The 243,253-nt window shown below is 42.1% G+C and overlaps 2 protein-coding genes and 1 long non-coding RNA gene across 11 annotated transcripts; 1 reads left to right on the forward strand and 2 right to left on the reverse strand.

Moving 5' to 3' along the window:
• Positions 1-11,825: 11,825 nt before the first annotated feature.
• Positions 11,826-123,919, forward strand: LOC125149256 (ankyrin repeat domain-containing protein 26-like). 9 transcript variants are annotated; one of them, XM_047828101.1, is made up of 23 exons: positions 11,826-12,280; positions 17,031-17,145; positions 17,306-17,479; positions 23,478-23,584; positions 27,513-27,583; positions 42,470-42,506; positions 43,001-43,054; positions 47,813-47,885; positions 55,033-55,162; positions 55,482-55,543; positions 61,491-61,657; positions 72,567-72,737; positions 74,649-74,682; positions 75,770-75,905; positions 88,724-88,937; positions 90,767-90,950; positions 93,000-93,956; positions 95,745-95,891; positions 113,812-114,102; positions 114,636-114,853; positions 116,106-116,334; positions 122,009-122,054; positions 123,681-123,919. In XM_047828101.1, the coding sequence occupies exons 1-23, from the start codon at positions 12,030-12,032 to the stop codon at positions 123,812-123,814; spliced, it is 4,002 nt and encodes a 1,333-aa protein (XP_047684057.1). In that variant the 5' UTR covers positions 11,826-12,029; the 3' UTR covers positions 123,815-123,919. The 9 variants fall into 9 exon arrangements, with proteins under 9 accessions (XP_047684057.1, XP_047684060.1, XP_047684058.1 ...); XM_047828104.1 differs by having other exon boundaries at positions 72,588-72,737; XM_047828102.1 differs by having other exon boundaries at positions 43,004-43,054.
• LOC125149257 (uncharacterized) lies at positions 117,925-119,919 on the reverse strand. Its single transcript, XR_007145867.1, has 3 exons — positions 119,476-119,919; positions 118,335-118,799; positions 117,925-118,140 (listed from the first exon to the last, which is right to left on the reverse strand). It is a non-coding gene; the product is annotated as an uncharacterized LOC125149257 (long non-coding RNA).
• Positions 123,920-192,812: 68,893 nt separating the features above from the next.
• LOC125149579 (patched domain-containing protein 3-like) lies at positions 192,813-212,792 on the reverse strand. The gene is given in 5 exon segments (XM_047828680.1): positions 192,813-193,052; positions 193,054-194,330; positions 197,145-197,290; positions 210,655-210,776; positions 211,658-212,792. Coding segments are annotated over 5 exon segments (2,742 nt in total). The 5' UTR covers positions 212,615-212,792.
• Between the last annotated feature and the right edge of the window lie 30,461 nt (positions 212,793-243,253).

Raw genomic sequence — 243,253 nt, forward strand, 5'->3', positions numbered from 1 at the left:
TGTAGTGCGGAGAGGCTTTGTTCCAGGACCTGCGCGCCTTGAGGAGTGGGGGGGGGGGGGATGCCCTTGCACAGTGAGGGGATGAGACACATCAAAGCACAGGGTCGGCCTGCTGGGGCAGAGGGCGGTTCCCGTGGACCCATGCAGCAGGAGTGGAGTGGCGCTCCCCCATGTGGACAGGGCATAGTTGCGAGGTGCAGCCCTGCACTCAAGAGGCTAAAGTGCCTGTAGGGTTAAGGGAGAGAGAGGAGCAGACCTGGCAGGGTCTGGGCCAAGCTGGAGGGCAGAGGCCTGGGCGCAGAGTCGGCTCCCATCCTGCCTGGGACCCTCCGCCGCAAAACCAGCCACAAAGAACTCGCTCAAATAGTGCTTCCTGAAACCTGAGCTGATAACCCGAGATGTGACCATCCACCCAGTCTCCCAGGCCAGGACCCCGGCAGTCATCCTGAATCTGGCTTCTCACTGACCTCGCGCTCCCCATCGCCAGGCACGTCTCTTCCATGCCCAGGTACTTGTCGTCCCACCCGGCCCCATGTGCCACTGTCCCACGGTCCCACGCTGCCTGCGCCACCAGCCACGCTCACCTGGACAACAGCAGCAGCCTTGCCAGGGAAGGGGCTCCTGGCTTGAGCCCCACGAGCCAAGCAAAAGCCACATCTGATGCTGCCCCTCTCAGCTTGGAACACCTGCTCCCAGGATAAAGTCCAAATCCTCTAGGAGGCTCCAAGTTTCTGTGTCATCTTTCACTCCCTGCCCAGGGAGGCTCAGCTGAACTGCACTTCCCCCAGGCTGAGGAAGGACTGAGCTGCCTCACCCCACACTGGGCGGTGCTGCCCAACTCTCCTGGGGCCCCAGCACAGAGCCTGATGCAAAGGAGGCGCTGACCTTGGCCTGTTGAATGAATAAACGACACCCCCCCCCCTCCGCTCCCAAATCCACACACCTGCACCTGCAGTCAGTGCTGCTGGGCTCCCAGAACTGGTCTGGGGTTCGAAAAACTCTAGTCCTGCCTGGGCAAGGCACACCCCGATGAGGTGGTTCATGTACAGGAACTCGACGGGTCCCCCACAATGGGAGGGAAATGGTGAAGAGTGGAGACACGGGGAAGGACTCCAGCCTTCCAAGCGCTCTGAGCAGGATGGCTGATGGTCCGGAGGAGACCCGGCAAGGAAGGAGGGGAAACAGGAAGGGATCTCGGTTCCCCCCTGGGTGCTCAGTGCCTGGCACCATGCCCGGCTGCTGCTGGCTCAAAGGATGGGCTGGAACCCTGGCTCCAACGCCCCCCGCCCCCAACTCTGGAATCCTGCTCTCTTGGAGGCAGAAAAGCGGGGGCTGGTAACGCCGCCCCACAGGGATCTGGGGAAGTGACCAGGCTGCTCCTGGCCCAGCTCTTACAGCTCCAGCTCTCTGGGAGCCCGAGCAAGGTCGTCCACCTCCTTCAGGAGAGGTGGCCTGGAGCAGGTGCACCTGGGGAGCCTCCGTGGAGCTGGAACAATGAGCCCTTTCTCTTTTCCCTTCCCAATCCACCTCTGCCCACCCCTGCCTTCGAGGGGCCGCGGCGCCCTCGGCTCAGGACCCGACCGTCTCCACCTGGGGACACTCAAGAAGCCCTCACCAAATGGCACAGGGCACCATGCAAGGCTGTAGGCACCGGGCCCCTGCTCCTTCATATGGAGCCGCCAGTCTGTTCTTGCTCCACTGATTAGTCTTTTCCCTCTGCTAGATCCCGAGAGCATTCCAGAAAAGGGCCGCAAGTGCCCAAATGTCCCACTGAGTGTGAGAAAGAAGAGAAAGGAACAGCAGTGACCAGACCATCACCACAAGGGGGCAGAGTCATTCAGGAGTCAGGTGGCCAGGGTCGAGGCCTTAGCCATGCCACTAGCTTGCCGGGAGAGCCTGAGCACCAGGTGAGGTGCTCCATCTTCTCCCACCGTCACGTGACCATTTCACAGAGGGGGAAACTGAGGTTTGGAGAGGGGACAGGACTCGCCCGAGGTCAGGCAGCAGCGAGCTGTGGGGAGGTCCTGGCTCAGCAGAGACCACGTGCGTGCCACTGCAGCTCACCAATGCTCAAGGCCTCCCCGTTCCTGCTGGACTTCAGTTTCCCCCACTGACCACCAGGGGCACAGACTGGATCTTCCAGCTTCCGGCCGACTTGAGTGCTCCAGGTTCTAGAAGGCCCACATTCTAGGTCTGCTGCTCCATCTTCCTCCTCTAAGTTCCGTCATCCCACTTCTCTGGTCTGGATCACGGGGTTCTACTTTCCAGGTGCTGTGTTCTGGTGCCTGGTCCCCAAGTTCGCCTCTCAGAAAGGTCTGCAGCCCAGGCAGGTCCTCCAGCCAACATGCTTCATTTTCATTCCCTGTATTCTCTCCCAGCCCCCAGCAGTCGGGGCCCACGGGTCACCACCTGGAGCTCCGGTTCCGTCGGCCCTCGGGGCTGCTTTAGGGCATGAAAATGGCTGGGGAGGCCTGTCCCAGGCCTCAGATCACTGGGCTGAAGGGGATACTGGAGATCATCCTCACCGCTGGGCAGGAACACCCTTCCCCACTCTTCCCCGTGTCTCCAGGACCGCGTTTCTGACCACCCCCAGCCCTGCCGGCCTCTGCCCCCACCAGTCCGCACTGCGACAGCCCCCAAGACGGCACTTCTCGAGGACAGAGACCTTGGGTCATGTTTCTTTGGGGTCAGAGCCTGGTACTTCCTTAGTGGGTGTCTGTTAAACACTTACAGAATGAATCAACCAGGTGTGCCCAGAGTCCCAGCAGGATTACACACTGTCACAGCCTCAAAGACCAGAGTTCACATATGACAGAGATGCTCACGCTGTGTGTGCGTGCAGGTGATGCCCACAAAACACGTGCTCAAAAACACAGACACGTCACACCCTCAAGTCAGCAGATCTGTGCCCCTGGCACCTAGCCTGGGCCCTGGCACTTGGCTGAATAACAGCTGACCGAATGAATGGGTGCTCTGGGCTAGGTATATGGGGGAGACGGAGATCGGATCCTCACCCAGGATCAAGGCTCAGCTGTGATTCCAAAGACCATTTCCACGAGGTCGAACTTGACTACATTGTTTGAGGACCCCCTGGAAAGGCACTTCGGGGCTGGAGTCGGAGTCGGTAAAGAAGGCAGTCAACAGTGCTACGCACCCACCTGGGCACCCGGGTGGAGGTGAAGCAAATAGCCCTAGGGCCACCTCTGGCTGGGAGGGGCAGAGGGCAGCCTGGGGTGGGGTGGGGTGGCTTTCCAGGTGGAGGTGGGAAGGTGAGGGCCCTGAGGCCTAACCCACACGACTGGAAGGACAGCAGAGGTTTGGATGGCATTCTGGGTGTGCTACATCCCAGTAGCCCCAGGTCTGGACTCTCACTGACCCAAATTCCGAGAAAGAGAGACACACGGGCTAAGCTGTCTGCCCCAGGCGCGCCTGTTCTGGGGGATGGGCCCGGGGCCAGGGTCCCTCTGGAAGCCACTCACACATGGTGACCCCAGAGTCTCATGAACGGGGAGCTGGCTGTTTTCCTTAGACCTCTCTCCTTTCCATGGTAACTTCATTTTTCTGGCATAACGGTTTCACCTACAACCTAGGAAATGTGAAAATCAAAGCGAAAGAAGGCTCATATTGCCCACCATCCCCGGGGCTAACATTTAGGCCTAAGTTCTCACAGGTTTTTTTCCCCTGTGCACGTTCTTGCTGGAATGAGCTATCGATGTGCATTTCCTGCCAGCTTTAGGACAGCAAGCATTTTCTCTAAGGAGCTTTGTCCTTCACATGGGAAGACCGAGTGCAGACCTGAGCCCTGGGGACTTTGCTCACCTGGGCTTCTTCCCATCTCCCCCAGACCTGACCTGGATCCTGCAGACAAATGCTCCAGCTGGGGACCGGAGTGGGGGAGGGGTATGGCCACATAGCCCTGGGCTCTCCTCTTACAAGCCACGAATGGACTACAAACCACTCCCCAGGGTGCTCTAGGTCAGTCCCAAGCACCTCGGGCCTTCAACGTTCCCTCTGTGAAATGAGCATGTTTGGCTAGCTATCTGGCCTCAAGGCTCCCCAGCCTGGTCTCCTCTCTGGGCTGCAGGGACAGTTGCCTGAACTGGGCTGCACCTTACAGCTGCTTTCCCTGCCCACTCCACTGGCATCTCAGACCAGGCCCTCAAGGTTCTCAGCATCCTGTGGAGCAGCCAGATGGAAATGCTGGCAGGGCGGATCAGCCTGGCCCTTGGGGTGGGAGTCAGGCAGGGCTTCCTGGAGGGGTCTTAAAGGATGAGCCAGCACCTGCCAGGAGAGGAGGGGAAGGCCACTGCAGACAGAGGGATAGCATCTGCAAAGGCCCGGCAGCGGGGCGGGGCAGGGGTGAGGGAGGTGTGTGTGGGGGAAGCCAGCACCTGGATTTCTAGTCTGGGTGGGGTGCTGGTGCATTTCACCCTCCCCATATGCCAGTGCCTGGAGGCAGACCACAGAGTCTGTTACATCCCCCACTGGTGGCTGCAGGACCACTGCCCCTACTCACGTATGGCCCCGAACTTCCGTGACAGCAATAACACTCCAGGCCCCACAGCAGTCCTGGACACCCCTGAGAGGGGTTTGCCTGGGGACCCTTTGGGGCCAGGCTCTGTGGCTTATTGGCTCTGACAGAGGTCATCCCGCACAGACAGAATCCCCCTGACCCATTCCCTGGACCTCTCGGCCATGGTGGAGGAGCCTCACACCCTCTGCTCTAGTCCTTATGGCAGGTATGACCTTGGACCCGTCACCCACACCCTGTGGGCCTTGGCTCAAAGACTGAAGCCTGATCTGGGCTGTTCCAAGGTCCAGATGGGACCAGAGCTGGCTCTGCCTGAACCGACTACAGGGGTCCCCAAACACCTACTGTGTGCCAGAGCCCCCAACACTGCCTCTTTGTTTCTCTCTCTCCTGCCAGCGCACAGGCGGGATCTCTTCCCACCACCGCCCCTTACAGACACAGAAGGCCCCTGGATGCAGGTTTCCCGACCCTGGGATGTGGGCATAGGTGAAAACGTAGAGCCACACCTCCAAGCCACAGCTGGAACCAACTGAGATAAGGTGTTACTGCTTCATAAACTGTAGAGTGCAGACTCATTGATTTTTTTTCACACAACGGGCAAGGCTCCGTTCTGCAGGAGCCCCTCCCAGCTGTGTGACCCTACTAAGTCACCTGTCTAGGGCTCAGTTTCCATTGAACGAAATAAGGATTACATCAGCACCCCTCCCAGGGCTCCTGAGATACTGAAATGAAATCAAGCAGGAAAGCACCAGCCCCTCACTCCCATCCGAGCCATAAATGAGTTCAGACCATTAATATTCACGGTCCTCAGAGATGGCCCGGAAGGCACCTTCTCCATCTTTTGCCTAAACCGGCCAATCTGCGCTGCTTCCGAAAGTGGCTCTCACCTGTCACACGACCCATCACCATTCATTAAGCAGTTAAGGAACAGTCATCAAATGCCTTTTGCATGTTAGGCAAGGTGCCGGCCCCCAGAGAGTGCCTGTGCGCCCAGCCTAGAAGCCCCACCTGTCATGGGCAGCCCTCCCTTGTTCCGCCTTCCCGGCCACCATCGCTCACCCACCACGATTCCCCCAGGCTGTGTGCCAGGCCTGGGCTAGCAAGAGCGGGGCCGCGATCGACCGGTCCACAGTATTACACAAGCTCTGTGGGGTCTGTGGCCAGCTGGGACCTGTTTCCAGAAGGAAACAGCGGCAGCAGGTGCCTGGATAAAGGCAAATTGGGGCGTGGGGGGTCAGTGTGGTGTGGTGTGTGCAGAGCTGGGTTAGGGTAGCAGGGGGCAGAGGCTGAGAACACAAGCGGGGGCAGGGTCATAGGGATCTGGGTTAAGGGCAAGGCAGTCTCTTAAAGCAGCCTGAACACCACTGGGCCGGGCAGTGGTTCTGAGAGTCCACAGGCCTCTGTATTCCCAGGACAACATTTTAAAATCTGGGTTTCCAGCCCCCTCTCCCGCAGTGGGATTCTGACTCAGCAGGGTGAGGCAGGGCCTGGGAAATCTGTATTTTCCCCAAGCCGCCCAGGTGAGGCTACACGGGGCTTCCAGACGCAGAGCCTCAGGACTATGGGGAAGAAGGGAGTGGCAGTCAGGGCCACAAGGAGGGTGGCCTGGAGGCCAGGACACCAGTGACGTGGTTGTCTCGGGCGTCCAGGCTTCAGAGACCGTTCCCTTTTGAGTGACTGAGGGGCCTATCCGAGGGGCCCCTTCGGGCTCTGGGGGTCCTACAGGCTGGATACAATCCCAGCCCCACCACTTCCCGGCCCTGAGCCCCGGCCCCCAGGCACCCTCAAACTGCCAAATGGGGAGAATAATAGTACCTGCTTCAAGGGAAGTTAGCAGGCCTAGCTGGGATGATGCAGACAAAGTGCTTGGCCTAGCGCCCAGCACATAGTAAGTGCTCGATAAATAGCAGCAAATTCTTATGACTCAGAGATCCAGGTGGGGTAGAATAGCCTGGGAAGTCATCCATTATGGGTCTCGGTCAACCAGAATCCTGGACACTGCCTCTGGCCACCCTCCCTCGCTCAGACCCCCATCTGGGCTGCTGCTTCTGGGAAGTTCCCAGCCTGCTAGGAGAGGGCAACTGGAGGGCAGACCCTGAGGAGGCCCCAGTGTCAGCGCACACTCTGGCCTCCTGCCTTGGCCCTCACCCTGCCCCTCCCAGGGGATTCCTCCTTCAGCAGGAGCCAAAGTCTAGAGCCAAACCGGCTCTAAATTCAGAAAGCAACGGAGTAATTAGGGTGTGTGAATGATTATTTCCAACTTTATTTCTCTAGATAAAACGAAAATAAGTGGGCCAACAGGGGAATTTCCACTTGGGGCAGTGCAAGAAAAAGTATTTTGGGACCCCGTTAACTTCCTGGGTTACAGGCAGGGCTGTGGGCCCATGTCAGCCCCACTCTAGACCACAGGAGGGTGGTCCACAGCCCTTCTGCCATGCCTGCTTTCAGCCCCGCCCAAAGCCTCACTTCCCCTTCCCTTCTGGCAGGTGTGGCTAAGGAGGGTCCCTGTGACTATCCCTCCATGGCGTGAGGCTGCCCTCTGGAGGGTCCATCTCCTCCCACAGGGATGGAAAGGGAGGAGGAATGGGTAAAAGAACAGGGATGCTCCCTGGGGCTGAAAGTCAGTCACCCACTCATTCATTTTCATTCATTCATTCATTCATTCATTCATTCATTCATTCGAGCTCCTATAGGATAGGGAACTCACGGCCTAGTGGAACATGCCACAGCAAACACACTGAAGAAAGAGAAGTGGTGCTCTGCCCAGCCCACAGCGAGGAGCCTCCCTGCACAACAAACGGATGCTCAAGCCGAGAGGCAAAGGATGGGTGGTCGTTAACAAGACAGAGCCTCCATTCCCCCATCTACAAAAGGGATTATCATGGTACCTCTATCACAGGTTGCTGTACAGATGCAATGTTAGCTACTAATATTTTTACGGGCAGGCAGAGTGCACACGAGAGGGGCTGTAAGGCCAGAGAAACAGCAGAAGGGGAGAAGGGTCTGTGGGATTTGGGGTGGAGGAGGCTTTTGAAGGGTGACAGAGTTTCAGGGCACATAGGAAGAGGTGGGTGGAACAGACATTCAGGCAGAGGGAACAGCATAAGCAAGGGAATAGAATCTGACGTTTGAGACCCGTCTGGACCATTTCTCAGAGCTCTGTCAGGTTAATGCTTGGGATCCAGCTAGGTCATTCTGTGCAGACAGCCCAAACCAGGCCAAGGTCAAGAGGATCCAGAGCAGAAGTGACGCAGGGTCAGAGGTGCAGAGGTTCCCAGGAAGGGAGGACACCAGTCCTCCTTCCCCTCTGCCCTCCATCTCACCACGGGTTACTTATTCAGAGTGGTCTCTTGTCCTGGCCTCAGCCTGTCTGATGCCTCCTTCTCTCAGCTACAGTATGGCCTGGCAGCTCTCCAAGTCTTTGGAGCCTTCTCTCCTTATTCAACCATCATTTATTAAGCACCTACTGAATGCCTGGGTGCTAAAGCTGGCATGGACCAGCTCCCACTGCAAGATGGTGAAGCTGTTGGTAGCCTCAAATGGGCCTTGCCGGAAGATTTACACCATGGAAACCTGCCAACGCTGTTGATCAGGCACCTTTTTCTCCCAGAGGGCCTGTTGCCAGCACACCATTGCCCTCTGCCCAAGCAACAGACACAGAAAGGCAGGCCCCCACCTATAGGGACTCACACACACACAAAAGACGATAGCCTACTGGAGCAGGCTGTGTAGTCTTCCAGGAGGCAGGGGTGAACTGGGAGACCCATTCTGGAAAACGGGGTGTAAATGCCCACTAGAAACTGAACCGAGCTGTTCAAATAGCACTAATGTGCCTCGTTCCCATTTCAGAGGCAAGAAAACAGAGGCACAGAGAGGCAGAGTCACCAGTCCACGTTCACGCCGTAAGAAGTAGCAGAGTTGAGATTTGAACCTGGGCCACTGGATCTGGAGTCCTTGCTTTTCACTTCTGCCCTTGACTGTCCCATGGTGCAATTATTGCAACTCCCAACCCCCCCCCCAACTCCCAATCCCCCCCCCCCACACACACACACCCTAAGCAGCCAGCACAGGGCTACACAAGACCATGGAGACCCGACTGGTTTTGCTGCCCAACTACATTCCATTCTCCTGGGGCTAAGGTCTGTGTCCTCTCCACCCGGCTGCCCATGACAGTGCCCCTCACAGGAAGATATTGTGTTTGTTGGTCTCAGTGTCTGAAGACCCTTCTGGAAGGGAGCCCTGGTCCCCCATGTGCAGGGCTAGGGCTGACTAGGAGGAAGGGGTGCATCGTGCAGCATGGAGAACAAAGAGGCTTTGGCCTTGGGGAACACAGCAGGGTCCATTGAATGCCATGGCTAAGATGCCCATAGGGGCACAAGGAGGACGACCCCGCCCTGGCCACCGCCCACTGCTTCTCTCTTCTTCCAGAATAGCATGAGCACACGGACTTGCAGTGCCCCCAGCCCCTGGCTTCCCTGGGTCACATCCAGCCCTCACAGGATCCTCATCGCCACCGGGTAAAGTGAGCCTGGCCCACCTGCTGACATCAACGCCCCCGATTTCCAGGTACACAAACTGGCACAGCGGCCAAGGATTTCCTGAGGCCTTCTCAGGTGCTGGGCTCCCTACACTCATCACCTCATGCAGACCTCCCCACAACCCTGTGGAGGAGTCGCCCCATTTGACACATGTGGACACTGAGACTCAGAAAGCGGACTTGCTTGGGGTGGTCCAGCCACCGGCAGATGTGGGCCAAGCAGTCCTGACCACAGCAGGGACCCTGGGCAGACTCCCAGAGGGCCTGCTGAGCCAGATGCCAGCACTGCCTGCCCCATCAGCGCCTCGCCGTCCTTGGGAGCTTGCTTGTGCCAGCTCGCTGGGATGGCCTGACACCTCACCTCCACGTGGCTGACCAGACCCCCCTTCCACAACTCTCCCCCCGACCAGGCGCTCACATCTCACAGCCTCTGCTCCAGCCATTGCCTCTACCTAGAGTGCCCTTCCCTTCAGTGCTGAGCAAGCCAACTCTCCCAGCAACTTCGCTCTCCTCCCTGGGCTGCCAGAACGTCTTCCAAACTTTCCCAAGACCCTGTGCCTATCTCCTCAGCACCCGGAGTCCTGGATCTTCAGTACCTGCCCTGCCCGGGGAGGTGACCCGCCGGCATCCACAGCTCCCTATCAAGGCAGGTCAGGACTGGTGTCCCAGGAGTGGCAAGGAGTGCTATGGGGTTGGGGCAGTGCCACTTCTGGGGGGCCATGGAGGGGGTCTCTCTGGGGTAGTATTCCTGCCCACAGGCCTTCTAGGGAGCCTTCCAGAGCCAGGAGACTCACCTGACCTCCCGCTACCAGGGCTGGCTGAGACCCACCTCTGCTTCTCCTGGCACCCCACCCAGCTCAGGCGCCACAGTTCCCATTTACACCCAAGCTCTCTTCCCCACCCCAGCTTCCAGAACTCTGTATTTGCAGATATTGATAGCGCCCTCCCCCAGCCAGGTTCCCTTCCCCACCCTGGGCAGTGCAGTGAAAAGCGCCTGAGCCTTGCCGCGCCCCGCCCCCGCCCCAACCCCAACCCCAAGGAAAGGACTAGGGGTGCTCTCCCCACGCCCCTCCGCCTGGTCCCCACAAGCAGCCACAGTCCCAGCCTCCGCACCCGCCCTGTTCTGGAACCGCTCCGGAGGCTTGGGTGGTGGGGGGCACAGCGCACAAAGCGCCTTTTGAGCCCCGCGCCTGGGGGACGCCCCCCGCCCAGGCCTAGGGAGGGCATCTAAGGCATGAGGCTTTGCCCTCTGGGGCCTGGGAAAGGTCCTGGGGCCAGCCAGGTTGGGGGAGGGGGCGTCAGAGCCCAGTAGTCTCCCTGGCATCCCGTCCCCACCTCCCTGTCTGGACGCCCACAACCCCCGGTCCCGGGGCTCCCACTCCCGCCCCTAGAGTCACGCTCAGGAGGGAGGGGGCTGTGGAAGCCCTGACGGCTTGGCGGGGTGGGTGTTGGGCCCGGAGCGCTGAGATGGAGGCAGAGGGCCATGAGTGCGTGGATGGAGGGGCTGCGGCGTGGATGGAGGGGCTGCGGGTCCCCCGGGACGCCAGAGTCAACTCACCCATCTCCAGTCTGGTCTCAGCAGAGGAGGCAGAAGCGGCGGGGGCGGCGGGGGCGGCGGCGGCGGCGTCTCCGCAGCCCCCAGGGCCCCTGGCAGAGAGATGCTGGCATCCGCCACCGCCTCTTACCCCATCTCAGTCTCTGGCGGCTGCGGCTGGAGCCCGGCATCGCGGGCGTCGCGGCCCCGGGCCGGCCCCTATCCCCGCCTCACGCCCCCACCTCCACGCCTTCCCGCGGTCCAGGCACGGCCGCCTGGCTGCACCCGGGGACGCGGCGTGGGGAAGAGGCCCCCTGGGAGGCGAGCGTGGGGCGAGAAGGGTGCCCAGGCAAGACCCGAGCACGGCGAGCAGAGGTGCTGGCTCTGCCTGGGTTCCGCCGCTTGGGCCCCCCCCCCCCCCGGAGCCCCCTCCCCTCCGTTCGCTGCACTGCGCTGGGCTTGGGTGGGGGCGCGTCGGAGCCCAGTAGTCTCCCTGGCATCCCGCCCCCACCTCCCTGTCTCGAAGCGCCCAACCCCAGGGCCTGGGGCTCCCGCTCCCGCACCTGGGGTCACTCTCAGGGAGGGAGAGGGCTGTGGGAGCCCTGACAGCGTGGGGTGGGGGTCATGCCGGGAGCACGGAGATGGAGGCGGAGGGCCAGGAGTGCGTGGATGGAGGGGCTGCAGCGCGGGTCCCCCGGGACGCCAGGGTCACCTCACCCATCTCCAGCCACTGCCTCCAGCAGCGGAGGCAGCGGCGGCGGCGGCGGCGGCGGCGGCGGCTGCGTTGGCTCCGCGGCCCCCGGAGCCCCAGGCTGGGAGATGCTGGCTTCCGTCGCAGCCTCTCGCCCCATCCCGGGATCCGGTGGCGGCTGCAGCGGGCTCCAGGCTTCGCGGGCGTCGCCGGGCCCGGTCCCTATCCCCGCCTCACGCCCCCACCTCCGTCCAGGCACGGCCCCCTGGCTGCTCCCAGGGCTGCGGCGCGGGGGAGGGGCCCCCCGGAGGCGCGCGTGGGGCGAGAAGGGTGCCGAGGCGACACCGGAGCGTGGCGAGCAGAGGTGCTGGCTCCCGCTGGGTTCCGCGGCTTGGGCCCCCGCCCCACCCCCCACCGGAGCCCCCTCCCCTCGGATCGCTGCGCCGCGCTGGGCGTGGGGCGGGGGGGCGTCGGAGCTGTGGGTACCGTTGACAGTTAGGCCTCTGTGCGCATGCGCAGTGATTGCCTCTTCTGAAGTGCGCAAGCGCGCTTGTGTTTGGCGGTATTGCTTGTGGCGGGTTACCCAGAGGTGGCAGCTACCCAAACGCGGATCCTCACTGCTGGGGTGTTGTGGCCAGGCGGGTTTGGCCTATCTCCGGCGGCGCTAGTGTTGGGCTCGGGAGGCAGTGGAAAGGGAGGGCGGGGTGAAGGCTCTGTGGAGCCCGCAGGCCTCGCAATGAAGAGGGTTTGGGGGTTCGGGAGGGAGAAAGGCCTGTCGCCCTTGGGCTCCGCTTCTGGCTTGCAGAGGCAGGGCAGGGGCGTTGGGCAGGAGAATAATAGAACTGACAACTTGCTGTTGGGTTACCACGTCCGAGACAGAGATCTCAGAAAGATCCACAAGGCTGCCTGCGTGGGCAACGTAGCGCAAGTGCAGCAGATTCTGCTCTTGGGGGAAAATGGCGTGGATGATAGAGACAAGATGAACAGGTAATAGGGGCTTGGAGGCTGGCAGGGAGGAGGCGGGACGGACCTGGGAGAAGAGCACACCTGGCCTAGCTCTACCTGTGCATCGGAGCCCTCCCTCGGGGAGCTGGGTTCTCTTCCCTCCTGAGGTCCTGCTGCCCCTCGGTCGTGGGAACCCTACGTGGTCTAGCACCCAGGCCGACAGCGTGAGCGGCAAAAACAAAATCTTCAGCTGCCCTGGCACGTACTCGTTACTTCCTGAATAGACCACTTGACTCTCAAGTTTGACGTGATTTACCCAAATTTCAATAGTAATACACACGAAATTAGGTGTGGACAACATGTTGTTTTTAATGGACTCATTTTCATACCCTAATGTCATACAGACAAAAGTGCATAATGGGAGAAATAATTCCTGTAATCAACTTCTGGGCTAGAAATTCTTGGGACAAAATCCAGTATCCAGTTTGTGTCTGTGTACACTTAGGTATGTGTGCTATTTACTGAGGGACCTGGGAAGGACATTTTGAAGTGGAAGATGGCTCTGAATAGGAGGACTTCTTTTTCTCAAAATGTGTACCCTTCCTGTATTTGTCAGTTTTAGGTAAAGCAAATGAAAGCCTCCTGGTTTTTAGAATTTTGAGCTACACGTGCTCTTCTTGTGATGTCATTAAGGAAATTTTTGGACTCACTGTCTTGTACATCTGAAACTGATAGAACACTGTATGTTAACGAACTGGAATTAACCTAAGAACTTATGTTTTTATATAGGAGGTAGATTTGCCCTTCCAGATATCCAAATGTACCTGAAATTTCCACAAATTATTCATTTGCAAACAGCTGAAAAGACAGATAAAGGAGTGGTGCAGAGTAGAACATGACCAACGCTCAAATATACATAAGACTTTAAAATTTGACACTGGTGACCTTTCATATTAGTAGGAAAAGGTGAAGTATTCGTAAGTAGTGGAGAAACAGCCAATTTGGAGAAAACTTATTAGAATTTTATCTCCCTAAAATAAGTTCCAGATGGGATATAAATTTAAAAATTGTAATATGCAAAATAAGAAAAGTAACAGAAAAAAAAAACCCACAAATGCCTCTTTAGCATCCTAAAAATGACTTGAAAACAAGACTTTTGGGGGGGTGCCTGGGTGGCTCAGTCAGATAAGCCTCTGACTCTTGATTTCGGCTCAGGTCATAATCTCAGGGGTTCGTGGGTTCGAGCCCTTCGCGAGCTCCCTGCTGTCAATGTGGAACATGCTTGGGATTCTGTTTTGTCTCTCTCTCTCTCTCTCTCTCTCTCTCTCTCCCTCCCTCCCTCTCTCCCGCGCTCTCTCTCTCTCTCTCTCTCTCTCTCTCTCTCTATTTCTCCCTCTCAAAAAAAATTGGGGCCCCTGGGTGGCTCAGTCGGTTGAGCGGTCTGACTTTGGCCCAGGTCATGATCCCGTGCTTTGTGGCTTGGAGCCCCGCTTCAGGCTCTGTGCTGACAGCTCAGATTCTGTGTCTCCCTCTCTCTCTTCCCCTCCCTTGCTTGCACGCTGTGTCTCTGTCTCCCAAAAACAAATAAATATTGAAAAAAAATTTTAAATCAAGATTTCTCGAGATTGGTTTAGCAACATAAAAACCTAAAAGCCTCTATCAGAAAATAATATTATTAAAATAAAAGACAATGCACTTGCAAATATTTACAACATATTTGTATCAGACAACAGGATATATCTTCGTTTTACAGAGAAGTCTTTGAAATCAAAACGAACAACAATCTGTAATTTGGAATCGTGCAAAGTACTTCTTTGCCTATCTACAAGGGACCAGTGGACATAGGGAAATATAGCGTCCCTGGGAAAAAATAAATTTAAGTTAAAAAGGGACTGAAATACCGTTTTCCATCTACAACCGTTGTGAAAATAGAGTGATGGTGCTTATACTGCCGCTTAAAGTTTAAGTTCTTTTCGACTTTCCAATAGACAATTTGGTGTAGGTACCACATTTAAAAAATATGTATTCCTTTTACCCATCAATTTTATTTCTACTAAAATATCTTTAGCAAATCACTGTGATAAATGACATACCTTTTGCTTTTCTCAGCACTCTTTAAAATAGCAATGTATTAAGAAGAACTCGTATAATGGCTTTTATAAGTAAATGGCATTACGTCCATAAGATGGATATGTGATCATTGAAGGAGGCATAGATAATAGATATACACAGAGACGCAGAGCTGTGCTTTAAGCTGATCATTAAGTGAGAACAAAAATCAGTGTGATCATAGGTACACACAAGCAGACTATGGTTTTAGGTTAAGCCCCAAATTGCACAAAATGTGATGACATTTGTGATTTCTGAACCTTTGTATTTACATGCATTTTTCTTTTCCTTCAAAGAAAATCTGTGCTTTCTACAGGAAAAGGTATATAAAGGTCCTATTAAAAGTTTATTATCAACAGAACGGGTTTATTATCGTTGAAGTAATCCTGGAGAAGAGCAAGAATATGAATCTTCTATACATAAAAATAATTTCTCACTTTGTGTTAAAAATATTTTCGGATGTAAAATAAGAAAAATGAGTTAATTAAAATGTTTTTTGAGGATTGGCATATCTGGACAACTTTTGGCCTCTTCAGAAGTAAAGGGAGTATTTTTTATTTGCACTTGTAGATTTTATTATGCATATATTAAGCATATACATATGTTTTCTGTTATAGGTAGCTTTATTACATGTAATAGGTAAATGATTTATATTAGTCATGAAAATAAAATATCTTAGTTGTGTGCTTATGAGAAAAAATAAGACCTAGCAAATATAAGTGATTATTTACTGTTTCAGAAGTATGCTTTCCTTTATATACCTTTTCTTTAAAACTATTGAACTCTCCAACTGTATTTATCCACTCTTTCCATCCATTTATTTATCAACTAGAACCTGCACATATATTCTATAGCGGACATACTCTACCCAAGATCCTTTAGTTCTCAAAGACTTCATTTTGCACTGTGAGCAGGATGAGAAATTTTATTGATTTATTTTCTAAAGATTTTATTTTTTGAAGTTTATTTATTTATTTTTTGAGAGAGGTGGGGTGGGGGTGGGGAGTGGGGGGGTGGGTGGAGGGACAGAGAGAGAATGCCAAGCAGACCCCATGCTGAAAGCAGGAACTTTTCCAATACACTTTTCAAAGAGTCCCAGCACGGGGCTTGAGCCAGTGAACATGAGATCGTGACTTGAGCCCAAATCAAGAGCTGCACGCTTAACAGACTGAGCCACCCAGGTGCCCCAGCTGCTATCTTGTTTACTTTATGTTTTAAGTGTTGTTTATTGTTGAGGGTGAAAGCATGAGCAGGGGGAGGGGGACAGGGAGAGGAGGGACAGAGCATCTAAGGCAGGCTCTGCACCAGATTTTATATTTAAGTAATCTCTATACCCATCGTGGGGCAAATTTACAACCCTGAGATCAAGGTCCTATGCTCTACTGACTGAACCGGCAAGGCACCCCTAAGATGAGAAATTTTACATTGAAGTATTAGGACTTAATCTCAATGGAAGTTTTCCTCCTTCCTTTCAAAGTTTCTGGAGATAGGAAATTGTAAAAGATAACCTTTACCTGCCCTTTTGAAATTTATGAGAGGAGTAAGTACTAATATTGATCATTGGAAATACTTGATTTTCGTACAATCTGTAGACCTCAATATTTAATAAAATGAGCTGGTCCTGATCATTGGAATCCTGAGTTTCCTTTGGCTTAAACTTTCTTGAGAGGCAAAGTAAGAAGTCCTTAAAAATGTTTTCCTTTGGTTAATTTAGTCCTCTTTTCGTATAATGCTTTTCAGAACTAAAATTTATTTAAATGCCAATCATATGACTAGAACTGCAATAGACCTATTGTATATACCATCATTTCACATAATGGAAAGCACCAAGATTCTATGGTGTCCCACTATTTTATGTACCAATAAATTTTTTTCAAAGTCCTGCCAGTTACAGTTGTAAGACATCTTGAGTTATAAATTGCATTCCAATGTCAGAGATATTAAAATGTGACAAAATGAGCATCTTAGAATCATTGCAATGCAGTATTCTTGCTAATCCTTAAAACATGTCTGCAAAGTAGGTGTAATTGTATCAAGGTACCTAATTGAAGTGTTGTCTATGTAAAGCAGTAGTAATGGTAAAAATTATACTACCCAACAACTATTGAGATGTTATTTGTGCTAGGAAGTGTTCTAAATTCTTGCATAGATCCTCACTTAATCATCACAACGAGGTCTTGTGAGATAACTACTATGTATTTTATTTCATTTCATTTCATTTCATTTCATTTCATTTCATTTCATTTTGTTATGATCATTTTTTTTTTTGTAATCTCTACACCTACTGTGGGGCTTCAAACTCACGACCCTGAGATCAAGAGTTACATGCTCTTCAGACTGAGCTAGCCAGGTGACCCGAGACAACTACTATTTTTATCCCCTTTTGTTGAGGACATTGAGGATAAGTCTAAGCAATAACTAGTGAGTGACAGAGTTAAACTAGGATTGAAACCCTCGTGGAGCTGAATCCCGAGGTCATGCTCTTTCTCTTCAAACACACTGCTCTTTTATTAGTGTGATGAGTAATCACTACTAAATATTGTACTTTCTCTAGAGGAAAACTGACTCTTTGTTTTGGAGGCATAGGAATAATATGCTACTTAATGTTTACAATTTCCTGAATTAACTGCATGTTTTGAGAGAGTGCACTATCATTTCCTAAAAAGTCCTCTCACTTTTTTAGGACTGCTCTCCATTTGGCCTGTGCCAATGGCCATCCAGAAGTGGTGACCCTCCTCGTAGAGAGGAAATGCCACCTTAACCTCTGTGATCATGAAAAAAGGACAGCTCTCATGAAGGTGTGTAGTAGCAGCTATGTCTGCCTGAGATGGATTTGATGTCATCCCTTAGAATGAAATGAAGTTTCATTGCCTTGAAACAAAACGAATCGGTGAAACCTGTGGCATGCTTACTTTATTCTCAGAATTTACACTCTGTTTCTTGGCATATCACTGACAGGCCGTACAGTGCCAGGAAGAGAAATGTGTAAACATACTATTGGAAAACGGTGCCGATCCAAATATTAGGGATGTGAGTGGCAACACTGCTCTCCACTATGCGGCCTTTGGTGATAATATATCCATAATAGAGAAGCTGCTGCTATACAATGCGAATACTGAAGCAAGAAATAAGGTAAAGAACTAATTTATACATTATTTGAAATTTTATAGATATACATGAATATTTTAGCCTCAACATGTTTTATTTCACACACACACACACACACACACACACACTCACTCCTGAATTCTATCCATCAGGCCCTGTCATCATGGAAATAACTCCAATGCCAAGTCAGGGAGGGCTAGAAAAAGGTAGTGCCCACAGAAAGGGCAAAGTTGTATCTCCCAGCCACCCTTCCACCCCAGAAAGAAAATGTTTCCATTAGTGCCTATAAGTGGATGGTAGTCTCAGAGCCCATAAAGGACTAAAGGTCTAGTGAGGGGAGTGAGGTGATGATGGAGGCTGGGTGCTATGCAGGAGCTTAGGCAAGGGGTGCTGCTGGGGATAGGTGGGAGGAGGAATGGAGACCCAGACCCAGCAGGGAGAGCTTGGATGTGTGCAAGCGGGAGGAGAAAGCAGCAGGTTGTAGGTGCTGGGCACTGCAGGCCCCGCTGCTCTGAAGATGAGGGCATTGGGGTCAGGTCATGTCTTGACATCCAGTAAAGGCATCTCCTTGTGTTGGTAGCCACTCGGCCAACCATGTACCATGTTGGGGTGTCCCACTTCAGAGAGTAGCTCCCGCTCAACCTTGTGTAGCTCCTCAGCAGGGTTGCAGCTGTACATGGGGAGTAGATGATGGCCACACTTGCTGGCCCGCCTGCCTTTTCCTTGACATGCATTACCTCTCACTGCTGAAGCCCCTGAAGGAACACCCTTGGTTGACACGGGTACGGTCAATTTTACGTATTTGGAAGTTCAAGTATTCCCTGAATGAAAATATTTGGAAATAACTTATTTATCTCAGATTTCTTCTTTCTTTGTTTCTTTGTTTCTTTCTTTCTTTCTTTCTTTTGTTCTTTCTTTCTTTCTTTCTTCCTTCTTATTATTTTTTATTTATTTTTGAGAGAGAGAGACAGAGACAGAACAAGAGTGGGAGAGGGGCAGAGAGAGAGAGTGGGAGACACAGAATCTGAAGCAGGCTCCAGGCTCCCAGCTGTCAGCACAGAGCCCAATGCAGGGCATGAACTCATGAGCCATGAGATCAAGACCTGAGTCGAAGTTGGATGCTCTACCAACTGAGCCACCGAGGCACCCCTAAGATTTCATTTTAAATAAGGATACTTCTAAAGAAACATTAGAGAATACTGCTTTGTTTTATGTATTTATGGCAAATACTTATGAAAACAATATATTTGTTAAACGTAAAACTTATTTTGTTTTCAAATATTTTTCCCATCCATTTTTTTTTTTTATTAGTGAAAAACAACACAGGAAAGCAAAATTTGCCCTAGGCTTTGTCTTAAACCTCAAAGAAAACAAATGCATTTTACAATAAAAAATATTGCTGCTGTTGACAAGTTCACATTTGATAGAAAAGTGATTTATAAAAATGGGATGTATCTTTTATTGGCCAAGGCTTAAGAGGAAAAAGGGGAAAGGAGGGAGCAGTCAGAACTAAGTGGGCCAATTTGGAAATTTGGCAAGTGAGAGAAAATAACAAGAAGAGGCTGTTTGTTTTATTTTTCCCCCCTTCAGTTTATATGTTTAGTCAAGGAATCTTCAATTTTCGAGAGGAATAATTGTTACTTACGGAAAGGGTCAGTTGTAAACCTGCCTAGAGACCAAGTGTAGGAGGACTCAGAGGAAATCAGATTGGCAGTGAACAGGTGGTTGATGAAGTGGGCAAGGAGAGGAAAGAACAAATAATTAACTGTCATATAATCCTATTCTGGCAGAAACAGCCACTTAGATAAGAGTCTAAACTCTGTTCTGAAATCTAGAATATCTTGATGGGAAGTAAGAAGTTTAAAAGTAATGAAATCAAGTTGCATTTTGACTTTACATTTAGTCCCTGTTCTACCTCTGCTCAGGGAAATTAAATGCAGTTTTGATAAGTCATTCTTTTGGCTAAATCTTCAAATGATAGAGGGAGTTGGCCACATACATGAGACTGATGTGATTGTCTGCTGCACCAGCTCTCAGCTAGAATTGTGGTGGGGAATCACAGTGCTCTGAGGAAGTTTCAATTTTTTTTTTACCAGCCTAAACTCTCCCCTGAAGAGTTTGAGTAAATCTAGTAACATGTATACATAGACATGGATATTTAGAAATATTTTTTTTGAGACTGTGCTACAACTCTTGGTTCAGAACTACTGGGGTGTGTGGGTGGCTCAGTCGGTGAAGCATCTGACTTCAGGCTCAGGTCATCATCTCACGGTTCACAAGTTCTAGCCCCGTGTTGGACTCTGTGCTGACAGGTTAGACAGAGACTGGAGCCTGCTTCATATTCTGTAGTCTCCCTCTCTTTTTGCCCCTCCCCTGCTCGTGCTCTTTCTCTCTCTTTCACAAATAAGTGGACATTTTTAAAAAAAAAAAGCTAACTACTGAAGGGAGGGGTACCCGGGTTGTTCGGTTGATTAAGCGTCCGACTTCCACTCAGGTTGTGATCTCATGGTTTGTGAGTTCGAGCCCCACATTGGGCTCTGCACTGATGGTGCAGAGACACATGAGAGTCTCTCTCCCTGCCTCTCCCCTACTCGCTCACGCTTGCTCGCTCTCTCTCTCTCTCTCTCTCATATTCATAGCCATTTGGTTATTACAAGCAGTGTTTTCCTGATTGCAAGAGGAGAAAGTCTTGAATCTTTTTTATTAGTGGAAGCTATGTGACAGACTGTCTTATGATGTCTGTTAAGTTCATATAGCCCTGGCATAATCCAAATGGTAGTTTTAAACATGGAAATGTAGTTAGTGACAATACAGTTGGGAATTGTTTTAATAATTGAGTTTCAGCATAGTTGTGAACTAATTTGTCTATTTGATTAACAGTCTGGGAGAATTAAACACAGATAGATGGCAGTTTTAATAAGCGTTGGAAAAAATCTTAAAGTGGTGTTACGAGTCTTTTTGTTGTGATTCTTTTAGACAGAGAGAGTGTGAGTGGGGGAGAAGGGCAGAGGGAGAGAGGGACAACCTCAAGCAAGCTCCAAGCTCAGTGCCAAGCCTGATGCAGGACTCAGGCCCACAACCCTGGGATCATGACCTGAGCTGAAGTCAAGCGTCAGATGCTCAACTGACTAAGCCACCCAGGCTCCCCTCTTATGAGTCTTAATAGCAATTTTTATTACATGTTGGGGCCTAAGTGTTTGGTAAAACGTGATACTGATACTTCAGGAAAGATTTACATACAAATATTTGCTTTATGCACAACCAAAATACCCGTGGGCTATTGACTAAATTTGGCCCCTGGATGTGTTTAGTTTCCTCCATAAATTGAGTCAACGTTTAAAATGATGACACTCATGCAGAAATCTGGATTTCAGACTTTTCTTACAGAATCATACCGGGTACTTTGAGCCCATACTACTGTTTGGTATGCATTCCAGCGGCTGCCCTTTTTATATGAGGCGTGTGTGTCTCCAGTTTGCTACTGTCCCACTTAGGTTCTTCACTTACTCGAGTCACCTACTTTGCCTCCATAAGCATTGCGTTTGCAATTACTGTTTTATGATCTCTCTCTCTCTCTCTCTATATATATATGTATATGTATATATATACATATACACACACACACATATAAATATATATACGTAAATACATACATGTGTATATACATATATATATATATATATATTCTTAGACTGTGCTAATCAGATCTCTTTTGGGACACAAAGAAACCTTGGTAATTTTTTTTAAGTTAATTTTGAGAAAGAGAGAGAGAGAATCCCTAGGAGGCACTGGGTTTGAACTCATGAATCATGAGACCATGACTTGAGCCAAAGTCAAGAGTCAGATGCTTAACTGACTGAGCTACCCAGGCGCCTCTGTTTTATGGTCTATTTTGATAAAGTTTTCAAGGTTTTGAAGGCAATCCATATTGATTTATAATTATATTTTGTATTTTATGTTAATGTCTTCGGAATAGGATTGAATTTTCCAAGTTAGACTTTCTAAGTTGTTTTTGTATTGTATGTATTTTTTTAATGTTTATTGATTTTGAAGGAGAGACAGCACCTGCATGAGTGGGGGAGGGGCAGAGAGAAAGGGAGACACAGAATCCCAAGCAGGCTCCAGGCTGAGCTGTCAGCATAGAGCCCAGTGCAGGGCCTGAACTCACAAACCATGACATCATGACCTGAACCGAAGTCGGCCTTTTAACTGACTGAGCCACCCAGGTGCCCCATAAGTTAGTTTGAAAACAAGACACTTTTTCCTTCTGTGTACTATAAATCATCGTATTCCTGGGGCGCCTGGGTGGCTCAGTCGGTTGAGCGTCCGACTTCGGCTCAGGTCATGATCTCGCGGTCTGTGAGTTCGAGCCCCGTGTGGGGCTCTGTGCTGACAGCTCAGAGCCTGTAGCCTGCTTTGGATTCTGTGTCTCCCTCTCTCTCTGCCCCTTGCCCGCTCATGCTCTGTCTCTCTCTCTCTCGCTCGCTCTCTGTCAAAAATAAATAAACATTAAAAGAAACAAAATTTGAATAATCGTATTCCTATTGGAATATTTGCAAACCGTATTAGATTAATCATGGTTACAGTTGAATAGGTTACGCCTATTGCAGACAATATTCTCTTTCTCCTCAGCATTGTTCCCCCAAAAATGCAAATAATGTAGTCACTTTCATTATGCTAAACATGATCTGTAGAAACCAGTGTTTGAATTTTTATTGATAAGCCATTATATTTTTATTTCCGATTTATATTTTGCCTAAAATATAAAGTAAGTAGCTATTCCAGTGGACACTGGAATACACCTAGAATACAAACAGATTGTTTTAGTAGTAGATATACATTAGGGTCCCAGGATTATTATAATTGAGAATAAAATTTCATATTGAGCTTCCTAACAGTTAAGATAAAACTTTAGCATTTTATAATAGGAGAAAGCCCATGGGCTATTTAATATTAAGGAATCAAAGTTCATTTGAAGCTTATCTCTTGGAGTTCTGATCCCATCTCCTTAGTGACCCATTTGGAGCAGGAATGCCTTATGTTGACATCTCGGATGTCAGTGGATCCTGATACCACTGACAGAAGACAAGCAAGTTTGTATAACTTGGGGAAAAGCTTCACCTTTATCGGAAAGCTCTCCAAACTATATCCCTGAAACTCTGATTCCTCAAATGTGAATGTTTGCCACAAAAAGGATGGTCAAATGGGGATTGAGCAGATTTAAATGGATTTCTGTAATGCCAGACATATAATGCAGTTTTATAATATTTCTCAAACATAGGTGATCATGAAATCTGTCCATTGGGACATAGTACTTACCTTCTGGCAAAGTACGTATTCTTTGGAAGATAATTTAAGAAACACTGCTCCAGAGATCATCATTTAGGTTATTAATTCAGTAAAAGTACTTAAAGCATTTACTGCTGTGTTTTGGAGTTTGGAGATATAGAGATAAGAAATAGCCCCTGCTCTCAAGAAGCTCTTGGTTTAGACAGGGAACAATAACTACAGTATACCATCATGAGTACTGTGATAGAAGCAACGATCTTGGAACCAGTCAGTGTTTGAATTGAGTTTGGGAGAATGACTGCATATAATCTGTTGAAGAAGGTGGAGGAGGGCTATTTTATTAAAAACAATTTTTAATGTGTATTTCTTTTTGAGAGAGAGAGAGAGAGAGCGAGGGCAGGGAGGGGGGGAGACACAGAATCTGGAACAGGCTACAGGCTGTGCGCGGTCAGCATAGAGCACAATACAGGGATCAAACTCACAAACCCTGAGATCATGACCTGAGCTGCAGTTGGTCACTTAACCAACTGAGCCACCCAGGTGGCCCAGTGGAGGAGGGCTATTTTAAAGAGGAGCAGCAGCAGGTGAAAGCACAGGGGTGGGAAGGAAGAGGCCATTTTTTATTTACTCTTTGTATTATATGTTGAAGTTTAGAGGATCTTTTGTATGTTTTAAAATTCCGTATGGAAAGGTGTAATTTTGTAAATTCTGAATTGTTTTTGCTCTTTTACAGGATAACTTCACACCACTTCTAGTTGCTGTAAATGAAAACAAACAGCAAATAGTGGAGGTGTTAGTAGAAAAGGCGGCAAATATACATGCAGAGGATAAATTAAAAAGGTGCAGTAGTTTTCTTTTAAACCTTAGTATGGTTCTAGAGTGGTAATAATTATTCAAGTCAGGAAGATTAACTTCAGAAGAAGAAGATTAATTTATAATTATATAGTGAAAAATGTCAACACATCACCAGTTAGGCAGAAAGCAATTAATATGACTGGGCAACATGAAGAACAGGGTATAGCAGAATTCATATTCCTTGATGATGTTGACTCATGTCATTTGCAGGGTTTATTTTTAAGTAGGTTCCATGCTCGGCCTGGAGTCCAACACTGGGCCTGAACTCATGACTCTGAGATCAAGACCCAAGCTGAGGTCAAGAGTCTGATGATGCTCAACCAACTGAGTCCCCCAGTTGCTCCTGCAGTGGGTTTTTTTGTTTCTGTGTTTGTTTTTTCTGCCACATGATTTTGTGTTAACTAAAGGGATTTCATATTAGTTTTATAAAGGGTGGACTCTCAGCTCTTAATTTACTTTATGACACAATATTGGCCTTCTTAACCCTTTTATGGTATTTTTTTAAACTTCTACTTCGTAGAGGCACCTAGGTGGCTCAGTTAGTTAAGCATCCGACTTTGGCTCATGTGATCATCTCATGATTCGTGGGTTGAACCCCACATCAGGCTCTGTGCTGACAGTGTAGAGCCTACTTCAGATTCTCAATCTCTCTCTCTCTCTCTCTCTCTCTGTCTATCTCTGCCCGTTGCCCACACTCTCGCGTACACTCTCTCTCTTTCTCAAAATAATCGTAAATAAACTTAAAACAAAAAGAACTTCTACTTCATATACATTTTTCCTTCAAAGAAGTATATTGGGGTGCCTGGGTGGCTCAGTTGGTTAAGTCTATGACCTTGGCTGTGGTCATGGTGTCATGGTTCGTGGGTTCGAGCCCCACGTCGGGCTCTGAGCTGACAGCTCGGAGCCTGGAGCTGCTTTGGATTCTGTGTATCCCTCTCTCTCTCTCCCCCTCTCCCTTGCTTGAGCTCTGTCTCCCAAAAGCAAATAAATGTTTAAAAAAAGATGCGTATTAAACATAAATAGGAGTTGTTTGGTCTTCTGGATGACACTTTTCTTGAAATTGCTTTTTTTTTCTTTTTTGGGAATACTGATGTCGTTAGGTGATCTCTAAGTGATGATTAATTGCTATTACCAGGTCTCATCAGGTGTTACCCCTTTTCATGTCCAGTATATGTACTTTTGATTTTATTTTTAATTGGCAGGAGTAGAAAGATGAAAGATAACTTTAACTGAATAGACTTTTCCTTTCATGAGGATAAGTTATAGGTGGGTGATAAAGAAGGAAGAGATGTGCTTTAGATTCACACAAGACTAAGTTGATTCATAGCTTTCCTACTGGCTAGGTGTTGTGACCTTGGGAGAGTTACGTATCATCACTATGTTTCCTGATATGAAAAGGATGATGATAATATATCCTTCAAGGGTGGTTGTGCATAAATAATAATTTATATACATAGCATTTAATTTAGCGCCTACCATAGGCTTATCAGCATCCTTAACTATAATTATGCCTATTTTGTTAGCATTCGCATTAAAATATTATCATTTTAAGCCTGCAGATAGTTTCTATAATTACTTGACCTCTAGATGGCTTTGAAGTGCACTGTATCAGATTAAGGAAGACATGGGGAATTCTTTTTTTAAATCTTTACCTATTCGGATAAGTGACCTCAGCATAGTTTCTTGTTTATCAAAGGACTTAAAATTAGCAACTCTATAATACATCACCCAAGTGGGACAAGAAGCTTCCTTTTTGTCCCTTCATTTTGGCCTTGGAGATCATTTACAAAGATGAACACTGAAACATGTGAATGGTCGATTCTGAACAGATAGGCAAGATATTAACCTGATACAGCGTATGAAATTAGCTGTTTCAATAACTCTAGATTCCTAAGAGTGAAGTTATCTCTGTTATTTTAGAACAGCCTTCATGCTTGCTGTAAATTATGACGCAACAAATGTAGTCAGGCTTCTTCTTCAGCAAGGTATTGACCCTTTTCCTCAAGATGTATATGGATGGGCTACAGATGAATATGCTTATATTAAGGGTTTTAATCTGTAAGTGTTTGTATTAAAATGCTAGTTATTACTAAACTGAGTTTTAAAATAATGTAACTGTTATCTTCGTATGGAACAGATGGGATTTCGTAGTTTGGTCAGGCAGTTTGGGAATGGCAGTCGGGTAGTCCACAACATGAGCCAGAAATCAAGCAAAGGACTAGACTAGTTGGAAGTAGGAATGTGTGCAGGATTCTTTATCTCTGGACTTTTGAGACCTTTATCGTCCAGGATTATGCATTTCATTTCAAGTATAACCCCTCTGCATGGGGCACAAATAATGTTACATCTCTGCGTTTTCTAACTAGTAACCTGGGTCCTGAAATGTTCAGTTTTGTAGAAGACCCTGTACTTTCCTTTGAGGGCTATCTCCTGTACTCTGTCCCTTGAATTTTACAAGAACCTAAGGAGCACCCTAAGACCAAAGAGACAGTCCTCTTTCACAAGTCATTTGGAGGGGACAAAAGGGCATCTGATCATTCTACAGTTTTCTTTGATTCTGTTTCTGTGGCATTGCTGTTGAAACTGGTGCTGCAGTCTGGTCGTGATTGACCTTTGCTCCCAGGATTCCCTTGCTGATCCAGATTTTTCAGTGTTCATGGTGATCCACACTTAGATTTCAAAGTTACAAAGTTTCTTTTGTTCACTGCACATGCACATATGCTCAGCAGCTATCCCAAAGCACCAGCACCCTGTTGGGGCAGCTGGGCCTCCTGGCTTTCGCCATCCACCCCTGTCCCTCCACGCTCAAAGACCTTATGTGGAACCCAGATCTTAGCCTAGACTTTCCTTATGAGTTACCCTTTGCGGATCTTGTTTGTCTTTTTTTTTTTGGCCAGAAGATGTTAGTTGGGACCATTCTAAGCTGTCAGAGAGGTTCAAATGATGCTGCAGGAAGAGATCGGACTTCCCTTTCTCCTTTGTTAGTAGATCTGTACCCCTGCCTTTTTTTTTTTTTTAAGTAGGCTCCATGCCCAGCGTGGAGTCCACCATGGGGCTCGAACTCATGAGCCTGAGATCAATACCCAAGATGAGATCAAGAGTTGGATGCCCAACGGACTGAGCCACCCAGGTGCCCCTGGACTACCACTTTAAATCCTGTGGAGCATCTTTTCTGAGGTCATGGAAGGTCTCATCTTGCCCTTCCCAGAGTAATGAGCATCACCTAAGAGGCCATGGCCTGAGAGGCCACGTTTTGGGTATAATATCTCATTAAATCCTCTTATCAACCTTGTAAACTAAGGCAGTAATTTCCCTTGTTTTATAGAGGGAGATTTTGAGCCAAAGAGAAGTGGCTTCTCCAAGAACAAATAGCTATAGGTTATAGAGCTAGGACTTCTGAGTTCCAAACCCTTTCCATTCTGGCAAGCGAATTCTAATGATTCTCATTACTATTTGATGTGTATTTACTTTTGATAGAGGGAGACAGAGTATGAGCTGGGGTGGGGGGTGGTTGCAGAGAGAGAGGGAGACACAGAATCCGAAGCAGGCTCCAGGCTCTGCGCTATCAGCACAGAGCCCGACGTGGGGCTCAAAGCCATAACCCGTGAGATCATGACCTGAGCTAAAGTTGGGCGCTTAACTACCCAGGTGCCCCGGGCCAGCTAGTTTTAATTGACTAAGCTAGAATGCCCTCAATTCATGACTGGTTCATCTTCCTGTTTTTTTCTTCTTTCAGTACAGACTTAATGAAAGGCTTCTAGAATGTACAAATTTGAAGTATATGGGGTAATTCAAGTTTTGATATTTGCTCTGATATTATTTGAAATACTCTAAGAATTTGATGTATTTGGTAAATGTTTTTCATATCAGCATTAAAATAGTAATATTATTTATCACCCTTTTTTATACATAGCAGTGACGAAATAATTTGCCACCATAAAGAAGAAATCATGCTTAAAAATTCTTTGCAAAATAGCAATCCAGGTAAGACTTTACATAGTGAATTGCTCTTGGTGGTCCTAACATAGGTAAAGTCAGAGTAAGGGTGTTTTGATAATGAAAGAACAATGGAGAAAAGAACACCAATGTGTAAATTGCATGTGTATTCATTTTCTTTCTTAATTTCTTTCTTTAGAGTCTAATGTTCAGAATGATTTAAGAAGTTAACTGTAGGTAATTGAAAATATGAGGCAGTATTATCTGAGAAGAAATTCATTATTTTAGTCATGACCCCTAAAATACCATGTGACATCTTTGTGTAATAAATACGAAAATGCTTGGTTAACGGTTTATTTAATTTTGAGAGAGAAAGAGAGAGAGAGAGAGAGAGAGAGCGAGCGCAGGAGAGGGGGCAGAGGGAGGTAGACAGAGGATCCAAAGCAGGCTCCACCACTGACAGCAGAGAGACCAATGTGCAGCTCGAACTCGTGAGCTGCGAGATCACGACCTGAGCCAAGGTCAGATGCTTCACCAACGGAGCCATCCAGGTGCCCAGAGGAAAAATGATTTTTAAGTTAGTAGGTTTTATGTTTCCTCCATAAACATATTATAACAAATTGCACTTGCTATAAAAATGGATCTTTTATAAAATGTTTACAAATGGATTATATTTACTAAATATTGTTACCTAGTGATTTGTCTCATTAAAAAATTAACCAGCGAGGGGCACCTGGGTGGCGCAGTCGGTTAAGCGGCCGACTTCAGCCAGGTCACGATCTCGTGGTCCGTGAGTTCAAGCCCCGCGTCAGGCTCTGGGCTGATGGCTCAGAGCCTGGAGCCTGTTTCCGATTCTGTGTCTCCCTCTCTCTCTGCCCCTCCCCTGTTTATGCTCTGTCTCTCTCTGTCCCAAAAAAATAAATAAACGTTGAAAAAAAAATTTAACCAGCCCTAAAACTGGGAATTCTACAGTACTTTCCTGGTCCCATAAACAAATGGCAAATCATAAGAACTGCAAAACTTAGCTAGTGTGCAGCAATGCCAATGAGATTGTTTTTTACAGATAGCTGCCAGTAGTACCGAAGAAAAGCAATGCCTTGTTGAGAGGCATAGGTTATTTCACATACTGTATCAAGGTCTCACCATTATCAACTTCACTCCTCATAAATCAAAACAGAAAGAGAGGGGCGCTTGGGTGGCTGCATCAGTTAAGTGTCCAACTCTTGATTTCAGCTCAGGTCGTCATCATCTCACAGTTGGTGAGTCGGAGTCCTGTGTCAGACTTCTCTGTCGGGCTCTTTGCTGACAGCTCAGAGCCTGTGTGGCATTTTCCCTTTTCCTTCTCTCTCTGCCCCTCCCCTGTACATGCATTCTCTGTCTCTCTCAAAATAAATAAACATTTAAAACAACAACAACAACAACAACAACAACAACAACAAATCCAGAATGAGATATGTTGACTTCATTAGAACAATGTTTTCTTCTGTTTCTTGGAGAATTGTCACGACAGTGTAACTTTGTTAGAATAAGATACTCTGTTGCCATTAGTCAAAATTTTATCTTCATAAGTATTCAAATAGGGCAACTTGGGCTCCAGGAATTATAAATAAAAGCACAAAGATGTTTCACAATCACACACACACACACACACACACACACACACAAACACACACAGAATGCTAACTGTTGCTCCCTAGTTGTGGCACCTAGTGCACTGCACAATCTGAAAAGTAGGAAGAAAGCTTTAACCTGGTAGACTGTTACCAAAGACCTTCTGTAGGTTAGTTCTGGAAGTTACAGCAAAGGCAAAGATCGAGCAGACAGCGTTTGGATCATGAAGGTGCTCATAAGAGAATAGAGCTGTCCCTGCGGTTTTTGAAACAGAAACGTTTCTGTGGTTTTTAAAAATAATTTTCAAAGGAATCATTTTTATTCACGTCCATTTGTTCACTTCACAAGTCACTCTTAAGTGCCTTTTAGCTACTAAGTGTTATCCTGTTGTAGAATACAAACATTCAAAAACCAGTCTCTGCACCCCAGGAGTTTGTTGTTATCCCTGTCATTTGTATTATTTACTCTCTTTAGTGCTTACTAGGTGCCAGAGTCTCGTAGAGTTTATAATTATCATTGTTATTTTGTATTGGCATTTGTTCCAGTTACCGTAAGTTCACGGTGAGGAATCAGAGTTTTCAAAGACTGGGTAGAATCTACGGTAAGCATGCAGGGTGAGTAGTTGAGTTTGCCAGGTAGAGAGGCAGAATGACAATGTTTGGCAGGACCAACATTTGTATGTTTGACAATGTTTGTAAACTGTCACGATTACGTGTTTGGCGGAGTACACAGCAGTGCAGAGGCGAAGGTGTCCAAGTGAACTTAGCAGGATTTATGAGCAGTTGGGTTTTGCTGGTAGAAAACGTGTGCTATGGGAATGGTTGGGAATGAGGTGACTACGTAGGTAAGACAAGCTTATGGAAGTTTGTCAGTGCTATAGAAAGGAGTAGATCTTACCCGATAGGCCTTGGGAAGTTTCTTTGGTAGAATGCTTTTAGCGGCAAATAATAGGTGACTTCTAACAGCGAGGAAAACAGTAGGAACCAGAAATGTTTTGATGGTTCGGTGATGTCATCAGGATCCCAGTCGTCTCTTGTTCAGTTTTGGAGTTGGTGGTGTTTTTATTTCTCCTTTCCGGGGTGGCTAATTAGCAACAGCTCCAGGTATCATACTCTCACATGGCAACATCCAGTGGGTGGGAAGGACTGCTTTTCTTTAGGTGTTTCTTTTCACTAGGAAGAGGCTTGCAGTAGACTTCCTCTAGCATTTTAAAGACTAGGTTACATCACATACTCACTCCTAAACTGGTCCCTGGTAAATCAGGTACTGTGATTAGCTTAGAATAATCCTTTCTCTTTTTGAAGCCAGGGTGAGGCCACCTTCTTTGTGTATGGAGACAGTAATATCCAAATAAAATTGTGATTCTCTAGCAAGAATGAAGAATATGGAAGGGCTCTTAGGGAGGGAGGCAGCAGTATTTGATGCAGGGAGTTTGGAGAATTTGAAGCCGAAGACTAAGAAGATTAGATTTGAGTTAGGACACTCTGGTTATGGCATAAAATACAGATCACCAAGCCTTTTTCCCTAAAGAGCCAGTGAATATTTTAGGTGATGTGGTCTCTCAGCTCTGCCCTTGTAGTGTGAAAGCAGCCGTTAGCAATATGTAAGTGAAGACCTGGGACTATGCCCCAATAAAACATTATTTACAGAACCAGATGGCAGGTTGGATTTGGCCTGTGGCCGTAGTTTTCCGAACCCTCATATGGAGGATAGGTTATAGGAAACCACATAAAGAGACTGGGAGGCAAAGGAAGCTCTTGTTTTCTTAGCCTGGTATTAGTCCATTGTGAAACTTTCAGCTGTGTAGATTGAAAACGTCAGGGGGTTCAGTTTATTCCATTAATTTTTTTTTCTGGGCCTTGGGTCTTTCTCATTTGTTTTGCTGAAAATTTTTTATTCATTTAAGAAATAACAATAATATTTGGTGGCTTTTTTTTTCCCTGTGAAAATCATCAGTTAAGAACTCATGTTTGACTAGGGCAGTAGCAGGGGAAAGATAAAGCAGAGACAGAAACAGTACAGTTAATATGAGTTTGTGATTCCTGAATATAAAAAGTTAGGGGGTGAGAGAGAACTCTCAGAAGATTCAGAGGTTTCCAGGTTGTGCACCAGCATTTAAATTGGACATGAAGAATGAGTAGGACTTTATCAGATGAACAGAGGAGAGCAGCAGGAATGAGGAAGACCAGTAGTTTTCTGTAGATGTTGACTTTGATGGAATATCCATGTAGGATATTCTCAGTATTTGGATAATTTAATAATAGGAATTTCCAGCTGGAGATAGACCTTCAAGATTGGAGGTGCAGATTTGAAATAAGCTGCTGAGAATTACTAGGCAGACTCATAGCTTGGATAAAGATTGAGCTTGTCCATGATGGAGAACATGGAGAATGAGAAGGCCAGTGAACAAACCCTGGGGATACCATTTTAGAGAGGATGGATGGAAGAATGGCAGTTAGTAAAGAAGACTGAGGAGTGCTAGGGAAAAAGTAGGCGAGGAATTAGAGGAAGTGATGTGGAGAAAATTTTCAAAAACGTCAAGCAGGAGTATTTTATCAAATTACCACAAAGAAAGTTGGATTTAACTTTTTTTTTTTTTTCAATGTTTATTTTATTTTTGGGACAGAGAGAGACAGAGCATGAATGGGGGAGGGGCAGAGAGAGAGGGAGACACAGAATCAGAAACAGGTTCCAGGCTCTGAGCCATCAGCCCAGAGCCCGATGCGGGGCTCGAACTCACGGACCGCGAGATCGTGACCTGGCTGAAGTCGGACGCTTAACCGACTGCGCCACCCAGGCGCCCCTGGATTTAACTTTTAAAAGTTCTCTGGTGGTAACCTTTTCAAAAGAACAATTTGTGAGCTAAGGCCTTTTATTTACGTGGTTGGTGCTTTCGGTGTCCAAACGTGGACCAATAACATATCAACCAAGGTCCTATCTAACTTTTTGTAAATGCAACACCTACCCAGGCAGGGTCAAGGGAAAATGGTCTAGCCTGGTGAGTATACTTGCCCAGCATTTTTCCATAATTGTCAAAACCTAGGAGTCAAGTGTGAGGAAAAGTGTTGTCGTTCTTACCTGCTGCTTGTGGGAGTACTTGAGGTTTTCCTCAAGTCCTTGATGAACTCTTCTGGATGAATACTGGGACAAAAATCTGGCAGCAACAGCTGGAAGCCACTCTCAGGCCCTGTCTCTGGAATGGAATCCCGAGACAGCTGTATTTTTAATAGCTTTAAGTTTTGATCAGAAATAGTTTCTAGAGCAGCAGACTGGAGAAACCGACCTCGTGTCAATATGTTATTGCAGAAAACTAATATAACAAGAAGAAAATGTCAGGTGATGCGCTGAATCTACTAGTTCTCCGTAGTTTGGGAATTCTAGTGATGTCAGTAAAAAAGTCAATACGGGATTATTTTTGCTTGTGTCTTTTTTGTTATGTTTGAATACCTGACTGTATTTTGTTAGTGCTGTCTCTCTTTATTTTCTTTTGATTGGCCTTCTTCTGATATCTCTCCTTTTAGTCTGCCTTTCTGAATTTCATCCCTAAAGAAAGCTCTAAGGAAAATTGTCTTGGAATCTACTACTATTAGAATACATTTCCACCATATGCATGTTGACCATGCGTATATTTCCTTAGAAGGAATATGTATATTTCCTTCTAAGGCATTGGGCTACCTAATCTCAAGTTTGTGTCATCTTTATGAGTTTCTTAGGCAAAACGACTTTCTACCTGTACACACAGTGATAGTGATAGTGATAGTGATAGTGATATAGTGATAGTGATAGTGTCAGTGGTGATGTCCTGTCAAGATTGAAAGCATTTTCTGGATTGTCAGGTAGAAATTTTTGTAGGGTACAGTTTTAAAATGAACTGCTTTAATATTTTTTTCACAAATTGGTTAAGCTGTGACTTAACAAGAATATGTGGCCAATTGGAATACCAAGTTTTGAACCAATTATATAGAAGATAACTCACTTTGCCTTCCCCCAAATGGGTCCTATTGATCTTCAATGCTCAAATCTGCTGTTTTCAGGGTGGACTGGATAATTCCCCTGACAATTTGGACACAGTAATTATGACTTTTTGATTATTTTGGCAATAACTGCCTTTAATAGGTGAACTATATTTTTAATTTTCTAAGAAATTAAGGAAACGAAACAAAAAGAATATAATCGGTAGTATGTTTTTATACTGGGTCTGATAGTTCTGTTTTTTTCTAGAACGATCCCTGTTACTTCTTTGATTCCTATCTGCCAGAAAAATGAACTAAGTCCTAGTGAGTTGGAGAAAATGAACTGATTTTCCATATTTGAGAGGAACTTGTATATGGTAGAACATACTGGCAACCACCAGGATTCTCTCTTATTTTTCTGAGTAAAATAGGAGTGTTGCCTGTTTCACCCTTTCTGACATCATGATTTCATCTATTCCTTTGAAACCTTTCCTCAAATGGATATATAGGAATGGAGGAATTTTCTAGGCAAATACCAAGAAAAAGAGATTCGAGGACAGGTATTCTGTGACATAATCTTCTGACTGTAACCACGTGTAAGACATCAACCCAAATGATACAAATTTCATATAACGCAGTTGTGTTAGAGGCTCCCCAACGGCACCCAGATTTGATTATTCACTAGAAGAGCTCACAGGACTCAGCATATAGTTGTACTCATGCCTGTGGTTTGGTATGGGGACAGGCTAGGAAGGCCAATCAGCAGAGAAAAGGTGCATGGGGTGAATTCCAGAGGAGACCAAGCGCAGGCTTCCAGGAATCCTTTCTCGATGGAGTTAGCAGAATGTGCTTAATTCCTCCAGCATGAAATTAGGACAGCGCAAGTGAAATGTTGTCTGCCAGTACGAGGCTTATGGGTACTCGGTGCCCAAGGTTTTCATCAAACGCTAATCACATAGGCATCTTCTCCTTAGCATGTGCCAAAATCCCAGGTTTCCAGAAGGCAATCAAGTGTACGGCCTTAAGCACATTGATTGTACCAGCACTTAGGCACAGTGAGCCACTCTTAACCAGCTAGGAAATGGTGGGAACCTTCCTTAAGTCCAAGATCCCAGGGAACAACCAAGGGCCAGTCATTCAAGGAGGATGTTCTGAGGGTAGCCATCTTTGGCCTGCTGGATGAAATCTGTTCTGCATAGGAATTATAGCCCTGACTTAATTTTGGGTGGTGTCTTAAAATTGTATTTTACTAGCAAGTAATATGATGGTTACCATGGTACTGGTTTCAGTTTCATCATCCGTATGAAGTAGGTATTTGTACAAAAAAGACTAGGGCCATATTAGGTCATTATAATCTTTTTGATGTGATTAAGCTTTCATTATGATTCTTAGATACGATCAACATAATTATTTTTGATTTATTTTAGAATAAAATCTCTTAATTATATGCAAAACCCAGGTTTGATTCCTATAGGGCTGGATTCCTGTTTATAGTTATATTTGATCATATTCACCAATTGTTTTCTTTCCTAAGTATACAAGTAACTTTTGTATTTTTGTATGTTGCCTTATGTATTTTCATATAATTCCATATGGGAGACAGTACCCCTACTGTGTTACTTTCATATCTATCTTAATGTTCAAGGTGACTGTATCTTGCATTAATATATGGTAAGAGTAGCTTCAGTGGATACCGTGTTCTGTTGTTGTTGTTGTCGTTGTTGTTGTTGTTTACATTTATTTTTATTTTTATTTATTTTTTTTTTATTTTATGATTTTTATCAGATTTAAGATGTTCCCTTTCTATTCCCAGTTTTCCCAATTTATGGGTTTGTTTTTAGATATGAAATTTATTGACAAAGTGGTTTCCATACAACACCCAGTGCTCATCCCAAAAGGTGCCCTCCTCAATACCCAGAACCCACCCTCTCCTCCCTCCCACCCCCATCAACCCTCAGTTTGTTCTCAGGTTTTTTTTGTGTATGTGTGTGTAATTTGTTTTTTTTTTATTTTTTTTATTTTTTATATATGAAATTTATTGACAAATTGGTTTCCATACAACACCCAGGGCTCATCCCAAAAGGTGCCCTCCTCAATACCCATCACCCACCCTCTCCTCCCTCCCACCCCCCATCAACCCTCAGTTTGTTCTCAGTTTTTAACAGTCTCTTATGCTTTGGCTCTCTCCCACTCTAACCTCTTTTTTTTTTTTTCCTTCTCCTCCCCCATGGGTTCCTGTTAAGTTTCTCAGGATCCACATAAGAGTGAAACCATATGGTATCTGTCTTTCTCTGTATGGCTTATTTCACTCAGCATCACACTCTCCAGTTCCATCCACGTTGCTACAAAAGGCCCTATTTCATTTTTTCTCATTGCCACGTAGTATTCCATTGTTTATATAAACCACAATTTCTTTATCCATTCATCAGTTGATGGACATTTAGGCTCTTTCCATAATTTGGCTATTGTTGAGAGTGCTGCTATGAACATTGGGGTACAAGTGGCCCTATGCATCAGTACTCCTGTATCCTTTGGATAAATTCCTATGCTGGGTCATAGGGTAGGTCTATTTTTACTTTTCTGAGGAACCTCCACACTGCTTTCCAGAGCGGCTGCACCAATTTGCATTCCCACCAACAGTGCAAGAGGGTTCCCGTTTCTCCACATCCTCTCCAGCATCTATAGTCTCCTGATTTGTTCATTTTGGCCACTCTGGCGTGAGGTGATACCTGAGTGTGGTTGTGATTTGTATTTCCCTGATAAGGAGCGACGCTGAACATCTTTTCATGTGCCTGTTGGCCATCCGGATGTCTTCTTTAGAGAAGTGTCTATTCATGTTTTCTGCCCATTTCTTCACTGGGTTATTTGTTTTTCGGGTGTGGAGTTTGGTGAGCTCTTTATAGATTTTGGATACTAGCCCTTTGTCTGATATGTCATTTGCGAATATCTTTTCCCATTCCGTTGGCTGCCTTTTAGTTTTGTTGGTTGTTTCCTCTGCTGTGCAGAAGCTTTTTATCTTCATAAGGTCCCAGTAATTCACTTTTGCTTTTAATTCCCTTGCCTTTGGGGATGTGTCGAGTAAGAGATTGCTACGGCTGAGGTCAGAGAGGTCTTTTCCTGCTTTCTCCTCTAAGGTTTTGATGGTTTCCTGTCTCACATTTAGGTCCTTTATCCATTTTGAGTTTATTTTTGTGAATGGTGTGAGAAAGTGGTCTAGTTTCAACCTTCTGCATGTTGCTGTCCAGTTCTCCCAGCACCATTTGTTAAAGAGGCTGTCTTTTTTCCATTGGATGTTCTTTCCTGCTTTGTCAAAGATGAGTTGGCCATACGTTTGTGGGTCTAGTTCTGGGGTTTCTATTCTATTCCATTGGTCTATGTGTCTGTTTTTGTGCCAATACCATGCTGTCTTGATGATGACAGCTTTGTAGTAGAGGCTAAAGTCTGGGATTGTGATACCTCCTGCTTTGGTCTTCTTCTTCAAAATTTCTTTGGCTATTCGGGGCCTTTTGTGGTTCCATATGAGTTTTAGGATTGCTTGTTCTAGTTTCGAGAAGAATGCTGGTGCGATTTTGATTGGGATTGCATTGAATGTGTAGATAGCTTTGGGTAGTATTGACATTTTGACAATATTTATTTTTCCAATCCATGAGCAGGGAATGTCTTTCTATTTCTTTAAATCTTCTTCAATTTCCTTCATAAGCTTTCTATAGTTTTTAGGATACAGATCCTTTACATCTTTGGTTAGATTTATTCCTAGGTATTTTATGCTTCTTGGTGCAATTGTGAATGGGATCAGTTTCTTTATTTGTCTTTCTGTTGCTTCATTGTTAGTGTATAAGAATGCAACTGATTTCTGTACATTGATTTTGTATTCTGTAACTTTGCTGAATTCCTGTATCAGTTCTAGCAGACTTTTGGTGGAGTCTATCGGATTTTCCATGTATAATATCATGTCATCTGCAAAAAGCGAAAGCTTGACTTCATCTTTGCCAATTTTGATGCCTTTGATTTCCTTTTGTTGTCTGATTGCTGATGCTAGAACTTCCAGCACTATGTTAAACAGCAGCGGTGAGAGTGGGCATCCTTGTCGTGTTCCTGATCTCAGGGAAAAAGCTCTCAGTTTTTCCCCATTGAGGATGATGTTAGTTGTGGGCTTTTCATAAATGGCTTTTATGATCTTTTATGATCTATTGACAGGATCATATGATTCTTTTTTTTTTTTGTTAATGGGATGTATCACATTGATTGATTTGCGAATGTTGAACCAGCCCTGCATCCCAGGAATGAATCCCACTTGATCATGGTGAATAATTCTTTTTATATGCCGTTGAATTCGATTTGCTAGTATCTCATTGAGAATTTTTGCATCCATATTCATCAGGGATATTGGCCTGTAGTTCTCTTTTTTTACTGGGTCTCTGTCTGGTTTAGGAATCAAAGTAATACTGGCTTCATAGAATGAGTCTGGAAGTTTTCCTTCCCTTTCTATATCTTGGAATAGCTTGAGGAGGATAGGTATTATCTCTGCTTTAAACGTCTGGTAGAACTCCCCTGGGAAGCCATCTGGTCCTGGACTCTTATTTGTTGGGAGATTTTTGATAACCGATTCAATTTCTTCGCTGGTGATGGGTCTGTTCAAGCTTTCTATTTCCTCCTGATTGAGTTTTGGAAGAGTGTGGGTGTTCAGGAATTTGTCCATTTCTTCCAGGTTGTCCAATTTGTTGGCATATAATTTTTCATAGTATTCCCTGATAATTGTTTGTATCTCTGAGGGATTGGTTGTAATAATTCCATTTTCATTCATGATTTTATCTATTTGGGTCATCTCCCTTTTCTTTTTGAGAAGCCTGGCTAGAGGTTTGTCAATTTTGTTTATTTTTTCAAAAAACCAACTCTTGGTTTCGTTGATCTGCTCTACAGTTTTTTTAGATTCTATATTGTTTATTTCTGCTCTGATCTTTATTATTTCTCTTCTTCTGCTGGGTTTAGGCTGCCTTTGCTGTTCTGCTTCTAGTTCCTTTAGGTGTGCTGTTAGATTTTGTATTTGGGATTTTTCTTGTTTCTTGAGATAGGCCTGGATTGCAATGTATTTTCCTCTCAGGACTGCCTTCGCTGCATCCCAAAGCGTTTGGATTGTTGTATTTTCATTTTCGTTTGTTTCCATATATTTTTTAATTTCTTCTCTAATTGCCTGGTTGACCCACTCATTCGTGAGTGTTCTTTAACCTCCATGCTTTTGGAAGTTTTCCAGACTTTTTCCTGTGGTTGATTTCAAGCTTCATAGCATTGTGGTCTGAAAGTAAGCATGGTATAATTTCAATTCTTGTAAACTTATGAAGGGCTGTTTTGTGACCCAGTATATGATCTATCTTGGAGAATATTCCATGTGTACTCGAGAAGAAAGTATATTCTGTTGCTTTGGGATGTAGAGTTCTAAATATATCTGTCAAGTCCATCTGATCCAATGTCTCGTTCAGGGCCCTTGTTTCTTTCTTGACCGTGTGTCTAGATGATCTATCCATTTCTGTAAGTGGGGTGTTAAAGCCCCCTGCAATTACCACATTCTTATCAATAAGGTTGCTTATGTTTATGAGCAATTGTTTTATATATTTGGGGGCTCCGGTATTCGGCACATAGACATTTATAATTGTTAGCTCTTCCTGATGGATAGACCCTGTAACTATTATTTAATGTCCTTCATCTCTTGTTACAGCCTTTAAAGTCGAGTTTGTCTGATATATGTATGGCTACTCCAGCTTTCTTTTGGCTTCCAGTCGCATGATAAATAGTTCTCCATCCCCTCACTCTCAAGCTAAAGGTGTCCTCAGGTCTAAAATGAGTCTCTTGTAGACAGCAAATAGATGGGCCTTGTTTTTTTATCCATTCTGATACCCTATGTCTTTTGGTTAGCACATTTAATCCATTTACATTCAGTGTTATTATAGAAAGATACGGGTTTAGAGTCATTGTGAGGTCTGTATGTTTAATGCTTGTAGTGATGTCTCCGGTACTTTGTCTCACAGGGTCCCCCTTAGGATCTCTTGTAGGGCTGGTTTAGTGGTGACAAATTCCTTCAGTTTTTGTTTGTTTGGGAAGACCTTAATCTCTCCTTCTATTCTAAATGACAGACTTGCTGGGTAAAGGATTCTTGGCTGCATAGTTTTTCTGTCTAGCACCCTGAAATTCTCGTGCCAATTCTTTCTGGCCTGCCAAGTTTCAAAAGAGAGATCAGTCACGAGTCTTATAGGTCTCCCTTTATATGTGAGGGCACGTTTACCCCTTGCTGTTTTCAGAATTTTCTCTTTATCCTTGTATTTTGCCAGTTTCACTATGATATGTCGTGCAGAAGATCGATTCAAGTTACATCTGAAGGGAGTTCTCTGTGCCTCTTGGATTTCAATGACTCTTTCCTTCCCCAGTTCAGGGAAGTTCTCAGCTATTATTTCTTCAAGTACCCCTTCAGCACCTTTCCCTCTCTCTTCCTCCTCTGGGATACCAATTATGCGTATATTATTTCTTTTTAGTGTATCACTTAGTTCTCTAATTTTCCCCTCATACTCCTGGATTTTTTTATCTCTCTTTTTCTCAGCTTCCTCTTTTTCCATAACTTTATCTTCTAGTTCACCTATTCTCTCCTCTGCCTCTTCAAGCCGAGCCGTGGTGGTTTCCATTTTGTTATGCATTTCGTTTAAAGCGTTTTTCAGCTCCTCGTGACTGTTCTTTAGTCCCTTGCTCTCTGTATCAAGAGATTCTCTGCTGTCCTGTATACTGTTTTCAAGCCCAGCGATTAATTTGATGACTATTATTCTAAATTCACTTTCTGTTATATTATTTAAATCGTTTTTGATCAGCTCATTAGCTGTTGTTATTTCCTGGAGATTCTTCTGAGGGGAATTCTTCCGCTTGGTCATTTTGGATAGTCCCTGGCGTGGTGAGGACCTGCAGGGCACTTCCCCTGTGCTGTGGTGTATAACTGGAGTTGGTGGGCGGGGCCGCAGTCAGACCTGATGTCTGCCCCCAACCCTCCACTGGCGCCACAGTCAGACTGGTGTGTGCCTTCTCTTCCCCTCTCCTAGGGGCGGGATTCACTGTGGGGTGGTGTGGCCCGTCTGGGCTACTTGCACACTGCCAGGCTTGTGATGCTGGGGATCTGGCGTATTAGCTGGGGTGGGTAGGCAAGGTGCACAGGGGCAGGAGGGGCAGGCTTAGATCGCTTCTCCTTAGGTGATCCACTTCAGGAGGGGCCCTGTGGCAGCGGGAAGGTGTCAGATCCACTGCCGGAGGTTTGGCTCCGCAGAAGCACAGAGTTGGGTGTTTGCGCGGAGCGAGCAAGTTCCCTGGCAGGAACTGGTTCTCTTTGGGATTTTGGCTGGGGGATGGGCGGGGGAGATGGCGCTGGCGAGCGCCTTTGTTCCCCACCAAACTGAGCTCTGTCATCAGGGGGCTCAGCAGCTCTCCCCCCCCTTGTCCTCCAGCCTTCCCGCTTTCCGAGCAGAGCTGTTAACTTATGACCTCCCAGACGCTAAGTCGCGCTTGTTGTCGGAACACAGTCCGTCAGGCCCCTCCGCTTTTGCAAGCTAGACTCGGGGGCTCTGCTTGGCCGGCGAGCCGCCCCTCCGCTCCGGCTCCCTCCCGCCAGTCCGTGGAGCACGCACCGCCTTGCCACCCTTCCTACCCTCTTCCGTGGGCCTCTCATCTGCGTTTGGCTCCGGCGACTCCATTCTGCTAATCCTCTGGCGGTTTTCTGGGTTATTTAGGCAGGTGTAGGTGGAATCTAAGTGATCAGCAGGACGTGCGGTGAGCCCAGCGTCCTCCTAAGCCGCCATCTTGCAAAAAAAACACTGTTGTTGTTTACATTTAATGAGCCTTATTGTTACAGCAGTTTTAAGTTCACAGCAAAACATAATAGAAAATACAGAGAGTCTCCATATACCATACCATGCTCCCGTACACGCCTAGCCTCCCCTGTTGTCAACATCTTGCACGACAGTGGTCCATTTTGAGTAGTATGTTTTCTTCAGTTCCTTTGTTTAGTTCTGAGTGAGAGAGCATGCATGCGTGTGAGCAGCAAAGGGGCAGAGAGAGAGAGGAGAAAGAATCGTGTGCTGTCAGCACAGAGCCTGAGGCAGGACTTGGTCCCATGAACTGTGAGATCATGACCTGAGCTCAGATCCAGACTTGGACGCTGAACCAACTGAGCCACCCAGGCACCCTGACAACAGTGGTGTGTTTTATACGCACACTAACTCATCATTTTCAGGCAAAGTCTCTAATTTGCGTTAGTGTTCAGCCTTGGTGTTATACATTCTATGAGTTTTAACAAATGTGTAATGATGTGAATCCACCTTTGTTGTATCATGTGAAAGAGTTTCACTGCCTTCAAGGTCCTCTCTGCTGTGCCCCTTTATCCCTACATTCACCCCAACCCTTACCTCCATAGTCTTGCTCTTTCCAGAGTGTCATATACTAAGAATCATACAGTGGGCATCTTGAATGTTTAGAAGATTAAAATTCCCCGGTAATTGAATGTAGGCATTCAAGATATTCTTTGCCCTTGGTTTTGTTTTGTTGCTCATCAGTAGAGGATCTGATGATACATACCTTCCATGAAGAAAAGCATGATTTCTCTAGATGTGTGTCACCTAATGGGGAGGGTTGAGAAAAATGACATCATGAACCACTACATAGCATTCACATTGGGATCATCCTCCTCTGTGATGTGCGGTGGGACTAGATAGACTCTCTAGCAATGGAAGGAGACAGTCTCAAGAGGTTAGAACTTTATCAAACTGGAATGCCAAATCCTTCTTACTTACCTTGCCATTGGAAATAAGGCCAGGGAGAGTCTGTTTGCCATGGTTTGGCCATGCTGCAAAGTACAATAGCTATAGAGCACACTTTGTGAGGGGGTGTTTCATCCTAAAACTGAACAGTCTGTACTGAAGGGCTGGGGAAGTTCTGCCGTGTTACAGCAAAATAAATATACTCTCTTTTAACTCCTCTAGTAGTGGAAGTCCAGAAAAATCATGCTAGTTTCAGTTTGACATTGTCAGCTTAGGATAATCATTCTCCTAACGATACCACTTTCCTTCAGTGTCATAGAGTCAGTCAGTGATGGTCATTGTAAACATCAGTTTACCTGTAGGTGTCACATTCTGATAAAACCCATTCTTGCCTTTGGTCAATATAGAGGAGAAAGTAAGATTTCTTAGTGCTTTAAGCCTACCAATGGTATAATTACCATTCAGTGTAGTGTGGTTTCCAGGTGTGGTCCCAAACGAATACTTTTGAACAAATCATTAGCCATACACTTGTAAGTTCCTATATTTTTCCATTGTTGATTAAACATGTATTTTGCTTTTTTCTTTAGGAACAGATAAGAATTCCGAGGAAGACTCTATAACCAGGTAGGGTTTTTATGCATTTGTAATCATGACATTTATTGGGGCACCTGGGTGGCTCAGTCGGTTAAGGGTGTGACTCTTGATTTCAACTCGGGTTTGTGAGTTCAAGCCCCACGTCGGGTTTTGCGCTGACAGCCTCCTTGGGATATCTTTCCCTCTTTCTGTGTGCACTCATTCTCACAGTATAAAGGAATGGAATGAAATGAAACGGAAAATGGAAGGAAAGGAAAGGAAATGAATGAACTGAAAGTTATGTGTTTCCTAAGGGAACGCAGAGAACAAAAGCAGTTGTTGGGTCTTCTACCCTTGACTGGACATTATATCATATGCATAACATCTGTTAAGTTATATAGTCATTGCATAGCTTTTCAAGTAGCTGTGTTATTGTAGCCTACTTTTAATTACTCTGGCAACTGTGGTTCAGGGAGGTTGATTACTTGCTCCATGATTCCATAGTCAGCCTGTGTAGCTTCCACATCTATTCTCTGGTTCCTCAGCAGCACTGAGATGAAGATACAGATCCTAGGACAGATCAACTCAGAATGTCAAAGGTAATGGTGTCGGAACTCTATTTTAGGGTTTTCTTAAGAAACCAGGTTAGTCCAAGCATTTGCCCTTATATGTTTGACCACTAGCGCTAACAAAAGTAATCAGTGTAGTGGTAACTAGTCCCTTCTTTTTACCATCAGAGATTTTAGGGTGGATGTCAGCTATGGCCATGGTGTCACGCTTTATACATAATAAGCAAGATCTAGTCAGGCAGCTCCTTAGATGTGGTGATATCCCCTCTTCTTGAGACATGAGTTTTCTGTAAGGGAAGGATATCTAGTTGTAGACCATGTTACATTAATTAAATTCAGCCTCAATTTCGAGGATATTGCTCTATGATTCTCTGTTGCCTAGGTTCCCAGTCTGGTTTCCTTTTGGGCTAGTACCCTTGACTAGTTCTAGGAAACTTTCTTTTTTTCGAGATTTCTTTCCCCATGACTTTTCTGTACTGTGTTTTGGCCTTTTTACTTTCTTCTCTGGTTTTCTTGGTATTTCTTCCCCCCCCCCCCATTAACTTTTCCACTTCTGCCAGCTAAGGACTCTCCATTTGTCCAGGCCAAATCAAAAGTACTTAGGATCTCAATATGTAGGTAACCTCAGAGATTACTTCATCAAAATACCCTCTGGTACTTCAACCTATGTTTAACCTCCTTGCCCAATGGTTGTTTACGTGGAGAGTTTGAAACTCAAAAGAGATTGAAGTGACCTATTTGGATATGATAAGTGACAGAAATGAGATTTAAATTCGGGTTTTGTTTTCTTTCTTTTCTTTCTTTCTTTCTTTCTTTCTCTCTTCCTTTCTTTGTTTTTTGTCTTCATCTTGCAGGCAAATGTCTTAATAGAAAGCTGGGGAGCGGGTCTAATGAATACAATGAAGGATGGTAAGAATCGAATTAGCAGAGGAGATCAGGTTTCAAGAAGAACAACACTGAGTTGGATAGGAATAAGAGTTTTGGAAAAGATGTCAGAAGATGGGGGTTTATGCCAAGTGACATAAAGATGAATGACAGGAATGAAGGACCCAGGATCAGGGGAGTTGTTTAGAAAGGCATATTCAAATAGAGAGTTCAAGAGGGTCGTGACCAGGTTTCTGCTTGTGTGTGTGTTGGTTTCATTGAAGGTGCGAGCATACCTCAGATTTTCTGATGAGAGAGATTAAAAATCATTTGAGCTGCTGGGAAGAGTCTGTTTACAGCAAAGAGAAATATGATATCCTCTACTTCCACCCCCACTTAGGGAGGAAGGCTTAGATCCCCTCAAGGAATTGCGGGTGGGGGGGTGGAGATTCTGAACTACAGAGATGTATGGCCCAAGACAAACTGTCCCCTCACTCCACCTCTTTTCCTAAATCTGTGATGCCCTTCCCATGTACCTGTAGGGCTAGGCAGGGGTCGGACTGACTTGTCAAATCAGTAGGGGAGCTTCATCTGGATAGGTGATAACATGCCTATGTTGAGGTGACTGTGTGGATGACTGAGACTCCCAATTAGCTTGTTCTCCAGGAGCAGGACATGGCTCCTACCCTCGGTCATTTGAGCCCATCCTTGTTGTAGGAGTCTGTGCCTTCATAGGCTAAAGATTGAAAGGTTGGAGAATGTCACTGAACCGTGCCAAAGAGTGATGGAGGAGTGGGAGCTCATAGGGAAGAAAGTATTCAGGCAGCATAGAGAGAAATGGAGGCACAACTACCAGGACCATTTTGATCGCAGTCTCTCTCCTTGGGTAGCTGAATGCCCCTGAAGGCTTGGAAGGTCTTGCTAGTTCTTATGGACCTCAATAAGGCAAGACCAGTGTAGGAACAAAGTTGGCCTTGGGAACTTTTAATCTTTTAATCTCCAGTTAGTACTTCCACTCATAACATAGAAACCTTCACTTTGGTATATTTACTTAAACGGAGGTCTCCCTGACACACAATGTAATGTGTGATGCAACAACTCTGGATGTTCCACCATGCTCGCCATGAGTGTCGCTCCCATCTGTTAATGTAGAATGCTATTACGATATCACTGACTAGATTCTCTATGGCGTACCTTTGAGCCTTGTGATTTATTTACTCTGTAACTGGAACCATGAACTTCCCTTTCCCCTTCACCCATTTTGTCCATCCCCCCTCTTCACCTCCCTCCTGGCAACAGTCAATTCTCTTTATTTATGGGTCTGTTTCTGCTTTTTCTCTGTTTGTTCATTTGTTCCCATTTTTAGATTCTACATAGAAGTGAAATCATATAGGATTTGTCTTTCTCTGTCTGACTTATTTCACTTAGCCTCATACCATCTAGGTATGTCCATGATGTTGCAGATGGCAACATCTCATTCTGGTTTATAGCTGCGTAATATTCCATTGTGTGTGTGTATGTGTTTGTGTGTGTGTGGTCTGTTCATGTATTGGCGGACACTTGGGTTGCTTCCATATCTTGTCTATTGTCAATAATGCTATAATAAAGATAGGGGTGCATATATCGTTTCAAATTAGTATTTCCATTTCCCTTGGGTAAATCAATACCCAGTAGTGGAATTACTGGATCCTATGGTATTTGTATTTTTAATTTGTTGAGGCCCCTCCATACTGGCTTTCGCTTTGGCGATACCAATTTGCATCCCATGACCAGTGCACAAGGGTTGTTTTGTTTTTCTCCACACCCTGAGCAACACTTGTTCTTTCCTGTGTGTTGAAACTGAGCCATTCTGACAGATGTGAGGTGAGAAGTCATTGTGGTAACTTTTATACATTTAATTTTCAACCATTTCAGGGAATTCCCTGCCTGTCACACTTGGTTATGGAAACTCAGACTGGGTCTTTCCTGGAGCTTTCACAGGTTAGGAAAGGTGGAGGCAAAATAGAGAACTGAAAGCTTTTTTAAAACAGGGTCCAAAGTATGAAAGACCTGTACCCTGGAAACCGTAAAACACTGATGAAAGAAATTGAAGATGACAGAAAGAAAGAGAAAGACATCCGATGCTCACAGATGGGAAGAATACATATTTTTAAAGTGTCGGCACTACCCAAAGCGGTCTACCGATGTAATGCAATCCCGGTCAACATACCAACAGCATTTGCCACAGAGCTAGACAAACAATCCTAAAGGTTGTATAGAACCACAAAAAACCTTGAATGGCCAAAGCAATATTGCAAAAGAGGAAAACTGGAGGTATCACAATCTCAGATTTCAAGTTTTATTCCAAAGCTGTAGTCCTCCAAACAGTATGGTGGGTACTGGTGTAAAAAATGGCCACACAGCTCAATGGAATAGAACCGAAAACCCAGAAAGAAATCCACAACTGTATGGTCAGTTAATCTTCCACAAACAGGAAAGACTATCCAGTGGGGAAAAGGCAGTCTCTTCACCAAATGGTGTTGGGAACACTGGACAAGCCACATGCCAAAGGATGAACCTGGACCAATTTCTTTACCATAGACAGAAATAAACTCAAAATGAATTAAAGACCTAAGTGTGAGACCTGAAACCATAAAAAATCCTTGAAGAGAGCACAGGCCGTCATTTCTCTGATGTTTGGCTGTAGCAACATTTTACTAGTTATGTCTCCTGAGCCAAGGGAAACGAAGCAAGAACAAACTATGGGGACTACATCAAACTACAAAGCTTTTGCACAGTGAAGGAAACTGTCAAAACTAAAAGGCAACCTCTGGGATGGGAGAACATATTTGCAAATGTTTTGCAAATCCTGTAAAGGGTTAGTATCCTCAATGTATAAAAACTTGATACAAGTCAACATCCCCCCTCCAAAAAAGCCCAGTTTAAAGATGAGCAGAAGACATAACCAGACATTTTCCCAAAGACAACATGCAGATGGTCAACAGACACATGAAAAGATGCTCCCCAAAACAACATCGAGAGACCACGTTCACACCTGTCAGAATGGCTAAACTCCAAGACACAAGAAGCAAGTGTTTGTGAGGATGTGGAGGCAAAGGAAACCTCTGGCACTGTTGGTGGAAATGCAAATGGGTGAGGCCCCTGTGGAAAACAGTATGGAGGTTCCTCAAACAAAAATTACAAACAGAACTATCCTATGATCCAGTAATTGCACTACTGGATACTACCCAGAAGAATACAAAAACTCGAATTCCATGGGACACATGCACCCCTGTGTTTATTGCAGCATTATTTCCAATAGGCAGTGCAAGCGTCCATGGACAGACGAGTGAACGAAGAAGAAGTCCTATATGTATGTATGTGTGTGTATATGTGTATACACACACACACACACACACACACACTGGAATATTACTCAACCATAAAACAAGGAAATCTTGTCATTTGCAATGACCTGGTTGGAGCCCGAGAGTAGTATGGTAAGCAAAGTCAGGGAAAGAAAAATACCATATGATTTTACTCATGTAGCACTTAAGAAACAACAAATGAGCAAAGGGAGAAAAAAAAAAGGGAGAGACAAACTAAGAAATAGGATCTTAACTGCAGAGAACAAACAGATGGTTCCCAGAGAAGAGGTGAGTGGTGGGAGGGGTGAAAGAGGTGATGGGGATGAAGGAGTGCCCTTGTCATGATGAGCACAGGGTGAGTATGGAGTTGGTGAATCGCTATATTCATAAACTCATATAACACTGGATGTTACTATTACTGGAATTAAAGTAAAACGTAATGAAAACAACAGAGGCCAACGTTTAATTATACCAAGAAACTTCGTTGAAGAAACAGATAGCTGACCTTTCCCTTAATTTTTGAAATTTTGTTTTTCAATAAATGAACGTGTTTTTGTTGCATATTTTTGCTCTAAAGGCTTTCCGACAAACCTGGTCCTGATGATTCATGGCCTACATCAGCTAGCCAAGACTTCGATTTTGGTACCGAGGTAAAGTACCCTCCTGTGAAACTCACTTTCCTGCTCTGAATTTAGTTTTCTTCCTTATTTACTCTGAAAATTTACACAGTAGCCTGTGTATCATCATTTTATGTGTGTAACGGAAAGTTAGCAAGAACAAACCACTTTACAGATACATGACGCGTTGAATGTTTTGTTTTGTTTTGTTTTCCTTTGGTAAATCCTAGAGGTGGAAGCTGATCAAAGAATGGGCTGGAAAATATATAATGACCGTGAAATTATATTGGGAAAAGCTTTCCCATAATGGAGGAAATATGACATTTGGTTAAGGGTAAGGATTCTCACTGTGATACTAACATGACTGATAATACTCCTGCCTAAATGAAATCTTATTGGATCCAAGTATCTATTGTAGGTTCCCCTCCGCCCCAGGCAATTTTTCTTTTGGTGAGATACAGGATTTTCTTTTGTCTCTATCCTTTGTTCTACATTTAGACTAAAATAATATTAGAAAATGTAGACATTTAGATGTTTACATTATTTCTCAACATTTACCTTACAAAAGTGTTCCCCTATATTTTTGAAATAACTCCACGAAGAGTAAGTGACAATCGTGCATCTCCCTGAAGAATACGTATTTTGCTGAAAAGAGTAGCTCTATGAGCAGAGGCTCTTCATAGCCAAGTTGTCAAATTTCTAATTTCAGAAATCTTTCCTATTCTAGCTTTTAAAACAATCTCCTCCTAGTCCTTGTGTCAGATTCTAAAATTTAAAGTTTCAGACATCTGATATTTATTTAAATATTCATTTCAAAGCCCCTAAATCATTATAAGCTACTGGAGGTTAGGAAGCATACTTGTTTGACTCCTGGAGCTCCTAGAATAAAGTCTTGCTTGGAAGAAGCAATGTCATAGTTTTTGAATGTGAATAAATGAGTAGGGAAATGGAATTCCGTAGAATGGAATTTGTAAGTGACGAAATACACATGATATGTCACAATTAAATATGTGAATTTAAAAAGTAAGGCTTCAGTTTATATTCCGTTTTGGTGTTTTATATGTAAAAACGCAAATGAATTATATTGAGGAAATCAGGAGTTGCATAAGAAAGAAGGTTACAGTATATTTTTAGTATCCTCTCGTTGTGAACTTAGAATTGCAGAGAAAAACTCCTCAGCCTTTGTTTTGTTAACCCCATCTGTGTCCCATTACATACATCCTTTGAAGGTTCACATTTCTTCCTAGAATTCTCATTCCCAATTCTTTCTCCATAGTGAAAGTTGATGTGTTAGGAACCTTTCTTGTTCTGTTCTTTTCTTAGTGTAGTATTAATTTGTAGCTCTTAGGAAGTGATAGATGCCAGTAATTGAACAATTTATTTTAGAGTGAAAAAAATTAAATTCTTCATTACAGTATTTATAACTAGATAGCTGTAGAGTGATAAAAGTCAGCATTATTAGGAGTATTCTGTGAATCAAAGACTGTTTTATGTACACATCATATATATATGTATATATATATACATATACATATATGCATATATATACATATACATATACATATATGCATATATATACACACATATAACTTTAAAAGGGTTAAAAGAGACTATTGTCCATAGTATATTCCCAATCCTACCTATGTACCTGTTGAAAAATGTGTGTTGTTTCCACTTACCTTATTTTGCTCACATTTTTCCTTTTCTTCCTTGTCTTATCTCATGCTTGATTGATTGGTCATGTCTTATTTTTTTTTTCCTTTTTTCCTCTTCTCCCCCCATGCTTTTTAAGGTATTTTTTTTAATTTTTTAAGTTTATTTTTTGGAGAGAGAGAGAAAGAGAGAGAGAGAGAGAGAGAGCTAGCAGGGTAGGGGCAGGGACAAAGGGAGACACAGAATCCAAAGCACACTCAGGCTCTGAGCTGTCAACACAGAGCTCAATGTGGGGCTCAAACCCACAATCCATGAGAACATGACTCATGAGCTGAAGGTGGACGCTGAACTGACTGAGCCACCTACGTGTTCCCACCACCATGCTCTTTTTTAATCGTTTACCCCTAGCCTAATGTTTCCTTGCAGAAACCATTTCTTTCGTGTCTCTTCTTTTAGTACATCACTTTCTGCCAACTCCATTGTCAACATACTGGTTATGGAATTCTACTGTCTGTGTGTGGTTTTCGTCCATGACTCATTGCCCCACAAGGTTTCTTATTCTTTTTTTCTCTATCCTGGAAGGAGGTGAGCTAAATGTTTTTGTAATGTTTGTATTTCTCTTAGAAAGGGAGGGAGAGAGGGAAAGAATGAGCAAGTGCTCGTTGTTGTGATCTGAAAATATGCAAGGTATGATCTCAGTCCTTTTATATTTGTGGAGGGCTGTTTTGTGACCCAGGATGTCATTGATATTGGAGAATGTTCTATGTGCACTTAAGAAGAATGTGCATTCTACTGCTGTTAAATGAAAAGATCTCACTACATCTGTATTGATATCCATGTATATACATGTATATGTTAAGTCCAATATATATCTGTGTATATCTGAATACATCTGGTCCAATGACACATTGGATCTGTGTTTCCTTACTGATTTTCTACCTTGGTGATCCGCCTATTGCCATGCGTGGAGTCTTAAAGTCGGCTACAATCATGGTATTTGTGTGTATACATTTATTCATGTTTGTGATGAATGGATTCATCTATGTGGGCCTTTCACTTTGGGGACATAAACATTTGCAATTGTTAGCTCCTCTTGATGGATAGACCCCTTAATTATGATAAAATGCCCTTCTGAATCTGTTACTACAGTCTTTGGCTTAAAATCTAGTCTGTCTGGTGGAAGTATGGCAACTCCAGCTTTCTTTCGACTTCTAGTAGCATGATAGGTGGCTCCCATTACCTTCACTTTGAATCTGGAGGTGTCCTGGGGTCTAAAATCAGTGTCTTGTTGACAGCATATAGATGGATCTTGTTCTTTGGTTTTGTTTTGTGTTTTATCCATTCTGATTCCCTGTGTCTTTTGATTGGGGCATTGAGTGTGTTCACATTCAGAGTGATTAGTGAAAGATACGGATTTAGTGTCATTGTGTTATCTGAAGGTTTCATGCTTTAGGTGAGGCCTCTGGTCCTTTGTAGTCTCTGCTGCTTTCCACTCACAGAGTGGCCCCTTAGGATCTCCTGCAGGGCTGGTTTAGTGGTCATGAACTCCATTAGGTTTTGTCTGTCTGGGAAAGCCTTTGTCTCCCTTTCTATTCTAAATGACAGCCTTGCTGGGGAAAGGATTCTTCGCTGCATATGTTCCCATTCAGCACATTGACCGTTTCCTACCCCTCCCTTCTGCCCTGCCAAGTTTCATGGGACAGGTCTGCTGCTACCCTTATGTGTCTTCCCTTGTAGGTAAGTAAGACCCGTTTGTCCCTAGCTGCTTTCAAAATTCTCTCTTTATCTTTGTAGTTTTCCGGTTTCGCTATGACATGTCGTGGTGTTGACCTGGTTTTGTTGATTTGGAAGGGAATTCTCTGTGCCTCCAGGACTTGGATGCCTGTTTCCTTCCCCAGATGAGGGAAGTTCTCAGCTCTAAGTTGTTCAAATAAACCTTCTGCCCCTTTCTCTCACTCTTCTTCTTCTGGGACTCCTGTGATGTGGCTATTATTTCATCTCACCGAATCACTTAGGTCTCTGGTACCTGCCTCATAGTCTAGTAATTTCCTTTCTTTCTTTTCTCTGCTTCATCTTTGTCCATAATTGTATCTTCTATTTCACCTATTCTGTCTGCTGCTTCTCCCATCCTTGCTGTCACTGCATCTAGTTTATTTTGTATCTCCTTTACAACATTTCATTTTCAGCATTCATCGTGATGATTCGTTCGTTCCTTGATCTCTGAAGCAGCTTGGTTTCAAGCCCAGCTATGAGTCTTCTGAGTGTTATTCCAAAACCTTGATGAGATATATGGTTTCTGTCTCTTTCGAGCACTTCTCTGGCTGTCTTTCTTCCTGTAATTTTTTTTTTTTGAGGAGAATTCTTCTGATTTGTCGTTTTGGCTAGTTTCCTGTCCTTTATGTGTTTTACTAGCTTGTTCTGTGTCCCATACCTGCGAGTACTACCATATTACAAAGGGGTCCTACACTCTCCAGGGCCTGACAGTTGAACACGTGTTTTTGGAGGGTGTCGTGTGCACTCTGTTGGTGCGTCTTTGGCTGCTTTTCTCGCTACTTGGAGTGGTGGTTTGGGCCTTCCACCAGGTGTGCTTTGATTTGTTTGTTGAAGTAATCCTGGAAAAAAGGAGAAGAGGGTGGTGAAGAATCCTTAGCCCAAACAAGAGAGAAATGACAGGAGTGGGGAAAAAAGACCAGGCAGTGACTCAAAGGAGCTGTAGGGCTTAATCAAGAAAGAGAGGGATGAAAATGAAGAAGGAGACCTGGAAAAGTATAGAGAATGTGCCCGATGAAACCAACAAACAAAGAACCGAACAGAAGAACAAAGGGAAAATATAAATATATATAAATAGCTTTGACCCAAAGTCAACCCGAGACTACTGGGTTGATTCCCAAGGGAGAAGAGGAAAGAGGAGAGTAGAAAGAGAAAAAAGGGAAAAGAGAAGAAAGGGAAAGAAAAGGAAAGAAAAGATGGGCGCCTGGGTGGCTCAGTTGGTGAAGCCTCTGACTCTTGAATTTGGCCCAGGTCATGTTGTCGCTGTAGGTGAGTTCGAAACACCCATCAGGCTCTGCAGTGAGAGCATGGATCCTGCTCGGATTCTCTCTCTCTCCCTCTGTCGGCACCTCTCCTGCTTGATCACTGTCTCTCTCTCTCTCTCTCAAAATAAAGAAATAAGCATTAAAAATGAAAAGAAAGAAAGAATAATAATTCAAATGAAGACAAACAAACAAACAAACAAAGATAGAAAACGAGAGGAGCATTGTCTATTGGTGCCTGGGACTGGTGGCTGTGCTGGTCTAGGGGAGGGGCTGTCTGGTCCCATTAGTGTCAGTCTCACTCCCATAGAGAAGCAGTTACCAAGCACAGAGAGGCAGGGTTTGGTGTAATGGGCCTGGCTCCACTGAGGCTCACTGTCCGTTCCCTGAAGCCCCACGATATTGGTCATGGGGAGAGAAATGGCGACACCCCAATCTCTCCTGCCCACACGAGGTGTCTCAAAACTCACTGTTCAGGCCATCCTCACAGAATAGCCTGGGGGGCCAGCTTGCCTTGCTGCACAGTCTCCTGTGCTCCCTGAGCGCTGAGCTGGGATTCAAAACCCTGTAGGATCCCGCTTTGCTCAGACCTGGTTCTGGAGTAGCGCCACTCTGCGCAGTGGACAAAGGGCCTCTGGCTCGTGCCTGCAGGTTCTTTTTCCCTTGGGGAGGACAATACCTCCTCTTTCCACCATACTCAAGGTGTTCTCTCCCAGTGTTGCCCTGAGAGCCTAGGGGCGGCTCCCTCCCCACCAGGCATGGGAGGTGGCAGCTCTGGTCTAGAGAAAGTCTGGCAACCTTGAAAATTCTGTTTTTTAGCTCCTCAGGCTGTTTTGCAAAGTGGAAACTGGCTCTCTGGACATCTCCTTGTCTGTGGTCCGGACAGGTTTTCTCATATCCAAATACACTTCCCACAGCCTCTCTCTCTCTTCCTTTTGTTTCTCCACCAAAGGGCTTCCCCCACTCCATGCCTGCGCTGCCCATTTTATTTCTCCCAACTCGCATACACACCCTTCTGTCCTGCCAAGCTGTCTCTTTGCACCTGTGGAGATTTTCCTGTCCCTCTGCAGCCTGTGTTGCTGGTATTCCAAGTGTTGTGACCTCAATACTGCTGTGTTTGAGGGACAAGGGAAACGCTGATCCCCCTCCTCTGCCATCTTAACTCCTCCCGCCTCCTTTTACTTTCCTTTTCACAATTTCACAGTTCTGTGTAGGATTGCATTATTCTATCAGTTTAATATGTTTTATAGATATTTACGATGGCCTTTTCTTACTTGAACTTCATTGATCTCAATTTTCTTTTTGTTTTTTTAAAGTTTATTCATTTATTAATTGGAGAGAGAGAGACAGAGAGAGCACACGTGGGGAGGGGTAGAGAGACAGAGGGTGAGAGAGAAAATCCCAAGCAGACCCTGCACTGTCAGTGCGGAACCAGACGGGGGGCTTGAACCCTTGAACTCTGAGATCATGACTGGAGCCAAAATCAAGAGTCAGGTGCTAACTGAATGAGGCATTCAGGCGGCCCTAACATTTTCTTTGGAAGTCCCCTGGGCACTTTAAATTTAATATGCCCTAGTTTCAAGACATTGTTTCTGACTCTTTCCCTTTCCTCTTTCCTGACTGTAATCTGCTCTGTCCTTTTGTTCCCTAGCCTCAAAAATAGCAGCCCTGAAACAGGAAAAGTCCTGGACTCCGAACTCCCCTGAAATGACCGCATCCAGTCACTCACCACATTCGATATTTTGTACCTGCTTACCATTTTTCATATGTTATTCCCGTAATTCACTCGCTCACCTATAATTTTGCAGTTCTCTTCTGGTTTTGCTTCCTTTATGTTCATCCTACATTGCTGCCAGAGTGACCTTTCTAAAATATACTTGGCACGATGTCACTCCTCTGCTTATTCAATGGATCCCCATTACCTGAAGGAGAAAATTCATGTTCTAGCATAACACTGCTCTTTTTTCTTTCTTTCTTTTTTTTTTTTTTTTTTGGTTTCGTCCTGATGTTCCAGTAATATCTCTCTATCTATCCCATTCCCAATAACTCTGTTCCAATTTTGCCATATTGCATAGGTGTTGTCACTGACTATATTATTTCATACTTGATCCTTTTGCTCATTCTAGAATGCCCTTCACACCCTCCCTGTGTACTTTTTGTTTCTTTTAAGATACAGCCCTATCTTCCCAGCATTTGCTGACCTTCCCAAATGTAAGTGTTTTCTCCTTTGTGCGTTCACTGTACGTTATTTACTTCCCTTGCAGAACTAGTGGATGGTATTTTCCTGTCCTTACCTGTTTTCATGCATCTCTACCGCTACTAGCATATAGAACAGACTCTGTCTTTTATTTATATTTCCATCTCGTCCCCGGATCGTGGCTATGACTTGACAGATACAGTATGTGCTTGTCTTTCTGAGTGGGTGAGTGCGTGACCAAAGGAATTAATGTGATGTTTTTCTGAAGTTGGGTTTTTGTTTTGTGCTGTTTTTCTAGGAAGGAACAGCAAAGTCAGCAATGGAAGCAAAGCAAGATGGTGTTGGTATTATTGAAAATGTGCCACCGGAGCAAACACTTAATGACAGTTTGACTTCTGCTGGTGGAGTGCATAAAAATTACAGAAGTGGTAAGCTAGTGAATCTCTGTGAGTTGTTTTCCTATGATTAAGTGCCAGTATGAGAAAACTCTGGAAGTATGTAGATGCAAATATATTATCCTTTTTACGTGAAGATGTTTTTCTGTTGCTATCTTTCTTTATAAGTATCCCAAGTACTGCCCCCTTTTGCTTCCGGAAAATCTTGAACCCCCTGAACATCTTTTCTGCTATTGCTTTTATTTTATTGAAATAGTCATGAACGGAGATAGACTTGTGTCTGTGTTTACAATTCATAGTAACACATGTTTTATCTGTAACACATTAATTTATCTGTGACCGTATCCTATAGATATGATGTCAGCATTAGAATTGGGAGAAGAGGAAGATGTAGAATCACCTTCTCTTCCTGAGGTACTGTCTTCTTCTTATTTTTAAGTATAAGCATGGAGGAGTGATGTTAAAACGTCCACGAGGTGCTTTCACTTTGACTTTTGGATAATTAAAATAACATCGCAGTCATACTTGTAGTAATAGAAGTAAAGTAATGATGACCTATTCTAAGGTGACAACTAGGGAAGGAGGTAAAAAGGTCCTGATCTCTTAGGCTCAGGCAGCTGCTGCATAATGCTCCAAGCGCTGTATTTGAAGTCAAAAGACATGCTAGCATCTTGGTTCCGTCACCTCCTAGCCGAGGGACCTTGGAAAAACTTGCTTGAATGCCAATGACCTCGTTCCTAAAAATGGCACTAATACCCACCTCTTGGTTATGTGTAATGAACAAATGTGGCAACGTTTTGTAACCTGTAAAGGGTGCTATAGAAATAGAAGACAAAATGATCACAGTGGCATGTATTGACTTAGTAAATATTGAGGACGCTTTTTTTTTGGTGAATGTTTGTTTATTGTTGAGAGGGGGTGGGGGGACAGAAGATCCGAAGCAGGCTCTGCACTGAGAGCAAGGAGCCCAATGCAGGACTTGAACTCATGAACTGTGAGAACATGAGCTGAGCCAAAGTTGGGCGCCTAATTGACTAAGTCACCCAGGTCCCCCAAGAATACTTGTTTTAAATGTGAAGATGTCTGAAGGCCAATAAAATGGCAGTAGTGTCCAGAAAAGAATGGGAAAGTAGGAATGGGTGTTTGGTTTTCTAATCTGGGGCTATGTGAAGTTCCTGTAATCTCTTAGTGGAGACATCATATAGGTAAACAGTTGACCCTTGAACCAGATGGGTTTGGACTGTGGGAGTCCACTTACACACAGATATTTTTCAGTAAATAGAGTACCATCCTGTAAATGTATTTTCTGTTCCTTATGATTTCTTTTTCTTTTCCTTATTTCTTTTGAGAGAGAGAGTGAGGACAGAGCATGTGGGTAGGTGAGGGCAGGGTGAGAGAGAGAATCTTAAGCCGATTCACACAGCCAGCGCATTTCTTTCTCTTTGATATTAATTGATTTGGCTGCTAATAATTTAAAGTTATCCAATTCTCTAGTTATTAATCTTTAAAAAGTACTCAAATGCACGTGAGTGCTCGTTATAAGGGATGGTCAGCTAAATAGTTTTTAAGGTTTGTAACATTAAAAATCATCTAACTTAATTTCTTGGTCGATTTAACATGTAATGAATTGTTTAGTTCCAAGAACTGAGAAGCTTAAGTTTATGAGTTCATATTTTCCTTCTGTCTTAGGCTAAGGCAAGTTAGTTTTCACTTCTTACAAGAAGTTACAATCCAGTGACTTGGGAACAACTAAACATAGATTGAGAAAGTTAACAGTAAAACTGTAATTATTTTCTCATTTTTCTTTGTCCGTACTTGATTACTTAAGGATAAGGTGTTTTTACAAACATGTATCCTGGCAGAAAATTCATGTGCAAATCCAAACAAGGAAATTAACCATCCGTTTTTGCAACTGCAAAAAGTGACTCAAGAACCAGCAATGGATAAGGAATGTGATAGGGAGCATGATATATCTGTATATTCAAGACACGCTTCTATGCAAAACTTTGAGGAAATGTGGATCAAATAAGGCAAATTGGACTGGAAAAAGAGCTTAAAACTCATGACCAGTGAGTGAAAGCAGAAGTTTGGTGAAATTTGTTAACCATACAGCATTCCTACTCATCTTGAAGAAGAACCACCACAGGGTCACTCTAACAAGGAACCAACTGAAAGGAAATACCTTCGAATTGGACAAATACGGAAGAAGATGCATTTGGAGTGTCTGTCTCCGTAGTATTTCAGGCATTTCCTGAACAAAAAGAGCCTAGTCTTGAAAATGTCCTTCTCTCTCATTCATACTCTGGGTCCCCAGAATATGCTTGCCAGTCATCTTCTAAGCTTTCTTTAAATGAAAGCAAATCATCAGGGACATATAAATCAAAACCACACTGAAATATCACCTCACACCGGTCAAGAGTGGCTAAATGAACAAATCGGGAGACTATGGACGCTGGCGAGGATTGTGGAGAAACAAGAACCCTCTTGCATTGTTGGTGGGAATGCAAACTGGTGCAGCCACTCTGGAAAACAGTGTGGAGGTTTCTCAAAAAATGAAAACTAGATCTACCCTATGACCCAGCAATAACACTGCTAGGAATTTGCCCAAGGAATACAGGAGTGCTGATGCGTAGGGGCACTTGTAACCGTGTGTTTATAGCAGCACTTCCTTTTTTTCTTTTTTTTTAACGTTTTTATTTATTTTAGAGACAGAGAGAGACAGAGCATGAGCAGGGGAGGGGCAGAGAGAGAGGGAGACACAGAATCCGAAGCAGGCTTGAGGCTCTGAGCTGTTGGCACAGAGCCTGACGTGGGGCTCGAACCCACAGACTGTGAGATCATGACCTGAGCTGATGTCAGACGTTTAACCGACTGAGCCACCCAGGTGCCCCAATAGCAGCACTTTCAACAATCGCCAAATTATGGAAAGAGCCTAAATGTCCATCACCCGACGAATGGATAAAGAAATTGTGGTTTATAAACACAGTGGAATACTACTTGGCCATGAGAAAGAATGAAATATGGTCTTTTGTAACAACGTGGATGGAACTGGAGAGGGTGACGCTAAGTGAAATAAGTCATACAGAGAAAGACTGATACCATATGTTTTCACTCTTTTGTGGTTCCTGAGAAACTTAACAGAAGACCATGGGGGAGGGGAAGTGAAAAAAAAAAAAAACAACAAAAACTACCTTGGAGAGGGAGACAGCCAAACCATAAGAGACTCTTACAAACTGAGAATAAAGTGAGGATTGATGGGGGATGGGAGGAAAGGAAGGGTGGGTGATGGGCACTGAGGAGGGCACCTGTTGGGATGAACACTGGGTATTGTATGGAAACCAATTTGACAATAAATTTCATATTAAAAAAGAAAGAAATAAAGAAAGAAGAAAGAAAGAAAAGAAAGAACATCAGACTATGAAAATGAGAACAAACCAGACATTGAGCATCTTTTTAACAACAATGAGGATTTTTAAAATGATATAGAAACTTAAAAAAGCAAGGATCCCACTAGTTACATTTAAAGTGAAAGAAGGCCAAGAGTTTGACATTCAAATGGCAATAAATATGGACCAAAATACCACCGATTGTAAATTAGACCTCAGTCTAGTGATTCAGAGAGCCTTTTTGATTTGTGGCTTGCCTGCTGCGATGTGATGAAACGCACGGTTCAAAGAAAAGGGGATGATATTTCTGCTGTCACAAACACGAGAAAACAAAGCAGTACAAGACTTTTTTCCAGAAGCCATTATATGCAGATAATGCCAGTACTCATAAGTATAAAAGTATTGATTCTGAATTAGAAATCGTGAGTTCTTCTTCAGCATCTAGTTTTCCAGCATCTGAAGTATATCTAAGTGAAGACTTACATCAAGATATGCAAAGGTTTAAGAATGAGATAGGCATGTCACAAGTAGAGTTCCTGTCTTTGGAAAGAGAGAAAGTTCAACCTGCAAAAGAGATAGAGGTCCACCTTGCTGTTACTCTTGTTTTTTCTCTTTAGCAATTATCGAATCCATTCTGATTTTCCACTCAAGAGAACAAGAGTGTGCATACAATGGAATTGTCTAAATAAGTACTTGTGTCTGGAAATAGATTATTTCTGCTATCTAACAAATAGGAGTTCAGGAAAACATTCTTATGATTTGTTTTCCTTGAAGTTTCTGTGTCAGTCTTCCAAGTAGTATATGAACTGGGAAACTAACTTAGCTATGTAAGTACCATGTGACCTCATGAACCAGAATAACCATAAAGAAACTGCTTAAAAAACATAATAATCTCCAGGTTTTTTAAAAAAACATATTGGCGTAAATATAAATTGCATTTCCATAAACAATAAAATGGGAAAGAAGCAATAACTAAGAGAAGGAAGATACACAAATGTTCCCAGCTAAGGCAATCTATTTATTGCTTCAGTATGTGTCTGTAGACTCTGGGTCTAGGGTTCTTGCTTGTCTAGCTAGACAGCAGCGGGATGCAGGATTACAATGGGAGAGACGGCTAATGTCCCGGAGAACACAGGAGCCCAGATTAAGGGTCCTTGCTCTGTTTTTATTAGGATCAGAAGGCTTCCAAACGTGGTGATGGACGTGCCCAAAGACACAATCAATCTGTGAACATGAACTCATGGGCATGAGGGAAAGGGGGTTTGAAGATATAGGGTGTTAGGGGGTTGGGTCCATATAAAACAAAATCCTGGCGCCTGGCAGATGGTTGTTAACAGCAGACCTGAGGCAGCTTCTCTGTTTATCTTAGCTAGTCTAGGGGAGAAGAAGGATGCTACCTCAGGATCCACAAGGCACCTTTCTTTTGCTAATTAGCTCCCCTCTGGGCATCTTCACCCTGCAGCCTACCGCCTATAGCCCTATTTACCTGTTTACCTAATTTGGTCCTTCCTTCCTGTGAAAGCAGCTTTCTGCCATAGTACTAAATTGGGGAGTGTGTCCTCCTGCATATCTAATCTGGTTTCCCTCACACACCTTTGTCTTGGAGCCTTTGCCCCGCCCTCTCTCTACTTAGTTACCTAATCTTGTTTACCCAAACTTGGGTGTGAGCATCCTATGGCTTTGTAATTTTTTATGCCTGGTTAACCCATCAGTGCAGGCTCAGGGAATTCCTAAGCTTATTGCCCACAAATATATGCAGTCTCGTCTGCTTTACTCACAATCTTGGAACTTAGAATTTCAACATGACCCCTTTGACATAGGCTTAATACCAGCTATTTGTATGATCACCGCGTTTTTCCCCACATTTTTTAAATCATCATTCTCAGATGTGTCTGTTGAGTCAAACCTTCACTTTATGTTCAATAAAGTATGATACCTTTTGGCCTGTATGATTTTTACCCTGTAGGTAGCATAAACCTTCAGCAAAGCTTCAGTATTGAACTCCAAGGGAGAAAACTGAGTTTTGAGATGTGTGGAGTTTAGAAATAGACAAAACCTAGAGATACCCTCCTTTAGAATAAGTAGCTAATCCCCTCGTCCCCTATCAAGGTATTAATTTACTGTGCCAAAGTCACACTCTTCATGCATCTGATTAACTTAATGAATTTGTGGTCATTTCTCTGAGTCAGCATTCAAGAATTGTATCATCTCTTTTGGCGCCATAAAATGCTAGGTAATGCCACTTTAGGAACTTGGGACCAATCATTTAACCTTTTTGAGTTTTACTCGCGTTATCAGTAGCAAATGGAATTAAAGGTGATCATTACGTTTATACCCTCTCCTTATAAAATGTTATGGTTATTGAATGTGAGATTCGGAGAGCATTACTAATTTCCCAGAATGGCACCCTAACGTCCGTTTCACTTTGTTCCTTTTGTGTTGTGGCAAACTTTGGTTCATAAATTTTAGGGGACACTGTCACTTTTTTTGAGAACCTTAGGATCCCAAAGAAAAAGAATTGTAAAAGGCAGTCAGGGAAAGAATAGCTCCGTGCAGACAGAGGAAAGCTCCCTGTTTTTGTTACTGGAGCACCTCCATGTCCCATGTTTTAAATCTGGCTGTTGTGTAAAACCCAGGTGGTAAGGAGAGAAAAGGACAAATTTTGTCTTTTGTCTTTTTATTTCTTTGTATCTCTTGGTCAGATGGGGTGGGGGTGGGTGGGGAATTCTCGGTAGCAAAGTGTGGATATGAATAAGAGTACAAAATTAAGAAAGCCCTTTTAGAAATATTGGTAAATTCTGCTTTTGTTAATTTCAACAGAAATGAAGCAGAGTTTATAAAAATTACAGTTACTCGTAACGATAAAGTAAACACAAAATATTTTCCTCCATTGAATTTATGACAAACTAAGTGTCAGCTGATAAAATTAATGAAAAAAACTTCTTTTTATTGACTAAAGTAACAATTACCTTTAGTATCCAGTTCCATTAAAGGTTGAAGAGAAAAAGAAGCACAGAGGAAGTGACATGGAAGTATCAGAAAACATACATGATGCTGCGGTTGCTGGATTAATTCCACAAAGACAGAATGGAAAAGCTGATAACCATCAATTGCCTATTACAGAAAAAAAAGATTCTGATAGGTAAGCCTATAGCAATATTTAAATATAGGTAATTGTTATTTTCCTATGCAACAAACTTTTCTAGTTTGAGCTAATGTTCACGATGAACAAATTTCGTATTTTTCGTGGAGATATTTCATCCTACGTGCTAATGAGAAAAATGTAAATACCAACGAGATACCATTTTTTGCGGTCATAGTATTTTATTGAAATAAATAAATATTTATTTTTGCGGTCATAAATATTTTATTGAAAAAATAATCAAAGTTAGGAAATGTGAGGAAAATGACATTCTTAGACACTGTGGCTGGATGAAATTGGTAACTCCTTTTTGAAAGGTGATTTAACGGTGTATTTCAAAATTTCAAATATGTCGGGGCACCTGGGTGGCTCAGTTGGTTAAGCGTCCAACTTCGGCTCAGGTCATGATCTTGCACTTCACGAGCTTGAGCCTTGTGTCAGGCTCTGTGCTAACAGCTCAGAGCCTGGAGCCTGCTTCAGATTCTGTGTCTCCCTCTCTCTCTGCCCCTCCCCTGCTTGTGCTCTGTCTCTGTCACTGTCAAAAATAAATAATATAACATGAGAAAAATATTTCAGGTAGGTCATCCCTTTATTCCAATGGTTTCATTGCCAGGAATGGGTCCTTCTGAATTACGTGACTTCTATAAGCAAGCGCGTGCGCCTGTGTGTGCAAACACACACACACACACACACACACACACACACTGTAAGGGCATTTATTATATATTACATATACAAAATAGGACAGATATATTAAGGTTACTTATATAAATACGTTACATGTATATGTGAAGGATATTTATTATAGCATTCCCATATCAAACCTTTGGAGATAGTCTAAATGTTTATTTACTTATTTTGAGAGACAGACAGAGAATGTGCACACTCAGGAGCCCAAGCATCGAGGGGGGGCAGAGACTGAGAGGGAGAGAGAGAGAGAGAGAGAGAATCCCAAGCAGACTCCACGTTAACAGTGCAGAGGCCAACACAGGGCTCGATCTCACGACCACAAGATCATGACCTGAGCCAACATCAACAGTCGGATGCTCACCAGACTGAGCCACCTATGTGCCCCAGAGATAGGCGAAATATCCATTCGTTAATAAGGAAGTTAAGTTTCACTTCTAAAAATAATGGAATATGTGACCATTATAAAAAATGAATTTAGGTCTATGTGTCCTGATGGTTTAACAAAGTATATTTAAAGCATTTGGCTTGGTTTGATGTCATGTCTTATGCACATTTTGTTAGAATACTTTTAATATCTACTGAATTGCAAAAGGAAGTTCCCTGCTACACTGGCAGTCTACTTCATTACCAACAAAATTGCTAGTTATTAGATTTTTGGTTTTGTTTCCCAGTGCATGAGTGCTCCAATTTTGGACCCTCAGCTTCATCTGAATATTGCCAAGAGGTTTCACGTGGCAACATGTCTCATATTCTATATAAACATTTCATGACCCCTGTGCTATAAACCAAGATGCTGATAATGCAATGAATCGTTTTCATAAAGGTACCTTGCTTGCATGCCATTATCCTGCCTTTTTAGAGAATATATTTCAACATGCACCACACCAAATTTTTCAACGGTGCCTTCATGTTATATAATTGAGGACAATTCAGTTTATAAAGTAGGACTATTTTCTGCATTCCCACCCCCTTTTACTTCTGTGTATAAAATTTTAATGTGACTAATTACTTTGGATAATATATAATAGCCTGGAGTTAGGTGACTTTTTAAAAGTGTTTATTTTGAGAGAGAGAGCGAGTGAGCATGCACACATGAGTGGGGGAGGGACAAAGAGAGAGAGGGAGAGAGACAATCCCAAGGAGGCTCCGTGCTGTCAGTGCACAGCTCGATGCTAGAGATCCTAGAGATCATGATCTGAGCCGAAATCAAGAGCTGGATGCTTCATGGACTGGGCCACCCAGGTGCCCTTAGAGTTCAATAATTTTTATCAAGCACAAAATACTGCCCTTGAAACTTAGTTTTTCCGTGGTCTTTCTAAGCATAAGAAAAATGGTAATCAGCTTATATAATATTATATATCTAGAAAAATGTTAAGGAGTCTTCTCATTGTATAATTTTGTGAGTTATTTAGTACCTTGGTGTGGCATTATAAATAGCAAAAAAAAAAAAAAAAACCAAAAAAACTAGTGTTACATATATGCAATTTTTAAGACTTCCAAGTGTTACAAATTACTACCTAATCATTATGTAACAATTGAAAACTACAGCAATAATAGAAAATTAGATCAACCATGACCATTTCACTTAGGTATGAAATCCTTCAAGAGCCTTCTTCACTCTTTGATCCTGATTTCCCTCCCTCCCATCCACTCTTGAATTCATTCCCTCCCAAATTCTGTCTCCATGTTGCTTGTAGGATATCACTCACTCACCTGATTTTGCCGCTGCCTTTCTAGTCTGTACACCTCAGCCTGGTTTGCTTGTTTCTCCTCGTCCCCCACCTTTTAACCCATTGATGTCTTCCAGGAATTGGCCTTTGATTTTCCTTCTCTTGACTTTTACTATCTTGTATATTCTAATGATCCTCAAGTTTATATCTCCAGCCCGGATCTCTCTCCATAATTCCAGGCCCGCATATCAAACTGCCTACTTGATACCACTTTCTGGATAGCTATTGCAAACTTAACATGTCCCAAATTGAACTCCTGATATTCTTTCTTAATATTTGCCTTTCATGTCTTTCCTAATTGGTTTAATAACAGTTCTATGAGTTGCTCTGCTAAAAAACTTGGTATCATCCTTGAGTCCTGTCTTTTTCTTTTTCTTTTTCTTTTTCTTTCTCTTTTTCTTTCTCTTTTTCTTTTTCTTTCTCTTTCTCTTTTCTTTTTCTTTTTCATACACATCACATCTCATCTGTCAGCGAAACTTGTCCGGTCTTCCTTCAAATATATCCAGAATCCAAACACATCTTCCATGACCAAGAGACTATCATCTGTTGTTTATATTGGAGTGCTAGGTAACTAACTGGTCTTCTTGTTTGTTTGTTTCTTCTTTTGTTTTTCCTGTTTCTGTTAATTCTAAACACATTGGATCTAGTAAAACGTAAGTCAGATTGTGTCCTTCCTCTGCTCAAAGCCTAAAAGCCTCCCATTTCACTCAGAGTGCATGCCAAAACTCTTCCTAATGCCGACAGGGCCTATATATGATCAGGTGTCTCCTCCTCTCTCTCTCTGATTTGAACTCTTTTCTACCCCTTTCATTCTGTCCAGCCATACTGAATTTCTCACTACTCTTTCAGGACTTCGGACATACTTCTGTACTTGCTGTTGACTCTATCTGGAATGCTTTCCCTCAGATACCTCATGGCTTACTTTTTCCTTTTTGGTTTGTTTTTTTCTTTCAGGTTTGTGCTTAACAGTCACTTTCTCAGCAAGGTCTTTCTTGGCCATCCTGACTAGTACTTCAACTACCCTTTTCCCTATAACACCTCAAAATGTGATTTCTCTGCTTTAGTTTTTCTCCTCTAATACTGTATGTTTGGCCTGTGTAGCTTATTGTTATTGTAGGTTTACTTCACTCATGAGTAGGATTGTTATCTGTTCATTGCCATGTCCTCAGTGCTTAGAAAATGTTCTAGTCTATATAGTACTTATTCAGTAATGTTTATTGAGTGAACGGAGTTTAACCTGTGTGTATTGTTTTTAACATAATACTAGTCCTCACTTTTACAAAGTTTGGCGTGGGCTCATTCTGACAACTAAACCTACCAGTTATATACATTTTTTGGATTTTGGGGGGCCCAATATTGTGTTTACTTGCTACTTATTCTTTTAGTTGTATTTATATTAGTTTTAATTATGGTGAAATGTATCAAAGGAATAGCAAACTTCCTTTATATTTAGTAAGAAAACTAAAATAGGGTGGCAAATTATTATACGACTTTAAAGATTCTTGCCAAAGGATTATGAGCCCTCAAGATCTGAAATAAAAAGATGATGTTGGAATTTATCGCTTACAAATAAGAGCGAGCTATGCTGGTTAGGTATAGTCTTCTCTAACAGAGGAGTCTGCTATTCTTATACAGGGTTTGGGGAAGAGTAGAGTTTAAGGATTGGGGGACTTTCAGAAAATTAAATGGTTTGTCATCATTTGAAGCACCATGCTTGTTCGGGTGCTTGGAGACTGTTGTGGATTGGTTGGCACGCTGAAGCATGTGTATTGGAGTGATTTTTGTCCTTTATTGGCTGTCTTTCAGAAGGAAGGAGCTGAAATGGATTGGTTGGTGAGTAGGGCTGGTGGGCATTGATTAACACATTTAAAACTGATTCTGGTGGCTTCTTGTTACCATGGCTACGTGTTAGGGGGTTTTGGTTTTGTTCTGTTTTGTTTTGTTTTGTTTTGTTTTGTTGTGTTGTGTTCTGTTTTGTTTTGTTGTGTTGTGTTGTGTTTTGTTTTGTTTTGTTTTTTCTAAGTTTAAGGTGGCTTTCACCAGATGTTTTCTACTTAAAAGTTGCTTCCATTGACTGGGTTCAAAATAAAAGCTATTTGAAATTCTATAATTACAGATTCATTTTTGAAGTTTGGGTCGAGAGGAATTGTTTGATAATAGCTTTCTGAAAGATTCTTCTTTTCTTGGATGTTATTTCAACAAGAAAACTTATCTGTATAACAGTTTTTTGAAAAAAAAATGGTAGATTTGTTTTTGTTTTTGGTGCTCTTCGGGGCTCATGTTTAAGTCCTAAATAATCTGTGGGAAATTTCATTCTTTTTGGAAATGTGCGTAGCTATATGGTAATAATATTCTGTTGCAAGCATTTAGTCCATGAAAAATGAATTATAATTTTCTTTTTGGTGAATCTCCCAGTATTTTCTATCAGGACTAGATATTAGGCTAAAAGGATACAAAAGTTACCAAATCATTTTTTTTTTATTTTTTTAAACGTTTATTCATTTGGAGAGACAAAAAGTGAGAGTGGGGGAGGGGCAGAGAGAGGGGGAGACAAAGATTCCGAAGCAGGCTCCAGGCTCTGGGCTGTCAGCACACAGCCTGATGTGGGGCTCGAAGCCACAAACCCTTAGATCACAAACTGAGCCAAATTCATACACTTAACGGACTGAGCCATCCAGGTGCCACAAACTATTTTTTTTTTTAAACAAAAGGATAACTACTCAGATGATTGCTATTTTTGAGTGATAGCTAATGACATAGGAGTACTTTTGAATTTTTGAAGTTTTTCCAGATTTATGAGATATAAGTAACATACATCTGTGTAACTGTAAGGTATACCTGTATTAATTTGATACACTTTTATATTGTCAAATGATTACCACAATAGCGTTAATACTTCCATCACCTCACATAATTATCCTTTCTTGTTTGTGATGATCTACTCTTGTAGCAACTCTCAAATGATATGATACAGTATTGTTCACTGTAATCACCATCTTGCACATTAAATCCCCAGAATTTATTAATCTTGTAACAGGTAGTTTGTACCCTTTGACCAATATCTACCCATTTCTCACAGCCTCCTAACCCTGGCAACACCAGTCTGTTCTGTCTTCCGTGCAATTTTTTTTTAATTCCACATATAAGTCAGATCATACAGTATTTGTCTTCCTGCGTCTGACTTCTTTTCACTAAGCATAAAGCCCTCAAGTTTCACTCATGTTGTCACAAATGGCAGGATTTCCTTCTTGCTTGTGGCTGAAAATATTCCATTGTAAATATAATACCATATTTTTAAATCCATGGATCCATTGATGGATGCTTAGGTTGTTTCTTGACTATTGTAAATAATGCTGCAATAAACAGAGGGCTGCAGCTATCTCTCCAAGGTAAGGATGTCATGTCTTTAAGATATATACCCAGAAATGGGATTATTGGCTCCTATGGAGGTTCTATTTTTAGTGTGTTGAGGAGCCACCATACTGTTTTACATAGTGGCTGTCCCAATTTACAGTCCTACAGCAGTACAAGGAATTCCTTTCCTGTACATCCTTGCCAACGATATCTCTTGTCTTTTTGACAATAGCCATTTCGATAGGTCAAAGTGATATCTATATACTGCAGTTTTGATTTGCATTGCCCTGATGAATAGTGATATCGAGCACCTTCTTGTGTACCCTTGGCCATCTGAATATGTTCTGAGGAGAGACGTCTATGAAGGTGCCTTGCCCAGTTTTTAATTATATTTGTTTTTAGCTGATGAGGTGTACGAATTCCTTACACATTTTAGATATTGACGTTTTTCATATTTGTAGCTTGTGAATGTTTTCATCCTTTCCATAGGTTGCCTTTCCGTCATGTTGCTTGTTTCTTTTGCTGTGCGGAAACATTGTTGATTGCATTGGTTGTTTTTGCTTTTATTGCTTGTACTTTGGATGTCCTATCCTAAATCATTCGTAAGATCTATGCCAAGGAGCTTTTATCCTGTGTTTTCTTCTAGGAGTTTTATGATTTAAGATTTTATATGGAAGTCGTTATTTGAGTTTGGGTTAACTTTTGTGAGTGGTGTAAGGTAGAGGCAGAGTTTTATTCTGTTGCATGTTAATATCCACTTTTCTCAGCATCATGAAGAGATTACCTTTTCTCTTTTGAGTATTCTCGGGTCTCTTAACAAAGAGACTTTAGGCATGGGTTTTTAGTTGACTTTATGCATGGGTTTATTTCTGGGTTCTTGATTCTGTTTCCTTCATCTTTGTGTTTGTTTTTGTGCAACTTCATACGCTTTTTATTACCATAACTTTGTAATAGTTTGACACCAGCAAGTGTGATGCTTCCAGCTTTGTTCTTCTTTCTTAGGATTGCTTTGGCTATTTGGGGTCTTTTTGGTTCCTTACACATTTGAGGAATGCTTTTCCTATTTCTGTGAAAAAGGTCATTGGAATTTTCACAAGGATTGCATTGACTCTGTAGGTGGTTTCAGGTAATGTGAATATTTAATGGTACTAATTTTTCTAATCCATAAACAACGGGGTATCTTCCCATTTGTTTGTGTCTCTGCTGTTTCTTTTACAATGTCTTGTAGTCTTTACTGTACCTATCTTTCAGAAAGTCCTTGATTAAATTTATTCCAAAGTATTTTGTTCTTTTTGATGTTTTGGGGGAAGGGGATTTTTTTCCTTATATTTCTTTTTCAGCTATTTCATTGTTGTGTAGAAATGCAACTGATTTCTTGATGTTGATTTTGTAATTTTGTTTTACTAAATATAATCTATTGTCAAATTGGTTTCCATACAACACCCACTGCTCATCCCAACAGGTGCCCTTCTCAACGCCCATCACCCACTTTCCCCTCTCCCCCATCTCCTATCAACCCTTAGTTGATTCTCAGTGTTTACGAGTCTCTTATTGTTTGCCTCCCTCCCTCTCTGTAACTTTTTCCCCCCGCCCCCCCCCCCATGGTCTCCTGTTAAGTTCCTCAGGATCCACATATAAGTGAAAACATTTGGTATCTGTCTTTCTCTGCCTGACTTATTTCACTTCGCATACTACCCTCCAGTTCCATCCACGTTGTTGCAAACGGTCAGATTTCACTGTTTCTCATTGCCAGGTAGTATTCCACTGTATATATAAACCACATCTTCTTTCTCCATTCGTCGGGTGATGGACATTTAGGCTCTTTCCATAATTTGGCGATTGTTGCAAGTGCTGCTGTAAAATTGGGGTACATGTGCCCCTATGCATCAGCACTCCTTATCCCTTGGGTAAATTCCCAGCAGTGCTATTGCTGGGTCATAGGGTAGTTCTATTTTTAATTATTTGAGGGACCTCCACATTGTTTTCCACAGTGGCTGCACCAGTTTGCATTGCCACCAACAGTGCAAGAGGGTTCCTGTTTCTCCACATCTTCGCCAGCATCTATAGTCTCCTGATTTGTTCATTTTAGCCGCTCTGACCAGCGTGAGGTGGTATCTCAGTGTGGTTTTGATTTGTATTTCCCTGATGAGGAGTGACATTGAGCATCTTTCCATGTGTCTGTTTTCCATCTGGATGTCTTCTTTGGAAAAGTGTCTATTCATGTCTTCTGCCCATTTCTTCCCTGGATTATTTGTTTTGTGGGTGTGGAGTTTGCTGAGTTCTTTACAGATTCTGGACATTAGCCCTTCCTTTATCCGATATGTCATTTGCAAATATCTTCTCCCATTCTGTCGGTTGCCCTTTAGTTTTGTTGATTGATTCCTTTGCAGTGCAGAAGCTTTTTATCTTGACGAGGTCCCAATAGTTCATGTTTGCTTTTAATTCCCTTGCCTTTGGAGATGTGTCAAGTAAGAAATTGCTGCGGCGGAGGTCAAAGAGGTTTTTTCCTGCTTTCTCCTCTAGGGTTTTGATGGTTTCCTGTCTCACATTCAGGTCCTTCATCCATTTTGAGTTTATTTGTGTGTATGGTGTAAGAAAGTGGTCTAGTTCCATTCTTCTGCATGTTGCTGTCCAGTTCTCCCAGAAGAAAGAGACTGCCTTTTTTTTTTTCCATTGGATACTCTTTCCTGCTTTGTCAGTGCTTAGTTGGCCATACATTTGTGGGTCTACTTCTGGGGTCTCTATTCTATTCCATTGGTCTGTGTGTCTGTTTTTGTGCCAATACCATACTCTCTTGATGATCACAGCTTCGTAGTAGAGGCTAAAGAGACAGAGTGTGGACAGGGGAGGGGCAGAGAGAGAGAGAGAGAGAGTCCAAAGCAGGCTCCAGGCTCTGAGCTGTTGGCACAGAGCCCAATAGAGGGCTTGAACCGCAAACCACAAGATCATGGCCTTAGCCGAAGTCAGAAGCTTAACTGACTGAGCCACCCAGGCACCCCTGCATCTTTATGTTCATTTTGTATCCTTCATCCTTTGAACAGCTTTTTGGTGGTATCTTCAGGATTTTCTATATATAAGAACATATCATCTGCAAGCAAAGACGGTTTTATGTCTTCTTTTCTGATTTGGATGCCTGTCATTTCCTTTTCTTGCCTGACTGCTTTGGCTAGGACTTCCCGTATCCTGTTGAATAGGAGTGGTCAAGTGGGCAACTTTGCCTTGTTCTTGAACTTAGAGTAAAAGCTTTCAGTTTTTTACCACTGCATATGATGTTGGCCGTGGGCTTATCATATTGGACTTCACTATGTCCAGGTGTGATAATTCAGTACCCACTTTATTGAGAGTTTTTAATCCTGAAAAGATGTTGAATTTTGTCAAATGCTTTTTCCTCACATGCTGGGATGATCATATGATTTTTTTTATCCTGTGAATGCGGTGTATCAAATGTATTTATTTGACTTGATTTCCGAAGGGTAATTTTGCTGAGTAAAGCATTCTTGATTGGTAGTCTTTTTTCTCTTAGCACTTTGAATATGTATAATCCCACTGCCTCCTGGTATGTAAGGTTTCTGCTGAGAAATTGCTAATGGCCTTATGAGGGTTCACTTGTAGTCACATAGTCTTTCCTCACTCTTTTTCTTTCTTTTTACTTTGTTGTCTGCTGACTGGATAATTTGATAGTTCCTGTCTTTAAATTCACACTTTTATTTTTTGCTTGATCCATTTCCTGTCAGTGATCACTCTTGCTTTTTTCATCTCCTTCATTATACACTTCAGCTCCAGGATTTTTGTTTAGTCAGTTTTTACTATTTCCAGCTCTTTGTTAAGCTTCTCATTTTATTCATAGAGTGTTTTTCTGATTTTAATGAGTTGGCTTTTTGTATTTTTCTTGTAACTCACTGAGTTTCCTTAAAACTGCTGGTTTTGCATTCTCTTTTGAATCAATTGCAGATCTCCATGTGTTTCCGATTGATTACTGGAAGATTATTGTGGTCCTTTGATGGTATCATATTTCCTTGATATTTTATATTTTTTGCAGTTTTGCATTGCTGTCTTTGCACTTGAAGTAGCAGTCACCTCCTCCAGTCTTTAATGACTACCTCTTCAGTGTGTCCAACCCTGATTTTTTTGCTCCAGTGGTATGCTGCAAATTCTCTGCAGGACACCTGGTTTTCCAAAAAGGCTCTCTCATCCGCGGGTGATTATCCTAGACAGTGTTTTCTAGGGAGGGACTCCCAGATGTGGCTGAGAGGGAGGGAATGGAGGCACTTTATGGGCTATTGCTAGGTCCACAGATTAGACTGTAGTATGTATGCCTGCTACCTGATGCAAGGGTAGGGAAGGCTTTTCCTCGGTCCCTCGGAATATGGTGCTAGATTCCCACAGCTCCCGCAAAGGTAGGTTTGCCCTTGGGTGGACAAGATGCCAGTTTGTTGTAGGTGGGGAGACGCAATAAGGTACATCTTACCCAGCTATGATACTGATATCGCTCTGACATATGGGTATTTTAAAAGTAGTTTTGCCCCTAAGATATTTCCCTGACTTCTTCTTTCATGTTATATGGACCTCATGCTACTTTAAAACTTTGTTGAAATGAAGCATTTTTATATTTAAAAGAAAAGCCGAAAATATAGCACAAATCTACTTATTACTCCCATGTCTGAGTCAGAATTTCTTTCCTGACTCTTACTACTTGGTTCCATGTATCTTATGGTTTTCTTCCAAGTTCCTAAAAGTATACTTTTCCTTTCAAGGCACCTAGATGCCATCGATGTAATCTTTGTGCTTACATTCTAATCTCTAAGAAAATGGTTTTCTCCCGTTTGTTTTCCTGGTGACCTCTCCTATTTATTTTCCCTCTTCAATAAAGCCTTTCTTGTCCTCACTTACAGCTTTTCACATGTCAATTCTTACAAATCACATTGTATTATACTTGTATATTTGTCTGTGTTTGAAGCAACAGATGAGTATTTCCTTGTATATGGTTGGTATTTCAGCACTGTTCTCTGAATTAAGAAATTAAGTCAGATGGGTAAATTTCAGAACTTGATGAAAATTGTCTTTTTATTCTTTATCAGTAAAATTATTAGAAAACATTGGCTGTTTTATGGCTTTTTAATGGCTTTTTCTTTAAGGAGTGAACCTGGTTTACATAGGAAGAAGTTAAAGGAAGGTGAACATGAAAAAGGGACATCAAAAGGATCTGTGATCACACCAGTGTTGAAGAAGGCCGATTCCCTAACTGGTGGTCCACTACAAAAGAATGATGGCAGCCATTTCAGTGAAAAGGATCAGCATGAAAGCAGGTAAAATCTATAAATTCTTTATGTGCCTGTGAAGGCATTTTAGCAGTGATTACCTTTTGTGGAAATACGATGCTGTAGTGTAGGTAGGTCCAAGCTAAAGCAAGAAATACTCAACATACCAAACACACTGCTTGAAACGTTATGATGAGGGTAAGTGACTTTGTCAAGGAGCAGTTTCAGTAGTCACCATGGAAGCATGGAAGATGAGCAAGTGTCAACAACTCCTTAGAGCATTTTAATTGGGAAAGGTAATAGAGAAATGGATGATAACTGGAAAAGAATGTGAGTTGCAAAGGCATTTTCCTCCTCTTTTTATTTTAATATGGGAGCTTTTAGAGTATGTATGCTGTTGGAAATGATCAATAGAGATAGACATGGTTAGTTAATTTAACTTTGTTTGCGTTTCCAAATTAGGAAGTTTGTTGAGTGTATTACAGTATCTTTTAAAGATTATAGTCATTGTCTCTAGTACTCCTATTCATGTAATTTTGTGGAAGAAGTTGGTTTATTCAGAATTGGTTCCACAATGGGGTATTCTCCTGTAATTGAATGTGCAGATGTAAAATATATATATGTATGTATGCAAGTATGTATATATATATATATATATTTATACCCGTGTATAAATTCTATATGTGTATATAAAAGTATATGTGTGTGTATATATATACATTCACACTTAAAATAAATGTATGCAAACACTGAGGCCATTCTGAATAGAACTAATCCTTCCTTGATGATTTTAGATATTCAGTGCCTTTGATAGCGTCATGAATAGCTATGATTTTGTTAGGGACGTGAAAGTATCTGGTTATATCAAGTTAATATTTATTTATGTTCTGGGGAAAGGGGAAGATTTTGTTTATTTACAATTGGAAAATAAACTAGTAACCCATCACAGATTATTCCTTTTGGACTGGAAAGCTCTAAATTACAAACACCATGCTTCCTGTACCAGCAGTGTCACTGACACAGATTATATGTTCAATAAGTATGTGTTGAATGTGGGAATAAACAGTTGAATGAACGAATGAATGCCTGTTGATGAACTTCTCTAGAAGAAGCAAATCTGTAGTTTATTGAAAGTAGATTTCCAATATTGCCTAGGTATAAAGTCTCTTAAAAGAATGTGTAAGATTCAGAAATTGTTATGTACAGCTATGGCTAGAAATAGAATAATAATGTAGATTCATTTGCTATTATATTAGTTAGAAACACTTAAGTATTACTTTAACCACGTGTTATGAAACACATGCTTTGAAGGCACATTCCTGGGTTTGAATTCAGGGTCTGTTCTTGGCCAGCGATTAGGGCTTCTTGGGCAAGTCACTTCGAATTTCTGTGCCTCATTTTCTTCCTGTGTAAAATACCTACTATAATAACCTACTTCATAAGATTGTTGTGGGGCTTCAAATACCTTGAAGACATGTAAAGTGCTCATAGTAATGCCTAGAGAGTAGTTGCACAGTGAGTCGTCAACACGGTAATATCACGATTGTTAAAAAGGGGTCCTTTCATATAGGGACTTAACTTGCACTTTCCAAGTAGGTTTTAGTGCTAGGAAAAGTTTATTTTTAGTAAAAATGACAACAAAAACAATGGTATCATGCCTATCAAATAATGCAAGTCGCATTAGGATTTTCCTTTGCTTTTGTTAGTTTTTATCTAAATTTAGTACTTTGTTGTTCTCACTTCAGCAGCACATATATTACAACTGGATACCTCTAATCCTTTGTTAATATTAGTAATAGTATATTTTCTATGCTGTTTAATGTTACTCTATTGTTTAATCCCGTTTGTAGAAAATTAGTTTCAAATGCAGAGATTTTATATCAGAAACAATTGGGTTAAATATTCTTTGCATTTTAAGTATTTAATATTTGCCTGAAAAGAATTGTTGGGTTTTTTCAGGCCTGCAAAGAAAATTTCTAAGAAGAAGAACAAGGTAAGAGAAATAGACAATGTAATTTTATTTTATTTATTTATTTTATTTTTATTTTATTATATTATTTTGATAAATATTTATTAAAGATATTGTTCAGTGGTAAAAAAATACTTTATGAAAGATGTGAAAAAAAGGACAATCTTCCTTTGTTGTAGAGACATTTGCTGTGAAAAAGGTACTTAGAAATACTAGCTATTGATAACGGTGTCTTTTTGATAAAAATCCCTTCTTTTAAAAAGTCTCTGTGCTTGTACCCCAATGTTCATAGCAGCACTCTCAACAATAGCCAAATTATGGAAAGAGCCTAAATGTCCATCAACTGATGAATGGATAAAGAAATTGTGGTTTATATACACAATGGAATACTACGTGGCAATGAGAAAAAATGAAATAGGGCCTTTTGTAGCAACGTGGATGGAACTGGAAAGTGTGATGCTAAGTGAAATAAGCCATACAGAGAAAGACAGATACCATATGGTTTCACTCTTATGTGGATCCTGAGAAACTTAACAGGAACCCATGGGGGAGGGGAAGGAAAAAAAAAAAAAAAGAGGTTAGCGTGGGAGAGAGCCAAAGCATAAGAGACTGTTAAAAACTGAGAACAAACTGAGGGTTGATGGGGCGTGGGAGGGAGGAGAGGGTTGGTGATGGGTGTTGAGGAGGGCACCTTTTGGCATGAGCACTGGGTGTTGTATGGAAACCAATTTGTCAATAAATTTCATATATATATAAAAAAATAAAAAACATAAAAAGTCTCTGTGCTTTCGCTTTTAAATGTTTATTCACTTATTTTTAAAATGCATTTTGAGAGAGAGCACGCACAAGTGGGGGAGGGGCATGGGGAGAGGGGGAGAGAGAATCCCAAGCAGGCTCCATGCTGACATTGTGGAGGTCAACATGGGACTCAATCTCAGGAACCCTGAGGTCATGACCTGAGCCACAATGGAGTCGGATGCTCAACCGACTGAGCCACTCAGGTGCCCCTGTGTTTGCTTTTATAAAAAGATGGGTATTTATCACTTGTCTACACCTTGTATATTTTATAAATATTTGGGGGACATTTTGAAATGGTATTCTTTATTTGTAGGTCAAAAAGCAAATTACTTCTAAGGATGACCTTGTCGACCTCATTCAGTCATCTGAAACAGCCTCAGAGGATTGTGGGTTGCCTTACTCTAAGAATTTCATGTTGCTGATTGAACAACTTGGCATGGATTGTAAAGGTAGGAGGCCTTTTTACGTATATGGCTGTAGTCATATGTGCACACCTTGCCTAGTACTGCACCATAGAACACTGCTGTATTGTAGAGCTGCTCCTCTCAGAAATATGTTTTATATTAAAATCAAAGGAGAACTATTGTATCCTCTCAGCCAAAGAGTCATCATTTCTACTGTACCTTTCTTAGTGGGAATGGCACATCTAATGTGTTTGTTAACTCTGCTTGTCTTCTGTGCCTTCACCCAGGTCAGGTCATTATTTTTCTCCTAGATGACTGAGATAACCTCAGGACCGTTTTCCCTGCCGTTCAACCTCCCAGGACCTTGGTCTGCACTGCAACCATAATTAGTATATACTTAAAAAAATGTGTATTTCATCATGTTGCCTCCTTGCTTCAAGCTTAGCTGTTACTTCTCATTGCTATTAGGTTAAAGGCCACGGTCCTCTGGCTTCATCTTGTATTGTTTGACATCCTTCTTTCCGTCTGTGTCTTATCCACTGTTTTAGACGTTTCTTCCTGTGAAAGAGCTTGTCGTTTCCAACAGCTTTGGTTAGGTAAACTGCACATATATGAAATGTGTCATTTGATAGTTTTGACATATGTTTACACGTATGAAACGATAACCGCAATCCAGACAGTTAACATATTCATCACCCTGAAAAATCTCATGTCCCTTTCTATTCCCTTATTATGAAGCTGCCAAATCGTTTTCTAAAGGAGTTATACCGTTTTCCATTCCCACCAGCAGTCTGCGAGAGCACCAATTCCTACATACATATTCATGAACACTTAGTATTGTCAGCTTTTTAAATCCTAGCCATTCGGATGGATATTTTCTATATCATTATGGTTTGAATATACATTTTGCTAATAACTGACGATGTTGACCATATTTTCACATGCTTGCTTGCCATCTGTATATCTTCTTTGAATTGTCCAAATCTTTTTTTTTTTTTTTAAATTTTTTTTTTCAACGTTTATTTATTTTTGGGACAGAGAGAGACAGAGCATGAACGGGGGAGGGGCAGAGAGAGAGGGAGACACAGAATCGGAAACAGGCTCCAGGCTCTGAGCCCTCAGCCCAGAGCCCGACGAGGGGCTCGAACCCACAGACCGCGAGATCGTGACCTGGCTGAAGTCGGACGCTTAACCGACTGCGCCACCCAGGCGCCCCCAAATCTTTTTTTTTTATTTTAAGAATTTGTTTGTTTTCTTACTTGTTGAGTTTTCAGAATTCTTTGTATATTCTAGACACAGTTCCTTCTTATTTCGTTTTCTTTTTGTCTTTTTGTGGTTGTTTTTGTTTTTGTTTTCCATTGAGGCATTTTATTTGCACATACGTATTACATCCCTAGAAAAAGAATCCCAGGATTTCCCCTTCTGTGTGTTTTCATCTTGCTTCTTCATGGTCCATGACTGTGGCTGAGGTGGTCAGTATAATGAAACCAAACTGAGCAGATTATTCTGCCACTTTTCTAGATCTTTGCATTGTCCATCAGTTCTGGGGCCAGTCACTCCATGCTTGCTTAACCTGCCTGTGAGGTTCACAACAATTTTCCCAACTCTGTGATCATCAATTTTTAAATTCACCAGTGTAACCATGCTTCATCATCACAGTTAGAAAGTGGACAATGTCTTTGGAGCACGGCCTAGTAAGAACCTGGCGTTTGCTTCTCTTTTCAGTATTGTGATGCTTTGGGGAGCATCTGCCACGACATTCACATGCATCATGATGGTGGCACAGAAAGATGGTGGAAAGAGCTAGATACAGTTCCTTTATCACCTCTCTCTCTCTTTTTTTTTTTTTGCAAGGTTTTTCTTCTCCCAGTCTGTGACTTTTCCTTCTCTCAATAGTGTTTTTGAAGAGCAGTTTTTCTTTTTGGGGAAGTCCAGTTTATGCATTCATTTGTTCTTGTATGATTGTTGCTTTTGGTTTTCATATCGAAGAAATCTTTGCCTAGCACAAGGTCACAAAGTTTTTCTCTCATGCATTCTTTTAGAAGTGTTATAGTTTGAGGTCTCACATTTAGATCTATGGCCCATTTTATATTCTTTTTTTTATGATATAAAGTATGGATACAAGTTCATTCTTTTGCATATGGATATCCAGTTGTTCCAGCACCATTTATTGAAAAGGCTGTGTTTTCTCCACTTTATGCCATTGCTCCTTTGTCATAATCAGTTGGCCATATATGTGTGGGCTTAGTTATGGGCTCTATTCTGTCTCATTGATCTCTTTGGCCATCTTTGTACCAATATTATGCTGTTTTAATCACTGCCAGTTTATAAGAATTTTTGAAATTACATGGTGTTAGTCGTCCTGCTTGGTTCTTTTCAGTGTTCTTTTGCTACACTGGATCCTTTGCATTTCCACGTGAATTTTAGAATCAGTTTGTCAGTTTCTTAAAAAACAAACAAACAAAACCCCAACTCTGGTGGTCTTCTGGAAATGAAGTTTAGATTATGTTGAATCTACAGATTTATTTGGGGAGAACTGACTTCTTGACAATATTGAATTTTTTAACCCCTGAACAGAGGATATATCTCTCCCTTGATATAGGTCTTTTAAAATTTTCTCAGTAATATTTTTTAGTTTTTAATGTATAGGTCTTTCTGTCTTTTATGATATTAACTGTGATTATTTTTTATTTTCAGTGCAGTTGTAAATAATATATCTTAAATTTAAATATTTTTTGTAATGTTTACCCTTGAGAGAGAGACAGAGCATGGGTTGGGGAGGGACAGAGAGAGAGGGAGACAGAATCTGAAGCAGGCTCCAGGCTCCAAGCTGTCAGTACAGAGCCGACATGGGGCTTGAACTCACCAACGTTGAGATCATGACCTTAGCCAGAGCCCAGTGCTTAACCAACTGAGGCACCCAGGTGCCCTGAAATTTTAATTTTTGATTCTTTATAGCAAGTATATAGAAATACAGTTGATTTTTGTGTAATGATTCTGTATCTTCCAACCTTGATAAATTTATATGTATACATATATTTAAATTTTTTTTAACGTTTTATTTATTTTTGTGACAGAGAGAGACAGGGCATGAACAGGGGAGGGGCAGAGAGAGAGGGAGACACAGAATCGGAAGCAGGCTGCAGGCTCTGAGCCATCAGCCCAGAGCCCGACGTGGGGCTCGAACTCACGGACCGCGAGATCGTGACCTGAGCTGAAGTCGGCCGCTTAACCGACTGAGCCACCCAGGCGCCCCTACATATATTTAATTTTAGAGAGAGTACATCAGCAGGGGAGAGGGGCAGAGAGAGAGAGAGAGAGAGAGAGAAAGAGAGAGACAGGGAGAATCTTAAGCAGTTTCCATGCTCAGTGCGAGCCTGACATAGGGCTCCATCCCATGACTCTGGGATCATAGCCTGAGCTGAAATCAAGAGACACTCAACCGACTGAGTCATCCATGTGCCGCTATAAATTCATTAATTCTAGTAGCATTTTTCTTAATTCTGTCAGATTTTCTACATAAGCAAAGTTCATTAAAATTCATTTTTAATTACTATTTTACTAACAATGGTAAATATTGCAGACTTGTAGCCAATACATTCTCTGTCGCAACTAAACAGCTTTGCCATTGTACTATAAGGGCAGTCAATAGATACTGCATACATTAATGGACATGGCTGTATTTTGATAAAATTTAATTTACCAAAACAAGTAACGTGGCCCACAGGTGGGAGTTTGCCAACTTCTATTTTGTGACCATGTCATTGCTATAGAGACAGTTTCACTTCATTTTCTATTTGGATGTCCTTTGTAGCTTTTTCTTGTTTGATTGCGTTGGCTAGAACTGCTAGTATAGTGCTGAAGAGAAGTCATTCAGTGAATGGCCTACTTGTCTTCTTCCTGATCTTCTAGGAAATGCATTCAGTGTTTTACCATTACATGTAACGTTAGCTGTAGAGTTATCAGGACTTGTTTTGTTTTGTTTTGTTTTGTTTTAAGTCGTATTGAAGTTCCCTTGTATTCCAGGATTGCTGAAAGTTTTTATCTGGAATGGGATGTTGAATTTTGACAAGGGCCTTATTTTACCTACGGAGATGATCATATAATTTTCCTCTTTTAAAAGTTTGTTAATATGGTGAATAACACTAATTGGTTTTCGAATCTTAAACCAACTCTGCATTTCTTGGATAAACACCATTTGGTCATAACAAATTATCCCTTAGTGTATTGCTAGATTCCACCACCCACCCCGCACACACACACACATGGCTATAGTTTAATTAACTAATTAATTAAATATAATTTATTGTCAAGTTAGCTAGCATACAGTGTATATATTGTGCTCTTGGCTTTGGGAGTATATTCCCAACATTCATTACTTATATACAACACCCAGTGCTCATCCCAACAAGTGCCCTCCTCAATGCCCATCGCCCATTCTCCCCTTTCCCCCACCCCTCCATGAACCTTCAGTTTGTTCTCTGCATTTAAAAGTTTCTCATGGTTTGCCTCCCTGTCTGAAAAGATTTTTCCCTCTTCTGTTCCCCCATGTTCTTCTGTTACGTTTTTCAAAATCCACATATGAGTGAAAACATGATATGTTTCAAAATCCACATATGAGTGAAAACATGATATGAGTGAAAACAAACAGGATTGTTTGTTCTAGCTCTGAGAAGAGTGCCAGTGCAATGTTGGTTGGGATTGGTTGGTTGGAAAAAACATGTTTTTCTCTGACTGCCTTATTTCACTTCACATACTACCCTCCAATTCCATCCATGTTGTTGCAAATGGCACGATTTCATTCTTTCTCACTGCCAAGTAATAGCCATCGTATATATAAACCATATCTTCTTTACCCATTCATCAGTTGGTGGACATTTGGGCTCTTTCCATAATATGGCAATTGTTGATAGTGCTGCTATACACGTTGGGGTACACGTGCCCCTATGAATCAGCACTCCTGTATCCCTTGGGTAAATGCCTAGTAGTGCAATTCCTGGGTTGTAGTGTAATTCTATTTTAATTTTTTGAGGAACCAACCTCCACACTGTTTTCCAGAGCAGCTGCACCAACCCTGCATTCCCACTGACAGTGCAAGAGAGTTCCCATTTCTGCACATCCTCACCAACATCTGTTGTTTCCTGTGTTGTTAATTTGATCGACTCTGACCGGTGTGAGGTGGTATCTCAATGTGGTTTTGATTTGTATTTCCCTGATGATGAGCGACCTTGAACATCCTTTCATGTGCCTGTTGGCCATCTGGATGTCTTCTTTGGAAAAGTGTCTATTCGTGTCTTCTGCCCATTCTTTCCCTGGATTATTTGTTTTTCATGTGTTGAGTTTGGTAAATTCTTTATAGAGTATGGATGCTAATCCTTTATGTCATTTGCAAATATCTTCTCCCGTTCCATTGGTGCCTTTTAATTTTGTGGATTGTCTCCTTTGCAGTGCAGAAGCTTTTTACCTTGATGAGGTCCCAATAGCCCAATTTTGCTTTTATGTCCCTTGCCTTCAGAGATGTGTTGAGTAGAAGTTGCTGTGGCCAAGGTCAAAGAGGATGTGGCCTGTGTTCTCCTCTAGGGTTTTGATGGTTTCCTCTCTCACATTGAGGTCTTTCATCCATTTTGAGTTGATGTATGGTGTAAGAAACTGGTCCAGTTTCATTCTTCCGCATGGTGCTGTCCAGCTCTCCCAGCACCATTTGCTAAAGAGCCTATCTTGTTTCCATTGGATACTCTTTCCTGCTTTGCCAAGGTTTAGTTGGCCATACATTTGTGGGTCCATTTCTGGATTCTCTATTCTATTCCATTCGCCTTTGTGTCTCTTTTTGTGCCGATAGTATACTCTCTTGATGATTGCAGCTTTGTAGTAGAGGCTCAAGTCTGTGATTGTGACACCTCCAGCTTTGGTTTTCTTTTTTAACATTACTTTGGCTATCTGGGATCTTTTGTGGTTCCATACAAATTTTAGGATTGTTTGTTCTAGCTCTGAGAAGAGTGCCAGTGCAATGTTGGTTGGGATTGCACTGATTGTGTCGATTGCTTTGGGTCGTATCGACATTTTCATAATATTTCTTCTTCCAGTCCGTGAGCATGGAATGTTTTTCCATTTCTTTGTGTCTTCTTCAATTTCTTTGATATTTTTTCTATAGTTTTCAGGATACAAATCTCTTATATCTTTGGTTAGGTTGATTTCTAGGTATTTTATGGTTCTTGGTGTAATTGTAAATGAGCTCAGTTTCTTGATTTCTCTTTCTGTGGCTTCATTATTGGTATATAGAAGTGCAATCAATTTCTGTGTGTTGATTTTTGTATCCTGTGACTTTGCTGAATTCATGTATCAGTTCGAGCAGCTTTTTGGTGGAGTCTTTCGGGTTTTCCATGTGGAGTATCATGTCATCTGCGAAAAGTGAAAGTGTAACTTCTTCTTTGCCAATTTGGATGAGTTTTATTTCATTTTGTTGTGATTGCTGAGGCTAGGACTTCCAACACTATGGTAAACAACACTGGTGAGAGTGGACATCCCTTTCATGTTCCTTATCTCCTGTGGTGGGGGGGGGGCGGGAAGTTCTCTGTTTCTCCCCATTGAGGATGCTATTAGCAGCGAGCTTCTCATATATGGCTTTTATGATGTTAAGGTATGTTCCTTCTATCCCAACTTTCTTGAAGGTTTTTCTAGCAAAGGATGCCGTAGTTTATCAAATGTTTTTTTCCTGCTTTTATTGACAGGATCATATGGATGATCGTATCCTTTCTTCTATTAATGTGATGTATCATTTTGATTGATTTGCGAATATTGAACCAGCCCTGTAGCCCAGGAATGAATCCCACTTGATCATGGTGAAGAATTCTTTCATACACTGCCGAATTGGATTTGCTAGTATCTTGTTAAGAATTTTGGCATCTATGTTCATCAGGAACATTGGCCTGTCATTCTCCTTTATAATGGGGTCTCTATCTGTTTTGGGAATCAAGGGAATGCTAGCTTCACAGAATGAGTCCGGAAGCTTTTCTTCCATTTCTTTGTTCAACAGCTTGAAAAGTATAGGTATTAACTCGGCTTTCAATGTCTTGTAGAATTCCCCTGGGAAGACTTCTGGCCCAGGACTCCTATTTGTTGGGAGATTTTTGATAATTGATTGAATTTCTTCGCTGGTTATGGGTCTGTTCAAATTTTCTATTTCTTCCCATTTGAGTTTGGGTAGTGTGTGGTTGTCTAGGTATTTGTCCATTTCTTCCAGGTTGTCCAGTTTGTTGGCATATAAATTTTCATAGTATTCTCTAATAATTGAATTCCTGTGGTGTTGACTGTGATCTCTTTCATTCATGATTTCATCTCTTTGGATTCTCATTTCTTTCTGAGAAAGCTGGCTAGGGGGTTATCAAGTTTATTTATTCGTTAAAAAAAAAGCAGCTCTTAGATTCACCGATCTGTTCTTTGCATTCTTGTGTTTTGCGTTTTGTTTTTTGGTTGTTTTTTTTTTTGTTTTGTTTTGGTTTTTTTTGGATTCTATGGTGTTTATTTCTGCTCTAATCTTTATTATTTCTTCTAATGGCTGTAGGGTTTCTTTGCTCTTCTTCTTGTAGTTTCTTTAGGTGTGAGGTTCGATTTTGTATTTTGGATTGTTCTATTTCTTGAGAAATGCCTGGATTGCAATGTGTTTTCCTTTTAGGGCTGCCTTGCTGCATCCCAAAGGGTTTGGACTGTCATGTTTTCATTTTCGTTTGCCTCCATATTTTTTTAATTTCTCTTTTCATCGTCTGGTTGACCCATTCTTTCTCCAATAGGATGTTCTTTAACCTCCATGCATTCAGAAGCTTTCCAAACTTTTTCTTTTGTTTGATTTCAAGTTTCATAGTGTTGTGATCTGAAAATATGCATGGTATGATCTCAGTTCTTTTATATTTATTGAGGGCTGTTTTGTGACCCACTGTGTGATCTGTTTTGGAGAATGTTCCACGTGTACTCGAGAAGAATGTGTATTCTGCTGCTGTTGGATGAAAAGTTCTGAATAGGTCTGTCAAATCCCTCTGGTCCAGTGTATCATTCAAAGCCTTTGTTTCTTTATTGATTTTCTGCCTAGATGATCTGTCCATTGTTGCAAGGGAGTACTAAAGTCACCTACAATTTCCATATGATTATCAATAAGATTGCTTATGTTTGTGATTAGTCAATGTATATATTTGTGGGGTCTCTAGTTGGGGCCACCAACATTTACAATTGTTAGCTCTTCTTGATGGATAGATCCCTTAACTATGACGTATTGCCCTTCTTCATCTCTTGTTAGAGTCTGTGGTTTGAAATCTCATCTACGTATGGCTACTCCAGCTTTCTTTTGACTTCCAGTAGCATAATACATGGTACTCCATCCCCTAACCTTCAATCTAATGGTGTGCTCATGTCTAAAATAAGTCTCTTGTAGACAGCATATAGATGGATTTTGTTGTTGTTGTTTTTAATCCATCGCGATACCCTGTGTGTTTCGATAGGGGCATTTAGTCCATTCACATTCAGAGTGATTATTTAAAGATATGGATTTAGTGTCATTGTGTTGTCGGTAGGTTTCATGCTTGTGGTGATGTTTCTGGTCCTTTGTAGACTTGGCAACATTCCATTCACATAGTCTTCCTGAGGATCTCCTGCAGGGCTGGTTTAGTGGTCATGAGCCCTTTTAGTTTTTGTTGTTCTGGGAAAGCTTATCTCTCCTATTCTGAATGACAGCCTTGCTGGAGAAAGGATTCTTAGCTGCATATTTTCCTATTCAGCACATGGACTTTCTCCTACCATCCCCTCCTGGCCTGCCAAGTTTCAGTGGACAGGTCTGCTACTACCCATATGTGTCTACCCTTGTAGGTTAAGGCCCGTTTGTCCCTTCCTGCTTTCAGAATTCCCTCTTTCTCTTTGTAACTTGTCAGTTTCACTATGATATGCTGTGGAGAAGACCTATTCCTGTTGAATCTGAAGGGAGTTGTCTGTGCCTGCTGGATTTGGATGTCTGCTTCCTTCTCCAGATTAAGGAAGTTGTCACCTATAATTTGTTCAAGTAAACCTTCTGCCCTTTTCTCTCTCTCTTATGCTGGAACTTTGATGATATGGATATTATTACATTGCATTGAATCACTTAGTTTTCTAATACTCCCTTCATGGTCTAATATTTTCTTATCACCCTTTTTCTTGGCTTCATCATTTTCCATAATTTCATCTTCTATATCACTTATTCTCCCCTCTGTTTCCTCCATCCTTGCTATTACTGCATCTAGTTTATATTGCATCTTATTTACAATATTTCTTCATTGTTGTGACTATTTCTCAGTTCCTTCATCCCTGCAGCAATAGATTCTCTCCTGTCTTCTATGCTTTTTTTGTAAGCTCAGCTGTTAATCTTACAACTGTTATTCTAAATTCTTGAACCGGTATATTTATTGTTTATATCTGTTTTGAGCAGTTCTCTAGCTGTCATTTCTTCCTGGAGTTCCTTTTGAGGAGAATTCTTCCATTTCATCAGTGTTCAGTACTTTATGTGTTTTCCTAGCTGTCATGTGTCCTGCACCTGAGAGCACTACTATTTTTAAAAGGGGTCATATGCTGTCCAGGGCCTGGCCCTTCAACAGGTATTTTTGGAGTGTGTTTCATGCTCTCTGTTGTTGTGACTCTGGTTGCTTTATTTCCCTACTCCTATTGGTGGGTTGGCCATTCCACTAGGTGTGCTTAGATTTGTTCATAATGTAACCTTGGAAACAAATGTAAACAGTGTGGGGGGTGGTGGTGATGGAAGATGTCTTATCCCATACAAAGGGAGAAATGACAGGGGCAAGGGAAAAGAGAAGAGACAAAAAATTGACCAGGCAGAGAATCAGAGATACTATACAACTTAATCCAAGGAGGGAAAAGAGAGAGAGAAAGAGAGAGAGAGAGGAAAATGAAGAAGAAGAAGATACAGAAGAGGTGCAGAAAAAATAGATTAAAAATCTCCATGACCTGGCAAGTTGTCCTCCTGGGCCCCTGGAGATGTTTATGTCACTCTGTAGCCTGGATTCCTAGATTTCCACGTCTTCTTGCCTCACTTCTGTGTTTGAGGGACGCGGTAATTTCACGTCCCACTCCTTCTCTGTCATGTTGACTCACCCTCTCTTTAATGTAGTGTTAGATTTGATGTGTGGATGGTTTCTTCAGAAATTTTGCTCCCATGCTTATGACAGAATTTTCTTTCTTATAGTATCTTTGTCTAGTTTTGGTTTCAGGTAATGTTAGCATTATAGAATGAGGGGAGAAATATTTCTCCTCTCCACTTTTGGGGGAGACTTTGTGTAGAATAGATGACAACTGCCACAGGAGCAGGGTGGGGAGGGGCGCCTGGGAAGCAGGGGAGGAGCCACAAAGGCAGCAAGGAGCATCGCACTTCCCTCTTCTTTTTTAATGTATACATTCAGTGCCATCAGTCTTCATGTGAGTGCTACTAAAGCAGGACTCTACAAATTCTACTGTGGTTTCATTTTCATACAGCTCAGAATCGTTTCTAATTTTTTTCTCTTTTCATTAGTTCTTTGACCCAGGGGATATTTTGATGTGTTCTGTAGTTCGCAAATAGTTGAGTGTTTTCCAGAGATATTTTTGTTCTTGATTTCTGATTTGATTGCTTTGTGGTCAGGGGACACACTTTTATGACTTCAGGCCTCTTGACTTCTTCCTTTTATTAAGAGTTATTTTATGACCCAGAGTATCATCTTTTTTGGTAAGTGTTCCATGGATCCTTGGGAAGAATAGTGGTGGTCAAGTCTACTGTGTCCTTGCTGATGTTGTGCCTATTGAAATATCAGACTATAATTGTGAATTTGCCTATTTCTCTTTTCGGTTCTATCAATTTTTGCTTCAGGTACTTTGAAGCTATTAACGGATCCATGAACATTTAAGATTGCTATTAATTGACCCTTTTATGATTATACAATGACCTGTTGTTTATTGCTGGTAATAATTTTTTGTTTTGAAACTGTGTTGTCTGGTATTCATATAGCCACTCTAGCTCAGCCTTCTTTGGTCAAGTGTTAGTGTGCTATATCATATTTCTGTCTTTTGAACAAATTTCTGTCTTGACATTTTAAGTGCATTTTGCATAGGTAGCATATAGCTGAGTCTTCCTTTTTTATCCATTCTGACACTCTGCGTCTTAGTTGAGGCTTTTAGACCGTTTTCATTTGCTGTGATTATTGATAGAGTTGATTTGAATCTGTCATCATGCTGTTTGATTTGCATTTGTCCTATCTGCTCCTTGTTCCTGTTCTCTTCTTTTTCCGCTTTCTTTTAATTGAGTCATTTTTATGATTCAGTTTTATCCATTTATTATGTATTTATTTATTCACTTATTCACTTATTCATTTAGGCTTCCTAGCTAGAACTTTTCAGTTTTGCTATTGTGGTGGTTGGTTTAGGTTTTATAGTCTGTGGGTTAAACATCACAGTCTAGCTTCCATTAATGTTATACCACATCGTATATAGTTTAGGAAAATTACAATAGTTGACTTCCATCTCTTCTTTCCTAGACAGATCCTTCCTGCGTCGGTGGGATTATAGTTTTCATGAAGTTTAGGAAGATTTGGACCATTTTTTTCCCCTCCCTTTCCCCTGCTTCTTTGGGCAATTGTGTATTTCCCCCTTGAAGTTGTCTCCCAGGTTGCCAATGTTAAACTTCAGTCTTTTGTTTTGTGATGTCTCATATGTGTTTATTCCTGTCCATCGTATTGTTCATGTCTAACATAATTTACATCTCTGTAAGTGCTATTTGGTTTTTAAAACAATAGCTTCTATGCCTCTAGTTGTCTTTTCATGCTTTGTTTGGAGATATCGTTAGGTTACTTACAAACAGATGGATCCTTTAGTGTTGCTATTACGAATTATTGGATGAGTCCAGAATGGTGATCAGCCTAAAGCAAATTATGAGTTTTTCTATCCTAGCTAACGTGAATAGATACTGTCCCTTGTGCTGTGGGAGCACCAGGCAGTGTTTCCTCTATCTTTTCAGATTTTTTTTCCCTTGATGACTTCCTTCCATGTATGCATTGGTTGTTACTCTGCTGAGTAGCCAACGGGGACCCTCTGCAGATGTCCAGGGTTCTTTCTGTGTTCTGCTTTCTCCTCTCCTGGATGCTGACCTGTCATCTCTATGTGCCTTGAATTCACCAGACTCTCAGTTTCGTCACCTCGACTCAAGGAATCTGGAGGAGTCTATTTAAATCATTTATGTCTGCTGGGTCATAGCCTGAAAACTCTCTCAAGGCAGTGAGCTTGGGCATGTGTTAGGCTAACGTGGTTTGTTTCCAGGGATCATTGTCCTTCATTGTCTGAAGTTCTGTGTCTTGAAAATCATGTTAAAATTGTAATTTGTCTGTTTTGGTTTTGCCTGCTTCAGGTAGGAAGATCAATCAGTACGTGTTACTCCATGTTGGCCAGAAGCAGATTACAGTGGAACTTCGGCACACGCTCTAGACCGTCGAGAGTGCTTGTCTTACTCCTTTGCTTAATTGCCTCCTGCTCATCCTTCATTCCTCAGTAGAGTTACCTCTTCCTCAGGGAAATCTATCTTTCCTGGGCCCAATCTGGATCAAGTTATGATCACAGAACTCCGTTTTCTGATACGAACTATCTGAATTTAGACTTAGCGTTTGAGTTGTCTTTCTCCTTCACCAAACTTGAAGCTAATCGCGAACCAGGGGTCTTCTCTAGTGTATCTGTAGAGCTGAGTATAATGTCTTACATTGAAGGTATATATTTATTCAATGTGTGGATGAGTGAATTGAAGATGCACAGTCCTGTATATGCAAGAAGTACTCATATATTTTATTTCTGTTTCTGTTTCTTCTCTGATGCAGATTCTGCTGGCTTCTTAAAAATCCAAAATATACTTGTTTCTTATAAAAGATTAAGGAAACTTAACAAAAATCACTGTAAACGAGTTACGGGAAAAATTAAAAAAATGGAAAAAACGGTTAGTGCACTACAAAACGAGCTACGAGAAGCCAAAGACGTGACATCACGGTTAGAGCATCAAAAAGTGGAATGGGAACATGAAGTATGCTGTTTGAGGTATAGCATCTCGGTTTCAAAGAAATATTTGAACTCTTTACTTTTGGATGACAGATGTGTAGGGGCAGTTTTGTAACTGCAAACTTAACCTTATAGGATTTTCCAGGAAAGAAAACTTCTTTAGTGTTGTGAAGTGTGAGATTCTTGGAAATAACAGAGCACGTTCTTAACAGTGAATACTTCTAAGAATTTAATGTCTATTCCAAATCGCAATTTTAATGGCCGTGTAAAAGTCCACCATAGTCCAAGAAACATCATTATTTAACAGATTGAATTCTACTTGTTTTTCATCTTTCTGTATTTTAATTAGTGCTGTCAAGAATGTCTTTTATATAAATCTGTTCCTACATTTCTGGTTACTTGGAACAAATTCTTCAATATAATATAATTTGGTTAAAGTATAACAAATTTAAAAAAAGGTCTTTGATCCATATTTTTAAATTGCTCTCAGGAAAGCTTATATTAATTTCTGTACCTACCACCAGAGTATAAAATGGTCATTTTTCTCAAGACAGTAAAATCCCCCCAAATTGATTCCATTTGATCCTTAACAGGCAGGGGTTAAAAGGTAAAGTGGGGGTGCCTGGGTGGCTCAGTTGGTTAAGCATCTGGCTTCGGCTCAGGGGATGATCTCGTGAGTTTGAGCCCGGCTTTGGGTGAGCTCAAGCCCTGCTTTGGGTGAGCACGAGCCCCACTTCGGGTGAGCCCCTCTTCTCTCTCTCTCTGTCTCTCCCTCGCTCTCTGCCCCTCGTGGGATTCTGTCTCTCTTTCTCTCTCTCCGCCCTCATTCACTTGTGTCATCTCTCCCTCAATAAAAAATTTAAACAAAGGAAAATGGGGGTGCCTGGGTGGCTCAGTCATTCAAGCATCTGACTTTGGCTCAGGTCATGATCTCGGGGTTCCTGAGTTCGAGCCCCGCATTGAGGACTCTGCTGTCAGTGCAGAGCCCACTTCGGATTTTCTGTCTCCCTCTCTCTCTCTCTGCCCCTCCTTTGTTTGCATGGGCTCTCCATTTCTCTCTCAAAAATGAATAAACATTTTTAAAAAAGTGATACGGAAAGTGATTGCTGATAAGTTTTTCCAACATCTCTGTCATAGGTAGATAAAATTAATTCAAAAGTGTATACTGAAAGCTCAGATCACTCTCTATTGTTTACTTAATTGATATGTATCCTGTGTTGTTCTAGAAGGGATTTTTAAGTGATTCATAAAGTAGGTAATCATCAACAAGGTAAGTTGCAAGTGTTGTGGAAGAAGAAACAAAAAGTATAGGGCAACAGATATTAGACTTGCTAGTCTAGTCTTGGATGACAGTAATCTGCACGCGTGTGTTGTGTAAACAACATCCGCAGATGCTCTCTTACACTGCACATCATTTTTGGAGGTACCTGTAATGTTTCATCAAGTGGAAATTGTATTTCCAGTGAATTGATAAACTTGTTTCTAAACAGCAACTTCTCTTTTTAATGAGTAACTGAATTATCTGTCCTGTGGAGGAATAATTATACCTGTGGGAAAAGGGGCAATTTTCAACTCTCACTTCCTTGAATAATTTCAAACTTCTTTCCTACAACATCTACCAGAGTTATTACTGACTAAAAGTAACTAAGTTGCATAACGCTTTGTCCTTGCTTCTTTTCAATGGTATATATGTTTTGGAAGAGATTGCAGTGACAAATTAAAAACATGAGCCCTAGAAAGAAAAAAAAAAAACTTGAGAACATAGAAATTTCATTTGGACGGTAAGCAAACATATGTGGAACCAGATCATAAGAGGAACTTTTTATTTGTAACAAAACAAATTTTAAAATAAGCACATTAAATTGCAGAATTACTTTAAAACAAGAGGAAGAAAAAAGAAGAAATGCTGATCTGTTATATGAAAAAAGTAGGGAGAAGTTAAGAAGAATAGAAGACCAATATAAGAAAGAAGTTGAAACAAAACAAGAATTTGAACTCACTCTTAGAACACGAAACATGGAATTGAAGGCCGCAAAAGATCATTTGAATCAGGTAAATTACTTTTTGAGAAAACATTGTATATTTCCATCAATACTATATAGTGTATTATATATATATTTTATGGTATCCCTTTGATTCAATATATATTATTTAGGTTTAATATAAATTAAAACATGGGATCATGTTCCTTGGAACATTTGTTTAAAGTTTTCCTCTTCAGCTTTTGATTTTTTTTTTTAACGGTATGAGACCAAAATCGTGATGAAATGTATCTCCAGGTTGTAGAAAAGCGCAGTGACAGTGGCAACTTTCTCCAGAACAGAAGGCCAGAGTATTCCAAGATGGAAGTCTAAACAATCACTTTTACAAGCAAAAGGTGCTAGAAATGGCTCATAAGAAAACGAATTCTGAAATATCTTCTTTAGTCATTTTGAAGTACATGTGTGTATGTATTTGTATACATTCTCTCTTTTAATTATTATTACTTTTTATCCATGTCTGTATATATAAATTTTAAAAACCCAACACTGTACATCACGGAAACTATAGAGGGTTTTAACAGCACATATATTTTGGGGGAGGGGCATGGGGGACGGTGGCATTTTTGTTTCATCGGATAAAATAATATTCTTGATTAAATGCATTTGTCTGCAACAACTAGTGACATTCATAATGTCCTCATCCAAAGGAGAGGCTTGTATTACTTTCTGTAGGAATCGATGAGCTTTCCCTAATCTCAAAACTATTGCTACTAGCAACATGTGTTTTGGTTTTGAACAGTTACTTCACTGCCTTGATATATTAATAGATCAGTTGAACACTTATGCTAATGGACAGGAGGACGACTATAGCCAGTTCCCAGATCATATTTTCGGTATCAAGTCTCCTGCTTTTGAGAAAAGTAACAGTTTGCTTCAAGTAGCGTCCTCTTTCATTACAAGGAACTTTTGAAAACAACGGTATGCTACGGTATACACTTAATGACAATTTATTGATAGGTATTTTATTCCTAATAAAATAGTGGAGTGTCTTTCCCCTCTTTTATATTTAATACTATTTTCAACATGAAGAGGAAATACAAGGTATTGCAGCAGTAATTTCATGATTTTCTAAGAGATGTATACATTTCACCTTATTTCCTATCAGCAGTTTGAAATCCAAGACTTCTTTCATATTTGTGTATTTACACTAGAGAAGTAGCAGTGGTTGGTGCAAGAGCACTAGTTGTGAAGTGAGAAGACCTTGGGAGAGTCCTGCACCTCACCGTTTTAATGTCTCCATTCTAGAATTGTGATAACGAAATGAGTTCTTTGATATATGGAGAAGTGTTTCTATTATAATACATTGCCTAGATTTCTCAGTTATCAATAGATCTATTCTTATAACTGACTATAGACATGTTAGCAAAGTAGATATCTATGAAATATCCTCAGAAAGAAAAGCATTTTAGGAAATTTAATCTGTCCAAGTAGATGCAGAGCTAACGATTTTACTGTGGGGTAGCTGTGTTTTTGATATCTACTGTAAACTCAATTTTTAAGTGTAGTCAGAGTTATTACTCTTTTATTTCAGGCCTTCTGGTTTGTTGTAAATCAGCTTTTCCAATTCTGAGATTCTGAAAACTTCTCACGAATTCTTTTTTACTTTCATGCCTTCATTATCTTCAGTTAAAGTTCTGAACTTTTGGGAACTTATGCTTGTATAAAATTTGATATTTGGAGCCAGCTTCATTTTTTTCCAGTTGGATATTCACTTAGTGTAATCTTTCTTTCTTTCTTTCTTTCTTTCTTTCTTCTATGTTCCTTTATTCATTAGAGAGAGAGAGAACACAAGCAGAGGAGGGGCAGGGAGAGGGAGCGTGAGAATCCTGAGCAGGCTCCTGACTGTCAGCACAGAGCCTGATGTGGGGCTCGAACCCACAGAATGTGAGATCATTCCCTGAGCCAAAATCAAGAGTCAGACACTTAACCAACTGAGCCACCCTGGCACCTCCTGTAACCTTTTCATTGTTTAAACATAGGTTATGCTTTAATTTCAAAGAAAAGCATGATAATGTCATTTTATTGAATGCGATCTGAAAATGTCCTTTGTTTTACTTAGCTTTCTGATAGTCGTGAGGAAATACAAGATCTGTTGCATAAAAACCACATGTTGCAGGATGAAATCGCCATGCTAAGACTGGAAAGAGACACCATAAAAAATCAGAACCAGAGAAAGGAAACGAAATATTGTGAAGACATTGAAAGTGTAAAGGAAAAGAATGACAATCTTCAAAAGACCATAAAGCAGAATGAGGAAACATTATCAAAAACAATATTCCGATATAGTGGACAGCTTAATGTTCTGACTGCTGAGATTACAAGGCTAAAGTCTAAACTGGAGAATGAAAAACAAAATAAAGAGAGCCTGGAAGCAGAAGTTGAATCGTACCGTGCTAGACTGGCTACTGCTGTACACAATCATGATGAGAGTCAGACATCAAGAAGAGACCTAGAACTTGCTTTCCAGAGAGCAAGAGATGAAGATGGTCACTTACAGGACCAGATGAATTTTGATGTGTCTAAACTACAAGATAACAATGAAGTTCTTTCTCGGCAACTTTCTCAAGATGAAAGTAAATTCAACGCCCTGGAAATTGAGCTCCATCACACAAAAGATGCTCTCAGAGAAAAGACTTTAGTTTTAGAATGTGTACAAAGGGACCTAACCCAAACACAATGCCAGAAGATGGAAATTGAACACATGTATCAGAAGGAACAAAGTAACGTGAATAAATACATTGCAAAGCAGGAATCCTTCGAGGAAAGGTTATCTCAACTACAAAGTGAAAATATGTTGCTTAGACAGCAACTAGATGCTGCTCACAACCAAGCTGACAGTGAAGAAAAGCTAGTGATTAATATGCAAGACCAGTTTCAGAATATCCAAAAATACCTTAAAGCTAAACGTGAAGAACAAGGTCTTATGCTGGGAGAAAGAAATAAGGAGTTAATCGATGAATGTAAACATTTAAAAGAAAGAATGTATAAGTATAAAAATGAGAAAGGGAAATTAGAAGTAAGTATCCAGAAAGATAACAATGTTTCAGATTTCCAGAAAGAAAACTCAGGTAATATTTGATTATGGCTGACTTGTGAATCTAGTTGAATATTAAAAAAAAAAAAGACTATAAATCAACCAAAAGCATAACTCGTATGCAGCAAATAAAAATTAGACCTGAGAGGTGTTTTGATTTGAGTACAGATACTATGTCACCTATGAAACTTTAAGAGGTTAAGTTATAAACTGTTACTAGATGATAGTCTTATACTGCTATAATAATATTTTTTTTAAGTTTATTTTGAGAGAGAGTCGGAGAGAGAACATGAGCTGGGGAGGGGCAGAGAGAGAGAGAATGCCAAGGAGGCTCTGCACTGCCAGCGTGGAGCCCGACACAGGACTCTCAAAGTCAGGAGCTGTGAGATTCATGACCTGAGCCGAAATCAAGAGTTGCTTGCTTAACCGAGAAAGCCACCCAGGCCCCCCCTACAATAATAATTGTCATCTTTGCCACCGCATTTTATTACTGTGGTGAGCTGGTAAATGAAAATGCTCAAAGGTAAAATGAGTATTTTGAAACTTAGATCCAATTAATTGAGTTAACTGGACAGTCACTTCAGATTTCCCAGATGAAATGAAGTATAGGTGCTCTTTCTGGTAGTACTTTCCCTTTGGTAGCTTTTTATGCATTTTAAGTTGGTATGATTTTATTTTTATTCACATAAATTTCAATTTTCAGTCTCAAATCATGTGTTCCTACAACCTCTTAATTCTTTAAAGGTATCTACTTTACACTACATCATAATTTGGGACAACTGTGGTGAGTGTCAGGAAAGCCATGTTTGAGTAATCTTCCCACTGCTGTTTATAACTTATTTTAAATATTTTTACAAATAATTTGCTCATTTCGAAGCTCAGTTACTGTCATGTGGGCATAAGTTTGTCCAGTACAAAAAGAAGTGTATCTCTCTGTGATTTATTAAGTTGGCATTGGATCTCCATTTTCAGACCAAGGAGGGGTTGCAGGATTCTTGTTTAGCAGGAATGGAGTGAGTAGGGGAGAGAGCTGTAGGAGCTGAGGTCAGGGGAGGGGGGTGGAAGCAGGGGCCATTGGAATGACTTGACTTTACTCCGAGATAGGAGTCTATTAGAAGGATAAGAGGAGAGGATTGGATATGTGAGGAATTCTGATGGTAACTTAAGCCTGCAATTAAAAAAAAGAGAGAAAACCTTTCATAATATAGAATTTACGACTGCTGTGCCCACTATGTCCCCATTTCTTTTTGAGACTTCTGTAGGTTATGAAGCTTTGCAAATTCACCAGTGGAGAATGGATAGTGAGGCTGAATTCATTATCTAAGTGACATCATCCTGACTAGGCAGGGAGATAACACCTTTTGTTCTTTAACTGAATTCAGTGAACAGGAATGTGTATGTGTTGCTAAAAGAAGGTGAATTGGGGCACCTGGGTGGCTTGGTCGCTAGGCGTCCGACTTCGGCTCAGGCCATGATTTCACGGTCCGTGAGTTCGAGCCCCGCGTCGGGCTCTGTGCTGACGGCTCAGAGCCTGGAGCCTGTTTCAGATTCGGTGTCTCCCTCTCTCTCTCTGCCCCTCCCCTGTTCATGCACTGTCTGTCTCTGTCTCAAGAATAAATAAACGATAAAAAAAATTAAAAAAAAAGGAAAAGAAGGTGAATTGATGTATGTGGTGATATTTCTCAAAGTACGCATGTTAGAGTTGTCTATTATTAACATAATTAAATAATAAGATGATTTGGAAAATCAGTAACAGAAATGTCTTATTAGGTAGTGGTGAGAGAACTTCAACAAAAACTGGCTGATACTCTGAAGAAACAGTCTATGTCACACGCTTCCCCGGAGGTTATATCACATCTTCGTCTGGAAGATGAGACACGGGATCTCAAGAAGAAATTAGGTCGAATCAGAAGTCAAGTATGTAGTAAATGTAACCTGTCAACAGTTAACTTATAGCTGGTTAAATAATATAAGGTGTTTCAGGATACGAACTTCCATGGGCCGCTTTCTTTTGTATTTTCATTATAATTAATTGATTATGATTTTAGTATCTTTACAATACATTTATTTCGTAAACTCTGACTTTCATTCTACTATTTGCGTTATACGTTTTTTTTTCTTGTAATAGTTAGGAAAGTTGAGGCTTTTGTCTCCTTCCTCACAGAAATTGAGAAACTTTTTTCTTTCTTAATGTAAAACTTATTTTACAGTTGATTTATTTATTTTGAGAGAGAAAGAGCAAGAGAGAGTGTGTGCGTGCATGTTAACAGGGGAGGGGCAGAGAGAGGAGAGAGGGAGAATCGCAAGCAGCCTCCATGCTGTCAGTGTAGAGCCAACGTGGGCTCAGTCTCATGAACCGTGAGATCATGACCTGAGCTGAAAGCAAGAATTGGACGCTTGACTGACGTAGCCACCCAGGTGCCCCAAGAGACTTTTGTCCCCTGCTAAACAATGTTTTTTAATGATATCTCTATTACCATGATGAGGCAAGCTGGATAAAATCAGAAGATAACGTTTAATGGAATGTTTCAGATAATTGTCTTAGTTCTCATCTTCACTTTCGGGAAGAATCTGTATTGATTTCAGGATGACTTGTACAGAAAGATCACTTAACAAACCACTTGAACTTAGGCATTTCCTTCATTTTCTTTGCCTTTTAGACATGTTGGCAAAGCACATGATCTGAAATATTCAGATCGTGTATAGTATGTACGCCCAAAAGCGAGAATTGAGAACATTATCTGTGTCCTGCCATTGGGTTTTTTTTAAAGCCTTTTTGAGGTACAATACACATCCCATAAAAGTCACCCATTTGACACGCACAGTTCACTGTCTCTGTGTACGCTCGTGCAACCATCACTGCCATCAAGTAGAATGCTTTCCTGACCCTGAAAGGAAACCCTTACCCGTTGCCCCCAGCCTCAGGCAACCACCAGTCTACTACTTGGTCTCTCACTGGAGTTGCCTCTTGCGAATATTTCATATAAATGGAGTCACACAACGTGTGGTCCCTTGGGACTAGCTAGCTTCACTTAATGTTTTCCGGGTTCATCTGTGTTGGTTACAGCTTATATCAGTGCTTCATTTCTTCTTATTGTCCAACAGTACTCCATCGTGGGCTAAGGCCCTTGTTCATTCATCAGTTGATGGACCTTTGGGTTGTGTCCACTTTTTGCCTGTTAATACTGCTGCTTATGAACATTCATGTAGTTCTTGTGTGGACACCTGTTTTTAATGTCTCTGCCATCAGATTTTATCCTCCGAGTTAATTGGGTTGATTTTACCATCTCTCCGCCGTTACTCATGCTGTCTTTTTAGTTTCTGTTCCTCTTGCCTGAACCTATGTTATTCAGACTTGTCTCACAGTCTCCTTTCCTATGAACTTTCTCTGACTGTTGTAACTCCCATTAGCCTTAACTCTCTTGACACTTGTCATCTAGCCTGCGCAGAGCAATATAGTTCTTTATTTGACGTTGTTTTTATTTTTTTAATGACAGGTAATTTCGCCTTCCTAAGTATAAATTTAAGGGATAATAATATTTGATACGTGTGGTACTTATCCTTGTATAAATTGAAAATATTTTAACTTAACAGTTTTTCCGATAAAATTAAGTGCTTGATGCCGTATCAATAAATTCTTCTTGGAAACATTGGTATAACAAAGCTTTGATTCTAAATGTATGCTAAGAAATTAAATACAAAATTGAGGGGTGCCTGGCTGTCTCCAGTCTTATCAGAGTCTGCCTTTGGCTCAGGTCATGATCTCCGCGTTCTTGAGACTGAGCCCTGCATCAGATTCTCTGCTGTCAGCAGAGCTTGTGTTGGATCCGTTTTGTCCCTCACGTTCTGCGTCACTCAGACTCGTGCTCTCTATCAAAAAATAAATGTTAAAAAAATGTGTGTATATCTATACACACACACACACACTTATATAAATAAAACTATTAATGAAAGCACTTAATCAAATAGAGGAGAAATGTTCAATCAAATGTTTGGTTTTTTTTTTCCCTCTCACTATGAAAAAGCTCTCTAAATTTGTCTTTCTTCCTTACACAGCCAGAACTGGGATTTACAGATTTATAACACTTTACCAACTGCAAAGATCTGGGGACAGCTTCTCTGATATGCTTTTACCACAAAGCCTTAATCTCTTCATCAGAGTACATGTTAAAGCAGCCTAACCTAAACAGTATGGACGTGAAATGATTGAGGAAATTTAGTTTAGCAAGACTCGATTATTTCCATGTCAGTGGCTTTCCCTTGCCTCTGATGGTCATGTAAAGGATCTACTACTCAGTCAAGGAGGTGCTCTTTGTACCTTGGTCTGTGAGCATTGTCCACTGAGTGGTATAGAGAGGAAGTAAGTTAAAAGGATTATAAATGGAAAAAGTACTGTTGGCTAGTGGCATTGGCGAAAGTTGTGTGAAGTACTGAGGAAAGATTCTGGGCCTCATGCTCCCCATTTGCTGCCACTTGTGGTGGAATGAAGAATAACTTCAGCATAATTTGTATAGGGGAACACTGGTATTGGCAGGCCACCTGCCTAAACTATCACATTGTATTGGAATGCAAAATACAGCAACAGTAATCATGCTAAATGCAGACGCTTAGAGCTATGTGCCACGTACCCTTCTAAGTTGTTCATCTCTTATTTCCTCATTTAATCTTCCCAACATCCCAGTGGGGTAGATACTACTATTATTTATTTTGAGATCACTTTTTTAAGGACCTTTATTTTGAGAGAGAGAGAGAGAGAGAGAGGGAGAGGGAGAGAGAGAGAGAGATTGTGGGGAAGGGCATGTAGGGAGAGAGAGCAAAGGGGAGAGAGAGAGAGAGAGAGAGACAGAGAGAGAATCCCAAGCAAGCTCCTCGCTGTCCATGCAGAGCTCGATGTGGGGCTCAGTTACATGACCCTGAGATCATGTCCTGAGCTGACATCAAGAGCCAGACACTGAACCGACTGAGCCACTCAGGTGTCCCAGTAGGTGCTGTTATTACCTTCATTTTACAGATGCAGAGACTGAGACATGGAAGTTTTAGGTAGTGTGCTCAAGGTCATACAGCTCATAACGAGCAGAACTGGGAATTCAGACCCAGGCATTCTATTCTGGCCCCTACTAGGATATTGCTTCTCAAATTCTTCCATGAAATATCTTGTTGTCACTGAAAACAGCATGTTCAGTTTTATAATCATGAGAATAGCAACGTCATTCGCCTATGTGAATATGTAAAATCATAGTTGATGTGGTGCTTGGAATATGAAAATAGAAATGTTTACCATAAGGTAAATTCCTATATTTCCTCCATTTGACCAATAGATACATTTGTACGTTTATCTGATCATATATAATTTAAAAACATTAACAATGTTATGTTTTGTAGGAGATTAAGGTTGGTAAGCTATTCTGTCAGAGTATAGAAACATTTCGTTTTGTCGGCCATAGTCTCTGTTGTAGCAGCTCAACTCTCCTGTTATGACCTCAAAGTAGCCATCAATCAGCATGTAGAGGAGAGTGTGGCTGGCTCCAAAAAGATTTTAGTTACAGGGGCACTTGGGCGGCTTAGTTGTTTGAGCGTCCTGACTCTTAATTTCCACTCAGGTCATGATCCCAAACCCCACATCATGAGACCGGTCATGAGACCGGTCATGAGACCGAGCCCCACATCAGGCTTCACCCTGAGCTTGCAGCCTGCTTACCATTTTCTCTGTCTCTCCCTCTGCCTCTCTTCCCCACTTCTGCATGCTCTCTCTCTGTCTCTCTCTCAAGTCAAGTCAAAAAAAACAAAACAAAACAAAAACGTTTAGTTACAGAAAAGGGTGATGGTGTTCTACTAGATTTTCAGTAGTTAAAATTATTTTTTTTCTTTTTCTTTCTTTTTTTTCAACGTTTTTATTTATTTTTGGGACAGAGAGAGACAGAGCATGAACGGGGGAGGGGCAGAGAGAGAGGGAGACACAGAATCGGAAACAGGCTCCAGGCTCCGAGCTGTCAGCACAGAGCCCGATGTGGGGCTCGAACCCACGAACAGTGAGATCATGACCTGAGCCCAAGTCAGAAGCTTAACTGACTGAGCCACCCAGGCACCCCGAACATGTCCCTTTGAACGTGATTATTATCCATTTCTATGTCGTCTTTAAAGAACTAATCCATTCTTTTGCCCGTTTTTATATTGGATTGTCTTTTCATTATTGGAAGAGTTACTTAAATAGCCTACATACAAATCCCTTAGCAGACATGGGATTTTCAGGTATTTTCTCCTATTTAGTCACTTGCCTTTTCACGTTCTTGATGGTGATATTTGAAGCATAGAAGTTTTTAATTTTGATGAAGTAAACTTAATGTGCTTTTGTCTATTGGTGTCGTGTCTAACAAATCATTGCCAAATCCAGTCACAAACATATACACGTCAGCTTTTGTCTAAGAGGTTTATCATTTAGCTCTTAGATTTTAAGTGAATTTTGTATATATGCTATGGGGTAGAGGTCTGATTTTATTACTTTGCATGTGGCTATCCATTTGTCCCAGTACCGTTTGTTACAAAGACTATTCTCATTCCATTTAATTGTCTGGCACCCTTGTGGAAAATCAGTTCACTATAATGTGAGAGTTTATTTTTAGATTCTCAATGTTAATACATTGATCTATATGTCTGTCCTTATGCCAGTACCGTATCAAATTTTATGAAAACTTTTTCCTAGTTATCTTGCAAATTACCAGTCACTTATGTAATAATAAAAAGTCAATGTAGTAGAACTTAACTTTGCTCCTATAGAGATTTTTGCTTCCTGAAGGACCTTTCACCAGCCTATGCCTTGCTGACCCCATGACTCGATGTGAAGTCAGGCTCAAAAAGATAAAATGGTCTTTCTTTAGTGTGTTCAGACTTTATTTATTTATTTATTTATTTATATTTTTATTTTATTTATTTTTTTATTTTTAGAGTATACACAAGCAGGATGTGGGTGTGTGTGTGTGTGTGTGGGAGAGAGAGAGAGAGAGAAGAGAGAGAATTTTTAGCAGGCTTCACACTTAGTGTGGAGGCTGACAGGGGTCTTGATCCCATGACCCTGGGATCATGACCTGAGAGGTTGAGGCTCAACTGACTGAGCCACCCATGTTCCCCGCCTGTGCAAACTTTTAGTCTCTCAGTCAGTGCTGCCCACTTTCACTGCCATCAAATCTTGGCCATAGGATGTCTTGACTCAGTCTACCATTTACTTCATTATATTTTATTCTCTCATTATAACGCATAGACTCACCCATACTTTTCACCATCTAGGAAGGAAAAGATTAACTCTGGGGTATTCCTCTTTCCTGTTAAGCAATCTTGCTAATCCATCATCTTGCAATTCACAATGAGATCCTCTTCTGACCTGGTTCTTGTGTGTAAAACTGGTGTTAATCTTGTTCTTGGCACAGATCCTACATTCTTGGAAAACACAGTAGCCTGTATCGCTTTCTTTCACTTAGAAAGATATGCATAGCTATGCGTTATAGCTCAGCGTATAATGAATGGAATAAACATTACATCATTCAAATAATACAGCTGTACAAAGTGAGGTAGTATTAAGTTGATTTATCAGAGACAAGTAGTAGATTGGTAATTTGAATGACAAAAAATTTTTGAAGCCAACTTGTACGATATGGAGAAGCATTGTGGGACAGCACAAAGACGAAATGGTCTTACCTCCCCCCACAAACAAGGTTGGAGTAAGGTAAAGGAGAATGTGCAGTTAATTGAAGTCGTGCTAAAGGACAGTACATTTGTTGTGCTACTGAGAAGATGAACAATGATTTCATAACATTCTCTTTATTTCCTCACTGAGGGAAGGAGAGTGAAGATTGAGTATTCAATGGATTAAAAAATACTCAAAGCTGCGTATTTCCTTTACTTGAAATCAGATCAAAGGCCCAATTTTGGTTATCAGATTGACTTTTTCTGGTTTTTCAACTTTTGTGCTTCAAATCATATGTCTCTGTGCTTCTACCTTAACTTGAGGGGAGATTCTAAAGAGGCATTCCTGCCTACTTGTAAGAATTGTTGTAATTGAAGGGAATCTTAGGAAACTATCTTAGACACAGGAAGATGGCAGAGGAGTAGGAGGACTCTAGGCTTGCCTCATCCCACCAATACAACTAGATAACAATCAGCTCACCCTGAATACCCCAGAAATCGACCTGAAGACGGACAGAACAAACTCCACAACAAAAGGGAGAGAAGAGGCCACATCAAAGAAGGTCCTTGATGCAGAAATGTCGTCTAGAAGAGAAACAGATCCTGGCTGCTGCAGAGGGGAGAGAGTCGAGGTTGTGGATAAGGGTGAGAGAGAGGAACGCACAGGGGAACGCACAAAGAGAACATTTCCCCATACCCACTGGCTTGGAAAACAAGAGGGGCTGCATTGCGTGAGTTCTTGCAACCAGTAGTGCTTAAAGTCTGGAGTTTTAAAGGGCATCCGGTTTAGCTGGGTTGCAGCCCTGAGGTACTGCACTGCTCTTGGACAGAGGGCAGGCAGACAACGTGGGAGCATACAGCATGGCTACAGTGATCTGAAGAGTGCCTGGGGCACACAGTGGGGAGATTATTTGCTCGTCTCAGAGCACGTCCCTCAGAGGCAAAGTTCAGAGAGACCTGTGTGTAGGAACAAAGCCACTGGCTGCCACCATCTCCTTCTCCTGCCCCTCACCACAAACATAAAGCCACCTGCAGGAAGCAGTGCATTGGTAACACTGGCTACCTAACTTGCTTACACCAAGCACCACCGCCTTGCACTCTGGTGGAACTACCCTTCTCAATCACTCTTGCTTGAGTTCCAGCACAGCAGACCCCTCCCCCAGAAGACCAGGACAAACGCCTGCCCACACCACATCTCCCAACCAGAGAGTTTCCTAGTTAAAACTCGCCACATTCAGGCCAGGGACCAAACACACACCAGACCAGGCAAGGAGAGCCTCTGCAGACGACTGGCCTGAAGGATAGCATAGCCAGAACACAACAGCAGGACACATGCAGCACACACTGGTGACACTCCCTGAAGTGCTAGACCCTAGGCATTCCATGACGTCTTTTCCCTACGTCCATTACTTTGGGAGCAGGTGACATAGTTACCTGGCTTCTCTAACACACAGAAGCTGGCAGATACCTAGACAAAGTGAAAACACAGAGGCATTTATCCCAAATGAAAGAACAGGATAAGACCATGGCCAGAGACCGAAATGGGACAGATGTAAATAACACGCCTAATGGAGAATTTAAAACCATGATCATAAGGATACTCAGTGGACTTGAGAAAAGAATGGAAGACATCAGTGAGACCCTTACCACAGACATAAAAGAGTTCAAGGATCAGAGATGAAGAGTGCAGTAAAATGAACAGCAAGCTGGAAGAAGCAGAGGAACAAATTAATGACCTAGAAGACAAAGTAATGATAAACAATGAAGCTGAAGAAGACAAAGAAGAATTATCCAATGCAAGAATAGACTTAAGGAACTCGGTGACTCCGTCAAATGTAAAAACATTCATATGATAGGAGTCCCAGAAGAAGAAGACAGAGAGAAGGGGACAGATAATTGATTTGAAGACACAATAACTGAAAAATTCCCTAATGTGGAGAAGAAAACAGACATCGAGATCCAGGAGACACAGAGAACTTCCATCAAAATCAACACCCAAGACATGTTGTAATTAAATTTGCAAAATATACTGCTAACAACTTTTTTTTAGTGTTTTGTTCTTTTCTTTTGTTTTGTTTTTGCTTTTGATTTTTCTGTGACAGAATGCAGACACAAGCAGGGGAGGGGCAGAGAGAGAGAGAGAGAGAGAGAGGATCCCAAGCACTCTGTGCTGTCAGTGCAGAGCCCACTGGAGGCTTGAACCCACGAACTGCGAAGTCACGACTAGAGCTAAGATCAAGTCATGCTTAACCGACTGAGCCACGCAGGCGCCCCACTGCTACAAATCTTAAAAGCAGCAAAACATGTCATTAACTTCCAAGGAGAAACCCACAAGGCTAGCAGGAGATTTTTCAACAGAAACTTTGCAAAGCATAAGGAAAAGGCATGATATATTCAAAGTGCTGGATGAGAAAAATCTGCAGCCAAAAATACTCTATCCAGTAAGGCTATCATTCATAATAGAAGGAGAGATAAAGAATTTCTCAGACAAACAATAATGGAAGGAGTTTGTGACCACTAAATCAGCCTGTAAGAAATATTATCGGGGACTCTGAGTGGAAAGGAGAGATCAGAAGTGACAGTATCAAGGCAGAAAATGTAAAAGCAGTAAAAATGTATATTTCTGTAAAAAAAATCAGTCAAGGAATGCCCCAAAACAGGATATACGATAAAATAGCTTATCTAAACCATGGGGAGCAGAAAAAAAAATGAGTTCTAACTTCATTGACCATCAACTTAATATAGACTGCTACACGCAGAGCAGGTGATATACAAATTAATGCTTATCATATACCAAAACCCACTAATAAACATGTCAAGAATAAAGAGAAAGAAATCCAAATATATCATTAAAGCAAATTAGAAAGACATCAAGGCGAGAAAAACAATAAAGGATTTGAGAAAATCTCCAGAAACAACCGCAAAACACGTAGTAAAATGACAATAAATACATACCTGTCAATAATTACTTTGTATATAAATGGAATAAACACCCCAACCAAAAGACCTAGGGTGACAGGATGGATCAAAAAAACACGACCCGTCTGTATGCTGCCTATAAAAACCTCATTTTAGACATAAAGACACCTGCAGATTAAAAGTGAGGGGATGCTCGCACTGTTGGTGGTAATGCAACCTGGTGCAGCCGCTCTGGGAAACAGTGTGGAGGTTCCTCAAAACAATTGAAAATAGAACTACCCTATGGCCCCTCAATAGCACTACTGGGGATTTATGCAAAGGATACAGGAGTGCTGATTCCTAGGGGCACATGTACTCCAATGTCTATAGCAGTGCTTTCAACAATAGCCAAATTGTGGAAAGAGCCTAAAAGCCCATCAACTGATGAATGGATAAAGAGGTGTGGTTTACATATACACTGGAATACTACCTGGCAAGGAGAAAGAGTGAAATCGTGCTATCTGTTGCAATGTGGATGGAACTGGAAGATAATATGCTACATGAAATAAGTCACAGAAAGACAGATATCATATGTTGTCGCTCATATGTGGAATTTGAGAAACTTAACAGAAGACCGTGGGGGAAGGGAAGGGGAAAAATAGTTACAAACAGAGAAGGAGACGGGCAAACCATAGGAGACTCTTGAATGCAGAGAACAAATAGAGGGTTGATGGGGGGGGGGCGGTGGCTGAGAAAGGAAAGTGGGTGGTGGGCATTGAGGAGGGCACTTGTTGGGATGAGCCCTGGGTGTTGTCTATAAGTGATGAACCACAGGAATCTACCCCCAAAACGAAGAGCACACTGTACACGCTGTATGTTAGCCAAGTTGACAATAAATTCTATTAAAAAAAAAATGAAAACGAGGGGATGGAGAAAAAATTTATCACGTTAAAAGAAAATGTAGCGATACTTTTGTTAGACAAAAAGAGTCGTTAAAACAAACACTGTGGGGCACCTGGGTGCCTCAGTCATTTGAGCAACGACTAGGTCTTGGCTCAGGTCATGATCTTATGGCTGGTGGCTTTGAGCCCCATGTTGGGCTCCAGGCTGACAGCATGGAGGCTGCTTGAAATTTTCTCACCCCCTTTCTCTGTCCCTCCCCTACTCTGTCTCTCTCAAAATAAATAAACTTAACCAAAAACAAAGACTGTAGCAAGAGCCAAAGAATGCTACTATATCATAATAAAGGGTACAATGCAATAGGAAGATCTAACGATTGCAAATATTTATGCACCCACCATGAGAGCACTCAAGTACATAAAACAATAACCAACATAAAAGAACTAATTGATAATAACACAGTAATAGGGCAATTTAACACCCCATTTACATCAATAGATCTTAATTTAAAAAATCACCAAAAAATACATCTTAACAGAAAATCACCAAAGAAACAGTGGCTTTGAGCCATACAGAGAAAGACAGTTACAATATGTGTTCACTCGTATGTGGATCCTGAGAAACTTAACAGGAACCCATGGGGGAGGGGAAGGGAAAAAAAAGAGGTTAGAGTGGGAGAGAGCCAAAGCATAAGACACTCTTAAAAACTGAGAACAAACTGAGGGCTGATGGGGGGTGGGAGGGAGCGGAGGGTGGGTGATGGGTATTGAGGAGGGCACCTGTTGGGATGGGCACTGGGTGTTGTATGGAAACCAATGTGACAATAAATTTCATATATTAAAAAAAAGAAAAAAAAGAAACAATGGCTTTGAATGGCAGAGCGGACCAGATTGGACTTAAGAGATTTTTTCAGAACGTTCCATCCTAAAACAGAATACACGTTGTTTTCAAGTGTACATGGAATATTCTCAAGAATGGATCACAAACAAAAAACAGGCCTTAGTTATTAAAAAACAATACATGCAGGTTAAATAACGTGCTGCTACACTGGAATGGGTTAAGCAGGAAATACAAGAAGAAATTTTAAAAAATACATGTATACAAATGGAAATGAGAAAACAATGGTCTGAAACCTTTGAGATGCTGCAAAAGTAGTCCTAAGAGGGAAGTACAAAGCAATATAAGCCTACTTCAAGAAGCAAGAAAAGTTTCAAACAACCTAACTTTACCCCTAAAGGAGCTAGAAAAAGAACAACAAATGAAGCCTGAAGCCAGCAGAAGAAAGCAAGTAATAATGATCAGAGCAGGGGGCCCTTGGGTGGCTTCACTGGTTAAGTGTCTGACTCCATTTTGGCTCAGGTCATGATCTCACAGTAGTGAGATCGAGCCCCGTGTTAGGCTCTGTGCTGGCAGCATGGAACCTGTCTGGGAGTCTCTCTCTCCCTCTCTCTCTCTCTCTCTCAGCCCATCCCCCACTCCTGTGTGGTCTCTCTCAACATAAAATTAAAAAAAGAGATTAAGGCAGAAATGAATGATAGACAAACAAAAAACAGATAAAACTAGAACAGATCAATGAAACCTCGAGCTGGTTCTTTGTAAAAATTAATAAAACTGATAAGGCGTTAGCGAGAGTCATCAACAAAAAACAGAAAAGACCGAAATAAATAAAACCACAAATGTGAGAGTAGAAATAAGAACCAACACCACAGAGATACAAACATTTATGAGAGAATATTATGAAAAAATGTATGCCAACAAATTGGACAACTTAGAAGAAATGAAAAAAATTCCTAGAAACGTATAACTTACCAAACTAAAACAAGAAGAAATAGAAAATTTGAAAAAAAAAATCAATAACCAGCAAGGAAACTGAATCAGGAATAAAAACACTCTCAACACACACAAGTCTAGGAGCAGATGACTTCAGATGTAAATTTTAACATGTAAAGAAGAGCTAATACCAAAAAAAGAAAAAAAGAAAGAAAGAAAGAAAGAAAAGAAAAGGAAACGTTTAACCTGTCCTTTTCAAATTGTTCCAGAAAAACATAAAAGCAAGGGAAATTTCCAAATTCATTCTATGCCAGCTTTACCCTGATACCAAAACCAGATAAAGACACCACAAGGAGAATTACAGGCCAGCATCTCTGATGAACATGCAAAATTCTTCAAGAAAATAAGCAAACTGAATCCAACAATACATTACAAAATCATTCACCAGGAGCAGGGGCAGCTGGGTGGCTTCGTCAGGTAAGCAGCCAACTTCAGCTCAGGTTACGATCTCAAGGTCCTTCGGTTTGAGCCCAGTTTCAGGCTCTGTTGACAGCTTGGACCCTGGAGCCTATTTCAGATTCTGTGTTTCCCTCTCTCTCTGTCCCTCCCTTGCTTGTGCTCTTTCTCAAAAATAAATAAACATTACAAAAAATCGTTCACTATAACCAAATGGGATTTATCCCTGGTGTGCAGGGGTGGTTCAATATTTGCAAATCAATGAATGTGCTACCTCATATTAATTTTCAAAAAAGCATAAAATCATATCATTGCAATAGATGCAGAAAAAGAATTTGACAAACTATAACATCCATTCATGATGGATGTTTTTTAAAATTTTATTTATTTATTTTAATTTTTTTCAATATATGAAATTTATTGTCAAAATGGTTTCCATACAACACCCAGTGCTCATCACAAAAGGTGCCCTCCTCAATACCCATCACCCACCCTCCCCTTCCTCCCACCCCCCATCAACCCTCAGTTTGTTCTCAGTTTTCAAGAGTCTGTCATGTTTGGCTCTCTCCCAGTCTAACCTCTTTTTTTTTATTTTTCCTTCCCCTCCCCCATGGGTTTCTGTCAAGTTTCTCAGGATCCACATACGAGTGAACACATATGGTATCTGTCTTTCTCTGTATGGCTTATTTCACTTAGCATCACACTCTCCAGCTCCATCCACGTTGCCACAAAGGGCCATATTTCATTCTTTCTCATTGCCCTGTAGTACTCCATTGTGTATATAAACCACAATTTCTTTATCCATTCATCAGTTGATGGACATTTAGGCTCTTTCCATAATTTGGCTATTGTTGAGAGTGCTGCTATGAACATTGGGGTACAAGTGGCCCTATGCATCAGTACTCCTGTATCCCTTGGATAAATTCCTAGCAGTGCTATTGCTGGGTCATAGGGTAGGTCTATTTTTAATTTTCTGAGGAACCTCCACACTGCTTTCCAGAGCGGCTGCACCAATTTGCATTCCCACCAACAGTGCAAGAGGGTTCCCGTTTCTCCACATCCTCTCCAGCATCTATAGTCTCCTGATTTGTTCATTTTGGCCACTCTGACTGGCGTGAGGTGATATCTGAGTGTGGATTTGATTTGTATTTCCCTGATAAGGAGCGACGTTGACCACCTTTTCATGTGCCTGTTGGCCATCCGGATGTCTTCTTGAGAGAGGTGTCTATTCATGTTTTCTGCCCATTTCTTCACTGGGTTATTTGTGTTTCGGGTGTGGAGTTTGGTGAGCTCTTTATAGATTTTGGATACTAGCCCTTTGTCCGATATGTCATTTGCAAATATCTTTTCCCATTCCGCTGGTTGCCTTTTCATTTTGTTGGTTGTTTCCTTTGCTGTGCAGAAGCTTTTTATCTTCATAAGGTCCCAGTAATTCATTTTTGCTTTTAATTCCCTTGCCTTTGGGGATGTGTCGAGTAAGAGATTGCTACAGCTGAGGTCAGAGAGGTCTTTTCCTGCTTTCTCCTCTAGGGTTTGGATGGTTTCCTGTCTCACATTCAGGTCCTTTATCCATTTTGAGTTTACTTTTGTGAATGGTGTGAGAAAGTGGTCTAGTTTCAACCTTCTGCATGTTGCTGTCCAGTTCTCCCAGCACCATTTGTTAAAGAGACGGTCTTTTTTCCATTGGATGTTCTTTCCTGCTTTGTCAAAGATGAGTTGGCCATACGTTAGTGGGTCTAGTTCTGGGGTTTCTATTCTATTCCATTGGTCTATGTGTCTGTTTTGGTGCCAATACCATGCTGTCTTGATGATGACAGCTTTGTAGTAGAGGCTAAAGTCTGGGATTGTGATGCCTCCTGCTTTGGTCTTCTTCTTCAAAATTCCTTTGGCTATTCGGGGCCTTTGGTGGTTCCATATGAGTTTTAGGATTACTTGTTCTAGTTTCGAGAAGAATGCTGGTGCGATTTTGATTGGGATTGCATTGAATGTGTAGATAGCTTTGGGTAGTATTGACATTTTGTCAATATTTACTCTTCCAATCCATGAGCAGGAATGTCTTTCCATTTCTTTATATCTTCTTCAATTACCTTCATAAGCTTTCTATAGTTTTCAGCAAACAGATCTTTTACATCTTTGGTTAGATTTATCCCTAGGTATTTTATGCCTCTTGGCGCAATTGTGAATGGCATCAGTTTCTTTATTTGTCTTTCTGTTGCTTCATTGTTAGTGTATAAGAAGGCAACTGATTTCTGTACATTGATTTTGTATCCTGCAACTTTGCTAAATTCATGTATCAGTTCTAGCAGACTTTTGGTGGAGTCTATCGGATTTTCCACCTATAGTATCATGTCATCTGCAAAAAGCGAAAGCTTGACTTCATCTTTGCCAATTTTGATGCCTTTGATTTCCTTTTGTTGTCCGATTGCTGATGCTAGAACTTCCAACACTATGTCAAACAACAGTGGTGAGAGTGGGCATCCCTGTCGTGTTCCTGATCTCAGGGAAAAAGCTCTCAGTTTTTCCCCATTGAGGATGATGTTAGCTGTGGGCTCGTCATAAATGGCTTTTATGATCTTTAAGTATGTTCCTTCTATCCCGACTTTCTCAAGGGTTTTTATTAAGAAAGGGTGCTGAATTTTGTCAAAGGCCTTTTCTGCACCGATTGACAAGATCATATGGTCATGATGGGTGTTTTGAAGAGCAGCACACCTCAACAAAGTAGGCTTAAAGGAACCATACCTCGACAGAATAAAGGCCATATATAGAAAATGAACAGCTAATATGATCCTAACTGGGGAAAAACTGAGAGAAAAACTTCTTAGATCTTGCTTCTAGTTATCTGCTTCTTCTCATTAGCACTGTTGGTTGTTAATAAATTAAGCTTAACATTTATTACATCCTACTTTAATGGAGACCAACTTCTCCTATACAAGTTTATGTGTCATCTCTTTTTTTTTTCACCCACTGCTCCATTTATCATTTTTGTTTCTTTCTTAAAGAAATCCCCAAAGGTTAGATTTCTTTTGTTCACAAATGTGTTAGGAAAAGCGTGGCCAGGACAGCTAGTGTCTGCCCCGCTCAGCTTCAGGTGGGGCAACTGAAAGGTTTGGGGCTGGATCCATTTGAAGACTTGTTCACTAACGTCTGGTTGTTGATGCTGGCTGTTGCCTGGGACTTCAGTTCAGGAGGCAGCAGAAACACTTAAACTGACACACCTGGACCCTCTTTGTGGCCTAGACTTCCTCACTAGATGGGGAGCTAGATTCCAAGTAAGCAGCCTGAGATACAGAGCAAGGCAGAATCTGTATCGCCTTTTGTCACCTAGGCTTGGAATACACACAGCATCATAGTCACATATTCTGTTCATTAGGAGCAAGCCACTAAGGTTGTTCCATGGTCTTTTTTTTTTATTGAATTAATATTTGAAACCTATGGACACCTTTAAAAAGCAGTATAATTTACCCACTGGCCACAAATGTTTGTATTCCTCCCACCTGAAAAATACATTCACTCCCCTCCCCCTCCAATACCTCCTGCAAGTCTCAGTTATCATGGCATCAGGTTCAGGGCTTGAGTCCAAGATCTTACCATCTTAATCAGGTGCAGTGGGGATAAGCTGCCTGGGTTATGGTATCTAAAGTATAGCCCCTTGAGTGCAAGTGTTCTCAATATGAGGACTTGAGAACGAAAGAGACAGTTATTTACCACTCACAAATGCAACATTCTAGTCAACTGCTGAAGACTCTCCCATTCAGAAAAAGAAGATGGGAAGCACCCTAGTCCATAAGAGTTTTGAAATATAGCCTGATGCATGCTGTCAATTCTTAGGATAGGGTTTAGTCCTAACCACGGGAATACTTTCTCCATGTCTCTTCCCTTTCTTTACTCTTTGAGTTCTTGGTTCCTTCCTTTTCATAAGGAATGACCCGTATTTGCAGCTGTTTTTTCATCCTGCTTCCTCCCTGTGGGACTTCTAAGACCCAAAGGCCTCTTTTCCTTTTGCAAGATTTGGTCTCTTGTAGTCCAAGCTAGCAAATAGTATGTTTGCTACTATAAATCTCTTACCTTTTTTAGTTTTCTATAAATAGTACTGGATTTCATGCCGTGTTGTAGCAAAGCGACCCTCCCAAGTCCTTTTGAGATCAGCTTTTCGCTTCAGGTTTCCTGTGAAGCTCTTATATGACAATGCCTTTAAAATTCGTCTACTCTTGGGGCTCCTGGCTGGCTCAGTTGGTAGAGCATGTGACACTTGATCTCTGGGTGCTGAGTTTAAGCCCCATGTCGGGTGTGGAACCTACTTTAAAAAAAATCTTATAGTCTTAAGATCCCTAAAGAAATTGGAGGCATACCTTAAATCTTTCTGTTTTCCTGGTAGCACCCTGGATTTTCTCGTCACTTAAAAGCCATTTCTTCATGTTGGCATTATTTGCCAGTTCCACATGTAGAGAGGCTGTAAATGAGAAACAGATACTTGAACCCAGTAAGTCCTGGTTCCTTTCAGTTGCATAGTCTTTCTTTAGTTTCTCTTTCCTATCCGTTTTACTTTCAGGTATTTTGTAGCATGACTTCCCTTTCCTTCAGTGTCATTTTCTTCACTTGCTTAGAAACCCTTGCTGTCAGCCTCTTCACAGGCCATCAGGCTTCCACTAAGAGTCTTGTGGAGGCCCTGTTTGGGTCTCATTCTTATGCTTTTCTACATCTTTCCAGGTTCCACCTACCTCCCAGTTCAAAGGAAGTTTAGTTTTAGGTTTTTTTCAATAGCAGCACACCGGTTTTAGTATCAGTATCTGTGGTAGTAATTGACTGCTGCATAATAAGCCACCTCAAAGCCTAGTAGTTCAAAACAGCATTTATCTTGTTCACCAATCTTTAGTTTAGGCAAAGCAGAGTAGGGCAACTCATTTCTTCTTCATTTGGCATCAGCTGGCATAACTGGAAGCTGGAGACTAGAATCATCTAAAGGCTTGTTCATGCACGTGTTTGGCTGTTGAGGCTGGCCTTTGGCTAGGACGTTGGCTAGTCTCAGCTGGAGTATCTACATGAAGACTCACTAGGTAGCCTGGGATTCCTCACAACGTGGTGGCTGGGTTCTAAGGGTGAGCTTCCCTAGACAAAGAAAGTCAGATGGAAGCTGTATCACATTTTCCAAGCTGGCCTTAAAAATCACAGCAGTTCTGCATATTCTGTTCACTAGAAACCAGTTACTGAAGCTAGCATATATTTAAGGGGAGGGATTTTCACAGAAGTATCAACAAATTTATAAAACGACCACATCCACTCACCTTGTCTTACCAATCATATGTAATGGATGGAAGACCTTTCCAACTCAGCATCACTGAAACTCCAGCCAGTTTTGTTGTTGTGGTTGTTGTTGTTGTGTAGTATGATCTCTTATTTTCTAGAGTGTAACAAAGGATTACAAGATAACAGTATTGAAATAAGTTTTTATTTTGCCTCAAAAAAATATGTGGATTATCCAATTAAAGTTTTACCTTGGGAGATGTGATTTCTTAACCTGGAGAATCATTTCTCCTGGGAATGCAGTTCAAATTAGCATTAAAACATTTGCAGCTCAGAAAAAGGCCGTGGCATTAGAATCATTACCTATAGATTCACGAATTACAGTCTTATTTTCAGAGTCTTATCTTGGGATGTATTTTTGGACGCGTGCAAACATAAGTCAATATGATATTGCTAAAACTTCTTTAAAAATGATGGAGTGTGAAGATGGGGGAAGGGCTAAGAGACTTTCTCCTAAGAGGGGACTTATTTTATGAAAGAAAGATATGAAAGAATGATAGAAAAATAAAAGTATAGAATCAAGTGCAAATGTTGTGTAGTAAAGACAATGATAGCAAAGATCTATTTCAGTAACACCTGATGGCTTTAAGTTTGCTCTTGATTTTCTGAGTTGTTTAAGGTTCCACATTCTAAGACAGGTAACATTTTATTGCAAATGAGTTTATTTAAAATTTTGAGTGCCTGGCTGGCTCAGTTACTCTTGATCTTGAGATTGTGAGTTCAAGCCTCACATTGGGCTTAGAGATTACTTAAAATCTGAAAAAAAATTTTGATCGTAGTTTTGAGTTAGACTCTTTTCACTCCACTTCCAAACTATAGTGTTTTATTCATGCAGGCTGATGTCCTTACAACAGATCTGGAAACTACATCTTCAAAAGGTCTACACCTGGATGCAAAAAATCAAATTCTTCAACAAGAGTTATTATCAATGAAAGCTTTCGAAGAAGAACGTGAAAAACTAGAGAGCAATAACAAGAAGTTACAACGAGAAGTAGTAAAATTGAAACAATTTATGGAAATGAATATGGTAGAACGCAGTCAAGTGGAACAGTATAAACGGGAGATTGAAGAAAGAGCACGACTGGACACAGTACAAAAATTACACGAAGTCAACCTGTTTTTACAGGTTAATTGATCTGTAATGTGCTTTCGTTCATTTCACTGCAAATTACATTTTGGATAGATGTATTGTACGGGCTTCCTCTACTTGCTTTATGGAAATTTGTAGATTTCTGGAGGCATTTGTTCCTCCCTTTAAAGATTTCAGTTTTCATCATTGTTCCTACTAAATCGAGAGGATAAGAAAAAATGATGATTTAAACAACTAGTCTCACTATGAAGAGGAAAAGAAAAATTATGATTTAAAAATTGCACTCTACTTGGATTATTCTTAAGTTTATTGTTGACTTTTAAAATTTTGTCATTGATTCTATTATTTGAATTATCATATTGCGTGAATACTAATACAGGAATGATTGAACTTTAATTTTATAAATCATATTTAATTCAGTTGACATTGATGATAAATATTTTACACTCGGGCTTTTTTTTTTCCTTTAAAATTGCTCTCTGAATCATTGACTCAGAACTAAAGGAAACAGGTATAATTAATTATTCAGATTATAGCTATTTAAAAACTCTCCTGTTAATTTGCTTTAGGCACAAGCAGCAGCTCAAGAAAACTTGGACCAGTTAAGAGAAAATGCTCATGCTTCAACGAGAAGTCAAATGGAACTTAGAATTAAAGATCTGGAATCTCAGGTCTCTACAATGAAGACGTCTCAAGAAGATTCTACTAAAACAGAGTTGGAAACCTACAGGCAACTCTACCTAGAAGAATTAAAAGTTAGAAAGTCCTTGAGAAGTGAACTGAACAGGTAAGCCAAAACAGAATCATAGCCAAGAAATTTAGCTTATTCATTTGCCTCTAAAGCATAATTTCTGTGGAGCCAAGATCATGAGATGAGTAGGAAGTGAAAGCCAACTAGATCGTGTAATTTTGGAAAATGATGTTTCTAAGTGAACTTACCTTTGAAATGTTAGTCCAGGACAGTTTGCATCCCTCCTCTTCTTTTTGGTTTTACAGGACCTCTTCTCCCACCCCACCGCCCCCGCCCCCCCCTCCCCGCCCTGTATATTTTCCATTGATCGGATCTGCTAGTCTTTAAGTGCATTGTTTGAAGCTTTCTCATTTAGAAGCATATTATTATAAAATTGCTTGTCAGAAGTACCCTAAATAGAAATGTCGATGAGTTCATTTTTGGAAGATGACATCTTTAACCTAAAAGGTCAAGTACTACTACTACTCATCCTGGCAGCTTGGTACATTTATTCTCTTGATTGTGAACTTTGGTATTATTACTAGAGTGGGCCTTGAGACAAACTGTCCTTTATGGTTTTTCTACTTTACATAATGGCATACATGTGAAATACAGAAAGACTCACACAGGGCTGAAGGGGAGTAGCGTTCCCAAAGTGGCTAAAAAGAGCACCGTGGTGGGAGGGAGGTATGTGGAAGACTGAAGACAGAAAGGGCAGATTCTGCCTCCAGTGCCTTGGTAACTGTTATAAGCTAATTGCCTCTGTAGCTGTTTTAATTCTTTCTGATCACACGTCTGCCATCTACTATCTCCCCTAGAGATTGTTGGTCTCAGTGATTCCTCGGTGTCAAATGCTCAGTTTCTTTGAGATAGTAAGTGAAATGTACAAGAGTGGTGAAAGCAAACGCTTGAAAATGTCTTTGAGGGATGGTTTATTTTTAGATCTGTAAACAGGTTTACTAAATATAAGTGTGTATATATACTGGCATCCTGAAGGGTGTTGTCAGTACAGCCATTCCAGAAGACAGCAAGTATTATTCGTTAAGCCATGTACATCACTGATAGCCACTTCTCTCCCTTCCCTAACTTGAATTTTTAGTTAGGGATCCCCCTGGAAACATAAGTATTTCTTTAGAACAATTTTAAAAGTATAATGTTAGATAGTAGGTGTGCTCTGTCACATGTTCAGTGTTAAAACACTGTTCAATGGCAAATGCTATTGACTATTATGGAAACTTAAAAAGATGTAAGTCATTTAGGAATGATTTAGGGAAAAAGAAAATGTATTTGTGTTTTTTAATCTTCACAGGACTAATGAGAGACTGTCAGAGAGTAATACAAAACTTCTTGCGGAGAGACAGCAGCATCAAACTTCACTCAGGACTCTTACTATGAGCCTAGGCCTGGAAACACCTTATTGTGGACATTTTGGAAATAATTCAGTGCTCAATGGAAACCTTACTCCAAGAAGAAACTTAGGGATTCCTACCTTAAACCCATGGCTGTCATATGCCTACTGGGAGACTTCCTTGTGGAAGGTTAGTTATATTATCTGTTTTACTTTGGGTTTCAGATATCTGATATAATTGTTGCTTTTACTTTGGTGAAATTCTGAGTTGTTTAAGTATCTAATACATACGAAGTAAAAGTCATAATTATATATGCTAAGAAAGAACTGAGGTAAATTTTATATATATATAAATTTTACATATGTGTGTATATATATATATATTAGTCCCTTGATCTCTCATTTCCAAGAGATACTTATTTTTATTTTATTTTAGCGAGAGAATGAGTGAGTGCATGCAGGGGAGGGGCAAAAGGAGAGGGAGAAAGAGAATCCCAAGCAGGTTTCATGCTCAGCACTGAGCCGAATGTGGGGCTCAGTCTCAAAACCATGAGATCATGACCTGAATCAAAATCAAGATTTGGACACTGAAAACAACTGAGCCACCCAGGTGTGCCACAAGAGACACCTAGTATTAACTGTATTCAATAAATATAACTAAACTGACCCATGTTAAATTTCTTGAAAAGCTTTCATTTAAATTTGATTTTAGAAAGTAAATGTTATTGCCTGTTGACCACAGGTACACTTAGATGCTTGGACTTATTTTCGGTTGGCAGTGGTTCATAAACATTTGAAGGTTTTGCTATCATCCAGTTTTTGCACCCCTGTATGTCAGTGAATGATCGTCCTCCAAACACTTAACGACATATGAATGTTTACTATTTAAAAGAATCCAAGGGGGTGCCTGGGTGGCTCAGTCATTTCAGCGTCTAACTCTTGATCTCAGCTCAGGTTTTGATCTCAGGGTCATGAGTTCAAGTCCTGCATTGGGCTCTACACTAAGCGTGGAGGCTACTTTAAACAAAAAAAAAATAACCCATGGTAAGTCCTTTTTCATGAATTAAATCAACTTGTAACACTAAAAAGGTTAATTTCTCTTTTAAGTTAAATTTTTGCTATTTTCTTACATGAGAATACATCTTTAATTGCTCTCTTACTTATGGCACTCTTTTTTCTTTTTACTTTTTTTTTTTTGACTAATAGCACCTCTTTCAATTTTTATAAAATATCTTGCTGAGCGATTGTAGAGCATTTTATAAATAGCTAAATCAAGCAAATATGTGAATTTTTAAAATGAAGCTTTTATTTCTTCAAATGAGTTCTTTGCCCGTTTCTCTTTTCTTTTTCTGGAACCCCTTGAATGCAAGTATTATTACACTGGATGTTGTCCCACAGGTCCCTTAACCTAGTCTCATTTTTAAAGTTCTTTTTTCTTTTTTGTTTTTCAGCTTGGATGATTTCTACTACCCTGTCTTGCAAATTGTTGATCTGTTCTTCTGCATCTTCTTATCTGCTGTTGATTCCCCCTAGTGTATTTGTCATTTCTGTTATTGTATCCTTCAGCTCTGATTGGTTCTTTTTTATATGTTCTATCTCTTTGTAGATGTTATCACTGGATCCATTCATTCTCCTCCCAAGTTCACTGAGCATCTTTATGACCTTTACCTTGAACTCATCACTTCTCTCTGTTTTTTTTTCTTAGTTTTTTTTCTTAGTTTTGTTAGTTTTTTTTTTCCTTAGGTTTTGTCATGTTCTTTCATTTGGGAGGTATTCCTCTGTGTCCTCAGTTTGTCTGACTTTCTATGTTTGTTTCTAAAATGGTTTCTTTCAACTTTTTCTCTCTTTTGAGTGGGCGTTGCTTTTGAACAATGTACATTAGTTATGAAGTCAAGGAAGAAGAGAATGTTTCTGTAAGTGTTGTCTAGTCATTTTTCTTGGTGGAGCTGTGACAGGTGACACTGGGTAGGCGACAAGTAACACTGCTCTTCTCTTTCTAAATTCAGAACACAGGAGACAGGGAGATGGAGAGAAACTTAGCTTTATTACTAATACACACTAACGAATTGGAGGATATGATTTAGGTTATGTTAGCCACACTGGGCTTCCTCCCAAATTGGGCACTTCCCCACACAGTTGTCAATTGAGGAAACAAATGCTTGACACCCACCCTGGGGGCAGGGTGCTTACCACAGAGCTGAGAGCAGACCCAAATTCATGTTACTGTGGGCAGGCACATCTTTTCAAAGAGGAGACTCAGAAACACATAAGCACTGCCTAGCTCCTTCTCCCAAATTCACCTGTTAGGTAAGTCTCCCTTCCTGTCGGGAGGGAGAGAGAGAGAAGTCCAAATGTGAGAAGTGAAGGTTCACCTATTATTTCTGACTGGATTTCAATTATAAATAAAGTGAATTGTGTCTTTTGTACATACCAACTAATGATGAGAGGTTAGACAGAAGCATGCTAGATGGGAAAGAGAAATCTGTTGGGTTTTAAATTTTGCTGTAAATAACCACACCATGGGTTCACTCATTTGTTGATTGAGTTTGATAAACCAAATTTCTTTGGAAGAAATAAATCATTCTTTCAGGAAGAATTTCCTCAGTTTCAGCTTGCTTGCTTCACCTGAAGATTTTCTCTCTCAAGTTCTCTGTCCTGTGGTTTCAAACAGTTGTACTTAAAAATTGACTGCTACTAAAAGGAGTTAACATAATTTCTGTTCCTTTATTTTTATTCACGACTTTAAAATTTGTAATTTAGTTAGAGAGCAACTATCGTGTGCCTCATACCTAAACATTATTGAGCCACATGACAAAGTTTTATGTATTCATTTTCTCTGAGTTATACTTAAAATATACATATTTTTCCTGACTATGAGGAAGTAACTGGCATAGAACTCTAGCCTTGGTAAGACCGGAAGTGTATTCCTGGTCTGCATCTAGTTGGCTTCATGATCTCAGGCAAAGAACACTCTCTCTGAGCCCTTTTTGTCTATGACGCAAAATTCGGGATTTTGACTAAATTAGTGACTTTTATACCTTCAACATAATTTTTTTTCAAAGAATAGAACGTAATTTTTTTTGCATTAAACTGTATTGTGTAAAACAGAGAGAAGTAGAGCTGTCTAACAAAAGGAGAGATGGAGGCTATGGCTGTGACTTCCTTGTCCCTCAATCCTGCGGTGGGTGTCCCCATCCGAACCTTAGATTTCTATGGGCCATATTTGAATGCTAACAGTAATGAGAAAATCCTTCTAATTAAAAATTCTTTAAAAGTGTTCTTTGAATTAAAATTTGCTGATATATAGTTTTTCTGTGTATAATTTTCTCACCCTCTTATATTTCTGATAAATGGAAAGGTATACATAAAAGTACACATGTGTCCTTATTCATGGACTTGAAAGCTATTTTCACCATCGAAACACAGTTTTTACCTAGAAATAAACATAAAGGTCACAGAGGTAAATATTTAGGAAAAGAGCTTTTGGGGAAAAGATGCAACATTACCTTGGTAGTTCCTTAAGTCATGTCATGTAAAAAACGTGGTTTCTATTTTATATCGATATTATTAATAGTAATATAAAATTGTTTGAATAAAGCCTTCCCCCATCATCTGGTATTGAGTTATTAATTTTATAAGTCTGGTATAGTAATGTTGTCCCATTCATTTTATAAGGCCTGAATATAATGCTATTGTCAAAAAAGTGTTATGGTTCCTCAAAAACTTAAAAATAGATATTCATTAATTCCACTACTGCGTATTTACCCAAAGAAAATGAAAACACTACTTTGAAAAGTTGTGTGCATCCCTATGTTTATTGAAACATTGTTTGCAATAACCAAAATATGGAAGCAACCTAAGTGTCCACCGATAGATGAATGGATAAAGAAGATGTGTAATATGTATACAATGAAATATACCTCAGCTATCAAAAAGAATGAGATCTTGCCATTTGTGACAACATTGATAGACCTAGAAGGTATTATGCGAGGTGAAATAAATCGGAGAAAGACAAATAAATACCATCTGATTTCACTTACATGTGGAATATAAAAAAACCAAACAAGTCAACAAACAGAATCATAAGTACAGAGGACACATTGGTGGTTGGTAGAGGGGAGGTGGGTAGAGAGTAAGGACAAAATAGGTGAAGAGGAGGAAGAGGTACAAATTCCAGTTATAAAATAGGTAAGTCACAGGAATGAAGAATACAGCATATGAAGTATCGTCAATAATATTGTATTAATGTTGTATGGTGACAGAGGGTAACTACACGTACGGTAGTGAGCATAGCATAGTGTCTACAATTGTCCAATCTGAATTTGTATACTGAAATGAGTGTAACATTGTCTGTCAACTATCCTTCAATTAAAAAAAGGTATTAGGGAAAACAGTCTCTGAAAATATTGGGAAACATGTCAGCCAAAACATTTGTCCTCACACCTACATTTGTAAAGACATTGGAATCCTTATCACCAGTGTTGATTATGTTCAGTACGCTATTTTGGAGCCCGTTTGGGGCATTCAGGGAGAGGCTACCTTGTATAAGAAAGATCTAAATAAGAACATTCTAGATAGGAACAGTTGTAATATACAGTTGACCCTTGACCAACACGGTTTCGAACTGTGTGGGTCTACTTTACTTACACATGGATTATTTTTGGATACTGTATAGTACTGTAAGTGTATTTCCTCTTCCTTCTGTTTTTCTCAATGTCATTTTTTTTTGCCCTGGCTTATTCTACTGTACAAAACATGTACGAATCGACTGTTTATGTTACCGGTAAGGCTTCCGGTCAACAGTAGGTGATTAGTAATTAAGTTTTGGGGGGATGAAAAAATTATATGCAGGTTTTTGACTGCACCGCAACCCCTGTGTTATTCAAGGGTCACCTGTAGTTGGAAATATTCGTACACCTTTCATAAGTAAGTAGATAGCCATCACTTTAATAAGTCAAGTGTTTCCAAACTTGGTCCTAATTTGGAGAAAGGAAACAAAGTTACAATTGAAAATTGTATATTGTTTCCTTATCTCTAATTGAGAAAGTTATAAATCAGAAGCTAAATTTGAAAACTGTTGCAACCCTCTATTTTTCCTTTCTTCAAAGAGATTTTCTGAAATCTTTGTGTGCATATGAAAAGAAATAAGTGTTTTAGTCATAATACAGATAGCACTCAATTTTTTGCCAGTAGAATTTTCCACATGACAGCATGACAGTCCCACTTTCTTCATTTTATATGTATTTAAGAGTCGGTCTTGAAAAATTAACAGCAAAAGCATTCCTTCAAACTTTGTGTTTCTAAAAGTGAAAGAATGGAAAGCCCATTTTAAGGAACAATTCATTCAGGTAAAAAACTGATTAAACTTTCTTAAAGGGCAGGTTTTCTAATCATTTCCAAGTAATAATTCAGTATACTATATGATTCTTGTTTAAACTTTTTTGTACCAGTAAGATCAAACATCACCTTTCAGAGATTATACACATTCAATAGATCAATATTAATTGTGCTTTTTATCAGATTCACTTAAATAGCATTATACATACATATATATATATACACACACACACATATATATATAATATACACATATTATATATACGTATACACACACACACACATATATACACACATATATACGTGTGTGTGTGTCTGTATGTATCTGTTCTCCATTACCTACAACTAACATAAAATAGGTAGGAATTTATTTTACTCATGTGATTGTCTTTCTATGGAAGTAATCCCTAACTTTGGTTTAATCTCTACAAGTATTGTTTCAAGACCACATGTCGTAAGCTATATATAATTCCTACAATGCCTTTTGTTTACCTTACACATTCTAAATAATATTTGACTTATCTCAGATGCAGCGCGAGTTGGAGAAAGGAGTAACCAGAGCACTAGAAGAAGGTATGTTGCCAAAAATATATGAAGTTAGATATCATTGATTTCTGAAATAAACTATAAATAGTAAATGGCATCCCTTTCCATTGTTTGGATAATGGATACTGCATTCACATTTTTTTTGTACATATCTAATAAAAAATGTAAAAGCATGAGCATAATGAAGAACACACTTCTTCCTCATTTAGTCCTCATGTTCCATAGCTCTTTTAAAATCTCCCAAAAGTCTAGGGGCACCCAGGTGGCTCAGTCGGTTGGGCGACTGATTTCAGCTCAGGTGGGTTCAGACCCTACAGAGGGCTCTGTGCTGAAAGCTCGGAGCCTGGAGCCTGCTTCAGATTCTGGGTCTCCCTCTCTCTGTGCCCCTGCCCGCTTGTGGTTTGTCTCTCTCTCAAAACTAAATAAACGTTAAAGAAGTTTTTTCAATCTCCCTAAGTCTATATATCTGTTATTATTTCTGGCGATAATCTTCCTTCACTGGTGCCATCCCTATGGAGCTGTCAACCTGCACAAGTCTCAGAAAAGGTGTGCTTTATCAAATTGTTGTTTCCGCTAGTGATAGAAGACCCAAAAAGCCAAAGTCGTCTTAGTAATGCTTGGTTAAGTAAGTAGAGGTCATGTAGCTGTCACTTGACAGGTAACGGGTTTCAATCTTCACTCATTGACTTTGTCATTGCTTTTGCCCTTGGGTGAAACTTCAAATTCCTTAGCATGGAATGAAAACACCCAAATCAGTTTGCTTCTTGCCAGATTATTCAGCCTTGTCTCACTATTTGCCCTACTCTGCTGCTTTGCTCTAGCACCTTGTCAAACTAAACTACTCATAATTGCACAAGTGTTCTTCCTCACATCTAGCTCTTTCTACGTGCTTCTTCCCTCTACCTAGCATACTATTTTCTTGTCCTTCAGGTGTCAGCTTACATATCACCTTCACCAAAAAGCAGACAATATTGATGCAAAACTGGGATGTCCCTTCTGTATGTTCCAGTAGTGCTGTGTTTTATACCTGTCACTTACATCTGTGTAACAAAGAAGGTCCTGTTCAGAAATGTTTGGAAATGCCTGTTTGATTTTTCAGTTTATCGTTTATGATTGTTCAGGGTGGACTGTGTCCTCATCTTGTAATTTCATCTTGTAATGAAAAAACCAGAAACTCTGATATTTATCCACAATAGCAATTTATTCAGTGTGCAACCCTGAGCAAAATATATTGAATACTAATCTTGGGTTTCATAATGCAGTTGTACATAGTTACTTTTCAATTTTCTTGACACCTTTTCATAAAGGCCCCAACTTTCTTTTTTTTTCTTTTTCTTTTCTTATCTTTTCTTTCTTTTTTTTTTTAATTTTTTTTAACGTTTATTTTTGAGACAGAGAGAGACAGAGCATGAACGGGGGAGGGTCAGAGAGAGGGAGACACAGAATCTGAAACAGGCTCCAGGTTCTGAGCTGTCAGCACAGAGCCTGACGCGGGGCTCGAACTCACGGACCGCGAGATCATGACCTGAGCCGAAGTCGGCCGCTTAACCGACTGAGCCACCCAGACGCCCCATCTTTCTTTTTTTTTTTTTTAAGGACTTGTAGTGAAAAGTATTTTGGAGACAGAAGATAATTCTTTCTTTTCCTTTTCAGTTGCTCCCGAATTTGAACGAGGATCCTGTAGAACTCCTTTAGTATCCACTGATGATTCAATTCTAAATCAAGATCCAGTATGGAAAGCGTCACGAGAATATGTACAGATTTTGAACAAAAATTATATGATTTGAAAAATAAATAGAAAAAATTTACTGGGTGCTTACAAAACATTTTCATTGTTTCCCAAGTGAACACACTATATGGAAAAATCTTGATTAAAGGAAAATGTTTTTGTGTCATATGTGTGTAATGAAAATCTGTATAATATTTTAAACTATGTTTCTTGGCATCTCATTAACTTTTAAGCACATTTTGTACGTGGAAACCAGCACTAGAGGGTTTGACATACATCAGACTGTTCCATTCCCTGCTGTTTGAACAGCACCCAGACAACCAAGTTGTCATTAATACTTCAGTAGTGTCCATGGATGACTTTTTTGTATTTACCAATTTTTACCACTATATGTGGGCCTAAAGATTTAGATGTTAGTTTGATGTATTCCTGCTATGGCTATTGCCAATGTTTGCACATACTAGAATTTTTTATAGAGCCATAAAACCTATTTATAATTTTAATTGTAAACACTGATTCATAGCTCTTTCCACATGGAGAAATGAGATTTGCCTAAGGCTTTTCACCTTTTCTATTTATTTAGTTAGTTATTTTTGATTTGCTTTTTGGAAACAAAGTTAGAGAAAAGAAAAAATAGAGAAACAAAAAAAAAAAAGAACTCCCCCCCACCCCCGCTCCAGAGCCATTTGCAAGTAAATTACTAATGGGATGCCTGATTCCTGTAGCATTTAAAGCCTACAAGTCAGTACATTCCACATAACTACCATACAACCTTCACAATCAGAACATTAACTCTAATACACTTGTCGCTTGAACAATGGGGTTAAGGGCTCCGAGCCCTGCCCCCCACAGTCAAAAAGCCAGGAACTTTTGACCCCCAAAGACTTAACCACTGCTACTACCAATGATCTTTTGTATATGATATGTATCGTACTATATTCTTAAAATAAAGTAAGCTACAGAAAAAAATACCGTGAAGAAAATTATAAAAGAAACTACATTTCCAGTACTGAAAAAAAATCTGTGTGTAGTCAGTGCACCCATTAGAACTCTTTTGTTCAAGGTTCGGTATAATTCTATCATTTATTCCTCATAATTCTTTAAAGTTTGCTCACTTATCTGTAGTATACGTAATACCAAGGAAGGTCCTGTTCAGAGCCATGTATTGAAGTCAGTTGTGTGTCTTAGTCTCTTTCACTCTAGAACAGTTCCTTTGTCTTTCCTTGACTTTCATGACTTTTAACCTTTTTGACGAGTAAATTCCAGTAATGTGGAATGTCTTTCAATGTGGATTTTTCTTAGGTTTCCTTACGGTAAAATTCAGATCATACATTTTTAGCAAGAGGATCACTACAACCTACTCTTTTCCTTGCATCCTATCATGAGACCTACAATTCTGATTTGTCCCAACACTGAGATATTAATGTTGGCCACCGGAGGTAGTATCTGCCAGGTTTCTCCCCTGGAATGTCAACTTTCCACTTTCCAATTATTTAGTATTTTGTGGGGAAGTACTTTGAGACACGTACATATCTCCTTTCTCAGACACCCTGTGGCAGGCCACCTCTTCTGCAGACGGTTTGCCCCCCTGCAGGTTCTGAAAACCCACGCTGGACTATTCTTCCCCTGTGCAGATGCCTCCCCACCCTGTCCAGTCTGTGATACTTCATTATTCTATATCATTCACTTTTCAGGGATGCTCTCACTTGAGCTCCAACACTGTGCAGGGTGACTGTCCCACACATAATGCCTTCCCCATTCTGTCTAAGCTCCAGCACCTCACTCTGGACCCCCACAACTCCATGCCTCTGTTTCTAGGACTGGGAACTAAACTGTTGGGGATGAGAAAGAAGAAAGGAAGGAAGGGCTCCACAGGTCTTCTTTAATCAACTTAGCAAGCTCTCCAAAGCCGTTTCTCATTGGAATTGCATTGAATCTGCCAAGAGTTTGTCAGGAAAGACATTTCTTATACTGATTTTTCCAAACAACTAGTCTTTTAATTGTCTAAGCTTATTCCCCACAATATATTGTTTCTCACTCGAGTGTCTTATCTGCAGATTGCTTTGGATTTGGGGCATGCAGCGACATATCATCTATAAATAGTGGCATTTTCGTTTCTTTCCAATTCCTAGAGCTTTCATTTTTTTTTCTTTCCTACTACAAGAATGACGTGGAGTAAATGTGAGGATAGTGAGTGTTCATGTCTTCTTGAAATTGCAACATGTAAAACTAGTTTTCTAGAACTATGTAGATAGTGGGGTTTTTAAAAGTGTATATCTTTTATCAGTCTCTTAGTTTGCTCTTGCCGTTTACAACAGATCACCATCAACACAGTGTCTTACAGCCACACACATGTATCTCACATTTGTATGGGTCAGAAGCTGAGCAATGGCTTAGCTGGGTCCTTTGTTCAGGTTCTCACAAGGCTGTACCCAAGGTGTCCGCTAGACGGCGCTTCCCCATTTGGGTGCTTCGATGGGGAAGAATCTGCTTCCAAGCCCATTGCGTTTGTTTTTAAGAGAATCTCCTGGTCACTGTATGACTGGACTCATTTCCACAGCTCTTTGCTAGTTGTTGGCTAGTTGGAGGCTTAGGTCCAAAGCATTCCCAGACACTTGTCTTACTGCTTTTGGGCTGCTCTAACAAAATACCATCGGCTTATGAAAAAAAGTTTTATTTTTCACAGCTCTGGAGGCTGGGGAGACCAAAATGAATGCACTGGCAGATTCAGTGTCCAGCGGCAGCCTGCTTCCTGGTTCATGGACGCTGGTCTTCCTGCTTGGCGCAGGGCCACGGTAGCTCTCACAGCCCTCCTTTATAAGGGCACTAATCCCATCCATGAGGGCTCCACCTTCATGACTTAATCACTTCCCAAATCTCCCACTTCTTTTTTTTTTAATTGTTTTTCAACGTTTATTTATTTTTGGGACAGAGAGAGACAGAGCATGAACGGGCGAGGGGCAGACAGAGAGGGAGACACAGAATCGGAAACAGGCTCCAGGCTCTGAGCCATCAGCCCAGAGCCTGATGCGGGGCTCGAACTCACGGACCGCAAGATCGTGACCTGGCTGAAGTCGGACGCTTAACCGACTGCGCCCCCCAGGCGCCCCCCAAATCTCCCACTTCTAAATACTATCACGTTGAACATGAAGACTTAACACATGAGTTTCGGCGAGTGGGTACACAAATATTCAGCCTAGAGCAAGGCCGTTCCTCGTTTGTGGCCACGTAGACTTCCTCCATATGGCCGCTTAGTTTAGGAGGCCAGCAAGGAGAATGTCACTTCAGAGAAGTCTCAGTTCTCCTTGAAGGGTGTTCACGTGATCAGATCAGGTTTGCCTAGCATAATCCTCCTTTTGGTTGACTCTGAATTAACTGAAATAATTAGGTACGCAACATTCCTTTATCTTTGTCATATTATCATAGCTAGAGTCAAGTCATAGATCTTAAGAGAAAAGAATTATAAACAAAAGGTGACCACACTAAAGGGCAGATATTACGGAGTCACTTAGGGTCTTTCTGCTACAAGTATATTGAGGAAGTTCCCTTATAATACTAGTTTTCTAAGTTTTGTCATGAATGAATATTGAATGCTAACAGATGTTTATTTCACATCTATTGAGATAGGTTTTTTTAACTGTTTATTTTTGAGAGAGACCAAGCAAGCTCTGCGCTGACCGTGGCAAGCCCAATGCGAGCCCCACGTGGGGCTGAAACTCACACACTGTGAGATCATGACCTGAGCCTAAGTTGGATGCTTAACCGACTGAGCTACCCAGGCACCCTGAGATGTGTTTTTAAAATATTTGTGAATGGGGGAGGGGCCAAGATGGCGGAACAGCATGGAAGTTTTGTGTGTGTCTCGCATCCATGAAATACAGCCAGGCCAACACGAAACCATCCTGCACACCTAGAACACTGATTGGAGGACTGACATAATCTGCACCACCTGAGACACAGAATTCAGCAGGAATTTACCCCAAAGGAAAGAGCATGAAGAAACGACAGCCAGGGATTTAACCCACACAGATAGAAGCAAGATGTCTGACCCAGAATTTAGAATCACGATAATAAGAATATTAGCTGGGGTCCAGAATAGATTAGAACCCCTTTCTGCAGAGATAAAAGGAGTAAAAAATAGCCAGAATGAAATTAAAAATACTATAACTGAGCTGCAATCACGGATGGATGCAGTGGCGGCAAGGATGGACAAGGCAGAACAGAGATTCCGCGATATAGAGGACAAAATTATAGGGAATAACGAAGCAGAAAAAAAAAGAGGGAGATTAAGGCAAAAGAGCACGATTTAAGCATTAGACAAACCATTGACTCATTAAAAAGGAACATCAGAATCACAGGGGTCCCAGAAGCAGAAGAGAGAGAAATAGGGGTATTAGGGTAATGTGAGCAAATCATAACGGAAAACATGTATGAAAGCTGGGGAAAGACACAGACGTCAAAATCCAAGAAGCACAGAGGACCCCCATTAGATTCAACAAAAACCGACCATCAACAAGGCATATCATAGTAAATTCACAAAATACTCAGGCAAGGAGGGAATCATGAAAGCAGCAAGGGGAAAAAAAAAAAGTTCCCGAACCTCAAAGGGAAGACAGATCAGGTTTGCAGCAGACCTACCCACAAGAACTTGGCAGGCCAGAAAGTAGTGGCGGGATATATTCAGTGTGCTGAATCAGAAAAATATGCGGGGGAGCCTGGGTGGCTAAGTCGGTTAGGCGTCCGATTTCGGCTCTGGTCGTGATCTCGCGGTCTGTGAGTTTGAGCCCCTCGTCGGGCTCTGTGCTGACAGCTCAGAGCCTGGAGCCTGCTTCGGATTCTGTGTCTCCCTCTCTCTCCGCCGCTCCTCTACTCATGCTCTGTCTCTGGTTCTGTCTCTGTCTCTGTCAAAAATAAATAAACATTAAATAATTAAAATAAAAAATAAATGCAGCCAAGAACTCTTTATCCAGCAAGGCTGTCACTCAAAATAGGAGAGAGAAAAAGTTTCCCAGACAAACAAAAATTAAAGGAATTTGTGACCACTAAACCAGCCCTGCAAGCATTTTTAAGGGGGACTTTCTGAGGCAAGATGAAAAAAATTACATATACATACATACATACATATATATACATACACACACATATATACATATACATAAATATGTGTGTGTATATATATATATATGTATATATATATATATATGTATATATATACCAAAAGCAACAAAGATTAGAAAGGACCAGAGAACACCACCAGAAACTCCACGTCTACAAACATCATAATGGCAATAAATTCATATCTTTCAGTACTCACTCTAAATGTCAATGGACTCAATGCTCCAATCAAAAGGCATAGGGTAACAGAATGGATAAGAAAACAAGGTCCATCTATATGGTGTTTACAGGAGACCCAGTTTAGACCTAAAGACACCTTCGGACTGACAATAAGGGGATGGAGAACCATCTATCATGCTAATGGTCAACAAAAGAAAGCTAGAGTAGCCATACTTATATCAGACAATCTAGACTTTAAAATAAAGACTGTATCAAGAGATGCAGAAGGGCATTATGGCATAATCAAGGGGTCTATCCACCAAGAAGACCTAACAATTGTAAACATTTATGCGCCAAATGTGACAGCACCCAAATATGTAAATCCATTAATCACAAGCATAAAGAAACTCATCGATAGTAATACCATAATAGTAGGAGACTTCAGCACCCCACTCACAGCAATGGACAGATCATCTAATCAAAACAATCAACAAGGAAACAATGGCTTTGAATGACACACTGGACCAGATGGACTTAACAGATATATTCAGAACATTTCATCCTAAACCAGCAGAATATACATCCTTCTCCAGTGCACACGGAACGTTCTCCAGAATAGACCATATACTGGGACATAAATCAGCCCTAAGTGAGTACAAAAAGATCGAGATCATACTGTGCGTATTTTCAGACCACAACACTATGAAACTCGAAATCAACCACAAGAAACAATTGGGAAAGGTAACACATACTTGGAGACTGAAGAACATCCTACTAAAGAATGAATGGGCCAACCAAGCAGTGAAAGAGGAAACTGAAAAGTATATGGAAGTCAATGAAAGGGATAACACCACAACCCAAAACCTCTGGGACGCAGAAAAGGTGGTTATAAGAGGAAAATAGATAGCAATCCAGGCCTTCCTAAAGAAGGAAGAGAGATCTCAGATACACAACCTAACCTTATGCCTTAAGGAGCTAGAAAAAAAACAGCAATTAAACCCCAAATCAGCAGAAGAGAGGAAATAAGGATTACAGCAGAAATTAATGCTATCGAAACAAACAAACAAACAAACAAACAAAAAACCCCACAAAAATACCAGTTGAACAGATCAATCAAGCCAGAATCTGGTGCCTTGAAAGAATGAACAAAATTGATAAACCACTAGCCAGTCTGGTCAAAAAAGAAAAAAAGGAAAGGACCGAAATAAATAAAATCAAGAATGAAAGAGGAGAGATCACAACCAACACAGCAGAAATAAAAACAATAATCAGAGAATAGTATGAGCAATTCTATGCCAATCAAATGGGTAATCTGAAAAAATGGACAAATTCCTAGAAACATATACACTACCAACACTGAAACAGGAAGAAATAGAACATTTGAGCAGACCCATAACCAGTCAGGAAATCGACTTAGTAATCAAAACGCTGCCAAAAAACAAGAGTCCAGGGCCAGAGGGCTTTCCAGGGGGAATTCTCCCAAACATTTAAGGAAGAGTTAGCACCTATTCTCTTGAAACTGTTCCAAAACATAGAAATGGAAGGAAAACTTGCAAACTCTTTCCATGAAGCCAGCATTACCTTGATTCCAAAACCAGTCAGAGACCCCACTAAAAAGGAGAACTATAGACCACTTTCCCTGAGGAACATGGATGCAAAAATTCTCAACAAGATATTAGCCAACCGGATCCAACAATACATGAAAAGTATTACTCACCACGACCAAGCGGGATTTATACCTGGGATGCGGGGTGGGCTCAATATCCGCAAAACAATTAACGTGATTCATCACATCAAGAAAAGAAAGGGCAAGAACCATAGGACCCTCTCAATAGACGCAGAGAAAGCATTTGACAAAACACAGCATCCCTTCTTGATAAAACCCTCAAGAAAGTAGGCAGAGAAGGAGCATACCTCGAGATCCTAAAAGCCATATATGAACAACCCGACGCTAATATCATCCTCAGTGGGGACAAATGGGAGAGTTTCCCCCCTGAGGTCAGGAACAAGACAGGGATGTCCACTCTCGCCACTGTTACTCAACATAGTATTGGAAGTCTTAGCCTCTGCAATCACACAACACAAAGAAATAAAAGGCATCCACATCGGCCAGGAGGAGGTCAAACTTTCCCTCTTCACAGATGACACGACACTCTATACAGAAAACCCCAAAGATGCCACCACAAAACGGCTAGAATGGACTCATGAATTCGGCAAAGTTACAGGATATAAAATCGATGCGCAGAAATCGGTTGCATTCCTATACACCAACAATGAAGCAACAGAAAAAGAAATCAAGGAATCGATCCCATTTACAGTTGCACAAAAAGCCACAAAATACGTAGGAATAAATCTAACCAAAGGGGTGGAAAATGTATGTACTGAAAACTATAGAAAGCTTATGAAAGAAATGGAAGAAGACACAAAACAATGGAAAAAGAGTCCATGCTCCTGGATAGGAAGAACAAATATTGTTGAAAGGTCAATACTACCCAAAGCAATCTACATGTTCAATGCAATCCCTATCAAAGTAACACCAGCATTCTTCACAGAGCTAGAACCTATACTCCTAAAATGTGTATGGAACACGAAAAGGACCCGAAGAGCCAAAGCAATCTTGAAAAAGAAAACCAAAGTAGGAGGCATCACAACCCCAGACTTCAAGCTATACTACAAAGCTGTAATCATCAAGACAGTATGGTACTGGCACTAGAACAGACACTCAGATCAATGGAACAGAATACAGAACCCAGACATGGACCCACAAACCTATGGCCAACTAATCTTTCACAGATCAGGAAAGAATATCCAATGGTGTAAAGACAGTCTCTCCAGCAAGCGGTGCTGGGAAAACTGGACAGCGACATGCAGAAGAATGAACCTGGACCACGTTCTTACACCATACACAAAAATAAACTCAAAATGGATGGAAGATCTCAATGCAAGACAGGAAGCCATCAAAATCCTCGAGTTGAAAGCAGGCAAAAACCTCTTTGATCCTGGCCGCAGCAACTTCTTATTCAACACGTCTCCGGAGGGAAGGGAAACAAAAGCAAAAATGAACTACTGGGACCTCATGAGACTAAAAGGCTTCTGCACAGCGAAGGAAACAATCAGCAAAACGAAAAGGCAACTGACAGAAGGGGAGAAGGTATTTGCAAATGATATATCAGATAAAGGGTTACTATCCAAAATCTACAAAGAACGTCTCACACTCAACACCCAAACAACAAATAATCCAGTGAAGAAATGGGCAAAAGCCATGAGTAGACACTTCTCCAAAGAAGACATCCAGATGGCCAACCGACACATGAAAAAATGCTCCACATCACGCATCATCAGGGAAATACAAATCAAAACCACACTGAGCTACCACCTTACGCCTGTCAGAGTGGCTCACATTAACAACTCAGGCAACAACAGATGTTGGCGAGGATGTGGAGAAGGAGGATCTCTTTTGCATTGTTGGTGGCAATGCAAGCTGGTGCAGCCACTCTGGAAAACAGTATGGAGTTTCCTCCAAACACGAAAAGTAGAACTACCCAACGACCGAGCAATTGCACTACTAGGCATTTATCCACGAGATACAGGTGTGCTGTTTCGAAGGGACCCATGCACCCCATGTCTATAGCAGCACTATCAACAATAGCCAAAGTATGCAAAGGAGCCCAAATGTCCATCGATGGATGAAAGGATACAGAAGATGTGGTATCTAGATACGATGGAGTATTCCTCGGCAATCAAAAAGAATGAAATCTTGCCATATGCAACTACATGGATGGAACTGGAGGGTATGATGCTAAGTGAAATTAGTCAGTCAGAGAAAGACAAAAATCATATGACTTCACTCGTATGAGGACTGTAAGAGACAAAACAGATGCACATAAGGGAAGGCAAACAAACATAATATAAAAACAGGGAGGGGGACAAAACAGAAGAGACTCACCAATATGGAGAACAAACTGAGGGTTGCTGGAGGAGTAGTGGGAGGGGGGATGGGCTAAACGGGCAAGGGGCACTAAGGAATCTACTCCTAAAATCATTATTTCACTCTATGCTAACTAATTTGCATGTAAATTCTAAAAAATAAAAAATTAAATTCAAGAAGTAAAAATAAAAAAAAAACAAAATAAAGTATTTGTTACTGTGGGGAATTACATTATTTGCTCATGTTACACCAACTTTGCATTTCTCAGACTAACTGAATATAGTTGTGATTTCATTCGGTTTTTATCATTATTTTATTTTATTTTTTATGTTTATTTTTGAGAGAGAGAGAGAGACCGAGCATGAACAGGGGAGGGGCAGAGAGAGAGGGAAATGTGGACTCTGAAGCAGGCTGCAGGCTCCAGGCTCTGAGCTGTCAGCACAGAGCCCGACGCAGAGCTCAAACTCACCAACTTCGATATCATGACCTGAGCAGAAGTGGTCACCCAAATGAGCCAACCAGGTGCCCCTATTTTATTTTATTTGGGAGAGAGAGAGAGAGAGAGATAGGGAGAGCGAGAGAGAGAGCACAGAAGAGTGGGGGAGGGGGGCAGAGGGAGAGAGAGAGAGAGAGAGAGATTCTTAAGCAAGCTCCAGGCTAGATGCGGAACCAGACGCAGGGCTCAATCCCGTAACCCTGGACTCCTGACCTGAGCAGAAATCAAGAGTCGCATGCTTAACCCATTGGGACACCCAGGCGCCCCTCGGGGCCTACATTTTCATTTGGCACTGGGCCCCACAAATTCTGTCACTGCAAAGTCCCCACCAGGCCACGTCCCCCCTCCCCTCGATCCCACCCACACACTAGTCTCCCTCAGAATGAAATGCAAACTCCTCTCTGGGCCCACAGACCCCACCAAGCTGGTCCTCGAATCTTTGCTGCCCTCGCCGCCCTCGTCCACTGGGCTCCAGTCACAGTCCCCACCTTTCCGTCGCAGGGTGCTCCCACTGGCTACTCCTTGGCCTGGAATGTGGCTGCCTGCTCAGAGGGGCCTTCCTGGGCCTCCAGCTACAGTGGCTGTCCCTTGCCCGGGTCTTCTGCTCCCCAGCACTCACAGCAGAAGCTAGCCGGCTCCTTGTTTACCTCTTCCTGGCCTGTCTCCCCCACCCACACCCTGGCGCTCAGAATGTCCACAGGAGAGCAGGGTCATCTTAAGCCTGTAAGCCTCACTCACAGGTCACTGGTCGAGGTGGCGACCCACCCCCTAGGACAAAGCCTGGCCGGGAGCAGTACTCCCTAAACAACTGTTGTGTGACAACACACCTTGCCTGAGAAGTGATGACAGACTCTGAATGACAAGTACCTTCTAGTGTGGGGCGGCAGGCCCAGCCAGTGCGAGCCCAACCTGGCAGGGTGTTCTCCCCTGATCCCAAGCCCAGAGAACCCACCCCCCCGCCCCGCCCCCCACTCCCCACCTGGATCCTCAGTGCCACTGATATCAGCAAAGGGTGTTGGGCAGTGCCAGCCCCTCCCACCAGGCTCCCCCCGACCCCAGGGGGACAATGTACAAAGGGCCACTTCAGCAAGGAGCTTCAGCTCCATCTCTAGCCCACAGGCCTGAGGTGGGGGAGGGGGGGGGAGGGTGTGCCCCAGCCATCCTCTGTCCTCAGGGAGCCTGCTCTAGCACAGGGCCAGGAGGGTGAGAGATTCAAGCTGTAGTGCGGAGAGGCTTTGTTCCAGGACCTGCGCGCCTTGAGGAGTGGGGGGGGGGGATGCCCTTGCACAGTGAGGGGATGAGACACATCAAAGCACAGGGTCGGCCTGCTGGGGCAGAGGGCGGTTCCCGTGGACCCAGGCAGCAGGAGTGGAGTGGCGCTCCCCCATGTGGACAGGGCACAGTTGCGAAGTGCAGCCCTGCACTCAAGAGGCTAAAGTGCCTGTAGGGTTAAGGGAGAGAGAGGAGCAGACCTGGCAGGGTCTGGGCCAAGCTGGAGGGCAGAGGTCTGGGCGCAGAGTCGGCTCCCATCCTGCCTGGGACCCTCCGCCGCAAAACCAGCCACAAAGAACTCGCTCAAATAGTGCTTCCTGAAACCTGAGCTGATAACCCGAGATGTGACCATCCACCCAGTCTCCCAGGCCAGGACCCCGGCAGTCATCTTGAATCTGGCTTCTCGCTGACCTCGCGCTCCCCATCGCCAGGCACGTCTCTTCCATGCCCAGGTACTTGTCGTCCCACCCGGCCCCCTGTGCCACTGTCCCACGCTGCCTGCACCACCAGCCACGCTCACCTGGACAACAGCAGCAGCCTTGCCAGGGAAGGGGCTCCTGGCTTGAGCCCCACGAGCCAAGCAAAAGCCACATCTGATGCTGCCCCTCTCAGCTTGGAACACCTGCTCCCAGGATAAAGTCCAAATCCTCTAGGAGGCTCCAAGTTTCTGTGTCATTTTTCACTCCCTGCCCAGGGAGGCTCAGCTGAACTGCACTTCCCCCAGGCTGAAGAAGGACTGAGCTGCCTCACCCCACACTGGACGGTGCTGCCCAACTCTCCTGGGGTCCCAGCCAGGGCCTGATGCAAAGGAGGCGCCGACCTTGGCCTGTTGAATGAATAAACGACACCCCCCCCCCTCCGCTCCCAAATCCACACACCTGCACCTGCAGTCAGTGCTGCTGGGCTCTCAGAACTGGTCTGGGGTTCTAAAAAGTCTAGTCCTGCCTGGGCAAGGCACACCCCGATGAGGTGGTTCATGTACAGGAACTCGTCGGGTCCCCCACAATGGGAGGGAAATGGTGGAGAGCGGAGACACGGGGAAGGACTCCAGCCTTCCAAGCGCTCTGAGCAGGATGGCTGATGGTCCGGAGGAGACCCGGCAAGGAAGGAGGGGAAACAGGAAGGGATCTCGGTTCCCCCCTGGGTGCTCAGTGCCTGGCACCATGCCCGGCTGCTGCTGGCTCAAAGGATGGGCTGGAACCCTGGCTCCAACACCCCCCGCCCCCAACTCTGGAATCCTGCTCTCTTGGAGGCAGAAAAACGGGGGCTGGTAACGCCGCCTCGCAGGGATCTGGGGAAGTGACCAGGCTGCTCCTACAGCTCCAGCTCTCTGGGAGCCCGAGCAAGGTCGTCCACCTCCTTCAGGAGAGGTGGCCTGGAGCAGGTGCACCTGGGGAGCCTCCGTGGAGCTGGAACAATGAGCCCTTTCTCTTTTCCCTTCCCAATCCACCTCTGCCCACCCCTGCCTTCGAGGGGCCGCGGCGCCCTCGGCTCAGGACCCAACCGTCTCCACCGGGGGACACTCAAGAAGCCCTCACCAAATGGCACAGGGCACCATGCAGGGCTGCAGGCACCGGGCCCCTGCTCCTTCATATGGAGCCACCAGTCTGTTCTTGCTCCTCTGATTAGTCTTTTCCCTCTGCTAGATCCCGAGAGCATTCCAGAAAAGGGCCGCAAGTGCCCAAATGTCCCACTGAGTGTGAGAAAGAAGAGAAAGGAACAGCAGTGACCAGACCATCACCACAAGGGGGCAGAGTCATTCAGGAGTCAGGTGGCCAGGGTCGAGGCCTTAGCCATGCCACTAGCTTGCCGGGAGAGCCTGAGCACCAGGTGAGGTGCTCCATCTTGTCCCACCGTCACGTGACCATTTCACAGAGGGGGAAACTGAGGTTTGGAGAGGGGACAGGACTCGCCCGAGGTCAGGCAGCAGTGAGCTGTGGGGAGGTCCTGGCTCAGCAGAGACCACGTGCGTGCCACTGCAGCTCACCAATGCTCAAGGCCTCCCCGTTCCTGCTGGACTTCAGTTTCCCCCACTGACCACCAGGGGCACAGACTGGATCTTCCAGCTTCCGGCCGACTTGAGTGCTCCAGGTTCTAGAAGGCCCACATTCTAGGTCTGCTGCTCCATCTTCCTCCTCTAAGTTCCATGATCCCACTTCTCTGGTCTGGATCACGGGGTTCTACTTTCCAGGTGCTGTGTTCTGGTGCCTGGTCCCCAAGTTCGCCTCTCAGAAAGGTCTGCAGCCCAGGCAGGTCCTCCAGCCAACATGCTTCATTTTCATTCCCTGTATTCTCTCCCAGCCCCCAGCAGTCAGGGCCCACGGGTCACCACCTGGAGCTCCGGTTCCGTCCGCCCTCGGGGCTGCTTTAGGGCATGAAAATGGCTGGGGAGGCCTGTCCCAGGCCTCAGATCACTGGGCTGAAGGGGATACTGGAGATCATCCTCACCGCTGGGCAGGAACACCCTTCCCCACTCTTCCCCGTGTCTCCAGGACCATGTTTCTGACCACCCCCAGCCCTGCCGGCCTCTGCCCCCACCAGTCCGCACTGCGACAGCCCCCCAAACGGCACTTCTCGAGGACAGAGACCTTGGGTCATGTTTCTTTGGGGTCAGAGCCTGGTACTTCCTTAGTGGGTGTCTGTCAAACACTTGCAGAATGAATTAACCAGGTGTGCCCAGAGTCCCGGCAGGATTACACACTGTCACAGCCTCAAAGACCAGAGTTCACATATGACAGAGATGCTCACGCTGTGTGTGCGTGCAGGTGATGCCCACAAAACACGTGCTCAAAAACACAGACACGTCACACCCTCAAGTCAGCAGATCTGTGCCCCTGGCACCTAGCCTGGGCCCTGGCACTTGGCTGAATAACAGCTGACCGAATGAATGGGTGCTCTGGGCTAGGTATATGGGGGAGACGGAGATCGGATCCTCACCCAGGATCAAGGCTCAGCTGTGATTCCAAAGACCATTTGCACGAGGTCGAACTTGACTACATTGTAGGAGGACCCCCTGGAAAGGCACTTGGGGGCCGGAGTCGGTAAGGAAGGCAGTCAACAGTGCTACGCACCCACCTGGGCACCCGGATGGAGGTGAAGCAAATAGCCCTAGGGCCACCTCTGGCTGGGAGGGGCAGAGGGCAGCCTGGGGTGGGGTGGGGTGGCTTTCCAGGTGGAGGTGGGAAGGTGAGGGCCCTGAGGCCTAACCCACACGACTGGAAGGACAGCAGAGGTTTGGATGGCATTCTGGGTGTGCTACATCCCAGTAGCCCCAGGTCTGGACTCTCACTGACCCAAATTCCGAGAAAGAGAGACACACGGGCTAAGCTGTCTGCCCCAGGCGCACCTGTTCTGGGGGATGGGCCCGGGGCCAGGGTCCCTCTGGAAGCTACCACACATGGTGACCCCAGAGTCTCATGAACGGGGAGCTGGCTGTTTTCCTTAGACCTCTCTCCTTTCCATGGTAACTTCATTTTTCTGGCATAACGGTTTCACCTACAACCTAGGAAATGTGAAAATCAAAGCGAAAGAAGGCTCATATCGCCCACCATCCCCGGGGCTAACATTTAGGCCTAAGTTCTCACAGGTTTTTTTCCCCTGTGCACGTTCTTGCTGGAATGAGCTATCGATGTGCATTTCCTGCCAGCTTTAGGACAGCAAGCATTTTCTCTAAGGAGCTTTGTCCTCCACATGGGAAGACCGAGTGCAGACCTGAGCCCTGGGGACTTTGCTCACCTGGGCTTCTTCCCATCTCCCCCAGACCTGACCTGGATCCTGCAGACAAATGCTCCAGCTGGGGACCGGAGTGGGGGAGGGGTATGGCCACATAGCCCTGGGCTCTCCTCTTACAAGCCACAAAAGGACTACCAACCACTCCCCAGGGTGCTCTAGGTCAGTCCCAAGCACCTCGGGCCTTCAACGTTCCCTCTGTGAAATGGGCATGTTTGGCTAGCTATCTGGCCTCAAGGCTCCCCAGCCTGGTCTCCTCTCTGGGCTGCAGGGACAGTTGCCTGAACTGGGCTGCACCTTACAGCTGCTTTCCCTGCCCACTCCACTGGCATCTCAGACCAGGCCCTCAAGGTTCTCAGCATCCTGTGGAGCAGCCAGATGGAAATGCTGGCAGGGCGGATCAGCCTGGCCCTTGGGGTGGGAGTCAGGCAGGGCTTCCTGGAGGGGTCTTAAAGGATGAGCCAGCACCTGCCAGGAGAGGAGGGGAAGGCCACTGCAGACAGAGGGATAGCATCTGCAAAGGCCCGGCAGCGGGGCGGGGCAGGGGTGAGGGAGGTGTGTGTGGGGGAAGCCAGCACCTGGATTTCTAGTCTGGGTGGGGTGCTGGTGCATTTCACCCTCCCCATATGCCAGTGCCTGGAGGCAGACCACAGAGTCTGTTACATCCCCCACTGGTGGCTGCAGGACCACTGCCCCTACTCACGTATGGCCCCGAACTTCCGTGACAGCAATAACACTCCAGGCCCCACAGCAGTCCTGGACACCCCTGAGAGGGGTTTGCCTGGGGACCCTTTGGGGCCAGGCTCTGTGGCTTATTGGCTCTGACAGAGGTCATCCCGCACAGACAGAATCCCCCTGACCCATTCCCTGGACCTCTCGGCCATGGTGGAGGAGCCTCACACCCTCTGCTCTAGTCCTTATGGCAGGTATGACCTTGGACCCGTCACCCACACCCTGTGGGCCTTGGCTCAAAGACTGAAGCCTGATCTGGGCTGTTCCAAGGTCCAGATGGGACCAGAGCTGGCTCTGCCTGAACCGACTACAGGGGTCCCCAAACACCTACTGTGTGCCAGAGCCCCCAACACTGCCTCTTTGTTTCTCTCTCTCCTGCCAGCGCACAGGCGGGATTTCTTCCCACCACCACCACTTACAGACACAGAAGGCCCCTGGATGCAGGTTTCCTGACCCTGGGATGTGGGCATAGGTGAACACGTAGAGCCACACCTCCAAGCCACAGCTGGAACCAACTGAGATAAGGTGTTACTGCTTCATAAACTGTAGAGTGCAGACTCATTGATTTTTTTTCACACAACGGGCAAGGCTCTGTTCTGCAGGAGCCCCTCCCAGCTGTGTGACCCTACTAAGTCACCTGTCTAGGGCTCAGTTTCCATTGAACGAAATAAGGATTACATCAGCACCCCCTCCCAGGGCTCCTGAGATACTGAAATGAAATCAAGCAAGAAAGCACCAGCCCCTCACTCCCATCCGAGCCATAAATGAGTTCAGACCATTAATATTCACGGTCCTCAGAGATGGCCCGGAAGGCACCTTCTCCATCTTTTGCCTAAACCGGCCAATCTGCGCTGCTTCCGAAAGTGGCTCTCACCTGTCACACGACCCATCACCATTCATTAAGCAGTTAAGGAACAGTCATCAAATGCCCTTTGCATGTTAGGCAAGGTGCCGGCCCCCAGAGAGTGCCTGTGCGCCCAGCCTAGAAGCCCCACCTGTCATGGGCAGACCTCCCTTGTTCCGCCTTCCCGGCCACCATCGCTCACCCACCACGATTCCCCCAGGCTGTGTGCCAGGCCTGGGCTAGCAAAAGCGGGGCCGCGATCGACCGGTCCACGGTATTACACAAGCTCTCTGGGGTCTGTGGCCAGCTGGGACCTGTTTCCAGAAGGAAACAGCAGCAGCAGGTGCCTGGATAAAGGCAAATTGGGGCGTGGGGGGTCAGTGTGGTGTGGTGTGTGCAGAGCTGGGTTAGGGTAGCAGGGGGCAGAGGCTGAGAACACAAGCGGGGGCAGGGTCATAGGGATCTGGGTTAAGGGCAAGGCAGTCTCTTAAAGCAGCCTGAACACCACTGGGCCGGGCAGTGGTTCTGGGAGTCCGCAGGCCTCTGTATTCCCAGGACAACATTTTAAAATCTGGGTTTCCAGCCCCCTCTCCCGCAGTGGGATTCTGACTCAGCGGGGTGAGGCAGGGCCTGGGAAATCTGTATTTTCCCCAAGCCGCCCAGGTGAGGCTACACGGGGCTTCCAGACGCAGAGCCTCAGGACTATGGGGAAGAAGGGAGTGGCAGTCAGGGCCACAAGGAGGGTGGCCTGGAGGCCAGGACACCAGTGACGTGGTTGTCTCGGGCGTCCAGGCTTCAGAGACCGTTCCCTTTTGAGTGACTGAGGGGCCTATCCGAGGGGCCCCTTCGGGCTCTGGGGGTCCTACAGGCTGGATACAATCCCAGCCCCACCACTTCCCGGCCCTGAGCCCCGGCCCCCAGGCACCCTCAAACTGCCAAATGGGGAGAATAATAGTACCTGCTTCAAGGGAAGTTAGCAGGCCTAGCTGGGATGATGCAGACAAAGTGCTTGGCCCAGCGCCTAGCACATAGTAAGTGCTCGATAAATAGCAGCAAATTCTTATGACTCAGAGGTCCAGGTGGGGTAGAACAGCCTGGGAAGTCATCCATTATGGGTCTCGGTCAACCAGAATCCTGGACACTGCCTCTGGCCACCCTCCCTCGCTCAGACCCCCATCTGGGCTGCTGCTTCTGGGAAGTTCCCAGCCTGCTAGGAGAGGGCAACTGGAGGGCAGACCCTGAGGAGGCCCCAGTGTCAGCGCAGACTCTGGCCTCCTGCCTTGGCCCTCACCCTGCCCCTCCCAGGGGATTCCTCCTTCAGCAGGAACCAAAGTCTAGAGCCAAACCGGCTCTAAATTCAGAAAGCAACGGAGTAATTAGGGTGTGTGAATGATTATTTCCAACTTTATTTCTCTAGATAAAACGAAAATAAGTGGGCCAACAGGGGAATTTCCACTTGGGGCAGTGCAAGAAAAAGTATTTTGGGACCCCGTTAACTTCCTGGGTTACAGGCAGGGCTGTGGGCCCATGTCAGCCCCACTCTAGACCACAGGAGGGTGGTCCACAGCCCTTCTGCCATGCCTGCTTTCAGCCCCGCCCAAAGCCTCACTTCCCCTTCCCTTCTGGCAGGTGTGGCTAAGGAGGGTCCCTGTGACTATCCCTCCATGGTGTGAGGCTGCCCTCTGGAGGGTCCATCTCCTCCCACAGGGATGGAAAGGGAGGAGGAATGGGTAAAAGAACAGGGATGCTCCCTGGGGCTGAAAGTCAGGCACTCACTCATTCATTTTCATTCATTCATTCATTCATTCATTCATTCGAGCTCCTATAGGATAGGGAACTCACGGCCTAGTGGAACACGCCACAGCAAACACACTGAATAAAGAGAAGTGGTGCTCTGCCCAGCCCACAGCAAGGAGCCTCCCTGCACAACGAACAGATGCTCAAGCCCAGAGGCAAAGGATGGGTGGTCGTTAACAAGACAGAGCCTCCATTCCCCCATCTACAAAAGGGATTATCACGGTACCTCTATCACAGGTTGCTGTACAGATGCAATGTTAGCTACTAATATTTTTACGGGCAGGCAGAGTGCACATGAGAGGGGCTGTAAGGCAGAGAAACAGCAGAAGGGGAGAAGGGTCTGTGGGATTTGGGGTGGAGGAGGCTTTTGAAGGGTGACAGAGTTTCAGGGCACATAGGAAGAGGTGGGTGGAACAGACATTCAGGCAGAGGGAACAGCATAAGCAAGGGAATAGAATCTGACGTTTGAGACCCGTCTGGACCATTTCTCAGAGCTCTGTCAGGTTAATGCTTGGGATCCAGCTAGGTCATTCTGTGCAGACAGCCCAAACCAGGCCAAGGTCAAGAGGATCCAGAGCAGAAGTGACGCAAGGTCAGAGGTGCAGAGGTTCCCAGGAAGGGAGGACACCAGTCCTCCTTCCCCTCTGCCCTCCATCTCACCACGGGTTACTTATTCAGAGTGGTCTCTTGTCCTGGCCTCAGCCTGTCTGATGCCTCCCTCTCTCAGCTACAGTATGGCCTGGCAGCTCTCCAAGTCTTTGGAGCCTTCTCTCCTTATTCAACCATCATTTATTAAGCACCTACTGAATGCCTGGGTGCTAAAGCTGGCATGGACCAGCTCCCACTGCAAGATGGTGAAGCTGTTGGTAGCCTCAAATGGGCCTTGCCGGAAGATTTACACCATGGAAACCTCCCAACGCTGTTGATCAGGTACCTTTTTCTCCCAGAGGGCCTGTTGCCACCACACCATTGCCCCCTGCCCAAGCAACGGACACAGAAAGGCAGGCCCCCACCTATAGGGACTCACACACACACAAAAGACGATAGCCTACTGGAGCAGGCTGTGTAGTCTTCCAGGAGGCAGGGGTGAACTGGGAGACCCATTCTGGAAAACGGGGTGTAAATGCCCACTAGAAACTGAACCGAGCTGTTCAAATAGCACTAATGTGCCTCGTTCCCATTTCAGAGGCAAGAAAACAGAGACACAGAGAGGCAGAGTCACCAGTCCACGTTCACGCCATAAGAAGTAGCAGAGTTGAGATTTGAACCTGGGCCACTGGATCTGGAGTCCTTGCTTTTCACTTCTGCCCTTGACTGTCCCATGGTGCAATTATTGCAACTCCCAACCCCCCCCAACTCCCAATCCCCCCCCCCACACACACACACACCCTAAGCAGCCAGCACAGGGCTACGCAAGACCATGGAGACCCGACTGGTTTTGCTGCCCAACTACATTCCATTCTCCTGGGGCTAAGGTCTGTGTCCTCTCCACCCGGCTGCCCATGACAGTGCCCCTCACAGGAAGATATTGTGTTTGTTGGTCTCAGTGTCTGAAGACCCTTCTGGAAAGGAGCCCTGGTCCCCCATGTGCAGGGCTAGGGCTGACTAGGAGGAAGGGGTGCATCGTGCAGCATGGAGAACAAAGAGGCTTTGGCCTTGGGGAACACAGCAGGGTCCATTGAATGCCATGGCTAAGATGCCCATAGGGGCACAAGGAGGACGACCCCGCCCTGGCCACCGCCCACTGCTTCTCTCTTCTTCCAGAATAGCATGAGCACACGGACTTGCAGTGCCCCCAGCCCCTGGCTTCCCCGGGTCACATCCAGCCCTCACAGGATCCTCATCGCCACCGGGTAAAGTGAGCCTGGCCCACCAGCTGACATCAACGCCCCCGATTTCCAGGTACACAAACTGGCACAGCGGCCAAGGATTTCCCGAGGCCTTCTCAGGTGCTGGGCTCCCTACACTCATCACCTCATGCAGACCTCCCCACAACCCTGTGGAGGAGTCGCCCCATTTGACACATGTGGACACTGAGACTCAGAAAGCGGACTTGCTTGGGGTGGTCCAGCCACCGGCAGATGTGGGCCAAGCAGTCCTGACCACAGCAGGGACCCTGGGCAGACTCCCAGAGGGCCTGCTGAGCCAGATGCCAGCACTGCCCGCCCCATCAGCGCCTCGCCGTCCTTGGGAGTTTGCTTGTGACAGCTCGCTGGGATGGCCTGACACCTCACCTCCACCTGGCTGACCAGACCCCCCTTCCACAACTCTCCACCCCGACCAGGCGCTCACATCTCACAGCCTCTGCTCCAGCCATTGCCTCTACCTAGAGTGCCCTTCCCTTCAGTGCTGAGCAAGCCAACTCTCCCAGCAACTTCGCTCTCCTCCCTGGGCTGCCAGAACCTCTTCCAAACTTTCCCAAGACCCTGTGCCTATCTCTTCAGCACCCGGAGTCCTGGATCTTCAGTACCTGCCCTGCCCGGGGAGGTGACCCGCCAGTATCCACAGCTCCCCATCAAGGTAGGTCAGGACTGGTGTCCCAGGAGTGGCAAGGAGTGCTATGGGGATGGGGCAGTGCCAGTTCTAGGGGCCATGGAGGGGTCTCTTTGGGGTAGTAGTCCTGCCCACAGGCCTTCTAGGGAGTCTTCCAGAGCCAGGAGACTCACCTGACCTCCCGTTACCAGGGCTGGCTGAGACTCACCTCTGCTTCTCCTGGCACCCCAGCTCAGGTGCCACCTTTCCCATTTACACCCAAGCTCTCCTCCCCACCCCAGCTTCCAGAACTCACTATTTGAAGATATCGATAGTGCCCTCCCCCAGCCAGGTTCCCTTCCCCACCCTGGGCAGTGCAGTGAAAAGCACCTGAGCCTCGCCGCGCCCCCCCCCCCGCCCCCACCTCAACGGAAGGACTAAGGGTGCTCTCCCCACGCCCCTCCGCCTGGTCCCCACAAGCAGCCACAGTCCCAGCCTCCGCACCCGCCCTGTTTTGGAACCGCGCCTGAGGCTTGGGTGGTGGGGGGCACAGCGCACAAAGCGCCTTTTGAGCCCCGCGCCTCGGTGACGCCCCCTGCCCAGGCCGAAGGAGGGGATCCAAGGCATGAGGCTTTGCCCTCTGGGGCCTGGGAAAGGTCCTGGGGGCAACCGGGTTGGGGGAGGGCGCAGTCGAAGCCCAGTAGTCTCCCTGGCATCCCGCCCCCCTCCCTGTCTGGACGTCCCCAAACCCCCGGCCCGGAACTCCCGTCCCCGCCTCTATGGTCAAGCTCAGGGACGGAGGGGGCTGTGCAAGCCGTGACGGCGCGGGGGCGGGGGGGGGGCGCGGTTGGTGCGCCGCAAGCCTGGCGATGGAGGCGGAGGGCCAGGAGTGCAGGGATGCAGGGGCTGCGGCGCGGGCTCCCCAGGACGCCAGGGTCAACTCAGCCATGTCCCACCGCGTCTCAGCAGCAGGGGCAGCAGCGGCGGCGGCGGGGGCGGCGGCGGCCCTGCGGCCCCCAGCGGAGAGCTGCTGGCGTCCGCCTCAGCCTCTCGCCCCATCCCGAGCCCCGGCGGCGGCTGCGCGGGCGCCAGGCAACGCGGGCGGCGCGGCCCGGGCCGGCCCCTATCTCCGCCCCACACCCCCACCTCCACCCTGTCCCGCGGTCCAGGCACGGCTGCGTGGCTGCACCCCGGGGCCGCGGAGGGGGGCCGGCGAGCAGACGGGCGCAGGGTAGGGGCCCCCCGGGAGGCGCGCGTTGGGGGAGAGGGGTGCCGAGGCGAGGCCCGAACGCGGCGAGCAGAAGTGCAGGCTCCCGCTGGGCTTGGCGTCTCAGGCCCCTGCCCCACCCCCCACCGGATCCTCCTCCCCTCCGTTTGCTGCGCTGCGCAGGGCCTGGGGGCGCCTCTGGCCACAGCTCCGCGCCTCCCACCTGTGCGATCAAGTGTGTGTGTGTGTGTGTGTGTGTGTGTGTGTCTGGCGTGTGCCAGGGTCCGCGAGTCCGGTTTTGGTGTGTGCGTGGATGTGTGCGCCCGTGTTCTGCTGTGTGCATGGGACTGTGTGACCTACAGTTCTGGGAGTGCATGGGCGTGTACATCTGTGTTACGGTGTGTGCCCGGTCCTGGCGGCCCCTCCTGATGTACCCGAGCCGGGATTGTGTGCACACGTATGGGGCCTGTATGCCTGCGTGGCTCTGGGCAGCTGTGCTTACGTGTACACCCATCCATTGTCGTGTGCAGAGGCCTGGGCTTCTATTGTGGCGTGTGCATGGCGCTAGGCCTTTTACCGAGTCTACACAGGTCTGTGTCCGTGCAGGTGGCCAGAGTATACCGCCACTGGTGCACGGGCTTTGTCCACCTGTATCCTTCTGACTCCCTCCATCGCTGTATATGCCCAGAGTCATCGTGGCCCCGTGACTCCTGGCCCTGGAAGTCCAGGGCGTAAACCTCCCCCTCCCTCGCCCCCCTCCGCGGTCACTAAAACTCCCATGGTCGTCGCTCTACCCACCTCTTGAGTCTCCTCTCCTGCCATCTGGCCACCAGCGGTTCTCCAAGCGCCCACCACTTCACACTCTGGCCCCTCACGATCTTGCTTCGGGCTCCCAGGCGGCCTCCCAGGCGGCCCCCACACGCTTCCCGCCCTTCTGGAAGTTCCTTCCGCCTCATTCGTTGATTTTATACATTGCTACTCTCCATATGCTAATATCTTGGTGAGGATTTTCTTGTCTCTATTTATGGATAATAATAATGCAAGGAATTTTGAACACTTTAACTTGACTTAACATCACTCTGCACTTATGTGTGTTGTTGCTTTGTGTTTTAAATGTCTTGTGTCTTTTAAAAATACTCAACATTTTTGTAACTGATATGATATGTCCAATGTTCATTTCAATTCACCTATATATTTAATTATTTTTTTCCTCTCCTTGCATCTCAGAATTTCTATCTGGGACCATTTTTCTTCTGTTGGTTTATGTACATACTTCAGAATTTTCATGAGTGAGAATGGCCTGGTAATGAATCTCTGTTTAAGAAATGTTTTTATTTCCTCTTACTGTCTATTCATTTTCACTGAATAGACAGTTCTAGGTGGGTAGTTATTTTCTTTGATCATATAGGAAGTGTCATTCCACTGTCCTTTGTCTTTCATAGTTGCTATTGAGAAAGTAGCTGTCTACCTGTTTCTCCTTTGAACATAATTTATTCCCCACCATGCCCTTTTCCTGCACAATCTTCGCTTACTTTTAGGATTTTACTTTTTTTTTTTTTAGTGTTTACATATTTTTGACAGAGACAGAGAGAGAGAGAGAGAGAGAGCGCACACAAGTGGGGGAGGGACAGAGAGAGAGGGAGACACAGAATCTGAAGCAGGCTCCAGGTCCAAGCTGTCAGCACACAGCCCCGACGTGGGGCTCAAACTCATGGATCGCGAGATCATGACCTGAGCTGAAGTCGGATGCTCAACTGACTGAGCCACCTTTGTTTTGGATTTACTGCAGTTATGTTATTATGTGTCTAGGTTTTGATGTCTTATTATTTATCTTAATAAATTATTTTGTAATTTGAATTCATTTGGCTTTTTGAATCTGTGATTTGGTGTCTCAGATTAAATATATTTAGACTTTCTTATCTAGCTTCCCTGTTACTTAACCTCTCTCATGTATCCATGGTCTTTTTTTTTTTTTTTTTGGTCTCTTTCTTATATTCTCAATTATTTCTTCTATTTTCCTTGTTAATTGTCATTTATGCTGTATCCAATCTACTCTCTATAGAAATTTTGGTTGTTGCATCTTTAAAACAGTTTTCTTTGGGTCTTAAACAAGTCTAAAGGGATGCCTGGGTGGCTCAGTCAGTTAAGCATCCAACTCTTGATTCCAGCTCAGGTCATGATCTCAGAATGTGTGGGTTTGAGCCCTGGGTGGGACTCTGGGCTGACTGCATGGAGCCTGCTTGGGATCCTTTTTCTCACTCTCTTTCTGCCTCTCCCCTGCTCATCCTCCCTCTCTCAAAATAAATAAGTAAAATCTTTTAAATAAGATTTATTTAAAAATCTATTAAAATAATATAGGATTTTACTGTGTGAAGAATATATCTTTTATATCATTTACTGAAGACGTGCTTTTAACAAGATGTAAAGGATAAGGGTAGGGATCACAAGTCACAAAATGGGAATGACTACACTTTAGCTCCTGTTTTGTTTTTCAGTGTTAAAGTGTACAATGTGATGAATTGATATATGTATACAATCTGAGGGATTTCCATGAGCTGAGCAATTAATATATTCAATCCATATGTGTATATATATGTATGTATATGTATATGTATATGTATATGTATATGTATATGTATATATTGGTGAAAACACTTAAGTTTTAGTTTGCTAGCAAATTTCAATTATAGGACACAGAATTATCAAGTATAGCCCCCATGTCATACATTAGATCTTCAAACCTTGTTCATGTTATAACAAAAGCTTATCTGCTTCTATCAACCTCTACCCATTTTCCCCACTCTCTAATCCGTGTCAACCAGGGATGTGCATATATATACATACTGTGTGTGTGTGTGTGTGTGTGTGTGTGTGTGTGTAACATTTACTTTATCCCTCAGTCCATCAATGGAAGCAGGTTTTTTTCCCATACCTTGGCTATTGCAAATAGTGCTGTTGTGAACATGGGAGTGCAGATATCTCTTTGAAATAATAATTTAATTTCTTTTGGATAAATATACTCAGAAATGGGTCTGATGGGTCATATAGTAGTTCTATATTTTTTGAGAGAGAGAGAGAGAGAGAGAGAGAGAGAGAGAGAGAAGGGGCAGAAGGAGAGAAAGAGAATCTTTAAGCATGCTCAATGCAAGGCTAGATCCCATGACCCTGAGATCATGTCCTGAGCTGAAATCAAGAGTCGGGTGCTCAAATGACTGAGCCACCCAGGCGCCCCAAGATAGTTCTATTTTTAATTTCTTGAGGAACCGCCATAGTGTTTTTAGTGGTAGCAGGACCACTTTACATTCCCACCAACAGCATATGAGCGTTTCCTTGTCTCCTCTTGTTTTTTGGATAATAGACATCCTAACAAGTATAAAGTTGTGTCTCATTCTCTGTTAATCAGCGATGTTGAACACATTTTCATGTATGTGTTGGCCATTTTTATGTCTTGGAAAAAGGTCTATTCAGGTCTTTTGACCATTTTTCAATTGAGTTTTCTAGCTAGCTATTGCATTGTATGAGTTCCGTATATGTTTTTAGATATTAACCCCTTATTGGTTATGGTTTGGAAATATTTTCTCCCCATTTCATAAGTTGCCTTTTTAAAAACGTTTTTATTTGGGCTCAGTTGGCTGGGCATCCAACTTTGGCTCAGGTCATGGTCTCAAGGGTTCGTGGGTTTGAGCCCTGCACTGGGCTCTGTGCTCAGCTCAGAGCCTGGAGTCTGCTTCAGATTCTGTCTCCTTCTCTCTCGGCCCCTCTCCTCTCCTGCTTGTGCTCTGCCTCTCTCTCTCTCTCTCTCTCTCTCTCTCTCTCTTCAAAAATAAACATTAAAAAATAAAATAAAAAGTTTTTATTTTAATGAGCCGGTGTTCATCATAACAAGTGCCTTCCTTAATCCCCATCACCTATTTCACCAATCCCCTCCACCCACCTCCCTTCGGGTAACCATCAGCTCTCTGTAGTTAAGAGTATGTTTCTTGGTGTCTCTCTCCTTTTCCCCCCTTTGATTATTTGCTTTGTTTCTTAAATTCCAGCTATGAATTTGTTGTTTATCTATCTAGTCTATTGATCTATCTATCTATCAAATATGAGTAAAATCAGAGTATTTGTCTTTCTCTCTTTTACTTAGCATTATAGTCTCTAGTTTCATCCATGTAATGGCAAGATTTTGTTCTTTTTTGAATGTTTACTTCCCTTGCTCTAGGAGATACATCTCAACAAATGTTGATATGACTGATGTTAGAGAAATTACTGCCTATGTGGTCTTTTAGGATTTTGATGGTTTCAGGTCTCACATTGGGCTCTTTAATCTATTTGGAGTTCATTTTTGTGTATAGTTTCAGTAAGTGGCTCAGTTTTATTGTTTTACAATTGGCTGTCCTGTTTTCTCATCAGCGTGTATTGAAGAGACTATCTTTTCCCCCATTTTAGATTCTTGCCTCCTTTGTTATAGATGAGTTGACCTAAGAAGCGTATACTTACTTCTGAGCTCTCTTCTGTTCCATTGATCTATTTGTCTTTTTTGTGCCAGCACCATACTGTTGTGTTTATTTTTTTTTTTACTTTTTATATTCTCATTGTTATTTCTTTTTCTTCCTTTTCACTTTAGAGTCTGTCTGCTTTTATTTATTTTTCTTTTTTAGGACCATCTTGTTTTGATTACTACAGCTTTGTAGTATATCTTGAAATCTGGAATGGTGACACCTCCAGCTTTGTTTTTCTTTCTCAAGATTGCTTTAGTTATTTCAGATCCATTGTGATCAAGTAAAAAAAAAGAAAGACCCAAATAAATCAGAAATCGAATAGGAGAAGTCACAAAAGACACCACAGTAATACAAAGTATTATAAGAGAATACCATGAACAATGATATGCCAACAAATTGGACAACCTTCAAGAAATGGATAAATCCCTAGAAACATGTAATCTTCCAAAACTGAATCAGGAAGAAATAGAAACTCATTTCTCATTTTGTTTGCTTGAGTCTTCTTTTGTTTTTTTTTCAGTGCAAAGTTTCCTCAACCCTTTCTTTTAAAAACCAGCTTTTAGTTTTTTCATCTTTTCTATTGTTTTTCTGGCTTCTCTTTTCTTTCTTTCTTTCTTTCTTTCTTTCTTTCTTTCTTTCTTTCAGGTTTGTTTGTATGCTGTTTGTTTATCTATCTAGTCTATTGATCTATCTATCTATCTATCTAGGCTGAGAGAGAGGGAGAGAATCCCAAGCAGGCTTCGCACTGTCAGAGCCCGACATGGAGCTCAGTCTCACGAACCACGAGAACATGATCTGAGATGATATCAAGAGTCAGATGCTTAACCAACTGATCCACCCAGGTGCCCCATCTGCTGTCTTTATTTCTGCTTTGATCTTTATTATTTCCCTTCTTTTCTAATATTTACTCATTGATTTGCTGTCTGGATGACCTATCCTCTGTGGAAAGTAGGGTATTAAAGTCTTCCATTATTGTAGTGTTTGTTTTTCTCTTCAGGTCTATTAGTATTTGTTTAATATAGGTAGGTGTTCTTCATGTTGGGTGTGTATGTATTTATGAGTGTTATATCTTCTTAATCAATTGACTCCTGTATCATTGTATAATGACCTTCTTTGCCCCTTGTTACTATTTTTGGCTTAAAGTCTATTTTGTCTCATGTAAGTATAGCTACCCCTGTCTGCTTTCTTGCGGTTTCTGCTTGCATGGAATATCTTTTTCTATCCCTTCCCTTTTAGACTATGTACATTAAAGCTGAAGTAAATCTCCTGTAGGAAGCATACTTTGGGTCTTATATATATTTATCCATTCAGTCACTCTATGTCTTTTCATGGGAGAAGTTAATGCATTTCTTAAACAAGTTTTATTTGAGATGGGGGGAGAGGGGTAGAGGGAGAAAGAGAGAGACTCTCAAACAGGCTCCATGGCGAGCATGGAGCCCCTGACGTGGGGCTCAATCTCATGACCCTGGGATCATGAGCTGAGATGAAATCAAGAGTTGGACACTTAACCAACTGAGCCACCCAGGAATCCTTTCAATACATTTTCACTTAGAGTACTTACTGATACGTAAGGACTTGCTTAAGCCATCTTATTGTTTCCTGGCTGTTTTGTGGTTCCCTTCTACCTTTCTTCTTCTTTTGCTGCCTTCCTTTCTGAACTGATGTTTTTCTTTAGTGGTATGCTTTGATTCTCTTCTGTTTATTGTGAACCTATTGTAGGTTTTTGCTTTCTGGTTACCATGAGACTTGCACGAAGCATCTTACATATATAACAGTCTATTTCATACTGATGACAATTAAATTTCAATCACATACAGAAACCCTACCCTTTTGCCTCCTCCTTTTATATTTTTGATGTCAAAGTTTACTTCTTTTCATATTGTATATTCATTAATAAATTATTGTACCTATAGCTATTTTTTAAACACTTTTGTCCTTTAACCTTTAAACTAGAATTAAGTAGTTAACACACCATCATATTGGAGTAGGAGTATTCTGAATCAGAGTATGTTTGTCTTTACCAGTGTGTTTTATATTTTCATGTGTTTTAATGTTAGTAATAAGCATCCTTTCATTCCAGCGTGAAGGACTCCTCTCAGCATTTCTTACAAGACAGGTCTAGCGGTGGTGAGCTCCCTCAGCTTTCCTTTGTGAGGGAAAGTCTTTATTCTGCCTTCATTTCTGAAGACAACTCTGCCAGTTAAGTCTTCCCGGTTGGCAGTTTCTTTCCTGTAGTACTTTGACTATATCACTGCATTCTCTCCTGGCCTGCAAACTCTCTGATCAGAAATCTGCTTTAGCTTTATGGGGTTTACCTGGTATGGGAGTTTTGTTTTGTTTTGTTTTGTTTTGTTTTCTCTCCCATTGCTTTTTAACTTATTTCTTTGACTTCGATTTATTCAGTTTTATTATAATGTGTCTTGGAGAGGATTATTGTGGATTGAAACTTCGTGGTGATTTATTAGCTTCATAAACTTGGACATCCAAATCTCTCCCCAGGTTTGGGAAGTTCTTAGCCATTATTTCTCTGAATAAGCTTTTTTATCCCTTTTTCTCTCCTCCTTCTGGGACTCCAACGATACTTACATTGTTTGTTTGTTTGTTTGTTTGTTTGTTTTGGTTTTTTTGGTTGGGCCCTTAAGTTTCATAGGTTTTCTTTATTCTTTGCCATTCTTTTTTCCTTTTACTCTCCTAGTTGGATAATTTATCAAAAAAAATTAATGTTTATTTATTACAGAGTGAGACAGAGCACGAACAGGAAAGAGGCAGAGACAGAGGGAGGCACAGAATCCAAAGCAGGCTCCAGGCTCTGAGTCGTCAGCACAGAGCCCGATGGGGGATCTCACAAACTGCGAGATCATGACCTGAGCCGAAGTCGGACATTTAACTGACTGAGCCACCCAGGTGCCTCCTTATATGGATAATTTCAAATGATCTGTGTTTCAGCTCACTGATTCTTTATTCTGCTTTGTCAAGTCTGAGAGTGAAGCTCTCTACTGAACTATTCAGTTACTGCATTCTACCAGGTCCCAAAGTTCTTATTGCTGTATTTAAAAATAGTGTCTAACTCTTTGTTGACCTTCTCAGTTTCTTCTTGTGTTGTCTTCCTGATATTGTTAAATTGTTTATATGTGTTTTCTTATAGCTCCATGAACATCTTTAGAACAACTGCTTTGAATGATTTGTTGAACAATGCTTGGATCTCCCTGTCTTTGGGGCCAGTTACTGGAAGTTTACTCTATTCCTTTGGCGGAGTCATGTTTCCCTAATTCTTTGTGATTCCTATCGCATTTTGTACATCTGTGCATTTGGAGAAGTAGTCACCTTTTCTGGACTTTATGGCCTGACTTTGATAAGGTAAGACTTTCACCTCAGAGTGGGGGCATGTTGATGCAGGACCCCAAGTGTAGGGTGTGGATGACACTGGGTCTTTGGCTCAGGCCACTGATATGCACAGCATCTACAACCCTGTGGTCCTTGGCAAGCGTTCGAGGGGTCCATAGTGGCTTAAAGGGCACTTGGGGTTCTCAGTGGCACCTCCACATATCATGGTTAGGGAGCAGGCAGGTAGTGCTGGTGGCCAGAGCTTGTGGTGACATACTTGGCTTCAGGGTCCAGCTGTAGGTGCCTGTGTAGTGTCATGTACCACTCGGACATGCAATGTAGCGGTGGGGTCAGGGTAGGCATGAAAGGACGGACCTAACTACAGGTCACTGGCATGTGCTACTGTGGCTGCTGGGTATCGCCATGGGTGCACAACAGTCTAGACTGTTGACAGAAATCAAGCCTGCGGTGCGTGGGTGCACAGCTGGAGAGACTAGCTGCAGGTGATGATAGTGGCACAGGCCAGTGACAGAAGACAGGGCCTAATTCAGGCCCACAAGCAGTTGCAGAAGCCCTGGCTATTGGTGTCCTCTCCTGTGCCTCCACAGCCTTCCCCCAAGGCATGCACACTACAGTGGAGGACAGTGACAGTTGGCAGGCTGGCTGTGTGCAAGTGCACAGCAGAGTGGACTAGCCCCAAGTGCATACCTGGTGGTGGGTCAGCCTCAGGGGCCTAGGCTGGCTGGCATCTTACACTTGTGCAACCACAGAGGCCTGGGATGGCTGCCGGTGCAGTTGCCAGGCCCTTATGGGAACAAGAGAGGGGAGGTAGTGGCAAGAGACTCAGGAAACTGGCATCAGCAAATGCCAGCACCTGTGGGGTGAAAGCTGATGAAAACTGCAGGGTTTCCATGGAGGCTAAGTTGGTCATCGATTTCTTCAGTGGCAAAAGCTGCTGGGTTTTTCTGGAGAGTAGGTCCTGCTGCGTGGCTTCTATGAGTAGTTCCTGCACTTCTTTCTTGTTCCTCTGTACATGTCAGCTCTTTTGGTCTCTGGGTGGGGTGAAACTTAAGTGGGACCTTCCAAAAGGCAAGGGAAACTGTTCACTCATCCTGCTTTTCTTTTTCTGGTAAGTGGGACTCTTGTTAGCTGGGAACTTCCCTCTTGGCACTGAGCAGTGCCAACTTGAGGGATGAGATGATGCAGGCAAGATGAAGTGTTCTTTTCTTTTTGTGTAGTTATTCTCAATTTGTTTTTGTTTTTGTTTTGCTCCACTGTGTCGCTGAAGTTTCTTAGGAGGACTCTTGGGGCTCTTCCAGAGCCATTTTTTTTTTCATGGATAGCTGTCTGTTGATCATTGTGATGGGATGGAGGTCTCCTACATTGTTATTTTGGCGACATCACTCCCAAATTTCCCAGGTCTTAAATTCACTCCAAAATTTGTGAATGACTATGCTAGATAGGAAAGAAGGGAGAAGGTAAGAACTATGTTTTATTGATCCTGAGTTAGCACAATTCACCATATTGACACTCATTACAAACTGTTACATTATTTAGTTATCATCACTGTCACCGTTACAAATTAATTTTGAAAATGAAAGCTGAAATGCTTTTTATCATTTCCTTTATGAAGCACTAGAAGACCAAACCACAGTCTGGGGAACCATCAAGATGATTGTCAGTCAAGATGGATGATCAGCTCCTCTCATCACCAGACCATCTCAGAGGCAGCAGAGGAGGCTCCTATAGAGCATCTGTTTGACTCCTGTTGACCCATTAAGAGTGCAGCACATCGAGGCTCACAGCATTGGAATGTCTGCTGGAGATGTCACTGAATTGGACACCCTGCTTGGGAAACACCACTGGAAGAAACAAGCCATAGCGGGCTCCCCCTATGGTCTGAAGATTGGATCAGTGAAAGGCAACAGTGGCCACACTGAAATCTTCAGTGGGAATAGCAGGCCTCATTAAGTTACTTCTGATGATGTCCATCAAAAGATTCTTCCATCTTTGCACTATTGAGACAGTGTAAACAGCATAAGTGGTTGGATCTGCCCATTCTAGGAAGCCTGGAGGCTTGGGAAGAATTCCAAGAATTTGGCAGAGGAGCTTGGGTTTGCAGTTTTGGATATGGGGTAGCCAACATCCATGTTGTCATCAGACAGTTGAAACAGCAATCTCAGAATCTTAGGAGGCTGTATTAAACATTTTCATAGTCTGCAGCTTTAAGGAAATCCCTCCAGCTCCCAGTGGAAGACATGGCTCATCATCTGGGCCCAAATCACTGCAAAATCTGGCCTATACAGCATCCTGTAGAAGGAGCCACACAAGCTACCTGTACCGGAAAGCATTTGTAATAGCTTCCTCAGAACACTTAAGGCAACAGCTAGAATCAGCAGCCACAGAGGGAACAGTTAAAACTTGGGGTCCCCCCCAACTAATATTCATATTCTGTGGAAATGGACTCCACCATTTGAAAACCTGTTGACATAAGTGACTATTTCATTTCACCTTTCACAATGTAATATATTGAAGAAGATAATATTAAGAAGACAAAAGTGAAGCTTGGACGTATGTCTGTGTTGTGTTTAAAGCAGGCAACCCAAACCCTAAAGCCCTTAATGCAGTGGGTGGCACACAGTAGGTCCTCAATATATGGTTCTAAGATATGGGGGGGGGGTTGGCTACCAAGCAACCATTTCACATTCTCTGGGTCCCCCGGGGACTCTCACTGGAGATAGTGGGGCGGTGGGTTGTGCTTGAGACTCCCCTTGCCCAGCAAGAAGCAGGCGTAGGTCTCAGGCCAGGCCAATAGGATGCTCCCTCCTTGGAATGGGAACCTCCAACAGCTGGAGCTCCTTCCACCTGAGTGGTGGCACCCTAACCACTCTGTCCTTGCCAGGCGACTATTCCCAAGGGTCTCTCTTTCTGGAGCTACCTTGCTTTCAACCCAGTCCTCCAGGCCCCCCTTGGACTCTGGGAATGCCCATTATCCTTCCAGCTTATTTTCTTTTCCCTAAGCTAGTCAAAATCATCCTCTCTGGCTTATGGCACTGACAAATGGAGAAAAGAGGACTCTGAACCCCTCAGCAAGAGGGCGTGCTCTGAGCTGTGACAGGAGGGCTGAAACCCGGGGGGCTCTTGAGGGCAGGATGCAAGTCCTTTAGGTGGACTTCAAGGCCTTAACAGGACCTTGGAAGACTGCCAACCCTTCTTGTTCATGCCACTCCAGCCCCACTGGCCTCCTAGCTATTTGTCACACCCAGTGGCACACTCCTACCTCAGGGCCTTTGCACCTGCTGTTACCTTTGCCTGGAATGCTCTTCCTCCAGAAATCCCCCCATCTACTCTTCTCTTCTTTGTTCAAATGGCATCTCCTCATGGGGCCTCCCTCAAGCACCCTACTTCAAAACTACAAATCCCACCTGTCTCCTTTGCCTACTTCATTTTTCTCCAGAAACTTCCAACATACCACATCATCTGCTTATTTATTTTTCTGTCTACGTCCTATGCCCTGTGAGGGCAGGCTTTTGCCCATCTTGCTGACTTCTGTATCCTCAGTACAGTAACCTGGCATGTAGTAGGTGCTCGATAAACATTTGTAAACCCGTGTTGCAGTCTGGGTGGACGCGGTCAGGAACTTGGTGGAGTAAGCGTTGGTCCCAAAGAGTGTTGGAGATCCTGGCTGACAAGTGCCCTATTGGGGTCCTGGAAGGATCCCACTCTGCCACTCTCCCAATGACCTGCGTGTGGGGGAGGGAGTCACGTAAGGCCTGGCCAATCTGGGTGGAGAGCCACTGTATCTTGGAAGACTCAATAATAATAATAATAATAATAATAATGGCAGCTTTTATGGTTGCTGGTCTTTTTTCCTAGGTCTCTGTTAAGTGCTTTACATTCACTATCTCTTTTATGTCTCGTATCATTCCGATGAGGTGGCCCTATTACATCCATTTTATACATATACATATATTTTAATGTTTATTTATTTTAGAGACAGACAGAGCACAAGCGGAGTCGGGGCAGAGACAAAGGGAGACAGAATCGGAAACAGGTTCCAGGCTCTGAGCAGTCAGCACAGAGCCCGACGCGGGGCTCGAACCCACGAACCATGAGATCATGACCTGAGCCGAAGTCGGACGCTCAACCGACTGAGCCATCCAGGCGCCCCTATTACATCCATTTTAAAGATGAGAACCCTGAGGCTTGCAGCGTGTCAACAACTGGCCCCACCGCCTCAGGTCACTTGCAGCCTGGCAAGGAGCGGATCTGGGAATGAAGGATGCATTTCCGCCCTGCCCAATAGAGGGGGCGTGGGACCTGGGGCGCCGGGTGTGGGAGGCGGGGCTTCCCGTGGAGGCGGGGCTGCTGGTGGTAGGGGCCCAGAGCCTGCATCGCCCGGAGGACTTTCCCGCCAGGGGCCAGGCTGCGCGGTGGCGGCGGCGGCGGCGGCGGCGGCGGCGGCGGCGTGTCGCGGCGTGCAACGGGAGCGTGCTGTGGCGGCAGCTGGCTGGGGGGGGGCGGGGCGGCTGCGCAGGGCGGCTGCGAGGCGGGGCCTGACGTCACCGGGCGCTCGGCCCGCCCCCCCCCGCGGCTCCAGCTGCGGAGCCAGACAGCGGGCACCAACGCAGTCTGGGCTGAGAACTCAGCGCCCGCGGCCATGGCCTCCGGCGCCTCGGCTAAGCGGGCACGTGGCACGGGAGCAGCGGGAGGGCAGCCCCGGCCCCCGCCCCCAGCGTTTGGCTGACCAGCTGCGCCCTCGTCTCTTCCCACAGAGGCGGAGACTCGACAGAGGCTGCTGCGCACAGTCCAGAAGGAGGTGGGTGCCAGAGGCAGGGGCGGGGTCACGATCCTGGGGGAGGGGGCTTTCAAACACCCGGGCAAGGGTCTCCGAAGGAGAGGTGGCCGGTGGTGGCGGCGGGACGGCCATTTCCGGTTTGGGGCTCACCTGGCTGGGTATTTACCTCCCGCGGAACTGGAGGCGGGTGAGTTTGGGGGTTGGAGTGTAGGGGGACTCTGGATGTTTTTATGCTGTGTGCAGGGGCGGGTGCAGCGGGAGGGCTCCCCGGGTGTGGGGCATCCTTGGATATGTCTGGGGAGGACCTCCTCTTATGGCGGAGCCGGTGGTTGGATCTCAGTAAGGTGAGGCAAGCGCTTGGGGGTGCTGACTAGGCGTATTGGGTGGTGGAGGGCTGAATGGAGCTGCAGAAGGAAGACCAGACTTCGGAAGGGGGGAGAGGTTCACTGTGGAAAAATGCCCCTCATCCCAGATCTCCCCTTTCCCGCAAACTCTCAGTGCTTGGAGCCACCCCCAGGAGCCAAGAGACTCCCCCCGTCCCCCATCCCTGAAAGCCCCTGGCAAGTGGGTTACTCCATTTGTGGGCTTGTCCCCTGCTGTTTTGGCAGGTGGGTTGCACATTCTCTCTCATGATCTCATGGTTCGTGGTTTTGAGTCCCACATCAGGCTCTGCCCTGACAGCACAGAGCCTGCTTGGGATTCTGTCTCTCTCCCAATTTCTCTGCCCCTCCCTGCCTCATACACATTCCCCCTCTCCCTCTCTCTCCTTCTCTCCTTCTCTCTCTCTCTCTCACTCTCTCTCTCAAAATTAAAATAACTATAAAAATATGTAAAAGGATCTAGTGATTAAAAATTGGGCAGGGGCGCCTGGGTGGCGCAGTCGGTTAAGCGTCCGACTTCAGCCAGGTCACGATCTCACGGTCCGGGAGTTCGAGCCCCGCGTCGGGCTCTGGGCTGATGGCTCAGAGCCTGGAGCCTGTTTCCGATTCTGTGTCTCCCTCTCTCTCTCTGCCCCTCCCCTGTTCATGCTCTGTCTCTCTCTGTCCCAAAAATAAATAAAACGTTGAAAAAAAATTAAAAAATAAAAATAAAAATAAAAAATAAATAAATAAATAAAAATTGGGCAATGCATAAATACATGGGCAATATCCACAGAGAGCAGGAAATTATAAGAAACCAATAGAAATGTTAGAAATAAAAATATAACAGATATGAAACTCAGCAGACTTGACAAAGCAGAGGAAAAGAAACCAGTGAATTGAAATTATTAAAGTTAAACTAAATGGAGGTGAGGAGGGGTGACAGGGGTTAAAAACAAGAGAGAATCTGAGTTCTGTGGGGCAATTAACAATAATGACTGAATGTTGTGCATGTAACTCAGTCCCAGAGGGAGAAAAGAGAGAGTAGAATTTGGGAAAAATCTGAGGAAATAATGGTAGAGAAATTTCTTGGATTGATGATACCAACCCACAGATCCAAGAATCTCAGGGGACTCTAAGCAGGATAAACACAAAGAAAATTGCTCCTGGACATCTTAGAGTCAAAGTGTTAAAAAACAAAGACAAGAGCAGATCTTATGAGTGTTCATGGGGGGGGGGGGAGTTTACTGCTATTATTTGTTGAAATAAATTTTCTGCCCCCTTTTCTCTCTCTTCTGCTGGGAATCCTGTAATATGAATGTTATGACTTTTGATGGAGTCACTGAATTTCCTAAGTCTGTTGTTGTTGCATATTTGTCTTTCTTTCTTTTGTTCAGCTTCATTTTGCCTATTCTTTTATCTTCTTGGCCACTAATTCATTCTTCTGCTTTTTCCAGTCTGCTGTTCATTACATCAAGCTTGTTCCCAGTCTCATTTACTGCATTCTTCATCTCTGATTGATTCTTTTTTTCTTAAAGGTTATTTTGAGACAGATAGGGACAGCACAAGTTGAGGATGGGTAGAGAGAGAGGGAGACAGAGAATCCTAAGCAGGCTCCATGCCATCAGCACAGATGGGGCCTGAAATCATGAAACTGTAAGATCATGACCTGAGCTGAAACCAAGAGTTGGACGCTTAACTGACTGAGCCAACCAGGCACCCCAATCTGATTGATTCTTTTTTAACTCTTTTATCTCTGTTGTAAGCATCCCACTGATGTCTTCCATTCTTTTCTTAGGTTCAGTGAGTATCTTATGGTTGTTGCTTTACATTCTCCATTAGACATGTTAGTTATATGTTTTGCTTAGATCTCTGTCTGTGTCCTTCATCTTGTTCTTTCATTTGGGATATAGTCCTCTGTCTTGGCGTTTTGGCTAACTCTCTACCTTCTTCTCTGGGCTAGCAGCCTTCCATTTTACTTTCTGATGAGGTAATGGAAGCCATACAATCATCACAGTTAATAAAGGTCTGTAGAGAGAAACGTATCAATATCATATACATTCAATACTGTTAGACTATTTCTTAGGAATGACAGTTGTCATGGCCACAAGAGAGAAATATTGGAGGAAAACTGGTGTTTCATCAAAGATAGACGAATTGACAGTTTTCAAAAATCTGGAAGGGGAAATGAATATATACATAAAGGTCACCGAATGTAAAGAAAACTATTTGGAAGGGTGTGGGTTCTTTATGGACAAATATGGTTATGTTTTAGCAAAACTAGAAGAGATGGGATTTATGTATAGTAAACAAAACACAATCTAATTACAGTTTTCTTGTAGAAACCATTGGAAACACATATCGCACACAGAGATGCATGGAGCTGGTGAAGTGCTTCTATTACGAATTCTAGCTGACATATTTGCAATAGCTCAAGAGCTTGCAAAATATTTGCCTTATGATTCTGAGTATGTTAGGTTTCAGGAACGGGAAGCAAGCCAAGATTCTGAGATGAGAGTAGGCGATAAGATAAAGACTGAAATAAAAGACTGTGTCATCTTTATTCATGTGAGGAATTAAACAACTAAGTGAAGAAATCCCAGGTATACGTCTTCAGTACCCACCAATGTGCTGTGAGGCATTTCAGCAACTTATTTTGGCCATAAAAGACCAAAGTGCTGATTATTTTGTGATAGTAATCTATTCTTATAAAACAATGAGAAACGTGGATGACATTATTCCAGGATTTGTCCTCTCTAGCCTGACTAGTGTCTCTTTGATTGAAGTGCCAAGAATCACATTTCAGATGATACATGTTAATGATACAAGCCCATAGGACATGGCAAGTATAGCAGAAGCTGTTATTAAATGTAAGGGGAAGGATTATCCAGAACTCTCTATTGATCGGGGGAGATTATTCACTCCTGAAACCAGGTGTACTCTCCTTGGAAAGGCTTATGATAGCAAACCTCACAAAGGCAAACAGAACTCAGATGTCTAGTCGCTAAACCTTGGATCCCTACAGTGTAGTAGAGGTGACAGCTGAGACAGAAAGGCACAAACCCATTGCTCAATGATCCGTTGTGGAAGCTGAGACTGATACAATATGTGTCGACTCAGAAGATTATTTTCCTGTCAGCACCTCCAGCTAATATTTCAGCAATACTTTATATGGGACTGATGACACGATGGAGAAACAAATTACTGGCGCTGAACTTCAGTGGTACAGTGACAGCCATAAGCCAGGATGTTAGAGAAGTGAAGATTGGTGATCATATTGCCACCTCTTTTCCTATTGTGGCATCATCAAAGGTCTTAATTCCTGACATCGTGTGTTTTCACAGCAAAAAAGTTTCCAGTTAGAAATGTACTATGTACATCATACTTTATAGTAGCTGGGAAAATTCTCACCCAGATACTACCAAATGCCAACTGTCTCTCCATACTTTAGGTTATGTCCCCACAGCCAGGGTCAGTACTAGCTGATGTGCCGACCTTGGCTGCTAGGGAAGTAGGTTGGAGGTGGGGCGCTCTTCTCTCCCTCTTTGCTCTTCTATGGCAAAAGGTAGAATGCTACCAAGCACTTATTTTTCAGTCACCTCTAAAGAAACTCTAGAGTGTTTCTTCAAAGAAACACTCACTGGCCTTCCTTGCTTCTAGATGCTGTCTTCCTATGTGACCAATGCCAGTCTGCATTCTACAGCAATTACTGCATAATGGTAACAATCATGCCCAGATCCACATTCTAAATCTTAGCCATCATGCTAAATAGGCTGCCCTGATAAAAGTCTGCATGCAAGGATTTCATAAGAACTGAAAGAAAAATCCATGAAGATCTTCAAGGATTCCATCAGAAACACACAAAAAAAGTGGCCTGCAATTCTGGACAGTCATACTGGGAACAATTAGATTATAATATCCATGATTATAGGTTTTGGCAAAGCCAGGTTGGCCATATGGTAGTACCAGATAAATGTAAATGGCTATTTGCAAGATTTTCCATTAGATAGCCCATCATGGTAGGGACAAATTGGCTGTGATACAAAATAAACATTGATGGGGACACTTTTTTTGGTAACATTTATTTATTTTTGAGAGAGGAGAGAGAGAGAGAGGGAGACATAGAATCTGACACAGGCCTCAGACTCTGAGCTGTCAGCACACAGCCAGATGCAGGGCTCAGACCCATGAACCATGAGATCAAAACCTGAGCCGAAGTCGGACATGACTGACTGAGCCACCAAGGTGCCCCATGATGGGGACACTTTGTAAGGAGGATAGAGGATATGGACCACTCATGTCACACCTGTAAACCGATACAATTCTGGAAAAGCAGAGAATTGTGAGTCATGGACTAGAACCATGTCTAAGAGACCCCTTGAGCATCTCCAAATGAATTTCCTACAATTTCCTCCTTTTATAGGTGTTGAATATCTGTTAGTGATGCAATATATATTTGGGGGTGGGGAGGAACGTATTGAAACATTCCCCTGTAAAAAGGCCACAGTACTCTCCAAGGGTAAAAAGTATCAGATTTTATGTCCCTTATCTTACATGGGTAATTGTGACTTATCTATCCATTAATAGGAACACATTTTACTGGGATAGTTATTTGCGAATTGTGCGAGGTTTTGCCTCTTACTTAGAAACTTCATTGGCCTTATCATCACTGATTGATTAGAAAAACAAAAGGAACAAATGGAATATTAAAGCCAAACTATCTAAACTATCAGTCACATGTAGCCTCCTCCTCTCAGCAAATCATGGATTGTTTCCCTATGAGACTGATAATATTTCTATCCATACTTGGTTTCAATCCTTCATAAGCTGATATAGGTAAGTATTGTAAAGGACTATACACTCAGTCCTTTCATCAACAGTGACAGATTTATTTTCCTTGCCAGTTATTTGATACATTGTGCATAACATAAGACAGAGTGATTGGATGTTGTGCAAGACACCTGAGAAACACTTTCTATGAAACTTACTGGAATTATTTCCAGGTACTCTTGGCTTCCATTACAGAAACTAAATCACAATCAATCGATCCTTGGAAACATATTTCTCAACTAAAACAACATCACTGGTCATCTTCAAATGCAATAATTGGAGAGTTATAGCCATTATGGATCCTAAACTTAGCTTCTTAAAAGCACCTCCAGAAGCATACAGTCCTTGGAAGTCAACTACTGACTGAAATATTCTCAGAAGCATATACCTTCCATTCAAGATCATTGCGAACAAGATTCTCCTAGATGAATGGAACCACTGATTGTCACACTCTTCTTGGCATACATTTGCTCTTGATTTTCTTGGCCACAATTTTCCTTTTAATAAGTGTATTATTATCCAAGTCTGTATTAGTTTATTTTTTCTGTTGCCAGTAACTAATTACTTACTTAAGTCTAGGCTTTATTAGAGGCACCCTCCAACATAATCCGATCATTTGGCCCTCCCAAGCTATTGCTAGCACAGCACATTTGAAGAATTATTGGATATATCTCCCATGCCAAGTTTTGGAAAACCCAAACAATGGCCAAATCTGCTACTAAAATGATTTTCAATAACAATAACGTATAATCTTAAGAAATGATGGACTTGTGTCTTTTGATAACATTAAAGACAGAGTTGCTACAATGATTTTAATGTACACACCATGGCTCAAATTGATAAAGACTGGCTTAACCATTGTTGGTGGTTTTCTTGGTAGTAGTACTATAAATCAGACATTTGAGACCATGAGTCATTCAAACTAAATGAACAAAAGTTAAAAATATTCATGCCTAGAACTAACTGAGCATAGTATGAAGGTATAGTACATCAAAATGACCAACACATAAGTGAAGAAAGATATTCTCACATTAGAAGAAATAGATATAACTCTCCTTGTAATATAACAATGACTTTGTCACAACACTGACACAAAAGATCAACTCCCTAGTGTGCTTCTAGGTTCTCTTTCCTGTGAGAAACCAGACTTGTCAGTGCTAATCCAGGGTCAAAACTAGTTGTTCTATATGGAGCTAATAGTTAGACCATTCCAAGTGCATGGCTCCCAACCTCTTGGGAGGACTATCTCTCCTTACAAGGGATGTAAAGGGACAAAATCTTCCCTGGAGGTATAGGCGATAAAAGGAAAAACAGACTCCTGAGCACACTGATTCCATCCATGTAGCTGGGCAACTGGAGAAGTCATCAAATATTTGTCCTTCACGTCAGCAGACCTAATAGACAATGCAGCTCATGCTCAGAGGCACACCGAATCCGGCTGTTGTCTTTCGCTAAAGATATTATAGATCCTAGTATCAGCTTTAGCGTTCTTTTAAACTGGAAGGTGTCTTTGCCATTGCCAGCACACTTTATCGTACCTGGGTTAACACCGCCAGCAAGATGGAACAAGCCACATTTTAAGAAGAAAGAAAGAAAAAGGCAACTTGATACTAAGATAGACTCAGGTAGGTGTGGGATTTGTTTTATTGGCCAGTGCTGGAAAATATTGGGTCATGGTTCTGGAGTATCTTTCAGGTACTTTTTTTTAATACCTTTTTTTTTTTTTTTAAATAAAGGAGGCTCCAAGCCCCGCCCAGAGCCCAATGTTGGGCTTGAACTCAGATCAAGAACTGAGCTGAGATCAAGAGTTGGACACTTCACCTACTGAGCCACCCAGGTGCCCCAATACTTTTTTTCTTTAATAATACTTTTATATGTCTCATAATCAATATCTGCTGTCCAGAATCTTAAATGTTCATGCACAGACACTATTCTGCCAATGGATCAACAGATGATACGAAGACAAAACAGGATAAAATCATGCTGATTGATTCTCGAACTGAGAACCAGCCCTCTACAAACAAAACCTCACTTCAAGGGGAATCAACAATAGTGATGCAATGTGGACAATTCCTGCAGCTTTGGCTGAGAGGATGTGGATGGGGATACTAAGGATGAGCGGTTCCTATGCTTTGTTTTTGGCTACGGCAGAAACTAACCACCAGAACTGGTTTGAAACCTGTCTCACTCGATTAATGACAACTTTACATCAATAAGCACATATCTGAAAACTAGCCAATCAGTGGCAGCCCCAGGCTTCTGGAAGCCAGTAAACCCAAACAGATGCACTCCAGTAACTACACTATCACAGATAAAGACCAGCCAATCTCTAAATGCTCTCTCTATAGTCAGTAGATCTTTACACGTCCAAAATCCCATTGAAGATCAGCTTTCTGCTTTGCTAAAAGAGACCATTCCTAACTAGGACAGCTCTTTCCCTTGCTTTGCAAGGGATAAATTCAGTTTTTTGTTTATTCCTTTGACAGAGTGTTGGATGCAATGGGAGTGAACCTCTAGCCAAAGTATCTTCAACCTTAATGCTACTGCCTTGAAGAGTTGATGCCTATTATGGGAGATGAAAATACAATGATTAACAGCCTTCTTTGTCTTCCCCTTCTTTGTTCTCCTTTTCTTCCTTTAAAATTTTCTTCATAAGTTTTTTATGTTGATTTATTTTTGAGAGAGAGAGAGAGAGAGAGCACGAGGGGGGGAAAGGAAGAGAGAGAGAGAGAGAGAGAGAGACAGAGACAGAGAGAGAGAGAGAGAGAGAGAGAGAATCTGAAACAGGCCCCAGGATATGAGCTGTCAGCACAGAGCCCGACATGGGGTTAGAACCCATGAACCACACGATCATGACCTGAGCCGAAGTCAGATGCTTAACCGACCAAGCCACCCCAAACACCCCTAAAATTTTCTTGTGTGTAAAAATTATACCTGCTATTACAAAAAATAAGTTGAGGAATGGAAAGAAGGAAACGAAGGTCAATTGCAAATCACGCACGCATAAAGAATTACTGTCAGTGTTTTGACATCCTTTTACTCTTTTGTAGGCAACTGTCTTTATATATATATAATTTATATTTATATAATGTATAAATATTGTATGTATATGATATATATTTTTCTAGCTTTATTGAGGTATAACAGACCAATTATCTATTTAGATTTTTATTGTGAACTTATTTTTTATTATAAATAACTTGTGATGTTTTATGGATGTGTATTAATTTCATTTAACAAATATATATTGACGATTGGCTTTGTGACTTGTTATGTGAGGTATTGGGAACAGAGGCATGAAGAAGATCAACACGATAAAGGACCTCATGGGTAGAGAGTCTGGCAGGGTTTATATACAATACGTGAGGCACAGGCAACAGGATGATTGCGGATTGTAATATCCACCGTGACAAATAAGAAAACAATGTAATGCAACAGAGTAATTAAGGTATGTATACATGCTACTTTCACTAGGAACAACCTGAAGGATGAGAAGAAGACAACCAGCCTGAGAAAGGGCCAAAGAGCCTGAGAAGTAGTTTTTGAAGTAAATGGAGAAAGTGCAGAGATCTGATGTAAGAAAGAAGCAGGAAAAAAAAAAATCAGGGGCGGAGCCCAATGTGGGGTTCGAAATCAGGAATCATGAGATCATGACCTGAGTCAAAACCAAGAGTTGGATGTTTAACCTACTGAACCACCCAGGTGCCCACTTTTTTTTTTTTTTAACCCATACATTGAGAATCATTGCCAAGTGTTGGTTCCAGGGATGGGGGCTGTGTACTTGCATACACAGGCATGTTTTTCATCACACTAGCAGTTGATTTAGTTTCGCCATATGTTCTTTTTACTTTAAAATGTATCTTTACAGACTTTACCATTGCAGCTGTTTAATGCCTGCTTCAGATTTCTTCTCCTTGTACCACTAGTGTTTTAAATTGAAAATCATCACAACCCTACCTTGTGGACTTGTTTAGCTAGTGAAAGTGCAACCAGGATGTGTTCTTTATTCTCTTAAGACTCGCTCTGGAAGACAGTCAAGGCTTTCCTGAACTTCCTGCCTATCTGGTACTTGGAGATAAAAACCAAATAATTGGCCACTTTGCTTTACTTTTGTTTTGCTTATAATTTCAGGGATTCTATGTTAAACTCCATAATTTTATGGGACAAATAGAGGCTGCTAGGCTAGCAGTGATACAACTGTGAGATCCAGACTCATTCCAATATCTGGAGGCTGCATTTTCTAGACACTTTCTAGAACATGTCAGAATTATAATCATCTCTTTGTTTCTGGAGGTGAGAGCAGGAAGTGTGTCTCTCCCTTGACTTTATAAAGGCAGTCAGTCAGTTTTCTGATTGTGTAAATAATTATAATTTTTATAGAAAAGTTTTGGGGATTTTCGGCAAGATGGCGGCTTAGGAGGACGCTGGGCTCACCGCACGTCCTGCTGATCACTTAGATTCCATCTACACCTGCCTAAATAACCCAGAAAACCGCCAGAGGATTAGCAGAACGGAGTCGCCGGAGCCAAATGCAGACAAGAGGCCCACAGAAGAGGGTAGGAAGGGCGGCGAGGCGGTGCGCGCTCCACGGACTGGCGGGAGGGAGCCGGGGCGGAGGGGCGGCTCGCCGGCCAAGCAGAGCCCCGGAGTCTGGCTTGCAAAAGCGGAGGGGCCTGACGGACTGTGTTCCCACAACAAGCGCGACTTAGTGTCTGGGAGGTCATAAGTTAACAGCTCTGCTCGGAAAGCGGGAAGGCTGGAGGACAAAGGGAGGGAGAGCTGCTGAGCCCCCTGACAACAGAGCTCAGTTTGGTGGGGAACAAAGGCGCTCGCCAGCGCCATGTCCCCCGCCCATCCCCCAGCCAAAATCCCAAAGAGAACCAGTTCCTGCCAGGGAACTTGCTCGCTCCACGCAAACACCCAACTCTGTGCTTCTGCGGAGCCAAACCGCCGGCAGCGGATCTGACTCCCTCCCGCTGCCACAGGGCCCCTCCTGAAGTGGATCACCTAAGGAGAAGCGATCTAAGCCTGCCCCTCCTGCCCCCGTGCACCTTGCCTACCCACCCCAGCTAATATGCCAGATCCCCAGCATCACAAGCCTGGCAGGGTGCAAGTAGCCCAGACGAGCCACCCCACCCCACAGTGAATCCCGCCCCTAGGAGAGGGGAAGAGAAGGCACGCACCAGTCTGACTGTGGCCCCAGCGGTGGGCTGGGGGCAGACATCAGGTCTGACTGCGGCCCCGCCCACCAACTCCAGTTATACACCACAGCACAGGGGAAGTGCCCTGCAGGTCCTCACCACACCAGGGACTATCCAAAATGACCAAGCGGAAGAATTCCCCTCAGAAGAATCTCCAGGAAATAACAACAGCTAATGAGCTGATCAAAAAGGATTTAAATAATATAACAGAAAGTGAATTTAGAATAATAGTCATAAAATTAATCGCTGGGTTTGAAAACAGTATACAGGACAGCAGAGAATCTCTTGCTACAGAGATCAAGGGACTAAGGAACAGTCACGAGGAGCTGAAAAATGCTTTAAATGAAATGCATAACAAAATGGAAACCACCACGGCTCGGCTTGAAGAGGCAGAGGAGAGAATAGGTGAACTAGAAGATAAAGTTATGGAAAAAGAGGAAGCTGAGAAAAAGAGAGATAAAAAAATCCAGGAGTATGAGGGGAAAATTAGAGAACTAAGTGATACACTAAAAAGAAATAATATATGCATAATTGGTATCCCAGAGGAGGAAGAGAGAGGGAAAGGTGCTGAAGGGGTACTTGAAGAAATAATAGCTGAGAACTTCCCTGAACTGGGGAAGGAAAAAGGCATTGAAATCCAAGAGGCACAGAGAACTCCCTTCAGACGTAACTTGAATCAATTTTCTGCACGACATATCATAGTGAAACTGGCAAAATACAAGGATAAAGAGAAAATTCTGAAAGCAGCAAGGGGTAAACGTGCCCTCACATATAAAGGGAGACCTATAAGACTCGTGACTGATCTCTCTTTTGAAACTTGGCAGGCCAGAAAGAATTGGCACGAGAATTTCAGGGTGCTAGACAGAAAAACTATGCAGCCAAGAATCCTTTACCCAGCAAGTCTGTCATTTAGAATAGAAGGAGAGATAAAGGTCTTCCCAAACAAACAAAAACTGAAGGAATTTGTCACCACTAAACCAGCCCTACAAGAGATCCTAAGGGGGACCCTGTGAGACAAAGTCCCAGAGACATCACTACAAGCATAAAACATACAGACCTCACAATGACTCTAAACCCGTATCTTTCTATAATAACACTGAATGTAAATGGATTAAATGCGCCAACCAAAAGACATAGGGTATCAGAATGGATAAAAAAACAAGACCCATCTATTTGCTGTCTACAAGAGACTCATTTTAGATCTGAGGACACCTTTAGCTTGAGAGTGAGGGGATGGAGAACTATTTATCATGCGACTGGAAGCCAAAAGAAAGCTGGAGTAGCCATACTTATATCAGACAAACTAGACTTTAAATTAAAGGCTGTAACAAGAGATGAAGAAGGACATTATATAATAGTTACAGGATCTATCCATCAGGAAGAGCTAACAATTATAAATGTCTATGCGCCGAATACCGGAGCCCCCAAATATATAAAACAATTACTCATAAACATAAGCAACCTTATTGATAAGAATGTGGTAATTGCAGGGGACTTTAACACCCCACTTACAGAAATGGATAGATCATCTAGACACACGGTCAATAAAGAAACAAGGGCCCTGAATGAGACATTGGATCAGATGGACTTGACAGATATATTTAGAACTCTGCATCCCAAAGCAACAGAATATACTTTCTTCTCGAGTGCACATGGAACATTCTCCAAGATAGATCATATACTGGGTCACAAAACAGCCCTTCATAAGTTTACAAGAATTGAAATTATACCATGCTTACTTTCAGACCACAATGCTATGAAGCTTGAAATCAACCACAGAAAAAAGTCTGGAAAACCTCCAAAAGCATGGAGGTTAAAGAACACCCTACTAACGAATGAGTGGGTCAACCAGGCAATTAGAGAAGAAATTAAAACATATATGGAAACAAACGAAAATGAAAATACAACAATCCAAACGCTTTGGGACGCAGCAAAGGCAGTCCTGAGAGGAAAATACATTGCAATCCAGGCCTATCTCAAGAAACAAGAAAAATCCCAAATACAAAATCTAACAGCACACCTAAAGGAACTAGAAGCAGAACAGCAAAGGCAGCCTAAACCCAGCAGAAGAAGAGAAATAATAAAGATCAGAGCAGAAATAAACAATATAGAATCTAAAAAAACTGTAGAGCAGATCAACGAAACCAAGAGTTGGTTTTTTGAAAAAATAAACAAAATTGACAAACCTCTAGCCAGGCTTCTCAAAAAGAAAAGGGAGATGACCCAAATAGATAAAATCATGAATGAAAATGGAATTATTACAACCAATCCCTCAGAGATACAAACAATTATCAGGGAATACTATGAAAAATTATATGCCAACAAATTGGACAACCTGGAAGAAATGGACAAATTCCTGAACACCCACACTCTTCCAAAACTCAATCAGGAGGAAATAGAAAGCTTGAACAGACCCATCACCAGCGAAGAAATTGAATCGGTTATCAAAAATCTCCCAACAAATAAGAGTCCAGCATCAGATGGCTTCCCAGGGGAGTTCTACCAGACGTTTAAAGCAGAGATAATACCTATCCTTCTCAAGCTATTCCAAGAAATAGAAAGGGAAGGAAAACTTCCAGACTCATTCTATGAAGCCAGTATTACTTTGATTCCTAAACCAGACAGAGACCCAGTAAAAAAAGAGAACTACAGGCCAATATCCCTGATGAATATGGATGCAAAAATTCTCAATAAGATACTAGCAAATCGAATTCAACGGCATATAAAAAGAATTATTCACCATGATCAAGTGGGATTCATTCCTGGGATGCAGGGCTGGTTCAACACGCAAATCAATCAACGTGATACATCACATTAACAAAAAAAAAAGATAAGAACCATATGATCCTGTCAATCGATGCAGAAAAGGCCTTCGACAAAATCCAGCACCCTTTCTTAATAAAAACCCTTGAGAAAGTCGGGATAGAAGGAACATACTTAAAGATCATAAAAGCCATTTATGAAAAGCCCACAGCTAACATCATCCTCAATGGGGAAAAACTGAGAGCTTCTTCCCTGAGATCAGGAACACGACAAGGATGCCCACTCTCACCGCTGCTGTTTAACATAGTGCTGGAAGTTCTAGCATCAGCAATCAGACAACAAAAGGAAATCAAAGGCATCAAAATGGGCAAAGATGAAGTCAAGCTTTCGCTTTTTGCAGATGACATGATATTATACATGGAAAATCCGATAGACTCCACCAAAAGTCTGCTAGAACTGATACAGGAATTCAGCAAAGTTGCAGGATACAAAATCAATGTACAGAAATCAGTTGCATTCTTATACACTAACAATGAAGCAACAGAAAGACAAATAAAGAAATTGATCCCATTCACAATTGCACCAAGAAGCATAAAATACCTAGGGATAAATCTAACCAAAGATGTAAAAGATCTGTATGCTGAAAACTATAGAAAGCTTATGAAGGAAATTGAAGAAGATTTAAAGAAATGGAAAGACATTCCCTGCTCATGGATTGGAAAAATAAATATTGTCAAAATGTCAATACTACCCAAAGCTATCTACACATTCAATGCAATCCCAATCAAAATCGCACCAGCATTCTTCTCGAAACTAGAACAAGCAATCCTAAAATCATATGGAACCACAAAAGGCCCCGAATAGCCAAAGGAATTTTGAAGAAGAAGACCAAAGCAGGAGGCATCACAATCCCAGACTTTAGCCTCTACTACAAAGCTGTCATCATCAAGACAGCATGGTATTGGCACAAAAACAGACACATAGACCAATGGAATAGAATAGAAACCCCAGAACTAGACCCACAAACGTATGGCCAACTCATCTTTGACAAAGCAGGAAAGAACATCCAATGGAAAAAAGACAGCCTCTTTAACAAATGGTGCTGGGAGAACTGGACAGCCACATGCAGAAGGTTGAAACTAGACCACTTTCTCACACCATTCACAAAAATAAACTCAAAATGGATAAAGGACCTAAATGTGAGACAGGAAACCATCAAAACCTTAGAGGAGAAAGCAGGAAAAGACCTCTCTGACCTCAGCCGTAGCAATCTCTTACTCGACACATCCCCAAAGGCAAGGGAATTAAAAGCAAAAGTGAATTACTGGGACCTTATGAAGATAAAAAGCTTCTGCACAGCCAAGGAAACAACCAACAAAACGAAAAGGCAACCAACGGAATGGGAAAAGATATTCGCAAATGACATATCGGACAAAGGGCTAGTATCCAAAATCTATAAAGAGCTCACCAAACTCCACACCCGAAAAACAAATAACCCAGTGAAGAAATGGGCAGAAAACATGAATAGACACTTCTCTAAAGAAGACATCCGGATGGCCAACAGGCACATGAAAAGATGTTCAACATCGCTCCTTATCAGGGAAATTCAAATCAAAACCACACTCAGGTATCACCTCACGCCAGTCAGAGTGGCCAAAATGAACAAATCAGGAGACTATAGATTCTGGCGAGGATGTGGAGAAACGGGAAGCCTCTTGCACTGTTGGTGGGAATGCAAATTGGTGCAGCCGCCCTGGAAAGCAGTGTGGAGGTTCCTCAGAAAATTAAAAATAGACCTACCCTATGACCCAGCAATAGCACTGCTAGGAATTTATCCAAGAGATACAGGAGTACTGATGCATAGGGGCACTTGTACCCCGATGTTCATAGCAGCACTCTCAACAATAGCCAAATTATGGAAAGAGCCTAAATGTCCATCAACTGATGAATGGATAAAGAAATTGTGGTTTATATACACAATGGAATATTACGTGGCAATGAGAAAAAATGAAATATGGCCTTTTGTAGCAACGTGGATGGAACTGGAGAGTGTGATGCTAAGTGAAATAAGCCATACAGAGAAAGACAGATACCATATGGTTTCACTCTTATATGGATCCTGAGAAACTTAACAGGAACCCATGGGGGAGGGGAAGGAAAAAAAAAAGAGGTTAGAATGGGAGAGAGCCAAAGCATAAGAGACTGTTAAAAACTGAGAACAAACTGAGGGTTGATGGGGGGTGGGAGGGAGGAGAGGGTGGGTGATGGGTATTGAGGAGGGCACCTTTTGGGATGAGCACTGGGTGTTGTATGGAAACCAATTTGTCAATAAATTTCATAAAAAATAAAATAAAAAATATATAGTAAAAAAAATAATAAAATAAACAGTCAAAAAAAAAAGTTTTGGAGGTTAAAAATAGGAAATAAAAATCATTCATCATGCAATCACTTCAAGGCAGTTGTTATTACCATTTTTGTATATTCTGTTTTGGAGTGTAGGGTTTTGATGCATATTTTTAAAGCCATTGGGATCATTGTATATAGACAGCTTTGTATTTAGTTAAGGTTTGAGGGCTTTGGGTTACATAGGAAGTTACAGATACTTCATCCACTTCTGTTTGTGTATCAGGAAGAAAATAATATTCAGACTTGGCTTTTGTAGAGCCAGGCATGAGGATTCATGTCTTTAGAAGTTTGCAGTGGCCTATTGTGTGCGATGTGATTGTGATATTTTTTTTTTCTTCTAACTTCTCATGACCCCTGGCAAACACTTAAAGTCTTGGGCAATGTGAGATTTTGACGTTGGTGAGTCACTGTAATTATGGCCACTTTGACCACAGGGAAGTGGCTATTTATATAGCCCGTGTTACAGATGTTGGTCTTAAGCTAATAGTGGTTGGTCCTGGTACCTAGCAGAGATTGGCTTTAGAATTTGGATTACTACAGTTTTATTCTGAATGACACTGGTGTTTAATAGGCTGACAAGGTCTCTGCAGACAGTGGGCCATTGGCGTCTCAATAACAAGTGCTTCTGAAGCAAGGGATTCATTCAAAAGGACAAGAGCATCTTGACTGGGGATAATTATTTACTGTTTTTACAAGTTGACTTTCAACCAGGTCTCAAGGCCAAGAATTCAGTGCAACTAAATTATGTATGTGAGCCTAAGAACTAACATGTAAGTAAACTTTTTTTTTTATTTTTGAGAGAGAGAGAGAGAGAGAGAGAGAGAGATGGGAGGGGCAGAGAGAGAGGGAGAGAGAATCCCAAGCAAGCTCCGTCCTGTCCGTTGTTAGTTCAGAGCCCAATGTAGGACGTGAATACAACCCCCAAAACTTGAGATCCTGACCTGCACTGACACCAAGAGCCAGATGCTTACCACCCAGGTGCCCTGAGTCTGCTGCTATTTCTATTCTCACTGTTCCCATCAATAATTGTACCAGGCAAGTAGTGCAAATTTGTATATTTACTTCCTAGTCCTATAAAGTACAAATGTCTTTACTATTGAAGTATATTATTAAATTTAAGCATAGCTATTTAAATTACTATATCAACTTAGACTAGGAGGTCCTTTATGCTAGCACAAATGCATATCACCCAAATATTATCACTTATGAGGAGATTCCTTTAGAGTCTTCATGGACTGATGTGCCCATGGATGTACCAGATTGCATTTATAATGTGGAGGAAGGTCTGCTTCTGCTTCTCCTGGCACCATTTTGTATTCAAAGTAAGGATGCATATGAGTCAGCTCTTGGCATTTTCCTTCAGTCTGGTATATAAGACGTGGGGCATTTGGGATATTTTGGCTCCTGCTCATCTTATCTCTTTGGTCTATCCAAATATTTCTGGGAAGAAGTATTTTAACGCTTCTTACGGCACTGCGTTTTCTGGAAGTCAACCTGCACTTTCATGGACTCTTAAAAATCAAATCACATGCTGTTTCTGGTGTTTGGAAGCATCTCTCAAAGACATTTGCTGATTACCATGTTAATAATGCCTAAAAACTGTTTTAGAGCTTTTGTCTATGAGTGCATTACCTTAGCATTTGGGATTTAGATCTGTCTCCGATTCAAAGATCAAAGTATAATCATGGGAACTATTTTTTCAGGAAATTAGATTTTCCTGGCTGAGATAGCAACGAATCTGATTGTCAAGGAAAATTCTACACATTAACAATATCCTAAAGGAAGAATCAAGAGTCTTTATCTGGGTATTTCAGAACACTGAGGGAAATAATTGTTTAAGGTGGGCCTAATTTTGGCAATGATTGTTTAAAATATTGAAAAAGGAAGATAGAATTTTTATTTTTACTCCTTTATAACCACAAGATGGCACCATTTTCCCATTTTTTTTTTTTAAAGTTTGACACTGCTGTTTTTCATTTTTTACATTTTTTTCTAAGATTACAAGTTGTTGGGTGATGTTTGGTTATAACTTTCCCTCAAATATGGGCTCATAGATTATAAGACTTAGAGTTCCTGCATTAAATAAGAATTTGTAGGTAGAATAAGATTTGTAATTTTCATTGCTTGCAACAAAGCTTCAATGTGGAGGGAGTGACTAATGAATAAGGTGGAACACTGCAGTAATTTTGCTCACAAATGTTAAATTACAGAGTAAGTTTCAAACTTAAAGCCTCATATTGGCAATTTTATTAGCATTTTCTCATACAAAGTCGTATCTATGACTACAAACCAGCTACTAAAAAGCAATAAATACTAGAAACCTATTTACATGCTTCAGGATCTGGCTATATGTCTTGTCTTTGTTACCATAATTCTAATGCATTTAAGAGTTTGGATGGCCAAGACCAATAATCAAAGTATATTGTATCTAATTGCTTCCTGCTAGCTTTTGTAGATTATCCAATAAATAAAATTGGGATTTCTCAAAACACCTACAAAATAGATTTGGGCTAAACATTCCACAATCACATTTTCTATGATGTTGCTTTTAAAGCAACTTGAAGTTGTGACATCCTTGTTAGACTCTAAGCCCTGGCGACCTTGGATAGGGCCCAGAAGATGGTGAGAAGGCACTGACAAAGCAGGTCTGTTATAATTGTTTTCCACATTAGTTTACAAGTGTTAGAACTGTTCCAAAGGACATAAAGCAGAAATGAAATTTTCTCATTCAACTGAAACGTCCACAGATAACCTGGCTTCCAGGACAGTTGGATTCTGGGCTCACTATCATTAGGGCTTGACATCCAGCCCCTCCATGCCTCTTCTCTGCCTTGCACTGGGATGGCTTTATATGCAAGCTTCCCCATCATGGCCACTGGGATTTAGAGTCTCCCTCTTCGTGGCAAAATGACTACATAAGTTCTAGACTCAGATGAGTTCAAGATTTAAGCCTAGCGGGAACACAAGACCCTTTACTGAGAGATCTGGGAATCACACATATGCCCACCCAAGAACCAAGCTCCATGGGTTGGGGAATGTGGATCTGAGACATATGGTCCACCAGTGGAGCAGTGGTAGAACCCACCCAGAGTACGTGGACTAGATTGAGGGAGGAGTAATCTCCAGAGTGAAATAGGGGGCTGTTACGAGAATGGGTCCGGTGACAGGATCTTACTCTCGAACAGTCTTACACGGCCCTGAGCCTAAGGTAAAGCAGTACTGGATGCAGAGGAGATCTCTATGCCTCTGAATATATTTTGTGGAGGTATCAGTTACCTAGACTTCTGCATACCTTTGTGTCCCCAAACTTGCTTGCTTCCTGCCAAAAAAACCCTCACCTTTCCAGAATACCATTCTGTGTTTGGTATAATTTAAGTGCTAGATATTACCTCCTGGACTTTTCATGCTTTAACCCAAAAAATGACCAATAATATTGAGTACTTCTGTGCATGCCTGTATGACTTATGATGTTGTAAACTTATTATGTGGAATGTGTTTTATCCATCACTGTGACTGATGTTAGCTCTCAATATATGTCGGTAAAATGAATGAAGGAAAAATAAAGATTTAAAACTTAAGGGAGATGGGACCAGTAATTTGTGCTTTTCAGAGCTTGGAAACATCTGCCTCTTCTGACAAAGAATCCCTAATATTCCTGCCTAATTATTGATCTTCAAATATTATAGCATGTGGTGGTGAAGGCCAATACTGCAGCCCATATGTAAAGGTCACTACTGAAGTACTGTTTTGGTGCTTGTCAAATGGTATTTCCTTATCTGGGCCATGTTAAACCTTCTTAGTCATTTTGTTCATTCTTTAGAGGTAGTTGAGGACAACATTAGCTATTTACTACACTCTCAAAATAATTTGGGGCAGAACAGTATGTGTTCTCTGAGTTTTCTTTCTTTTTTTTTTTTTCTTTTTTTTTTTTTTTCTTTTTTTTTCTGGATCAGAGGATGAACTAATAGCTTGTGCCAGAGAAAGAGAAAGGGCTGCATAGGTGAAATGTGATTACGTGTGATTACTGTCAATTGTGGGTATTGAATGGTCCAGTCCTGGTAAAGAGAGGAGAGGGAGTGAAGTGTGGTTGGTTCCATTTAAGTAAGGTTAGATTAGTGAGAAAGTGTCCGAACGTATCTAATTGAGAATAATAAATAATATCAGATATGGTCTATAATTTACTCAAAAGGTTTAGAGAGGAGACAGTGTTGCCCAAATATATACAAGGGCCATGTCATTTTTAAATTATATTTTCCTTAGTATACAAATGCTGTGATCCACTTAAGTGTGTGCATAATGAGAATTCACAAATGCTGTCAAGACAAATGCTACGATGGTGTATGGAAGCCTCTTTGGTTACAGGGGTGGAATATACATGGTTGGAATTGCAGTGGGAGGGAAAGGAGTGTCTCTGGGCGTTTTGCAAGTGAACGGGCATTGAGTAACCTAATTTGGGTTATGTGAGGAGAAGTCAGATATAAAGTGATCTTGGCCAGGCATTCCCTGTCTGGCCCAAGGGTACGAGTTGGCTGAGAATACAGGCAGGATGAGAAAGACAGTAAGAATGTCAGCTGTGCTTAGAGTTAAGCTCTCCTAGCAATGCTATTTGTAAGTGAGAGGCATACTGAAGGTGTTTGAGGAAGGAGAAGGAAGAGATCTCAGCTCCGACCTGACTCTGTTAACATATTCTGGTTTAGCATACCATCCTGGGCCTACAGAAGACAAAGGAAGGGATCCCAGTGGGGAACCAGCTATCTTCCCGTTCTAAATGCTGTTGTAAAGTTGTTGTCTAGCTCTAGTTCTGGGAACTTCCTCTCCTCTCCCTCCCTTTACCACGTGTTTTCCTCCTCTTCGTCAGTCTGATCCCTTTTGGTTGTAAGTAATAGAAGCCCAGTGCAAACTATCTTAAGCAAAAGTGAATTTTATCAACTCATGAGACTTAAAATAGTTCTGGACTTGAATGACTTCAAACAGTTCCATATAGATGCTCCACTGTTGGCTCTGTTTTTCTTTGTATTGTCCTCATCCTCCTCCACATCTGTCCATGTTCCAGGAAAGCTTGCCCCAGCAGCACTAGGTTTTCATGATATTCACAGCCCTCAAACCAGAAGCCATTAGTCTCTCTCCTGGTATTCCTATAAAGGACCCTCATTGATTGATCTGGGTTATGTGCCCATTTGACTGGCAGCTGTGTAAGAATTATATGGACCATATATAGGTGCAATTACCAAAAGAAGAGGTTTCTGGGCAGATTTTAAATGTAACCTGTGTCCACTAGATCTTCCTAGGAAAGTATCAAGACTATAGCATGGCCCCAGGCCAATGTCCCCAATGCAGTAGGAACCACATTACTAAATGCAGTGAAAATGCACAGCTTATAATTATGGTTGAGGACTAGATCTAAGTCTGGAGATCTTCATCTTAGGAGGAAAGTCTCATGGAGAGAATTACATACGTGACCTGTTGTTACTCTCCAGTATTTCCTGTTCCTTTTAGCCGTTTACCTCTATGGGTGAGCCTAATGGTGGGCAGGTTGAATTCAGAAAAATTTCTGGACTCAGAGCCTCCTAACCTAAAATCGATAGCTCTCCCTCTCCTTCTCCCTTTCTCTGTCTCTCCCTCCGTACCTCTTCCACCCAGTCACCAAATGTGACTGGATTTCCTTTGACCCACTGTATATGGTACTTGCTCAGAAGCCTGGAATGGAGGCATTCAACAGAAATCTTCAGTCTAAAATCTTTGTGCTCAAAGTGGGGCCTGGGGATGCTGCCTTGGACTGACGTGTGGTCATATAATTGGGCTGATAACAAAAGCTCTAGATACAGCTACTTGTGTTGACTTCCATTAAGTTCCATCTCACAAAGTATAATGAGTGTTCTGTAGTGAGTGCCTGGGAGGATGGCTCTCACCAACTCTGGAGATGAATACGTGAAGAGGAGAGTTCTTCTGGGTAAAAGATTCCTGGTGCCAGGTGTTGGAAGCTTCTGTAGAGCTCAACAGCATAATGCAAAGATTAATTATATACTCGTATATTTTAGGCTTTCCAAGTCTATTTTATAAAAGCTCAACCCACTATATTAACATAATGACTGTGCTTTTCTTGTGGAAATCTTGGAAACAGACTAATAATACATTTTTCCACCTACTATGAAAACTAGATCGCTTTAGTTCTGAGAGAATCGAATCTGGGTTATTGCAAGTCTCACACTGACATTTTCTACGCTATTTTGGACAGCATCTTCAGAATATTTAACATCTACTTTGACAGCAAAACGGTGGAAAGAAAGGTTCCGATTGATTGGTTATGAACCAAAAAGCAGAAGAAGAAGAAGAAGCCTGGCTTTTAAACATAATTTTTTAGCCTGTAAATCCCCTTATGGGTCTTAAGGAAATGAGATAGAGCGTATTCCATTAACCTCACCTCCAGAGTCAGACGGGATGGCATTTTACTCTCTGACCACAACCGCCCATTATTCCAGATCACATGGTCATCACTTTCCAGCACTTTGAACTTCACTGGCTCTGACAAGTTCCTCACGCTCTATTCCTCCCAGTGCACCAGCCTCTCCTTTTACCATTCCAAACTTCGATTTCTCTCTTGTCAGCGGCCAATCCCCCCACTGGTATTTTGGATTCCATCTTCCTGTTTTTTTCTCCAGTTCTTTATGGTATTGATAACTCCTTCTCTATCTTGTAACGTCAGTCTCTACTCACTGAATCCTCCTGGTAGCATTTAAATATGTTAAAGACTCCCTCATTAAAATAACTATATTTGGTTCTCATACACCATTCCAGCTATCCTTCTGTATCTCTCTCCTCCACACTCAAACTCCTTCAGAGATAATTTGAAGTCACAGCATCCATTTTCTCACCTTCCACGTACTGCCCAATCCATTCCCATTTAGCCTCTGCCTCAACAGAAGTATTCTCAACACTTGTCGCTGAAGTCACCAGTTTTTAGATGCCACATATAAGTGAGATCATGCAGTATTTGTCTTTCTCTGACTTATTTCACTTAGCATAGTGCCCTCAAGTCTCATCCGTCATGGCAGAGAGAAAGGTTTGTTCCTTTTTATGGCTGAATAATTTTCCATTTTATACTTATCCCACATTTTCTTCATCCACTCATCCATTAATGGATACTTAGGTTGTTTTCATATCTCAGCTATTATAAATAATGCTTCAATAAACAAGGGGGTGCATCTATCTTTTCAAATTACTGTTCTTGTTTTCTTCAGATAAATACCCAGAAGTGGAATTACTGGGTCATATGGTAGTTCTATTTTTAATTTTTAATTTTATTTTAATGCGGAATGCCAAATGCATACTGTTTTCCACAGCGACTGCACCAATGTACATTCCCACCAACAGTACACAGGGGTTCCCTTTTCTCCACATCTTCCCCAACATGTGTTATCTCTTGTCTTCTTGTTCATAGCCATTCTAACAGATGTGAGATGATAGGTTTCTCACTGTGGCTTTGACTTGCATTTCCCTAGTGACAAGTGGTATTGAACTTCTTTTCATGTACCTGTTGGTCATCTGTATGTCTTCTTTGGAAAAATGTCTGTTCAGTGCCTCTGTTCATTTTAAAATCAGACTATTTCTTGTTTTGTTTTATTATTGAGTTATATGAGATGTTTACGTATTTTGGATGACCCCCCCTGACTGCCCCAAGTCCTATTTGTACGTTCCCTTTTCACTGACTGGTACCACCGGTCATTGAATGTGCTAGCTTATCTCTCATCCTATGTATCCCTGAATTCTGAAATTTTTACCTCCTGAAAATCTTTTGAATTCTTCTGTCAGTTTCTACCCTAATCTGAGGGAGTACCATTTTTTTATGTGGTGTATTACCTTGGCCTTAAAAGTGGCCTGCTTGCATGCCATCTGACCTTTACCTTGGCAGAATAACCCTTTCAAATATAAATCTGATTATACCACTCCTTAGAAGACATTTCAGAAATTCCCCTGCACAACCTCTCTAGCCAGTGTCTCTCTTGACACAGAGCCTTCTCACATGCTGTTCCTTCTTTCTGGGTCACTCTTCTACCCCAACACTGCTTACCAAGGTGGCTTCTCTCTACCCACAATACAGGCTGAAGCTTCACCTCCTTGAGTCTGCCTTCCTGGACCTCACTGCATCTCTCTTTCTTGGCCCTTATCACCGATAATTTGACATTTGTTTTTATTACTGTTGTTAGCCAGTAATGCCTGTCTTCCCTACCGGACTCCAGCTCCACGAGGTCGTGCTTTAGGTCTGTTTTTGCCAATTATTATTACTGTAGTCCCAAACAAAAGAATATAAAAGGAGCTCAGTATTTATTAGATGAAAGATGGCTTATATTACTTTACACCATAATTTTTCTATCTCAAAGAAAGCTGCGTGTCATTATTGTACAGTTTGGGCTGTCTTGAGTGTCATTGTGAAATGACCAGCAGAAATTTTGATGGGCAAACACGAAAGGGAGTGTAATCGGCTACTGTGAATGTTCTTTTAGAGGAGGTTGTGGATATAGTAGCCCAATTTCTCAAGTATCGATTGTTGCTTCCACTTTCTTTCCTCTATAGCCAAAGGAAAAAACATACTAAATGGAATAAGTTAATTTAGAACACTTTCAGATGAAGTCTCACACTATTCCTGGGATGGGCTACCATTATGGGATAGTTAACATGATCTAAGATCGGCTATGGATACGAGCAGTTGGTTTTCTTCCCTACACATTAGGAAACATGTTGAAGTTTCAAGGAGTGTTACCGGAAAAAAAATCTTGTTGTTTGCCTACCTAAAAGCCATTCCTACCTTTTCTCTTGATGTAGAGCCTTTATTGCATTGCAGTGTGTGGTCCTAACTCAAGTGACTTGAGAAAGATCATACTATCCATGTCCCGGGGAATACATTCTAATTGATCTAAGCCAGTTCTTGTGATCCAGTTTTGCTGGTCAGTTATTGAATCGGATGTGGGCATGCCACTGCATTTGTGCCCAGTGAGATGTGAGAAGTCTTCGGTTCTTGGAGGAAAGGCTCTTCACTCGTTATAAGAGGCACATGGATAAGCAGTCGCTTTCCTTCTCAATGCAGTTGTGTCTGATATGTGTTCCTGAGAAGGCTGCAGCCAGCTTGTGACATGAGAACTAGTCTGCAGACGAGAGGCATGCCAAGTATGGCAGACAGGAAAGATAGAAACACTGGGCCACAGGCTAGTCCTCCTCACAGGTGTGAGTGGGTAGACACACATTTTGCTGGACATGCACACACATACAATCACATGTTTGTATATGTGAAGCACTGAACTTGGTAAAGCAGCTTGTGCTTCAGTTTCCTTCTACTGCTGCGTGCATATATGTACAAACTGTCCCCATCATGGAACAGAATCTAATAGTGCTGGGCTTCAGGAATAAAAGTGAAAATTAACCATTTTCATCAATTTCATTTACAGGTGAAAGAAAAATTGTGGAATGCCAAATGCTGAAACATTTCCCAGCCTGTCATGGTCTCTCCACTTTTAAGAACTTGGAGATAACATTGATGGGGAGCCTGGGTGGGGGTTAAGCATCTGACTCTTGATTGTGGCTCAGGTCATGATCTCACGGTTTTGTGAGATGGAGCTCCACGTCGGGCTCTGCACTGGCAGTGCAGAGTCTGCTTGGAATTCTCTCTCTGCCTCTCTCTCTGTCCCTCCCTGCCCCTTAACCCCCTCCCCCACAGCATGCCCGCTAGTTGTGCATGCACTCTCTCCCTCCCTCTCTCTCAAAGTAAAGAAATAAACTTTAGAAAAAAATGAAGGAAAAAAAGAGAACTTGGAAGTTACATTGGGCCCACTTGGATAATCCAGGTTACTGTCCTTATTTTAAGGTCATCTGATTAGCAATCTTCATTCCATCTGCCACCTTAATTCCCTTTTTGTACATAACATAACAAACATATGGGCAAGTTCTGGGGATTAGGACATAGACCTATTTGGGTGTCACTGACATCCTTGCCATCTTAAAGATTTCTTCCATTTTGAGTTTATTCAAAAATATATCCATTTGATTAACATTTGAGCACTTGTTATAGAAATGTAAATGAGACAGGGTCCCTGCATTTAAGGAGGTGATCATTTAGTGATTGCTTTCTCAGAAAATGTTATAATTCTTAGCATTGGATTTAATGATAAGGGAGGAATTGTTCTAAAAAGTCTGGATGTTCTGTTCCAGATATTCTAGGTGTATATATGTGTATGCATGGTTTTCATTTTATAGCAAAGTAACTGGAAGTGTACCGAGGTAAAACTCCTCTTATCCAGGTGCACAGCTGGAGAGAAATGGAGACAGTATGTGAGCTGTGATTTTCTTGCTTGTCCAATGGTTTTTCCTCTATATCAGTGAAAGCTTTATGCATGAAGAATCTAGGTCTTGTTTTTGTTTTACAATCACTTACAGACACGTCAAACAAAATAGGAGTGGGGCTTTTCCTGTTCTCACAGAATTTCAGCTGAGAACAGTAGGTGATTGAATCTTTATTGCATCCATAAAGTTCAGTGACTGTCATTTCCAACAGTCTAAAGAGCATAAAGATATCTCAAGTCTTCTTTGACATGCCTTGGGAATATGTACATATGAGTGTATATGAGTGTGAGTGGCCTCTTCTTCTCTTGGTGGAGAGACTAGTGCATGACTTTTGTCTTAAGAATTTCTGTAGCAGAAGAGAAAAGAATTCTAAAGGCAGGACTGTGCCAGGAGTTATCTGTTAAAAAGGTAAAGAGGAAGGGCAGCAGAAAAACATACCATTTGGGAAGGAAGGATATGTGATTTCATGGATCAGTGGCTATTGCACAGAGGAGCTACGCTTGAGTGTGCTAGACAGGTCCCTCTCTGGAGGGCAGGGGACCTCAGTAGGAGTTTGTGTGGAGTGAACCACAAAAGGGATTTTAAAAGAAGCCAGCTGGAAGAGTATCTGTGTTGGGGGATACAAACACCCCACGAATGAGATCCAAGGGAAAGCTGACAATTAATGTGATTTTGCCCCTTCTTGGAGCCAGCAGCAGGATGGGGGTGGGGGAGGAGCAGAGGAGGGGAGGAAAGAAAGACCAGACACAACCCTCTACCCCACTGCCCTCCCCAATTTCAGTGCCAGCATTTTCTTTTGTCTTCATGACCAACTTTGTGCTAAATGGTCCTCTAAAGGACAACTTTGCATTTTAAATGCATTGTATCTCAAACTCAGGTCTGTGGGTTTCTAAGTCTAAATTAGGTTCAAATTGTACCTTAGAGGTCAGGCTCCTGCCTTAGAAACTTTGTTATTCATGTGATTCCTCACTTCTTCATGATATTACTTTCAGTATAATAATTTGTATTTAAAAGGCTATATCCATTAGCATTTAAAAAAACACAAGATGTCACATCTATAGTTTGAAATAAATAACCCTGACTTGGGGAGGCTCGTACCTTGACACGAGTATGTCAAGATCTGTGTCTCATAATTGTGAATAGACATAGCATGATCCTACACTTTGGGTTTTATCATTTTGCTTTGGGGATTTGTTGCAGAGTCACCCAGTGTTCAGAGCTTGGCTGACAGCATTCTTCCCTGGAGGAGCAACCAAGTAGAGATGGTAGCCAGGGTCTCTGACCATCTGCCAAGCTGAGCTGGTGGCCCAGTCTGGTTGGGGATTTAGGTCCACAGCAAATAAGCCATACACATCTTGGAGCCTGTTCAATACTCATGCCTTGGCAGGGAATCAGGCTCAAGGCCCTGCCTAATATTCCCACCTGCCAGAACAGGAAGCCTAACCAGATTACCAGGGAAGCTGCACAGACAATCCTACAGCCCCATATATATATAGTAGGAGTTGCACAGAGAGCCCAGCCAGTGGTTTTGCCAATCTACAGAGCTGAGTCACTTGTCTGTGGGGTCAGGAAACTTGGTGGGGAGTGCTTCCTGATTCCAGTACCCATCCAGCCAGTCATACCAGTCTTGGAGGGCCTGTTCTACAATTACACCCAGGCAAGGAAGTTAATTCAAAGCCTGTGTACTGCAGAATATAGCCCAGTCCCACATCACTAGGACACCTAATCAGAGAACCTTGAGAAGCTGTGTAACCCCTCCTACATTGTGCTCCAGGCCAGGAGCCAGCTTAGCAAGGTGGAGAGGAGAAGGATATGTGGTTGGAGAGGCCTGGAAATTTTTTAAATGGTTTATCCTAGTAATTTTAACACCTTTTTAAAAATATTTATTTATTTACTTATTTACTTATTTATTTATTTATTTATTTTTAAATGTTTATTTTGAGAGAGAGTGAGCAGGGGAGGGGCAGAGAGAGAGAGAGAGAGGGTGAGAGAGAATCCTGAGCAGGCTTCACATGGAGCCCAACACAGGGCTTGATCCCACAACGGTGAGATCATCACCTGAGCAGAAATCAAGGGTTGGAGGCTTAAACAACTGAGCCACCCAGGCTACCCTGCTGGTTTTATTTTTAAATTATTGCTTAGAATCATCATATTTCCTCTTTGGGTGAACTACCATCTTTTATTTTTAAAAAAAGCATAGGCTTTGTTATTTATTTTTTAAGTTTATTTATTTTGACAGAGAGAGATAGAGACCAGGCAGGGGAGGGGCAGAGAGAGAGGGAGACAGAGAATCCCAAGCAGGTTCCAGGCCATGAGCGCACTGGAGCTCACAAACTGTGAGATCATGACCTGAGTCGAAACCAAGAGCTGTAAGGTTAACTGACCGACCCACCTAGGTGCTCCTGGGTGAACTATCACCTTATGTGTTTTTCTGGTTTACCTTTGGGGCTGTTGGGTTTTCTTCTTCATTTATGGGAACCATTCATGTATTAAAGAAGTGATCACTTTTACCTGTGGTTTGAGTCATGAGCTCTTCCCTCCACCTACTTACCCCTGCCAACTTGCTGGTGACCTCGGTGTATGTTTCTAGGTGAATTAATTAATGTTTTGGTTTCATGAGTTCTACATTTTGCGTCATAATACAAAGACTTTTCCCTTTCCTTGATTATAATTATCTACTTAATGTAAATAACCATCTGGAATTTGTTTTAGTATAATATAAGAGGTTAAGAATCAATGACATTGAGTGCTTGCTGTCAACCAAAAATTGTGCTATCTTTCTATGATAAGGAATGTCAGTTGAAACATGGCTGCCCAATTTAACGACTGCATTTTCTAGTTCCTTTGACCTACATGTATAGACATGTAGTCTGTAATCAACTACAGAATATAAGTGGAGGTGATGTATGTCACCTACAGGTCAAGACCTGTAAGAGGCTCTCTGTTCCATCTGCCATCTAGACACACAACAGAGGAGTCTATTTAAATTGTGACACCATATGTTGGCAGGAATCTGGGTCCCTGAACCACCATGATCAGGATAGCTACTCACTGATGAGGAACATCCACTGTGACTGGTACATGAGTGACAAATATACTTCCACTGGGATAAGCCACTAAAGTGTTGGAACCTATTATTAAAGTGGCTAGTATGGCTTTACCAATAAGGCACCCAATGAAGAGATAGCTGACCCTGACCGCTCATGTCTTAGCGTACTTCGTTGTATTCAGTGAGTACTCTGCCAACTTCCAGTGAAAGGGAAGTGTTAGTTACACAGCATTTGTAAAGGCTCTGGAAGGGAGGTAGTTTAACTTTCAGAGTTAACCACATGTTAAAGTGAGAATTCTATTTATTGCTCCTGGGTCATCCACATCACTAGACCATACGTGGCAGAATCTGAAAGCAAAAAGCAGAGGTGTATCAAACCAATCCAGGCTTATTTTAATTGAACTGTTAGTGTTAATACTTCATTTAAAATAATACATCCAAATTTAAATTAGGTGACATACCAAGACAACAGTGGAAAACCAGTTTTTGGCTGCTGGAGATAGAGTTAGCAATCACACAGGCAAATTAATAATGACCTATACTCAGCAAAATAGGCTTCATTTGTAAATGTGAATGGATAACCAAATATTACATCTGAGGAATACATGCAGAAGGAACAAGATGAGCTGATAAAATATGTACAGTAAACGAACGACAAATATTTGGTGATGAAGCTGAGGTTGAATTTAAAAATATTCAAGCACGACAGTATGTACTTTTTCCTCTCAGCTGTCCACCATCAGCCAGATGTAACAAATGTCTGACTCTTTGAAAAACTACTTTGAAAATCAATCTAGCGCCCTACAACGGTGTTGAACTAGTTTGTGAGTCCACCATTTGTTCTTGTTGCAATTTGTTCAAAATTCGTTGTGAATCTTTAATTAAATGTTCAATGACGGGAACACCAAAGAAAGTTTTGAAGCCTTTACAAACTGGAATTATTGGAAACGAAGTGTGTGAATAGGAAGCCATTGAATTTATCACTACAAAAGTAAGGAAGGAAAGGAACAAATCAAACAAGGAGAGCTCAGACAGTGTACCTGATTTAATTTTGCAATTTTATAATTGTGCTTTGTAATTTCTTAATTCGGGAAAATAATTTTTTGATGATCTTCAATTTTGGAGAAAAATTTACATTCTGTAATGAATGGAATTAAATGGAAAAGACTTATTATTTTGCAACATCTCCAACTGGTTTGCCAAACATTCAAGATAGTCAGAAATAGAGACATCTTATTTGATGAATGTTTTGTAATAAAACATTTGTCAAAGAATGACAATCTCAATGAAATAAAAAAGGACAGTAACGATGAACATATATTGACTGAAATATTCCAATATTTCCATACACAAAGGCATAATCAACCTTCACATAGCAGAATTTTTCTTAACTTACCAGGAATCTCACTATATGTAGAAAGACTATTTTTTCAATACAATATGGGCTACAGAGAAAAGTCTATTGAAGGTGTCAACAAATTTGTTAGTGATGAAATGCAAACTTGAAGAACATTACATTATTATGTACCAACTAAAAATAACAAGAATGTATTTGTAATTAGAGTCCCAGAAGGAGAAGGGACAGACAATGCAACGGAGAAACATTTGAAGAAATAAAGGCTAAATTATTTCCAAATATGATGGAAAACATCAAGCTACAGGTCTTAAAAGCTCAAGATACCCAAGAAGGTTGAATAGGAAAAACACTACACACAACCACATCATAGTAAAATTGCTGAAAAACAACAATAAAGGAAAAATCTTAAAAACAGCTAGTGAAAAAAGACATATTCCATATGAACAATGTAACAATGGGAGCTGAATTCTAATCAAGAAGACAATACAATGACATTTTTAAAGTGCTGAGGAAACCCTGAAATTCTATATCCAGTTAAAGAATTCTTTAAAAAAACAAACAAACAAACAAACAAACAAAAAAAAGAAAACTAAAGAGAAAGCAAAGGCATTGTTTGTTCCATGACCAAAGAAGAAATCACAAGAGAAATGGAAACTTATCTTGAAAAGAAATGTTGAAAAACACCTATCCTATAAAAATTTGTGCATACAGTTAAAATGGTAGTTACAAAGAAATTTATAGTATTAAATGTTTTCTTAAAAAAGATTTCAAATCAGTGATTTAACTTACTACCTTTAAGAGCTGGAAAATTAAGAGAAAATTAAACTTAAAGTAGAAAACAAGGAGGAACATGGGGCTCCTGGCTGGCTCAGTTGGTAGAGCATGCAACTTTTGATCGTGGGGTCAAGAATTCAAGTGCAGCATAGGGCAAGGAGCTTACTTTAAAAAAAAAATAAATAAGGAAACCAGAGGAGAACAAAAAGAAGAAGCCAGTGAAGTAGCAAACAGAAAGATAATAGAGGAAATCAATAAAGCCAAAAGATGGTTCTTGGAAAAATTTAATAAAATTGAGAATCCCTCTATCAAGAAACAGAAGGTGGGAGGCACCCTGGGTGGCTTAGTTGGTTGAGCATCCTGATTTTGGCTCAGGTCATGATCCTGGGGTCGTGGGATGGAGCCCTACTTTGGGTTCCATGTTGAATGCGGAGTGTAGAGCCTGCTTGGGATTCTCTCTTTCCCTCTTCCCCTCTCCCCTGCGCTCTCTCTCTCTCTCTCAAAAATAATTTAAAAAAAAGAAATAGAAGGGATATAGTACAAATTAGCAGTATCAAGATTTACACAGGAGGGGCGTCTGGGTGGCGCAGTCGGTTAAGCGTCCGACTTCAGCCAGGCCACGATCTCGCGGTCCGTGAGTTCGAGCCCCACCTCGGGCTCTGGGCTGATGGCTTAGAGCCTGGAGCCTGTTTCCAATTCTGTGTCTCCCTCTCTCTCTGCCCCTCCCCCGTTCATGCTCTGTCTCTCTCTGTCCCAAAAATAAATAAACGTTGAAAAAAAAAATAAAATAAATTAAAAAAAATTAAAAAAAAAGAGTTACACAGGGGACATCACTAGAGACATTAAAATGATAATAAGAAAATAATCACTTGGCCACTTAATAAAAAGTGGTCTTAATTAAAACATACCAAAACTGATTCAAGAAGAAAACATCTGAATGCCCTTATATTTGTTAAAGAAAGTAAATTTTATTTTATTTATTTATTAAAAATTTTTTAATGTTTTATTTATTTTTGAGAGAGAGAAAAAGAAAGAGAGAGACAGAGTGTGAGTGGGGGATGGGCAGGGAGAGAGGGAGACACAGAATCTGAAGCAGGCTTCAGGCTCCTAGCTGTCAACACAGAGTCCCACATGGGGCTCAAACTCACAAACCATGAGATCATGACCTGAGCCGAAGTCAGACCCTTAACCGACTGAGCCACCCAGCCACCCCCAAAAAAGTAAATTTTAAATAAGAAACTTTTCTAGGAAAACTCTGTGCCCAGATGATTTCACTGGTGAATTCTACCAAACATTTAAGTAAGAAATTGTATCAACCATATGTCATATATTTCAGAAAATAGAAGAGGAATATTTTCTAGCTCATTTCCTGAAGGCAGCATAACCCTGATATCAAAACCTGAGGAAGACATTACAAGAAAAGGGAATTGTAGACCAATATCCCTCATGACCATAGGAACAAATGTCATTGACAACATATGAACACCACAAAGACAGCAACATATGAAAATAATAATATGCCATGACCAAATGTAAGTCATCTTAGGAATGCAAAATGGTGTAATATTAAAAAGTCATTCAACATAAATTGCCACCTTCACAGATTAAAATTAAAAAATGACATGATAATCTTCACAGATGGACAAAAATTATTTGACAAAATTCAATACCCGTTCATGGTAAAACTCAGCAAACTAGGTCTAGAGAGGACCTTCCTCAAACTGATAGAAATAACTATGAAATATCTCCAGGTAATCATCATATTTAATGATGAAATGTTGAACATTTCCTGTAGAGTTGGGAACAAGGCAGTGAGATGTGGCCTTTAGAATGTTTTCCCACCTTTTACTGGATGTTTTAAGCAGTAAGCCAAGTAAGAGAGAAAGATTATATTGGAAGAAATAAAATGGCCTTTCTGTGACCTTTACATAATTGCACAGATAAAAACTACTACAGAAACTACAAAGATCCACACAAACTAATGAACCTAACGAGGTTACACATATAAGGTACAAAAATCCATTACATACAAAACTCCATTGTATTTTTATGTAGTAGTAAAAGCAAAATGGAAAAGGAATTTATTTACAATGCCATAAAGATAAAAATATTTGGAAGTAAATCTACCTAAATCTGTAAGATATTCCTGAGAGAAATTAAAGAAGACATAAATAAATGCGGAGATAAACCATGTTCACAGATTAGAATATTGCAAATGGCTAAGATACCTGTTTTCCCCAAATTGATCTGTAGATTCACCATAACCCAATCATGAACCCAGAAGGCTTTCTGGTAAATTGACAAGTGATTCTAAAATGAGTATCTAAATGGGAAGAACCTAGAATAGCCAAATCAATTTGGAAAAGAAAAATGCTGGATAAATTATATAACCTGACTTCAAGAATTATTATAAAACTTCAGTAACCAAGGCACTGTGGCATTGGCTTTAGAACAAACAGATCAATGCACAGAAACAGAGCCACACACACATTGTCAATTGATTCTTTGACAGAGGTCCCAAATTAATCCTGTGCTGAAAATGTAGTCTTTTTACTAATGATGCTGGGACAACTGGATGGATAATTATTTTGGGAACATAATGAATTTTATCCACACTTCTCAACAAATATAGATCTTTAAACTATTAGCCTTGAGAAGAAAACATGGATGGATTTTTTTGTGATCTTAGAATAGGCAAAGGCTTCTTAGGGAGGACACAGAAAACACTAGCCAAAAAAAAAAAGATAAATTTGATTTCAAGACTTCAAAAACTTCAGTTTGTCAAAATACACCATTAAGAAAAGGCATACAAAGCCCCACACTGGGAGGATTAATAATAAGTTGTACTTTTACATAATAATGATATAGGAAGTATAATGAATTTAATATTCCATTTATATTATAATATATAAAATACTTGAATTCCAGGCATAAACTTCTAACAATGAAACAAAAGGAAAAAAATAACTGGAGAGTTATACCTTATGCTTGATTGTATAGACTATAATAAAAATGATAACACTTCCTAATTTAGTGAAGATATTTTATTTATTTATTTTGTAATGTTTATTCATTTTTGAGAGAGACACACACACACAGCAGAGACAGAGCATGAGCAGGGGAGGGGCAGAGAGCGAGGGAGACACAGAATCTGAAACAGGCTCCAGGCTCTGAGCTGTCAGCACAGAGCCCGACGCAGGGCTTGAACTCATGGACCGTGACATCATGACCTGAGCCAAAGTCAAATGCTTAATCGAATGAGCCACCCAGGCGCCCCTAGTAAAGATATTTTAATGTAAGACTAATTTTTCTCAGGATATTTTAAGTAACATTTTTATTTATTTATTTTTATTTTTTTCAATATATGGAGTTTATTGTCAAATTGGTTTCCATACAACACCCAGTGCTCATCCCAAAAGGTGCCCTCCTCAATACCCATCACCCACCCTCCCTCCCACCCCCCATCAACCCTCAGTTTTAAGTAACATTTTTAAATGGGATTTCCAAGACAAGGAAACATGCCTTTGTTTTTGGTTTATTGACTATTTCAAATAGTGTGTTTTTACCAGATTGGATTGTGGCAAGCAGGAATTCTATAATTGGTCTTTGATTTGTTAGTGGATATTCAAACAAACCTTCAAAAAAAGGTTAAGAATACTGGAATAAAAATTAGGCCATGAGCATCCCCAAATACCATAACAAGAAACATAATCTTAAAAAATGTCCTGAAGATGTATGCTTTAGCTGCAGATAAAACACCCACCCCTATTACTGTTGAAACTGTACTTTGTAACTCTGGGTAGCCTAGCAGATACAATGCCTCAATTATTTTTTGGTTTACTGAGGGCTTAGAACTGGAAAAAAAATGCGTAAGAAATGTGTGCAGAAAAATTGAAAGAAAACCCTATACAAATGACAAGATTAATCATGGATATGGAATCAAGATTGACATTCCAGAATGCCATGAACCCTGTTACTCCCACAATCACAGAAGCAATAGCAAAAGTTACCCACAAGGAACACAGTGGATGAGGAATGAACAATAAGGAAACAATGAACATAGCTGAGGATGCAACAATGACATTTCGAACAGTGTTTTCTAATATTGCGGCAAACTGATCAAAATATATGAATGCCGGGTTGTACACCATTAGGGGAATTTCACACTTTTCGGTTACGCTTCATTACTGGAATAACATCATCTTCTTATTGGTTGAAGAAGAAACGCCAATGGTCTGAATGAAGCCCCGGGAAGCAATGATTTCATGTGAAGATGAAATATTAATATCATACATAAAAAGTGGAAAATTTGTTAAAAAACTGGGCAAACTTTTTATAAAAGTATTCTTATCATTTACATCTTGCCCGCTATTTTCCATATATTGCACATACTCTCTTAACCAAAACTCTGTAACATTTTTATCTACATATTTACTGTTTTCCAAATCTGCCAGACATTTTTCCAGTTTTTGCCTAGCATCTTTATCCCAGTAGTCAAGAGTTTCAGTAACAATAACCATAACCCTGGGGCCATAATCCGAAAAATAGTCTTCTTCTACATTAAAAAATGGTGTGATGTAGGAATCGTCACTTGCCAAATTTTGAAAGTCTAACCCTTCCTGCACTTGGAAACATCCATATATACTACTAATGATGTACAAAATGTATAGAAGCACTACAAAAAACTTGGACTCAGTGCTTGTGAGAAAAGGGTCTAAATAGTCTCTGAAGAACAAATTCATTGGATGGACATCAGTTTCTTGTTCATCTGGGAGAGAATCACATGGGACACAGCAGGACTTTTTAAATGAAGAACACTTTTGGTCAGGAGTTTCTGGCTTTTTCAACCAACGTAGACAGACTACTTCTCTTTTACCATCCAGGGCCATAAATGCTCCAAAACAGGTGATGTTATAAAAATAACAAAAGAGCAGGGTTGTTCCTGTATAAATGCAAAAGTATTGTACGGACCTGAAAGAGGTCATAATCCCTGTATAGAAGGCCAGGACGTTGGTGATAGTGGTGATTGTAATGGACACTGCCACTTTGGAATAGACACTGGACAGCCGCTGTTTGATGTTATCCATGAGGCTGGTCTTCTGCCAGGCAGAAATCATTATAAACATGTCATCAACCCCAACACCTGTTAAAACAAAGAAACAATTTGCATACATATTAATATCTATGAAAAATTAAACACATAAACTCGAACCATCTTCTTTTTCCATCTCTTAGATCTTATTTATCTTGCCTGATCTGTGCTTTGATACTACTACTTTCTCTGTCACTTTCTCTGGTTGCTTCTGAATCCACAACAGAATCCACCCCTCCCTCTGTAATAACTCTGTGCTTTATTCATACTCTTATTATTTGTACATAGCACAGGATACTCTACTCCTACTCTTCATTTAGGGTGTTGTAATGATGAGTCAGGAAACATGTTGTAGGTGTTAGTCGAAGCAGGATTAGCATTGTATCTTTGATTCTACTGGATGACTTGAAAGACCATTTTCTCTCATAAACCATCTTAAAACATTTTTTTTCAACGTTTATTTATTTTTGGGACAGAGAGAGACAAAGCATGAACGGGGGAGGGGCAGAGAGAGAGGGAGACCCAGAATCGGAAACAGGCTCCAGGTTCTGAGCCATCAGCCCAGAGCCTGATGCGGGGCTCGAACTCCCGGACCGTGAGATCGTGACCTGGCTGAAGTCAGACGCTTAACCGACTGCGCCACCCAGGCGCCCCTCTCATAAACCATCTTAATGAATGCACAAACACACGAAGCCAACATTCTGTTGCTTAAAATATAAACTGGACTTATCTATTCTACAGTTAGCATCTAACCAGCAATGTTTGCACCTCTCAAGATTTCTACTAGAGTTGACACTACTTTCACTCATGTATACCTTTGTTCCCATGTATATTGATGCAAACTCAATAAAATAAATAAGGAAATAACCTGCAATAAAATGCTGATCTAATTTCAATTTGGGGGGATCTTGTGCATGGATTACATGGGAGGGTACTGGGAATTGCAACTTTGCCTCTGATGTTTTACAGGTATGATCAAGAAGACAGAAGAATCTGTATTGACACAAGTCTAAACATTCTGTCATAAACTGCATCCTGACATCCCATGGCTTACCAGCTTTGAGGATTTCACTTGGGCTCAGCAGCACAAAAGGGAAGAATCAGAAGTACTAGGGACCAAGAATGAACTCCTGATATGTATTAGGTATTGAAAAACTAGTTTTATGATTTATAGAAACTTATTCAGAAATTTTCCTTGAACATTTCTTGCTTGAGTTGCTTAAATCTCACACACACACACACACACACACACACTCCTATGTACACACGGACTATTCAGTGCTGGTTTATATTAAATCAATTATATACACTTTAACTATAGTTGTTTATGGCTGTGGGGAATACTGAGTGGCTAAGCGTGGGTGTGTACTAGGTAGGTGTGTCCTGAAGAGTTAGAGTAAATAAGTTGACATCCAGCAAACAGCTTTTCCACTGTCTCCCCACGGAAACCAAATACTATTCCTTCCAAGTTCCTTACTTTCTAAAATGTAGAATGGATAAAGAAGATGTGGTTTATATATACAGTGGAATACTACTTGGCAATGAGAACAGATGAAATCTGGCCATTTGCAGCAACGTGGATGGAACTGGAGGGTATCATGCGAAGTGAAGTAAGTCAGGCAGAGAAGGACAGATACCATATGTTTTCACTCATATGTGGATCCTGAGTAGCTTCACAGAAGACCACGGGGTGGGGGGAGGGGAAAAAAGTTACAGAGAGGGAGGGAGGCAAACCATAAGAGACTCTTAAATACTGAGAACAAACTGAAGGTTGATGGGGGGGTGGGCAGAGGGGAAAGCGGGTGATGGGCATTGAGGAGGGCACCTGTTGGAATGAGCACGGGGTGTTGTATGGAAACCAATTTGACAATAAATTATATTTAACAAAAAATAAATGGTGTCTCTTTAAATTAAAAAAAATAAAATATAATATAAACACCTTTGTTTTTCATGCTTATTGTCAAATAAATTCTGGAAGTACAAGAAAATGCAGAGAAAAAGTGTAAACAACAGTAATTCCACCCTGCATTTTTATGTATATCCATCCAGAATTTGCTCTACACAAATATGCACATATAACTGTATCTCTCTATTTCAAACACCTGGTTTCAATACCAGCATTTTTCATTTAACATTATATATCTACCTCCTTTTGAAGACTGGATATGATTCAAAAGTATTAATGTGCTGTGTTTGAGTTGACCAATCCCATGTTGATATGGAATTAGGTTTTCAAAACTTTTCCGTTCTAAATAATGCTGAAGTGAATATACTCGTTCTGCTCTTTGAGTACTTGTCTAATTGTTAAGACAAATTTCTAAAAATGGAATTGCTAAGCCAAAGATATTTGCTGTTTGATGTTTAACTCTTTTGATTTGCTGCAAAATTGGATTTAAAAAAGTGTGTAACAATTTATAATTTTCTCCCAGCAGAATGAGTATTCATTTATATACAACCTTCCTCATATCTTCAATCTTGCTAATATTTATTAATTTAATAAGAAGACAAGGTATCTCACTTTTGGTTTACTTTGTATCCATTCATTAATTGAGAAGTCAAATTATTTTTTCCCTCTACTTCCAGTGAGGGATGCGTGTGTGTGTGTGTGTGTGTGTGTGCGTTTGTGTGTATGTGTGAACTGCCTGTTCATGTCTCTTGTATGTGTTTTTCCATTTGGGGTACTAGATTTTTCTGCCTCTAAACACACACACTTCAATTTGATTTTCTTCTCTCCTGTCACCTCATTTTGGATCTGTGGAGCCACCTGAATAGAATTATTTTGCTTAATCTAACATAAATTCCTTCCCTTATCTACCCCATACCCCCACATACACAATGTGTAGCTTCACATTTGGTTTTACTCACCTAGAATAAGAAATGGTGAATTTGCAACTATGATCACAAATGGCACCCCAATGTACAACATCAGGCCAAAGCCACTCACCACTGCCAAGGCAGCAGAAATCACTCCAAAGGTTGCAGCCCACATTTTGTTTTGTACACAGTCACACCTGTACATTTGGAGGGAAAAATCATGGAATTTGTGGTGGTAGCTTCCACACTGAAATTCCATCAGTTTATAACATTCTCTACTTGGACATCTGTTCAGAAAGCTCTTGGGCAATCATTCCCATACCTGTCTGCTGAAGACCTTTAATTCCCAGGCACTGTCCCAGACCAAGTGGGAAAAAGGGAGGAGGGAACAGAAAAGCTGTGAATCAGTACTTTTACCAAACTTCCTGAGCAATTCTTCTGCAGCTGGGCAAGCACAAATTCACTCACCACCAGTTCAGAGCCATAAAGATATACCAAATACTTCAGATGGTTAATTACACCCTGATCTTCAAAGGGTGTAAAGGGAATACAACAGCAAAGGGAGGGCAAGTTCTAGCAGAGAAAGTATCCATATTCAGTGCTCTTTTCACCCACCCTTGACTCCAAGTAGCCATAGACGCAATTCTAAACAGCTCTTGTATTTCCAAACCAGTTCAATATGTATTGTGATTAACAAAATGTATGAAAGTCTCCTCCTAAAACGTTTTCAGGATTCTTGTCTACTGGTGAAGAGGGCTCTAGGAAAGTTGCTACTAATTACAAAAGAATTAGAAATGTAGTCCATTAAAAAAATAAAAGTTTATTTATGGGGCGCCTGGGTGGCTCAGTCAGTTAAACAACTGACTTTGGCTCAGGTCATGATCTCATGGTTTGTGGGTTTGAGCCCCATGTTCAGCTCTATGCTGATGGTTTGGAGCTGGGAGCCTGCTTTGGACTTGTTGTCTCCCCTCTCTCTGCCCCTCCCCTGTTCATTCTCTCTCTCTCTCTCTCTCTCTCTCTCTCTCTCTCTCTCTCTCTCAAAAATAAATAAATGTTTAAAAAATGTTAAGTTTACTTATTTATTTTTGAGAGAGAGCACAAGTGGGGGAGAGAGAGAGAGAGAGAGAGAGAGAGAGAGAGACTACCAAGCAGGCTCCACACTACCAGTGCAGAGCCTGATGTGGGGCTTGAACCCACAAACAATGAGATCATGACCTGAGCCAAAGTCAGACACTTAACCATCTGAGCCACCCAGGTGCCCTTCTAGTCCATTTTTAATAACACAGCCTGTGCCTTTTTCTTTGCTGGACCAACAAAAATGGGAATATATAGGCAGCATTTTAAAGTATGGATTCAGCACTTTACCTACCCAATAACCACAATATTACATTTGAAAATATTGACAACCACCTCTGGTTTTATATTTTGCTTTTTTGTTAACTGCTTCAAAACAAATGACTGATACTTGTCTCTAGATATTTTTAGGAGGAGAGAGAAACTAAGTTTGGATTGAAGACTAGGAGAGTCCACTATGGAAATAGAAGCACTGATTCCAATACAGCAACATGACCATGACCTTTAGGCAAGACAACAGCAAAAGAGCTAAACTTTCTTATTCTGCAAAAAAATTTCTACACCATGGTTTTATTTTTTTTTTTTCAACACAGCAGTGCTATGAGTTAAACTCAGGGCCCCAAACCAACCACATGTGCAAAATTCCAGACCAAAAGTAAAATTCCTTGTTAGAATAAAATTTGATTATAATGAATACTTTCTTAAAACAACAATGTTGGTTTATAGCAGTTTGAAATAAGAAAGTAACAAAGATGAACTTTGAAATCAGAAAGATGAATGAGTTACATATGACATTCCATCTTTCAAGTTTCTGGATTTTTTGGTATAAAATTTTCAGATGATGTAAGGGAGGCAGTGAAGTATATTATTGCCTATAGTGACTTTATTTTGACTACGTGCTGAGTTGACTTTGTCTAAATGATCTTTACTTTGATGTGCAATAGACAATGGAAGGAAACGTTTTAAGATGGAACGCTGCAGGAGTTTGGTGAATACACCTGCAGATATTCCGGTCTCCAAGAAAGTTTTTTTGTTTTTAAGTTCATTTCTCTTGAGAGAGAGAGGCTGACAGAGAGAGACAGAGAGAGAGAATGGCAAGCAGGCTCCAAACTGTCAGCGCAGAACACGAAGTGGGGCTCAAACCCATGAACCACGAGATCATGACCTGAGCCAAAGCCTAGAGTCAAGACGCTTAGCTGACAGAGCCACCCAGGCACCCCTGAGAAGGATTTTGTTTCAGGCAGTTTATCAGAATGACCTAGGGAAGTCTTAGAACTTTAGATCTCCTGGAACCTGGCTATGCAGATCCTGATTCAGTAGGTTGGTAGGGAAGCTGCAGAATCTTTATGTCTAAAACCTTCCCCAGATGACTCCAGTGCAGGCAGCAAGATGGCCAACCTTCTGAATGTTTTATTTACCTGACAGGGAAGGGCTAAATTAGAACGTATTATTCTTAGACAACAATCAATATGTTTGCTAAGAGATCCACATCTTCCTTCAAAGGTAATGATGTTTCTCATAAGTAAACAACAGTTTACAGTGTATTTGAGAAGGGAAAGATTTTCCAGCTTGTTTCAGAAACGTATCTAATATTTGGTGTAAATGTTGTCATGTCCAAAATGTGAGACAATTTTGAAGGAGACAAGAAGATCAATATACCACTACTTGCTGTAGAATGAGGTTCAGGCTAGAGCATATACTTGAAAAAGTTTGTTCGTATGACTTCACAATCAGACAATAAATACGGAACCCTAAAATAGGTGCAAATAAGGGTTCTGTGTGCGGTAAATGCATATGTGCAAGGATAACCTTCATATGTAAGTGTAAATGAGTCAGGCAGGATGGGCAACGTCTTAGGGACTGTCTAGGAGGCTGTTGTCCAGACCAGGGAAAAGAGATTCTCAGTAATAACAGAGAGGTAGGAGTGGGAGATGTCCTAGGAATTTACAAACACACTCAAAGGAGAATTGGTTTTATTTTAAAGCCTAGAGAAGGCATGTATTGAAGCATCGTGGCAGCAGCTGTGCCTTAAGTATTTCCCTCCTCCCTTTCTTTTTCTCCTTGGACATGCTCCAACTAACTTAGCAAGATGGGAAGCAGGAAGAGAAGGGATAGAAGAGGGCTGGCGAACCAACAGAATGGCAGAATATATTTGCAAATGACATATAACATAAAGGCTTATTATCCAAAACCTATAAAGAACTTACCAAACTCAACACCTGAAATAATCCAGCGAAGAAAAAGCCAGAAGACACGATTAGACCAAAGAAGGCATCCAGATGGCCAACAGACAAATGAAAAGATACTCAACGTCACTCATCATCAGGGAAATACAAATCAAAACCACGGTGAGATACCACCTCGCACCAGAGTGGCTAAATTAACAACTCAGGAAACAACAGATGTTGGCAAGGATTTGGAGAAATGGGAACCCTCTTGCACTGTGGTGGGAAGGCAAACCCTCTTGCACTGTGGGTGGGAATGCACAATTGGTGCAGCTGCTCTGGAAAACAATGTATCCAAAGGATACAGGAGTGCTGATTCATGGGGGCACATGAACCCCAATGTTTATAGCAGTGCTATCAACAATAGCCAAAATACAGAAAGAGCCCAAATGTCCATCAACTGATGAATGGATAAAGAAGATGTGGTTTATGGGGCGCCTGGGTGGCTCAGTCGGTTAAGCGGCCGACTTCGGCTCAGGTCATGATCTCGCAGTCCGTGAGTTCGAGCCCCGCATCAGGCTCTGTGCTGACAGCTCAGAGCCTGGAGCCTGTTTCAGATTCTGTGTCTCCCTCTCTCTAACCCTACCCCGTTCATGCTCTGTCTCTCTCTGTCTCAAATAAATAAACGTTAAAAAATTACAAAAAAAAAAAAGAGGATGTGGTTTATATATACAATGGAACACTACTTGGAAATGAGAAAGAATGAAATCTTGCCATTTGCAACTACATGGATGGAACTAGAGGGTATTATGCTATGAAAATTAGTCAGAGAAAGACAAATATCATGTGACTTCACTCATATGAGGACTTTAATATACAAAACAGATGAACATAAGGGAAGGGAAGCAAAAATAATACAAAAACGGAGAGGGACGAAACATAAGAGACTCTTAAATATGGAGAACAAACAGAGGGTTACTGTTGTAGGAGGAGTTGTGGGAGGGGGAAGGGGCTAAATGGGTAAGGGCATTAAAGAATCTACTTCTGAAATCATTGTTGCACTATATGCTAACTAACTTGGATGTAAATTTTAAAAAATAAACTTAAAAAATTTTAAAAAGATGTGGTTTATATATACAATGGAATACTACTTGGCAATGAGAAAGAATGAAATCTTGCCATTTGCAACAACGTGGATAGAACTGGAGGGTATTATGCTAAGTGAAATAAGTCAGTCAGAGAAAGACAGATATCATATGTTTTCACTCATATGTCGAATCTGAGAAACTTAACAGAAGTCCATGAGGGAAGGGAAGGGTAAAAAATCATTTCAAACAGAGAGGGAGGCAAACCATAAGAGACTCTTAAATACAGAGAACTGAGGCTTGATTTGGGGGGGTGAGGTGAGGGGAAAATTGGCAATGGGCATTGAGGAGGGCACTGGTTGGGATGAGCACTGGGTGTTATATGTCAGCAAAGAATCACGGGAATCTACCCTGAAACCAAGAGCACACTGTGTCCACTGTATGTTAGCTAACTTGACAATAAATTATATTCAGGAAAAAAAAAAAAGGAGAGAACTGGTAAGCTCCTTTCTCCCCATTAAGGGCTATCCCATGCAGCATGCTCTAGCAAAGGGTGCTGGAGGGCACCTTAACTTTAAATCAAGTCACCAATTTTGTTTATTACATGGACACGGACATGGACATTTTAACTCTGGAGGATTTTGTCCTACCTGCTAATGACCACAAAAGTCACATAGCCTGTCTGAGTTTTCATGGGGCAGAGGAAGATCTCGCTCTTACCCACAAAACTTAAAGGGAACAAAGGGAGACAAAAATAAAGTTGCATTATGTTTATACCTCATGAGTCCTATATGTTTCATATGCTGGTTACATAAACATAAAGTCTTCAAAGACAAATAAATATAAATCATTTTCTAGGGGTGTCTGGCTGGCTCAGTCGGTTAAGCATCCAACTCTTGGTTTTGGCTCAGGTCATGATCTCCTGGTTTGTGAGTTCAAGCCGTGTGTCGGGCTCTGCTCTGACAGCGCAGAGCCTGCTTGGGATTCTTTCTCTCCCTGTCTCTCTGCCTCTCCTCTGCTCACTCAACCATGCTCTCTCTTTCAAATTAAATAAATATTAAAAAAATCATTTTCTAATTGCCTTCAGTATAAGATTTTCTGTACCACTGTCCATAATTATTAGTAAAGATAAGCGAGAATTGTTATAAATGTGTATCTTCAGAACCAACTACCTAGTAGGAAAGTTTTATCAAGCCAATTGTTGGTACCTTGGAGATTCCACACTAGGTTAACATTATTTTTATACTCTAATGACTTTAACAAGACTGAATTTGGTCTTTTCTCCTTCCCATCCTTCCTCCCCTATTTTCTCCCTCCCTCCCTCTCACCCTTCCTTCTTAGTTTTTTGATTTTGTTTGTTTTCTAGGGAATGTGGTCTTTCTTTCCAAAATAACAAAGTTGCGAGGTAGTTTATTAACTCTAACGAGATACCCATCATGGTTAACTCCCTCTACCTACTGGGGCCTTATGTTTCTCTACCTGAAAATCTAGAGAGTTGAATGATATCATTTGTTCCCAAGCCTACCTATACAGGAGAATCAATTAAAGACATTTTTGAAATATAGATTTTCAGACTGAAACCCCAGAGACTTGATTCAATAGGTGGCTTCAGAATAAGTAGGTGTAGAGTCCTCTCTGGAACTCTGCTGTGAGAATCACTCAATTAATATATTCTATGGGGTTATTTCTACAACTAAATACTGGTGTTTGCTGATATTTTCAGTATTTTAGCTTTCTGATTACAAGAGCTCAAACTAACCCTAATGCCTAGATAATAATTTTTAAGTGCTTAACAAGGTAAACCCCACATCCAAACAATGGGGACACCCAAGTCAATTAAATTAGAGATTGATTTTTTATATAGTTAAAAGTACTCGTTCAAATTTATACAGAAATAAGGACTTGTTTAATTCTATCAGCATATCTGCTTCCAAATGGAACAATTAATCACAATTGGCACAATATGTAAAGTAAAAACCATATGCCAAATCAAACAAAACTGGCCATAATTTCTTTATTTGTTTTTACGATTCCATCTGATTGCACACTATTGCTAATGGGGGTTGGGAAGAAAAGAAAGTTTAAAAAATAAGAGTTTAGTGCTGGATATCAGCAAAACATGGCGTAGGAATTTCCCAAGTCTCATCCTGACAAAGAAATATAGAAAAACGGGCATATATTTTCAGAATTCTGTGAACTCTGCAAAGCAGTCAAAAGCTTACAGCAACTAAGCAAGTGCTAAATGAAAGAAAATCAGGGGAGTACTTCAAAATAGTAGGAATGTTTTATAGTGATTTTACATGCCCTGTCTCCCTCTCCAGTGTGATAGTCGTCTTAAAGTGGCAGTGATCATAATGTGGCAGATGTGTTAAAGTGGCCCCAGTCCCAAACTGTCCCTCAGACAGCAGGGATCTTAAAGTGGTAACAGCTCATGTTACCATGATGGAGCCATTTCCCTGTTTTTGGAGGAAGCAGAGCAGAGATTATTCCTAAAATATTTTATATGTCTGTTCTAACCTATTTGGGGGCTACCTGAAGGACTGATGCAAGGCACTCCTCTGTTTTGTCTAACTCAAAACTCAGGTTGAGAAAGCTGGAAACACCACAAGTTGAATGAACAAACCTCATGTGCATAGAGCAAAAGATTATAGCTCAAAAATACAAAATACTGCCTATGGAAAAAGATGAGAAGCATTTCTCTGGGAATTTAGGATATTAAAAAGCACTCAGTTATACTGGGGAATTTAGAAAATTACCCAGGGCAAGATGTATGCTCAGAAAAGACCTAAGAAGACCCTAAGCTTTCACCTAGGGCTGATCCCTAGGTACAGTGTAAGCCTTGGTAAGTGTTGGAGGTTCCAGGCACAGAACCATTTTGCAAACACTGGGAGAGCTCCTGGCATCCAAGGAAATCTATGTCAAAACACTAGCTAAGGTACAGAAACTTCAGTGAACACAAAAAACAATAATTACAGTCTTTCGATAATAGTTTCAGAAAATCACAAAGAAAATGGACCACTAATTTCAAATAAACACATAGGAAAACAACAGAAAACCCTGGGGAAGGTGGAATCTGATTTCCAGTTAGCCAAATGTCCAGTTTTCTACACAACCACCACCACCACCAATAACAAATCACAAGGTATATAAAGATAGAGGAGAGTGTGGTTCAAACTATGTGTGAAACAAAATAAATAGACAGAAATCATCCTTGAGGAAAGACAGAGCTAGGACTTACTAGACAAAGACTATAAACACTTTTCTAAATATGCTTACAGAGCTAAAGAAGAGCTCTGACAAGGAAATAAGAAAAACAATGTATGAGCAAAATAATAATATAAAGAGGTAGACATTTTTTAAAGGAACCAAACAGAAATTCTGGAACTGAAAAATACAATAACTGAAATGACAGAACACAAACCCAAAAACACTAGACGCATTCAACAGCAGGTCTAATAGGCAGAAGAATCAATGAACTGAAAATAGGACAATTGAAATGTATGGAGTCTAAGAGACATAAAGAAAAAAGGATGAAGAAAAGTGAGAAGAACCTCAGAGATCTGTGGGTCTACCAGCCAGTAGATCAACATACACATTATGGGAGTTCCAGGAGAGAGAGAAAAGGAGGCAGGAAGAATATTTAAAGAAATAATGGCTGAAAACTTCCCAAATTTGGTAGAAGATATGAAGCTACAAATCCAAGAAGCTTAATGAAGTTCAAATAGGATGAACTCAAAAAGACCCAGACTGAGAACATGATCATCAAATCATTGAAAGCCAAAGGCAAAGAGAGTCTTGGAAGCACTGAGAGAGGAGCAACTCACCAAATATAAGGGACCCTTAATAAGTGTAAAAGCTGATTGCTTATTAGAAGCCATGGAGGCAAGGAGACAATGGGATATTTCTAGTGCTTAAAGAAAAAAAAAATCAACTAAAATTCTGTATTCATCAAAACTGTCCTTCAAAAATGAAGGAGAAATTAAGACATTCCAGATAAACAAGAGCTAAGCGGGCTTGTTAATCAGACCTGCCCTATATGAGATGGTAAAAGGAATCCTTCAGGCTGAATAGAAAGAATAAAAAGTAATGCTAAGTCATATGCGGAAACATAGGTCTTGGTCAAATATAACAGCAAGTATTATTATATTTTTGGTTTATAATCCTACATTTTATTACCTACAGAATTTAGAACATAAAAATAATTATAACTCTGTTATTGGGCATAGAGTGTATACAGACATCATTTGTGACAACAACAACATAAAGAGTGGGGGACAGAGGTGTATAGAAGCAGCAGATTTGTGTGTTTTTGAAGTTAAGTTGGTATCAGCTTAATGTAGGTTGTTTTATACTTAGAATTATATGAATCAGCATGGTAACCATAAAGAAAATCTCACAAAATCATGGCAAAAGGAAATGAGAAGAGAATCAAACAACTCATTAGAAAAATAGAAACTAAACATAGAAAAAGGGATAATGGATGAAGTGAGGGACAAAAAAACCGTTTCATACACAGAATACAAATAGCAAAATAGCAGAAGTCCTTCCTTGTCAGCAGTTATTTTAAATGTAAATGGATTAAACTCTTGAATAAAAGGGTAGAAATTGACAGAAGGGATAAAATAACATGATTGAACTATATGCTGTCTACAAGAGACTCATTATAGATCCAAAGACATAAATAGATTGAAAGCTAAAGGATGGAGAAAGATATTCCATATAAATATAACCAAAGGAGGGCAGGATTGAATATACTTCTATAAGACGAAATAGATTTTATTTTAAAAACAGTTAAAAGAGACAAAAAAGGGCATTATATAGTGATGAAAAGAACAATTCATCAAGAAGATTCAACTACAACCATACATGCACTGCCAATAGAGACCAAAAATGAAACAAATATTAACAGACTTGTAGACAGAAATAGATGGAGAATTCAATATGCCACTTTCAATAATGTATAAAACATCTAGGCCAATAATCTATAAGGAAACAGAAGAAATGGACAACACAAAATAAATTAGACCTTACAGAGATATATACAACACTCAACCCAATGATAGAAGAATATACATTATTCTCAAGTGAACATGAAACATTCTCTGGAATACAGCATACGTTAGGTCACAAAACAAGTCTGAAAATGTAAAAATATTGAAATTACCCAATGTATCTTTTTAACCAACAATGGAATGGAGCTACAAATGAATAATAGAGGGAAAACTGGATAATTCAAAATGTATGGAAATTAAGCAACTCACTATCAAATAACCAATGGGTCAAAGAATAAATCACAAGGAAATTAGAAAATAGTTAGCAACAAATGAAAATAAAGACACAGCAAAACATAACTTACAGGATATAGCAACACCAGTGCTCATAGGTAAATTTATACTACATTAAAAAAGAAAAAAAAGGTCTTCAATCACCTTACGGTACTAGACATATCGCAGAAATAGAAACAAAATAAAACAAAACAAAACCCAAAGCTAACAAGGAAGGAAATGAAAAGATTAGAATAGAGATATATGCAATTGAGACTAGAAAAACAATGGAGAGAACCAACAAAGCCAGAAATTGATTATTTAAAAAGATCAACAAATTGATAAACTCTTATCTATAGTGACAAAGAAAAAAGAAGACAGAAATAACTAAATCAGATATGAAATTGAAGACATTACTACTAACCTTAGAGAAATATGAAGGAGTATAAAAGAACACTATAGGGTTGTCTGGGTGGCTCAGTTGGTTGAGCTCCGACTTTGTCTCAGGTCATGATCTCACGATTGATGGTTTTGAGCCCTGCATGGGGCTCACTGCTGTCAGTGCAGAGCCCACTTTGGATCCTCTGCCCCCACCCTCCACCACCTCTCTCCCTCTCGTGCACTCTCTTTCAAAAATAAATAAACATTAAAAAAATAAAGAATGCTATAAACAACTTATGCCAACAAACTATATGAAATGCACAAATTTCTAGAAACACATAAATGACCTAAACTGACTCAAGATGAAATAGAAAACCTCAACAGACATTGAATAAGTAAAAAGGCTGAATCAGTAATCAAAAACCACCCAAAAAGAAAAGTCCAAGACCAGATGGCTTCACTGGTAAATTTTAATAAACATGTAAAGAAGAAGTAACACCAATCCTTCTCAAGTCCTTCCAAAAAGTTGAAAAGGAAGAAACACTCTCTAACTCATTCTATGAGACCAACATTACACTGATACCAATCCCAGACAAAGGTTACAAGAAGAAAACTATAGATCAATATCTTACGAATGTAGATTCAAATGTCCTTAATAATATTCTGCAAACCCAATTCAATAGCACGTTAAAGATTATACATCATTACCAACTAGGATTTATCCCAGGAATGCAAGAGTGGTTCAACACGGGAAAAATCAATCAAGTAACAGATCACACTAATAGAACAAAGGATAAAATCTACATGATCATCGTGCTCGCTTCGGCAGCACATATACTAAAATCTACATGATCATCTCAATAGATGCAAAAAAAGGCATTTGACAAAATCCAACACCCAATTATGATTAAAAAAAAAACCTCAAAAACAAGGAATAGAAAGGAACTTCCTCAAAATGATAGGGACCATTATAAGAACTGAATATCTAGCAATATAATCCACAGTGAAAGCTGAAAGATTTCCCTTCAAAATCAGGAACAAGATAAAGATGCCCACTTTCACCAATGACACTTGACATTGAAGTGGAAGTGCTATCCAGAGGAATTAAATAAGAAATGGAAATAAAAGGAATCCAAATTGGAAATGAAGAAGTATAACTATCTCTTTGCACAGATTACATGATTCTATATATGAAAATTCCCAAGAAACCACAATAAAACTAATAGAGTTAATAAACAAATTGAGCAAAGCTGCAGGATACAAGCTCAACACACAAATACCAGCTGTGTTTCTATATACGTGCAATGAACAATCCAAAAATGAAATGAAAAAAGCAATTCCATTTAGTGTTTAAAAGAATAAAATATTTAGAAATAAATTTAACCAAGGAGGTGAAAGACAGAAAGCTACAAAACTCTAGTGAAAGAAACTAAAGGAGACCTAAGTTAATGGAAATGCAACCTTAGTTCACGGGGAGGAAGACAGTATTGTTAAAATGTTAATCTCACTTAAAACAACCTACAGATTCAACATAATCTTTATCAAAATTTCAATGACCTTCCCCCCACCCCAGAAATGGAAAAGTCAACCCTCAAATTCATATGGAATTGCAAGGGTCCTAGATATCCAAAATAATCATGAAAAAGACGATAAAAATTGGAGGGCTGAGATTTCCAGATTTCAAAACTCATAACAAAGCTACAGGAATCAAAACAGTGTGGTCCTGGCACATCAACAGACATGTAGGCTCATGGCATATAATTTAGAGTCCAGAAATAAACCCATACATCTACAACCAATTGATTGTTTACAAGGATGCCAAGTCCAATCAACTGGGAAAGAATAGTCTGTTCATCACATGGGACTTGGAAAACTGGATTTCCAGCAATCAACATGGAAACATGGATTTCCACATGGATTTCCATGCACAAGAATGAAGTTAAACCCCTACTCACACTACATATACAAATGTGAACTAAAAATTGATCAACAACCTAGATATGAGGGCTAAAACCATAAAACTCTTAGAAGGAAACACAGGGCAAATGTGCATGACATTGAACTTGTCAATGGATTCTTAGATATAAGTAGCAAAAGAAAAAAAATAAGATAAAGTGGATTTCATCAAAATTAAAAACTCTTGTGCATTAAAGACATTATCAAGAAAGTGAAGAGACAATACACAGAGTGGGAGAAAATATTTATAAATCATATATCTGATAAAGGTTTAATATTTAAAACATACAAAATACTGAGGTGTCTGGGTGGTTCAGTCAGTTGAGTAACCGACTTCAGCTCAGGTCATGATCTCATGGTTTGTGGGTTCACGCCCCACATCATGCTCTGTGCTGGCAGTGTGAAGCCTGATTGGGATTCTCTCTCTCTCCTCTCTTTATGACCCTCCCCCATTCATACTTCTTCTCTCTCGAAATAAAAAAGAATAAACTTAAAACCAAATATACAAAGTACTCACCAACAATAGGACTCAAAAACAAAAAGACAACCACATTAAAAAATGGGCAAAGGACTGGCATAGACATTTCTCCAAAGATGTACATATGGCTAATAAACACATGAAAAGATACTTAAGATCATTAGTAATTAGGGAAATGTAAATCAAACCACACTTTGTCACTATTAAGTTGACTATTATCAATAAAACAAAAAACAAGTGTTGGTGAGGATGTGGAGAAATTGGAACCTTTATACATTGCTGGTAGGATTTGGCGGCTCTTCAAAGAACTGAACATAGAATTATGACTCCACCCACCAATTCCATTCCCAGGTATATACTGAAAATGATTGAAAACAGGAGCTCAAGAAAATATTTGTATATCAATGTTCATTGCAGCATTATTCACAAAAGCCAAAAAGTGGAAACATTCCAAGTGCCCATCAACAGTTAAGTGTATAAACAAACAGTGCTATATGTATACGGTGAAATACCAGTCATAAAAATGAATGAAGTTTTGATACGTGCTAGGATATAGAGGAACCTTGAAAGCATTATGCCAAGTGAAATAAGCCAGTCACAAAAGTACAAATATTGTGTGATTCCACTTATATGAAATCTCTAGAATAAGCAAATTCATAGAGGTAGAAAGGAGATGAAGGTTAGCCGGGACTGGGGGGAGGCCATGGAGAGTTACTGCCTAAGGGTTATACAGTTTCTGTTTGGGGGGATGGAAAGATTTAGAGACAGACAGTTGTGGGGCGCCTGGGTGGCTCATTAAGCGTCCGACCGGCTCAGGTCATGATCTCCTGGTTTGTGGGTTCGAGCCCCGCGCAGGCTATGTGCTGACAGCTCAGAGCCTGGAGCCTGCTTCCAATTCTGTCTCCTTCTCTCTCTACCCCTCCCCCACTTGTGCTCTGTCTCTCTCTGTCTATCAAAAATAAATAAACGTAGGAACATAAAAATGAAAAAAAAAAAACCAGATAGTTGTGATGGTTGCACAACAGTGTGAATGTAATTAATGCCACTGAAATATACACTTAAAAATGATTAGAATGCCATATTTTATATCAATTATATGTATTTTGCCACCCAAAAATATCTGTTAAAAAGAGTTAAGAAACAATGAAACCATTTTACCTGTAGCCAGATAGGATTGCAAATAATATGATTAGAAGGTATGCCAAGTGAAACAGAGGGATCACTGTCATCAAAGTTGCTTCAAGTTCCAGTTGTCTAGAAATTGATGTAAAGTAGACCACCTGCCACAAAAATTTAGTCAAGTAAATAACTTTTCATTCCAATATTTGTGTGAGTTACAAACCCTATTGAAACACTATAGCTTACTGATTGAAACATGTTAAGATTTAGTAAAAGATCAAAATATGTGAATCGTGATTTTAGAATAAAGAAGATTAACATAAGTGTGCTTCTTCCCACAAATCTGTGGCACGCTTTCCAAAGTTCAGGAGGTTTAAACCCTCCTGAATACACAAAATCCGAGATCTACCTAAGATTGTGAAACCATTCATAATTACAGAAATTGTGGCTTTTTCTAAAATTTTAGTAGGTCGTTGTCTTTTACTATTTTAATTTCATCGATATTTCAGAAGGATCTGGTATTTTTCCAATAGTTGTCTCACTTTGACCAGGCTTATTCACAACTATTAGTTACAGAATAGCTAGCATGTGCCTGGCACTAGGCTATATAACTTACTTGGTAAACGGTGAGCTAATTCTCTTTTCAATAATACCATGGAACTTCTTAAAAGTTTGTTGCTTTTATTTCAATGAACCCCAAACACATTTCAGAGGGTTCCCCCAAATAGCAAAGACTTTAAGAGTAAGGATTTTAAAGTAATTTGACTGGAAAACCTGATGATCAATGTCTGCACTGAGCAGACCTACCTTAGGGATGTAGGATTTGTGTTTTCCACCAGAATATTATTAAGGATTTATGCTGTGTGGCATCCTTTGGTGTGTGAGATTAAGGAAGTTGGATTAAGTGCCAAACAGAGTAGAGCACTCCCAGCTGCAAGTCAAGGACTCCAACAAATAATGCAGGAGTGCTACTACTTGGAAAACGTGTTCTTACCCCTCCCACCTTCTCCTGGTCTCCCTATAAAACTCAGCCACCAGATACCTGGATCCTCTTCGAGGCCAGACTCTTTTCAATGTTGCTAGATTGGTTCAGAAAATGGGTCAACCATTTCTTACTAAGCTCGCTGTCCTCTCCATCCTCAGTTTTCAGGTAGTAGAGCAGCCTCACGGCTTTGGCTTCCAGGAGTAACTGGTTCATTCCCATCCTCTCGCCTAAGAAGTTTCCTCCAATGGTGCCAGCCAGGTAGGTGGGCTGACCGGTGTGGTTGTAGATTGGGAAAGTGACATTTCTCAGGTCGAGGTCCCTGTTCATCTGCCAGGCATACAGGAGTGGGTTGGAAGGCACGCAGAGACCCTGGTGCTTGGCACACACCTGATTGTAGTGGATCTGGGTTCCGTTTTCCCCCATCGCATACAGATCCTGGATCACGTCATCCACTTTACTAACTTCTGATAAGATTGCTGGTTCTAGCAGGGAGGTGGTGTTGGAGACCGCTAGAATACAAGCGAAATTGACCTCGGTGCTCTTCCTGGAGATGGAGAAGCGGTGAGAGTCGTTGGCGGTGAAGCGTTCCTGCACAAAGTGCCGCTCGACCTTGGCTGGGCTCCCTATTGGAGTGTACTGCTCCTCGAGGTTTTCTTTTACATCCTTGGGCAGGTAAATCAAACCGGTGCCCAGAGCGGCCGTCAGCACCATGGGCACCAGCAGGAAGTTTCAGGGGTGCGCGCCCACTTCGCATCCCAGCCTTCGGAAGAGGCAGGAGAGGGGCCCCTCCAGGCAGCTGGTGTGGCAACGGGGTCTCTCGGACACCTGGTTTTCCGACGGTGATGCTGGCAGCGAGGAATCCCCCCTCACTGACACCGGATGTGAATGGGGCGCCCCAGCGGGCTCTGGCAACTGCCCCGAAGCCCAGGTCATCTCGGGTTCCTGTCTTCCACCAAAGAACTGCTCTGACTTGTGCTTAGAGGCGGGGAGCGGCTCTGAGCCCGGCCCTGCCATGGGTTCCCGCCTCGCCTCTGACCTGGGCTCCTGCTCCTCTGCTGGGGCTCCCGCTCTGCCGGCGCTTCCGCCTCCGGCCAGGCCTCTGGCGCCACCTTGCAGGGAGGAAGGCTCATTTCCAGGAAGGAAAGGCCAGGGTCTCAAACGTGACAGCAGATTAGAAAGCAGCCACTGGACTGAGCACCCGTCTCCGCCCCACACGACGGTTTCCTGGAGAAATTCTGCGGAAGTCTGTTTGAGTTCTGGCCGCTTGCGCCTGGATCCCGGAAGCTTCCCTTGGGGAGCACGTGTTTTGACTCATAGCCCATCCAGCCCCAAATTTGTCTGTGGCGTGCCTGATGCTCCCAGGAAGTTAGTACACAAACACTACTTAACGGTAAGATGCGTGCCTCTTCTACAAGACTTACACACACACACACACAAATACACAAATGTGGTGTCACCTTTCCGGGGAGCATCCAGTAACACAGTTCTCGGGTAAGGTGAACCTCGTACCCCTGGTTTAGTGGTCTTGAGCAGGTTCTTAAGAATTATGAAAATTGCTTGCCATGTTTTTCATGGTTGGTAGTCACCTAATATTATTGTGATTGTGTTTTTATGTGGGTAGGTCTAGCATTTTAATGAAATCTCCAGATTGTAAGACTACCAAGTCCAAGAGTTTGAGAAAGGTAATTTTAACAGTATTTTCAAGGAGAAAGAAATAGGAGATTTTGTTAAGCTGCCTCTCCAGAAAGTCATTCTTTAAGAGCGACCTTATTAAAATAACCACAAGATGGCACCCGTTTTCTATTTTCAAAGTTATGGTAAAGGAAACTGAAGATTCCTTCTCTCTTTCCTCTGTGTTTCCAAGTCCTAATTATAGCTACATCTTGAGTTCATCGCTGGTGTGCTATAAAGCTAGTGGCTTCTGTATCACATTTAAAGTCTGTAGATAGAGGAACTGACCTGAGAATTCCATTTGTTGAACCATGTCTACATTATGGAGAGAATGGCTCAGCTGTTCTCCTAAACATTTAAGAGGAAATGGTAGGGTGAAGGTGTTCACAAGTACAGTATAATGTACACATCCAAACACAGGGCCTCTTCCTGCCCATCTTTATAAAGTATTTCTCTAGCACAACAGCAATGTGTGTTTTTCATCTCAAAACACAAGTAAATTTCTACAATTGCTCCTAAATCAGGCACTGTGAAGTGCGAATAAATTCTATAGTAAAATATGTACCCTGGGATTTGATTTTATCTAGTTTCTTAATTATAGATTATTGATTCCAGATTATTTTATTAACCTCGTTATCTAGATTACTAATGTTTGTGCGGGTCTAGAATGTCAATCAAAAATACCACTGTTAGTTATTTTCCACCAGTTTTTCTGTATCATTTCATAATAGGAATGTAGCATTTCCAAAATGAGCTCATCGCCTATTTTTGAGTGATCAAAGCCTGAAAGGCTCTGAAAGATTGGTTTCAGAACTCTACACTTCTCCAGGTGAAGCTGTCACATGGCCTAGAAGTGACATGGCTTCTAATTAAGGAAGTCTCTAAAGGCTCTTCCTTTCAATTCAAGAAGACCCTCTGGTCTTCAATTTGAGAATGGTGTCTACTGTGTCAGGATAGGATTCTCCATCCTTCAGAAAATGCCTTTTGTATGAGGAGAAGATGGGTATTGGGAATTCAAGAATATAGTTTAGAACTTAAAATTTTATCTAGTCTACTTCTTCTCCACCTTCAGTCTAGATAAAATGAAGCAGACAAAACATTCCTTTTATCTTCTATCACCATGTAGATTCCTTTTCCTTCTGTTCCCCAGTCCTTCTCGAGCAGCCCCTGTGCTCCATTTTTTTTCCTCTTCTCCTCCCTTCTCTTTTGCTTCCCGCCCTTTCTCCTTTTCTAATACCTATTCTCTCACATTAGCCAAACTGAGTTTGATATAAATAAAGGGAATTTTATTTTTTTATTAAAAAAATTTGCCCATTAATATTTATAATATGTTTTTGTTTTAACTGTGTATTTTAGTTATATGATAATCTGTTTCCTACGCTTGACCATGAGCTCCTCAGAGAAGCTCTGTCTCATTCATCCCTGCCTACTCAGAGGTACTCAGAAGACACTCAAATGTTAGTCATAACTTAGGTGGTCCTGTTTATCTTTCCATAGCTCTAGAAATTATCTAATTCAAATATGGCGGACATCATGGCTGAAATGTATTCTGTAGATCCCATAGGGTCTGCTCAGATGCCTGTGTTCTCACTGAGACATGAGGTATCTTTTTGCATCTTTTCCCCTGCCCTATCTTAAGCTTTTTGCCATTTCCTTTTTTCGTTGTTACAATTAACACAGTATAGCTGTTTCTCCTAACTTGTATAATAATCTGTCACAGAGCATTATGGAGTCACTCAGTTTTCCTTTTCTAAACTGAAATGTAAAGATTTAATAAACTGATTGGTCATTGAGAAGAAGCTCTAAAACTGAAACACGAGTAATTAAGAAAGAAACTGAAGAAAAGGCAGCAGAAAGAACTGACCATGAATGTAGTGTTACAGAAGAAACATATTGTTAAGATGCATGTACATATTATGGTAGGGTGGTAGGCTCTTATATTGATGGTCTCCAATGAATCATGGCTCCCAGAATTTATGATTTATCATGGTTCCCTCCCACACTGACTCTGGGTTTGGCTATGTGACTTACTTGGTCCAATGGGACATTAGCAACTGTGACACAGCCGAAGGTTGATAAGTTCTTGTACATTGGGATTGGCTTGGAAGCAAGAGAGCTCAGGTTTTTATGGACTTGGGGTTCATAATGTTGATGGTAAAACTCTTTGAAGTACTTTATCATTGGCTTTCATTAAGTTTCTAAAAAAATTTTTAATTTTATTTTAGAGAGAAAGCGCAGGGGAGGGGGCAGAGGGGGAGAGAGAGAGAGAGAGAGAGAGAGAGAGAGAGAGAATCTTAAGCAGTCTCTTTGCTCAGTGTGGAGCCTGATGTGGGGCTCAATCCCATGACCCTGGGATCATGACCTGAGCAGAAATCAAGAGTTAGATGCTCACCGGACTGAGCCACTCAGATGCCCCTAAATTCTTTTTTATATAATAAGGTGAATTTCTCCTTTTCTGTAGTATAGCAATACCTAAAAAGGTGGCTCAGGAAACAGTAGAAGACAAGTTGGAAAATGCTTGAGAAAAGAAAAATAGAGATTTCCTTAATGGAAATGTTGGAATTTGGGAGAACACATTAAACAGAAGAGGAAAAAGGAGATCTTGAAGGTCACGCTTGACATATGGAAAGGATAACACAGCAACAACAACCAGAATGGACAGCTTATGGAGTAGGACTTTAAAAGGAGGGAAATAATTTAGTAAGTAACTGGCTGGAGAGAGTGACTAGAGTCTTAAAAAAAATCTAACAGGTGGGGTGCCTGGATGGCTCAGCTGGTTAAGCATCTGATTTCAGCTCAGGTCATGATAAACATAAAAAAACATTAAATAAACATAAGTAAACATTAAAAACATTTTTAAGTCCCATTCAGTTGTGCAAATATTTCTAATAATAATAGCCCTTATTGAATTTCACGTGTTTTAAATAATTTCACACATATTAAATAATTTAATCCTAAGAACTCCACGAGCGAAGTACTATCTCCTTCCTTTGACAAGTGGAAAATGTGACAGAGAGAAGCTAAGTAACTTGCCCCAAATCACACAGATAGTAAGAGGTAGAGCTGGGATAGGAACCCAGGCACAGTGGCCTCAAAGTCCTTTAACTAGCATGCCATAATGCCTTGAAAAATATCCAATGCCGATGAACTTCCATTGCCTGTGTAGACCATGTACTCCTGGATTGAGTGTGGATTCTGTCTAGTCCTATTTGAGCAGAATCTGTGTAGGCCCTAGAATCTATGTCCTAGGGACGCTTTACCCTGAGGTCCCCACATCCGTTTCAGTTGTAGAATCATCCTCAGCAAATTTCTGAACAAAATCTGTTATTCACACTACTGAAGTATTTACCCCTTGGGCCTAGTGAGGACTAATCCTACTGCCATGTTCTCTCTTGCAAAAAACTAACCCTTTTCAGCTTTTGGATTTTCTATACTCTAAGAACTTACTTCACATGAATGGGATGGAAATCTTTCCTCTGTCACACCGATTTCTGTGGTGGAGATCCATGGCAAGACTACCCACTCTTCCAGGCTACATTTCTTCTCCTCTTTTCAGGAAGGTTCCCTTAGTTTTATAAATCCTATCCTGACCCTCACAGTGATTCCTTTCCTTCTCAAAAACCTGTAAGCAGCCCTGTTTGGTGGGAATGGCTGCTCTCTCTTTATTACTTCCCCTTGATTTAGGGCTCAGACATTGTTTTTTTCCCTAACAGATTCTATTTTTGTTTTGGGAAGGCTCCCACAGGCAGAAATATGAAGCCAAGGAGTTATTGAATTATCAAACCACCAACTGTTCACCTAACATTGCCCACCTTCACCTCCATTGGATGAATTCATTCTCTCCCATTACCCCACATGGACTTAGGGTCAATCACTTTGGTCTTCCCTCATTCATTTTAGTGTTTCTCCTTCTTCTGTGCTTCTCTTCTGAGATTTAACTCTAGAAACTCTTGGTTCCCTAGGGCTCAGTAGATACAAAAATCTTTACCTGGACACTGACTTAATAATACGTGGACGCATCTATTCTAATTTCCCAAGTTCTTGACTTAAAAGTCTATTCAGTTTTTCTGTAACCACTTTGACTAGCTTTCCTGTCCTTAAAGGGAATATCTCCAAGAGCACCTGCAGTTACTCAGTTATCTCCTGGGCTTGTGCTCCCTCTGGGAACATTACTCTAGTTTCCTCTGTTAGATTAAAAAAAATTTTTTTTTCATGTTTGTTTTTGAGAGAGAGAGAGAGAGACAGAACGCGAGTGGGTGAGAAGCAGAGGTGGGGTGGGGGAACACAGAATCCGAAGCAGGCTCCAGATTCTGAGCTGTCAGCAAAGAGCCCTATGTGGGGCTTAAACCCATGAACCATGAGATCATGACCTGAGCTGAAGTCAGACGCTTAACCGACTGAGCCACCCAGGAACCCCGAGTGGGATTTTTTATTTGTTTGTTTTAGTTTTATACCTTTATGAAGGTAAGGAGAGGTTGCTATCAAGTGGGTTTTTTAAATTTTTATCATGAATGGTTAAAATGTTTTTTTTAACTTTTTAAATGTTTATTTTTGAGAGAGACAGAGACAGAATGCGAGTGGATTAGGGGCAGAGAGAGAGGGAGACACAGAATCCGAAGCACGCTCCAGGCTCTGAGCTGTCAGCACAGAGCCCAACGTGGGGCTCGAACCCACGAGCTGGGAGATCATGACCCGAGCTGAACTTGGACTCTCAACCGACGGAGCCACCCAGGTGCCCCAATGAGTTAATTTTTTTTATCAAATCATGTGTGTTAATCTATTGGGAAGATCATGTGGAGTCTCTCCTTCCTTTATGTATGTGGAAAATAGTATTACTATTCTTTAATCCTAAAAAATGCTTTAAAACCCTAAGTGTCAGAATATAATGTGGATTCATAATAGTAAGACTATCAGCACAGACATCACGTTGCCATTCTAATACAATCAGGCTTGAAATAAGAAGCAGTAAAGCATACATACACCAAATACAGAACTTTTTCATCTGAATTCTCTCCTGCTAGAGTGAGTTAGTGCAAGAAGTAATTAGATCTGTGGCAGAAGGTCAGCTTGCCCAAGAAGCCAGAATAAACCTCATTCAGGAAGAATATCGAGAATATTGCCAAGCAAAGGAAGAGGCCCATACATACTTATGGAAAAAAAAGAAGCCTCGCTCTCCTGGATGCTTCAAATAATTATGGAATATAAAATACTCTCTTCCTTAAAATGGCTTTGTCTCCTGTGAATATTTTACCTTCTTTTCAACATTAACATCTAATTGTCTATGTCACCCAGTGTTCTAGTTGATGAGGATTGTGTAGATATTTCACATATGTGTAAAATGGTTTCTCATAATTAATTAAAGTTGCATTAAGTAAAGTGTAATTAAGCCACATGGTAAAAAGATTTTTCAGTAATGAATAGAGAGTGAATGGTTGCTCTGTAAAAATATATATATATATATATATATATATATATATAATGTGGATTCAGTTAACTAAAGTTTATATATAGCATGGTTGCATTCATGTTTATAGGTGAGATTGGCCTATAATTTTCTTATATTGCCTGATTTGGATAACAATGTTATACCAGCCTTATAAGGGTAGCTTTCTTTTTCTCTTCTCTGCAAGAGTTTATGTAAGATAGAAATGATCTGTTTCTTTTTTCTCCTTTTCTTTATTTTATTATATTTTCCCATCATGATAAGTGTACTCTTTGATTCCCATCACCCATTCCTGCCATCCCTCATCCAGCCACCTCCCCTTTAGTAACCATTAGTTTGTTCTCTCTAGTTAAGAGTCTGTTTCTTGGTTTCTCTCTCCCTTTTTTTCCTTTGCTGGTTTATTTTGTGTCTAAAATTCCACATATGAATGAAATCATATGGTATTTATCTTTCTCTGACTTACTTATTTTGCTTAGCATTATACTCTCTAGCTTCATCCATGTCATTGCAAATGGCAAGATTTCATTTTTTTATAACTGAATAATATTTCATACACACACACCACATCTTCTTTATCCATTAATCTATTGATGGACACTTGGGCTGCTTCCATAGTTTGGCTATTGTAAATAATGCTACAATAAACATTTGGATGCATGTATCCCTTTGAATTAGTGTTTTATATATATATATTTTTTTAATTTTTTTAACATTTATTTATTTTTGAGACAGAGAGAGACAGAGCATGAACGGGGGAGGGTCAGAGAGAGGGAGACACAGAATCTGAAACAGGCTCCAGGCTCTGAGCTGTCAGCACAGAGCCCGACGCGGGGCTCGAACTCACGGACCGTGAGATCATGACCTGAGCCGAAGTCGGCCGCTTAACCGACTGAGCCACCCAGGCACCCCAGTGTTTTATATTTTCGGGGTAAATACCCAGCAGTACAATGACTGGATCATATGGTAGTTCTATTTTTAATTTGTTGAGGAACCTCCATACTGTTTTGCACAGTGGCTGCACCAGTTTGCATTCTCACCAGCCATACAAGAGTGTTCCTTTTTCTCCACATCATCACCAACACTTGTTGTTACTTGTGTTTTGGATTTTAGCCATTCTGACAGGTGCGTGGTGATATCTCATTGTAGTTTTGATTTGCATTTCCCTGATAATGAGTGATACTGAGCATCTTTTCCTGTGTCTGTTGGCCATCTGGATGCCTTCTTTGGAGAAATGTCTGTTCATGTCTTCTGTCCATTTTTAAATTGGATTATTCATTTTGGGGGTATTGAGTTGTATCAGTTCCTTATACATTTTGGATACTAACCCTTTATCAGATATGTCATTTGCAAATATCTTCTCGCATTCCATAGGTTGCCTTTTAGTTTTGTTGATTGTTTCCTTCATTGTGCAGAAACTTTTGTATGTTGATGTAGTCCCAATATTTTATTTTTACTTTTAGTTGCCTTGCCTCAGGAGACATACCTAGAAAAATGTTGCTACAGCCAATGTCAGAGAAAGTCCTGCCTTTCAGATCTTTCCAAGGATTTTTATGATTTTGGGTCTCACATGTAGGTCTTATTTATTTATTTATTTATTTATTTATTTATATTTAATTTTGTTTCTAGGTTTAATTTATTAGAACCATTAGAGGTATTTTAAGTATTCTGGAAAGCTTTTTTTTTTTTTAATTTACGTCCAAGTTAGTTAGCATATAGTGCAACAATGATTTCAGGAGTAGATTCCTTAATGCCCCTTACCCTTTTAGCACATCCCACCCTCCCACAACCTCTCCAATAACCCTCTATTTGTTCTCCATATTTAAGAGTCTCTTCTGTATTGTCCCCCTCCCTGTTTTTATGTTACTTTTGCTTCCCTTCCCTTGTGTTCATCTGTTTTTTCTCTTAAAGTCCTCATATGAGTGAAGTCATATGATTTTTGTCTTTCTCCAACTGACTAATTTCACTTAGCATAATACCCTCTAGTTCCATCCACATTGTTGCAAATGGCAAGATTTCACTCCTTTTGATTGACAAGTAATACTCCATTGTACATATATATACCACGTCTTCTTTATCCACTCATCTGTTGATGGACATTGGGGCTCTTTCCATACTTTGGCTGTTGTTGATAGTGCCGCTATAAACATTGGGGTGCATGTGCCCCTTTGAAACAGCATACCTGTATCCCTTGGATAAATACCTAGTAGTGCAACTGCTGGGTCACAGGATAGTTCTATTTTTAATTTTTTGAGGAACCTCCATACTGTTTTCCAGAGTGGCTGCACCAGTTTGCATTCATCTGCAGTGCAAAAGAGATCCTCTCTCTCTGCATCCTCGCCAGCCTCTGTTGTTGCCTGAGTTGTTAATGTTAGTCATTCTGACAGGTGTGAGGTAGTATCTCATTGTGGGTTTGGTTTGTATTTCCCTGATAACGAACAATGTTGAGCATTTTTTCATCACATTTAGATCTTTATTCCATTTTGGGTTTATTTTTGTGTATTAAATAGTCCAGTTTCATTTTTTTGTATGTAGGTGTCCAGTTTCCCCAGCACTATTTATTGAAGATACTGTCTTTTCCCCATTATGTAGTCATTCCTCCTTTGTCGAAGATTAACCATATAATTGTGGATTTATTTTTGAATTTTCGACTCTACTCCATTGATCTCCATGTCTCTTTATATGACAGAACCATACTGTTTTAATTACTACCACTTTGGAATATAACTGGAAATCTGGAATTGTGATACCTCTAGTCTTGTTTTTCTTTTTCAAGATTGCTTTGACTATTCAAGGTCTTTGTGGTTCCTTACAAATTTTAGGATTGTTTGTTCTAGTTCTGTGAAAAATGCTGTTGGTATTTTGATAGGGATTGCATTAAATCTGTAGATTTCTTCGGGTAGTTTAGACATTTTAACAATATTTTTTTCTTCCAACACATAAGCATGGAATGTCTTTCCATTTCTTTGTGTCATCCTGAATTTCTTTCATCAGTGTTTTATAGTTTTCAGAATACAGGCTTTTCACCTGTTTGATTAGGTTTATTCTTAGGTATTATTTTTGGTACAAACGTAAATGGGATTGTTTTTTTTTTTAATTTTTTTTTTATTAAAAATTTTTTTTCAACGTTTATTTTATTTTTGGGACAGAGAGAGACAGAGCATGAATGGGGGAGGGGCAGAGAGAGAGGGAGACACAGAATCGGAAACAGGCTCCAGGCTCTGAGCCATCAGCCCAGAGCCGGATGCAGGGCTCGAACCCACGGACCGCGAGATCGTGACCTGGCTGATGTCGGAGGCTTAACCGACTGCGCCACCCAGGCGCCCCTAATTTTTTTAACGTTTATGTATTTTTTAGAGAGACAGAGACAGGATGTGAGTGGGTTAGGGGCTGGCAGAAAGAATAAATAAATTGTGGTATTTTTATAAAGTAGAATCTTATATAGCAATGGAATTGGATGAATTACAGCTTCATACAAAATAGATGCAGGTTATCAACAAATTAAGAAAATAAGCAGGGCAAAACAGAGCATTCCACTTAAGAAATTAAAAAACGGGCAACACTAAACATATTATTTATGGATGCATGCATATAAGGTAAAAGTATAAAGGAGAACAGGAAATGATTAGCATAAAAGTCTAGTAGGAAGTGATTAGCATAACAGTTGGGATAAACAGTGCTCTCAGGGGATCAGGGTTTTGGGAGTAGGAAGGCCTGCTCCTTAGGCTGTTGCTGTGCTAGGAAATTTCTATTTTGTGACTATGTGATGGCTATGCTGGCATACGTTTTTTTAACTACTTGTTAAACTATACATGTACTTTGACATGTGGGTAATATTTCACAATAAATTGTGTGTGTGTGTGTGTGTGTGTGTGTGAGAGAGAGAGAGAGAGAGAGAGACAGAGACAGAGAGAGACAGAGAGAGAGAACAGGAGAGGGAGAGAGAGAGAGGGAGAGGGATGGAGATACTGATTGATTCTTGGTGTGATTTATGTGGTCCCAATAAACTTGCTGTTCAATGAAGCAGGCATTTGCCAACAAGAATATCATTTTTGCTATCTTAAAGAAATGGATTGAGGATGAGAAAATAACCATTAAGTTACAAGAAAAGTAGTCATTATTGTATTGTTCAAAGATAGGGAGGATTGACATGTTACAGCGCTGGTGAGCTAAGGCAAATTGGTTTCATCCAGTGACATTTTTGCCAGTCTTGATCTGCACTGAGGTTTGTAAGTTCACAGTGACTCCTGGAATAGCCATCTCTATGTTTTCTCCTAGAAGTAAATGATATCAAGACAGAGTAGTTTTCTTTTGTCAAGCCTCCTTCATTTGGAGGAAGTGAGTGAATCACATCTATTCATTCAGAGTTTTGCTATGTCTTTGAAGTTATGAATTTTCAAGTATACTAGCAAAAAACAATAACAGTATAACTGAATTGTGTTTGTAGAGGTTAAAAGATGTATTTCTTTTTTAATTTAATTTATTTATTTAAAAAAAATTAATGTTTATTTTTGAGAGAGAGAGAGAGAGCGAGAGGGAGCACATGCACGTGTGAGCAGGGGAGAGAGAGAGAGAGAGAATCCAAAGCAAGTTCCAGGCTCTGAGCTGTCAGCACAGAGCCTGACGCAGGGCTTGAACTCAAAAACCATGAGATCTTGACCTGAGCCCAAGTTGGACACTTTAATCAACTGAGCCACTCAGGCTCCCTGCTTTGTTTTTATTTTAGAGACAGAGACAGAGAGAGAGAGAGAGAGAGAGAGAGAGAGAAGGGGAGCAGAGAGAGAGAGAGAAAGAGAGAGAAAGAGGGAAAAGGAGAGAATCTTAAGCAGGCTCCCTGCTCAGTGTGGAACCCAATGAGGGGTTTGATCCCAAGACCCTGGGATAATGACCTTAGCTGAAATCTAGAGTCGGACACTTAACCGACTGAGCCACTCAGGTGTCCCTAAAAGGTATATATTCTTTTTTTTTAAAGTTTATTTATTTATTTTTGAGAGAGAGAGAGAGAGAGAGAGAGAGAGAGAGACAGCAGGGCAGGGGCAGAGAAAGAGGGAGAGAGGGAGAATCCCAAGAAGGCTTTGTGCCATCAGCACAGAGCCTGACACGGGGCTTGAACCCATGAACCGTGAGATCATGACCTGACCTGCATGAAGTCAAGAGTCTGATGCTTAACTGACTGAGACACCCAGGTGTCCCAAAAAGGTATATATTCTTAGTTCGGGGCCTACATACTGCTGCAGGAACACTACATTCTTGATTTTATCCTTCATAGTTATAAAGACAAGCCATTTTGTTATAGTTATAAAGACAAGCCATAATTTTGTAGCTATATATAAAAAAATTTCTAACTTTAAATAGTACTAAGAGTTAGTTGTGAAACTTTCAGCTTCTGTGAAAACAAAAAAAAAAATGAAACTAGAATTACCTCTGTACACATACACACAGACAACCCTCACTGAAATTGCTTCCTATAACTGAAATGAGTGGGGCTCCACATTCTCAGAAAGAAAAAAAGGTCTGCATGTTCTGTATGAAAACAATTACATTGAGCATTCAAGTAACAGGAAGTTAAGGGAACTAAAAGATCCTTTCAAGGGAGAATGAATTGTTAAGAGAATTAATGCAGGGAATTAGTATATGCATTTAGGTCATGACATCGCTCATTTGGAACAAGCTGTTTTAAAATAATCATCCGGAAGAAAAGCACATGAAATCATAGTAATATGGTTTAAATTACAGTGTGGGAGTAAAATTAGGCAAGAACAAAAATTGTTTATTATTTTATTTAAAGACTCATTTTGAAAAATCCTCCCAGGATGATTGATTGTGGTATGAAATTGACTTTTTAGGAAACAAAGGATTTCACCAAACATGTTTTGTAGGGCTGCTCCTATTTGGTATGGGGAATACCAGCGAGCTCAGATCTCATTCTGCTGAAAGATTTCTGCCCCTTTTCTGCAGTCTTCAGGCCCTGCTATGCTGGGTTGCATCACCAGTCCTCCTTTGCACTTCTGCAACTAGATAAGAGAATCAAATCAAGGTAACTGGAAGGAAAGGACCATAAGGTAGGGTTTATGTTTTTTGTGTACTATGGCATACAGAACACTGGATTAAGAGCTGGAAGATCCTGGGTCCCAGACACTTAATAGTTGAGAGCAAGGCATTCAAACTTTATCAGTCTGGGATTGTTTTGGTTAGGGATATAATTACTTACCTTGCCTACATTACCGGGTTGTTAAAAAGATCAAATAACATGTTGTGAAAAATACAAGTGAATTATAGAATCATTGTTACTGCACTCTAGAACAATTCTGCGCTGCTTGCTTCACCCCTCTGTCCCAGTAGGCTTTGCCCCTGCCCCAGCTCTGACCTTGCTGTTGAACTTCCAGATCCTATCATGGGGTCAGGGATAGGATGGCAGGTGGAGTGGCACAGACAAGGGGGGATGAGGAAACTGAACAGAGCAGGAGCGACAGCTCAGTTACTCAAGGTTATTAGCTACGCTCTTTTTGTTTGTTTGTTTGTTTATTTATTTATTATTTATTTTAAATTTGTTAATGTTTATTTTTGAGAGACAGAGAGAGACAGAGTGTGAGCAGGGTGGGGCAGAGAGATATATATAGAGAGAGACAAAATCTGAAGCAGGCTTCATGCTCTGAGCTGTCAGCACAGAGTCTGATGTGGGGCTCAAACTGGTGAACCTCGAGATCATGACCTGACCTGAAGTGGGGCGTTCAACCAACCGAGCCACCTAGGTGGTGCCCTGGGGTTATCAGCTACACTGTTTGTGAGAGTCATAGGCAGGAAGAACACTCCTGAAAACTATAACACAATATCAGAAAGGTTTCTGAACCATTGCTTTCCCTAGTTCTTTCGATCTGATCCCTAAAATTAAGATTTAGCATTGGTATGGAGGAGGGCTCTTACTCTGAGGCAATCACCTTCTCCAACAGAAAGAGCTCCCTCTGCATTATTGAATCATGAAATAAGTTGAGTATGGTGGAATTTGATTTACTACGTATTGCTTGGGAGAGGTGGGACTGTACAGCTTTCAAAATGGTGACACTTTACAAAATGTAGTATGTCTGGGGTGTCTGGGTGGCTCCGTCAGTTAAGCCTCTGACTCCTGATTTTGGCTCAGGTCATGATTTCACGGTTTGTGAGTTCGAGCCCTGCATTGGGCTCTGTGCTGGTGGCAGGAAGCCTGCTTGGGATTTTCTCTCCCTCCCTCTCTGCCCCTCCCCCCGCTCATGCATGTGCTTTTTCTCTCAGAAAACAAACAAGCAAACAAACGAAAACCCAAAAAACAAAATATCTACATCTTTTAATGGGGTATGGGGAATAATGTGTAATGACAGTGTTTTCTAGACTTTTTGGGGGCAGATCATAAGATTTGCTTTAATACTACAAATAAGTGGGTTATATGCCTGAACATATAATCATAGGGGTCACTTTAGAAGGGAATTTTCTCATTCTTTATGAGTGCTCACAGTCTAAGGAAGGAATACTCTAAGGTTAAAGAATGTGAATATGTGCGTAGGCATCAGCAAAGTTGAAACCAAGACCAACCAGAATAACTTGCCTTCCATCAAAATGAGATTTCTCAACGATGGTGCTATTGACATTTTGAGCTGGATAGTTCTTTGTTGTAGGAAGCTGTCTTGTGATGGTAGGATATTTTGCAAGATACTTGGCCTCTACTTACTAGATGTTGATAGCACTCTCCAGACATTGCCAAATGACCTGTGGAGGGGGGGCAAAATCACCCCAGGTGAAAATCGCTACACTGAAACCATTGATTTAATTTACTGCACAAAAATATTATTTTTGCTTTTGGAAATTTGCTCTTATGAAGGAACACACTTTTCAACTTATCAACAAATTTTAGTTCTCACTAATTTTACTAATAATTTTTATGGCTTTACAATTGACAAACACTTATTTAAGAAAATTTTTTAATGTTTATATATTTTTGAGAGACAGAGAGACAGAGCATGAATGAGGGAGGGGCAGGGAGAGAGGGAAACACAGAATCAAAAACAGGCTCCAGGCTCTGAGCTCTCAGCACAGAGCCTGACACGGGGCTTGAACTGACAAGCTGTGAAATATGACCTGAGCTGAGGGTAACATGTTACTGGGGATTCAGAGCAGTGAAGGACAATTTCCTTGCAGCTGATGAACAATTTGAAATTAAGTATTAAAATGTTCAACATCACTCCATCACTCATCATCAGGGAAATACAAACCAAAACCACGATGAGATACTACCTCATACCTGTCAGAATTACTAACATTAACAACTCAGGGAACAACAGATGTGCAGAGAGGGAAGATCTCTTTTGCACTGCTGGTGGGAATGCAAACTGGTGCAGCCACTCGGGAAAACGGTATGAAGGTTCCTCAAAAAATCAAAAATAGAACTACCTGCCAATTGCACTACTAGGTATTTATCCAAGGGATACAGTTATGCTGTTTCGAAGGGTCACATGCACCCCAATGTTTATAGCAACACTATCAACAATAGCCAAAGTATGGAAAGAGCCCAAATGTCCATCGATGGATGAATGGATAAAGAAGATGTGTTACACACACACACACACACACACACACACACACACACACAGACACACACAATGGAGTATTACTCAACAATCAAAAAGAATGAAATATTACCGTTTGTAACTATGTGGATGGAGCTAGAGGGTATTATGCTAAGAGAAATTAGAGAAAGACAAATACCATACGACTTCACTCATATGAGGACTTTAAGATGAAAAACAGATGAACATAAGGGAAGGGAAGCAAAAATAATACAAAAACAGGAAGGGGGACAAAACATAAGAGACTCTTAAATATGGAGAACAAACCGAGGGTTACTGGAGGGGTTGAGGGAGGGGGGATGGTAAAGCATACTGAAGAATCTACTCCTGAAATCATTGTTGCAGTATATGCCAACTAACTTGGATGTAAATTAAAAAAATAAATAAACTCTTTAAAGAGAAAAAAATGTTTATATTTGAGAGAGAGAGAGAGAAAAGAGAGAACGAGTGGGGGGGGGGGACAGAGAGCAAGGGAGACACAGAATCCAGGCTCTGAGCTGTCAGCACAGAGCCCGACACAGGGCTCAAACTCACCAGCCGTGAGATCATGACCTGAGCCGAAGTCTGTCACCCAACCAAGTGAGCCACCCAGGAGCTCCTAGATACCCCTTTTCTTAAAAGTCCTTCAGCCACTGCATTTCCGGAATGCACCCCATTCTTTCTGGCTACTTTTTTCCCTGGCACCAATAATCCATCACACAGATTAATCAGTCTTTTCCCTCAAGTTTCCCCTCCTATTCCTGAACTCTCTAATACCTTCATCTTTATCTCTCCTCTAAATTAACTTCCTTTCATTTACAGAGCAGAGCCATTAGCTCTCCACCCCCTCCTCGGGTCGGGGTCCACCTCTGCACATTGAAAGATGCATTCATCACTTTGCTACACAAAAGGCCATGTCCTCAGATGCTCACCCTGTGCAGCACTGAAGAAGTGGTAGGCTTTACAATTTCTGCCTTTCCTTAGTCCCCACCCCACCTCCTTTTCCCTCCTCCCAAGCTCTATAAGTGGAAGAGTTCAACATAACATTTATTTTCCAATTGATAAGAACTGTCTAGCCAGCCCCCTACACATCTTAAAAAGACGCAGTAGTCAGTTTTCAATTTTTAAAAACGTTTTCTATTGAAGAATCAAGTACATACTGAAAAGTACACAGTTCCTAAGTGTACCTTCTATTAATTTTTATAAACTGAACATACGCGTGTAACCAGCGTCTTGAACAAGACGCAGAACATTACAAGCATTCCAGAAGCCTCTTTGTTCCCTCTACCTGTCTTTTTTTTTTTTAATTTTTTTTTCAACGTTTGTTTATTTTTGGGACAGAGAGAGTCAGAGCATGAACGGGGGAGGGGCTGAGAGAGAGGGAGACACAGAATCCGAAACAGGCTCCAGGCTCCGAGCCATCAGCCCAGAGCCCGACGCGGGGCTCGAACTCCCGGACCGCGAGATCGTGACCTGGCTGAAGTCGGACGCTCAACCGACTGCGCCACCCAGGTGCCCCTCTACCTGTCTTTTCTAATGACGAAGAGTCTGAGCATGCCAGCATATGCTCTCTAACCAAGAGCACTGCCGTGAGTAACTGAGTTTTATTACTGTGTTGGCCTACAATCAGAAATTCACCACATGAGGCACAATTACTTATGTTATTTGTACCCAAGTCATTGAACAGGTAGTGATTGTTTTAACACTGTGGTTTAGGGTCTCAAGAAGGGGGAGAAATCTGCTTTCTGTTCCTGGGATTTCTCAGAGGTGTCATCTCTTAGTCACCCATGAAGCCCCCATTTTCTTTGGGTTCTACACGTGTTGCTTTCTCTGATGAGTGATTACTGCTCTCCCAGCAGACGTCACACTACTGCACGTGGAATTATTGCTCCCAGAATCACCAATGGCATCACTTCATACTGTACTGTATAGGAGACCCTGAAAGGGTAGAATTCTCTACCCCCAGTGAATCTCAGCCCTGGCAGCACATTAGAATTATTTGAAGAATTACAAAAACAAAACCCAAAAACCCCACAAAACCCAAACAAACAAAAAATAACCCCACCAACCAGCCAAAACCACAACCCCCTGCCCCCCCCCCCACACACACAGAGACACAACTCATATCCACCAATTACATGAGAACCTGTTGAGGGGTAGGGTCCAGCATTGATACTTGTAAAGTTCTAGGTGTTTCTGAAGGACCGAAGAGCATTGCAACTTCTCAGCCTCTCCTTGCAGCTCCCCTCCATGGTAATTTTAGGCATATCAGTAACTCTAATTACATTCTCAAGGTGATTGAAAATTTACTCCAGACTTGATTCCCTAACTACCTTTCAAACATAGGGTAGGGCAATTTTCTTTTTTTTCCACCCAAGGGACTATCTTTAAGTTATCAGAAACTGGCAAAACATCTCCATTATATCCCAGTTTCCTTCCACTGAGCACAGGGCAGGAATGGCCAGATCCCCTGGGATCGCTGTGAGGAAGGTCTGACCACCAGAATGCCCTGCCAGGGAAGAGGACACTACTCCAGCGTGGAAGCGAGACTTTTTCTGGTTGCTTTCAGTTCAGAACACAAGGTCTCCTTTAACAGAGCCACGCAAACAAGTGGCTTCTATGTCTCTGAAAGCAGTTTTACTGTCAACTGTCCTCGGTCACTCACCAGCTACCTTTGATGGCCTGTGAGCTGCACTGGTGATGTGAGGGGGACAGTGAGTTGAGAAGACAATCTGGTAGAGAGTATCCCAGAGGTTTAGCTCAGAAGAGGTCTAGAGAGAGAGAGAAGTAGGCGTTGGCCCGGCTGTGGAGGACTTTTCTTTTTTTCTTTTCTTTTCTTTTCTTTTCTTTTCTTTTCTTTTCTTTTCTTCTTTTCTAAAATTTTTATTTACTTTTGAGAAAGAGAGAGAACATGAGCGATGGGAAGGGAAGAGAGAAAGGGAGACACAGAATCCGAGGCAGGCTCCAGGCTCTGAGCTGTCAGCACAGAGCCTGACGTGGGGCTCAAACCCACGGAACGCAAGATCATGACCTGAGCTGAAGTCAGACCTTTAGCCGACCGAGCCACCCAGGCGCCCTCATAGAGGCCTTTTTTATAGAAAAAAAATCAGGTCTTGCTTCCTTTCATGTCATCATGTGCCTGCTCTTTCTGGCGCTTTCTCTATCCCTAGGATGTATTGTGTCCAGACGATCTTCCTTGGAACTGTATCCTGCCTCCACCACCTGAAAGATGTAGTAGCTAAAGGGTGGGCAGTGACTTGAGAAGGCATCCCACAGGTGACCTGTCACTGGGCGTGGGGGTCATACACAGATATGAAATTAGCCCCAAACATCTCTGACTCCTCTTACACCCTTCTCCACAAGTTTCAACTAATTGGAAATCACACCTTTTCTTTCTGCCCCCTTCTCGTCATACTGACCTAAAAAAAATTTTTTTTAAATGTATCCCTCCTTTCAGGGGTGCCTGGGTGGCTCAGCCAGTTAAGCATCTGACTCTTGGTTTCGACTCAGGTCGCAATCTCATGGTTCGGTTGGTGAGTTCCAGCCCGGAGTCTTGCTCTGTGCTGACAGTGCAGAGCCTGCTTGGGATCCTCTCTCTCTCTCTCTCTCTCTCTCTCTCTCTGCTCCTCCCCTGCTCATGCTCTCTCTCTCTCTCTTTCAAAATAAATAAATAAACTTAAAAAAAATGTAAATGTATCTCTCCTTTCAGTTGTTTTTCATGTTCCTTCTAACCTAGTCTTTTCTGTGTTAAAGGCTAAAAGAATGGATGTTATACTGGATAATTTGCTCCAGACTTCCAAGAGGTGTCTTTGCTGGAAAACAAAGTGTACTCCCTGATAAACTTGAAGCCCCAGCTTTGAAACTGGGCCCCAGGAAAAGAGTCCTTAACTTGTCCTTTTATAGTAAAACCCCTGGGGAGTCACCAGCTCTGATGGTGTTCCTGACTGATGGGACTGGCTGAATTAATAATAAGAAGAATAGCCATCATTATTGAGGATCTGCTATTCACCAGCCACTGTATATTCATTATGCTGTATGATTAGCCCTTTAAAAAATGTTTATTTAGGGGCACATGGGTGGCTTAGTAGGTTGAGCATCTGACTTCAGCTCAGGTCATGATCTCACAGTTTGTGAGTTCAAGCCCCACATGGGGCTCTGTGCTGATAGCTCGGAGCCTGGAGCCTGCTTTGCGTTCTGTGTCTCCCCCTCTCTCTCTGCCCCTCCCCCACTCATGCTCTCTCTCTCTCTCTCTCTCTCTCTCAAAAATAAATACATATTAAAAAAATGTTTATGTATTTATTTTGAGAGAGAGAGAGACAGACAGAGAGCAGAAGGGAGGGGCAGACAGAGAGGGAGAAAGAGAATCCCAAGCAGGTTCTACACATCAGTGCAGAGCCTGACATGGGGCTTGAACTCACGAACCATGAGATAGATCATGACCTGAGTTAAAATCAGGAGTCATATGCTTAACCAACTGAGCCACCCAGACACCCCTATATGATTAACCCCTAAGGTAGGTATATCTCACGTCACTTTACAAATGAAGAAATCAGGGCTTAAAAACGTGAACGGCTTGCCTCTGGTCACACAGACGGTCAGTGACTGAATCAAGCTTTGAAACCAGGTCTGTCTGACCAGACCCTGCAGCCTTTCATAGACAACATTGATCTTCCACATTTCCCCTGTAAGGCAAAGCTACTAAACCTTCTCAGGTTCTTGGTGCTCTTATGCCAAACCTGAATTCAGAGTTTCCACCAATTACAGCCCAGTTCAGGCCCGTTCTCTTCCTTCAAAGTCCCACATGAAGAGAGCTGTGTACTTTTCTCCACCTAAAGCTCTTTTTTTTTTTTTTTTAAAGAGATTGCTACCAAAGCAGCAACAGTTCATGTTCGATGCAAAATGTCATGAGCTCATCTTTGGTTCTTCCTGGAAAATATACTTAGTGTACGAGAGGCTTCCCAGAGCAATGCCTTAACCAAGATTGGTGCTGATAGTTGGGATATTAGACACCTTGCAGAGAGAGCTATATATGGGGTATTTGTAGAGGTTTCTTGAATGGGCCAGTTAGGACTCTCTGGTTGGACAAATAAGGGAAATGCAAACTCAACCTGGCTTAAGGGAAAAGAAGGTATACTAGCCAAATATTGGCAACTAGAGAGAGAGAGAGAGAGAGAGAGAGAGAGAATGGTGAGAATACATAGCTGTATGAAATTTAGAATACACCACTTTATTTTTTTATATGAAATTTATTGTCAAATTGGTTCCCAGTGCTCATCCCAACAGGTGCCCTCCTCAATGCCCATCATCCACTTTCCCCTCCTTCCCACTCCCCACCAACCCTCAGTTTATTCTCAGTTTTTAAGAATCTCTTATGGTTTGCCTCCCTCCCTCTTTTTTTTCCCTTTCCCTCCCCCATGGTCTTCTGTTAAGTTTCTCAGGATCCACATAAGAGTGAAAACATATGGTATCTGTCTTTCTCTAGAATACAGCACTTTAAATGAAAAGCTACATCTCGGGGCGCCTGGGTGGCGCAGTCGGTTAAGCGTCCGACTTCAGCCAGGTCACGATCTCGCGGTCCGTGAGTTCGAGCCCCGCGTCGGGCTATGGGCTGATGGCTCGGAGCCTGGAGCCTGTTTCGGATTCTGTGTCTCCCTCTCTCTCTGCCCCTCCCCCGTTCATGCTCTGTCTCTCTCTGTCCCAAAAATAAATAAAAACGTTGAAAAAAAAAATTTAAAAAAAAAAAAAAAAGAAAAGCTACATCTCCCAACAAAGTTAAATGTCTAAAACAACCCTGAATGAAAATGTCAAGTTGATGCAAGCACTTGTGTAATTTGCTAAAAGTATAAAGTTTAAAAATCTATAAAATGGGCTTAAGGATTCATGACTAGGAAGTAAAAATATAATGTCATGCATGGGTGTGATAAATACTGAATTTATCTCTGGGGTTGGAGTTAGAATCAGGTAGGAGTACACAGGTTGTGTCAAATCTGCAATATTTAATGCTTTACATGGAAAACACCTAAATTATGCTTAACATATTTGATAAAACTGGATGTTCATCATATCGTTCTCTACTCTGATCTGCGTATTTAAAATAATTCATAATTATCTTTGAAAAGGGAATCTGCTGACTCATATAAAAGAAAGATCTGTGAGCATCTGGCTATGGGTTTGGCTCGATCTTGAGGCTCAAGTGGTGGTGTTAGGAGCTCTCTGTCCTCATATTGGGGCTCTCCCTTCTTTTCTGTGGGTTCTGTTCAGGTTCTTATTCATGCTAGAGGCGGCTTCAGGTCCATGCCCTAAACTTTCAGCATCTCTTATAAAATGGACTTCTCTCTCCTGACAGTTTCAGTAAGAGTCCTAGAATTTCATTCCATTGAATCATGTGCCACCCGTGAATTAAATCATTTTGATTAGGGGAGTGAGCTGGGTAGCCAGGACTCAGTTATGGGCCAACTGCTAGAACTGGTGAGAGAGGAGATCAACCTCTCTCAAATGACAATGAAGGAGGAGTTTCCCAAGGAAATTCGGAGAATGTCTAAACAAGCAGCAGGGGAAGTAGGTTTGGGATAAAAAGAAACATATGGCACGATAAACCTTTCCACAAAGAATGATTATCTTAGTCCGATGCCGGCTGTGCTCACCTGTCTCTAAGTGAAAGTGACTTACAGGAAACTATATCTCAGTCTTACTGCGGAGTACATTTATATATACAAACTCATAAATAAAATGTCAGAAAGTATACTTGAACAGTATAGAAAGGAATAATTTGCCAAAATCAATTAAGATTTATCCTAGCATAGAATAATATAAGAAAATTCTTTAATATAATACATTGCATTAATAAGTTATGAGCAATAACAAACAATAGGTGAAAGGATATTCTCATTAAAACTAGGAACAAGAAAATGGCGCTCATCATGATTTAATTTTTTTTAATGAAATAATAGTGCATTAAGGAAGAAAGTAGATACAAAAAGTACCATAAATAGAAAGCAGGAGAAATGTTCTATGCGCGAAAGACCAAAACTAACAAAAGTGGACAGATTCAGTCCAGTTTATCAACAAAGAGAACCTGATCTAAAGGACAAGGGCACAAGCTTGCTTTGGAATGGGGACAGTGAGAGTATTAGATAGGGAGCCAGGTCGTTCTGGGAATTATCTCAGGACTAGAGAAAAAGGAAGAACAAGGTCCAGGCCCCAGGAAATGAGGCTGGTGGGAATGAAGCCGGAAACAGGTTCCCACCAGCTGGCTTGATACCCATAGAGCACTGACACTGTAGCGCCTAGAATAGGGAAGCCCCAAGTCCTCCAGGTAGAAGAGAGTCACATAGGGGCCCAGAGTTGCCATGTTGTATATCTGTCAACACTTCTTTTTTTTTTCAGGAACTATAGACACACTTAGCATAAGCACACTTAGGTGAGAGCAGCAGGGCAAGAGATTTTGAGTTGGTGCTGGGCTGGCTCATCATTGGTGGGTGAGGGCAGGCAACCTGTGCCTAAATGGAGACTCCTTCTACAGACGATATAACTGGGCTGAGAATACTATGGGACAAGCCCTGACAGTGCTCTCCATGTGTATCAAGGATTATGAATGGTATATCATAAAATAAATCATTATGTTGTAAATACACTAATGAAAGACATCCGTGGAAGTTTGAGCTTTTGACGTGGTAGATTATCCTTTGTTACTCAACGGATCTAGCCCTCTGAGTAGACTAGAGGGCCAGAAATTCCAAAACTCAGAAGGCATTTGGTCAAAGGGTCTGTTTTCAGGTAAGAGGTGATAAGTATACTCTGCCTCTCCTCTCCCACTGAATGAAGCTATAAAACCTGGAGGGAAAAAAAATGTGTGGAATAGCTATTTAAGGAATCTGAAAAGTAAATAGCATATGGCTTGGGAAAGAAGATTAGAGTTTGAAATATCATTAAACCAGCATTTTTTACCATTCTTTTTCTTTCTAATATCTCCTGGCCTTAGCTCAATGCATTGGAATTGGGCAATGAGGTACAGAAAGAGAGTTTTAGGAGACATCCTCTGGTGGACCAGAGCAGTGGAAAACACAACTTCTAAGCTCAGAGAGAGTGTGGAAATCTATCTCCCTTTTCCTCTTTTCAGGGAGGAAAAAAAAGAGGGGGAGACATGACATACACTGGATACATTAAAAGGATAATAACCCTACTCACGTAAATTCAACAGCTTGGGTGAAACTGACTCATTTAAGCCTTCAAAAAACACAAACTACCTGAACTGGCTCAAGATGAAATAGATAACCCAAGGGGCACTGGGGTGGTTAAACAGTTGGTTAAACATCCAACTCTTGATCTCAGCTCAGGTCTTGATCTCAGGGTTGTGAGTTCAAGCCCCGAGTTCAAGTCCACTGGCTGTGGAGCCTACTTAAAAAAAAAAATCTGGGGGCGCCTGGGTGGTGCAGTCAGTTAAGCGTCCGACTTCAGCCAGGTCACGATCTCGCTGTCGGTGAGTTCGAGCCCCGCATCGGGCTCTGGGCTGATGGCTCAGAGCCTGGAGCCTGTTTCCGATTCTGTGTCTCCCTCTCTCTCTGCCCCTCCCCCGTTCATGCTCTGTCTCTCTCTGTCCCAAAAATAAATAAACGTTGAAAAAAAAATTAAAAAAATCTGAATATATAACTATTTATATATACAAAAATATGTAACTATAATCTAATCATTTAAAATAATTAATTCTCAGTTAAAATTGTTTTGAAAATCTCCAACCTCAAATAGTTTTACTGGTAAATTCTACCAAATAAGTAAAGACAAAGTAACACTAATACTACCCAATTTCTAAATACATTAAATCAATAATAAATAACCTTCCTCCAAATAAAACACCAGGCCTAGATGGTTTCACTGGTGAATTCTAACAAATATTTAAGGAAGAGTTAAGTTTAAAAAAAAAATCATTTTAATGCTTATTCATTTTGAGAGAGTGTAAATGGGGGAGGGGCAGAGAGAGAGGGAGACACAGAATCTGAAGCAGGCTCCAGGCTCTGAACTGTCAGCACAGAGCCCAGTGCGGGGCTTGAACCCATGAACTGTGAGATCATGACCTGAGCTGAAGTCGGACGCTTAACCAAAGGAGCCACCCAGGCACCCCAGGAAGACTTAAGTTTGAATTGAATTTAGGTCAATTCTCCACAGTCTCTTCCAGGTAACAGAACAGAAAACAGACCATACTCTAACTCATTTTATGAAGCCAGCAAATTCAAATTTGACAAAGACAGTACAAAGAAAACTATTCCAGGCTTATTCCGTACTAGGCTTATCTCAGTTTTAGATTCTCGTTGATTAACAACTCACAGCCAACTTTATAATAATAATAAAAAAAAAATACTTACCTCTAACACTATATTTTCTTTTGAGGTCCTTTGTTAGTTTATCTCTTCCTGGTTTTTGCTAATTTAAGTTGTTGGCTATTGACAACACTCTAAATATTAGCTATCCACTTAGTATGTCTTCAAGAAAATCTACAGCCTACCCTGAATTGTTGTTCTATCCACTCCACCCCATGTTCAAATATCAGAATGCTCACTTGGAATTTTGAACTGAAATTGAAATATGAAAAATATCATCCTCAATATGAAATATCTAACACATTTTAGTCGGTAGTGAAAATGAGCCTAATGCAAATATTTGAATAGCACAGAACTTGTATCCATGAGTTTCAGAACCACAGCTCTGAAAGAGTCCGGAAAATCTTTGTGTCCAAGGCCCATCTTTGTATAAAATTCAACATGGCTGAAATCTAATTCATTTTCCTCCCCCTTCCCTGTCAGGACTTTTCCTTCTTATCAGTGGCACCTAGGCTTAAAATATTAGAAAAATGTTTGATATTTTTCACTCCCTTTTCTTCTCCTTGTCCTTCACCAGTTGCCCCAAGCAATTATTCCTTATATCTTTTGGATACATCCTTCCATTTCTAGGCCCCCTGCCACCACCATATTCTCACCCTTTCCCGAATAATTCCTATGCAAAGCCAAATTTATCCATCTAAAGGACTGTATTTTACATATCATCCTAATGCCTTTGTTTATACTGAATTCATTCTGCCTGAAGTGTTGTTACCTTTCTTGTACCGGTCTAAACTGTACCTTTTGTTGGGTCCTGCTTTCCTTGTGACTCCATTTCTGGTTGTCCTAAGCTTCAACCACTCTTGTCTGAATTTCTGGAGCATATATTGTCTGTGTCACTTATTTAGCACACAAAATACTACTTTGTTGTATCTGTGCACGAATGCTTGCTTCCTTTCTAGCAATGCCTGTAATGGTTTATGCGTTAAGAGGTATTGGAGATTCTTTTCCCCTCTAATATTCAAGATAGAGATTCAAGAGACATCTCAACTTATATGTATATGGAAAAGCAAACAAACAAGTAGAATACATTGTTCCAGTTTCCTGAGGTTGACTTGGGGTTTTTATATTAATATTTTTTTGGAGCAACTACTCTTTGTCTCTATGCTAGACATTATACTAGATGTTGGAGACAGAACAAAACAGGACAGCAGTCAGTTCTGCTTTCAAGAAGCACATATTCTGACAGGGGAACAAATAAACACAATGACAATACTGTGGAGTATATATCACAATAGATGTATAGAGAATATCAGAATACATAAGAACATGTAATACTGATGTGGGAGGCCATGGAAGTCATCCCAGAGAAAGGGATCCCCAAAACTGGAACACAGAGGATGAGTAGAAGTTGCTCAGGCAAAAGTGTGGGTGAGTACATGCAGGGGTGGGGTGGGGGGTGGGGAACAGAAGACTACTCCAGGCAAAAGGACCTCATGTGCAAGGTCCTGGAGACAAGCAAAACATGGATCATTGAACATGTGAAAGGAGTTTAATTTGGCTGGAACACAGAGTGCAAGGCATGGGAAAGCAAGAGATGAGGTTGGAGGGGTAATCAGGGCTTATGATAAGATAGGAAACACTTGGCAGGGCAGTGAGCAGCATGTGGGAGGCAGGATGACTAAATGAGATGCATTTTAGGGAGGCCACTTTGCCTGCAGTGTAGAGAATAGTCTGAGTGGGGAGGGGAGTGGAGGCAGGAAGGCCAGTTGGGTTGCTGCTATGGTAGGTAATCCAGCATAAAATTGATGATGAGCTAGCCATAGCAGTGGTGGTAGGGATGAAAAAAAAACTGGATAACTTTCAGGGATGCTGGAGGTAGAACTGTGAGGACTAAGTGTGGGCGTGGGGAGAGAGAGAGAGTTAAATAGGTGTTCATGCCATTCCATAAGAAGAAAATCAGGAGAAAAATCTGGTAGGGAGGAGAAGATAATGTGTTCAGTGTCAGCCATGTTTAGCTTGGGATCCTCCACCTGGGAATACCCATGTGGAGATGTCATGGCAGCCGTGTATGTTGGCCTAAACCTCAGGAGAGAAATCTTGGTCGGAGATGTAACTTTGGGACTCCAAAGTAAATTACTCCAAGAATATGTGATAAGGAAGCCATGTAAGTCCAAGAAGACAATGTGTGTGTAGAGTTAAGTGTAGAATAAGAAGTGTGTGTGAAGTAAGAAGATAAAGCCAGACTGAAATCCTAAACCCCAAAGAACAAAAATGTTTAAAAGATGAGCAAGAGGATCTCTCACACACACACACACGGAAAAGTGGTCTAGAGGTAGGAGGATATCTAAGAAACTATGGTGTTGCCTAAGTAGGTCCACAATGTTACAGACAATATCAATAAATCTGGGCCTATTATTTATGAGAAAGGTTTTTTTTTTTAATCTTGATGTGAATACTACAGTGCAGCAATTCTCATTTAGCTGTACAAATTATTGTATACTCTTATAAATTACTGAGGACTCAAAAGAGCTGATTATGGCAGCGGATTATGTAGATTATGGCTACATCTACTGATATTAATAGAAATTAAAATAGAAAACTTTAAATGTATTAATTCATTAACAAATAATAAACCTATTTGTTATTAGTTAATATGTTCATAAAAGTAACTATTTTAAAACAAAAAGCTTAGTGAGGAGAGTGGCATTAGTTTACATTTTGGCAAATCTGACGTCAGGCTTTCTGGAAAACAGCTGGAGTCTCATTTCTGGTTCTGCCTTCAATCTGTTTTGCTGTCACGCATTAGGAGTAGCCTCTGGAAAATTCCACGGTATTATCATGAAAGAACAAGAGTGAAAAAAGTAGATAACATCTTAAATAATGATGAAAATAGTTTGTTTTGCAGACTTCCTCAGAGGGAACTGTAGAGATCTGGAGACTACATTTGTAGAATTAATGCCCCAGAGTGGGAGAACTTGACCATGCTGTGAGCCTCACAAACAAGCTCTTGATACTATACTCAAAAGTATGCTGGATAGAGGCAGCTAAGGCTTCAAGGGTTATTTTAGGAGAGGTTGAGGTGGCCTGGTTGATACTACCTTCCAAAGTTAGGAATGGACTTTAGAATGTTCATTCAACTGATTCATTCAACATGTATTTATTTACCACATATTCTATCCCAGGAACTGTTTTAGAGGCAGAAGATAAACCAGTAAACAAAACAGACAAAAGCTTGCCTTCATGAAGCCTCCCTTCTGCTGGAGAAGCTTACACAATGAACAAAATAGTAAAATATATAGTATATAGGAGCATGGTAAGTACTGTGCAGAAGAATAATGCAAAGAGGTATAGGGATTGTTGGAAGGATTTGCAAATTTCAGTAGAAGGGACAGAGAAGGACTCATCTGAGCAAAGGCAGCATTTGAGCAAAGACCTGAAGGAGGCGAGAGAGCCATTTGGTTATCTGGCGGAAGAGCTTTTCTAGGTATTTGAAAAATTCATTTTTAAAATTTATTCTCACTTTAATTAATATGTATTCTTTAATCCGGCATCGATTGTATCTGGCAGTAGCTGAAAGCATAGAAAATAAGATCTGAGAACTAATGTTCATTCAGGGTCTGTCATGGACCAGGTATTCTGCTAGGTATTCTATATGAAGCTTGGTACCTTCATTAATGTTTACAGTTTAGTGAAGAAGACAAAGTATGCACGTACAATTCCTGCAGTTGCGGTGTAGCAGTTCTTACGAGGAACAGTAGTCGGTTTGAAGTTGCACCAGCAGAGGCTTCTATGCACCTGATCTACCTGAAGTTTACATCTCTTACAGTGAACTGACGTGTGAAGGGTAGTATTCTTTAATGTAGCAGAAAGTAAGCCAGGAAGTTAATAACACCTAATCGCACCTTTTACAGAGCACTTGAGTTTACAAAGCGTGTTCACTAATTAATCCATTCAATCTTCATAACCATTTTCAGAAGTGGGTATTCTTCTTAGAAGTATTATTGCCTTTGTGCCATGGAAAACAGGCTCGGAAGGCTAGATAAAGTGGTTATACGGTATATTGCGGGGTCTTTGAGCGCAATGGAAGCTCTGTGGTACAACTTAATAAGTTTATTTAAAGTAGCACTGGGACGGACCGGTGGGCAGAAAGGGCTGTACTTTTGCTGTACGAGCCTGGTGGTTCTATCCTTAGTGCTCAGGGAGGAGGAAACGTGCAGGGAGTATTCGATCATAAACATTTTTCTCTGAATTTCTACTCATAAAACCACTTTCACAAGATTTCTCTGGTGATTATCATTCAGTTCCATATTTAAAAAAAATTTTTACAACATTTATTTATTTTCAAGAGACAAGAGTGTGAGCGGGGGAGGGGCAGAAAGAGAGAGGGAGACACAGAATCTGAAGCAGGCTCCAGGTTCCCAGCTGTCAGCGCAGAGCCCCGCGGGGCTCAAACCCACCCACCTTGAGATCATAACCTGAGCTGAAGTCTGACGCTTAACCGACTGAGCCACCCAGGCGCCTCTCACTCCGTTCTACATTAACAATTGGTAAGACAGACAGGCAGCCATGAAACCCTTTAAGAATGTAGCAACCAGCACATATTTGAACCTTATCAAAACTATGCTGGCTATAGGTCAGCCTTGTGGGCTAAAGTTGAACATATTTTTGCTTCTATCCCTCATCAGGTGGAGTTGGGGACTTAAGATAATCTGCCTTCAAACACAAAGCTTTTCCTACTGCAATGCAGCTGTTGTGAGCAGCTGCTGAAATAAAAGAGCGTTGTGCTCTGCAACTCGGCCCTTTCCCAAGTACACCACTGAAGGACGGTCGGGTTAGGACCGGGGAGTACCAACAGCCTACAAAGCAGGGCGAAATCACCCACGGCTCTTCCACTCTGCGCTTGCGCAGAGGAGGAATTAAACTCCCCGGAAAGACGCCTGGGACTCTGAGTTTGCGCAGGCGCAGAGCTTCCTCAAGGCGGAACTGGGGCGACCCGGGCTCCTGCAACCTAAACACCCGGGGAGAAAGGTGCAGCGGTGCGCATGCGCGGGCACTTCTCTCGGGTGAAGGGTTGAGAGCCGACCCGGGCGGCCAGCTGGGCTGAGAGCGGAGTAGGGTCAGGATGGATGAGGACGTGCTGACCACCCTGAAGATCCTCATCATCGGCGAGAGTGGCGTGGGCAAGTCCAGGTGAGGCGAGCCTGCCGGCCGTGACAGGGCAGCGGGGTTCTTGCTGCCTCCGTGGCCTCTGTCTGCTGGGCCGCGACGGGAACGGTAAAGGTGGCGGGCCAGGCTGGGGGCGGGCTCTGCGGGTTCTTCCCGGCCTCTGGACCACGCGGTCCTGCGGCCCCTGTCCTCCCGGCGCCCGCCCGGTTCTCAGCCTGTGCCAGGCCCGACTTGTCTGGATCGCTTCTCCTCCCGTCGCGCCGAATAAACAATTCCGAGGGCCGCTGCTCGGCCGGCAGGTTTTCTGCCGATGAGCCTAGGGCGTGGCGGGCGGGTTTGGCCCGAGTGAGGCCGAGCGCGAAGCCGGGTCTCGGCCCCCGGGGTTCGCTCGGGGACGTGCGGCGGCGGCGTGCTGTGGCGGCGTTCGGCGGTGGCGGCGTGCGACAGCGGCGGCGTGCTGCGGCGGCATTCCGCGGCTGCGGCGGCGGCTGCTGGCAGGAGGTGCGGGGCGGCTGCGCGGCCGGGCCTGACGGCACTGGGCGCTCGGCCCCGCCCCCCGCGGCTGCAGCTGCGGAGCCAGAGAGCGGGCACTGACGCAGTCTGGGCTGAGAAAGCAGCGCGTGCCGCCATGGTCTCCGGAGCCTCGGATAAGCGGGCGCAGGGCGCGGGCGCGGGAGCGGCGGGAGGGCAGCCCCGGGCCCCCGCCCCCAGCGCTTGGCTGACCGGCTGCCCCCTTATCTGGTCCCGCAGAGGCGGACACTCGACAGAGGCTGCTGCGCACCGTCCAGAATGAGGTGGGTGCCGGAGGCGGGGGCGGGGGTCGCGATCCTGGGGGAGGGGGCTTTCAAGCAACTGGGGAAGGGGCTCCAAAGGAGTGGTGGCCAGTGGCGGCGGCAGGGACGGCCATTTCCGGTTTGGGGCTCACGGGCTGGGTATTTACCTCCCGCGGAACTGGAGGCGGGTGAGTTTGGGGGTTGGAGTATAGGGGGACTCTGGATGTTTTTATGCTGTGTGCAGGGGCGGGTGCAGCGGGAGGGTCCCCCGGGTGTGGGGCACCCCTGGATATGTCTGGGTAGGACCTCCTCTTGTGGAGGAGCCGGTAGTTGGATCTCAGGAAGGTGAGGCAAGCGCCTGGGGGTGCTGACTGGGCATATTGGGTGGTGGGGGGCTGAATGGAGCTGCAGAAGGAAGACCAGACTTCGGAAGGGGGGAAAGGTTCACTGTGGAAAAATGCCCCTCATCCCATATCTCCCCTTTCCCGCAAATTCTCAGTGCTTGGAGCCACCCCCAGAAGCCAAGAGACTCCCCCCGTCCCCCATCCCTGAAAGCCCCTGGCAAGTGGGTTACTCCATTTGTGGGCTTGTCCCCTGCTGTTTTGGCAGGTGGGTTTCCCTTACCCCCTACCCCACCCCCACATGCAGTAGAGTGAGAAGCAAGCAAGGTTCAACTGTCCCTCTGCCCCTTCCCTCTCCTTGGGGCCAACTGG

This window comes from Prionailurus viverrinus, chromosome D3 (genome assembly GCF_022837055.1).
Source record: "Prionailurus viverrinus isolate Anna chromosome D3, UM_Priviv_1.0, whole genome shotgun sequence".
Lineage (NCBI taxonomy): Eukaryota > Metazoa > Chordata > Mammalia > Carnivora > Felidae > Prionailurus > Prionailurus viverrinus.

Bases quoted from the DNA above. Each gene is read 5' to 3' on its own strand.
- LOC125149256 (XM_047828101.1), top strand. From the start codon at position 12,030: ATGAAGAGGGTTTGGGGGTTCGGGAGGGAGAAAGGCCTGTCGCCCTTG. The intron at 23,585-27,512 runs GTGCAGTAGTTT...TTTTATACATAG, and splicing joins GCAGAGGATAAATTAAAAAG to CAGTGACGAAATAATTTGCC. The intron at 95,892-113,811 runs GTATGTAGTAAA...TTATTCATGCAG, and splicing joins TAGGTCGAATCAGAAGTCAA to GCTGATGTCCTTACAACAGA.